The 288,358-nt window shown below is 45.2% G+C and overlaps 2 protein-coding genes across 2 annotated transcripts; both read left to right on the top strand.

Moving 5' to 3' along the window:
- The first annotated feature begins 74,288 nt into the window (after positions 1-74,288).
- Positions 74,289-198,679, top strand: XPR1 (xenotropic and polytropic retrovirus receptor 1). The gene is given in 16 exon segments (XM_044301048.1): positions 74,289-74,673; positions 98,260-98,311; positions 173,477-173,578; positions 174,928-175,151; positions 179,142-179,291; positions 183,612-183,695; positions 185,654-185,735; positions 185,814-186,001; positions 187,777-187,956; positions 188,224-188,386; positions 189,534-189,728; positions 193,619-193,785; positions 193,866-194,005; positions 194,693-194,712; positions 194,715-194,913; positions 195,898-198,679. Coding segments are annotated over 16 exon segments (2,076 nt in total). The 5' UTR covers positions 74,289-74,604; the 3' UTR covers positions 195,959-198,679.
- A 31,757-nt stretch (positions 198,680-230,436) lies between these two features.
- On the top strand, positions 230,437-279,491 carry KIAA1614 (KIAA1614 ortholog). The gene is made up of 12 exons (XM_044301832.1): positions 230,437-230,829; positions 235,535-236,217; positions 236,304-236,367; positions 241,934-242,065; positions 249,138-249,667; positions 250,224-250,754; positions 250,997-251,051; positions 265,631-265,862; positions 274,330-274,436; positions 275,120-275,283; positions 276,271-276,516; positions 279,141-279,491. The coding sequence occupies exons 2-11, from the start codon at positions 235,557-235,559 to the stop codon at positions 276,462-276,464; spliced, it is 2,670 nt and encodes an 889-aa protein (XP_044157767.1). The 5' UTR covers positions 230,437-230,829; positions 235,535-235,556; the 3' UTR covers positions 276,465-276,516; positions 279,141-279,491.
- Positions 279,492-288,358: the final 8,867 nt, after the last annotated feature.

Here is a 288,358-nt window from a genome sequence, read left to right as displayed (position 1 = left end):
CTGCCATTTGTCCTTTCTACTGCATGTCCTATCCACTGCCATTTGTCTTATCTACTGCATGTCCTATCTACTGCCATTTGTCTTATCTACTGCATGTCCTGTCTACTGCCATTTGTCTTATCTACTGCATGTCCTATCTACTGCCATTTGTCTTGTCTACTGCATGTCCTGTCTACTGCCATTTGTCTTATCTACTGCATGTCCTATCTACTGCCATTTGTCTTATCTACTGCATGTCCTATCTACTGCCATTTGTCTTATCTACTGCATGTCCTATCTACTGCCATTTGTCTTATCTACTGCATGTCCTATCTACTGCCATAGTGTCTTCTTATGTGGCAAAAGAGGCTTTGGGTTTGGCCACTGTGTCCCTACCCTATCACAGTTCAGGGAGCATGTCCTTTCTGCTCTAGATATTTCCCCGAAACTGCCATAACTTCTAACAAAAGATATGGCTGGTGGCAGTTGAAGATTTAAACTGAGCATATGCGTCCACCTCACTGAGAGGAGAGATAAGGAAAATAACAAAACAGCAGGTGGCGCTATACCGACACATTTTATTGAATAGCTCAGTGACTATACAACATTTTTACTTACATGCAATTACAAAAGTATTCAGAACCAAGTGCTGGTTTGAAAAATGTAGAATATTTTTTGTGGTGCAACCCTATTAAGTCTTGACTATAGATACGCCACACTCGTGTAGCTAGTGGGATCCCGAGGGGGAATATAATGACATGGAGTCTCTGGCTGCTCCCTGGCACACAGACATCCTTATTATCCTTATAATTATAATAATAGTAATCAGGAGAAGGAACAATTCTGATCTGAAAAAGACATTATTTAGTCTAAGCCTCGCTTAACCCTTGCCACACTGGATGCAGTACTCGCCTGCATTATGTGAAATCAACAGGATCATTATCCTCCACCCTGAGCCGAGGTGACAGCAGACGACGCATATTGCAGCTGAGATGCTACGGTAAGTGGAACGGAGTGACAGATGCACAAAGAAAACATCTGATTACATGTGTGCTTCAGAAAATGGAACATTAAGGTGGAAAATGGAAGTTGGAAAAATCTGACGTGTAATTGCTGCAGAATCCAAAGCAGAAATCTGAGGCTGTTTCCACTTTGAATTTTTCATCTGAAAGCAATGGATCTGAGTGCAGCTTAGCCCATTCCCTGGGGCTGATCCACGTGCGGACACCCACTATGGTGTCCACGTATAAAGTTAGATCGGACATGTCCCTTGACATGGTTTTGGGTTTTACATGGAAAAGAATTTACGGCTGAATGAATGATCACACGGATCCCCATTGTCGTTCCACGGATTTCAACGAGAAATATGTGACAAAGTTCACTTGAAAAATCCGCCGTGTGAACATGCCCTTATGATATCTGCCACTGTTGGTCATTGATAAACAATACAATTGGTAGATCAACACGTGACAAATAAATGGCGTGTATGCAAACGTAGTTTAATGTATTTTAGTCCTAAAGGGGTTTTCCGGTTTGCATCAACATTCTTTAAAATAATCATTTATGAAGGTAGCTGTGAGTTTGTAATGTATTTCTTTTACCTTTATTGCTCCTATCTTCCGGTCTGGGCTGTGGTCACATGACCATGTTCATGCAGTGATAGGGGAGTGTCTATGTAACTAGCTGGGTGGGAGGAGCTATAAACTAGCTGGGTGATGTTAGGGGCGGTGCTGGAGCTGTGGTATAGGAAGGAGAAGTGCATCATGGATTTGGTTGGATACATCAACAGGAAGTGCTACCTACAGGATGGAAGCAAACCATAGGGATTGCTTTATATGGTGAAAACGGATCAGGAAAGTCCAAAATGAGTCCAAAATGAAAAACAGAAAGCATGGGGAAGATGTACATAAGGTAAGCAACCACATGAGCATACAGTACAGACCAAAAGTTTGGACACACCTTCTCATTCAAAGAGTTTTCTTTTTTTTATGACTATGAAAATTGTAGATTCACACTGAAGGCATCAAAACTATGAATTAACACATGTGGAATTATATACATAACAAAAAAGTGTGAAACAACTGAAAATATGTCATATTCTAGGTTCTTCAAAGTAGCCACCTTTTTGCTTTGATTACTGCTTTGCATACTCTTGGCATTCTCTTGATGAGCTTCAAGAGGTAGTCACCTGAAATGGTCTTCCAACAGTCTTGAAGGAGTTCCCAGAGATGCTTAGCACTTGTTGGCCCTTTTGTCTTCACTCTGCCATCCAGCTCACCCCAAACCATCTCGATTGGGTTCAGGTCCGGTGACTCTGGAGGCCAGGTCATCTGGCGCAGCACCCCATCACTATCCTTAATGGTCAAATAGCCCTTGCACAGCCTGGAGGTGTGTTTGGGGACATTGCCCTGTTGAAAAATAAATGATGGTCCAACTAAACGCAAACCGGATCGAATAGCACGCCGCTGCAAGATGCTGTGGTAGCCATGCTGGTTCAGTATGCCTTCAATTTTGAATAAATCCCCAACAGTGTCACCAGCAAAGCACCCCCACACCATCACACCTCCTCCTCCATACTTCACGGTGGGAACCAGGCATGTAGAGTCCATCCGTTCACCTTTTCTGCGTCACACAAAGACACAGTGGTTGGAACCAAAGATCTCAAATTTGGACTCATCAGACCAAAGCACAGATTTCCACTGGTCTAATGTCCATTCCTTGTGTTCTTTAGCCCAAACAAGTCTCTTCTGCTTGTTGCCTGTCCTTAGCAGTGGTTTCCTAGCAGATATTCTACCATGAAGGCCTGATTCACAGTCTCCTCTTAACAGTTGTTCTAGAGATGTGTCTGCTGTTAGAACTCTGTGTGGCATTGACCTGGTCTCTGATCTGAGCTGCTGTTAACCTGCTGTAATGACCGGCAACACACACAGGGAGGAAAACAGGGAAAGCCCTGCACAAGGGAGAGGGAAAGGTGGTGACCCCTAACTCACCTTGCAGCTGGTACCTGCCTGCCCTGTCGTCCCTAGACGGGTTCCTCACCCGTGCGGCGATCACGTGCCTAAACCCTGGCTTTCCCTGAAATGAGCCCTAGATAATGAACGGGCCGGTGGGATCGCTAGTCCTCACCACTGCACTAAGAGGGAAACACCAGGGAGAGGACAGACAAACACAGACAAACACAAACACCCAGGTGGACGGCAACAATTGTCCACAAAGGTCCAACAGGGATCCGGAGGGTAGCGTTCTAAGGCAACACTCAGAGAACGCAGCAACACAGCTCCAGTGGGTCAGAATAGATGTCCAGGCAGGAAGCTCTATATCTGGCAACCAGAGAAGTGTGAGAGGGGAATATAAGGAGGATTGGGAGTGCTGGACAAGGAACAGCTGAGAGAAGGAGCTACGGATCCCTGAGTGAGCCAAAAGGGTTTGTAAAGCAAACCCAGAAAGCTACAATGAGGAAACTTCCCTATCTGACATAGAGCGTGCAGCCAACCGCTGCGACCTCCTGACCCCGGGTACAACGGAGTCAGGCGTGGCTCTTGACACCCTCGTGACAGTACCCCCCTCTCTACGAGGGGCCTCCGGACACTCAGGACCAGGTCTCTCAGGATGAGAGGCATGAAAAATCCGGACTAGCCTGTCGGCGTTTACCTCAGACGCAGGAACCCACATTCTTTCCTCGGGACCGTAACCTCTCCAGTGCACCAGATATTGGAGAGAGCGGCGGACCCGACGAGAATTAACAATTTTGGATATCTGAAATTCCAAACTACCATCCACGACAACAGGAGGGGGTGGCAGCGGTGACGGTTCTAGAGGTGGAACATATTTTTTGAGTAACGACTTATGAAAGACATTATGGATTTTAAAAGTCTGAGGTAACTCCAGGCGAAAAGCCACGGGGTTGATGATGGCTACAATCTTGTAAGGACCAATAAACCTAGGACCCAGTTTCCAAGAGGGAACCTTCAACTTGATATTCCTTGTAGACAACCACACATAGTCATTCACTCCTAGGTCCGGACCTGGCGACCGTCTCTTATCAGCCATGCATTTGTATTTACCTCCCATATTTTTCAAGTTAGCTTGCACCTTCTGCCATACTGATGAAAGAGATGACGAAAACCGTTCCTCTTCGGGAACCCCAGAAGACCCCCCCTCTTTGAAAGTACAGAATTGGGGATGAAAACCATATGCACCAAGAAAAGGTGACTTGCCAGTGGATTCCTGACGGCGATTATTTATGGCAAACTCAGCTAACGGTAAATATGACGACCACAACTCTTGGTTTTCAGACACAAAACATCTTAGATATGTCTCCAGGTTTTGGTTGGTACGCTCAGTCTGTCCATTCGACTGAGGATGGAAAGCTGAGGAAAAGGACAAGTGAACCCCTAAACGGGAACAAAAAGCTTTCCAAAATTTAGAAATAAACTGGGTTCCCCGGTCCGAAACAACATCGGAGGGGACCCCGTGAAGCTTCACGATCTCACTGACGAATACCTGAGCAAGAGTTTTAGCATTAGGTAGTGCGGGTAACGCAATAAAGTGTGCCATTTTGCTAAACCTGTCCACTACTACCAAAATCACTGTTTTACCCGCAGACAAAGGTAAGTCAGTGATAAAATCCATAGACAGATGTGTCCATGGTCTATTGGGAATGACGAGTGGTAATAGAGACCCTGCAGGACGCGTATGTGAAACTTTTGCGCGCGCACAGGTAGAACAAGAAGACACAAAATCCAATACATCCTGACGCAACCTTGGCCACCAAAAACGACGAGACAATAGCTCTAAGGTTGCTTTACTACCCGGGTGCCCAGCAAGTGCCGAATTATGATGTTCCTTTAATAATTCGAGACGTAGGTTCAACGGTACAAACAACTTCTCTGAAGGGCAAGAGACCGGGGCGTCCCCCTGGGCCTCTAACACCTTCCCCTCCAAGGCAGAGTGTACCGCAGAGACAACTACTCCTCTTTGTAGAATGGGTACCGGATCACTCACATTACCCCCTCCAGGGAAACAACGAGATAGTGCATCAGCCTTGGTATTCTTTACCCCAGGACGATAGGTAATCACAAAGTTAAACCTGGTAAAAAATAGCGACCACCTAGCCTGTCTAGGGGTGAGACGCTTAGCTGATTCGAGGTACAGCAGATTTTTGTGGTCCGTAAACACAGTGACAGGGTGGACTGCCCCCTCTAAAAAGTGACGCCACTCCTCAAACGCAAGTTTAATAGCTAACAGTTCCCTATTGCCAATATCGTAGTTCTGTTCCGCTGCAGATAGTTTTTTAGAAAAGAAAGCACAAGGACGCCATTTGCCAGGAGACGGACCCTGAGACAGCACAGCCCCCACTCCCACCTCTGATGCATCGACTTCAACAATAAAAGGCTGAGAGACATCAGGTTGGACTAGTACAGGTGCTGAGGTAAACCTCTCTTTTAGAGAGGAAAAAGCAACTTTAGCGGCGTCAGACCATTTAGAAAAATCAGTCCCCTTCCTAGTCATGTCAGTAAGGGGTTTTACGATCACCGAATAATTTTTAATGAATTTCCTATAGAAATTCGCAAAGCCCAAGAACCGTTGTAGTGCTTTGAGGTTCTCAGGAAGATCCCAATCCAAAATTGCCTGGACCTTCCTAGGATCCATACGGAAACCTGACGCAGATAAATAATAACCTAGGAATTGTATCTCCTGAACGGCAAAAACACATTTTTCAATTTTAGCATATAATTCATTCGTCCGTAGGACCTGTAGTACTTGTCTGACATGCTCCTCATGTGTTTTCAGATCAGACGAATAAATTAAGATATCATCTAGGTATATTACCACAAACCTGCCGATTAGATGACTAAAAATGTCATTAACGAAATGTTGAAAGACGGCAGGAGCATTGGTCAGGCCGAAAGGCATAACTAGATTTTCATAATGCCCCTCAGGGGTGTTAAAAGCTGTCTTCCACTCATCCCCCTCCTTGATACGAATCAGATTGTAGGCCCCCCTAAGATCGAGTTTGGAGAACCACCTAGCACCCGCAATCTGGTTAAACAGGTCAGGAATGAGAGGAAGAGGGTATGGGTCTCGGATGGTTATCCGATTTAATTCACGAAAATCTAGGCAAGGACGCAGGCCCCCATCTTTCTTTTTAACAAAGAAAAACCCTGCAGCCACGGGTGAAGAAGAGGGTCTGATGTGTCCCTTAGCCAAACTCTCGGAGATATAATCCTTCATGGCTTGTCTCTCTGGACCTGAAAGATTATATAACCTGGTCTTGGGTAATTTTGCGCCGGGAATGAGGTTAACCGGGCAATCATAAGGACGATGAGGTGGTAACTTCTGACAACCCTTTTCAGAAAAAACGTCCTCAAAGTCCGAAACAAATGTAGGTAGGGTAGTTATGGAGGCAACTAAGCAATTGCTATTTAAGCAATTTTCTCTGCACGGCTCACTCCACTCCAATATCTCCCTGGCCTGCCAATCCACCACTGGATTGTGCGCTACCAACCAGGGTAGGCCCAGCACCACCGGAGTGGGAAGCCCCTCCAGAACATAACATGAAAGCATCTCGTTATGGTGGTCCCCTACCCGAAGGTGTAAATTATGAACGATGTGGGTGAGGTTTCTCTGAGACAGAGGAGCAGAATCTATAGCAAATATGGGAATAGATCTCTGTAACGTACAGAGAGACAAACCCATAGTGCGGGCAAAATGGGCATCTATCAAATTTACCCCTGCTCCACTGTCTAGAAAGAAAGAAACAGTCTCTGTCTTATCACCAAAAACAATAACCGCTGGCAACACAAATTGCGATGTACGTATGGAGGAGACGTATACCCCCCGGCTGACATCCTCCACACAGCCTGGGGTTAGTAGTTTTCCGACGGTTTTTTTGTTTCTGAGGAAAGAAGGACAGACGTTAATGAAATGACCCCTCTCCCCACAAAAAAAACAACCCCCACGCCTACGGCGAACCTCAGGAGGACGGACCTGATGAGTAGTTCCTCCTAGCTGCATAGGCTCGTCTATGTCCGTACAGACTAACTGCTGCTTGGGAGGGGTTATCAATGGCTCCGGTTTTTTCAACCTGTCCCTAAGGCGTCTATCTATACGGATAGAAAGGGACATAACTGCATCAAGGGAAAAGGGGGTCTCATACAATGCAAGCGCATCCTTAACCCTTTCGGATAACCCGGAGCAGAACTGACTCCTGAGAGCCGGGTCGTTCCATTGGGTATCCGTAGCCCACCTACGGAAGTCAGAGCAATACTCCTCTACCGGCCGCTCTCCTTGTAGGAGTCTCCGTAATTTTGATTCAGCCAGTGCGACTCGGTCAGGGTCGTCATATATGAGACCCAAGGCCCCGAAAAACTCATCCACTGACCGAAGAGCCTGGGAATCAGTAGGTAAAGAGAACGCCCAGGACTGCGGGTCCCCCTGCAGCAGGGAAATAACAACACCCACCCGCTGTTCTTCATTACCAGAGGAGTAAGGACGCAGTTTAAAGTATAGTTTACAGGCCTCACGGAACGTCAAAAACTTGTCCCTTCCCCCAGAAAATCTGTCAGGGAGAGGGACCTTGGGTTCCGCAACAACCTGGTTACCAGTAGCAACCGCTGGGCTTGCGATCTGTTGTAATTGCTGCTGTTGCTGGAGGACCGACGCCTTCAATCCTGCCACCTCCAAAGACAGGCCATGAAATTGTTCGGACAGAGCAGCAATTGGATCCATACTGGATTCTAAGTAGGTAAAAAAAAAATTTTTTTTTTTTTTTTTTTTTTACCTACACAAAAATAAGGGCCAGATATAATGTAATGACCGGCAACACACACAGGGAGGAAAACAGGGAAAGCCCTGCACAAGGGAGAGGGAAAGGTGGTGACCCCTAACTCACCTTGCAGCTGGTACCTGCCTGCCCTGTCGTCCCTAGACGGGTTCCTCACCCGTGCGGCGATCACGTGCCTAAACCCTGGCTTTCCCTGAAATGAGCCCTAGATAATGAACGGGCCGGTGGGATCGCTAGTCCTCACCACTGCACTAAGAGGGAAACACCAGGGAGAGGACAGACAAACACAGACAAACACAAACACCCAGGTGGACGGCAACAATTGTCCACAAAGGTCCAACAGGGATCCGGAGGGTAGCGTTCTAAGGCAACACTCAGAGAACGCAGCAACACAGCTCCAGTGGGTCAGAATAGATGTCCAGGCAGGAAGCTCTATATCTGGCAACCAGAGAAGTGTGAGAGGGGAATATAAGGAGGATTGGGAGTGCTGGACAAGGAACAGCTGAGAGAAGGAGCTACGGATCCCTGAGTGAGCCAAAAGGGTTTGTAAAGCAAACCCAGAAAGCTACAATGAGGAAACTTCCCTATCTGACATAGAGCGTGCAGCCAACCGCTGCGACCTCCTGACCCCGGGTACAACGGAGTCAGGCGTGGCTCTTGACACCCTCGTGACACCTGCGATTTCTGAGGCTGGTGACTCGGATGAACTTATCCTCCGCAGCAGAGGTGACTCTTGGTCTTCCTTTCCTGGGGCGGTCCGCATGTGAGCCAGTTTCTTTGTAGCGCTTGATGGTTTTTGTGACTGCACTTAGGGACACTTTCAAAGTTTTCCCAATTTTTCGGACTGACTGACCTTAATTTCTTAAAGTAATGATGGCCACTCATTTTTCTTTACTTAGCTGCTTTTTTCTTGCCATAATACAAATTCTAACAGTCTATTCAGTAGGACTATCACCTGTGTATCCACCTGACTTCTCCACAACGCAACTGATGGTCCCAACCCCATTTATAAGGCAAGAAATCCCACTTATTAAACCTGATAGGGCACACCTGTGAAGTGAAAACCATTTCAGGTGACTACCTCTTGAAGCTCAGCAAGAGAATGCCAAGAGTGTGCAAAGCAGTAATCAAAGCAAAAGGTGGCTACTTTGAAGAACCTAGAATATGACATATTTTCTGTTGTTTCACACTTTTTTGTTATGTATATAATTTCACATGTGTTAATTCATAGATTTGATGCCTTTAGTGTGAATCTACAATTTTCATAGTCATGAAAATAAAGAAAACTCTTTGAATGAGAAGGTGTGTCCAAACTTTTGGTCTGTACTGTATATGTTAAAAAAAACATAGTAATACCAGAAAACCCCTTTAAGGAGTATTCCCATCTCAACCATATATTGCATATCAACAGGATATGCCATAAATGTCTGATAGATGTGGGTCTCACCTCTGCAACCTGAACCTATCTCTACAGCAGGGCCCTTTGACCAACTCCTGCCTGAATGGCCAGAGGTGGTCAGGATTATGGAAACAGCTAAGGGGGCTGTGCTATGTTGTTTAAGTAACTGCCATTATCACAGCCTGCTTGTCCTCTTTCATGGTCCATCCACCTCTCGCCGCAACATCCAGGCAGGCCGGGGTCAAAGAGCCTTGCTCTAGAGATAGCTGCTGGTACCACCTCTAGAACCTGCACCTATCAAACATTTGTCGGTATGCAGTATAAGTTTAAGATGGTAGTACCCCTTTAAGATTATCCTGATATGGCCATAGATGCTGTAACAAGTGTAGAGACCCGTGGACATGCCACTGATATCAACAGCGATGATCCAATATAGGAATAACAATAGATGGTATAATCATCACCACACTTTTATTTCAATAGACAAAAAGATAAAATATTAATGAGCTAATAAAAGCTACATTTTATTAAGAGACCCGTTTTTTGGGCGCACCCATTGACACAAAGCATAACCCAGCAGATCATGCTTCAAGAGGCCTGAATGTAACAGAATTGAAGAATTCAAACTGGTACACAGACCCAGAGTTTCTTTGGGAAAAGGAAATCACTCCCAGCAAAGGTTACACAGAATTGTCTATGGGCGATCCAGAAGTAAAAGTTGTACAAACATTAAGCACTGCTGCCAAGTGTCAAGATGTAGTAGCTCAAATTTAACGTTTGGCAAAGGGAATCAGAAAGAAGGAATTGTTGAATATAGAATAAAGAATTAAAGCTGAAGAAACAGTCATAAGACTCATTCAGAGATTATACAGTGAAGAGTTGAAGAGACTTAGTCAAGAACCTAAAAGGCTTCCCAACAACCACCCATTGTACAAGCTTAATCTTGTTCTGCAGGATGGTATACTGAAGGTGGGGGAGAGACTGGAAAATGCATCGTCACCAGTGGCGTACATATAGTTTACCGGCAGATCGTGTAAACCCATCACCACCATTTCTTTATAGCAGAATGGATTGTTTTGGCCTTTTCATCACCAAACAGAACCACAAGGAGTACAAGAGATATGGTATAATATTTACATGTCTGAGCTCCAGAGAAATTTACCTGGAAATGTTAGAGGATATGTCAACTGACGCATTCATCAACGCCTTGAGATGTTTCATAGCCATTAGAGGTACTGTCAGAGAGCTTAGATCTAACCAAGGATCTCATTTTGTTGGAGCAAAGAATGAATTGAAGAAAGCTTTAAAAGAGATCAATAAAGAAAAAGTAACTGAGTATTTGTTAGAGAAACAGTGTGATTTTCATATGAATGCTCCACATGCAATCCATACAGGAGGAGTTTGGAAAAGACAAATCAGAACTGTAAAAAATTTGTTAAGTTCAGTGTTGAAAAAGAACGCAGAAAGAATGGATGATGCTTCACTTAGGACCCTATTCTATGAAGTAATGTCTATTGTTAACAGTCGTCCACTTACAGTTGATAACATCAATGATCCAACAAGTTTGGACCCTTAAACTCCCAACCATCTACTTCACCTTAAGTCTGATTACATACAGCCACCGCCTCGCAAGTTCACCAAAGAGGATTTATATGCCAAAAGAAAATGGCGAAGAGTTCAATATCTATCAGATCAGTTTTGGAATAGATGGAGGAAAGAGTACTTAGCCAATCTTATGCTAAGAAGTAAATGGCAAACACACAGAAGAAATGTCCAAGTTGGTGACATAGTGCTAGTCAAATAAGAAGATTTACATAGAAGTCAATGGAAATTGGCCAAAATCCTAGAAGTTTAAAAGGATGAAGACAAACTAGTAAGAAGAGTGTTGTTACAAATAGGAGACTCAAAACTTGACAAAAAAGGAAAACATCTCACTACTCCACTCAAGTTGGAACGTCCTATACAGCAGTTAGTTGTTCTACTTGAGAGTGATAAAAGACACTTGAGAGTTGAGAACCTGATGAAAAATTCCTCAAATTCATGTTTAAGTCCTACCACTAAGAACATAGAATTATAGGCAATTTTGGTGGGAGTGTAGCTGGCCAGCTAAGACCTGTCCTAGGTTGCTAATATAGCAGAAAGAAAATATGCCTTTAAGATTCATTATATAAATGTAGGTAAGCTCAATGACACAGCAGACACAACAGAAAGCATAGTTAAACTGTTGTTGTTGGGCAGGAGTCTTGTCCAATCACAGCCAGCCTCACACACAGCCTATGTGGGAAATTCCCCTAGCAGGAGCTGCTAGAATCATTACAGGAGAGGAGCTGAAAAGATATTCACTCCACTAAGAGCTGTGTTTTATATAAGTAGAGAGGCCAAATAGGTATTTAGACCAGTTATATATATTCCTATTCTTAATGTAGTGATTAGAACTGTATACTGAACCAGTTGTATATGTTTACTTACAGTTCCACCAATCCAAATTACGACCAATTGCAAATTCCATGCAAATTTCATGTTGCAATCCAAATTGCATACAACCATACCAGATCATACTCAACCAATCTGCAAATAGTTACTGCTAACTGCATACTGCAAACCAAGTTGAGCAAGTAAAACTATTAGTTAAACCTCAGATATACCTCTCACAGAGATCATAAAGGGCTTAAATAACTTAAAGTGAGAGTACAGGTACTGAAGAGAGAAATATATCCACCATTTTATGTTGAATGACAAGATTGAACAGTTGAACCACCATCTTATCTCTAACACTTGTTTTGTACATGGACTATCTGCTGCGGAGGCGGCAGTCTTGTATGAAGAAAAGTTGAAGTTAATAAAGAAGTTATTTCAAGCATTTGGTGTGCTCTTTAAACCTACTGTTTCCATTGAACAGCGCTAGAGGAATTACAGAGTAATAGAGTAATAGTCTGGTTAGACTAAAAAGTTAGAGATATCAAAATTCTTCTAATGCCACAGCGCAAAAAGGCACTTCATACTGCTGGGCCTGCCACAGCTAGAGCCTAAGTGCTTGGAACTGAGAAACCAGAAATTCACTCGGAAAGCCAGTGTTTCACTTTCTCTGTCAGTAGTCCCGTCCTGCTCCATTACCCTCATCATCATATCACTGTGGCGAGGGTGACACGGAGACATAGCTTACTCAGCCAATTAGGTGCTAATAAGGCTGTAAAATGAAATATCCATTTATCAAATGCAGCAATGGCCTGGAGCTGTTTGAGCACACGTTTGCCAAAGACATTAACGTTCTGTAACGTTAATATTTATTGCTATTCCATTTGCCATCATTTGTACAGGGTAAAGTTCAGCTCAATGTTTGTATTCTATGGCCTTGTTCACACTTGGCAATAGTGCCAATGACCCATTGCTCTAATCCTGTATTCCTCAAGTACTGACAAAACCAAGTGATTGTGCTAATCTAGCAACGGGCCATTGGGTTCTTACAGGTGTTATGTCGTGACTGGTGTAAAAGATGAAAATCAGACATCACATAGGGATGAGAGAATCGATTCGCATAAAACTTCGTTCCAATACTGTACGGAGCAGGAGCTCTGTACAGTATTAGAATGTATTAGCTCCGATGAGCCGAAGTTATTGTTTTGTGAAGTCTCGCGAGACTTCGGGTAATAACTTCATAAATTAATTTGTACTGTAAAAAAAACATTTCCCAAACTTGGGTTCGGCTCCAAGTTACCACTTGGAACCGAACCCGAGTTCGGAAAATGTTTTCTTACAGTAGAAATTAATTTATGAAGTTATTGTGCGAAGTCTTGCGAGACTTCAATAAGCAATAACTTCGGCTCATCGGAGCCAATACATTCTAATACTGTACAGAGCTCCTGCTCCGAACAGTATTGGAACGAAGTTTTATGCGAATCGACTTCAGATGTTTCATCCGAAGATGATTCACTCATCCCTATACATGACAACCTCTTTCTAACAAAGCCAGAACCGGCCCTGTACCTCACATGGATCCGGAGAACTCTTCATTCATTGTTCCAGTTGCTCTGCTAGATTCTCCTTAGACTAACACTCAGGGATGTGTCCTTTCTGCTGCAACTCTCTCCTTATCACAGCTCAGGGGTGTGTCCTTGTTGATGCTGCTCTCTCCCTATCACAGCTCAGGGGTGTGTCCTTGTTGATGCCGCTCTCTCCCTAGCACAGCTCAGGAGGTGTGTCCTTTCTGCTGTAGCTCTCTCTGTATCACAGCTCAAGGGCTGTGTCCTTTATAATGTATCCATCTCCTTATTACAGCTTAGGAGTTGTTATCATTCTGATACAGCACTCTCCCTATCAGAGTTCAGGGAGTGTGTCCTTCCTGATGCAGCTCTCTCCCTGTAACTGTCACAGCTTCTAACAATAGATGTAGCTGGTGGCAGTTGACGGATTGAACTGAGCATGTGCGACCATCTCGGTAGGTGGACGTGCACAATGTTATACAGATTAAAAACTAGGATGCACCCTTATAATGAAGTAAAGAGAATAATCTCTTTCTAAGGCCTCATGCACACGCGGTGGCGGATCCAGGGCCTGGTCCCGGGAGTGCACTTCCAGATTGTTTTGTGGCGGCGGACAGAAAATAATCTGGTGCTTATGGATGACCTACTGTTATGGGGGCATCTGTGGATGACACACTGTTATGGGGGCATCTGTGAATAACACACTGTTATGGGGGCATCTGTGGATGACACACTGCTATGGGGACATCTGTGGATAACACACTGTTAGGGGGACATCTGTGGATAACACACTGTTAGGGGGACATCTGTGGATAACACACTGTTATGGGGGGAACGGGGGGAGGAAAGAGAAGAACTTGTGGAGGGGCCAGGGGGTGTACTGGAGGGAGCCAGCCAGTCCCCCCTTCACACAGTATTTATTAACCCCTTTCAGCAGTCCCCTGAGGGGTTAATAAATACTGTGAAGGGCCTTTCCCAATAGTTATTAACCCCTCTCAGCAGTCCCCCATTCACAGTATTTATTAACCCCTTTCAGCAATACCCGGCAGCACAGACCAGCTGCGCTCCTGAGAGTCCACTCCTACTCCTGAGACTGACTGAGTGTGTTCCTCCTGGCAGTCCTGCTCGGAGCTGCTCGCTTGCTCCTTCCTTCCACTTCCCGCTGCGTCTGCAAACCATAATTGACTGGTCTGGCGCGAATCTGCAGGTAGCCGCAGCGTGTGACGTCAGACAGTCAGTGTGCTCTGCACAATGCCAGTGACGGACTACTTGATTCGGATAGTAAATGAGTAATGTATATGGGCGATCGCGATCGGAAGCCCTCTCGACCCTCTCTCTCACTATATAATTTCTCGGGGAGGGGGGGACAATTGCCCCTTTGCCCCCTCCTGGATCCAACAGTGTGCACATGGCCGTAGATGTTTTGCAGTCTGCAAATCTCAGATCCGCAAACAAATGGATCCCGGCCGAGTGCATGCCGCCGTTTCTTTCTTTACTTCCGCAATCCGGGAAATATGGTGTGGTGCGGAGCGGAGGCACGGATCTGAAGCTAACAGAAGCACAACGGAGTGCTTCCATGGGTTTTCTGTCCATTCCCCGCACCGCAAAAAAGTTGTGCATGCATTACTTTCTTGATTGCGGATTGCAGACCCCATTCAAGTGAATGGGTCCGTGTCCGCAGACGGCGGGCACACGGTCAGTGCCCATGCATTGCGGATTGCAATTTGCAGTTGGCAGCATGGGCAAGGCCGTGATTGACAGCTATCTCTGTATACACTGTCATAGAAGGAAGGCTGTCAATCACGGATAGGACCTCCTTCTTGAATTCAAAACCCAGAACGAGAAGGAATTCAAGTCAATGAAATGCCACTTGTACGGAATCTTTCCCATAAATCTATACATCTTTCTGCTCAGCTCCTCCTGCTCTATATAGAACATGCTCCCTGCCTTCAGATTTTCAACGTGACAGGTTCCTTTTAAACCCATTTGCAGCATACGCTTGCACAGATTCAGAGATGCCAGGTTTTTGGAATTGTGCCGGAAATTATTCTTGTCGTTGCGAACATCGAGAAGGAGAATAAATTAGCATAAAATGCACCTGCTGTATCTGATGTCCGTATACATCATCCCTTCCTTGAGACAATCCTGAAGGAGCATTCTCCCATGGCATTATACTGGAGCTTTCAGAATGAATACCGTATGTGCATCTTGTCAGTGTCAATATGGATGGTGACATAGCCATGCCACCCCGCTAGAGATTTACGCTGCCTATGTTCTATGCATGACAGACAATAGATTCTCTTTCCACCTCCGCAAAGTCAGCAACGTGCACAACAAAGGAGATGTGTTCTGTTAGCCTTGGATCTGTCAGGCGAGGATAGAGGATCGACCTATTTAGTGCATTGCCACTGGCCGCCTAACGTGATTATACTCAATAGAACATTCAGAAATGGCGCATGCATTCGTATGGTTGCAAGCTCTCGTGGCATCGGGAAAAGACCAATGTTTACTGGCATCAGCTTGAACAGGTTATTAGCTCAATAAGGCCAGGACCCCTCCCCTGAGGATCGTGTCGCTGCATACGGTAGCATTACTTGTGTCGGGCTGCCACTTCACAGACCTCAATCTGCCATCCGGCTCCTCCAAGACATTTATCACCATCTTTTGTATAAAATAAGCAATTTAAAAAAAAAAACATTTCGGGGGTCATTTATGCATGTCGCTCAGTTGTATCACTTCAGCAAATAGCATTTATTATGTAGAGAAAATTAATGCAAGGCACTTACTAATGTATTGTGATTGTCCATATTGCCTCTTTTGCTGGCTGAATCAATTTTTCCTTTACATTATCCACTGCTAGTTTCCATGGTTTTTATGACCACCCTGCAATCCACCAGTGGTGGTTGTGCTTGTACACTATAGGAAAAAGCACCGGCCTATGTGTGCTCCCACAGTCCCAGCCGCCAGAGAGGCTGGTGTTTTTTTTTTCTCCACCACTGAAGAATTGCAGGGTGGTCGTAACAATGGAAAAAAGCAGTGTATAATGATGGAAGTGAGCGGAGTATAATGTGATGGAAAAATGAATCCAGACAGCAAAGGAAGCAATATGGACAATCACAATACATTAGTAAGTGGCTTGTATTAACTTTCTCTACATGATAAATGCTATATGCTGAAGACAGACAACTTCTTTAAGTCTTATGAAGACAATCCCTTGTACAACAGATTTTTTTGATGAGACAACCCCTTTAATTTCTGTAAATGCTGAATATTCAAGCTGTGACCCTCTTCATGACCATGGAGGAAATGGCTGGCAGACCGCAAGCTATTGTAGTTGTGATGGGAGAGGATAAGGGGACATATGGACTTTAAAGTCCCCTTCCCTGTCATGGTGGGATCTGCCAAAAAAAGAGTGTTAGTCGTAGAACTTTTTGGATGGAAATCCAAAAAAATATTAGATAACTACAGGGCGCCAAAGTGAGGAGAGACTGTCACCAAGTAAAGAAGAAGAGGGGGAGGAGGCTGCTGGTAGTGACTGTATATGTAGAATAAACTACTACATATGTGGATACAGAGGAGAAAACGAAAAAGAAAAACACAGCCACAGAGAGGGCGCCAAACCCCGTGATGGAAATGCAATGGCCGGCGTGTTATGTTAAGAAAGCCAGAAACCAAGCCAGATGAAACTTAAAGGGGTTGCCTCACGAAAAATATTCTACAGTTTTTATACCAGCACCTAGATCTGAATATTTTTTTTTTTCAATCAATAAGTTTTTATTGAGGTATTTCCTTAAGAACAAGCATAAGTGGTCCTCACACGCAGGTGAGATAGCTTGCACGTAAGCATAGGGTACAACAAGACTCCCAGACACGGGAATCGACACAAATGAACAGCACAGACGGTATAGCCGTCCATTAAATAATACAAGAAGTAACAATAACAGTTCCTCAGGTGTACCAGTGTGGGGGGGGGGGGGGGGGGAGCAGAACATACGATCCGGTATGAGCTCAGATGAGGTGATGGGGAGGGAACATGAATGGTGAAGTCCTCCATACCCGCCAGGTTTTCTCGTATTTCACCATGTTACAGTTGTTATTCAAAGATCTGAATATTTTTGTAATTTCATGTAATTAAAAATTTTGTTATTCAGTAAAATGTGTATATATATATATATATATATATATATATATATATAAATATATATATAGAGCGGCATCTGCTGTTTGTTTGTTTTTTTCTAATTTCTTTGTCCGGCTCACTGAGATGGCCGCACATGCTCAGTTTCATCTTTCACTTGCTTCCTGAGCTGTGATAGGGAGAGAGCTGTAGCAGAATGGCCACGCCCCCTGAGCCGTAGCAGAATGGCCAGGCCCCCTGAGCTGTGGCAAAATGGACACGCCCCCTGAGCTGTAGCAGAATGGACATGCCCCCTGAGCTGCAGCAGAATGGACACTCCCCTGAGCGGCAGCAGAATGGACACTCCCCTGAGCTGTCAGCTTGATATAAATCTATCACAGCAATGAATGTGGAGATCTCTGGATCCATGTGAGGTACAGGGCTGGTTCTAGCTTTGTTAGAAAGAGATTGTCATGTTCTATATGATGTCTTTAATTATTAATAACCCCTTTAATGGGCCACTTTGTGTCATACCATTCATACCTAGCACCATAAACCACCTAGACAATAAAATGACAGCTATTATAATGCAAATATGGCATAAATATATACATGTGAGTCACAACTTGCCAGGTGGCTCCCACCTCACCTTATATGCACAGTATCTGGACTCGATGGGGTTCAAAACTATGATGCAAACCTATAATGTCATGTACAGCGTGCAACTTATCCAACACAAATCCAACATTTTGTAGAGGTGGGGTGGGGGGCTATGTGTTAAGCACTTATAGTTCACCCCCCTACAACGCCCTCCTGCTCATTATCTTCGCCTCTGCTCTGGATGCCCAGGACAAGGTAAGAGCTCATGCAAACGATAGTACGTATTTAGCGGTCCACAAAACACGGATCCGCAAAAAAAAAACGGATGACATCCATGTGATGTCCATGTTGCATCCGTTTTTGTTTTTTTTGCTGATCCATTGTAACCATGTCTGTCCTTGTCCGCAAAACAGACAAGAATAGGACATGTTCTTTTTTCTTTTTCTTTCGGAACGGACTTGCGGACATACGGACACAGAATGCACACGAAGTCATTTCCATTTTTCTTTTGAAATGTATGGTTCTGCATACAGGCCGCAAAAAAAAACGGAACGGACACATACAAAAAATATGTTTGTGTGCATGAGCCCTAAAGCAGATTGTCACGCTGAAACATCACTATATGAATTGATTGTGAAATCGCATAAAAATGCCCTCTGTAGACTTCCATTTTATACGGATTTCTGTTAATTACATTCCTTTTCCTCCGAACAGGTTAATTTTCTGCGCCTCTGAACTCCCCCGCAATCGCTTTGTACACTATTATCTGACAGCTTGAGAAAAGCAACATTGTACTGTATGGAACATTCGCGGAACAAAGCTCCAGAAATCAGACTGCATTGCTATAGTGATAGGCTTCGAGAACGTCATCTAGACCAGGCATCTAGATCCAGCCATACAATGGACGGCCCTACAGGAGAGCAGCAGATCCTCAAGGTGAAGTGGCAAATATACCGCTGTAGGAGTACTACACTGCGGTGCACCCCCTCAGTCAAAGGAAAGTGATGGAAGTATAAGGGCTCAGGCACACGACCGTATTTTCTTTCCGTTCTGTTTTTTTACAGGTACGTATGCGGAACCTTACACTTCAATGCGAAATTGGAAATGACTCCGTGTGCGTTCCGTTTCCTTATGGCCGCATGTTCGTTCTGCAAAAAATTAGAACATGTCCTATTCTTGCACAGGCATTGTTACAACGGAACCACACAAAAAACGTAGGCGATGTCACACGGATGTCATCAGTTTTTTTTTGTAGATACGTTTTTTGCGGACTGCAACATACATTTTGGACGTGTGCATGTACATTCCCATTTCTACTCTCACCAGCTACAGCTTAACTTGTGAGAGACTAATAAATAAATGTAGCGGACTACACGATCTTTATCAGCGCGGGTTCAGAGCTACCTTTATTACCGGGACATAGGCAATAACCCGGGTAGAACCCAGCAGCGACATAATTATAATTAGAGCTATTTATAACGACATTGGCTCTTGGCGGCAGCGCAGGTATTCCATCCTTGATTGAATAAACATGTCATTTAAACAATACGTAATTTTCTGATGACACATTCCCTTTCAGGATAATATAAAGCCTGTAAGGCCACTTTGATATGCTGCATATTCTCCCCCACTGGTAAGGTGACAAATCCATTGTATTGAATAGGTCTTCTTGGTGTAAAATATTGATACTTAGAATAGGCCATCAATGGATTTTTGGTTCTTTGACCCCTGGGACCTGATCAGCTGAATGAACCTGCTGTTCAGGCACACCAATGCCTGAGCGTGGCAGTGCCTGGTACGGATCTGGCACAGCCGCACTTACAGAAGAGCGTTTATATGGGGGTTCAAGAAACCAAATTGACTACCCAAGAACAGAACAAGAAACAGACATTCCTCAGTGTTTAGTCAGCAGCTTACGTTATTGACTTATGTGTACGTCGATTTATCTGAATTATTCCTCAGCCTCCGCTCTCACAATAGGATCATTAAATAACTTGCTTTGAATTTACCTCCACTGGGAATAAGATTGGTGGGATAATTAAATAAATTATTAATCAGCCAGGAACAAGCCCTCCCCGTCATCCCTGGGGCATCTGTGTTTCTCTTTAACATTTACTATACAGGGGTAGTGTGAATACAGCTTACAGATAACTAGAGGTAGATAGATAGATATTAGATAGATAGATGATAAATATATATTACATAATAAGATATTAGATAGATGATAAATAGATAGATGATAAATAGATATTATATAATAAGATATTAGATAGATATTGGATAGATAGATAGATAGATAGATAGATAGATAGATAGATGATAAATAGTTATTACATAATAAGATATTAGATAGATAGATAGATAGATAGATAGATAGATAGATAGATATTAGAGATATAGATAATAGAGATATAGATAATAGATAGATAGATAGATGATAAATAGATATTATATAATAAGATATTAGATAGATATTGGATAGATAGATATAAGATAGATAGATGATAAATAGTTTTTACATAATAAGATAGATAGATAGATAGATAGATAGACAGATGGGTAGATAAATATGAAATATACAATTTAATGTTCAAATATGCATTTCTCTGTACAGAACAGATAGATAGGAGATAGATAGATAGATAGATAGATAGATAGATAGATAGGAGATAGATAGATAGGAGATAGATAGATAGATAGATAGATAGATAGGAGATATATAGATAGATAGGAGATAGATAGATAGATAGATAGGAGATAGATAGATAGATAGACAGATGATAAATAGATATTATATAATAAGATATTAGATAGATAGATGATGATAAATAGATATTACATAATAAGATATTAGATAGATATTGGATAGATAGATATATATTGGATAGATAGATAGATAGATAGATAGATATTGGATAGATAGATAGACAGACAGAATTCTGCTAAATACTATAAAGAATTAGAGATGAAGAATATTAATGATTCCGGTTACTATGGAGACGCACATTTCTCCCCCACCATGTCACTTCACTTTGCTGTCAAATTAGGTTAAGTATTCTATTCTTGTGTTCTGTAAAATGTGTCATTCATCATCACAGGAATTAATTTGTTTTTCTAGATAATACGCCCCCATTTGTAAGACCCCCTTAAAGTGACGCTTCACATTAGAGACACCTCTCAGGTGTCAGCAATTCCATAAAATAACTTTATCATCTGAAATGTTAAATGTTGAAGCGCTGAGGGTTGAGGCTGCTCGGTGTTGGACCTCCGCCTATCAGTTACAGAGGGCCTATCCTGAGGATAGTCCAGCACTTAATAAAAAGTGGACAACCCCTTTAAAGGGGTTTTCTAAGACCAGTATCAGATCACTGGGGTCTGAATCCAGGGACCTCTGTTGATCAGCTGTTTGGGGGGGCAGCAGCGTCCATTGAGCGTTGCGGCCTCCTTGCAGCTTATCAAGCACAGCTTCCACTGGATAGCGGCCATTCTTGGTATGGCAGTTTAAGCTGCAGCTAAGGCCTCATGCACAAGACCATGTGTATTTTGCAGTCTGCAAAACACGTATCCGCAAAAGATACAGATGACGTCCATGTGCATTCCGTATTTTGCGGAACTGAACAGGTGGCCCCAAATAGAACAGACCTGTCCTTGTCTGTAATGCGGACAGTAATAGGACATGTTCTGTTTTTTGCAGAACGGACATATGGAAACTGAATGAGTAACTTCTGGGGGTTTTTTTGCGGACCCCTTAAAATGAATGGTTCCGCAAACAAATGAAAGGGACATGGAAAAATAATACGTTCGTGTGCATGAGGCCTAACCTGAATAGGACTGATCAGCACCTAGGCGATATGACAGATGAATGTGACATCACTGGCCGAAGCCTCCTGTGAGCGCCGCTGTCTCTTCAAACAGCTGATCGACGGAGGTCCTGAGAGTCAGTCCCCGTAATCACAAGGATAGGCCATCAATATCAGAATCTCAGGCAATCTCATGCACGCAAACGTATTTATTTTTTTCTGGGTCCGTGACATTTTTTTGCGGACCATATGCGTAACCATTCACTTCAATGGGGCTGCAAAAAAAAAAAACGGAAGTGACTCCGTGTGCTTCCGTGTCCGCATGGCCGTTCCGTCATTACAGACAAGGATAGGACTGTTCTATTGTGGGCTGGATGTTCCATTCCACAAAATGCGTAATGCATACAGCCGTTGTCCGTGTTTTGCAGATTCGCAAAACATCCAACGGTCTTGTGCGGGAGCCCTAAGGGTGAGTACTGTTTTATTTCTTCATTTTATAAAACTTTTTAATACAAAGACAAAAAAAAACATCAAACGCTAAGAAAATATAAAAAAACCTATTGCAGGTCCCCTTTAAAAAATAAACTGTGCTTTTTTTTTCAGGAGAGTATTCCTTTCATTAGCGCATTCGTTAAATCATGACAAATGACAAATGTATTGAATATGGATAAAAAAAAACAGGAATCAGTGGTTTTGATATATGTCTTCTGCAAATTTCCCTTTCCAGCTTTAATGAGTAGGTTAATGGGGCCGGATGGTAATTCATGTATCGCATCCCCTGCATAAATCAGCTCAAAACTTCTTTGCATTTGTTTGACATATTCACAATCGGCATTTTAGAAATTAGAGAATGGAAGACACTGAGGGGGTCATTCATCAAACTGGCGTAAAGTAGACCTGGCTTAGTTGCCCATAGCAACCAATCAGATTCCTCCTTTCATTTTCCAAAGGAGCTGTCCAGAATGAAAGGTGAAATCTGATTGGTTGCTATGGGCAACTGTAGTGTACGGGAGAGTAATACCCCGTCACTACAGAAGGGTCACTTGGGTACTGTCGTTCCCCCTGTATTTATGGGGAGGTTGGTATAAAACATCTTGTTAATGTAATGCTATGTACTTCCTGTTACTGTGAAATGTGCATGTGCAGGCCGGCTAGGGTGTCATTCCAGCTCTGAGTCACTAGAGGGAGCTAGGGAACCCTAGTTTATATAAGGCCCAGTCAGGAAGTAGTAAGCAGGCAGACAGTGGGAAAAGGAGTCAGAAATGATCCTGTGTCTGAGTCAAGGCCAGGCTATGGGCCTGTGAGAGTAGTGCAGGCCTGAAGCCTGCCGACTAGGAGAGGGTAGTAAGCCCTGTAACCGGGTTCCGGATCCAAGGAAAAGGTTCCCCTCCTGAGTCATCATCCGTTTTAGCTGAAACATCATAAGCAAGCAACCAGCCGGGACACCGAATACCACAGAGGCCAATCTGATAAAGCAAGAGGTACTCAAGATAACAGAGGAGGTACTAGATAAAGACAGCTTCAAGGATACGCCAGATATAGGGCATTAGACCTTGGAGAATAAGTCACATGTTTCAGGACCAGTCAGGAATAGTGTGCAAGCCGCCTGTACTGCATCTCCTGTAATTAACACTCTGTAAAGAACATTGCTAAGACCGGCCAGTCTGTACTTCTAAGAACCAACTGTATTCAAATAGAAACCAACTGTCTTCCATGGAACTGCGCTTCCAACTGCGTCCATGTATGATTATCACTGACATTCAGTAAAGTTCCAGTTTTGGTTGGCTATCCCGTGGTTGCTTCATTCTTCTACATTACTATACACGGCGTGTCACCGTTTAATTGACACTGGCGTCACGAACATTAAATACCTGCCTGTTCCAGTATTTGCCCCGATTGAAGACGACAGTGGATCCCAGGTTAGTGGGTTAATCTGCACTACAAAGCCCAGCATACACTACTGACCCCCTGGGACACTGCATCGCTCTTTTTGGCGTCACGAACAGGATACGCATACTTCTGAAGTGCAGAGAAGTGTGAACTGTGTGCTTTAACTATTCCACCACCGTATTGCAAAGACTGTAACCTTTATTTCTAAATCTGTGGATTACAATTGTGCCTGGGAGGAATCAGAGACGCGGTACTGTGTTGCGCTACCCCCAGGGAGAAAATCGTATTTATGGACTGTGATTTATTGGACTTTTCATCAACCTGCTTGCTGTCATTGAATTGCAGCATCAGGACATCCAAAATGGCTGCCGACGCCATGAGGCTTTTTGCTGCGCCATCACGATGTACAGAGGCGCGAATATTTGGCGCCAAAACCCTCCAAGAAGGAGGAGGAGATTGTCCTGGAGCGCCACCCACCTTGAGAAGTGATGATGCGGCTGACTTCCCTGAAGAGTTACGCCTGGGAGGCGGGCCTCAGATGGAGGTAGACCGGCCCAGTGTGTGGGAGGAGCCAGTGTCGACTCTGCACCCAGTGAGAGAAGAGATGGCTATGGCGTGCGCTGAAGAGCTTGAAGGTGATGCCACGTGTGAGTGGGGCGCCACTCCACCAGACTTTCCCGATTTGGAGGCATGGGACCCTCTAGCCTGGACGGCCAGTTCCTGGGGACAAGCCATGGATCTGAGTATAACTCGTCCCCGGTCCCCACCGATCCGTCGCCGGCATGCGCAATGGCCGACAATCATGGCCGAATTGAAAGCTGCGGTTGCAAAGAAAAATACCAGCCGCAAGAAAAGGTTCGAAGAAATGGCCAAGTCCATTCAAGGGGACTCCTTCCCGGGTAAGCCCCAGCTGGAACGGCGCCGCGGGATCGTGGTAGCATTTGACAAGGAGAGGGGGTTCGGCTTCATCCAGGAACTGGGGACCGGCCGGGACTTCTTTGTAAACCGGCGCTCCGTAAAGCGGCACTATCTACCGGAGCATCTCCATAACCTGACCCTGGGGGAAATAGTTGAGTATACCCCAGCAGAAAGCTTAAGGGGCCCCTACGCTACCGCCGTCACTCGCCCGAAGGCGCCGGCTGAAATTTGGGACCCAGAGAAAGAGGAGATAGATCCGAGTGAGGCAGAGGAGGCGAGAATTGGGCCGGCCCGAACCACTCACCTGCATAGTCAGGTTTATCTAAGCCCCAATGTCTTTTGGGAGCCCATCGTCTTGCAGGGGCCAGAAGAACAATACCCCCCTCCCGATGCGGTGAGGCGAGAAGAGGAGAGAGAAAGGCTGGACAGCTGCCAGCGGGCGGAAGAATGCGCTGAGGCCCGACGTCTAGCAGCGGCTGCCACCGTTACCCTAGAGGCCACTGTCACCGGACCTCCGGTAGCCCCAATGACCTGCACAAAGGTTGACATAGAGGCTCTGCGCAAGAGAGTTTACTGGGTGGAGGATCTCGGGTACGCAGGATGCGTGCAGTGTATCCCGTTTCCCAGAACGGATGCAGAGATGGAGGCAATGAAAGACAAGCCTCCCCCTTTAAAGATTATCAGAGGGGACGGATTCCAGATGTGGCCGGCCTTACCAGAACAGTTGCTGCAGGAACCTTTTATCGAGTCGTCATCGGATGAGGAGTATGACACTCGTTTGTGAGTAGGCCTTACTATAAGTTCTCCTTTATAATGGCCAAGTTGTCCCTCCGTTTGGCAAAGCTGGTGAAGCTCGCTGCCAGTTCTACACGGCCGGTGGCATGATGACCAAGAAACGGTGCCACTGTATACCACAGCTCCCAGCCTGCCTATTTTGTGTTTGAGACACCCGGCCTGCTGCTAAAATCCCAGTTGTGCCTTAGTTTGCACTGTTTTCCCTTTTTACCCCCATTTCAGGTTGAAAAGACATTTTTATGTCAGCACTATTTTAAAGGGTAAGCAGGACTTGCCAGGATAACATGGCCCTGGTATTGTCAGAGTCCTGTATTGTCATTTTATATATGTGCTGCTGACCGTATTTAATAACCGTTTTTTATCCACGTCTATGTGCCCAGAGATGGACTTCCTATGTGCAAGCCTCTGAGAGGTTGATTGGTTGATTTTATTATGGACTTATTTATTGTCATGGACTATCCTGGTTCTTTAAACATCCGCTGTGCCAGGTCAGCGCCCCAGTTCCACTCACTATCCTGAGAAGAAGAGATCGACGCCCCTTGTCACCGCACTTCACCTTTGCCAATTGGGTCTGATATGAGTGTAATTGACATATATGTATGCATGCATGTGTCTTTCTCTATTTCAGGTAATGATTCCAGTTGGGCGGGCCCTGATGGAGTACGAGGTCGTACTCAGCTTAAAGCAGCGGGGTATGTAGTGTACGGGAGAGTAATACCCCGTCACTACAGAAGGGTCACTTGGGTACTGTCGTTCCCCCTGTATTTATGGGGAGGTTGGTATAAAACATCTTGTTAATGTAATGCTATGTACTTCCTGTTACTGTGAAATGTGCATGTGCAGGCCGGCTAGGGTGTCATTCCAGCTCTGAGTCACTAGAGGGAGCTAGGGAACCCTAGTTTATATAAGGCCCAGTCAGGAAGTAGTAAGCAGGCAGACAGTGGGAAAAGGAGTCAGAAATGATCCTGTGTCTGAGTCAAGGCCAGGCTATGGGCCTGTGAGAGTAGTGCAGGCCTGAAGCCTGCCGACTAGGAGAGGGTAGTAAGCCCTGTAACCGGGTTCCGGATCCAAGGAAAAGGTTCCCCTCCTGAGTCATCATCCGTTTTAGCTGAAACATCATAAGCAAGTAACCAGCCGGGACACCGAATACCACAGAGGCCAATCTGATAAAGCAAGAGGTACTCAAGATAACAGAGGAGGTACTAGATAAAGACAGCTTCAAGGATACGCCAGATATAGGGCATTAGACCTTGGAGAATAAGTCACATGTTTCAGGACCAGTAGGAATAGTGTGCAAGCCGCCTGTACTGCATCTCCTGTAATTAACACTCTGTAAAGAACATTGCTATAACCGGCCAGTCTGTACTTCTAAGAACCAACTGTATTCAAATAGAAACCAACTGTCTTCCATGGAACTGCGCTTCCAACTGCGTCCATGTATGATTATCACTGACATTCAGTAAAGTTCCAGTTTTGGTTGGCTATCCCGTGGTTGCTTCATTCTTCTACATTACTATACACGGCGTGTCACCGTTTAATTGACACTGGCGTCACGAACATTAAATACCTGCCTGTTCCAGTATTTGCCCCGATTGAAGACGACAGTGGATCCCAGGTTAGTGGGTTAATCTGCACTACAAAGCCCAGCATACACTACTGACCCCCTGGGACACTGCACAACTAAGCCAGTTCTACTTTACACCAGTTTGATAAATGAACATACAAAGCCTCTCTGTGGATTTATAAGGTCTTATTCACACAGTCAGTGTTTGATCCGTGGTTTCCTTCAGAGATTATGAGCCAAAACCAGGTGTGGGTCAAAAACACAGAACGGGTGCAGATCTTTCCATGCTACCTTATCTCAGTGTAGGCTCCGCTTCTGGTTTTGGCTCACAATTAGGCCTCATGCATACGACCGTTGTGTGTTTTGCTATCCGCAAATTGCGGATCCGCAAAACACGGATGGTGTCCGTGTGCATTCCGCAATTTGCGGAACGGCGCGAACAGCCATTAATATAACTGCCTATTCTTGTCTGCAAAACGGACAAGAATAGGACAGGTTATATTTTTGGGGCGGACTACGGAAAGGAGCAACGGATGAGGAAAGCACACAGAGTGCTGTCCGCATCTCTTGCGGCCCCATTGAAGTGAATGGGTCCGCATCCAAGCCACAAATACAGCGGCTCGGATGCGGACCAGAACAACGGTCGTGTGCATGAGGCCTTACTGATGGAAAATCACTGATAAAACACTGACTGTGTGAAAGCAGCCTAAAATACTTACTGAAATGGTACAAAATGTCAATGTAACCCTAGGGCGGGGGTGGGCAACCTGCGGCAATCCAGCTGTTATGAAACTATAACTCCCAGCATGCATACTTGCTCTGCTCTTCTCAGAAGGTTGCCCACCCCTGCCTTAGTATGTATGCATAAATCCCTAGAACGTACATCACATAAATCCAGAAGTCTCCCTATTTAGTGCTCCAATTGCTCTACTAGATTTATTTCAAGCTGGCTTCTCGGGGGTGTGTCCTTTTTGCAGAAGCTCTCTACCTATTACAGCTCAGAGGGAGTGTCCTTTCTGCTGCAGCTCCCTCCCCATTGTAGTTCAGGAGGTGTCTCCTTCCTCATGGAGTATATTCTTTCTGCTGCAGCTCACTCCCTATCACATCTCGGGGGTGTCCTTTCTGCCGCAGCTCTTTCCTGTAAATGTCACAGCTTCAAACAGTAGATACGGCTGTTGGGAGTTGTAGGCTGCAACTGAGCATTTGTGTCCTTCTCATTACAATGGACATAAAAATGAGGAAAAAATATAATCAGCAGGTGGCGCTATACAGATACTATTGAATAGCTCGGTGGCTATACCAAATTTTAATGACATGCAATTACAAAAATATTCAGATCCAGGTGCTGGTTTGAAAAAATGTACAATATTTTTTGCGGGACAACCCCTTTAAAGCTCAGCAACCAATTATTGCCTTTGAAGTTTGCACAGTCTGACTGTAGGAACTGTAAGAAGGTACAAGGAATCATCGTGGATGATAGGTATGTGTCACCGAGGTTCCTGGCCTCGGTGGAGTAAGAGCCAGTTTTCATGTGTCAGCAGCAGTTGCTGTGTGACACCCTGCTATCCAGTATGGCTGAAAATAGGTGATCTACCAGAGCGAATCTCCACAATTGGTGGAGGATGGGGGCAAGAGCAGTGAGGCTGGCGTGAACGCCGATATTTTTGGTTTCTGCATTTTTTCAGGCACGGTTGTGTTTCGTACATTAAACCTGCTGTATTACAACCCGTGCCCCACGACAACATGGAGGTTGTTGTGAAGGCCCTCATGGAGGCTAATCTGCAGCAGCGGGAGACAAACCTGCACCAACGCGAGGCTAATAAGCAGCAGCAAGAGACCAACCAGTTGCTGCTACATGTGATGGCTTGGCAGACAGCAGGAGCAACCCCGAGCGTCCACGATGCCTGGAAGGCAGCACGTGCAGCTATTCCTAAGATGACACCCGCAGACGACATCGAAACCTACCTGGCGATGTACGAGAAAGTGGCCACAAGGGAGAAGCTACCCCGAGACCAGTGGGCCGAGGTCGTCGCTCCGTTCCTGGCCTCCGATTCCCAGCGGGTGTATTTCGACTTGCCGGATGATCAAGCAGCGGACTACCAAAAAGTAAAGATTTTGGCCAGACTGTGGGTGAATGTGTTGGTCCGGCCCCAGCTGGTACATCAGTGGGGTTTTAAGCCGGCTGAGCCCGCGAGATCCCAGTATTATGACTTACTCTACCTCTTGCAAAAGTGGCTACAGCCTGATGTGCTGAGTCCCACGGCTATGCTGGATAGACTATTGGCAGATATCTTCTGGAGGGCTCTGCCACCCCCTTTCCAGCAATGGATCAGCCAGGTGTCTCCTGGCAATGCTCTGGAGGTGGTGGACCTGGTGGAGCGCTACGAGGCTACTAAGAATCTTAAGGGAGGTTCTTTCGGGAGGGGGGCAGTCAAACCCCATAAATCTCCACCCCATACCCAGGGACTTGTGCCAACCAAACCCGCCCGGGATGTACTCCCTATGGACCCGGCTCTGATAGTCTGCTGGCGGTGTCGGGAGCCTGGCCATGTACGAACTGACTGTCCACATAAGGTGGAACCCATGGACACGAACTATGGCTTCCGTCAGTCGTTATATGCCAGGAAGCTGTGTGCAGCGGGTACCCCAGAAACTCGAAACCACTTGTGCCAGGTGGAAGTAGGAGACTCTCCAGCAGGGGCCCTGCTTGACTTAGGGAGTCTTGTGTCCCTAGTAAGGGTTTCGCTGGTACGGTACGCTGAGTATAAAGGCCGGAATGTCGGGGTCATGTGGATTCAAAGGGACTTAAAAGACTATCCCACTGCCCTGGTGTCTCTAACCACGGGGGCCGGCAGGTGGACTCACGAAGTGGCAGTTGCCACAAACTTAGACTATGAAATTATAATAGGGAGAGACTTCCTGGGCTTCCAGGCACTGTGGCCTGCCTCGAGAGTGACATACACGTGAGACAGGGGCAACCCCAGCAGAGTAGCCTTGCTCCTGGGAACCCGAGGCCGAAGAGCCAGCGGAAGGGGTGACCGCCACTTCGGTGGAAGAGGGTGAGACAACCCTACTGATTGTAATGATGGGAGACGTGGAGGACTTGCCGCCGGGGCCTGAGCTGACAGACCTCAATGTCTCCGGGGATAATTTTGGTACTGCACAACACCGGGACCAAACTTTGTCCCGAGTCTGGGAAAATGTATTACTAGTAGATGGTGAACCACAACAAGCTGGGGCAGAGTCAGTGTTCCCCCGTTTTGTGATTCAGCAGGATATGTTGTATTGGGTGAAACCAGCTGCGGGGTGAACCCATTAAACTGTTGGTGGTGCCCCAGGCTTATCGCAAACTTGTGTTAGAGTTAGCCCACCAACATGTTCTCGGGGGTCATCTGGGAATGCAGAAAACACAGGACGGGATTTTGCAACAGTTTTACTGGCCCAGTGTGTTTAGAGAGGTGGACGAATTCTGTAAGTCTTGCCCAACCTACCAGGCAACTAGCCGCCAGCACCTTTTCCGTAGTTTTTTGGTACCTCTCCCGATCATCGAGGTACCGTTTGAACGAATCGCTATGGACCTCGTAGGCCCAGTACCGAAGTACGCTAGAGGACACCAACACATCTTGGTTGTCCTAGACTACGCCACTCAGTACCCGTAGGCGGTGCCACTGCGACATACATCAGCTAAACTTATAGCTAAGGAGCTAATGGAAATGTTCTCCCGAGTGGGGCTACTAAAGAGGTTCTGACTGACCAAGGGACCCCTTTTATGTTCAAGGTCATGAGGGAACTCTGTAAGTTGCTGCATATCAAACAGTTACGGACGTCTGTGTACCATCAACAAAGGACGGTCTCGTTGAGAGGTTTAACAAAACAATAAAAACCATGTTAAAAAGGGTGGTGTCTAAAGATGGGAAGGACCTTTTCCTGCCCTATCTCATGTTCGCTGTGTGAGAGGTACCCCAGGCCTCTACTGGGTTCTCACCCTTCGAATTGCTATATGGCAGACATCTTCACGGTTTGTTGGACGTAGCCAAAGAGGCATGGGAACAGCAACCCACTCCGCATAAAAGTGTCCTTGAGTATATTACCAAGATGCAACAGCGGATAAAGACCGTTTTGCCTCTTGTCAGGGAGCATATGGATGCCGCTCAGCGAGCTCAGAGTCAGATCTATAATTGGCAGGCTCGGGTCTGGATCTTTAACCCGGGTGATCAGGTTTTGGTTCTGGTGCTGACCGTGGACAGTAAGTTCCTGGCCAAGTGGCAGAGGCCCTATAAGGTACTTGAGAAAATTGGAGAGGTAAACTAAATGGTACACCAGCCAGAGAGGCGAAAGCCGGAGCAGGTGTACCATGTGAATTTACTCAAACTGTGGAAACATAGGGAAACCTGTACTGAAGACAGCCCGTGGCCAGGTTTTCTAGGGGAAGTGGTTTTTGCCCCTCTTTCAGAAGCAAGGGAAGCGGCTGCCACAGTAAGAATTGCTGACAGCCTCTCCTCTAAACAGGCTCAGGAGACCAGGGAGTTTATTAGCCGAAACACAAATGTGTTCTCAGACCTCCCTGGACGCACTTCGACAATCCAGCATGACATTGTCACTGAGCCTCAGGCGAAAGTCCGGGTAAAACCATACCTGGTACCCGAGGCTCGGCGACAAGCCATCTCGGAGGAAGTGCAACTAATGCTGCAACTAGACGTCATAGAGGAGTCTAAAAGTGAGTGGGCCAGCCCTATAGTATTGATACCCAACCGGACGAAACTTTACGGTTTTGTAACGACTTTTAAAAATTGAACTAGATTTCTAAGTTCAATGGATATCCCATGCCCCGAGTCGACAAGCTAATTAAAAGGTTAGGACAAGCCCGATATTTTTCAGTTTTGGACCTCACGAAAGGGTATTGGCAGGTGCCCTTAACAGAGGCTGCTAAAGAGAAAACTGCCCTCATCACACCGTAGGGGCTATATCAGTACAAGATGTTACCCTTTGGTTTGCATGGCGCCCCCGCCACCTTTTAAAGGCTAATGGATATTGTACTTCGTCCACATCGTCGGTACACTTCAGCGTACCTGGACGATATCGTCATTCACAGTACCGACTGGGAAAGTCACCTACCCAAAGTACAGGCTGTAGTGGACTTCCTTAGGCTGGGCTAACCGCTAACCCCAAAAAATGCGCGATAGGGTTAGGGTACTTTCACACTTGCGTTTTTCTTTTCCGGCATAGAGTTCCGTCACAGGGGCTCTATACCGGAAAAGTACTGATCTGTTTTATCCCCATGCATTCTGAATGGAGAGTAATCCGTTCAGTTTGCATCAGGATGTCTTCAGTTCAGTCGTTTTGACTGATCAGGCAAAAGAGAAAACCGCAGCATGCTACGGTTTTCTCTCTGGCGAAAAAACTGAAGACTTGCCTGAACGCCGGATCCGGCATTTTTTCCCATAGGAATGTATTAGCGCCGGATCCGGCATTCAGAATACCGGAATGCCGGATCCGTCGTTCCGGCATGCGCATATCGGTAAGAATGAGAAAAATGTACAAGACGGATCCGTCGGTCCGCATGACAAGCGGAGAGACGGATCCGTCCTTGCAATGCATATGTGAGACGGATCCGCATCCGGATCCGTCTCACAAATGCTTTCAGTCAGCGGCAGATCGGAACTGCCCGCCGGATCACACTGCCGCAAGTGTGAAAGTAGCCTTAGAGGAGACTAAGTACCTGGGCGCAGAGTTATCAAACCTTAATTGAATAAAATAGAGGCGATTTGGAATTGGCTCCGACCTGTCACCACTAGGCAAGTAAATTAGTTCCTGGGAATGGTGGGCTTTTATATGAGATTTGTTCCCCACTTTGCTACATTGGCCGCGCCATTGGCAGGGCTCTTGAAGGGACGCAGGTCGGTGATGGTTTGCTGGGATGATCGGGTGGAAGAGGTGATGCATGACTTCAAGTGGGAATTCATAGTACAGACGAACGCCCGAAGTAGGCCTCGGTGCTGTGCTGTCTCAGGAAGTTAATGGGGAGGAGCATCCCATTGTCTTTCTCATCTGTAAGCTTACCCCAGCTGAAACCAGGTACAGTATAGTGGAGAGAGAGTGCCTGGCTATCAAGTGGGCACTCGAGTCTACTATTTGTTGAGGAGAAAGTTCCGCCTGGTGACTGAACACTCCCCTCTCAAGTGGATGAGCCCGGCCAAGGACAGAAATGCCTGAGTCACCAGGTGGCTCCTGTCCTTACAGAACTTTAAGTTCTCAGTAGAACACAGGACAGGCCTCTTGCAGGGTAACGTGGATGCCCTGTCCCGAGTACACTGTCTGGCGTGTGTTCACCCCCTCAGGGTTGAACAAAGTGGGGAGGTATGTAAGAAGGTACAAGGAATAATCGTGGATGATAGGCATGTGTCACCGAGGGTCCTGGCCTCGTGGAGTAAGAGCCAGTTTTCATGTGTCAGCAGCAGTTGCCGTGTGACACCTTGCTATCTAGTATGGCTGTAAATAGCTGATCCGGGGCGGCTCTTAGGCTTCTTTCACACTCGTGTTTGGTGCAGATCCGTCATGGATCTGCACAGACGGATCCGTTCAGATAATACATCCGTCTGGATCCGTTTGTATTATCTTTAACATAGCCAAGACGGATCCGTCTTGAACACAATTGAAAGTCAATGGAGGACTGATCTCCGTTTTCTATTGTGCCAGATTGTGTCAGAGAAAACGGATACGTACCCATTGACTTACATCATGTGTCAGAATGGATCAGTTTGGCTCAGTTTCATCAGACAGACACTAAAACGCTGGAAGCAGCGTTTTGGTGTCCGCCTCCAAAGTGGAATGGAGATGGAACGGAGGCAAACTGATGCATTCTGAGCGGATCCTTTTCCATTCAGAATGCATTAGGGCAAAACTGATCCTTTTTGGACCGCTTGTGAGAGCCCTGAACGGATCTCACAAACGGAAAGCCAAAATGCCAGTGTAAAAGTAGCCTAAGGGAGTAGTCAAAGTGCTGGGTGGGTGACTACTCCCCACGGTCCAGGCCGGGTTTTGACAGGCCTATAAAAAAGCAGCCAGCAGTGTCAGGTGGATGGATTACTCCTCTCCGACATTGGAGCTGTGTGAAACTCTGCTGAGATCTGAGGCCTGTGTGTGGGCTGAAAGCTGAAGACAGTGTTTCGGGCGAGCAGGCCACCTAAAGCCTGCAGGTGTGGATTAAACACCCAGGATCAAAGGTGAATGTTTTTCTGTATGAACTGTTTTGGGTGTGAACTAACACCAATACTGAAAATGGACTGTCATACTGTGAACCTGCAACTAGTGTGAATAAACACTGCAGTTTTTGAGTTGACAAACATGTCTGTGCCTCTATATTGCACCCGCTTGTCCTGTCTACAGGAGCGAATCCCCACAGAACGTACAGGTCACTTTTTTTCAATGGAAATCTAACATTTCCTGCAGCATATTACATCTTATTATTAGGCATGCTTCTATTTTAGGGATGTATTCTGATGCTCGCTGAAGCCAAAGGGAAATAATCATTCATATAAATGGCCTGGAAGCGGATGCTCATCTGCCGTATGTATTGTCTCCTGGGATTCCCATAGATCTGTCTTTACATAGCTGTGAGTGTAATACAACTGCCTACTAATCATAATAAAAGAGAATAAAGTGATGTGCCCGTCACATGGGACTAAACAGAGCTTTAACGTACGACCTGCCAAATGCTCTTATTATAACTGTACCTTTTAAAGGGGTTTTCCGAAATTTTTATACTAATGACCCATCCTTCAGGAAAGGTCATCAGTATCTGATCGCTGGGGGTCCGACATCTGGAACCACCACTGATCAGCTGTTTGAGAAGGCACAGGTGCTCCAGTAAGCGATGATGCCTTCTCTCTGCTTTTCCTAGGCCATGTGACGTGATCACAATTTACCATGGCATATGAGGGGTTAAATGTTAGCAATCAGAGTTATTGCCGATCGCAGACATTAGCTCCCACGGTTCAGCAGTTGAAAGGGTTTCTAAACCGCTGTTAGGTGGACACTTTCTGGTGCAAACACGACCAAGACGTACTGTATGTTTCAGGATAATTTTTTAAATGGTAAAATGCCCTATGACAACACGTTTTGAAGTACTAGTTTTTCAAGTCTATGGGTACCAGCTTGAGGAAATGTCCTGATGCACCGAAGGTTCGGATTCACAGCTCTCAGAGATCAGTCCCGAGATTAGCCCTGACAGTCTGCCCTTTAAAGGAGGTCGGGAAGGTGTTAAAAGCTATGAACACCTTCGGGGCAATTTTTTTTTCAAGGGGTCTTTATAAAAAAAAATTCAACAGTTTTTGTTCTACAGCTTTTAGTGAATCTGCAGACTATTGCTTATTGTTTACACTGACTCCATCAGGGAGCTGTAGCTCTTATCTATACACCGTGGCTCAGTGGTTAAAATTGATGCCTTGCAGAGGTGTGGTCCTGAGTTCGCAATGCGACCAGGGACAACTGCATGGAGTTTGTATGTTCTCCCTGTGTTCGGATGGGTTTCCTCTGGGTACACTGGTTCTGATACTCCAAAAATATACAAATTGGGTTCCTACGAAATTGACCCTAGTGTTTGTTGGGTGTTGGGGTCGAACACCTATATGGCAGCCACCGACATTCCAGGGAGTCGCCCCAGCCACACAACTATCCCTGTGCTTTAAGTCCCTGTAAGAAAAACTAAATACAAATTTTTGTCATTGTGTTTTCCTGACAGCTCATAAACACTCCTTAGGCCTCTTTCACACGGGCGTCATGTTTTTGGCCCGAATAAAATGCAGGTGCGTCATGGAAAATGTGCGATTTTTTTTTTCCCGCGCGAGTGCAAAACATTTTAATGCGTTTTGCACGCACGTGAGAAAAATCGGCATGTTTGGTACCCAAACCCGAACTTCTTCACAGAAGTTCGGGTTTGGGATCGGTGTTGTGCAGATTGTATTATTTTCCCTTATAACATGGTTATAAGGGAAAATAATAGCATTCTTAAAACAGAATGCATAGTACAATAGGGCTGGAGGGGTTAAAAAAAATAATGTAACTCACCTTAAGCCACTTGTTTGCGCAGCCCAGCTTCTCTCCTGTCTTCATCTGTGACGAATAGGACCTTTGATGACGTCACTGCGCTCATCACATGATCTTTTACCATGGTGATGGACCATGTGATGAGTGCAGTGACGTCACCACTGGTCCTTTTCCTCACAGATGAAGACAGAAGAGAAGTCGGGCTGTGCTAACAAGGGGATTAAGGTGAGTTAAATTATTATTATTTTATTTTTTAACCCCTCCCGCCCTATTGTACTATGCATTCTGTTTTAAGAATGCAATTATTTTCCCTTATAACCATGTTATAAGGGAAAATAATAATGATCGGGTCCCCATCCCGATCGTCTCCTAGCAACTGTGCGTGAAAATTGCACCGAATCTGCACTTGCTTGCGGATGCTTGCGATTTTCACGCAGCCCCATTTACTTTTATGGGGCCTGCATTGCGTGAAAAACGCACAAAATAGAGCATGCTGCAATTTTTAATGCAACGCACAAGTGATGCGTGAAAATCACCGCTCATGTGCACAGCCCCATAGAAATGAATGGGTCCGGATTCAGTGCGGGTGCAATGCGTTCACCTCACGCATTGCACCCGTTCGGAAAACTCGCCCGTGTGAAAGAGGCCTTACAGCTAAATTCTTATCAAACTGACAAGAATCCATCGGCTTCCTATGAATGATCTACAGATACACCAAAAGGAAAGGCTGTAGAACACAAAGTGTTGAAAAATAAAGACCAATGGGAAAAATGATTTTTAGCCCAAAATGAATAAAATGCAATGATAAAAAATAAATAAAATTACCCCAAAGGTGTCCATAGCTTTTAAATCCAACATATCTAGACATCATACAGTAACCGCAGGTAACAATTTCCCCTGATGCGGATGGAAAATGACATGGCCTGTTCTTCCTGCCTATCACATGCTCGACCAGCTTACTAATACACATTGGGTGCTTCATATGTGAGTCACTCAGTTCCCTAACCTCATGGTCGAGCTTCCAGTAAATCTTAATCTTAATTAGACAGGGAAATGTGGCAGCTCAGGGATGAGTGCGTTGTACTCCTGTTGTGGTACCGGCAGAAGAGATGTGTGAAATGTGATACGTGTGACCCGATAACATAAGATAAAGCAAATCTAATAATATTTATAGCAAATCTATTATCACCAGTGAGTGCAAAACTGTTATGTACATGGCCAACGTCTCTTAAAAGTTTCAAGGGCAGCCATGAAGATTTAGCAGAGCTAAATGCTGTATTCAGGTGACTATACGCCTTAGATAGCTGTCAATGACTGCGTGTTTAGCCAACAACTGTTCCTCTCAATCGCCCTGTACACATGCATGCTTGGCTCGGATGAGAGTTCATATGTTCTCAATAGTAAAAATAAATAACCGCTAACACTTCTGGATGTGCAGTACCCCAGATCTTAAGGTATCTGCTATGTATATAGTTATGTATTGTGTATTGTTATGTATTTTATTGTCTGGGCCGTGTATTCCATCACAGGAGTAAGGGTTGGCAGGAACAGGGCTAACCACCCTGTTCCTTCCCTCTTAATAGGAGTGGGCTGGTCCTGCTTCTTGCCAAAAGGGCGAGTTCCAGTTTAGGTATAGAAGAGAGCAGAAGCACATGTGAGAGCTCCTGTAACGGTCACGTACACACACACACACACAGGGGGGAGGATAGTGACCACTGCACTCCACCCTCACCCTTGGCCCTGCCTACTTGCCTCACGAGTCCTGATGACAGGGGACAACTGGACGGTAGTCCCTAACTTAGGATATGTGCGGGAAAGACAGACAAGACAAATAACGGATAGTGAATGGACCGGGTCAAAACCAAGAGGACAACGCAGTACAGAGGGATAAGCAAAGAATGGTCAGGAGAAGCCGGGGTCATAAATACCTGGAGAGTCGAGAAGTACCAAAGGAGTCCGCAAAGAATAGTCAGGTGGAAGCCGAGGTCAATATACCAGGAAGGATGCGCAGTACAGGAGGAGCAGGCAAAGGATCGTCAGGGAACAGGATCAGATAAGTACACAGGTATCCAACAACTGCCAGGAACCTAAATTAACAGGCAACCTGTTGCCAGCAGGCTGCCTGTATTTATAGTGGGGAGTGAGGGTCATGTGATGTGGACAGTGTCACATGACCGACAGACCGACCAGTCGAGCACCGAGTGATCAGCTAGCAATGCCGCCCTGGGAACGAGGTCAAACACAGATCCTCATTCCCGAAGCTAAGCAGCAGGTCTGCAGCTGATCGGAGACCAAGTGCTCCTTCGGCACCCCATTACAGCTCCTATTCCTTGAAATTGGATATTATTCTCCTGTGAGACTCAGAGAGATCAGCAAATTCAAAACTACTGCTTCCAAAAAGCATCAGTGCTACAAGACAGCAGAGTGATCATCGAGGTACAGCTTTATGACACTGCTGCAAGGTGAGGGACTGTGGCTCAGACACCCTCACCCAAACCAGCTCCAGGCCAGACTAACATCAAGCCTGGATTACAGTGGACACCTATATCCACAAGTGCCTGCTAGTGCTATAGAATTGCCATGCAACCAGCCACCAATGCAGCATGTGCCACAAGTTATGTTTTGCATTAAATAAAGAGAGACTGTTAAATTTTACTTCTGGCCTGATTCTTCAAACTACATTTCCACTGCACTGATCCCCAGGGAGAAACTGCCTGAGGGAGTACACCATGACCCGACAGTTCATCAGGGCCACTACCCCTCCCATCCTCTGCACTGGCTCCTCAGGGGCTCGGTGAAGATTTGGCTTATCTCTGGTGAGAACAAAGCATCGGGCATGTTGATATCTGACAACGGGGAAGAGTCGATACGGCCCCATACACACTAGATGGCTGGCTGGTCCTGCTGAAATTATCAGGATTGTCCGACGCTCATATAATGTGTATGGGGTTGCCCAGCCATATGGTCATTTTCAACTATTCTCAGGTACCACTCCGTTCTGGCACCTGTGCTCTGTTCCGCGATCTTCTGGTCCACGGTATGGTCCACGGTAAACGTCTGGATGGGGTTGCGTACCCCTTTGCAGCCAATGGCGGGCCTCAGTGATGATGTGTCCTTAAGTGGCACATCACTGCTTGACCACTGAGGCCAGTCATTGGCTGTAGCAGTTTTCATGACCCCATTGGGATTTTTACAGACCAGGGACCAGAAGATCACGGAACAGAGCCAGGAAGCTGGAAAGCAGGGGCGGGGAGCAAGTGAGTATGATTTTTTTTCACTAGGTACAGCATGTTGCTGGGGCTAGTTAAAGGGATTGTATGGTTTCAGGAGGAAACTGGACAACACCAGCATCTGCCTGAAATAAAGAAGTACTTTCTTGACAAATCTTGCGATGCCGCTACGGTTCTCCCGGCTGGACTCTATTTCCCCGGCTGCAATGGTGACATCACATCAACAACACATGACCACTGCAGCCAATCACTGGCCTCAAAGGTGCACCTACCAAGGCCAGTGATTGGCTGCAGTGGTCACGTGTTGTCAACGTGACATCATGTAATGCCTCCGACGGGACGGCCTCTTGCTTGTCTGCCGCGGTCCTCTGCGTTCCACCGTGGAACGCGGAAGACGCACGTACTCCGGGTTGTGATGCGGCGGCTGCGTTCCACGGTGGAACGCGGAAGTCGTCCGGACCAATCAGCAACCCCTACTCACTTCCTGGTTCCATTTAAGGGCACTGATGAGGCAGCGTGGCGTGCTGTGATTGTTGTCGGAACGCCTGCTGCCTCACAACCCCTGTATGGGACCATCACAAACCGGACCCTGCTCATTCCCCTGCTGCCATCTGGAAGACGGATCCGCTCAGTAACCGGACCCTTCTCATTCCCCTGCTGCCATCTGGAAGACGGATCCGCTCAGTAACCGGACCCCTCTCATTTCCCTGGTACCATCTGGAAGACGGATCCGCTCAGTCCTGATACCGGAGTCACCGCATAGCTGCTACCAATCGCAAGTACCCTATCTGTGAGAGAGCACCTCTCCTTACCTGCATGCCGGCTGAAATAACTGTGTATGACTCTTACTGAGTACCCCCTGTTAACCCTGCGGCAGCTACCGCATTCTAGTATTCTAATACCTACCCGCAGTCTATGAAGCAATAGTACTGTGCCGACCTGAGTTGTTTCTCCTGTGATCACGTGATGGTAGAATCTCAAACTCACCGTTGAGGTTGTGAGTGACGCCTGAGATTCATATCTGATTGATCCTATTTACTCCGCAGTTGAGATCCACTATTGTAAAATTGCAGACGTGACAGTATCACAGCACCCCGTAAAAATGGATCCAGCAGAGCTCGCTAGACATATGGTTTCTTTATCCCAGAGAGTCGAGACCCTATCTGTCTCTGTGCAGGACCTGCAGGTAGAGAACCAAAGATTGCGTACTTTGGTTAACCAAACCACAGGAGCTGCACCTCCCAGAGAGGGACCTGAACCCAAGGTCTGTGCCCCCGAACCCTTTTCCGGGGATAGGAAAATATTTCGTCAATTCATAAGTTCGTGTAGACTCATGTTTGACCTACGCCCACGCACTTATTACAATGACCGTATAAAGGTACTCACACTCATTTCCTACCTTAAAGGGGAACCCCGAGCCTGGGCCGAGACCTACTTTGATGAAGAGGATGAGGTCCTAGATTCCTTCCCCAGATTCATGGAGGCTATGGCACTCCTCTATGATGACTCTAGTAAACAATTGACCGCTGAGACTGCCATCAGAGCACTTAAACAAGGCCGCCGACCAGTCGAAGATTATATTGCCGAATTCAAACGGTGGGCCAGGGAGACGGAGTGGAATAATCTCAGTCTTCGTAACCAATTCCGCCTCGGCCTTTCGGAGGCCTTGAAAGATGAAATTGCCCGTGATGAATTACCTTCCACCTTAGATGAGCTAATCCAACGCTCTGTTACGATTGACCGCCGCCTCCGTGAACGGAGAGCAGAAAGAGTCTTCATCCCCACACCAGCCCCAAGAGGAGCCAGACCTCCCCCTAAGGAGGAGCCCATGGAGCTAGGAACCATGAGGGGACCCCTCACGCCGACTGAAAAGGCCAGGAGACGCACGTTGAACCTATGTCTCTACTGTGCCTCCCCTGACCACGTAGTGGACGACTGCCCGGCGGTCAAAAAGAAGACAGGAGGTAGGGAAATGCATATCTGCAAATTGACACATAGTCTCTGCCACCGCAATTCTTACATATACATTTCTCTCAGCTTACAGTGGGATACCGAGAGGATCATCGCTAAGGCCATGATAGACACCGGAGCCTGTGGCAACTTTATAGATTCACAGCTGGTTAAGTCCAATAAAATACCCCACACCTTGAAGCAAAAACCGGTCTCAATTACTTTCTTAGATGGGTCCACATCCCCTTCAGGACCAATCTCTCACCACACCCAACCACTGCTCGTGGCCTGTGGAGAGGGTCACATCGAAAACCTTATGTTTGATGTCATTTCCTCTCCCATGTTCCCTGTAGTGCTGGGGCTTCCCTGGATCAGACTTCACCAACCTTCTCTCCTCTGGCCTAAAGGGGAGGTACAGTTGGATTCCCACTACTGTACCACCACTTGTTATCCGAACACTGCACTCATGCAGATCGCTCCCACGGGGCTACCTCCCCATCTCGTTGAATTCGAAGACGTTTTCAGCCAATGTGGAGCAGCCACACTCCCCCCACATAGACCCTATGACTGCCCTATTGACCTTATTCCAGGCAGTCCTGTTCCTACGGGGCGCATCTATCCGCTTTCCCAACCAGAATTAGTCCACCTGAAAGCTTACTTAGACGAGAACTTAAAAAAGGGATTCACAAGGCCCTCAACCTCGCCTGCTAGCGCAGGGATGTTCTTTGTGAAAAACAAGGATGGCGGATTAAGGCCAATAATTGACTATAGAGGACTCAACAAAATTACCGTAAAAAAACGCTACCCTCTTCCACTTATCCCCGAACTGATCGAGAGGTTACAATCATCCCGTATCTTCACCAAACTTGACCTCAGAAACGCATATAACTTAATCAGGATCCGGGAAGGGGATGAGTGGAAGACGGCATTCAGAACCAGATACGGACTGTTCGAGTACATGGTAATGCCTTTCGGGTTGTGCAATGCCCCGGCGACGTTCCAGCATTTCGTTAACGATATTTTTCGAGATCTGCTGGACGTCTGCGTGGTGATCTATTTGGATGACATTTTGGTGTACTCGGACAGTCCTACCGACCACAGGAGGCACCTAAGATGGGTGTTGTCCCGTCTTCGGGTCCACTCCCTTTACGCGAAATTAGAGAAATGCATCTTCGAACAGCCTTCCATTTCCTTCCTGGGATATAACATCTCCCCCCAGGGGATTCAAATGGATCAGTCCAAAGTAGAATGCATCCAGGGCTGGCCTGTGCCTCACACACGCAAAGCACTCCAACGATTTTTAGGCTTCTCCAACTATTACCGGAAATTCATAAAAAAATTCTCAGAGATAGTAAAACCCTTGACAAGACTAACCAGTACTACAATACCCTATACATGGTCCTCCGAGGCCCAAAAGGCTTTCGAAATACTCAAACAGAGATATACCTCAGCTCCCATACTCCAATTGCCCAACCCCGAATTCCATTTTGTTCTAGAGGTTGATGCTTCCCACCTCGCCATAGGGGCAGTTCTATCACAACAACCATCCTCTTCTGAACCCTTGCACCCAGTTGCATACTACTCCCGAACTCTTAATACTGCCGAAAAAAATTACCCCATTGGGGAAAAAGAGCTGTTAGCTATTAAGGATGCTCTGGGCAACTGGAGACATCTTTTGGAAGGAGCCAAACATCCCATCATGATCTTCACTGACCACCGTAATTTACAGTTCCTCAAAACTTGTAAAACCATGTCGGCAAGGCAAGTACGGTGGAGCCTTTTTTTTGATCGCTTTGACTTTCATATATCCTATAGACCAGGATCCAAAAATACAAAGGCTGACTCCCTCTCCAGGTTATACGAGGAGAGTACTGACGCAGAGCCTCCTGCCTTACTGCTCCCGGCAAACCGGTTCGTGGGACTCACCACGGGATTCAAGGAGCTCTTAAAACATGCTCCCTCTGAAGGGGATCCTCCTGTTCCTCCTGGGTTGACACCAACCGATGGATTCCTTTTCAAAAACGACAAACTTTACATCCCTCCTAGATTGCAACCTTCTGTCATTCGACTCATGCATGACACACCCCTAGCGGGCCACCCAGGCATCACCAAAACGTTGGAGCTTGTACGCAGAAAATTCTGGTGGCCAGACATGACCAAATCAATCCACGAATATGTCTCCACCTGTGATGTCTGTGCCTCTACCAAAACCGATAGAAAGCCTCCCTATGGGTTACTGATGTCACTAGAAACACCCACCAGACCTTGGGAGATTGTTTCTGTCGATTTTATAGTCGACCTCCCTCGCTCAGAGGGTTGCAACACCATCATGGTTACTGTCGACCTACTAACCAAAATGGCTCACTTCTCCCCACTTAAAAGATTACCATCATCAAAAGAAACCGCCCAAACTTTCCTCAGCCAAGTCCTGCGATTGCACGGTTTACCCTCTGGGATTATTTCCGACAGGGGCAGTCAATTTGTATCAAAATTTTGGAAGGCACTTTGCACAGCCCTCCAAATTGACCACAGGATGTCGACCGCATATCATCCGCAAACTAACGGCCAAACAGAGCGAGTAAATCAGTGTTTAGAACAATACATTCGATGCTATTGCAGCCATCTCCAAGATGACTGGTTTGATCTACTGCCTCTAGCCGAGTTTGCATACAATAATTCAATGAACTCCTCCACTCAACACTCTCCTTTCTATGCAAACTAAGGTTTCCACCCCACCAACCTCCCCCGTGATTACTTACCCGGTAACGTTCCTGCAGTTCAGGACTACCTCGAATGTCTAAGAGAGACTTCCCTTGCAATACAAGGCAACCTAAAGACCGCGAAAGAGCGACAAAAAAGACATTATGATACTCGACACTCTAGTCCCCCTACATACTGTGTGGGAGACATGGTGTGGTTGTCTACGAGAAATCTCCGCCTTAACGTGCCCGCTAGGAAACTCGGTCGCCAGTACATCGGCCCATTTCCCATCGAGAAAGTCCTGAATCAAAATGCGGTACGCCTAACTCTTCCTCCCGACTGGAGAATCCATCCCTCCTTCCATGTGTCCTTGCTTAAACCATACAAACCTAACCGACTCCCCCTTAGGGCCTCCCCCCCTGGCCCCCCAATTCAGGTTCAGGGTGAGGTTGAGTACGAAGTCGACAAAATACTCGACTCCCGAAAGAGGGGATCATCTATACAGTATCTCATACGTTGGAAGGGTTATGCTCCTGCGGATGACTCTTGGGAAGACTCACGGGATGTACATGCCCCTAGGTTGACCCGTTTGTTCCATCGTAGGTATCCTGATCGGCCTACTCCCAGGGGGAACTCCGGAGGTGTTCCTTTGAGGGGGGGATACTGTAATGCCTCCGACGGGACGGCCTCTTGCTTGGAACCGTGGAACGCGGAAGACGCACGTACTCCGGGTTGTGACGCGGCGGCTGCGTTCCACGGTGGAACGCGGAAGTCGTCCGGACCAATCAGCAACCCCTACTCACTTCCTGGTTCCATTTAAGGGCACTGATGAGGCAGCGTGGGTGCTGTGATTGTTGTCGGAACGCCTGCTGCCTCACAACCCTTGTATGGGACCATCACAAACCGGACCCTGCTCATTCCCCTGCTGCCATCTGGAAGACGGATCCGCTCAGTAACCGGACCCTTCTCATTCCCCTGCTGCCATCTGGAAGACGGATCCGCTCAGTAACCGGACCCCTCTCATTTCCCTGGTACCATCTGGAAGACGGATCCGCTCAGTCCTGATACCGGAGTCACCGCATAGTTGCTACCAATCGCAAGTACCCTATCTGTGAGAGAGCACCTCTCCTTACCTGCATGCCGGCTGAAATAACTGTGTATGACTCTTACTGAGTACCCCCTGTTAACCCTGCGGCAGCTACCGCATTCTAGTATTCTAATACCTACCCGCAGTCTATGAAGCAATAGTACTGTGCCGACCTGAGTTGTTTCTCCTGTGATCACGTGATGGTAGAATCTCAAACTCACCGTTGAGGTTGTGAGTGACGCCTGAGATTCATATCTGATTGATCCTATTTACTCCGCAGTTGAGATCCACTATTGTAAAATTGCAGACGTGACACATCACTGCTGCGGCCGGATAAATAGAGGCCAGGAGAACCAGATCGGCTGCATGGGACGTTAGACAAGTATTTACCTGTTTTTTATTTCCCAGGGGTTGTCCTGTTTTCTCCTGAAACTAGATTTTTATTTTTTTTATCCATTGCCTTTGTTAACATCTTTATGAAAAAGAAAGGTAGGACCATGGTCCCTCTACGGCAGGCCATAGGAGCTCCTTGTCCTGATGTTCCCGCTTTCATCCTTGAGTCACTATTTCCAGATTTCCTCTGCTCACAGGAACTTGTGTGCAGAAAGACGGGTCTACTGAGAAATGTCTTTTTACACAGCGGAAAACAACTACGCAAGAGACTGATTATTCTGATCTCATATCAACTAATGGAAAGGCTCAAAGGAGAACTTAGCAGATGACTTGGATGAATACATCAGTGGCTGATTTCCAGTTAGAATTTTTACAGCTTTTATTAAAGACGTATACACAAATATATTCTTTGTTAAAGGGAGTCTGTCAGCAGTTTTGCCCATGCTAAACTTCTGGCAGTGCTAGGTATTTGATGAGGAAAGCAATACAAGGTAACTTTAATATCCAACCTGGCAGAGCGAGTTTTTGTCTGGCTTAATCTCAGCACCAATGCCAGAAACAGGCCTGATCCCAGCTGGGTCCCATATAGTCCATGGGGTCTGGCGGTGCTCTGGCCGTATGGATACTATGAATTATGGCAGGTTGTTCCTCTGCCGGAATATGGCTATTCACTCCATGGACAGTGGGTCTGTGGTGACACCACGGACGCATGCCCTATTTTTGGCCATGATCACAGATTCCCCTCTTACATGTGACCACAGCATCTGAGCAGTGAAGACACGGAAGCTGTGTGCTCCCACGTCTGTAACATGCTGAAATCAGGGAAGCTGTTATATGCCAGGGATAGCTCCTGCAGGTAGCACTGTATTGGAATAGTGAATGGCGTGTTCTGTGTAATAATTGCTGGTTATAGTCACCTAGGGTAACTTAAAAAAAAAGTTTTTAAATTAAAAAAAGTTTTTTAATTAAAAAAAGTTTTTAAAAATTAAATAAAATCACCCCTCTTTCCCCAAAACTACAATAAATATAAATAAACAAGTTGTAAAAAAACTTCATAGGCATTGCAACATACTAATAAAATATAACAGTATCTATACGACGAATGGCAGAATGAAAAAAAAAAAAAAATTGCCAATTTGCTATTTTTTTGTCACTATACCTCCTCAAAAAAATTTAATTAAAAGTGATCAGAAAGTCACACATACTTTAAAATACAGATCGTCCTGCAAAAAATGAGCCCTCACACAGCTCCGTAGATATAAATATAAACAAGTTATAGGGGTTAGAATATGGCAATAAAACGAAAAAATTTAATTTTAATATTTTTTATTTCCATACTAAAACACAAGAAAAACTATACATTGTTGTACTCATACTGACCTGAAGAACAAAAATAACAGGTCAATACTGCATAGGGAGCATCGTTAAGACAAAACCAATGAAATGGTGGTGGAATTAAGTAAATATTTTTCCAATTCCACCATATTTGGAATTTTTTTCCTTCTCCCCACTACATCATATACAGTATTAAATGGGCCATTAGAAAGTACAACTTGTCCTGCAATAAAACAAGCCCTCATATGACTATGTAAATGTAAAAATAAAAAAGTTATGGCTCTAGCAAGGCAGGGACTGAAAAATGAAAATGCAAAAATGGAGTCCTCTAGGGTTTAAAGGGGTTGTCCAAGTTATTTGTATTTTTGACGTAATCTCAGGATAGGTCATCAATATCAGAACGGCGGAGGTCCGACATCCCGCCAATCTGCTGGCTAAAGAGAAGGGGTGCGATGTACCAGCGGAGCCTTCTCTTCATGGTTTACCTGCTCACTGTCGCAACAAGTGTATAGGAAAGAGCCGTCCCATTGAAATGAATGGGAGAGCTTGTAATTACATCTGAAGAGAAGGCAGCACTGGTACGGCGCACCTTCTCTTCAATCAACTGATCGGTGAGGGTACGGAGTGTCTGTCGGACTACTGCCAATCTGATATTGGGGACCTATCCTAAGGATAGGTTATCAATAAAAATAACTTGGACAACCCCTTTAAAGGGAACCTGTCACCAGGATTTTGGGTATAGAGCTGAGGATATGGGTTGCTATATGGCCGCTAGCACATCCGCAATACGCAGTCCCCATAGCTCTGTGTGCTTTTATTGTGTAAAAAAAAGATTTAATACATATGCAAATTAACCTGAGTTGAGTCCTGACTCATCTCACGTACAGGTGAGATGGTCAACCTCAGATGAGTCCTGTACGCGAGATGAGTCAGGACTCAACTCAGGTTAATTTGCATATGTATCAAATCAGTTTTTTTACACAATAAAAGCACACAGAGCTACGGGGACTGGATATTGCGGATCTGCTAGCGGCCATCTAGCAACCCATGTCATCAGCTCTATACCCAAAATCCCGGTGACAGGTTCCCTTTAAACCCTTTAGAACCCTGTCATTTTTCCATTTTTGTGTTTCCATTTTACAGTCCCTGACTTCTCAGAACCATAACTTTTTTATTTTTTCGTTCACATAGCCATTTGTTTTTGCAGGGCAAGTTGGACAACCCCTTTAAGTTACCAGTCCACCCTTGCTTGCCACAGATGTCACCATGGACACAGACTTGTGAATAAGGCCTTACTGTTCCTTTACCTTGTGCACTTGTGGGATGACATAGAACGTCCGTTATCCTTAGATTGTTGCATGCAGCAGCTTAGTGCATATCTGTGCTGCCTGCAGATACCATTATCATTAGTCCCCCGGATTGTTCATCTCTCTGCCTGGATTCTGTGTTATGTCTGTAAGGCTAGTTTCACACTGGCGTTTTGGCTTTCCGTTTGTGAGATCCGTTCAGGGCTCTCACAAGCGGTCCAAAACAGATCAGTTTTGCCCTAATGCATTCTGAACGGAAAAGGATCCGCTCAGAATGCATCAGTTTGCCTTCGATCTGTCTCCATTCCGCTCTGGAGGCGGACACCAAAACGCTGCTTGCAGATTTTCTCTGTCCGTGATGTGGTGCGGAGCAAGACTGGTCCGTCCTGACACACAATATAAGTCAATAGGGATGGATCCGTTTTCTCGGACACAATAGAAAATGGATCCGTCTCCCATTGTCATTTAATGGTAGTCATGACGGATCCGTCATGGCTATAGAAGACATAAAACGGATGCATGTGGTTGTATTATTGTAACGGAAGCGTTTTTGCAGATCCATGACGGATCCGCAAAAAATGCTAATGTGAAAGTAGCCTAAGCTTTAATGACAGATCAGAGGCTGCCGTTCTCCATGTCTGCACAGTCTACGTAATCCCATGAGCTTTGTACAGCAGATCCCTACGGATTCTCCTCTTTCTATTTCTTCTGCTGCAACACAAATCATGTTGGATTGACTGGGGTACTGTCGAAGCCTTTGCCAGCGGACAGCTTCTGACAGCGCCTATTAGAGCCACATTACTTTCAGAGCTGCATTGCTTTCTCTGTTTTTGGGAATAGCCACAGGCTGACATGGATTTCTCTGGTGTTTTTAGTGTACAGTATTTTTGGAAAGAGGATTTTTTTTTTCTCATGTAGCCCATGGCCTAGGGGGTTTGTGGAGTACATGTAGGAGAGTCATCAGGGGCATACATAGAAGAAGGGCACCCCATAGCTGTCTGGTATCTGGCAGAACCTCCAAGACGCTGATTAACAAATTAAATCAAAAGCAACCAAAATGGTTACACATATTTTTTTAGTATTGACACCCAAGGTTCTGTATGAAAGACATTCAGTGTTTTTTTGCTGGATATGACCCCGCATAGCATTACAGATTATCTATCTATCTATCTATCTATCTACTTTGTATCTATCTATCTATCTATCTATCTATCTACTATGTAAACCGAAAAATGGCAGGACAAGAAAAAAGGAGGTACAAGCCATAGGAGTAGACTATTTCCCAATAGATAAAAAAAAAATGCAAACACGCAATCTAAACACACAAAAATAGCAGCAGTGTTCATAGAGAAGTTAGGGCCCCATAGCAAGGAACAAGCCAGGCCCCCCACACAGGAGAGGAGGGTTTCTGTCTAAACCCTTTTCAATAAGCCTGGGGCCATTTTTCCACTGCCTCATTTGCTAAAAGTTGTTCCTTCAGGCCCCTTTCACACAAAGCGAGTTTTCCGCACGGGTGCGATGCGTGAGGTGAACGCATTGCACCCGCACTGAATCCGGACCCATTCATTTCAATGGGGCTGTGTACATGAGCGATGTTTTTCACGCATCACTTGTGCGTTGCATGAAAATTGCAGCATGTTCTATATTCTGCGTTTTTCACGCAGCGCAGGCTACATAGAAGTGAATGGGGCTGCGTGAAAATCGCATTGCATCCCCAAGCAAGTGCGGATGCAATGCGTTTTTCACGGATGGTTGCTAAGACGATGATGTTAATAAATAGGGATGAGCCTCGGGACCCCATTAAAGTCCATTTACTTTATTAGTTTCCACTATAACATGGTTATAATGGAACATAATAGCATTCTTTAATACAGAATGCTAAGTAAAATGTCCCTTGAGGGTTAAAAGATAATAAAAAAATTACTCACCTCATCCACTTGATCGCGCAGCCGTTATCGTCTTCTTTCTTCTTCTTGCAGGACCTGCAAAAGAACCTGCTCTGACGTTATCGCGCTCACCACGTGGTGACGTTAGCGCAGGTCCTGCTGAATGACGATAGAAGGTTTTCATGCGTTTTGACTGTGTTTATTACTCTTGCTAACAAACAAAAATGACAAGGCCTACTTGAGGTTTCTATTATCTTCTACAACCTTGGAATAGATGTTTTTCTTCTATTCAATGTAAATCTACAATAAATCATATTATTAAAGGTGACCCTAATGTCGATATAAGGAATGATACAGTGGAGGGTTGTTGTAGTTAAGTGGGGGCGGTGGCCTGCCGGGGAAGGGAGATCGGAGTGCTGATACACAGCCAGACGCCCAACAGGCCCTCGCCCCAGACTCTATAAGAATCCAAACAGTTGCATTTAGGCCTCTTGGCATAAAAGTATCAAAGTCGAATATTCTTTTAGACTCGACCCTAGACACATGGGCAATGTGATCCCCTCCAAGGTCTCTTGACTTTCTCAAGCCTTGTATAAATCAGAGTGGAGGGATCACAGTTGTGGGGCTCCTTAAAATGTCTAGATAGAGAGTGCAATTCATATCCTTTTTTGATATAAGCCATATGTTCAGCTACTGACTTTTTGAGGGTTCTTTTGGTTCTCCCTACATATTGTTTCTGACAGGGGCATTGTAGGAGATAGATAACATCCGTGGAGTCGCAGGTTAAACCTTCCTTAATATCTAAACTGAACGTATTTTGTGTAGAGTATACTTTCATTGTTCTTTTTGGGAAAGAAGTGATCCTACAATTTGAACATTGTCCACACGTGTGGAACCCTTTCAACGTCAGCCAATTCTGTCTATTAGTAATTCTCTCATTCCTAACCGACGGAACTACATTTAGACCCAGATTAGGGACCTTAGTGTATGTAATTTGTGGGGTATTTGTCAGTTTTGGTCCAATGATTTTTTCATTGAGTAGGTGATGCCAATACCTTTTAATGATCCTCTCTACTACTCTATATTGAGAGTGGAATGGCAGGATTATCCTAAAAGTTTCATCCGATTTGCCCTTCTGCTTAGGATTAAAAAAACAACTCCTCCCTATTCATAACCCTCACCTTATTCAGTGAGTCTTCTAATAAATGCTCAGGATAGTCCTTATCTAGAAATTGTTGTTTAAGGTCATTGGCCTCTATCTCAAACTGTTGGCCATCAGTAAAATTGCGCTTGAGTCTTCTAAATTGACTCGTAGGAATGTTTGTCTGGAAAAGCGAATGAAACTGTTATTAGTTACTGGCTTGAGGTGAGTACTGCACATAAGTCTATGATCATCTATCATGATATTTAAATCTAGAAACTGTATGTTTAGTTTACTTATATCAGAGGTAAATCCAAGATTTCTATCATTGGTATTAATATCTTTTAAAAATATTTTAAAGATTCCGCCGTATCCTGCCAGATAAATATAGTGTCGTCTATGTACCGACGCTATAGCACCAGATCCTAGATTGAATGATGTCCGCCCCCCATTGTGCCATAAAGAGGTTAGCATAGCTGGGAACGAATCTGGTGCCCATGGCCGTCCCTTTTTTGTTGCACATAATACTCCCTATCAAAAACAAAATAATTGTGGGTCAATATATATCTCACTCCTTCAATCAAGTAGGAGATCAGGTCCTCTTTTAATGCACTGTTTGTGATCAGTTGTTTATCTTTTTATCTCTCTATCATCTATTTTTCTATCTCTCTCATCTAACTTTTTCTATCATCTTTCTTTCCATCTATCATCTATCTTACTTTCTGTCAATCTAGGGAAAGAAGTGGCTCATAAGGGGAGAAGGAGACATTTCCTTATAGTAAAATATATTATAAAGTTTCCTGTCTGCACTTGCGCTATTGATTTATGATAAAAAAAAATCAAACAACTATTATTCTTTAAAGGAGGAGGAAGAAAGCCAGGGAAGAGAACGGCGGTCAGAGGCTGGGGATATGAGCAAAAGAGGCAGAGCAGCCTGGGCTCCAACTAAGTGAACGCCGCCCCTGGGCACTTGAAAGCCCTCATTTACATAAGAATAAAAGTCAGTTTTTGCTTCGGGTGAACTTCATAAGAACACAACAAAGGTACCATCTGAATCATCTACAGTTATGCTACAGCGCTATGTACGCGGTCTATAATGTCAAAATGAGGTGACAGACTCGCAGTTTTCAGATTTCCATATTCTGAAAACTATGGGAGAGAAAATAGTCAGATAGGAAAAAGCTGAAAAAAATATAATTCTACCACCGATTATTGTTATGCTCCATTGAGAAAGCAAATATAGTAAGGGATATGTCAGTATGCAACAAGTATTTATTATTATATATCAGAAAACGGATATTAAATCCAGTATTGCTTCACGATCAGCCATTTACATCTTCTATTCTATTGATGATTAATGCCTAGCTCCAGACACTGGTGCACACTCATCATGCCCAGGCAGAAGATTTTATGAGACTACCCAAGGACGTTTTATGTGTAAGCAGCCCTTTTAGCAAGAGAATCGCTGTGGGCACCTTGTTCACCTCACCCTTGGCTAGCTAAGCAGGGGTGTAGCTATAAGGGGTGCAGAGGTAACAGTCACTAGCAGGCCCAGGAGCCACATGAGAAGACGTCAGGATTATAGAAAGAATATGGTAGGTGGGGGCCAAGTTATAGATCTTCCAAGTTGAGCCTCTGTAGACAAGCGTAGAGCTTGGTTACCCAGATCATTATAGTCCCCCAGACCTAGTGGACCTCTGCATTTGGTGGCACTGGCTCTGCTTAAAATGATAACACCAATGGTGTACTTGAGGAATCTGTGTATGGGTCTGTTCACATGGTCGAAGGTCATGTATGGCAACTATTTTGGCAAAATTGTGCCAAAATCATGACACTTGCAGCCAATTTGCTGAAGTTGTGAAAAAAAAAGAAGCAATTTGGCAGTGACATGTGAACAGACCCGTGGAGATGTTTATAGACACCAGAATCATGCAGCACTGTGGAGAACGGAGAACGCAGGTGGTCCACGTACAGAAGCAAACAGTTTGTAGTTGAAGTTTCTAACCTTTACCCCAACACTGGACATTTGTGCCTGTTGCTTTAGATAGGGAAGACATACTTAGGCCACCAGGAGATCATTAATTATAAATTGTCACAGCAAATCCTACAGATGCACTTGATCAAGCAGGCGGCAGCTGATCCTGTCCACAAAGGATTCAGCACTTCAGTTTGATAGGTGTACCATGACCTGGTCTGGTATTTTTATATATGTCACAGTTTGTCACCGTAACTCATCTGGCATCAACATTTCCGAACCTGTTTGTGGGTCTGCTTGCAATAGAAAATCAAACACAATCTCCAAAGCACGAGTACAATGCATGATAAATAAAGTATCTGTAAAGAATAAATCAAGGCAACTGGACGTAATGTAGATTTCTTGAAAACGTTTCACTCGTTCTTCCTACGAGCTTTCTCAATTCACTCATTGGAAGAACGAGTGAAACGTTTTCAAGAAATCTACAGTACGTCCAGTTGCCTTGATTTATTCTTTACAGATATACCATGACCTGGATAAATGAGACCCTTCACAGACATGATAAATAAAGAATAAGGAAAAAGTTTGTAAAATAATCTTGATTAAAAATAATCCCATTATTTTGTCTCAATAGTTTCCATGGTTACAGACCACAAAGAAACCCTCTGTAGTCATGTGTCAAAGAACATCTGTGAGAAGGGGCGTAGCTATAGGGCAGTGATGGCTAACCTCCGGCACTCCAGCTGTGGTGAAACTACAACTCACAGCATGCTCCATTTATTTCTGTGGAGTTCTGAGAGCAGCCAAGCAAGTGTGCATCTTGGGAGTTGTAGTAGTTTTACCACAGCTGGAGTGCTAGAGGTTAGCCATCACAACTATAGGGGGTGTAGAGGTAGCAGCCGCTACCGGGCCCAGGAGCCTGAGGGGCCCCAAAGACCCTTGTGCCACATAACAAGACACCAGTATTATAGAAAGTGAATGCCGCTCAAGTTACACATCTGGCTGGAGGGAAGGGGTAAGGTCAAGAACTTGGCATGGAGCGGAGGGTGCCGTTTCAAGTTTTGCCTCAGGCAGCAGGCAGGCAACAGTATGTGCTTCCCTGCCCCTGGCCACAAAGCATTTAAGAAAGGGGGACCCAAGCTGAACTCATTCACCAGGACCCATGAGCCTTGAGCTACGCCCCTGTCTGTCAGCATGATCAACCCTATTAAACCAGGCATACCGCTTGTTAGGGTTGATCTTGCTGAGTTATAAATCATGCCTTAGTGCAGGGATCAGCTTCCTTCGACCCTCCAGCTATGGTGAAACTACGACTCCCAGCATGGCTGTTCACAGAACTCCTGTAGAACTGAATGGCGCATGCTGGTAGTTGTAGTTTCACAACAGCTGGAGTGCCAGAGGTTGCTGACCCTTGCCTTAGTGGTTCAAATCGTGAGAAATTTTCACTTTATTCGGTGTGCTAATTAGGAGTTCAGAGCACCGAGGGGCAGTCGTGGCTTCTCGGAGCACCCCTTCACCACTGCCTTTCCCCTTTACCCACTCCCCCTTCGCTGACCGGGCCAGGCATCCTCACTGTTTTCCTGCCTGGCACTGTAATCCTGGAGCATTCACTGGTACATGTGCAGATTGGATCTCTCCCCAACGATCAGATCCAAACTGTGCCTGTGCTGACTGATGTTGAATCGGTGCATGCACAGTTCAGATCTCAGCATTCCCTGATTGTAGCTGGTCAGCTAAGACCTGTCCTAGGTTGCTAATATAGCTTATATGTTTATACAGCTAAACCTGCCAATAACCTTAATACAGTTCCTATGTTTGTGTGTTAAAGACAAAAGCAGAGTTATTTACTGTGACTTCATGTTTGGATGTCATGAAACTATATATTGTGTTCACAGAAGCAGAAAAGATAATATGCCTTTAAGATTCATTATATAATGTAAGGTAAGCCCAATGACACAGCAGAAACAACAGAAAGCATAGAGTTAAACTGTTGTTGCTGGGCAGCAGTTTTGACCAATTACACCCAGCCTCACACACAGCCTGTGTGGGAAATTCCCCTTAGTAGGAGCTGCTAGAATCATTATTCACCAGAGTAGAGAAGCTGAACAGACATTCACTCCACTAAGAGCTGTGTTTTATGGAAGCAGAGAGGCCAAAATAGGTATTTATATATGTTCCTACTATTAATATAGTGATTAGAACTGTATACTGAACCAGTTATATGTGTGTTTACTTACAGTTTCACCAAATTCAATTGCAAATACCATACAAATGAACTACTGAGCCATACAATCATACAGTCCAAACGAATTGCATACAAATGCGAACTGCTCATTCCAGATCATAAGAAATTGTATACAGCAAACTGCAAACCAAGTAGAGCAAGGGAACTATTGGTTAACCTCAGCTATACCTCTCAGAGAGATCATAAAGTGCTTAAATAACTTAAAGTGAGAGTACAGATACTCAAGAGAGAAATATATTCACCATTTTATGTTGAATGACAAGATTGAACAGTTGAACCACCATCTTATGCATACCGCCAATTTATGATACTGTATTCAACACGTGTTTTGTACATGGACTATCTGCTGTGGAGGCGGCAGTGATATATGAAGAAAAGTTTAAGTTAATAAAGAAGTTATTTCAAGCATTTGGTGTGCTTTTTAAACCTACTTTTTCCTTAGAACGGCGCTAGAAGAATTTACAGAGTAATAGACAGTCTGGTTAGACGAAAAAGTCAGAGATAAAAATTCTTCTAATGCCACAGCGCAAAAGGCACTTCATAGTGCTGCGCCTGCCACACTGATGCCATCTTGATAAAACCTGCTGCATTTGGCTTAGTGATCTAATATGTAGAGTTGGCTTTAGATCATGACCTCATATAAGACTAAATGGGTATCCAAAAATCACCCTATGACAGATCTAGATTTTTAAAGGGTGTATTGGTAGGATATGTTTATCAATGTCAGATAAGTGCAGGACCCATCTATCTCCAAGATGGGGCCCTCTAAAGTGGAAGAGAGCGCACCACTCATAGCGTACTTGCCATTCTTCTTTATGTAGGTTCCGAAAATAGCTGCCTAAGCACACTAGGCTGTTTTCGGAGCTCCCATAGCAGTGAATAGAGAGCGCACTGTTCGAGCACAGTCACCTCTCCAGCTGGGGCTCTGCTATTTTTGGGACTTCTATAGCGGTGATTGAGGGTGGCCAATCTTGCATAGATCCTCTCTGTTCACTTCGGGGGCACCATTACCAAAATAGGTGCGGGTTCAAGACGTGGGACCCTGACCTATCTGACATTGATGGCATATCCTAGCCCAGGTGGTCCCAGCCTAGTCCCAGATGAGCCAACCCCCTTTAAAAAGTTACGAAATGTAAAATAGACCTGAATGGGAAGACTATGCAACAGCAAAAGAAGACTCTGGACTCAGAAATAGCATCCATATTTTATGATTAGAAGAGAAATGAAAAAGAAAGATTTCATTCTGTCAAGGAATGCCAATCACCTAGGTAACAAGCATAATTAGATTTTAATAATTAACATCATAATAAGCAGAAATATGGAAATCTTCACTAGATTTAATAGTTTAAATGGCAAAACCCAATCAGTTCTGTTATTTCATATCTAGTCTATATATCAAACGTGTGAAAGCTTTTATTTCAACAAATATTTTATATATTTGTGCAAACGAAGCTACGGGATCGTCAATGTGAGATAAGCTCAAGCAAAGTAAAGTTGAATTTAGCAGCTATTGAAATGAACCGTGTTGTCCGTGTTAGCGATCTCTGCTGCGATCTCTGTAAGCGATCAAATAACAATTCCAGACAAGAACATTCCTACAACTGCATCATCTCAGTAATTGTACAAAATTCATCATTTAACAATTTTACACAAACACGACAGCCTCAATGTGAAAAAAACTAAAGATTTCCAATGTTTGACTAAGGCTCCATTCACACGTCCACAATTCCGTTCTGCATTTTGCGGAACAGAATTGCTGAACCATTCATTTCCGATCCCAAAAAAAAATAGAACATGTCCTATTCTTGTCCGCAATTGCGGACAAGAATAGGCATTTTCTATTAAGTGCCGGCGATGTGCGGTCCCCAAAATGCAGAACGCACATTGCCGGTGTCCGTAAATGGACCCTAAATGATTATTTGCACAATTAGCGAGGGTTGCATCACTATTTGTTCAATTGCTACATCTATTAATATGAAACATTAAGGGGGTCATTTATTAAGACCAGGGGGTCATTTATTTTAGACGCCGGTCTTAATAACCTCTATAGCTAGTGGAGGATCCGCCCAAGTTATGGCAGAAGACACTGGTGTGAAGCACTGAGGGATCAGTCAATACTTGTAGTCAGCAAACATGAAGAAATCAGGGCAGGCAGAATACGTACGTATCCGTGAAACAAGTCCAAGGTCAGGGCAGGCAGCAAAAGGTCAATACGGAAAAGAGGCAATGGACAAGTCAGGCATTGGAAGGTCAGAGTCGATAAATGGGCAGAGGTCGGTACACGAGTAGACAAACAGAACAGCACATCTTTGCAGTGAACTAGCAAGCTAGACAACTTAAAGCTCAAGCACCATCCCCTAGGGGAGGGTGCCTTAAACACCCTGAGGTGACCGGACATTGGCTGGGGAAGACTAGGGTGCACGCACTGGCCCTTTAAGAGCTGGACCACAGGTGAGCACCCTAGGAACAGAGCATGGATGCCTGAGAGGGGAGCATAGGTCACGGCCTGCAGCAAGAAGAGCACCAGTCAAGCTCGCTATTGCAGGGAAGAGGAGTGCAAGTGGTTCCGGACCGCCCGTGTCCACCTGGAGGGGTTTTCCTGGATCAGAAAACAATCGCTGGTTTCTTCCAAAACAGCACCACATTTGTCCATGGGTTGTAACTAGTATGGTAACTCATCTCCATTGAAGGGAATACAGCTGAACTGCAATACCACGCACAACCTGTGGGCAGGTGTGGCGCTATATTGAAAAAAAAAATTGTATTACAACAATTTTAAAGGGGATTTCCGAGATTGATGACCTATCCTAAGGATAGGTCACCAGTAGGGATGAGCAAATCGACTTTGGATGCTTCATCTGAAGTCGATTCGCTTAAAACTTTGTCGTAATACTGTACGGAGCGGTATTAGAATGTATTGGTTCTGATGAGCCGAAGTTATTACTTTGCGAAGTCTCGCGAGACTCGGGTTCGGTTCCAAGTGGTATCTTATAATTTATTACATGAAGTCTTGCGAGACTTCGCGATGTAATAACTTCGGCTCATTGGAACCAAAACATTCTAATACAGCTAGGCCTGCATCCTCCAAATCTCCTCCTTGCTCCCCCGACATCACACAGTTGAAGAGCCGTAATCTTGCATACGCGCGAGTACGCTGCACGTCAATGCCGGGATGGTGTTCCTTCCCTGTGCTGGCATCAGCCTCAGAGAACGAACTGAACATGCGATAGCTGGCATGCGCGATTTTATGGCGCTTCAACTGGATGACTTCAGGGGAGCAAGCAGGAGATTTGGCGGAGCGGAGCTGGGCTCCATCACAGTGCGCGTGGCTGGGCTCCGGAAATGTTCGCAACAGCCCCTTATTAGCCTAATTTGCATATATATATATATATATATATATATATATATAAAATTTCATTTTTTTCTGAATAAAAGCACAGCTATGGAAAATGTATATTGTGGATGTGCTACTGGCGATCTAGCAGCGCATGTACACAGCTCTATAGGCTAAAACTAGACCACAGAATCCCTTTAAAGGGATAGATCTGGATAGATCATCAGTATCTGATAGATAGGGGTCCGACACCCGGGACCCCTGCCGATCAGCTGTTTGAGAAGTCAGCAACGCTGGCAGTAGCGCTGCGGCCTTCTCGCTGTTTACCGCAGGCCTAGTGAAGTCATGACTAGTATCACTGGCCTGGGCCGGGCTAAGCTCCATTCAAGTGAACAGAGCTTAGCCGCGCCCAGTCCAGTGATACTAATCGTGACATCACTGGGCCTGAGGGAAACCGGGTGTCGGACCCCCGCCGTTCAGATGCAGATGATCTATCCAGAGGATAGATCATCAGTTTAAAAGAACTGCAGAACTCCTTTTTTTAAAGGGGTTTTCTCATCTCAGACAATGGGGGCATATCGCTAGGATATGCCCCCATTGTCTTATAGGTGCGGGTTCCACCACTGGGATCCGCACCTATATCGAGAGCGGAGCCCCGAAAGTGAAGGAGAGCGCACTGCGCATGCGCAGCCGCTCTCCATTCATTTCTATCGGGCCGCCGAAAATAGCCAAGCTATTGCCGTCTACTCCATAGAAATGAATGGAAGCATGGACCGCTCATGTGCGGCACGCTCCCATTCACTTCTATGGGAGAGGCAGGGATTAGCGCTTGGTGGTGGATGTACCCCGGGAAATCTGGGCTCCTCCAGCCACAGCTCTCCCCGCTCCATTCTCGATATAGGTGCGGGTCCCAGCGGTGGGACCCGCACCTATAAGACAATGGGGGCATATCCTAGTGATATGCCCCCATTGTCTAAGAGGGGAATACCCCTTAAAGGGTTTCTACCACCAGAAATACTGTTATGTAGCTGACTGATATAGCGATTCGCTAATGTCAGCACTACATAACAGTATGTTTCTAACAGTAGTTCCTGCAGCCGTTTTTGTTAAAATCGTACTTTTATAGATATGCTAATGAGCCTCTAGGTGCTATGTGGGCGTCATTAGCACCTAGAGGGCTCCGTCCACTAACCATTTCAGCTGCCCATCGCGTCCCTCCAGCCCGCTGCGCTCCTGTTGATTGACGGGAAACTTCTCAGTATCGAGTACCAATTCCCGCGCCTGCGTCGTGCGCTTCTGTATTCGGAGCAGGCGCAGTGAGTGAATGCCGCGCTCCTGGTGCCGACTTCCTCATTGTAACGTAGATGGCGCAGGCGCAGTGAGGAAGCCGGCGCCGGGAGAATACAGAAGCGCACGGCGCAGGCGCAGGAATTGGTACTCTATACTGAGAAGTTTCACGTCAATCAACAGGAGCGGGGCGGGCTGGAGGGACGCGATGGGCGGCTGAAATGGTTAGTGGACGGAGCCCTCTAGGTGCTAATGATGCCCACATAGCACCTAGAGGCTCATTAGCATATCTATAAAAGTACGTTTTGAACAAAAACGGCTGCAGGAACTACTGTTAGAAACATACTGTTATGTAGTGCTGACATGGGCCAATCGCTAATGTCAGTCAGCTACATGACAGTATTTCTGGTGGTAGAAACCCTTTAAAGCTTTATTTATATAGGACTAGATAACCCATCGTATTTGGAGGATTTGTTCTTTAAGAACACTCTCCTGAGACATTCATTCTACAGATTTCAATGACTTACCTATGACTTCACAGGGAGTGGTAGCAGTTTTTTTTTTATTTCCTAATTCAATATCAGACCAGCAATGTTTTCATTGTGACTTGTTTTGTGCAAACAGAAGGTGGTTTATATAATTTCATGCATTCTAGCTAAATGGGTCAATTAACGTTTTTAAAATCTGAGTTTCCACTACAAACACTGAAACAGACCTGAAGCCGCCTGCATGTACAAGGCATGTTCAGTATCCCCGAGCAGGGGATACTCGCTTGTTTGCTGTTTAATGCTTGTCATGTTATTTAAAGGGAACCTGTCACCGTTTTTTAACCATAAGAATCATCGGCATCCTCCAAGTGCTTTTTTTACAATCCACTTTTCCTTTTTTTAAGTTGTGTAACTTAAATGCTTACCTCCTCACTTCCCATTCCTAACCCCACCTCCCGTTATAAGAGTGACAGAATCTAAAGATCCTACCTTCCTCCCAAACTCACGTCCCAAATCCAGCGCATGTGCAGAACCAGTCACCTCACTCCTCATCTCACACTGATCATATAATGTATACTGCGCAGCTGCTAGACTTGGAAGAGAAGGGGTGGAGATGAGCAATCGGAGAGGGTGTGTCTTATCTGTTTGTGGGCGTGGCTGCACTCCAAGATGTCAGAGAACGCTGGACTCAACTCTGAAGCATGGAGGAGACAGGACTCATCTCAGGTTAATTTGCATATGTATCAAATAGGTTTTTTTTTTACACAATAAAAGCACACAGAGCTATGGGGACTGGGTATTGCAGATGTGCTAGTGGCCATCTAGCAACCCATGTCATCAGCTCTATACACAAAATCCCTCTGATAGGTTCCCTTTAAACAATATTTATAGAAAAGTGAGTGGATAAATAGGCTGAGAAAGTGATGACAGGTTTCCTTTAATGTCATTTTAGGCTCTGTATACCTAGTAAGGTTATGGATGGAAGTGACAGAGTTGATCAACTCTGGACAGGCCCTATAGTAAGCCTGAGTGTGGATCCTACACAGTTCTGGCCTGGAATTAACTAGTAAAAGAAGAGTAAGGAAGCAACTCCATGTACTCCATTCCTCACAAGACTGGACTAAACCTACAGAGACTCACCGATCTCTGCATGATCTACAGAAACTGAAGGAGAGAAAAGAAAGTTAAAAAATCTGCATGTCTGAGAACTGGAGTCAGTAAGGTATCCCGCTACCTAAGCTATTTAGACTTTACTGTAGTGAGGGCAATACTGTTAAGACACCCTTGGACGCAACCTGGCCAGTTGTATCTTAAAGGGGTTGTTCAATAATGGGGGGGGGGGGATTGGAACCCTCACCCCCACCCATCTTGGCTGGACCTGTAAAGGGAAGCTTACTTACCTGTTTCCAAGAGCTGGCCTGTGATGCTCCGCTAGGCTTCCTTGCTTAAACCATCCATTTGACGCCACCTGCAGCAAATCACTGGCTGCAGTGGTGACCGACTCCCCTTACATCATGACAAATGGTCACATGACCCAAGGGGATCCAGTGATTGGATGATTTCAGCGAGGGAACCAGTGAAGCATTGCAGGCCTGGAGGAGAAGGAGCGAGGAGTCAGCGCCAGGATGCAGGTAAGGCTACTTTCACACTAGCGTTCGGGCGGATCCGTTCTGAACGGATCCGCTCATAATAATGCAGACGGAGGCTCCGTTCAGAACGGATCCGTCTGCATTAAAATGGCAAAAAAAAAGCTAAGTGTGAAAATAGCCTCGGACGGATCCGTCCAGACTTTCAATGTAAAGTCAATGGGGGACGGATCCGCTTGAAGATTGAGCCACATTGTGGCATCTTCAAACGGATCCGTCCCCATTGACTTACATTGTAAGTCTGGACGGATCCGCACGCCTCCGCACGGCCAGGCGGACACCCGAACGCTGCAAGCAGCGTTCAGCTGTCCGCCTGTCCGTGCGGAGGCGAGCGGAGCGGAGGCTGAACGCCGCCAGACTGATGCAGTCTGAGCGGATCCGCTCCATTCAGACTGCATCAGGGCTGGACGGCTGCGTTCGGGTCCGCTCGTGAGCTCCTTCAAACGGAGCTCACGAGCGGACCAGCGAACGCTAGTGTGAAAGGAGCCTTAGTAATCTTCCCTTGGTTGCCGAACCACCCCCCATTCTTGCACAACCCTTTAAAACCTGTTCCCCTCAGTTGCAAATTATACATGCAGAATTGCAAAAGTGAGATTGGCAGCCATAGATTCTGCAGGAAGAGACTTGCGAAAGACAAGAAGAAAGAGTATGATCATTTCCATCTTTGCTTAAATTCCACTCAAAACAACCTGGGGAGATTTGCACTGTATATTGTGGGAACTGTGTTTTTGCTATTGTCGTATGTACTACAACTCCCATTTTGCACTTAAGCAAAGAGAGACGTTTATTCTGCTGCATCTGGCCTGGTTACTGACTCCTGCACCATACTCCAGCCATTACACTCCACACGCCCTGCCTTGCAGCCATATAAACACTTGGAACATCACGGCCACCCTGACTCCCATCAGGCAGGAGCACCAGAGTGTGCCCTAGGGGAAGAAAAGGCGCCCCCTCCTTTCACTGCACGGCACTAGGGAGCAACGGTGTGGGGAAAGCCATTGTGATTGACTGTTACAGCTAGAGCCACTACCACTCCCATCCTTCGTTCTAGACTCTAAGCACATGTGCCCTTTCTGCTTATATAGGTAGTCTGATGTAGACTGACATTCACAGCTAAGAACTCCCTTAAAGGGCATTTACATTGGCCGAATGAGCAGGCAATTACTGGGAAGGAACCATTCCTTCCTGATAATTGCCTGCAACAATTCCCTCCACTGTATGGGTAGTGATCGATGGCTGGGCAGCTGATCACTGTCCACACTGCATGATCTGCTGCCCAGAAACAATGAACTTGATGTCTGCATGAACAATCAATTTCCCCCCTAAGTACTAGCGCTTTGCTCATTTATCGGGTGATCAGTGGCACCTTTACACGGGCCAATTATTGGGAAGCGATCCAGGTAATTGGCCCGACAATTGTCCGGCGTAAACTCGCCCTTAGAGGTGAATGGAGAGTTGCACACAGGCAGCCACCTGTCCAGTTGCAGTAGCAGTTTCACCAGGCGGGACAGGGTTTCTGGGGACCCACGTTCTGTGGATATGCCATAAATGACTAAAATTGGAAAAATATGTTCCCCTCAAAAAGAAGCAAAAAATGTATGCCCATCTTATTCTCTTGTCACCATCCAAGTTCTTGTGGAGGTCTTGTTATCAGTCCTTTTCTCCCGACTTCTGAACGACATCTCTATCTAGGTATGTAGTGATATCTGGAGTCTGGAATATATCCTGCAGATAGTTGCTAGATTTGCCAATGGGTGACAACTCCTGTGGGGGTTGTCCAGCTTTTACTAAGTGATGGCCTACCCCCACCGGAAGTCCGGCACCCTGCACCCCTAGCTGCTGATCAGCTGTAGCTCTATTGCTGAAAGTCTGTACTGGATCAACACCAGGGATGCCCAACCTGCGGCCCTCCAGCTGTTGCAAAACTACAACTTCCATCATGCTAGGACAGCCTACAGCTATCAGGGCATGCTGGGAGTTGTAGTTTTGCAATAGCTGGAGGGCCACAGGTTGGGCATCCCTGATCTACATAGTACTGTCAACTGTGTTATAGACAGAGCTCAGCAATACAGTGCTGCTTCCATTAGCGAACGTGTTCCCTCCACTACACAGATGACGGTGCTGCGTAGTTCCGGTGCCGACTTCCAATGATGGAGCTACACCTCAACAGCTGATCGGTGGGGGTGCGGGGTGTTGGACCTCAGCTGATCAGCTGCCGACAGGCCATCACTTCATACACACTGGACAACCCCTTTAAATGTGTTTTCTAACCCTTTAAATATAAGGTTCCCTCATCCTCTGCCAGCCTTTGTTCCCACTGCCACGGTGGTGTCGTCAGTAAGGTCAGCACACGTCACTGATCCTACAGGCACCTGTCGAGATGAAAAACAAGACCAGCGGGTGACCGGGGAACTGTGAGGGATCTGAGACATTTATGCAGCTGCAAAAATCCTTTTTGAAATGTTTTTGTTACTGCAGGGACAGCATAGAACTGAAAAAGGTTGTCCCACGAAAAATATTCTTCAGATTTCCAACCAGCACCTGGATCTGAATACTTCTCTAACTGAATATAATTAAAATTGTCTATAGCTACGGGGTTATTCAATAAAATGTATCTGTATAGGACCAGCTTCTGTTTTCATTTTTTCAAATTTCTCTGTCCAACTCACTGAGGTGGACGCACATGCTCAGTTCTATCCTCCAACTGCCACCAGCTGCTGCAGAAAAGGCATGCCCCCTGAGGTGCCAGCTTGAAATAAATCTAGCAGAGCAATAGGATCAATAAATGGGGAGATCTCTGGATCCATGTGAGGTACAGGGCTGGTTCTAACTTTGTTAGAAAGAGCTTATCGTGGACTATATGACGTAAGATTTTCAAATAAGTCTTGATTGCAAATTGTCTCCCATTTGCAGTAGATTTAAAAGTGCTGCTTCTCTCCAAATGCATCTAGTATGCCCGCATTTAAAACTGCCTTTGTTGGATAGCCAGGTTGGTTGCAACCCGGCATCCTCAACATACAGGCTAGGGCTGAGTAGATTTCCCAGTGTTGGCGCATGTCGCGCAACACACTTAATACCGCCCTTTGTGAACTTGGACCAGTCCTTGTCAAAACTTAGAACGGGAAGATGTTTTTTGATTATGTGGCAGATGTCCTTGTACTCCTCACTGTAAACAGTCGAGAGCATAATGGCACCATCATCAGACAGATCACCTCCATTCTGTTTTAATCGATGTTTACTTGTCACGGGTAGAGTCACGGGTATCAAGATAGAGCGGAGGTGCACCAGCTGAGCTGCCACCCGGTCCCCTGTCCCTGCCTACTTGCACCACCCGCCCTAGGTGACGGAGCGCAACTGGGCGACAGTCTCTAACCTAATAAGTGCAATCAGAGAGAAAGAGACAGCAGGGAAGAGGACAGCCACTGAGAAGTTACAATAAGCGGACAAGAGGTAGAACAAAAACGGAAGGCGAGGCGGGTCAACTAGCCGAGGTCAGTCCAGGAGGTCACGTCAGAACAAGGGAAGAGGCAAAGACAAATCCGTAAACAAGCCGAGGTCAAAATCCGAGAGGTAGCGTCAAGGTACAGGGAGCAGGCAGAAGAGGCGTCAAGAGGCGGCTCGAGGTTCAATTCCAGAGGTAGCTTAATAACAATAAAGTACACAGCCTATAGGACGAAAATCACAGGCAACCTGTAGCCAGCAGGCCGCCAGCATTTATAGTGGGGAGTGAGGGTCATGTGACGTGGCCAGCGTCACATGACCGACAGACAGACAAGTCGAGCACCGAGTGATCAGCTCGGCGCTCAAGGCATACCTAGGAGCAGGGAGCCTCCCAGCTAGCAAAGCCGCCCTGGGAACGAGGCCAAACACAGATCCTCGCCCCCGAAGCTAAACAGCAGGTCTGCGGCTGATGGGAGACCGAGTGCGCCTTCGGCGCCCCGTTACACTACTATTTGGAAAAATCAGAGCCTCTCTGTCCAGTGATGGCGCCAAATTCCTCTGACCAGTCAACAGTTCTGGGGGACACTGACTTTGTTGGACTCCCTTTTAAATGTACAAACATCAGTGCAGTTACGCCTGGTTCGGATCATCTCTCCCCTAGGGATGTTACGCACGACATGTGAGGGATGGCACGAAGTTGCCAGCAAAATTGTATTGCCCGCTGTATCCTTCCTATAAGAGGAAATATGAATGCCAGACAAGTCAGCGCCACCCCTAAGGGATAGATCCAGAAAATAAATGTAATCCATGTCATATTGACAATCAAAGGAGATGGCATCCAAACACTGGTTGAGGTAGGCAAAAAAGTTTGGTATGGCCGTCACATCGCCAGACCATATGAAGAGCAGGTCGTCGATGTAACGGCCATACCACCTGATTCAGAGAAAGGGGTTGACATCAGAAAAGAGAAACCGTTTCTCCCACCACGCCATAAATATGATAGCGATGGATGGGGAGAATTTGGCTCCCATGGAGACTCCGGACCCTGCAGGTAAGGCCTCATGCACACGACCATTATTTTATTCCGTTTCCGTTGCGCCGTTTTTTGTGATTTTCTGCGGACCCATTGATTTTCAATGGGTCCGTTGAAAACTCGGCTAATGCACCGCTTGCCATCCGCATCCATGATCCGTGGTTCCAGTCTGTCAAAAAAATATATCCTGTCCTATTATTTTTACGGAAAACGGTTTGCGGACCTATTCGAAGTCAATGGGACCGCTAAAAAACGCGGAGGCACACAACATTGTCGTCCGTGCGTCCTAATCCGTTTTTTTCCTATCATTTGCATGGCAAACCTGTCTTAGACTTTTTTTTACATTCCTTTATGTCTGGTGGTCCTCAAAAATAAAGGAAGACACACGGAAACGGATCACGGAACAACGGAACGCCATTTTGCGGAACGGAACACAACAACGGTCGTGTGCATGAGGCCTAAAAGACATTGTTAAACATAAAAAAGTTGTGCTTTAGGAGAAATACGGTCACCATTATAACATAATCCTGTAATACTGGAGTAAAGTCACTATATGTGTACAAAAACCATTGAAGGGCCAACAGTGCCATACTATGTGGAATATTAGTATATAGGGACACCATGTCCGATGTAATCCGGGCATAGGTGTCCTTCCATACAAACCTATAAAACGCCTGTAGTACAGATCTGGTGTCCCTAATCTACCCAGGAATATGTTGGATAAGGGGCTGGAGAAGGGAGTAGACCCACTCAGACAGTCTCTCTGAGAAAGATCCTATGCCAGCCTCAATAGGTCCCATAGGTGGAGGAATTTTTTTTTAATGTATTTTAGGCAATGCATGGAATATTAAAATAATAGGGAACTGAACAAAAATGTAGTCCGCTTCCCTCTGACTGATGGCGCCCGTCTCCAGACCCTTACCCAACAATTGTGACAACTTTTCTTGAAATGACTGCAGAGGATTACCCCTGAGTACAGTGTATACAGAAGCATCAGTGAGTAAAAGTTCCACTTGTCTTTTATATAGATGTGTAACATCCCAGAGTTATGTTACTAAACTCTTCTTCCCCGCTACTATTTGTTGGTAACATGTGCCTTGTCATCTAATGTGATTTTATTTAATATTCCTCACAAATGTGCATTGAAAGCCTTGTTTGAATGTACTTTGCTGTAATTTCCATGTACACCAGCAGGTGTCAGCAATGTGCAAGCAGGGCCTTAGTAACAGTTTAGTATTTCTAGACTGGAATAGTACATTCCAGTTTAGCTCCCCCCCCTCTTTGAGCAGAGTGGGCTCGTCCATGTTCTGCCTCATGGGGAGGGAAGGAAGTTAGAGTTAGTGTGCCAGCCACCCCTGCTAGGGGTAGGCTGTGCTGGTAGGAGCTCCCAGATCTAGGGATCCCAGACCAGGATTGAGTCTCGGCTGAGACCAAGGATCTTCATCCCCAGTCTGAGCCTTCAGCCTCAGCTGGTTGACAAGCAAGCAGCCATCTCCAGAACTCTAGGAAGAGCCATTCCCTGTGAGCTAACTGTGAGTAACTATCCAAAGACCATGAGAAGCCAAATTGCTCCTCAGCTAGTCAGTCCCATACCAAGCAGAAGATAGACAGAGCAGAAGATATAGATTCCTGCCATATTCTCCAGGCATATGATAGAAGCAGAAGAGATATTGATCCCTGCCATACTTTGCCAATACCTGCTGGGACCCAAGACTATTGCTGTATCTCATGTGGATTAATGCTGCCTCCAGTAAAGACAAGTTGAATTATATTTCAAGTCTGGATCTCATTTACTGCTACTAAAACCCTCAATTACTCCTACTAGCAACACTCATTTATTGCAAGTGAGCCAGGATCCAGGAGTCCAGCCGTACCAAGGTAGGAGACACCGTTGACACTATTGCCACTATCACACCGAGACATTATCCTCCTCTGGCATTCCTCACCTGGTACGTGAGTTGCAACATCTTAAAGGGCCCTGAGACTGTCCCCTGCGCACGCTGCAATTGGCGTCACGAATAAAAACCATAGACTTCTATACCCATATCCGGACCCACTGCATAATTTTGGCATCCGTGTAACCGTCCCACGGTCCTGCTCATTGCAGATGGCTATCAACACAACGGCAGCCTGTTTAATGATCAAATCTTGTCTCCATTTCAGTTGTTTTAAAGCATTGCATGCACCTGGGGACATATTATGCCTTTTAGTGGGAATTGAATGAGCCCCTCCAGGATTTTTTGCAAAGCTTTCCTGCAACAAGCTGAGAACTCTTTCCACCAGGCCCTGGTAGCGATCAAGAGCAGGGGAACGTGACTGCAGCGGATAAAAATCCCTGTTTTTAGTTTTAAATTGTTTAGAACAATGAATAGGTGCAGTGTTTCCCTGTTCTGCTCGCATTTCCTGTAGGGAACAAATATGTGTTAATTCCTCAAAGCTCCTACTTACACCTGAAAAATCATTAGATCACAGATAACCGAATCACCGCTGGCAACTCCCCCCCCTAGAAAATGATTTTTTGCCAATCTATTCACATCTAAGATTGAAGGTCCGAAACGCGTTGACTATACCCTTGCCTATGAGGATTGGAAAGTTTTTACCGCAAATAAAAGTGTCTCCTTTTTTTCTCCTTATTTTATTCTTTTTATTAAAGTATTGTATATAATAAAGTAATACACCAATGAAAGCAATCATTAGTCTATTATATGCAAAAGAGGCAAAAATAAATCAAATATCGATAAAGATAGAGATATCCGCAAGATACATACGGTATACTAAAATCAGTTTAGCAAGAAACAGTAAAGTGTACAGTAAACTGGGAAGTTTGTCACAAAAGAGCCATATGGGCAATAAACACGTACAGAGGAAAGACACCACAAGACAAGACAAAAAAGTTATGGTGTCACCAGACCCCAAGGATAGCAAGTGGGACGTTGAAAGCTTCCTATTTACAAGGGGGTTTGCAGCTTCCTGCCTTGTATGTTTACTATATAGCGACACGCTTGATGTACGCATCCTGGTGGATTAGAGCGGATGCCAACAATCCAGCGGTGGTGTTGGAGGCAGCGCTAGTTGGGTCGTATGAAGCTCTAACGAACTTGGTTTATAGGGGAGGCGGAGCTCTGGTCCGTGGGAGATATACGGAGGCTATGGTGACGGTGATAGAGGCCTGGGTGAGGTTTGTGAATACACATATGGATACTCAAACAGGAGACATCTGGTCTCCGTATATCCCACTATGGTGTAATAAGCACCTCCCTGAGCTTTTACATTTGTCAGATTTTGAATTTTGGCCTAGGAAAGGGCTTAAGTACTTGACACAGTTGTTCCAGGATGGGGTTTTTCGCTCCTTTGAGAGTTTACAATCAGACTTCCTGTTACCTCAGACGAGTTTTTACCGTTTCCTCCAGTTGAGACACGATTGTGATAAGCAGTTCCAATCTTTGACCCTGAGCTTAAAGTGTGGTCCTCTAGAATCAGTAGCTAGGAGGGAGCAATCATACAAACCAATTTCTTCCTTTTATGTCGAAATCATCAAGATGCAAGAATCTCCTATCCAGCGATCATTTGTTAGATGGTCGGCGGATATCCCAGAGTTGGAGGATTCTCATTTGGAGGAATGGCGTCTGGGGTGGAGGAAGTCTGTTATAAGCGCCCGAGATCAACTCATTCAGGCCAAATGGATACATAGGGTATATCTGACCCCGGTGCGTCTATATCAGATGCGACAGATACCGAGCCCTGGGTGCGACAGGTGTGGAGGGGATAGGGGATCCTTTTTCCACATGGTATGGCTATGTCCGACAATGCAGATATACTGGAAGGAGGTTTGCAATTTCATTAATGTTAAGTTGGGGCTACCAGGGATCTGTGATCCGATAGTATGCGCTATGGGGCTAGTTTCTGATGCGACTCCATCCAAGTATAGTAGAATATTGCTACGACTATAAATGTTTTATGGTAGAAAGAACATACTTTTGAACTGGAAACCTCCCAAGTGCCCCACGGTGGACCAGTGGGTGCACCTTATTAACAAAGATCTTTAGATGTATAAATTGACATATGAAGCAAGAGGAGTGCCTGATCGATTTGACAAAATCTGGGGAATATGGGTGCAGGCGGAGGGCACGGTCTGAGATCCATTGCTGATTGGGACTGCATTACCCAAGTGTGTGTTTGTGTGTGTGGATGTGGAGTAAGTGAGTACAGACTTTTCTTTGTGACGACAGTGATGCTCTGTAATAAAGATACTTTTATGTTTCTTACTGTTGTGCAATATGATAATGATAAATTTGTCTGGTCTTGCTTAGGGCTCTTTCACACTTGCGTTGTTCTGTTCCGGCATAGAGTTCCGTCGTCGGGGCTCTATGCCGGAAGAATCCTGATCAGGATTATCCCCATGCATTCTGAATGGAGAGAAATCTGTTCAGGGTGCATCAGGATGTCTTCAGTTCCGGAACGGAACGTTTTTTGGCCGGAGAAAACACTGCAGCATGCTGCGCTTTTTGCTCCGGCCCAAAAAACTGAAGACTTGTCGCAAGGCCGGATCCGGAATTAATGCACATTGAAAGGCATTGATCTGGATCCGGCCTTAAGCTAAACGTAATTTCGGCGCATTGCCGGATCCGACGTTTAGCTTTTTCTGAATGGTTACCATGGCTGCCGGGACGCTAAAGTCCTGGCAGCCATGGTAAAGTGTAGCGGGGAGCGGGGGAGCAGCATACTTACTGTCCGTGCGGCTCCCGGGGCGCTCCAGAGTGACATCAGGGCGCCCCAGGCGCATGGATGACGTGATCGCATAGCACGTCATCCATGCGCATGGGGCGCTCTGACGTCACTCTGGAGCGCCCCGGGAGCCGCACGGATGGTAAGTATACCGCTCCCCCGCTCCCCACTACTACTATGGCAACCAGGACTTTATCAGCGTCCTGGCTGCCATAGTAACACTGAACGCATTTTGAAGATGGATCCGTCTTCAAATGCTTTCAGTACACTTGCGTTTTTCCGGCTCCGGCGTGTAATTCTGGCAAGTGGAGTACACGCCGGATCCGGACAACGCAAGTGTGAAAGAGGCCTTACGTGTGTGACTGTCATGCAGAATTGTTTTTCCCTTTGGGATTGCTGTATTAACTTGAAAAGTGTTAAATAAACGCTATAAAAAAAAAAAAAGACAAGACAAAAAAGGGAAAGGAGCGGCAGGAAAACTAGTACCATTGATGACTATGAGTGCGAGTCAAAATACTCACCCCAGAATCGCCAAGTTTTCTCAAATCAGTCTGGTTAACCAGTATGGCCGCTAAATGTTCCATTCTTCTAACCTCAGCAACACTAGTAATAAGATCAAGCTGCGAAGGTGGGACAGATCTCTTCCAAAAACTCGCAATCAGGCGCCTAGCTGCCGTCAAAATGTGCAAAGTTAGGGTGGGTTCACACTAGCATTACGGAGTCCGTTATGGCTTTCCGTTAAAACAGGGTTATAACGGAACATAACGGAACCCATAGGATGGAATGCAAAACGGAAGCCTTTAAACGGCATTCCGTTTTGCTCCGTCCTAATAGAAGTCTATGGGAAAACATAATGGATCCGTCTGGTTCCCGTTATGCAAGACGGAAAACAAAGTCCTGTCGACAGGACTTTTTTTTCCGTCTTGCATAACGGGAACCAGACGGATCCATTATGTTTTCCCATAGACTTCTATTAGGACTTCTATAATGCAAATCTATGGGCAGCAAACTGGATCCACCCTTCCGTCTTATGGATTCCGTTATGTTCTGTATCATGCGCTTCAGTATCCAGCACAGGCGCAGTACAGGGAAGGGGCGCACAGTCCAGAAGAGAACGGCTGGTGATCCTCTATCCTGTACTGTGCTTGTACCTCCCAACTTCTGAAAAGCAGAAAGAGGGTCGATAGAATGCCATGGCAAATTTTGTCAAGCTAGGCCACGCCTCTAATGCCGCGCCAAAACATAACTATACACACCCTATCCCTACATTCTCATTACTCTCCCTATGTGCCCCTCACAGTAGCAATGCCCATTGTGCCACTTCACAGTAGTTATGTCCATCCCCTATCCTAGTAGTTATGCCCAGATATGTGCCCCGTTCATAGTAGTTATTATTATTTATTATTATTAAAGCGCCATTCATTCCATAGCGCTGTACATATGATAAGGGGTGCACATACATAATACAGACAACTGCACTTACAATCTACATGGTATAGGAGAAGGGACACAGTAGGTGCGGGTGAAGCGGGTCATGGCGGTATAGAGGCAGCAGGGTCACTGGTTGTAGGCTTGTCTGAAGAGGTGGGTTTTCAGGTTTCTTTTGAAGGATTCCACTGTTGGTGAGAGTCTGATATGTTGGGGAAGCGAATTCCAGAGTATGGGGGATGCGATGGGGGAATGTGGGAAGAGGCGATAAGAAGAGAGGAGAGAAGGAGATCTTGTGAGCATCGGAGAGTGCGTGTGGGGGTGTATCAGGAAAGTAGCTCAGAGATGTAGGGAGGGGACAGGTTATGGACGGTCTTGTATGTATTTGTTAGTACTTTGAAGTGAATTCGCTGGGCAATGGGGAGCCAGGGAAGGGATTGGCAGAGGGGAGAGGCAGAGGAGTAATAGGGCGAGAGGTGGATTAGTCGGGCAGTAGAGTTGAGGATAGATTGGAGGGGTGCGAGAGTGCTAGACGGGATGCCACAGAGGAGAATGTTGCAGTAGTCTAGGCGGGAGGTGATGAGGGCATGTACAAGCATTTCCGCAGATTCAAAATTAAGGAAAGCGCGGGTGCGGGAGATGTTTTTGAGTTGGAGGAGGCAGGTGGTGGAAAGGGCATGGATGTGTGGTCGGAAGGAAAGGGCAGAATCCAAGGTCACTCCAAGGCAGCGGACTTTGTTGACCGGGGAGAGTGTGCAGCCATTGATCGTGATGGATAGGTCTGTTGGGGGAAGGGGGGGGGGGTGAGCAAGATGGGGGAAAGATGAGGAGTTCTGTTTTATCCATGTTAAGTTTTAGGAAAGCGAGAGGCGAAGAAGGATGATATAGAAGATAGGCATTGTGGGATTCTGGATAGTAAGGTGGTGATGTCTGGACCAGAGAGGTAGATCTGTGTGTCGTCAGCATAAGAGTGATACTGAAAGCCATGGGACTCTGAGATGTCCAGATATGTATCCTCTTCACGGTAGTTATGCCCAGATATGTGCCCCCTTCAATGTAGTTATGCCCAGATATGTATCCTTTTCATGGTAGTTATGCCCAGATATTTGCCCCTTCACAGTAATTATGCCAAGTGCCCTTCACAGTAGCAATGCCCATTGTGCCCCCTCACAGTAGTTATGCCTATGCCCCGTCCTAGTAGTTATGCCCAGATATGTGCCCTTTTCACTGTAGTTATGACCAGATATGTGCCCCTTCATTGTAGATATGCCCACATTATGCCCTCTTCGTGGTAATTATGTCCAGATATGTGCCCCCTTCACAGTAGTTATGCCTATGCCCCCTTCACTGTAGTTATGCCAGATCTGTGCCCCTTCATTAGTAGATATGCCCACATTGTGCCCTCTTCACGGTAGTTATGTCCAGATGCCCTTTGGATCTCAGCCTGTGACTGCTCAGATCCTACATAAACAATCATCTTCAAGAACAAAGTCTCCTACAAACAACCAGGATCAGACTCATCTCACAGCCCAAAAACAGGTTTCAAAACAAGGGGGCGGGGACGCCTTGACCACGCCCATTTAGCGGCACAGCTTATGATTAGCCCGTGCAAAGAAAGAGGCGTGGCCGCGGTATAAACACCGCCCTATGTAAAAATCTCTTTCATTCTGTTTGAAGCATTGCTGCAGAATAAGCCACGCCCACCCCACCCGCCTGCTCGTCTATTGCTAGGAGAGGTTGTTTCCATGACACTGACGTTGTGTAGAGGCGGCAACTGCGCAGGCGCAAGTGGCAGTTTTGGCAAGATGGCGGCGGGGCCAGTGAGGAGGCAGAGCTGGGGGATGCTGTGAGACAGTCAGAGGAGCGGACAGCGGCGTCACGGGCAGCAGGACCCGCTACACGGAGCTGACGAGAGGGCAGCACCAAGGGACATTCACGGCCTCAGAGGAAGGTATACGCGACACCCCGGGAGGCTACCGGACAGTGCGGGACACATGAGCCGGAGCAGTTCCCGGGAAGCACCGGTAGCGGCGGAAGAAGAAGAAACAGCCGGAGGTCCTTGAGGGCCGGGAGCGGGCCCTTGAGGGCCCCAGGCTCAGGATGAAGTTCGCAGAGCATCTGTCGGCTCATATCACCCCGGAGTGGAGGAAGCAGTACATCCAGTATGAGGTGAGGAGACGCATGTCTGCGTGCACACACTGCGCTATCTGCGGAACTACAGCCCCCAGCATGGCTGACACTCGTAGCATCCAGTAGGAGTCCTTTTCTGCATTATTCCCTAATATATCCTAATGGCTATGGGATGGTGACCCCAGATTAATGACCCTTAACCCCTAATGACAACCGAATGTGCCCCCAAACGGCGCCTGACAACCGTCCACGCGTGTCCTAAAGGAGCCCAGTCCTGATTGTCGCAAATAAATGGTACACGTTTTATTCCCATGATTATATATAATGTAACCATCGTGCACCTGCCACGAGCCGTGACCATGGAGGTGTCCATATATATAAAATTCGGATCCCTGCCCAAATTCGTCCGTCTCAGTTATCTCAGCGCGAGACGACTGATCTATAACTATTCTGGCGCCGCTTATCCGTTTTTTTTCATTCTCAAAATGTCCCATCACGAAGCATGACCGTTAGACGCCCCTGACTTACCTGCTGTATTATCGGCTCCTGGTAGAGGTGTAATGTAATTGTGCGAGAAGGACGTAGCGAGATTACCAGCGATCCGATTATCAAAGCCCCTAATCGCCCAAGAGAAGGGGTGAGGGCTGGGAAGCCCCCCCCTGTCGGGGGGAGACATCTGCTTTGTGCAGGCTCTGCTGAATCAGCAGCTTGTGAGGCGGCTCAGCCCGTGGAGCGGCCGGTCAGCGGAGCCCACAGGTTCTTAAGTCGGGCCGCGTGTCACCCGTCATGAGGTGGTGGTGGGGGGGGGGGGTTGGGAAGAGTGAGCCGGAGAACTGAGGTGACCGATCTATGGGGAACGCTAGTGAAACTACAAATCCCAGCACGCTACATTCACCGAGCTGAGCCAGTGTGCACGCTGGGAGTTGTAGTTTCACCACAGGTGCTGATCCCTGGTCTATGGCAATTCCCTAGTATTTTCAGTGCTGCTCTCCGCTCACATCGGCCGTGCCTCCAGACTGTGGACAGCTCCCAGATTTCTGATATCCACATCCTCGCTCTCCCCGAGGAGCTCAACTACAACTGCTCGCAAGGTGCTCACGGACAGATGTTACATGTTTTTTTAAATACATGGCATATTTTTAGTAATTTTCTTGTCTGAACAACAAAAAAAACTAATTAAAGGGTGTTTTTTTTTTATTTATAATTTTTTTTTTCTTGGGAAAAGAAAAGAAAACAAAACACGTTCACTAGAGGGTAAGGGTCCATTCACACGTCCGTTGTTTCTTTCCTGATCTCTTCTGTTTTTTGCGGAACAGATCTGGACCCATTCATTTTCAATGGGTCCTGAAAAAAATCGGACAGCACAATGTCTGATTTTTTTTTTTTTTTTTCAGGACCCATTGAAAATGAATGGAACCAGATCTGTTCCGCAAAAAACTGAACAGATCAGGAAAGTAACAACGGACGTGTGAATGGACCCTAAGGGCTCATTGAGACGGCCGTATGCTGTCCGCAAAAATGCGGATCCGTTTTTCTGCGGATTGGATGCTGTCCCATTCTTTTCTATGGGGCCCTTTTCTTCCATTGCACGGCTCAGCAAAAAAATGAAACATGTCCTATACTTGTCTGTGAAAATCAGGACATGGCCCTATTAAAGTCTATGGATCAGCAAAAAAACAGAACGCAATCCGTTTTTTTGCAGACATGCTGAACTGTCCACAAAAAAACGGATCCGCATTGTTGCGGACAGCATACGGCCGTCTGAATGAGCCCTAATGTAAGGAAATGTAACGGCATAATATAAAAGAAAGGAGTTCATGGATTGACCGATTTGCCAAGGCTGAGGCTCACCCACATCTGGGGTCTCTTTCAGCTATTGCTGAACTACAACTCTCAGTCTGCCTTCTCATGCTGGGAGTTGTACTACATTTTCGGACTGAGAGTAGAGCATCGCTGCGTGAGACTGCGGATTGTTACTGTGGAGGCGAAGATTGGCGCTGCGGCTGATAAGTCGCCTCGGTTCAGCTCCTCTTCAGACTGTGAGACTCGTTGGGGTCTTTTCACATGCGGCAGATTTGTAACAGAAATGTTGGCAAGTGTTGCGTTCATCTGGACAGGATTTCTGGAAACCCGTGTGGTTACCGCAGGAAAAAAGACCCCCTACGGTTGGGTGGAGCCGGTTTTCCATCAAAGAAAAATTTCGGTAATAGAAAAACATGTCTGGTGTATCAGGTGGGGATCTTTTCAGTTGGTCGGCGTCATCGCAAGTCCTACAGGCTGTAGCATGACAGGCGACTGAGCTGCCTTTCAGGATTCCGGGGAAGCGGAGCAGCCATTACTATTATGTGTACCTGGAACGTTGCGAGGACCTTGTGTTACTGGCAGAGCTCCAGCTCCGTGTAGTGCTGGGAATGGGCATCAATAGGAGCCTTTTGTTTGCATGTTGCGCAGGAGGCACAGGGCCATAAGGAAGGGAACGTCCTCCAAATAGCGATTCACAAAGTGCCTGACACTGGATCCTTGTGTTTAATGTGCACATGTGTATCTGTACCGAAGGCTCCAGCAAGAGGAGGACAGGTTCCTTCCACAGATTCACTCGCCACCCTCTAGCACAGGGATGCTCAACCTGCGGCCTTCCAGCTGTTGCAAAACTACAACTCCCAGCATGCTCTAATAACTGTAGGCTGTGCAGGCATGCTGGGAATTGTAGTTTTGCAACAGCTGAAGGGGCTGCAGGTTGAGCATCCCTGCTTCAGCACAATGGTCTCCGCTCTGTGGCTCAGCAGCTTGTATGAAACTACAGCTCCCAGCATGCTCCTGAGTTGTGGTTGTATACACACACACACACACACACACACACACAAACGCGATTTAGACTTCAGTCTTCGTCCTCCTGCGCTGGCCTCTTCAGCGCCAGTCTAAATGTAAGACGGCTTCATTGCTGGGGTGGATTTAGACCATTTTCCACACCTAAAACAGGCATATAAGATGTTAAATGAGACGCTCCTGCCAGCTTCCCCCCCCCCGCACCATGCCACCAAAAAGGGGGAAAAGTCACAGATTGTGTGTTTCAGTTGCATATTATCCAGGTTTGGTTTTGTTTTGTACATGAACCCTATGAACTTGTAAAGCGCTGCGGAATATTGTGGCGCTATATAAATACATTTTTTATATATATAATTTCTCTATATATTTTTGGAGATATATTATATATATTAGCAGGTACCTGTAGATGCTCATTAATGCTGTAGCAGATGGAAGCGTGTGCCATAATTCCCAATAATTGGGTCTGTGCTGGTTTCTTTGTAAGCAGCTGTGCACAGACAATGTGTTTCTATAGTAAAAGTGTCTATAGACATAATAATAGTATTCCATGGCGCTGTACATATATAAGGGGTGCACATATGTATTCCAGACAGTTGCACTAAGCATGACCCAGAAGAGTTAGACCGGTACAGAAGGCGAGCGGACCTTGCCGCGGGGCTTACCGTCTACAACGACCCGGCTGAGCAGAGGCAGTTTATGTAGCAGAAATTTCTTTGACTGAAAATCCGTTCCATTCATTTGACTGAGGTTTGCCGACCTCCATCTGCTCGCCTCCAACCCCGTTCAGATGAATGGAACTGATTTTCAGTCTCGGAAATGTCTGCTAGGTAATCTGCCGCAGCTGATGAGGGTGGTCGGCTCTGCACTGCCAGGGAAGACTCACTTTGGAAACCTGTGGCTGTTGGGGACATTTTGCAGACGTTTTTCCTATTGTCGGTCTTTGTGAGGCACGTGGTGCGTAGGGTTTGACTGTGAGGCGTTATCATTGTGTATTAATCTGTTGAGCCCTGACATGGTCAGTACGCCCTCCTATCTGTTTAGTAGCAAACTTCATTCCACGCACGTCCAGTTTAGTTGCCGTGATAAATCGCCAATCAATTCTTTAATAACCGCGTTTACTGGGCTGTTCTGCGTCTTCGCTGCACACATTGTGGAAGGAATGGGAATAAAGATTTGAGATAAAACCTGGCGTAGGGGGTGAAGCGAAGCACGTTTTATAGATATAGCTCATATGTATTCAGGGCTGGACAGATGCCCGGCGTGCTGGTCTCCTAGTATGCATTGGGTTAGGGTCTTTATTTACTAGTGCAATGGAATAAAAAGTTTTTTGTCATTTTATGCATCACTTCTAAACCCTCCCTCCCCCCCCATCATCCCCAAAGCAAGGAGAAGCCATCAGGCTTCATGCACACACCCGGTCTGTATTTCAGACTACAAAGAAGAGCTCTGCAAAATCCGGATACCTTCTGTGTGCACTCCCCTTAATACAAAGGACTGTTCTCCTCCGCAATACGGACCAGAATTGGACACCTTCTACACGGATCTGCAAAAAATAGAGCACAAGTTATATTACTCTGCTGTACAAGGTTTCCACGGCTAAGGGTATCTACACGTGGGGGTAGGTTTACAAACGGAAATTCCACACCAATCTTCGTGCTGATTTTTAATGGATTTATTTCCGCACCAAAAACCGCAAATGTTACTTTTTTTATTTATTTTTTATGGATTTGATGCAAAAAATCTGCACAGAAACAAATGACAGGCTACAGATTTCAGAATCCACCCGCAAGGTCAATTTTCACAGAGATGGAAAAACACAAAAAAAGTATAGATGAGACTTGTCTAACTTTGCTGGTACTTTATGTATTTTGCAGTCCACAAAACGTTGACTTCCCCCAAAAATACGGATGAGGTCCGTGTGACATCCGTGTTTTTATTTTTTATTTTTTTTGGGCTGACCCATTGTAACAATCCACAAAACAGACAAGATGACATATTTTAACGTACTTTAGCACTGGCGTTTATTCTTTTACGGTATTGAGTTCTGTCCTAGGGGCTCAATACCGGAAAATAACTGATCAGTTTTATCCTAATGCATTCTGAATGGAGAGCATGCTACGGTTTTATCTCCAGCCCAAAATCCTGAACACTTGCCGGAATGCCGGATCCGGCATTAATTCCCATTGAAATGCATTAATGCTGGAACCAGCCCCAAGTATTCCAGCAAAACGGATCCGGTCTTGCAGTCTGTGCATGCGCAGACCTTTAAAAATGCGAAAATAAATAAATACCAGATCAGTTTTTTCCTGATGACAACCAGAAAGACGGAACTGGTTTTGCAATGCATTTGAGAGACGGATCCGCATCCGGATCCGTCTCGCTAATACATCAGCTTGTGTCCGGATTGCCGGAACTGCCTGCCAGAATCCTCTGCGCAAGTGTGAAAGTACCCTTATGTGGGACTGCAGAACGCACATACGGCCGCATTCAATCCGCAAAAAGTGCAGATCGGATGCGGACCAAAAATACGTCCGTGTGTGTGAATGGGGCCTTACGCTGGGCTTTTTCCGCAGCATGTGCAGGGAGCCTATATATCGGTTAGAGCAGACGACCAGGTAATTACAGGTGAGTCAGTCACTGGTTTCCATCCCCCTGTAGCTGACGCAGCAGAGAACAGCTAGCCCTCGTCCCTGCACATGTCCGCTTATGTGACCGGAGATAATGTCCTGATGCTGGGAAAGACATGGTGTGGCCTGATGACATCATGTGAACTGTTCTCCAGACGTTCCTCTGTTATTCCCTTGGGATCATAACCACAGTAAATAAGTTTTCTTTCTAAAGCCTCATTCACACGTCAGTGTTTCACGGACAGCACATGTCCCCATTCGTTTTAATGTGTGTATTCGGACATCAGTGTTGTAGCACGGTCCGTGGGTCATGTCCATTATAGTCTATGGGTTCGTGAAAACCACGGATGCCTTCCGTGTTGCATCCGTGTTTCATGGATCATTAAGAAGAGATGCTTTGAAAATTATTTTTCAGCTGTTCAGTGAAACACGGATCCTTCTCGGACAGCTTCACGGATGCATCACTGACCACCTGCTCACGGATTTGAGCATGGACACGGACATGTGAATGAGGCTTAAAAGGATCACCCAATGCCAAATAGAGAGCCTAACAGCGCTGCGTAAATGGCCGTGTCCCCTCCAGACTGCTCGCTGCTTCATCCTAGCTGTCATGTTCTCTTAATGAGATCCATGTCAGAGGAAGAGACCGAGTAGCTTTCAGCTCCGCATCCTGCTCCGCTCCCATGTAGCAGCCATTAATGCAATCAAACCGTCGGCGGGGTCAGAGATGCTAATTGCGCTCCCGGCATGGTAATGATCTCCTCCGCCTGTGCTCGTCCCGGGTCCTGCTGCATGTACGTAGCAGACAGCTTCTCTGCTGATCATTCATGCATTGTTCTAGCTACTTTGGCCCGTGTTCAGAAAGGTGCAGCTTTAATGGCCGTACCATATGATTGGGTACTCGCTGCATTTCAAATGCTGGGACGTCGCCAGGAGTTGGATGTTCTGCCGCTGCGCGTAGAGGGAGTGCTAGTGCTTTTGTTGCTCTGAAGGCCAACGCCATGTGTTCCTGAAGGGGAAACCCATTTAAAAAATACATTGATTCAATTACTGTGTGTTTTATACAAAAAAAGAAAAGCTCTTTTACTTCCATGTATTGGCGGCTTTATTTGCTGTTTGGTAGTGATGAGCAACAAGGTTGCCCCATTATTACATAGTTGTGTAGTTAGCAGGTTGAACGTGATGGACTTTTATCTTTTTACAACCCAAGGATAGGAGAGGAGTTAGGTTACGTGCATACAACCGTAGATATTTTGCGGTCCACAAACTGCCACTACGGGCCAGATGCATGCTGCATTTTCACGAACCCCATAGTAGAAATGCCTATTCTTGTCTGCAAAACAGACAAGAATAGGACATGTTCTATAATTTGCGGGGCGGGTAAAACATCCGTGTGCTGTATATAGAAATGAATAGGTATGCATCGGACGCGGAAGAAAAATAGTCATGTGAATGAGGCCATAAACGGGTTATCCCATGACTAATGTAAAAAATGGCATCATATAGTACATGACAACCACTTTTTAACAAAGCTAGAACCAGCCCTGTACCTCACATGGATCAAGAGATCTTCCCATTCATTGTTCTGCTAGATTTATATCAAGCTGAAAGCTCAAAGTAGGGAGCGTGTCCTTTCTGCTGCATCTCTCTCCCCTATCACAGCTCAGGAGGCAGTTGAAGGATGAAACTGAGCATGTGCGGCCATCTCGGCAAGAAGGACAAAGAAATAAGAAAGACAAAAAACAGCAGGTGGCGCTATACAGATACATTTTATTGAATAGTTCAGTGGCTATACATAATTTTGAATTACATGCAATTGCAAAAGTATTCAAATCCAGGGCCTGATTTGAAATTTTTTTCATATTTTTCTTGGGACAACCCCTTTAAGGGAATGGGAATGAGAAGCCAGAATTCTACACCTTTTCATGAGTAGCAATGTTATTTAATTCTAAGAATTCATCTAGGCTTTTTTTAAAACCATCCACTCTTCCTGCTGTGACCACGTCCTGAGGTAGATTAGTCCACAGATTTACAGTTCTTCTAACGTTTTCTTTTCCAGACGGAGGCAGCACACCCTTGTCTTTTGTGGGGATTTTTACATGAAACTGCTTTTTAATTTTTTTTATATATATATTTTTTGGGTTCGGGACGTTTTATATAAGTTAATCGCCTCTTCTCAACTCTAAATACATTTAAAAGCTTTCCGGGACTTATGTATTGATGAACTATCCTCGGGATAGGGCATAAATATCAGATTGGCAGCGGTCCGACACCTGGGACCCCCACTATTTGAGGAGGCAGCGCCGCCGATTTTTTTTTTTTTTTTTGCAGATAATTGGATGGCGAATAAATGGGTCTGAGCTCCGCCTCAACCCCGTGACCGATGGCTGTGATGTCTTCACACAGCTGATTTGATGGGAGTCCCAGAAAGTTGGATCCCCACCGATCTGATATTGATGACCTATCCTGAGGCTAGGTCATCAATATCAGAATCTCGGAAAAAAACCTTTAAATCATTTAATCTTTCCTCATGACTAAGACCCTCCATCCCCTTATCAGTTTAGTTGCTCTCCTTTGTACTCTCTCCAGCTCCAGGGCATCCTTTCTGCATGTTCCAGGGGAGGCAGCTCATCTGTAGTAGGATGGGGTCTGCAGAGTCATACAATCTGGTCATCGGTGACTGATGAGAATTGAGAACACTTCTGATCAACAAGGATGGCTTCCAAGTGAAGGTTGTCCTAACTGTCAGTAAAATAAGCGACGCCTATTTGAATGTAATTTTGAGCAGGTGATTGCTGAAAACGATGGCAGTTTTACGCTGGGTTCACACCTGAGCGTTTTACAGCGCGTTCCTACGCGCTGTAAAACGCTCAACACAGAGAAACCAATGATTCCCTATGGGAATGGTTCACACCTGGGCGTTTTACAGCGCGTACGATCGCGCTGTAAAACGCCCGATGCTCAAACAAGTACAGGAGCTTTTTTTGGCGCGTTTGACGCGCGTTTGGGCCATAGACTCTTTGGACCACACTGCTGTCAATCACCCAAACGCGCGTCAAACGCGCGTTCACTATTTAAAAAAACGCGCGACAAAAACGCGCATAGAAACGCGCGTTTGAGAAACGCCTAGGTGTGAACCCAGCGTCATGGAGAAGTCTGGTAAAGAACAACCACAGAATTTCAGGTTGCCAAGTATTGACTGTGGCCATACAGTGCTGTTTTCCCTTTATTAATTCTCCTAGGTTTGGTGGTAGATTATGTTGATTTCTTTTTTGGGGGGGGGGGAATAAATGCAATGTGAATAGGGTTTCGGTTTGTCGTACTTGCTTTGGCAGCATCTCCTGGTTTTGTCTGTAAATAAGCTCATATTCCAGTGCCTCTTACTGGTTTGCATGTACCATATTACAGCCAGTACTGTTCCTAGGGGTTATCTTACTCCAGCAAATGGCATCTATCATGTGGTAATGATACAAAAGAAACAAAGAAAAGAGGAGACTTTTTCACGGGTGCTGCTTGCTGAAGAAACTTTCAACTGTGTGTTCTTGGTGTATCTGTGTAGAAAAGCAACGCATGTCGGGGCTGGACCAGGTGTTGCACAATAACCGCGCCTGCCTCTCTAGTGGCCAGGACAGCGGGAGCGCGCATCGGTCGATGCTTTTTTGTAAAGTGTGCAAGAACAGCCACCGCTGCTGCATTGTGGTCGTAACCCCTGGAAACAAGCAGTGTATAATGTGATGAAAACTGAATGAAGCCAGCAAAGGGGGCAACATGGATAATAACAATACATTAGTAAGTGCCTTGTATTAAAGGGCATCTGTCAGCAGATCTGTCCCTATGACACTGGCTGACCTGTTACATGTGCGCCTTGGCAGCTGAAGGCATCCGTGTTGGTCCCATGTTCATATGTGCCCGCATTGCTGAGAAAAATGATGCTTTAATACATGCAAATCTAGGAGCAACGGGGGCGTTACCATTACACCTAGAGGCTCTGCTCTCTCTGCACCTGCCGCGCCCTCTGTACTTTGAATGACAGGGCCAGGCAGTTAAAAAGTAATCACTGCCTGGTCCTGTCAATCAGCGTGGAGAGGGCGCTGCAGTTGTAGAGAAAGCAAAGCCTCTAGGTGTAATGGCAACGCCCCCGTTGCTCCTAGAGGATAATTTGCATATATTAAAACATCATTTTTCTCAGCAATGCGGGGACATATGAACATGGGACCAACACAGATGCTTTCAGCTGCCAAGTGCACATGTAACAGGTCAGCCGGTGTCACAGGGACAGATCTGCTGACAGATGCATTTTAACTTTTCTCTAGAGGATAAATGCCATTTGCTGAAGTGAGACGGCCCCGTTAAGGGTGCCATATAACGTATCACCTCCCAGTGTGACAATGCTGCTTCTATAGGGCAATACAATATATAGGGTCTGGTGGACCCTGTTGTAAGAACCGTGTACAGGAAAACATCTGTGCAGAATATCGGAAGCAGGGGTCCTGTTCATATTGAGCCATGAGGGCTGTTACTGCAGAGTCAAGGTAAGAAGGTGCAGTCCAAATCGGTTTCGTCTGCTTGTATAAAGTCAGATTCTGCCGCTCACATCTGGCTTGAAGAATGTCAGATGTGCACATGGCAGTCCCGCTAAGGCCCTATTCACATATCGGCTTATGAGCGTATGCCGAGCATTCATGTGTGCGCGGTGTCTGACCCCCGACTGATCAGCTAGTGATGGCCTATCCTGACGATGGGCAATCAAGTAAAAAAGTCTGGAAAAGCCCTTTTAAGGCTCTGTTCACACCACACAGTTTTAACCCTTTCAGCCCCGGAGGGTTTTCCGGTGCGCTGTCCGCATCTTTTGCGGTCCCATTAAAGTGAATGGGTCCGCGTTCGACCTGCAATAAATGGGGACCGAATGCGGACAAAAGATATGTTCATGTGCATGAGCCCTAAAGTGGAGACCGAGCACACGCTGCCACTCCATTCACATGCCTTCCTTTAGTCCCTCAGACCTTGTGTGGAGCAGAAAGTGCATGCTCAGGCGTTTCTCCATTTAAACGCGTGGAGCACAGGGCCCCTGTTCTCATGATCGTGGGGGTCCCAGCAGTCGAGGCTCCAGCAGTTGGACACCTACAGATAGGGTGATAAGTTGTCATGATTGGAATACCCTCTAACGTCGCACATTTGGCCGCAGTGCTGAATACTAACAGGGCAAATGAAGGTGGGGCACCAAACAAAAGAAATCCCATTGAATTAGAGGAGTGATTGACGGACAAACGGCCCGCAGGAAGATACATGAAGCGATTGATCCGAGAAGTCAGTGATGATATTCTGTAAAAGGCAGAGGTCCCAGGGGATGGTGTATTGATCAGAGGTGGAGGGCTGTCCACATCCTGCTAGGTCTCATGTCTCCATCTATGGTCTTGTGTGCGAGTGACACGATCATAAAGTGAGCTGCTTGCTAGAGATGTTTATCTGTGTGTGCGGGGCGCTGTGCTCGATGCATCGGCGTCAAGTGCTGCAATATATCTGCAGATATGGAAAGAAACCACTGGGCCATTGAGGAAACGTGAAATCGTCTTGGTTGCGGCACACAGTTGTCGGACAGATTAACGGGGTTAACGTTCCTGATGATCCGCCCATGTAAAGGTGCCGCAAATCACCCGATGAACGAGTAAAACTCTTGTTCACAGTTGTAATGATCTTTCATGCGTAATCAGCAATCTGCTGTCGTGAACAATGGGGGTCATTTGCTAAAACTGGCTTTTTTCACCGGTCTTTGTTTCTCTTCCTGCGCTGTCATAGCTTGTGCCTAATTTATGCCAAGCAGCGCGTCTCGTCATAAATTAGGTACACCCAAATGTACAAAGCAGCGACAATATATTGTTGTATGGGCATTAAAAAAAAGTCAGAAAAAGGGGATTTGAGACTTAAAAAAAAAAAAAATGTATTCCTAAAGCATCCGTGAATCTGTATGAGGACAAGGGATGGCAGTAGTCGTGCAGTGGAGGCGATCACATGTAGATACAGCTCTTTCCTCTACAGACGAGCAGGCAATTATCGGGAAGGAATAAATGGTCCCTTCCCAATAATTGCTTTGCTCTGTCGCGCAGTCTAAATCTACCTTTAGTTGCAGTCTGTCTACAATGAAGGTGCTGTGTCTTTCCAGCATCTTGGATACTAAGGTCTCTTTCACACAAGAGTAATGGATTAGGTCCGGGTGCGTTCAGTGAAACTCGCACCTTTTTATTTTATTTTTTCCGCGCGGGTGCAATGCGTTTTGATGCATTTTTCACACGCGAGATAAACAGAAGGTTTTCAAACAACATCCCATAGCAACTATCGGTGAAAAACGCATTGCATTCGCACCTGCTTCCGGATGCAATGCGTTTTTCACTGAAGCCCCATTCACTTCTATAGGGCCAGGGCTGCCTGAAATACACAGAATATAGAACATGCTGCGTTTTCTGATACGCTCATGTACACAGACCCATTGAAATGAATGGGTCAGGATTCAATGCGGGCGCTATGTGTTCACGTCTCGCATTGCACCCACGTGGAAAACTCGCTTGTGTGAAAGGGGCAGAACTCCCATCATACCCTGAGGACTGTTGGGGCTTGTAGTTTCATCTGGAGAGCTGAAAATTGCAGACTGAAGTTTGTAATGACTAAAATGAGTAAGGCGTGTGATGGAGAACACTAGCTGAGGAGGTACCTGGCCGTTTGGGTGCTCACATGCGACATCCGTATTGGATGCTGTAGGTCATTTAAGGGCCCGGGGACATCACCCTGTGCGTCACTTCCATCCTCATCCATTTGTATTCATTAATACGCAGTTTCTCATTTCCCGGGGAGCATATCTAGTAGGCAGTGTTGGCTAATTGATTTTGGCTGTCCCTGTTACAAGCAGGGTGTGTGGGATTGTGTAGGAAAGCCTCCTGTTTTATGTTATCTTGAAGCGTAGGCGTGCGGAATAAGATGACTGCGGGGACTTGTGGGGTGACAGACGACCTGCAGGAAACCTGTGAGTGCGGAGAATTAAAGGGGATGGTCTTCACATTGACTGTATAATGTGAGGTCATGTATGGGATCTAATAGATAGTGGTGGCATCTGCAGGGTATGTCACGTGCCACTTGATTCACGTGGCATCGCCTCCCCCTGCCTAAACTGGTTGTAAAGAAGGCCTAACATAATGGGGTAAGTCAGGTGACCTTCATCCAGCATCATCAAGGTCACTGATTATGGGTAGAGGTTTTCTCTAGACAAGGGGATCGTTGTAAACCCCTTTAAGGACCGCCCCAGTTTGGGCCCTCACAACTAAATAATTTATTTATTAATTTTTTTATAAAGGGAACCCGTCATCAACATTACGCTGATCTCACAGAGGGCAGTATAAAGTAGTGACAGAAATGCTGATGTCAGCGATGTGTCACTGATGAGCTAAAAGTCAGAGGTTGCCGAGAACCATAATCATTGTAGCTCAGGCCTTGTAAAGAGTCAAATCTACCTGGGAAGAGTCAGAGTTAGGGCTCATGCACACGACCGTTGTTGTTTTGCGGTCCGTTTTTCACAGATCCATTGTTCCATATCTGAGGGGGTTTTTTTTTCTCTCCCATTCAAGTCCTCTTCCGTTCCTTTATTCCACAAAACATATCCGTATGGTTTCGGTATTTGATCCGTTTTTTTGCTGATCGGAAGCAGTAACTTATTGCTCATATGTTTGGTGATTAATATGGGCTGGGCATAGCATTTCTACAGTATGGATCCACAAAATACGGATGTGTTCTGTGTGCGTTCCGTATTTTTTGCGGACCCATTGACTTGAATGGGGCCTCGGACCGTGATTTGCGGACAATAATAGGACATGCACTACTTTTTTGCGGAATGGAAATACAGAAATACGGAAACGGAATGCACACTGAGTACCTTCCGTTGTTTTTGCGGACCCATTGAAGTTAATGGTTCTGCATACGGTCCGCAAATAAAAACTGAACGTAAGCGGAAAGAAAATACGTTCGTGTGCATGAGCCCTTATTCATAATCTCCTGCACTGTCGCCCATCGCTGATGATTGGGAGTTCTCTCCTAGAGAGAAAGGGAGACAACTAGGTAGAAGACTGCCAGTCATCAGCAGGTGGGCAGGAGAGCAGGAATTCATGAATAATCAGGACCATTCTCAGGTGGCCGGGACTCTTCCAGGACCAGAAAGATATATTTCAAGGACAGCACCAATGTCCCAAGTCTTTGGAAGCCTCACTGTCACCAGCAGTAAGACAATTTCCCACTGTCAATAATGGACATAAGAATACAGATGAGACGTGACCAGCGTCTTCCTTTTATGCAAGATTTATTTCCAACCAACACAGCAGACAGGCAACGTTTCAGCTTTGAGATCCGTTGAAGTAGATAGTTCCGCCTACGGTCCGCCAAAAAAACGTAACGGAAAGAAAATACATCCGTGGGCATGAGGCCTTAGTAAAGAATTACATTCCCTCTAAAATAATGTTCCACAATTGTTATTTCATAGGAAGCATCAGCCTGTAAAGAGAGGTGGCGGGTCATCTTCAGTTTGTACCAGCCGCTCACTTGCTGACTTCTCTTTCTGTCATTTTTGTGTATGAACCTGGCATTTTGTCATAATCAAATGTCCAACATTGACTTTTATAAGTCCAACATGTGGGTTTTTTCTAAAGGGAGCTCATCCCCTCCAGAATTGGTTTCAAGGTAAGCATACCGCCATGTATAGTAGATGCCTTGACATATAGCCTGTAATCCTGACAAATGTTGTTTTTTTTTATTTATTTTTTTATTGCCCCTCCATAATCACACCTAGCGCTTCCCCCTTGTTTGATTGACACAGTAAAAGCCGGAAGCATTACTCAGGATTAGAGGACCAGGTTTTCACAAGAAGGGTCTGGTTATGCTTTGCGGCACCGCCCTACATGGCAGTATGCTTACCTTGAAACCAGTTATGGAGGAGACCGACTTCTCTTTAATTTTCTTAAAGTTTACATTTAAAAGATGAGCAATTCGACCCAATGAAATGACCCCCCCCCCCCCATCAAATACAATGTTGTAAATTCAGGTGTGCTGTGTGTCTAAATCTGGGGAGAACTGCAGTGATTGGATCCTGCGAAAAGGAATTCCAAGCCCTTGGGTTGTGCATATATCCTGCTGACCGTATACACCTCATTGGGGGCGCGCGGTTGTTTTCTTATTTTTTTTTTCTCCCTTTGTGAAACTGCATGTTCAATTGTCCGTTCAGAGCTGCAGCCTTGAGCAGGTCACTTCTGTAGATTAAATTTAGATTGTTAGCCTTTGGGGTTAAAGGCGGCTGCTGCTTCAGCGCGTGTGTAAACAGTCCGCCGTGCCGTCTGCATCTAGCAGCATTAGAAGAAATCCTTTGTCTGCTGTGTGTAATAAGCTGGCGTGCGGATAAAGGAGCGCCGACAGATTCTGATGCCTTATTTATTTATTTATTTATTTTTTGTTTTGTTTTTTTTCTCCCAAAATTTAGAAACATATAACTCATTTTCTGTTTAATATGGAGGGGTTTTCTAGGACTGCAGTTCAATTCATTTTAGGAATAAACTTTTTTTTTTTTTTTTATATAATTTTCCTTAAGTAGTATTATTTGTCTATAGTTCAGAAATTCATTACTATAAAAATAGCTAGAGCCACACATAGGTGTTTGCTGCCCTAAATAAAATATTATAAGTGTATAATATTTCATTTAGATGACATTCTAATAATAAAAATAAATAATTTACTATACACAGTCGATTTATGTGCTTATTTCTAATATATATATATATATATATATATATATATATATTATGTAAAAGAAAATTATATAGAGATGTGATACGTGTGTGAAGTCAACCTTCAAATAATTATGTTCAGTTCTGCACTCAATACTTGGTCCGGAATCCTTTTGCAGAAATGACTGCTTCAATGCGGCGTGGCATGGAGGCAATCAGCCTGTGGCACTGCTGCGGTGTTATGGAGGCCCAGGATGCTTCGATAGCGGCCTTCAGCTCATCCAGAGTGTTGGGTTTTGCGTCTCTCAACTTTCTCTTCCCAATATCCCACAGATTCTCTATGGGGTTAGGTCAGGAGAGTTGGCAGGCCAATAGAGCACAGTGATACCATGGTCAGTAAACCATTTACCAGTGGTTTTGGCACTGTGAGCAGGTGCCAGGTCGTGCTGAAAAATGAAATCTTCATCTCCATAAAGCTTTTCAGCAGATGGAAGCATGAAGTGCTCCAAAATCTCCTTATAGCTAGCTGCATTGACCCTGCCCTTGATAAAACACAGTGGACCAACACCAGCAGCTGACATGGCACCCCAGACCATCACTGTCTGTGGGTACTTGACACTGGACTTCAGGCATTTTGGCATTTCCCTCTCCCCAGTCTTCCTCCAGACTCTGGCACCCTGATTTCCGAATGACATGCAAAATTTGCTTTCATCCGAAAAAAGTACTTTGGACCACTGAGCAACAGTCCAGTGCTGCTTCTCTGTAGCCCAGGTCAGGCGCTTCTGCCGCTGTTTCTGGTTCAAAAGTGGCTTGACCTGGGGAATGCGGCACCTGTAGCCCATTTCCTGCACACGCCTGTGGATGTTTCTACTCCAGACTCAGTCCACTGCTTCCGCAGGTCCCCCAAGGTCTGGAATCGGTCCTTCTCCACAATCTTTCCTCAGGGTCCGCTCACCTCTTCTCGTTGTGCAGCGTTTTCTGCCACACTTTTTCCTTCCCACAGACTTCCCACTGAGGTGCCTTGATACAGCACTCTGGGAACAGCCTATTCGTTCAGAAATTTCTTTCTGTGTCTTACCCTCTTGTTTGAGGGTGTCAATGATGGCCTTCTGGACAGCAGTCAGGTCCGCAGTCTTACCCATGATTGCGGTTTTGAGTAATGAACCAGGCTGGGAGTTTTTAAAAGCCTCAGGAATCTTTTGCAGGTGTTTAGAGTTAATTAGTTGATTCAGATGATTAGGTTAATAGCTCGTTTAGAGAACCTTTTCATGATATGCTAATTTTTTGAGATAGGAATTTTGGGTTTTCATGAGCTGTATGCCAAAATCATCAATATTAAAACAATAAAAGGCTTGAACTACTTCAGTTGGTGTGTAATGAATCTAAAATATATGAAAGTCTAATGTTTATCAGTACATTACAGAAAATAATGAACTTTATCACAATATGCTAATTTTTTTAGAAGGACCTGTGTATATATATGTAAAAGAAAATTATATAGAGATGTGTATACAGTGTGTATATATATATATATATATATATATATATATATATATATACAAATTCTAATTTACTATATACAGTGTATGTATCATATATATATATATCAGATACATACACTGTATATAGTACATTTTTATTAGAATTTGTGTGTATATATAATGAGAAAATAGAGCAGCACTGCTCTTTTTTTTTCATTATACGTGTGTGTGTGTGTGTGTGTGTGTATATACATAACTACATATTAAGAAAATAAAAAAATGGACTTTATATGTTTGTCCATTTAGTGAAGAGATCGTTTCCTCTCCTGTTCAGGATCTCTGCTTTGCCGCTGATCGGCTTCACTTTCTAGTCCTTTTAATGACTTCTTGTTCTTGCTCTGCTCCCGTCCTCTTGGCGCTGGCATGTAAGCGGACAGGAAATGACAGGTTAATTTGTACAGTTGCTGTAGCAGCACGAGTGTTTTGCTGGCCTTGTATGAGGATAAGGGCTCACGCACACAAGCGTATTTTTTTGTCTGCATCCGATCTGTATTTTTTACAGTTCAGAAGCAGACTCTCTTCAAGGTAGCTGCAAAAGATGCAGGCAGCGCACTGTGTGCTGTCCGCATCCGTATGTCCACCCGTGGCAGCCCCCCAAAAAATAGAGCATGTCCTATTCTTGTCCGCATTATGGACAAGGATACGGCTGTTCTATTATGGGCCAGACGTTCCATTCCGCAAAATAAGTAGTGCACATGGCTGGCATCCGTTTTTTTGTGGATCCGAAATTTACGGACCACAAAGCAGGCAATGGTTGTGTGCATGAGCCCTAAATCCAACGGACTGTGCTGGAATATTCATAGATGGTCATTCAAAAATTTCAGACTTTGGTACAGCCATCAGTAATGTATTCATGTTTATACGTTACGTGGAGTGTCCCATTTATGAGCATCACAGAGGAGGACGTTCTGGGATGTGGTCCTAGTGACCCCCGGGCGGCCATCCACACTGATTTATTCATCTGTAAGGGTACTTTCACACTAGCGTTTTTCTTTTCTGGTATTGAGTTCACAGGAGTTTAATACCGGAAAAAAACTGATCAGTTTTATCCTAATGCATTCTGAATGGAGGGAAATCCATTCACGATGCATCAGTTCAGTCCCTCTTAGGTTGCATGCTGCAGTTTTCTCTCTGGCCAAAAATCCTGAACACATGCCGGATCCGTCTGACAAATGCTATCCGTTTGCGTCAGGATTGCCGGAATCCTCTGCCGCAAGTGTGACAGTACCAGTGGTGAGGTCGTCACTATTGGAGTCCAATAATAATTAGTTGTGTTGGACCTGCGTACAGTTATTCTCGGGCTCAGTCAGCCGTGTGGATCAGTGCAAGGATTTTTCCCAGACTCCTTTACATCTGCGCTCACTGGAAGAGGATTTTCCTGGATTCTGAAATACCAAAGTGTCCAATACTTAAAGTCACCAGTAACGTCTTTGCGATCTCCTCCTATGTGAGATCTCTTGATGATGATGATGATGATGATGATAACACCTCCTTACCTGTGGACATTTTTACCACTGAAAAAAGCCATAGAAACTGCTTGTGTTTTTCCATACGGAATAGTTTTTATTTTATTTTTTTCTAAATAACTGTGAACCAGGTTTTTTGTCTGATTTTTTTATTCCCCCCCCCCACTATATAGATGTCAGAACCCCAAAAGCTTCAGCATGCTTTAAAATAATGCCAGAAACCCCCAAAACACCACCTAATTAAAAGAATTAGCCAGCAGCCAAAAAAATGTTTGTATGTCCCGAGTTCCTTACACGCTTTTACCACAAATAAAATGCGCCAAAACCAAATGTTTGAACTTAATAGAAATGTTTCCCCCAGCCTTCCCAGATTTCAGATTGCTTCACTTTTCGCATCTCCATAGCTGGATACTGCTGATTGCTGCCGGACCCCATTGACTATAATGGGATTTGGCCTGTTTCTGGCATGATTGCGGGGTGTTACTAGGAATAAAACTGTGAAACCAGTGCATGCACCAGTTTGTCTGGCTGTAAGCTGGCCCTTATGCAGACCGGATCCCTGTCAGATCCTATATGATGGAACAGCCTGATGGCTTTTAAAATGCAGATGTGAAGCTAGCCTTAAAGATTTGTCCTCCTTCTTGACTGTATTCAGTCTGTGAATAGCCTTCTTGTGACAGCAGTATTTCCCATACTGAACACTGCCCTTGTGACTTGAACTCACAGCATTATAATGCTTTGTGTTCCTGGCCGACCTCAGCAGTACTGAATTGTACTCCTATAATGCTGTCGGTACAATTCGATAGAGCAGAGGTCGGGCAGGGACACACAGCATTGTAAATCATTATAATGGTATGAGTTGGCGTGACAGTAGCGGCCTTCAGTGCGGAAAACATCGCTCACACACACAGCGTGTTTCATGGACTGAGATGATTGGTCTGATATGATCAACTTTGGGGGAAAATAACAGCTTTCGTTACTCTGTTGGAAATTGTAACACTGTCCATAGATATCTGAAATCCAGAAAAAAAAAGTTAGAAAGGACACCTCTATTTAGTGATAATTCCCATCTTCCTAAAACCGACAACCTGTCGCCTCCCTTGACTTATCTGTTTTAGTAACTACTTGCATCCCCCATGTAATACCAATCCTGGGGCATCTGTTCTCATGACTCTGTTATGCTATTCCTTTATTTCTACTAGAAGTTATGAATGAATTGTCAGCAGCTTGCAGTAAAGGTACAGATGGGTGTTACTAGTTGGGGGTGTGTCCCTGCCCAGTCTGACACTAGCAGCACTGATTGGACAGAGCCAGACACACCCACTACTGGTAACACCCAGCTATTCCTTTACTGCAGCCTACTGGCAATTTATTTGTAAACTTCTAGCAGGAATAATACAGGAATCGCACAACAGAGTCCTAAGAATAGAGGCTCCAGAATTGGTTTTACATGGGGAATGCAAGTAGTTACGAAGGCTGACCTGTTAGGAGAGGCGACAGCGCCTCTATAAGACGGCAGATTTGCCTTCCAGTAGTCTGAGAAAGCTGTGTCATTGGTTTACACTTGGAAAACAGAGAGGAGAAAAAATTATTACTCTAATAACTCCGAGTACTTTTACGTTGTTGGAACGGAAATCCGTATGCAAACAGATAGCGTTTGTAGACGGATCTGTCTCACAAATGCGTTGCAATACCTGATCCGTCTCTCTGGTGTCATCCGGAAAAACGGATATGGTATTTATTTATTTTCAAATTTTTAAAGGTCTGCGCATGCGCAGACTGGAAAACTGGACCAGTTTTTCTGGAACACTTGAAAATGGAAAAAATGTAGAATGCTGCGGTATTAGGCTACATGCACACGACCGTATGTGTTTTGCGGATCCATTGTAATAATGCCTATCCTTGTCCGCAAACTAGAAAAAAATAGGGCATGCACAGGTTTTTTTGCGCAGCAACGGAACGGTCATACTGATGCGGACAGCACACAGTGTGCTGTCCGCATCCTGTCCACAAAAAAAACGGATCAGACACGGAAACAAAATACGGTCGTGTGCATGAGGCCTTACCTCCGTCATGAAAAGGGCAAAAAGACTGAACTGAAGACATCCTGATGCATCCTGAACGGATTGCTCTCCATTCAGAATGCATGGGGATATACCGGAAAACTTTAACGCTAGTGTGAAAGTGCCCTAAAATCGAATTTTTAGAAACTTGGTAGAAGGTGACCAGTATTGGATGTAGATTTTTGGATTATAGGGGCCAATGTTCAGTTCTGGTTCTGGCCATATAGGAGTCCTCACATTTGTCACCTATTGTGACAGTCCTTTGTCTGAATGTCTACCTGCTGCGTTCTATAATTACGTAAGACACAAGGATCTCTGGTCCCCAGACATGCAGGAAAAATATGTGCTTCCATTTATTTACAGCACGATGACCTTTGATATCTTGGGATCCTTCTTTTCCCCTTTGGATTCATACTCAGCTGTTGTGAGCCACACGCCAGCAATCCTCGTCTCTGCTGATGTTTGTGATGATGAGCACCAGCTAAATAGGACTCCCACGAGGCTACGTTGTATGGCTTAAAGGGCATCTGTCAGCAGTTTTGTCCCTATGACACTGGCTGACCTGTTACATGTGCGCTTGGCAGCTGAAGGCATCTGTGTTGGTCCCGTGTTCATATGTGCCCGCATTGCTGAGAAAAACGGATCCAATTTTCCAGTCTGCGCACGCGCAGACCTTTAAAAATGTGAAAATAAATGAACACCATATCCGTTTTTCCGGATGACACCAGAGAGACGGATCAGGTATTGCAATGTATTTGTGAGACGGATCTGTCTACAAACGCTATCTGTTTGCATACGGATTTCTGGATCCGGCAGGCAGTTACTGTTACACCTAGAGGCTCTGCTCTCTCTGTAATTGCCCCACCCTCTGCACTTTGACAGTTATGACGTTTTCACTGCCCGGTCCTGTCACTGCGGCATTTACAGACGCATCTCGGTATAATGGCAGCGCCCCTGTTGGTCACCCAAGTTTTGGATTGACTTTTGGTGAGTTTGAGCACAATAAATAAATCAATTCTCTTATTGTGTTCTATGGACTGGTGAAACGGGAACAATTCTCTCGCCCCCGACCAGTCTGTATTATTCGCATTTTGTTGCTCCATTCGTTTCTTACCCCTTCACCCCCTTCCGTGACCAGGGAGTTATTTCGAGGGGAGATGGTCAGGTGTCTTTTGCTATGGGTGACTGTACCAGTCATGGTGGACCATCGGCATCATGCTGCACTTTCCTAGGTGTCGAACATTGATGAATCCCGGCTGACGGACACCAAATGAGGCCTATATACAGTCCTGATAAAAAGTTTAATACTAATTGAAAAATGGCAAAAAATCATATTTAGCATGGCTGGATCTTAACAAGGTTCCAAGTAGAGCCTCAACATGCAACAAGAAGAAATGGGAGCGAGACAAAACATTTTTTGAGAATTCAATTTAATGAAAACAACAAATAAACTGAAACAGGCTGTTTTTCAGCTGATGAAAAGTTTAGGACCACACCTCCAAAAAATAAATAAAAATAAAATAACCCCCCCCCCCCCCCCCCCCCCCAAAATAACAGAAATCCAACTTCCAAACATGAACTCAGTAATGAGTAGCTCCGCCATTATTGTTTATCACTTCAAAAATTTGTTTCGGCATGCTTGATGGAAGCGTTTCCATGAGGTGAGTGGGAACATTTCTCTAAGTGGTGAAGACGGCTGCACGAAGGCCATCTACTGTCTGGAACTCTTGTCCATTTTTGTAAACTTCCCTTGCCATCCATCCCCAAAGGTTCTCAATTGGATTTAGATCAGGGGAACACGCAGGATGGGCCAAAAGAGTGATGTTATTCTCCTGGAAGAAGTCCCTTGTCCTGCGGCATTGTGTACTGTAGCGTTGTCCTGTTGAAAAACCCAGTCGTTACCACACAGATGAGGGCCCTCATTCATGAGGATTGCTCTCTGCAACATCTGGACATAGCCAGCGGCCGTTTGACGCCCCTGCACTTCCTGAAGCTCCATTGTTCCACTGAATGACAAAGCACCCCAGACCATTATGGCGCCCCCTCCACTGTGGCGCGTAGGAAACATCTCAGGTGGGATCTGCTTCTCATGCCAGTAACGTTGGAAACCATCAGGACCATCAAGGTTACATTTTTTTTCTCATCAGAGAATAAAACTTTCTTCCACCTTTTTGAATGTCCCATGTTTGGTGCTCTCTTACAAAGTCCAAACGAGCAGTTCTGTGGCGCTCAAGGAGACGAGGTCGTTGAAGACGTTTTTTGTTTTTGAAGCCCTTCAGTCTCAGATGCTGTCTGATGGTTATGGGGCTGCAGTCAGCACCAGTAAGGGCCTTAATTTGGGTCGAGGATCGTCCAGTGTCTTGACGGACAGCCAATTGGATCCTCCGGCTCAGTGCTGATGACATTTTTTTGGGTCTTCCACTTGACTTTTTTGTTCCATAACCCTCAGGATCATTTAAGAAATTCCAAATGTCTTACTGTGTCCCACCTCAGCAGCGGTGGCGCGCTGTGAGAGACCCTGCTTATGCAGCTCAACAACCCGACCACGTTCAAAAAGGGAGAGTTTTTTTGCCTTTGCCATCACTACGTGTGGCTACCTGACAGAAAATGACAATAAATCCACATCTTTGCACAGATTTGGCCTTTTAAAGGCATGTGGTCCTAAACTTTTGATCAGCTGAAAAACAGCCTGTTTCAGTTTAATCGTTATTTTCAATTAATTGAATGCTCAAAAAATGTTTTGTCTCCCTCTCATTTTTTCTTGTTGCTTGTTGAAGCTCTACTTGGAACCTTGTTAAGATCCAACAATGTAAAATGTGATTTTTTTGCCATTTTTCAAGTAGTCTTAAACTTTTGATCAGGACTGTATTTTTCTAAACGGGGTAAAAACCAAACTCAAGAAGGAAGCAAGTATGTATCCTAAGAGACCTGTATAAGCCGTGGCCCAGTATAGGGAATGCTACATTTACCAGACACAGCGCCGTACGGCTTGTAGTGGTTGTGCCTGGTACTGCAGTTCAGGTTATATTTTATTGACTGGGACTGATCTGTAATACCAGACACAGCCACAGCCACAGCATAGGAATAGCGCTGGAGCCTCCTTCAGTCAACTCATTGGGGGGTGATCAGTGGGGATGCGGAGTCTCAGACTGTCACCGATCTGGTATTGATCGCCCGTCCTAAGGATAAGCCATCAATATGAAAGTCCCAGAAAACCTCTTTAATGGCCCTTGTGTTTCATGCTTGATGTACACACTCTAGTGTAGCTTGTGTAGCTTTATGAATCCCCCAACAATCTTGTACCATTTCAGTGACTCACTTTGTACATTTTTTTTGGTTTTTTTATATAGGCTTTCAAGGAGATGTTATATGCAGCCCAAGACCAGGCCCCATCTGTAGAAGGTAAGACACAATTCATCTTGGGTTTATGGATTGCAAAGCAATAAATCTTAGTTTATTAAAGAAGTATTCCGGTTATATAAAGTTATCCCCTATCACCAGGATAGGAAAGGACTTATTAGATTGGTGGGGGTCCTACCACTGGAACCCCCAGCGATCACAAGGATAGGAGGTAACGTTATATGGCCGGAACACTACAAACACAAACTTTGTCTTGTGTCTATAAAACCATAAATTATGGGGGACATTTATCAAGACTGGCGTTCCCATACATTGATCCCTTGTGCGCTGGAGTAAGATGCCCCTCATTTATTAACAAGCAGGTTCCTCTAAATAAATTGGGCTTTGGTGTTCTGTGCACCAGACTCTCAAATGTAGACTTGAGTTATAACTTTATAGTTTTGTCACTTCAGCAAATTGTATTTATCATGTTGAGAAAGTTTATGCAAGGCACTTATTAATGTATTGTGATTGACCATATTGCCTCCTTTGCTGTCTGGATTAATTTTTCCATCACATTATACACTGCCCGTTTCCATGGGTACAACCACCCTGCAATCCAGCAGCAGTGGCCATGCGTGCACCCTATAGAAAAAAGTGCACCCTATAGAAAAATAAATCCAGCCAGCAAAGGAGCTAATATGGACAATCACAATACATTAGTAAGTGCCTTGTATTATCTTTATCTGCATGATAAAGGCGACTTGTTGAAGTGAGACAATCCTTTAATACAGTTTCTGGCACAAGGTTCGGTAAATCTGGTCTGCCGTGACAGGCCCTGCCCTCCTGTGAAGCCCCGCCCCTTTTTTATGTGACGAGAAGCTGAAAGTCACAAATTATGATGTAAATATGGTGTGTTATAGTTTGTGACTTTTTAATGCCACGACAGTGGTGTAAACCCATTGATAATGTCCCCTCTTGTGTTATAAAGCCGGACCCTTCACCATAAATTAAAATACCGTGTCTAAAGGGATTTCTATCACCTCTGCCATATATTGACGGATCCGAACCTGGATACTGAGAGCGCACATCATTTACTGCGTGTCTGTGCTTTCCACTGCTGCTTCACTTTGTATGTGAGGGTGGAGAGCGAGGCACGGCACGACTGGTAAACGGCTGCTGGTGGGAGTGCCGCGGAAGGGTCATTTCCTGTTGTTATGTCACGATCTCTACTTAGGGTCCATTCACACGTCGGTATGTGTTTTGCGGATCCGCAAAACACTGGCATCGGCAATGTGTGTTCTGCATTTTGTAGTCTGCACATCACCGACACTCTCATAGAGCATGCCTTTTCTTGTCTGCAATTGCGGACAAGAATAGGACGTGTTCTATTTTTTTTATTTTTTTTTTTTGCAGATCCGCAAAAGCGGATAGCACATTCCAGCCCTATCGAAAATGAATGGATCCGCACCTGTTCCGCAAAATTGCGGAATGGATGCGGACCCCTTTTGCAGACGTCTGTATGGACCCTTAAAGTGGCGCTGTACTATGGGAAGACTTTTGGTATGTTATAGCAAACTCCTCACTGCAGGAGACAGAAGCGGGATGGACTCAATAGTTTATGGGCCCGTCTCTATTTGGTCTCACTATGTGAGCCCCTCTCTCTCTCCTTGTTCTCATGATCAGTGGGCGTTCCAACGCTAGAAGCCCTAATCATTGAAAACGTTATGTCGCTACCCTAAGGGCTCATGCACACAACCATGATTTTTGTCCGCATCCGATCAGAATTCTTTTGCGAATCTGATGCAGACCCGTTCACTTTTGTGGGGTTGCCGCAAAAGATGCGGACAGCACACCCATGTGCTTGCTCTCTGCATCGTATGTCCGTTCCGTGACCGCGCAAAACCCCCCCCCAAAACATATGGTATTCTAGTCCATTTTACGACAAGGATAGGACGGCTCTACAGAGGGCAGGAGCTTCCGTTCCTTAAAATGCAAATACGGTTGGTATCAATGTTTTGCTGATCCGCAATTTGTGGACTGCAAAATCACCAACGTTTGTGTGCCTGAGCCCGGAGTCCTTCCTTTATATTTCTCTTCCCCCATCTTATGGGTTTGGCTAAAAAACAAACAAACAAAAAAAAAACCTGCATCAAAAGGCTGTGTGTGATGTCACCCTGACTTCAATCAGACTTCAATTGTGTCACCACCAAATACAATGCAATCTTCACACAGCAGGTCATAGTTGTCACTTGGGTGGTGCCACCTAGTGATTGACAGCAACCTCTGCAAGACGAGGGAAGACTGTCAGTCACTGAGTGGCTCCATAGCTGCGATGCATAAAAAAGAGCAGAGGTTTAAATGTCTAAATTCAAAGTTTTATAGAATTTTCCAATAAAATCCTATATCGGTCTGCTCAGCTCCTTCTGCTCTATCACATGCTGCCTGCAGATTGCATTGCATTTGGTGGTGACGGGTTCCCTTTAAACCTCTCTCTTGAAGTAGAAACAGATAAATGGATATTTCCAAGGAAGCAAGAATGCCTCTGTTTGCCTTTCAGAGCAATTATACATAATTTAGGAATTTTCAAATGTACTGATATACACACCTCCATTCCAAGCACTTACAAGATGTATGATGTGTATATGTCCTGTGTGCTATGCTCAGTATATAGCAGGGCTGTTGCTCCAGGGACGGCAATGTAATCTGCTGCCTGCACATCCGTCCATAGCATTGTTCACATTGTGATATAGGAACATCTCCTTTTCTTTCTTTCTTTCTTTCTTTCTTTTTTTTTTTTTTTTCTCTTCTTATCTTAAAATGAGTTTCCTCATGATACAATATTGATCTAATGTGTGGATTGTAAATTATATATAACCTGTATTTCACAGTGCATACAAGCGGAGACTGTGTCTTCCCGGTATTGCTTCTGAGCTGTTCTCCTATCACTCGCACCTTCCCTTCTCCTGGCTGCCGCACACCCGTTTGGCTGTCTCCTCTCCTGGCGGGTGTCAGCGCTGGGCCGGCAGACGGCAGATCACAGCTGCGCTGTAATAGTGGCAGGTTCCTAGGCATGTGAGAAATATCTCGCCGTGAGCACAAGCTGTCCCCACTCTAACAACACCGACTTCAAATGCTGGAGGACGGGGCTCGTGTGTGTAGCGCTGGGTGGAGCTGGTACCATAGCTCCAGGATGCCAATTACACCGCTCTGCCGCTCTCTCGACTCCTGTCTTTGTGGCATTTTAGCCTCGTTTTCTCATTCCCAAATCCTTTGCTATTATGAACCTTTTTCTGCTACCAGCTTCGGCAACCTTTCGCTATAGGCGTCCTCCAAACTCCTCTCCTACTGAGCCGTCGCCCCTTTAGGGTTCATTCACACGTCCGTGTATGTTTTGCGGATCCACGGACATCGGCGATGTGCGTTCCGAATTTTGCGGACCGCACATCGTCTGCATTTTCATAGAAAATGCCTTTTCTTGTCCGCAATTGCGGACAAGAATAGGACATGTTCTATTTTTTTCGGGATCGGAATTGCGGACCCGGAAGTGCGGATCCGCAATTCCGGATCCAGGCAGCACATCGTGCTGCCCCACAGAAATGAATGGGTCCGCAATTCCGTTCCGCAAAATGCGGAACGAAATTGCGGACGTGTGAGTGGACTCTTAAACAGGCAGGGAACTCGTCTGCTGTGTTACCCAGTTTAAACCATTTGGGAACCATTCTCAAACATCCCCCGGTGCAAAGCGAATGCATTTCTGGAAGAAAATCAACAGTATCCAAGGAAAGATGCCGCCACGTTGTGTATAATGGGATTTTCTTTCTCATCTGTTGCACCAGGGGATTTTTTATGTTCACCAGCCCCGGTGAAGGACAATCTGGGTCTAGGTTACGGGTTCCTATTGCTAAAGCATTTCTTTATTTACTTTCTGCAAAAATTTAGCATATTATTTATTTATTTTTAGTTTTATTTGGTTAGACAAGAAATATCCTCATCCCCTCTTCTACCTGTGCTGCTCTGTAGGGGCCCCCAGCAGGACGGTGCTTCCCCCTCCTCCTCCTCAATTCTTCTGCTCATTTAGCAGATGTGCTGCTTTCTCCCCAGACTCCTTAGGATTCAGGGCGTCCAGGATGAAAGCGTGCCTGTAAATTATTCATCGTGATTATCTGCCTCACTGCCCGGGGTCCACTGGCGATTTTCTGCATTTATTTATTTATTTTTTGTCGCCCCCCCCCTCCACCTCAGCCCACTCCCAAGGTGTTCTGGACATCGCTGAAGGAACATCAATCTTTACAGATGAGAGATGTTGACAGCCTGAAGAAGTGGACCGCTAAAAACATATTAATGTCGCCTTTGTTTATCCTATAAACGCGGAAAATTTGCCCCTCCAAATATAACCGCTAAACATTGCAGCCAAAAATACCGGACAAAACCCTTTAACAGTCAAAATCAAGGCAGATGGGGGTCTGCTTGCTCCAGCAAATGTGTTGATATATTAAACTGTGAGCCATAATTCGGTTAGGATCGGCCTGCAGACCCTTTTTATTTATTTTTTTATTCCAAGGAAAGAGGTTAAATTGATTGTTTTAAACAATAAAGCCTCCGATCTGCAGAGAATTAAAAATCCGATATCGCCGAGGCTGTATAAACTTTATTGTGTTAAGAAAGCGGTGGTCTTCTTTATCATGGAAAGCGGGAACCCCGAGGACTCACTGCTGCTCTTAGACGTCATTAAAGAAACCGCACACATTGAATTTGATGTGAATCTGAAATACTCTCGTGTCCTATCATCCGTTATTAATGCATTGCCAAGTGCTGTGCAAGTGCCTTAAAGAAACCCACCAAGTGTGGTTCAAGAATGTATAAACCTGCCTCACAGCGCAGATGAACACAAGGCTGGCAGATATGTCATTTTTGTGTGCGTTTTTTTCCCCATATTACATTCCAATATTTATGCAGCAGCAGCAGCACCATGTATGATAAGTCTGGACAGAGAATGCCTTCATTGTCATAGGACCCTCTCGCCATTTGGACTTGGCGTTCCAATGGCTTCTCTATAAGCACTCTAGGGAAAATTCCATAGATAATCTGGAAAGAAGAGATGAAAATGAGCTCTTAATAAGCTCTGATTCCTCCAGATGTAAGGTAGATATCCTCTAAAGCAATGTTTGACCCTTTAAATAGGCCTTGAGACATGACTTGGATAATAGCTAAGCCAGCACCTCATCTGCAGACAGCAGTTTTGAGGGTGATGACTCTGAAACAGCTGTCTGCAGATCAGATGCTGGCTTATTTAAAGGGATTCTGTCACCTCCCCTAAGGCAAAAAACGATTTAAAACCAGCCATGCAGCACAGCTTACCTGGATTAGGCTGTGCTGTTCAATCTTGAAATCCGTCCAGCAGTTAGTTCAAAAAACGAGTTTGATCAATGAGGAAATGCGTCCTGAAGGTGCCCAGAGGGGCGTTTTTTTCTTCTGAGAGAGCCCAGTCCCGCCCCTTTTTCAGTGCCCAGCCCGCCTTCCTTTTACTTCCTAACCGCCGCCCCCAGCCTGCCACAGCCTGTCCTCCCCCTCCCTCTTGCCGAACGAAGTCTCGCACAGGCGCAGTACCCACTGAGGGCTGCGCCTGTGCGATCATCAGGAGACTGAGGGCGGCAGCTTCATCTTCGTCACTGGGCATGCGCCGAGCCCAGTGACGTCCGATGCTCGCTCTTCCCTCAGTCAGCAGGGAAGAGCGAGCATCGGACGTCACTGGGCTCGGCGCATGCCCAGTGACGAAGATGAAGCTGCCGCCCTCAGTCTCCTGATGATCGCACAGGCGCAGCCCTCAGTGGGTACTGCGCCTGTGCGAGACTTCGTTCGGCAAGAGGGAGGGGGAGGAGAGGCAGGAGAGGCTGTGGCAGGCTGGGGGCGGCGGTTAGGAAGTAAAAGGAAGGCGGGCTGGGCACTGAAAAAGGGGCGGGACTGGGCTCTCTCAGAAGAACAAAACGCCCCTCTGGGCACCTTCAGGACGCATTTCCTCATTGATCAAACTCGTTTTTTGAACTAACTGCTGGACGGATTTCAAGATTGAACAGCACAGCCTAATCCAGGTAAGCTGTGCTGCATGGCTGGTTTTAAATCGTTTTTTGCCTTAGGGGAGGTGACAGAATCCCTTTAATATCAGAGTCATGTCTCAAGGCTTTCCAGAATTCCGGAGGAGCATGTGTGGCCTATAAGCCTCCTCACTCGTAAGGAGGGACAGTACCCCCCAAATAGATAATCCATTTATTGTACCGTCTTATTCAGTGCCGATATATTTCAGAATGCTGTAAGAAGATTGGACATCGTCGTCTCTCTTGGGGCTCACAAAGGCAGGGCCTATTCACACGACCGTAGGCCGCCCATGCCCTTGCTGCGGACCGCGTTGACTTGAATGGGTCCGTGATCCGTTATATACAGCTAAAGATAGAACATGTCCTATCCTTTGCAGTGTGGAGACAGAGACAGCGCTCTGCTGTATGCAATAATGGCTTTAAAGGGAATCTGTCACCAGTGACCCCCCTATCCAGCTGTCCATATAGACACACAGCTGTGGTTCAACTAATTAAAACACAGTTTTTCATCCGAGGCTTTGTTGCTGAGTTATGCTTTTTTTAAATATGCAAATTAGGCCTTTGGTGCAATGATGGAGTGTTCATTGCTCTTATTGCACCTAAGCTTTGCTTCTTTCTGTTACAGCTGCTCCCTGGCTGTCTTGTCACTGCTTGACCTTGTCAATCAAAGCAGCCAGGGAGGGGCTGGCCACAGGTAGTAGTGGGGCTTGGGTGCAACAAGAGCAATGGTGACGCCCTCATAGCAGCAAGGACCTCATTTCCATATTAAGTAGAAGTATCATAGCTCAGGAATAAAGCCAATAGGGATAATTTACCATGGGGGTAATATCTGATCAGTTTTACATTGGTGTATTGTGTGCGCTAAATTTATAAAATATTTTGCTAACTTTGGCGCATCTGTAAACCTAATACTTGTGGAATGCTACACCAGTTTAATGCCTGTCTACTGGAGTGAGTTTTCAACTTCTTTAAAAAAGCTGGGCTGTTGAGCAGACAATGAGGGTGCGGACGCTCGACTCTCAAGGGAGCTGTGTAGTCACCGGAGGCGTGACTAGTTTCTGCTGTGCAGACGCTGAAAACTAGAGGCAGAGTCTGCGCAGTAGAAAACAAAAGGGAACGCGCACAACCGGCGGGACGAAGTTTGCGAATGGAGCCATTTTCTATGGTGTCATGTAGAAGGACCAGTGCTGCCGAAACGACGCTGTTGACATGAGCTAAAGCCCTGTCCAGGGGTGGCCCTGGGAAAAAAACCCCAAAAAACTGGCCCCATTATAAAGATGGGTTCAAATTGACAGAAGGCGGGACAACACAAGTTGGTAGGCACAATATGGCGCCCCTGCAGAACCATACTGCGGCACAATATGGCGCCCCTGCAGAACCATACTGCGGCACAATATGGCGCCCCTGCAGAACCATACGGCGGCACAATATGGCGCCCCTGCAGAACCATACTGCGGCACAATATGGCGCCCCTGCAGAACCATACGGCGGCACAATATGGCGCCCCTGCAGAACCATACGGCGGCACAATATGGCGCCCCTGCAGAACCATACGGCGGCACAATATGGCGCCCCTGCAGAACCATACGGCGGCACAATATGGCGCCCCTGCAGAACCATACGGCGGCACAATATGGCGCCCCTGCAGAACCATACGGCGGCACAATATGGCGCCCCTGCAGAACCATACGGCGGCACAATATGGCGCCCCTGCAGAACCATACGGCGGCACAATATGGCGCCCCTGCAGAACCATACGGCGGCACAATATGGCGCCCCTGCAGAACCATACGGCGGCACAATATGGCGCCCCTGCAGAACCATACGGCGGCACAATATGGCGCCCCTGCAGAACCATACGGCGGCACAATATGGCGCCCCTGCAGAACCATACGGCGGCACAATATGGCGCCCCTGCAGAACCATACGGCGGCACAATATGGCGCCCCTGCAGAACCATACGGCGGCACAATATGGCGCCCCTGCAGAACCATACGGCGGCACAATATGGCGCCCCTGCAGAACCATACGGCGGCACAATATGGCGCCCCTGCAGAACCATACGGCGGCACAATATGGCGCCCCTGCAGAACCATACGGCGGCACAATATGGCGCCCCTGCAGAACCATACGGCGGCACAATATGGCGCCCCTGCAGAACCATACGGCGGCACAATATGGCGCCCCTGCAGAACCATACGGCGGCACAATATGGCGCCCCTGCAGAACCATACTGCGGCACAATATGGCGCCCCTGCAGAACCATACTGCGGCACAATATGGCGCCCCTGCAGAACCAAATACTGTATCATCAGTAAAACCGGTACTTAATGCTGAGAGCATTAGATTGTTATGCACCCACCTGGGGGCCGTGAGGAGGGTTAGGGCTGCCCACTGGGCATTGGGGAAATTTCCCTGTAGGGTCTATGGCCAGTCTGCCCCTGGCCACATCCTAAACCAGCAGGGCTGAAATGCTGTGGAAGAAATACTGAAAATAACAGGAGTGGGGACAGAAAACCAGTAAGTAAACTATAAATACTGCAAAGTGGCCAACCCCTTTAATATCCCTAAGGACTGGCTCTGTAGGTGCCTCAAAATCAAGTGACGGTAGATGGTACAGTGTAGCGGTGATTGCTTTACAAACGTAGCAGTGCATTATAACTAAGTCGGTCATTACAATAAATCGATATATCTTAAAGCTCATAAAATAGAGCGCAGTCCTGGACGTTGTCCTGGAGCAGGATAGTGCTGGATTTTTTTTTAATGAGTTTTTAGATTCCTTGTGCAGATGATATAATATAGTTTGTACTATTTTGTGTGTGATATGCCTTGTGTATACATAGATGGCAAAGAAACCGTATATACAGGAGACTGTTTTTTGAAAACTTGGCAATTAAGATATTTTGTAACTTCTGTAGAAAAAATGCATTGCAAAGGATGACACCCGCAGCATAAATTGACGCTCTGGAGATTTAAAGGGGTTGTCCTGCCATTTTTATTGATGACTTATTGCGGGGTCTGACCCCCCCGCCGATCAGCTGTTTGAAGAAGAGACGGCGCTCCATGCGAGCCCGGCTTCCTGCTCACTACACTGCGCCTCGTCTCGGCAGTGCAGTGTAATACAAGTGCCCGCTCCATTCAAGTGAACGCCGCTGCTGAGGTGTAGTGCAATGACGAGGAGTAGCCTCCTTGTCAAACAGATGATCGGCAAGGGACCATTGCCGATCCGATATTGATGACCTATCCTGGTGGGAGGACGAGCCCTTTCAAATTGGTAACAACGGGTCATTTTCTTCACTAAAGTTTTCTGGCGCTGGTGGAGATTTCGTAAGACGAAATTCTGCTTTGCTGTTAGTGTAAACTTCCTGCGTGACACGTCCTTTAAAGTGCAGCTCTGGCAAAAAAGTGTTTTTCATTGTAAATATTTATTCTGTAAGGATTCCTTTGGGCTCACTAATTTTGAAGTTTTTCATTAAAGGGATTCTCCAGTTTTTTTAGATTTTGATGACCTAAACTCAGGATAGGTGATCAGTATCAGATTGGTGGGGGCCCGACAACAGGCACCCCCAATGATTAGCTGTTTTTGGCAGCCACCCACTTTGGAAACCAAACAGTGGATGGAGGCTCAGCCCACCGCGTCGTGGCCGTTTCCGGGGTACTACAGCTCACATGCATATAAATGTGTGTTTTTTGTGGACGTGTCAATCACTGGCCAAAGCAGAAGTAATGATAAGTCAGTCGTCCTATGTTCAATGTTCTAATTATAAGAACATTTCTATCATCTGATTGGTTTCTGTTTTATAGTATTTTGTATGAGGTTATACCTTATTGTACCCTTTTTTAAAGCTTAGGGACGTCCTGCCAGTTGAAAGGGCATCTGTCAGCAGATTTGTACCCATGACACTGGCTGACCGGTTACATGTGCGCTTGGCAGCTGAAGGCATCTGTGTTGGTCCCATGTTCATATGTGCCCGCATTGCTGAGAAAATTATGTTTTAATATATGCAAATGAGCCTCTAGGAGCAACAGGGGCGTTTCCGTTACACCTAGAGGCTCTGCTCTCTCTGCAACTGCCGCACCCTCTGCACTTTGTCAGGGCCAGGCATGGTGGTGATTTCTCTGTCTGGCCCTGTCAATCAAAGGGCAGTTGCGCAGAGAGCTGAGCCTCTAGGTGTAATGGCAATGCCCCGGGGCACTGTGGGTTTGGGAGCTCTATATGGTGCACCATCGCTCCACCTGTAACACTACCCAGCACATCTCACTCTTGATTGACAGTCCCACAGCCGGTAGCAATGACACGAGGACAAGCCAGGTACACCGAATACAGTCCAGGCTATGGCGCACCAAATTTGCATACAAATAAAAAAGAGCATTTCTCAGGATTAAGGCCTCATGCACACGGCCGTTGTTTGGGTCCGCATCCGAGCCGCCGTTTTGACGGCTCGGAGGCGGACCCTTTCATTTCAATGGAGCCACAAAAGATGCGGACAGCACTCCGCAAAACGGACTATTTGCAAAACGGACAAGAATAGGCAGTTATATCAATGGCCGTTCTGTTCCTCAAATTGCGGAAGGCACACGGACGGCTTCCGTTTTTTGTGGATCCGCGGTTTGCGGTCTGCAAAAAACAGCACGGTCGTGTGCATGTAGCCTAAAGGACGGGAGTTTTACAGGAAAAGTATTGTTATGTTTTGGAACGCCTTCCCCGGGCATGTTTAATTTCAGCATGCCCGACACACGTGGATACACATGTCAGCACCTGGAATCGGCCTCACAGAACGCACTGCACATGCGCCAGCCGGCAATGAGGAGTGAATAAATTAGCAGTGGGGCGCGTCTGGGCTCCAATGGCCGGAGGGACAGCCCTTTGGGCTCCTTACTCAGGTAATTACCATATTAATAAAAGCGATTTTTCTAGACAAATGACAACACTTAGGGTAGTAATACTAGTATATTTTAATACAAAACGAGCAGACTGATGTGATGATGTTAAAAGCTCGGTCACTAAAATCCAGGTGACCGAATCCCTTTAAATGTATAAATTAAAACTTTTACTGAATCTTTTCCCATAAATCTATATATTAATCTTCTCCGCTCCTCCCGCTCTATACCATGCTGCCTGCAGATTGCGCTGTATGTCGTGGTGGCAGGTCCCCTTTAAGTGAATGGGCTTTAGTGCTGGAAAGCACATTATTGTTCATGCAGTCTTTGTATGGCTGTGTCCAGAACGCTATGTAATGTGCAGCGCTTATAGAGCGGTATAGTGGGGCCAGCTATTAGCTGTATTCTTCATGCTCCCTCACTCTGCAGACAGAATTGTGGTCTAAATTAAAAACCGTATGGATTGCTGCCTAGCTGCCAAAATTGAAATGTTACCCGTCTGTTGTGAAGCCATACATCATCCTGGAGATAAGGAAATTCAGCGGATTTATTAAAAGATTGCTGATAAGCAGCGCTTCATAATGGTGGGTGGGAGAGCAGGACTGCTTCGCATCAAGCTCCTGCCATCTTGCACATAAAGGGGGTCATTAACTATCTGCTCTACGCCACTTTTTGGTGTAAAAAAAAAAAAAAGAAAGTAGGGCTGGGCGATATGGCCTAAAATATATATTGCGATATATTAATTTCTTCTGTATATATACAAATAACATGGCCATCATCATCCATGTCCCCTAGCCAGCGCCATCAGCCCCATGCCATTGCCATAACCCCCCCATAGATTCGGGGCCCTGCTAAGGGTGCGCGGCTGGCTGATGGAGTCCGCAGGAGATGGACCGCGTCTCTTTCCCAGCATGTACTGGGAGGGACCTGACATCACACATAGCGTCAATTAGCGCTGATGATGTGTGCAGCGCGGTGCAGAGTCGGGAGGCCCCGGAGCGGTGAGTGAAAAGCTTCTTCAATTCACTACCGCTCCATGCTCACCTACCACCATATGGCGATATAGCTAAAATCTATATCGTTGCCCGAATTTATGGCGATAATATCGTATATATTAGTTTATATCGCCCACCCCTAGTTAAAAGACCCTGTTTTGTGACCTTTTTAAACCCTGTGTTATAATCATTTTTCACACCGGTGTTTTTGCGCCCTGCTCGTCACTTGGGAGTGGCGAGGAAGTCACTGGTGGCGTTAGGAACCAGGCCATTGCCCACGACACATTTACTATCTTTTACACCTGGAAACTGGTGTAAAAGCGGACTGAAAACTCAGGTACTGGAGTTGTGTTTTTTTTTTCTCCAGGGGCACAGGCTGTCAGCAGTGCATCTATTTTATGACTAGCCTTGTCATACGTTAGGCTACTTTCACACTTGCGTTTGGCGCGTATCCGTCTTGTATCTACACAGACAGATCTGCACCGATAATGCAAACGCTTGTATCCATTCAGAATGGATCAGTTTGCATTATTCTTTCAAAATCAAAATGGATCCGTCCTGAGTCCTGACTTACATTGAAAGTCAATGGGGGACGGATCCGTTTTCAATTGCACCATATTGAGTCAGTGAAAGCATATCTGTCCCTATTGACTTACATTGTAAGTCAGGACGCATCCGTTGGCTCCGCATCATCAGACGGACACCAAAACGCTGCAAGCTGCGTGTGCATGGGGCCAAAACCACACGTAATTTGAAATATGTGCAGGTAGCATCTTGCGGAACCGAATTGCGGACCCATTAATTTCTACGGGGCCACACGATGTGCTGTCCGGATCCAGAAATGTGGATCCGCACTTCCAGGTCCGCAATTCCCCAGCAAACCCCCCCCCCCCCCCCCCAAAAAAAAATAGAACATGTCCTATTCTTGTCCGCAATTGCCGACTAGATTAGGCATGGGATGAGCCCCCGTTGCAGACAGTGATGAGGCTGGTCACTGTCGCGGCCTGCTATTGGCTGTACCCCATGTTTTGATCCGAGCAACGGGGAGGTGCAGCGGCTTCCATGCAGGGATCTGGTGTGACGCGTGTGCCGGGGAACAGGTGGGTATAATCCATACAAGGGGCCCCGACATTGGGGGGATATTTTAGATACGGGAGAACCCCTTTAAAGGTGACTGTACACATTAGATGAATCTCAGCTGTATGCACCAACCCACTAATGGTTATGGGGCAAAGACGGGTCAGACATGTTGAATGTCAGCATGCCCAGGGCTTTGCTCTCTGGGGAGATGAGCTGCTACCAGAGATGTGGCTTACTGTGCCCCCTGCTGGCTTTTGGGAACACATGCATGCTCGGCTGAATTGTCGGTGCACGTGTATGGAAGAGTTGGAGAGAACAGCTGTCGAACTAACAAGCCACAGCTCGGGGCACGGCCAGCTTTTGCTTGGTTGAGAATGGGTTAACTAAAATGTCGGCTCTGCAGAAGGATGGCATTAGTAAGCCCCTCTTTATGGGAAGGTGGGAATCCATGAATAGAAAGCACTTAGATGTTACCGTGCTGTATACATTAAAGGTAATCTTCATGCATGATTGGATTGACAACCCAAGTGATGCATGCATTTTATATCGCCTGCCAGAAATAGGCCTGCTCATACAGCCGGGCGGGAATCTGCATTTCACGGACACAGGGGTCGCCCGCCACTCATTTTTCAGCTGATGTAGCCATATTACGGCTTGTTTGTCAAGATGTTGGTTGCATTGGAATCATTTTGGGTAAACAAGACTTGTTGATTAACATTTATTAATTTATTTTTTGGCGGGGAGCGAGGGAAAAACCTAATTCCGTTATCTTTTCCTTGCAAAAAAAAAAAATGCAGTTCAGTTTTTTTTTTTTTTGGTCAGTTCAGCATGTCCGCAAAAAAAACAACAACAAAAAAAAAAACAATTCCACGTTTGCGGACCCATAGACTTCAGTGGTGCCACGTCCAGATTTTCACTGACAAGTATAGGACATGTTTTGTTTTGTTTTGTTTTTATTTTATTTTTGTGAGGCCGCGGAAGAAAAGATGAGGACATCGCTGTCCGTCCCTTTTGTGGCCACATGGTGAATGGGTCCGCGTCCGCATCTAATGCGCAAAATTGCAGGTCTGATGTGGAGAGCAAGATACGGCCGCCTGAATGAGCCCTTAGACATAGTTATGTTAGACCCCCGGGTGCCATGGCAACGCATCAACACCCTGCAATTGTGTTTGCTGGTGAGGGGAGGCGATGGTGACAGGGGAGCATCTTTGTAATAGATGCTACAGTTGCTACTGACCGCAGCATCTAGGACATGGATGCCCAACCTGCGGCCCTTAAGCTGTTGCGAAAACTACAGCTCCCAGTATGTTTTGACAGCCTACAGCTATTAGGGCATGCTGGGAGTTGCAGTTTTGCAACAGCTGGAGGGCTGCATGTTGAGCATCCCTGATCTAGGGAGTTAAACAGCTGGGATTAACATCTGTTACAGCCAGCCCCCTCACTGATCCACAGGGCTGTAACAGTGCCGTCTGTGCAGGGTCTCTTCAGTCAGTGCCGGCCGCGCCATTATTATTGTCGCAGACGGCATGGATTGAAAGAGCCTCCAACATGCACCGATACAGCGTTCCGGAACAGAAAAATTCAATATGCCGATTTTGTGAAAATCAAAGGACAAATTAATTGAATTAAATTGATAAATCTTCCAGCCCTACTGTTAACCGTATTACTGTGCTCTGCTTACTACCGCCCATTTGTTTTCAGATGGTACTCAGTGTATAGTGGCTGTTACAAAGCCAGAAGATCAGATGGGACCATAACATTCTGCCCCAGGACACCAAATGGCATCTTCGTGTACCTATATTTTGGGGTCATAGCTTTTGTTAAAAAATATGCAGAGGGTCCCATACACAGGAGCGTATTATAGATCCGAGTCGTTCAGTAGTCTGTACAGCCACACTGCGCCTCTGTATATCTTGCGCATCGATTCTCTGCAGGTACTGTTTAGGGGCACGATGGCGCCCCAAGTGCCTAGAGGTCCATATGTTTAAAATTTAAATTATGCATTTTCAAGACCTATGTTTGCTGGCAACGAATTGAAGCATTGTTTACATCCACCGGCTGAAAATGGTGCCAACCAAATACCTGTATTATCCATTATCTCACAGCTAGAGTGGTTGGATCCAAGCAGATCTAATGTAGGCAATCCTCTTAGAAACTGTCAAAAACTGGCAGATCTTAAATCTGTTGAGGAATGAAACACATGGGCCCATATTGATTAATACCGGTCGGTGATTTATAGGCTAGTCTAAGGGTACTTTCACACTAGCGTTATTCTTTTCCGGTATTGAAATCTGGTAAAGGGCCTTAATACCCGGAAAAAAACGCATCAGTTTTGTCCTAATGCATTCTGAATGGAAAGCAATCCGTTCAGTGTGCATCAGGACGTCTTCCGTTCTGTCCCTTGTACGGTATTTGACCAGACAAAATACCCCAACAATATTGCGCTTTCCGGATCCGGCATTAATTTTCATAGAGATGTATTAATACCGGATCCGGTATGAAGTGTTTTGGAAATTGCCGGATTCGGTTTTCCGGTCTGTGCATGCGCTGGGATAAAGAAGGAGCTGGTTTCTCTTTTCTTTTTTGAATACCGGATCTGTTACTCCGGATGATACCAGATGAGACGGATCCGGTATATCACCGGATCCGTCTAACAGATCCGGAAAAACAAGCTATCTGTTTGTATACGGCTTGCCAGAACTGCCTGCCGGATTCTAACAATGCTAGCGTGAAAGTACCCTAAGAAAACAGTGTTTTATGTCTTAAAGGGGTTTCCAGCAGAATTTATTTTTTTATAAACAGCTGAGGGTGCTGTTCAAACATTAAAATAGCGTTAATATCCTCATGGATCCCCCACTGTTCTCGTACCAACACTCTGCTTCGAGGTCCAGCCCTTACGTTCCGACACAGGGGCATGTGACCACTAGAGCCATTCCCTGGCCTGTGTCAGGTCACATGCCTCTGTGCCTGAATGTTATAGCCGGACTTGGAAGCAGAGAGGTGGGGTAATCTGTGAACTAAGTGCTGCTTTTTATTTTGAACACTCAGATATTTAGACTATCGTTTTTTTTTCTTCTGGGAAACCCCTTTAAAAGGAGTCTGTTAGCAGTTGTAAGCATGGTTTAATTCCTGACAGAACTAGGTAGACGCTGGGTGGAGCAGTGCACCTTTTGTATTATCAGATGTAGTGTGAATATGAACTTTTATTCTGCTAGGTTCTGCTCCTTCTCCCGAGGTGCAGCTTCACTGTGAAGTGTTCTCCCTCAAGGCCCCTCGCCTTTGCCTTGAGTGACAGCGGTAGCATCCAACCGGGAGCCATTACTGCTGTCATTCAGCGTACAGGGGAGGTTCTGTATAGCAGGTCAGTAAGGCGCTGTCAGCCCAGAAATACGAGAGCAGAGGGGTCGGAGGACAGGCGTATATTTTGCAGTCGTGGAGAGTACTAGCCAAATATATATCTCCTGCACTCAGTGTTCGAACTCATAAAATCTGTCATGTTTAGGTGTTTTTTTTCTTGTTTTTCTTGTGTCCTTAGTAGATCAGGACTGCAGACTTTTACTATATCATAGCAACCTTGTTTTTTTCTTTTTAGCTTTTAATAGCCCCTTTGCTATAATCGAAACAGGCGCTCCGACCTAATTCCATTACCTTCCATTTCCTGCTTAAGGCCAGTAATAAGTGCGGCGCTCGAAAGAGACGAGACGTCATAGCTGCCATCGACTCTGGCTACACAAGACTGATTTTTACAAGTGTGTCCATAAACATTTTTTCTTTTTTCCTCCTTCCCTTTTCCATTTCTATTAACAGCTTCCCATCTTTTCCAGTTGCTTCTGACTGATTCTCCAGTTAACTTCATTACGCTGGTGGAGTTATTGCAGCTTGCTGGCAGCGTACAAGTCATGTATTTATGAGGATATTGATGCGGCGCATTGTGCCTTGTGATAAATTGGATGTTCCTCCGCTCTGTAGGCCGTGGAGCCTTGTATTTCTGCCTGCATCTAGCGAGCTCTTCATACAGCCGCATTACATAGATTTATACAGTATCCATAGTCCACTAAATCCCGCACATCTGTAGAACATACCAGGATTTTATTAACGTGAGGCATATTTGGGGGGGGGGGGGGGGGATTCTGTTTTAATCTGCTGTGTGCTGATAATATGACCACCATGGTATGGTAGACTCTTATCAGTGAACTTTACAGACGTTTAAAGGGAAACTAAACCCAGAATCCAAACAAAAAAAAACAACCAACAAAACTTAATATAATCTCCTTATGTGTCTGTTATTTGCCCTCATTTCAGCGGATATCACAATTGCAGACCATGAAAAATAAACTAAAAATGTAGTACATTGTTCTCTCAGGCTGCAGCCATGTCTCAACTCCCTCCCCCCCTGTAAAGCTAGTGCACATGAGCCAGGAAGCTGAAGGGATCTGATCAGTGGTGCCCCCTCCACATAGATTGGTAACCAGCTTTCCCAGACTGCAGAAGGCGCGATCCGCCGTTGCTCGGCCGTTCCGTGCATTGGGGACCACACTGGCCCCATCCATGTGGCTGTAGCGACGGATCCAGACCCATTCAACTTGAATGGGTCCGTGATTGAATAGTACAGGAACATGATTGAATAGAACATGTTCTATTTTTTTTTGCGGTACGACGGTACGGAGAAAAACCCCGCAGAAGCACTTTGTGGGGTTTCCTGCCTTTGTTCCGCACTGCTCCTTCTGGATTGCAGACCCAAGTCAAGTGAATCCGTGTTGCAGGGTGCACGCGGCCAGTGTCCACATATTGAGGACCCACTCTTTGCGGGCCACAATACGAGCCACGGCCGGCAATGGCGGTGTGCACGAGCCTTTATTATGAATTGGTAAATGGCCAGCATTGTAGAGTACCTTGTCTGATTTGCTAGCCTGAGTAAGAATCCCCGTGAGAAATCCTCCATGCTGTAGCATAGCTAGACCCATTTGTCATTCAGGGTTCGGGAAAGCTGGGTAACAAATTAATGAGGATAATGCCTGTAAAGTGCTGCAGGAATATACTGTGAGCAAAATAAGTGATATGGACCAGTACTAGGGACGGCTAAATAATAAGTCTACCTAAATAATTTCTTCTCCTTGCTCCCAAATAGTGCCATAGCTAGGTGGATTTGCCTTTCAGGATCCTGGGAAAGCTGGGTTACCACCCTGTGGAGCTGCAAAGCTACCTGCGCTTGGTGCAGATTTCTATGCAGTAAGTCTGCGCGAACACCGCACAAAAAATGTGAATAAATCCGCACTATTGGACGCGGTTTATGTGCGTTTTTGTATGTTTATATAGATTTTGGTGCTGATTTTCTGTTTGTCATCAGCCCCGTTGAAGTCTATGGGGAAAAACCCAGAAGGTGCAGAATCACAAACAAAAGATGGGCTGCGGATTGGGAAATCTGCACCGCAGGGCGGTTTCTGTAAGGAAGGAAAATGCAAAGTGTCCATGACATTCGTCAGATCTCATGCTGAGGTGTACTTAGCCTTTAAATCTACCGCCATGAACTCTGTGACATGGAGACGGTGGATGTAGCCGCATACATTACTGAGCGAGCAAGAGCTACTCTTAAAGGGAGTCGGAATGGTAACAGGTGTTCTTTAAAGGGATTATCCAGGATTTTAAAAAATGACTTTGGAGTGCGGGAGAAAACCGGAATAACCTGAGGAAACCCACGCAAACACGGGGAGAACATACAAACTCCATGCAGATGTTGTCCTTGGTCCTTTATTTCCACATCAATGAGACGTGCAGTACTTCGATCCGTAATGCAGACCAAAAACACACCCATTGAAGTCTATGAATCTGTGAATGGCATCAGTGTTCTGTCAGTGATTTTTTTTCACTGACCATTGGTAGGAGATGCTCTGGAGATAGCCAGCAGTGTCTGTGGAATACAGATCACACATGGAGGGCAAAAAACACTGACACTCAGACCAAACACAGAAAGTTCAGACATCACGGGTGACCCACTGACCGCCTTGTCACAAATGTCGGCATGGACACGTGAAGGAGGTCTACGTTGACATGCTGCACACTGATTCTCGTGCAGGAAAAACTGCAGTGTAATACAGAACCAGCAAATTGTATGGGATTTCACACATTTTTTAGTTTTTGTTCTGTGCAGAGATTGACCTGCCATGCGGATCTTGAAATCCACAGCATGTGACTGCGGATTTCACCATTTTCAGTGCAAGGCTGAGATCTGCAGTAAAACTGCGTCAAATCCACAGCAAAAACCATAAATAACATGTGCGAATTTTTATATATATTGTATAATTTTTTTTTTTTACATACATGTGTGCAGATAGCCCTAGGGATATTCCTGCTTATTTGGCACGGATTTTGAGGTTGAAATCTGCAGCATAAATTTCTTCTTTTTACGCCCAGCGTCTTTTCTAACGACCTGAGAGCCGTTCGGTGTCCCCCCCCCCCCCAGTGTGCCCTCATTAAGGGTTTGTCTTATCATTTTTTTTTTTTTTCCCCTCTGCATTTCGGGAGGTTATCGAGCTCAGTAGCCGAAATTAGAGCCCAGCAATCTCAGGAGCTCTGCAATCACTTCTGCCTGTGAAATGTCACCGAAGCCTTTTCCTGTAAAATAGACTGATGCAATAGCAGCCTACGTATTTCTTTTATATTCATTTTATATTTATTTTTTGTGTGTCCAATTTTTATTAGCATTACGTTCTGTATAATTAAGACCCGCCAGGCTTCAGCAGTCAGTGTGTCCTTTGTGCGGTGGCCCCTTGAGAGATCTGCAAATGTCATGCTCAGAAAACCGAAGTCCTCAGAAATGATACCAAATCAATACCTCGCACGCCGAAATGGGGGGGAGGGGGAGGCACACGCTGCTAAAATGCCAGTAACTCCATCCAGCCCTGCAATGTGCTGGCACCATCACCTCGACGTAACCTGCATCTCCAGGGCTCCAGTAATGGCAGCGTCTTTCTTGCAGCCATTAAGCCGTTTCCATCTCAACCTTCTCAAGGTTTCTGCTATGCGACAATGGAGCTTTTCTACCTGATAATTAGTATTCTCACACTGACCTCTTAAAGGAATACTACACTGAAAGTGCTGCTGATAGTAATGGTTTCTAGAACAGAGTGTAGTGAGGTAGGTATCCACGAAGGACTTTAGCTCTCCTACTACTGGAAGTGGCTGCTTTCACACTTGGCTGTGTCTGTTTGCTGCATGCAACAGCTAAGCCCCCCTCTCGTACGTCAAACTTATCCATAGTCATCCATTCGCCCAACAGAGTCCAAAATAACGTATGTTTAGCCTCCGTTTCTGCTGTGTTATTCCATACAGAGCCATTCAGTAAAAAAAAAAATGGATTCTGCACTTCTTTTTGGGGGTAACGTGGGAGCCTATACAGTGACATCCTCAGAGGCATTCATCGGCAGATCTTCCCACCCTATGCCTCTGGCGGACACTGCAACACGCAATGTGAATTCAGTCTTAGGCTCCGTTCACACAGCGGATTTTGCAAAGGCAAAAACAGCCTCATATTTTCAGTTTCAGTGCCCCGGACCCGTCTCTGGTTTAGCCCCATTGCATGGAGCTCAACCACGAGTGGACATCCGCTGTGGCTTTCGTCAGAGCCTGTCTGGACACCGATATGTCTTTACACAATTTCGGCCTTAAAGTAATTCTTTTTTTTTTTTTTTGTAATGTATAAGGGCAGTGACAAAGACCATTTTTGTAATCTACTTTAATTACTGAAATTGTACTTTCCTGCTAGAAAAATAGCTCTAAAGTGGCCCATTTTGAGCCTTAGCAACGCTCCTCTGTCTTCTGACGGTCAGTGTTAGCAAGTCTCCACAGTTATGTAAAAAAGAAGACAGAGGAGCGTTGTTAAGGCTCAAAATGTTCCACTTTAGAGCTATTTTTCTAGCAGGAAAGTACAATTTCAGTAATTAAAGTATATTACAAAATTGGTAAGTATCACTACAAATGGGAGCACGGCCTCCTATTAAGAACAGTGAGAGCAGGATTCCAAGGGGCTGCCCCTGGCTTTTTGGGGCAGAAGCCACAGCAAAATTCCAGCATTGAATGGCGTCTTACTGTGAACATGGGTTTGTGGACGGTGCAGTGAATTTCACACGATCACGGAAAAATAACAAAATATAAGCCCAGCATGGGATTTTACCCTAGAATTGGGTACTTAGTGTGGGATGTCCAGGGCTAGACATAGGGGTGGGCATACACGCACTGTCACAGCAGGTGCATCTTGTGTCCTATGGAAATATGAGATATTGTTGAATATTTTTATCATGGCCCTTACAGTCGATCACTGTGGGCATGAATCCTTTTTTTCCTTTCCACCTGAGCAGAGGTGATATTACAGATGGCTCTCCTGCTGTGTATTTTGATAACATTAGGCACTGCATGGTGCCACTCCGCAGAACTTTTGGGTGCACATTAAGCCTCGGCTAACTTGTAAATGCGTGCACAATTTAGCATTTGTTCTGGTCTGTTGGCATTAGATCATTGTAAATAATGGATGAGATATGGTAATTTTTTGGGGATAAATTTCCCCTGTGAATAAGTGTCATGCCAGTATTAAAGCGGAATGGCTGGGGGTTGCTTTTACCTAATAATCTTGCAAATGTATTATGCTGTAAGGCATGAAAAAAATGTGTATAATGTACAGTAAATACAACCTTCTAACTTTCTATGATGGAAAGCCTGTGGTTCCAGTCGGTTTGGGATTTCAGGCGGGAAGGGGATCCTGGAAATGTTTTGGTCAGATGATGTTGCCGTGGGTCCAGTCATAAGAAGCATCTAGTAGTATCATCGAACTTGCAAATTTTTTTAAAAATTTTTTTCTTTATATTAACTTTATGTAATGACGTATGTATAGCCGATGATGACATTGCCTTCAGTCTAAATAAGTGGTCGGCCCGGTTACTACCTGCAATGTACATGGAGTGTGCAGTCAGGCAGCCTCAGGCGCCCCGTCATTCCTCTTTTGGTGCAGTGATGTGCCCGTTTACATGTGACCACTGCAGCCGATCACTCGGTCTCTGCGGTCTTGAAACCAGTGATTGGCTTCAGCAGTCACGTGTGTAGATGGGCAGTGTGATCACTGCAGCACTGCCACCTGAGCCGCGGGGATGTAACAGGGGAGAAGTTTAGCACCATTTTTTATTTTTATTTTTATTTTTTTGTTAGTGCTCTTAGACACCCGGGTGTTTGTGTTCTTTGTGCTCCAAAAGTTGGCTTTCTTCAGTTTCTGGGGCAGGAGAAAGCTGTCTGAAGGCTGCTTCCTGAAGGCTCTGTCACACGGTTATTAAGTCTATTATACCGCTCTCCATCCAGTTTCCCTGGCAGTCAGTCAAGGTGAGAGAGCATAGTCGTCGTTCTCCCCCGCCCCCCCTCCCCCTCCCCAGGTCTTCGCTCTGTGTAAAGTAATGGTTGAATGCTATACCTAGTAATGAATGATGCAAGTAAACAGGATAGCTTCATGTTCTGTATGTCCAACGAAACTGCTGTATAGAAATCCTGCAGAGAACAGGGGCTCATTTCCTGCTGCTCTGTTCCTTTTCTAGTGATCAGCAGAAAGGGTGCGGCTGAACTGGGTGGGGGGCGAGGGCCTAATGATCTTTGCCCTTCTGCCAGCAAAGAAGAGGGGGAGAGGCTCCTGCTGCAGTCGTTGTCTTGTAGCCAGACCCAGGACAGTGAGGAGGAGCAGGGCCATGGCTCATCACCTGGGAAGAGTTTATTAGGCTTTTCTTAATTTTTATTGCAATATGAAGCAAAATAGGATCTGATGGTAGAGTCGGAGCAGGGCACAGTCGTCTCCTACTGTTTAGGGATCGAAGTTAAAAGGGTTCTCCCAAGATTTTACAACTGATCGCTAAGAGTCCGACACCCGGGACCCCTGCCGATCAGCTGTTTGAGAAGGTATTGGTGCTTCTGTGAGTGCCGCTGCCTTCTCTGTGCTCACCAACCAAGCACAGCCCTCTGCATTTGATAGCGTTAGTGCTTGGTATCGCAGCTCAGCCCCATTCACTTCTATGGGGCCGAGCTGCTCTTAGGCCACGTGACGGATGAACACGCCGTCCCTGTCCTAGGAAAAGCTGGGAGAAGGCAAAACGCTCAAAAAGCAGATCGGCAAGGGTCTTGGATGGCGGACCACCACCGAACATATACTGATGACCTACTTAGAGGACAGAACAACTAATCAAAAGAAAAAAAAATGCTCAAAAAGCGGCACCGCATAAAAGCCATACTTATTTTATTGCACAAGAAAGATTAAAACATTGTATACAATAAAAACCTTGTGCAGGACAAAAATAGTGAATGCAGTGCACAACCATGTGCACACCCAGACCTAAATATGGACAAACATATACTGGCTAAATAGTTTTTCTTGTGCAAGATCCACTGTATTGCATTAGGTTAGTATGGTGCAGTGCCTGCCGCCCGGAGGTGCAGCAGGGTGTCTGCTGAGGCAGTAATACCACCCAGAAAGCCTCTCTGCCAGTAGTAATAGATCTTTGTAGGAGATGTTTCCTGGTACCATATTGTTGTCTCGCTTCGACATTACTACCCGATCTGCTGACTCTGCCTCCTGATGTCACTTTGGCATAAAACGCGTTGTTCACATAACCAGAATGACCAAATATATCCGTTAACATACCCATAACACTCCCCTGCACTCGTTCATCCATCATGGTGTGTCCTGTGTAATCTGTTTGTTCTTTGCAAACAAGACATGCTACCTTGTGGACCTTGGCAAACAATTCAGTTGTATTGAAATATATTGTAAACTACTACCGAGACAAATCGCTCATTGTGTAAAGTAGGCCATAGGCATTAGGGCCTATTTACATAGGACGGCACACAGGAAATTGATTGGGAACCTACTGTCCATTCCCAATCAATGCCTGCTCTTGTTAGACATTTTTACATGCAGCTATCTTCGTTTCTGTAGGAGGATGAATGATCACTACTATGATCATTGATCCCCCAAACAGATTCACTGGTTTTCAGCAGCACATCCCTGTTGGTACCGACAAGCGATGATTTTATGTGCCACATAAAAAGGCGCATCACCTGCCAGCGGCACATTTACGTGACCATATACACAGGTGATTGGCTGCAGCAGTCTCAAACTATACACAGAAGAGGCCAGTGATTGGCTGCGGTGGTCACGTGTGTTGATGCCTGGCTATTTTTGCACATCGTGCTTCTGTGGGGGCAGGTGAGTATTGTGGGTACTCTTACTCTTTATGCTAAGGTAAATGAAAATTTGAATTCATATATCGTCCCAACTGTGAGCTGCCAGTACACGGGATATGAAGTGTTGTCATAGGAACGCTAAAAGTAGCGTTAATAATTTCCCACATTTTTTCACGTACCGTAATCACCTTCCCCACGGTTCTCCTTAACCACGTCTGTGCCATAGAAACGCTGCAGGGTGTGCAAAAAAATAATGAACTTGTCCCCAAATCTTCCAGATAATGAGCGAGATTCCCAGGTGAGAAGCATGTAAGGATCAAGGAAGCTGCGTTTTCATTCTAGCCCATTATCCCTTGTTCTGATTAATTGTTCCATGCTATTAACAGGTCTAGGGGCCGCCATCCCCCATCACCGGAGCTCCCTAGTTACTCAACTGCGTACGGCAGCTGTATCTTCATCGTGATTGCCTCTTTAAGAAAGGTCAAGAAACATGTGTGATGTTTAGAGTTGAGTGGGTACAATTTCCTGATACATAGGCAGTGAGTGAAGAGGGTGGCCATCGCTGAGGAGGTGTTTGAGAGCCTTTACCTCTAGTACAAACTGTTCTTACTACGCCCCAACCCATCTCCTCCCTTTATTATACTTTATATATTGTGCCACGTGTTCAGAGTTGTCAGCGATTTTATGGTGCAGGTAGTAATTTAGTTTTGTCCTTTTCAGACTAAATTAATTTTGATTCCTGTTTATCACAAGGCACTAAATACCCCCTTTAAACCTTGCTGGCTGGACGGGATACTTTGCATCTATTGCCTTTCAGTCTAAACCGATCCTTAAAATGAGTTCTAATTATTGCAGATTTGTTTTTAGAGCTTTGCAAGTGACACAACGGGAATTGGAGATCAGCGGCAGATTTGTAGCCCTGTGCACGGAGGCGGCGTGGCTCCTGACCGCTTCCACGTGCTGTAGTAATCTTCCATCAGGCACCATTTGTACACGAGCTTGCCATGGAGCGTGCCACAGTTTTTTAGTTTTTTTTTTTTATAAGAGGCATACGGAGGTACGGTGGGCCCCAGGAGCTAGAATAGGAACCCTAATATGACTTCATATAAAATGAAGCCTTTTCCTATCATAGCATTTTGCTAGGATATGCCATAACTTTATAGTAGGTGGTGTCGTACCTCTGGGACCCCCACTATCCTGGGAATTAGGCTTTCACTTGAATGGGGTTTTGTTGGAGGTTCCAGCAATGCAACATTGCCATGAAGGGGCGAGCATTTGAACCCCCCACCTATCATAATGTGATGGAACTATTATATTTATATTAAAATGTATAATTATAATGTGATGGGAAATATTTATATTATGTAAAAACCCTTTACTATGGGCATTCACATGAGGCCTTAAAGGGGTTATCCTACCTTCTGTTTTGTGTGCCGTGGCTGCTCTCTCTTTTTGGCAGACTGCTCAGTCAGGGAGCGTTGACCTTCCTATTGTGAGACAGCCGAATCAGCGATCTGCTGACATAATCCCCCCTGCCGCATGTATGTGTGTGCGCACTCACGTCTGAGCCGGGAGTGGCAGAGACCGCACGACACAGAGAGACCGCACATGCGCTGACTTTACAGCTAAAGAAATGACAGGACAAACTGGTTTGACCACACATGCGCGGTCATGCGATTATTTTAGTAATCGAGTATTCTACTGATTATTTTTTACGATTAATCGAGTAATCTAATAAGAAAAAAATAATAGACTGTTTTCCTTTATAAAAACTCATCAGACCCCCTGCCATCAGTCCCCAACACCCTTTGTTCCCCACTGTGCGATCAGCCCAAGTGCCATCAGCTCCACTATCCCCCAGTGCCATCAGCTCCACTATCCCCCAGTGCCATCAGCTCCTCTATCCCCCAGTGCCATCAGCTCCACTATCCCCCAGTGCCATCAGCTCTACTATCCCCCAGTGCCATCAGCTCCACTATCCCCCAGTGCCATCAGCTCCACTATCCCCCAGTGCCATCAGCTCCACTATCCCCCAGTGCCATCAGCTCCACTATCCCCCAGTGCCATCAGCTCCGCCCCCACCTTCCTCCTGACACCCGGATTGCACAGCGTCACTGGTTTCTATGACGCTGTGCATTCCAGGCGCCTGGCCTTAGTTGCACCCCACCCCCTCGGTTTCACCAACTTACCTTTCTAGCAGGGGTGCTGCCGACACTCCATCGTTCTGCGCTGCTCTGCTCCTGACGTCACACAGTGCGTCAGGTCACGGCGTGCGTACGTCAGGAGGTCAGAGCAGCGCAGGACCATGGATGTACTGTGGAGTGTCCGGAGGCCGCCTGCTGGAAAGGTGAGTATTGCAGGCCAGCGGGAGACCACGGAGTGGGAGTAATAGCAAGCGCTTCACTCCCGCTCCGTGGTCACATGACACAAACGAATCTTCGATGCAAAAAATTCGCATCAAGGATTCTTTTGTGTCGAATTACTCGATTTAATCGAGTAATCGTTGCAGCCCTACAAGAGATTGACCACGTATACGTGGATATGCACAATCCCATTAAGCTGGCCAACCAGCCTTCAAGAAGACAGAGGAGGACACCGCGCAAGTGTGGCCACCGTGGCAGTAACCATTGGCAACCACATGTACACAACTCAAAGGAAGAAATGCTAATAGAGGGGAAAGGAGGAGAAATCAATTAAAACATGTATTTAGTAAGTTGCATGTGGTGGGATAAACAGCACAATAATTGAAACTTCATTACATGGGATAACCCCTTTAAGGTACTATTACACCAGCAGATGTCGTACAGATCACACGAAGATGTAGCGACTCGTTAGTGCCCAAATTTTGCTCATTATACGCTTCGATAATCGTTCGTACTTGCGGTCGTAACTCGTTTGCTTTTAAATTGTTCGTTATTATAACATGTAAGCTAACTGAAAGATTAAAACTAGCTATACCCCACAAGTGCTCTTCAAGACTGGTATAAAGCGTAGGCGCACAGGCGGGGGTGCACTGACCCGCGCTGCCTTTCCTAGATCCCTGCTATATTCGCTGAGGTATTGCCCTGTGCCTTATTACTAAGAACCCCCCGCGATTAAGGCTTGAACTTGTGGAGCAAACACTGTTCGCACTGAATGATTGACACTAAGAGCACAGAGTTCAGTCTAGCACTGGTGAAGTACAGCAAGTGAAACCTAATTACTGCCCCCCCCCCCCCAACATGTTTCGCCAGCTAATCTGGCTTCATCAGGGGTAGTGGGCATCATTTTTCTCAGCAATGCGGACACATATGAACATGGGACCAACACAGACGCCTTCAGCTGCCAAGTGCACATGTAACCGGTCAGCCGGTGTCATAGGTATAAATCTGCTGGAGATGCCCTTAAAGGCCACAGATGGCCACCGTGGCTATAGGAGACTGGTTAACAAATTTTGCAAACTTTCCCATAAGAAAGAGAGCTGCAGCTGTGCCGTGACCAGGATTTTTTTTTTTTTGCGGTTTTTGTAATGTTTTTGAGATACAGATGCAAAAAAAATAATATAATAAAAACAATGAATACACACATGCAAACTAATGCAAATATGGAATATGTATTTTTAAGTGTAACCAATTTGCTTTTATAGAATAGAGGCGGCCGTTCAGTAGCTGTAGGCTAACCAATCATCTCAATCGACTCCTTCCAGGCTCCGCCCATACACATACACGTTCGGCTCAGCCATTCAGTGGCGAGAAGGGAGGGGGCTTACCTCCAGGGAGAACCAAACGATTGGGCCAAAATAGGTATTTTGCCCGGACCTTCTCTCCCGTGACGTCATCTGTCTAATAACCAAAAAGAAACCAGACACAATGGTCGACCGTATGAAATCGAAATCATCCTTTATCACCACCTTCAATCCCAACCATGGAACACTAAGGAACATCATAACAAAATACTGGCACATCCTGAAGGCCGATCCCTATCTCAAAGAAACTATCTCTTGCAAGCCCCACTTCACATTTAGGAGGGCCCGCACACTAAAGAATGCACTAGCCCCGAGCAAACTAAAAAGAATAAAACGTGCCACAATGACCACATCCAAATGGTTCCCCGAATCTAAAGGGAGCTTCAAATGCAGCCATAAACTATGCAAGTGCTGCGATAATATCAATAACCGCATAACGACCTTTAAGAGCAACATCACAGGGGAAGAATTCGTTATCAAAAGCCTCATGAACTGTGCTTCAAGTTTTGTCATTTATCTTTTAGAATGCGCCTGTGGACAGCAATATGTAGGTCGAACCATTCAGACCCTCAGAGAACGCCTAAACAACCACAGATGGAATATCAAACGGGGCTACCTAAAACACAGTGTGTCCAGACACTTCCTGGCCATCCACAACAAGGATCCCACTAGGCTAACCATCACGCCCATCGAACATATCTCTGACAGCTGTTCCGACAGGTTCAGAACTTTACAACGGAGAGAAATGTTTTGGATATACAAGCTCCAAACACTGGACCCTTACGGTCTCAATGAAAGCTTAGAAAACAAATGTTTCTAAATCCAACAGGACCACCTTCCCATAACTCTCTCATTTCTCAATTTCCACCATTATACCATTTATTTCCCTAGTATTGCTGCGTCCCCTCTCCCCAACACACCAAGCATCACCTTGCACTCATTCCCCTGCATCCCCAACATACTCACTATCCCACCCCCCTCATATCCCGTCCCGCCCACCCCCATCATGTCATTCACCCTTAGCATAGTTGCTTTCCCTTCCCTCCCTTTCGCCCTGTCCCCATCACCACTCTCAGTCTCATCCTGCAGTCATCCCCTGCTTCATCATAGCCCCACCCCCTCACACACATCGTTCCCGCCCTTCTACATTGCTGCCCCCCCCGTCCACGTCCATGCGCCGGCACTGCATCGCATCGCGGCACTAGGCTCCGCCCACTACATAAGCCCCACCCACTCAGGGCGTTTGCGTCACCACCAGCAGCTAGCTCCGCCCATTCAGGATGTTCGCACCACCCAGCCGGCCCAGTCCCTGCCCACTTCTCCTCCTCTTTGCCGGCCCAGCGCGCGCTCCCAGCACACAGCATCTGGACGCCGCACGTGCCAGAAGCTGGGAGCAGCGCAACTTCCATCAGCAGCACTCACCGGTATGTACTCCAGCGCTTCTTGTCTCTCTTCCTTCCCCTCACCACTTCCTCTTGTATACACCTTATCATGCCTTCACCCTCAGTCCTTATATTACCACCCAATAGCACATCATGCCCTTGTTTTTTTTTTTTTTTTTTCTTTTATATATTATGTATCCACCGTATAGGTTCATTGACCCTCAGCTAAAACGTACAAAAGTGACGCTGTAGCAATAATGCAATGCCCATCCTGCGTCTCTTTTTTGACTAATCGTATTGGCATTTTTACCATGAAATTAAATATTTAACTGCTTAAACTTTATATTGCATATCTATATCAAGATTGTTTAACCTTACACGCGCCCTGCAAACAGCTACCGTATATACTCGAGTATAAGCCGACCCGAGTATAAGCCGAGGCCCCTAATTTTACCCCCAAAAATGGGAAAAATTAGTGACTCGAGTATAAGACTAGGGTGGGAAATGCAGCTATAATGCAGAGTGTATGTGTATATAATGCACACACTCTACATTATATACACACATCTGCAAGAGGGTGACTCAGATTGATGGGAGTCTGACTCTGACTCCCTGTATTTAATGCAGAGTGTGTGCATTATATACACACACACTCTGCATTAAATACAGGGAGCCATCCACAGATCTCCCCCCTAAACAGTGCCATCCACAGATTCCCCCCTAAACAGTGCCATCCACAGATCCCCCCTCCCCTAAACAGTGCCAGGATGGCACTGTTTAGGGGAGGGGGGATCTGTGGATGGCACTGTAGGGGGATCTGTGGATGGCACTGCCATCCACAGATCCCCCTACAGTGCCATCCACAGATCCCCCTCCCCGACGCTCACAGCAGTATATTTATAAAGTAGTATTCATCAGTATTCTTTAACTTTGGATATCTTACTTTGTCTTTACTCCGGTAATAGCAGCCGCAGGCAGTGCGGGGAGCGGCGCTCACTCACTGACGTCACGCGCCTGCTCCCACTAGGCGGCGCAGGCGCGTGACGTCAGTGAGTGAGCGCCGCCCCCCGCACTGCCTGCATTACCGGAGCAAAGACAAAGTAAGATAGTAGACTCGAGTATAAGACGAGGAGGCTTTTTGAGCACAAAAATTTGTGCCCAAAAACTCGTCTTATACTCGAGTATATACGGTATTTATTTTCAGCCACGTAATCAATTGGCGCCATATATATAATTATTTTTACATTTTTATTTCCATATTTTACAATTGATAGTTGTTTATATTTTTATTATTATATTATATAATTTTTTACTTTTTATTGACATCATGGTATTGACATATATATGTATTCATTCATTTATATCTACATCTAAATCTAAGCTTGACGGACATATTATTATTACTATTATCCCTTTTTATATAATTTGTATGTACATGTTTTTTAGACTTGAAAAGGGGGTCCACAGAACCCCGAAACGCGTTGTCACGATAACAAAAATAATAAAAAAAAAACCTATTGGTTTGAAACAAACTCTGGTTGTGTTTTGCGCCTATGGTCCACCCTCCACTCGACCCCAGAGTCCAGTGGATACATACTTCATACACTGACCCAGACGGCGGCCTGGCCCCCGCCAAAGGTGAACACGGATGTAACCGGCAGCACCAACCAGCAAAACTTAAACCACTCCTACTCGCCTCCAGTACAGTTGCACTGAACATTAGATGCAACGACAGCAGGTGAGCAACACCATTCTTCCTGAATTGGAAGCCTGTTCTGAACCTACTCACCCTATCAGCGCCTTTTTCCTCCTTTGGCCACTTCTTTCTGTCATCTGTCGGAGGAGAGTCGCGAGCTCCCACTCGCATTAGACAATGGGCGTCTGATCTGTGCGGGTCCAGCAGCTGGGATCCCCACTGATCGCGAGGGAGGAGTCATGGCCGATCCATTCAATGTCCACCTGTCTCCTTGGCGTCTACGGTGCTGTGGATAAGTGATGGGAAAACCAGACTGGTACAGTGAATGGTGATATTTTTATGACTTTGCCCTTATTCTGAAGGTCATGTTAGGTGTATAACAGTTTTGGTCAGACACATGGGCAGTATACAGTATTATCTATAAACCCATGCTATGAGAAATATTAACCCTTTAATTCAAACTTTTGGATTCCGCCTCTAGGCAGTGGGAACACATTAGTAACAACATTGGCACGAGCCCTACATGTAGTCAGCGCTGCCCTGCTGTGGTAAGCAGTCTACCACAGGAATCTTTGTAACGGGCAGACGTTCTGCTCCTTGTTATTAATAGGGACTGATTCACCGCTCAGAGATGTGTTGTGTCTCCTGTGTCGGCCAGTGACCTGTCTCTGGCATAGTAACACAGCGAGGACGGCATGCCTGCAATGTGGCCGATGCTCGGCTTGTTTTTCACCTTTTGCCTGAGGTCATTTCCAGCTAGGATGTCAACAAATGTGAGACGGCACAAGAGCTGAATGAGCGTCCACCTCGTGTGCTGCTGAGAGACGGCCGGCCAGGCTGAATATGGTCTTCAACGCTGGAGAGATGGACGCGGCCGTGTATTATAAGAAGCCACATTTTAGTAGGGGCCAGGATAGTGTCCTTTACCTGTATTACCGGTAGAGAACCACTGGCATCTGTTCTGTGCCCTGTTGATGCCAGCTTTAATGACATCATTAGTAAAACGATCAAAAAGCATCCAACCACTGCTTAAAGGGGTTGTACAAAAATAGGTGGTTTAGGGCAAACCCCCCAACCTCCCCACACTTTACTGGATCTGTACAGGGAAGACTACTTACTGGAGCTGCCTGCCTGCTCTTCTCCCCGAGACCTGCGGTGCTCCTCTGGACTCCCTCAATCTAAACATCCGGTTTGACCGGCTCCCCTTGCGTCATGACAAATGGTCACATGACTCGGGGATCCAATCTCTGCTGCGGAGATGTCAAACAGGATGTTGACAGCGGAGGAGCCCAGAGGAGCATCACAGGCAGGGAGTAGAAGGAGCGGGAGGCAGGTAAGTTAGCTTCCCTTTACAGGCCCATAAAGTTGGGGACGGGTGTTCTCCTCTTGGACGTTTGTCATTTACTGTGGATATGAGATGAGAATACCTTCTGAGACCTTCACGTATACCTAAAACAGGGCACTCCCGACCCTGCCTGGTTTGAATGCAAGCAGCCAGCATTGTTAAGGGCTATAGAAGAAGCTGAGCGAGGCATGCTACGTGATTTCTATAATATCCACAGAAAAGCAGAGAGCCACTGTGATGTGTAAGATGTGAAATGGCGGAGCTTATTGTGCTTCCATACACTGCCTCCACAACTCCTATGCACAAAAAAGCCTGATATGGGAATAACCCCTTTTACGGGCAATTTCCACACAATATCTTTTTAGTAGTCTGAGGTCCATCTCCTGAAACAGAATTGCAAATCCCTTCCATGGACAGTTACGGTAAGATTGTGGCTGCCTGCAGCCACCACTAGGGGGAGCCCACTGAATACTTTTTAATTATTGGGTTCATGGTATAAATGTGTGCAGTACGCTCCCTCTAGTGGTGGCTTCATGTCTTTTGCCACTAACATATAGGCAATCATTTGGGTGTTACTGATAATACATAATACACTACGTGCAGAATTATTAGGCAAATGAGTATTTTGACCACATCATCCTCTTTATGCATGTTGTCTTACTCCAAGCTGTATAGGCTTGAAAGCCTACTACCAATTAAGCATATTAGGTGATGTGCATCTCTGTAAAGAGAAGGGGTGTGGTCTAATGACATCAACACCCTATATCAGGTGTGCATAATTATTAGGCAACTTCCTTTCCTTTGGCAAAATGGGTCAAAAGAAGAACTTGACAGGCTCAGAAAAGTCAAAAATAGTGAGATATCTTGCAGAGGGATGCAGCACTCTTAAAATTGCAAAGCATCTGAAGCGTGATCATCGAACAATCAAGCGTTTCATTCAAAATAGTCAACAGGGTCGCAAGAAGCGTGTGGAAAAACCAAGGCGCAAAATAACTGCCCATGAACTGAGAAAAGTCAAGCGTGCAGCTGCCAAGATGCCACTTGCCACCAGTTTGGCCATATTTCAGAGCTGCAACATCACTGGAGTGCCCAAAAGCACAAGGTGTGCAATACTCAGAGACATGGCCAAGGTAAGAAAGGCTGAAAGACGACCACCACTGAACAAGACACACAAGCTTAAACGTCAAGACTGGGCCAAGAAATATCTCAAGACTGATTTTTCTAAGGTTTTATGGACTGATGAAATGAGAGTGAGTCTTGATGGGCCAGATGGCTGGATTGGTAAAGGGCAGAGAGCTCCAGTCCGACTCAGACGCCAGCAAGGTGGAGGTGGAGTACTGGTTTGGGCTGGTATCATCAAAGATGAGCTTGTGGGGCCTTTTTGGGTTGAGGATGGAGTCAAGCTCAACTCCCAGTCCTACTGCCAGTTTCTGGAAGACACCTTCTTCAAGCAGTGGTACAGGAAGAAGTCTGCAAGGTAAGAAAAACATGATTTTCATGCAGGACAATGCTCCATCACACGCGTCCAAGTACTCCACAGCGTGGCTGGCAAGAAAGGGTATAAAAGAAGAAAATCTAATGACATGGCCTCCTTGTTCACCTGATCTGAACCCCATTGAGAACCTGTGGTCCATCATCAAATGTGAGATTTACAAGGAGGGAAAACAGTACACCTCTCTGAACAGTGTCTGGGAGGCTGTGGTTGCTGCTGCACGCAATGTTGATGGTGAACAGATCAAAACACTGACAGAATCCATGGATGGCAGGCTTTTGAGTGTCCTTGCAAAGAAAGGTGGCTATATTGGTCACTGATTTGTTTTTATTTTGTTTTTGAATGTCAGAAATGTTTTTTTGTGAATGTTGAGATGTTATATTGGTTTCACTGGTAAAAATAAATAATTGAAATGGGTATATATTTGTTTTTTGTTAAGTTGCCTAATAATTATGCACAGTAATAGTCACCTGCACACACAGATATCCCCCTAAAATAGCTAAAACTAAAAACAAACTAAAAAGTACTTCCAAAAATATTCAGCTTTGATATTAATGAGTTTTTTGGGTTCATTGAGAACATGGTTGTTCAATAATAAAATGAATCCTCAAAAATACAACTTGCCTAATAATTCTGCACTCCCTGTACTACTTATATATAGCGCCACCATATTACAAATTCATAATAAAGTTCTGGTGAGATGATTTTCATATTTAATCACAAAATCCCTGATGGGAAATAATCTTCAGTTGCCCACAAAAGCAGGCGTTGTACTAGAGCGAGGGACGTTGCAAAGAAGATCGATTGTCCCGAGTGGAAGGTTGGTCTGTCTTCTGCTGAGGAATGGCGAGGAATTTGACTTTTCATCTGCTGCCCTATTTAATTATTTCTGGTAATGTAGTCGTATATCCCTTTGTTGAATGTCTCGATTGTAAGACAATTTTAAAGTTTGGATGGAACTTCTTTAAAGTCGGTAATTATTTTCATATAACCTGTTAGGGATGCGATTTTTGGACTCTAATCTTTTGGATAAAGTGGATCGAGGCCACAAAGAGCATGTGTCATTCTGGCAGACCTGCCCTATTCTTCATTAAACAGGCCTCCCATTGATTTGAATGGGCACTGTGTTAAGCTTAAAGGGATTTTCTAGTTTCAACCCTCCCTTTTTAGCTAGCGCTAGGACAACACTGTACCTAAAGTATATAAAAAAAAAATGCATCCACTTGTTCCATTACAGTTCCGAGGAGCTAGTCCATCTGACGTGTAAACTTCCGGACGGGGTCACATGACCCTGATGGCGTGGTGATGTGTCCCAAAACTGCGCGTGATCCAACAGTGACGTGTTGCTTTGGGTCACGTCACTGTTGAGGACAGTGGTGGTCCACAGCAATAACCCCTTCCGGAAGCTGGCACTTGGCAACCGGGAGCAAGTGAGTAACTTAAAGGGGTTATTCCATGACTAATGTACAAGATGCAAATCGGACATCATATAGTACATGATACTGTCTTTATATCAATCCTAGAACTAGCCCTTTACCTTACATGGATCCAGAGAGATCTCCCCATTCATTGCTCTAATAGATTTATATCCAGCTGGCAGCTCAGGGGGTGTGGCCATTGTGCTGAAGATCAGGGGGTGTGGCCATTGTGCTGCAGATCAGGGGGTGTGGCCATTGTGCTGCAGATCAGGGGGTGTGGCCATTGTGCTGCAGATCTCCCTCAATCACAGCTCAGGAAGCAGTTAAAGGATGAAACTGGGCATGTGCGGCCATCTCAGTAAGCTGGACAAAGAAATAAGAAAAATAACAAACAGCAGGTGGCGCTATACAGATACATTTTATTGAATAACTCAGTGGCTATGCCCAAAAAATGTATTACATTCAGTTACAAAACTTCAGATCCAGGCGCTGATCTGAAAACTGTAGAATATATTTTGTGGGACAGCCCCTTACATTTGCCTTGTGGTGGCATTGAAAGGAAACTTAACACTTACTGCAAGCTTTCCCCATAGGTTATATCCAGAGGTCACGTATTTTCCGTGTCTGTTTGTCCGTAAAAAAAAAAAAAAAAAAAAAAGACGTTACTTCATGTGCATTCCATTTCCGTATGTCTGTCCCGAGAAAAAATAATAATAGAACATGTCCTATTATTGTCCGCATTACGGACAAGGATAGGACTGTTCTTTAGAGGCCGGCTGTTCTGTTCTGCAAAATACAGAATGCACACTGACGTCATCCGTATTTTTTGCTGACCGCAAAATACATATGTTCGTGGGCATGAGCCCTTATAGTTAGGATTTGTCAAAAGTGGACAATGCTTTGGTAACGTCCGGTTGATATGGATCCCATCCTTTGCGACCATTTATTAGGCTAGTCCTTCAGCCTGACATCTCTGCTTGGCAATCTGAATGTGTTAATCCAAGCTCTGGGGCAGGATAGCCGCATTTCATATCAGCAGATCACACATTCATCCTGATACTCCATACACAGTTTGATCCCGAGGATGCTCCTGTGTACGGCCATTTAATCTCTGTGGGATTGTCATGCGTTATGGGAGAGTTGGGGACCAGCCAACGTAGTCCTCGTAGAAGCATCTTCTGTTTTTCTTCTGTGTTCTCTGCTTTGTCTGAAGCTGGCAGACTTTGATCTCACTTTGCAAAAGTTGTTCTGTTTGTGCACTTTGTCAGCATATGATTATTGTTCCTCTGCTCAAATTCCTCTACCCCCCCCCCTTCCTGGTGATTAGCCACTTCCCAAGAGCTCGTCTCTGTTATCTCTATTTGCAGCTCGCTCCTTCTAAAGCCTTTTTCCCAGTCTGATCTTCAAAAGTGCCAGTTCCTTTCTTGGGATGTTATCTCCGTGTGCCAGCTGTGGGGGGACCTGTACACTCAGATCAGTAGGTTGTGGGTGGCGAGATTGTCAGAGAGTGCTACTTAGTCGCCGAGTTTGTTTCCATGAGTCAAAGAGGCTCACACAAATGGAAAGCGACCCTGGTAGAGGAAAACCCGGTCCCTGGGAAGCATCGTCGTCCATGTTCCCTGGATACTAGTGGAAATATGCGTTCTTGTGATTATGGGGGATCAGACTGTAGTGGGATTTTTTATTTTTATTTGCCTGTACATAATCCCCCATATCTGCAATTTAGTTATTGGCTTGTACTTTTCTATCTCAAGGGATCCTGCTCTGTAGTAATCCGTACAAAATCCACTTAAATTTGGCGCATAGCTTTTATCGTAAAGGTCTCTTCTACAGATAGCAGTAACTTACACGAGTCATTGCGAAAACGAAAGGACATCACTTTATAACTTTTTTTTTAAAGTCTTTTTGCGCAATCCAGGACACATTGACTAGAGAATTGATAGTGAAGCTTTTTGTGCTCTTCAATGTTCCCATTACCGTTTGTATTGAATATAGTTTTAGTGGTTAAAACGGGGACACTAACCTTGAAAACTTAGCACATAATAACAGTGAAATGTGAATATTTAGACTTCCGTTCCCATTGACTTGCATTGTGGGTAGTGACCTATCCATCCTGCTCCGCATCCCATGACCAAAAGCACGCTGCAGTTTGCTCTCCGGTATGAGAACGGAATGCATTCTGGAGCACTCCGTTCTGTTCAGTAACGTTTTGTCCCCATTGACAATGAATGGGGACAAAACGGAGGCGTTTTTCCCCCCCGGTATTGAGCCCCTATGACGGATCTCAATACCAGAAAATATATTTTAAAAGGTTTTCCAACACCTGGGACCCCAGCTGATCAGCTGTTTGAGAAGGCACCAGGGCCACTGCGAGCGCCACGGTCTTTTCGCAGCTTACGAAGCACGGCGCCGTCCATTGTATAGCGACTGTGTTTGATATCTCAGCTCCGCCACATTCACTTCTATGGGGCTGAGCTGCTTCTAGGCCACGTGATCGATGAACGTGTCGTCACTGGCTCAGGGAAAGCTGCGAGAAGGCCTTGGTGCTGCAGCCTTCTCAAACAGCTGATCAGCGGGGGTCCTGGGTGTCGGATTCCCCCCCACAGATCAGATACTAATTACTTATCCGTAAAAGAAAAATCTTGGAAAGCCCCTTAACGTCGTCTTTTTTTGGGGGGGATTTTTAGCACCGTAAACAGCCTCGCTTGATTTTCCTCAGACCAAATGTGTGGTTCAATTGGACCATTCAGGGGGGGGGGGGGATACTATATCTCCTTATGGTGATGCCTAAACGGTATGAGGAGTCTTATAGTCAGGCAACGCTCGTCTGGGAAGAAGGTAAACAAATGAGCTCTTAGCATGCTCTGCCTTTAATGCCACTAGATGTAAGGTGGCTATCCTATCGCACATTGCAATGCTCTTCTATGGACAGCTTAACTAGGCCTAACAAGTGCACAACGGTGCTATCCTAGACCCTATTCACACAGTCAGCGATTTCCATCAGTGATTGTGAGCCAAACCAGATGTGGTTCTAAACACAGAACAGGAGCAGATCTTTCCCTTATCCCTGTGTAGCCTCCACTCCTGGTTTTGGCTCACAATCACTGACCAAACACTGACTGTATGAACAAGGCCTTGCTGCCATCCAAATTCTACACCTACTAATATACTAAGCGATAACATCTCCGCAGCAGCCTTATCTATATAGGAGATTTTCTCTCTGTGCTGACTGACTTCCATGTTTATAGCACTGCTGAAATGAAAAAGAAAAAAGCCAAAAATTCTGAAAAAGAAATTCTTTCTGTGAAATTGTGTTTACACGATTGGGATTGAGCGTTCTTACGAACGTTTGCTCAGCCTATTATAAGCCCATGCCTTACATACGTGATTACATAGGACCTGTGTACATTTATATTATAATAGGGGATAGTACATACAACCTAACTGACATGATCGCGGCTGCCTGGAGTGCGAGTACAGTACAATAGACCCGCTGTCAGATAGGAGCTCACGGCATCATAAATCACTACAATGCCACAAGTTTGGGTCAGATGAGCCACCGTTGGTCTGGGAGATGCAGCCGAGACACAGGCCTTATTTCCTGTGTGTGCATGAGCCCTAAAGCCTGTATTACACTGGCCGATTGAGCAAGCGATTGTCTGGAGGGAAGCGTTACATGCAACGATCTCCTCCGCAGCAGGGGGAGGAGCGATCGCTATGCCATTGCTCGTCCCCATACTGTCTAGTGGTTTGCTGGCGGCAGATCGCTATTAGACAGCACGATCTGCCGCTGTTAAGCTGTGATTTTTAAACATGCTTAAAAATCTGAATGGCCCGAAGAACGAGCGTTTTCTCGTTCACTGGGCAGTCAGCGTCAGTATCACACTGCAAGATGATCGCTAATGAGCGTTCAGGTGAATGCTCGTTAGCTATTGTCGGCCGAAAATCAGCCAGAGTAAGGCCTCATGCACACGACTGTTGTTGTGTTCCGTTCCGCAAAATGGGGTTCCGTTGTTCCGTGATCAGTTTCCGTTTTTGTTTCCTTGTAGTCTTCCTTTATTTTTGGAGGATCACCAGACATGAAGGAAAGGAAAAAAAAAAATCTGTCAAGTTTGCCATGCAAATGATAGGAAAAAATACGGACGCGGATGACAATCTTGTGTGCCTCCGTTTTTTCACGGTCCCATTGACTTGAATGGGTCCGCGAACCGCTTTCCGTGAAAAAAAATAGGACAGGTTATATTTTTTTGATGGACTGGAACCACGGATCACGGACGTGGATGACAAACTGTGCATTAGCCGAGTTTTCAACGGACCCATTAAAAGTCAATGGGTCCGCAGAAAATCACGAAAAATGGAACAACGGACACGGAATGAAAAAACGGTTGTGTGCATGACGCCTAATACAGCCTTTAGTCTTGGTCTCAGAAATATCTGCCAGTGTATGGCTAGCGGTATATACTCCTATTCTGCTTAGGTGAGGTACAGACCCGGTCGCTTTGCTCTTTGAATGCAATTCCTACCAGCGTGGAGCTGTTTGGTATGACTGGGTGTGCATTTTCTTTTTCGTGCCCTGCCATACAAGATGAGAAATACACAGTTGAGGCAGGGATGTAGACTTAGCTTATCTCTGTATATACTAGCGCTGCTTTTCTGACGCTTGGTCAGATACTGTTTGTTTGCAGCTGTGATAACCGCCTGAACAATGGGCGCTATCTTATCTAACTCTGGAGGTTGGGTTCAGAATTCACTGGTGACTAGTATAATCGTATTCCATAACCAGGCAGTAGACCTGACAATGCTCATATCTGATGGGTGGTTTGACATTCGCTATTATAATAGTCGGACTGGTAAGAGATTACATGGAACGTTATTTGCTCCAATTGGACAATTTTTGCTCCAATTGTCGGCGTGTATAAATCGGTGGCATTCAGATTGACGGGGACACGCTTGTAAGTTTTTTTTTTTTTTTCAGACTTAAAAATTAAAAAATCTCAAGTGTATAATTGAATCCTGTTTTTTTTTTTTTGCATTGTGATGTAAGGCATAGCTGTAATGTGAACGTAGCCTTGCTGGCTTTGATAGTTTTATTAGCCGTCAATTTCAGCTCCAACACTACAGTTATCATATGTGTGAAGACCACTTTACAATGAAAATCTGCGCTTACTTACAGTCCATAGGGTAAATTGGAGGTCCTGTGTATGAGCAGTGTAATGTCAGTATTGTCCATCGCTCCTTTCATTTTTATGCCAAGTTCTGGGAAAGGTTTCCCTAATTTGCAGGATGTGCCCTTATCCCGACCTCGGCTGTGAGTTTATGGCTTCTGTCCTGAAATACACCCATCTGCATGAAGCTTCAAAGCTGTATGTATTCCAGGATGTTGACATCGATGGGCTATCCTCACCCCCACCGATCGGCTGTTTCGCTCCGCCAGCAGAACTACACCGCTCTGTCCGTTGTGTAGCGGACGGAGCCGATAACTGCGGTGCTGCTGCCATTTACTACCAAGGTAGCAGTTCTGCGGTTACCAGTTCCCTCCTCTACACGATGGTCAGAGCCTTATAGTTCCGCTGGCGGAGCTACAACGAAACGGCTGATCAGTGGATTGTCGGAACCCCACCGATCTGATATAGATGGCCTATTAAAATCTTGGAAGACCCCTTTAAGAGTACATCCAATTGGGACAACTCTACTTCACAATTTCTATTAAGGAAATTCAGCATTGAGTTTGTCTGAAATCCATCGCTTCCGAATTGGGCTGGTTTTCACGGTATGTTGCAATGCAGTGGGTAACAGCTGGACGAAAGATTGGGGCAGTTTTCGAGAATGTATTTGTGCGATCACTCGTTACTGATAAATGTCCTGGGTGAAGGTGCTACCATCTACTCTATAAACGCAGCACATAAAATTGGCATTTGCTGGAAGCACATTGTTCTGTGTAAAAGCGAATCTGCTGCCCACAAACAATAATTCTGTATGGGGAAGAACGATCGCAGTAGTGATTATTCATCTCCATAAAGAAGAAATTATTGCTGCATGTAAGCCTAGGGCTACACGGCGACATGTCACGCGGCAGCAAAAGGAGGAGGAAGCACCGCTACTCCAGTTGTCACATCAATTAACACCACTGCAGCCAGAGGTGACTTCTTAGGTACATATTTGGACCCCCAGCACAATAGTGGTCTAAAGGGGTTGTCTGGTTTTAAAAGGAAACCAGACAACCCTTAGGGTACTTTCACACTAGCGTTTTTCTTTTCCGGCACAGAGTTCTGTCCTAGGGGCTCAATACGTAAAAGAACTGATCAGTTTTATCCCCATGCATTCTGAATGGAGAGAAATCCGTTCAGGATGCATCCGGATGTCTTCAGTTCAATCACTGAAACTGCGTTTTGGACGGAGGAAATACTGCAGCATGCTGCGATATTATCTCCTTCCAAAATTCCGGATCAGATGCCGGAATGCCGGATCCGGCATTAATTTACGTTGAAATGTATTAGTGCCGGATCAGGCATTAAAAATACTGCAATGCCGGAACCGGTAAATATGTGAAAAAATATATATAACGGATCCGTTTCTCTTTCTCCGGATGACATCCAGAGAGACTGATCCGTTCTTGCAATACATTTGTAAGACAGATCCGCATCTGGATCCGTCTACAAATGCCGTCCGTTTGCATGCAGATTGCCGGATCCAGCGGGCAGTTCCGGCCACGGTGAAAGTAGCCTTAGGATCTGCCTAAAATAAAGAACAGGTAAGTACTTACCTGCCAGATCCCGTGCCATCTCTCCCGTTCTCCTGACTATTTACCTGGCTGCAGCGGTGACATCACATCAACCACACATGACCTTGCGGCCAGTCACTGGCCTCCTTTCTTGCACTGCCGAAGCCAGTGATTGACCGCAGCAGCTGCGTTTTGTAGACGTGATATCGCCGCTGCAGGCAGGTAAATAGGACCCTGTGTTTTTTGTTTTTTTTAAAATCGACCCCTTTAAATATGATTTCAAAGCGGCTTTAGGCTACATTCACACGTCAGTATTTTTCTATAATCCGAATTTCGGTCCGTTTTTTGCGGATCCGTTGTTCCTGAAAATGTTTCCGTATGTCATCCGTTTTTTGCGGATCCGCAAAAAACAGAAACGTGTACATTTCAATAATCAAATAAAGTTGTTTGGATTTCTTTGAAAAAAAATAAATAAAAAATATTTGCTATGTGTTTCCAGGAACGGATTCCGCAAAAAACGGAAGACATACGGAATGACATCCGAATGTCTTCCGTTTTTTGCGGAACCATTGACTTTGCATTGTACCAGGATCCGATTTTTCAGGAACATAATAGGACATGTTTTATATTTAAACGGACATGCGGAACGGAACAACGGAAACGGACAGCACACATTGTGCTGTCCGATTTTTTCGAGGACCCATTGAAAATGAATGGGTCCTGATCTGGTCCTGATCTGTTCCGCAAAAAACGGAACAGATCAGGAAAGAAAAAACGGACGTGTGAATGGACCCTTAAAGTGTGTTAGGTGATTCAGAAAAATGGAGCAAATCATTTTCGACAGTCGGACCCGAGATACATTGCTAAGTGCTCCCCAGTGGTTTTTCATTCATTTATTTATTTTTTTTAATAAAAAAAAAAAAAAACACTAAGATCCGGCCTTCATGTGATCATGACCCCATTGACACAGATATTCATTGCTGCCGTGCAGAGTACAGTGAAGCTTCGCAGGACGTTTTCATATGAAAATCATCCAAAGCCTTGTGCTGACTCAGGCCCTGGCCTGCCGCTGTTATCACTGCGCTGTGGACTTTGTAGCCCGGGAAGGAATAAGGTTAGCTGGATTTACTGTCCTTCCCGACCTTCGCAGTCCGCCCCAGGATCCTGTTTACTGCCAATACGTAAGCAGCTTAGATTTCATTTGTGCGCTTTTGGGGGGAGCAGTCACTAAAAGGGTTAATTTGTAACTCTAATGAATTAGAGATGTCATAGATCATTAACACTGCAGTATGTGAGCAAAGGGACAAACTGAATTAACCTCTTAGTAAACTTGTACTCTAAGGCCTCGTGCACATGACCCTAAGTATTTTCCTTATGTCCGTTCTACCAAGGGGTAGAACATGTCCTATTCTTGGCTGCAAAATGCAGACCATGGACCCATTGAAGTCAATAGGGCTGCAGAAAAAAATAGGGATGCAACAAAACAGACATCATCTTTGTTTTACAGATCTGCGTTTTGCAGACCGCAACACACACATGTCGTGTGCAGGAGGCCTAAGCTTGACGAAGGCTGCGCTCCATTGTCTTTGCCGCAATTTCACCTTGGTGCATGGAGAGGACCCGCTCTCCTGACATGTCTGATTTTAGCAGCCAATCGCTGTCTTTAGCTGTCTAGCATGGAAGACAGTGATTGGCTGCAGCGGTCACATGACATATACTGGCATGTCCAGACTGCAGCAAGTGGCGGCAGGAGGCCTGAACCAGCATCGGGGAGAACGGCGCCAGACAAAGGCCTAGGTATGACATGATTTTTTTATTCTGAGGAGATTTTTGATGATATTGGGCTATCCCTTTAAGGCTGGTTTCACATATTTGCCATGAGCTCAGGCAGTCTGTTCCGGCGGAGTTTATCGCCCCATTCACTGTAACGGGATCCAGGGGTTTTTGAACGCTTTCCGGCACATATGCTGCGTGTAGTATTTTTTTTTTCAGACTGACTTTGTAATTCTGAAATCTTCCCCTTTAAGCCGTATCCACAAGAGAACCTCTTTACGTCCGTTTTCCCATGGGAAAGTCCTGGTGACCATTTATGCTCCTAATGAGAATTTTTTGGGCTTTTGTCAAACACTGCAGTTATGTCTAGTTGTCCACAAGTTTTTTGAAGTTATGAAATGCCTTTTCATTTTCTTTGTGTACATGGTGTTCCCTGCATAGATTTTTCACTTAATATTTTAATGGTTTCCACATGATCGAGCTGCAGTTAAATACCCTAAAACCCTGCGGTTTTTGTAGTGCCATTGATTTTCCTGCCAGAATGTAGAAGTCCCCTTATAACATTTACAGCGTGTCAGCTGTCTAACTATCTGTCTGAGTGTCAGGGCACTGTCACCATTGTATTCTGTAAGATGGCGGCAAATGTGCGGTCATTGTCATGGAAAGGGAGACGCTGAATAAGTAGCGCAGGTGTGAATACAAAAACTGATATAGAAACAGATAATACATCTATAGAAGAATTGCTGGATGAAGGATGGAGCCTCCCCATGAGCAGGATCCTGGAGGAACTGACACTTTGTGCATTACAAGGACTGTTTGCTGTTTGTGTGACCGGGGTAATACTTCATTTCTCCTGTGGTGGTGCTGCAGGTTCCCCCTCAGCTGATTGCAAAGGGCCCCACCAGCAAGTCACACTGTGATTTAAAGGGCCCCACCAGCAAGTCACACTGTGATTTAAAGGGCCCCACCAGCAAGTCACACTGTGATTTAAAGGGCCCCACCAGCAAGTCACACTGTGATTTTAAAGGGCCCCACCAGCAAGTCACACTGTGATTTAAAGGGCCCCACCAGCAAGTCACACTGTGATTAATATACTATGAAGGGACCATCCTAACAAAATGGCACTGCCATAGGCCCCTGGCAACCATGGAGGACAGGCACAAAAATAATGCTGCTGTTCCACAAAAAATATTCCAGTTTTCAAACCAGCCCCGTGATCTAAATACTCTTGTAATTGCATGTAAATAAAAATTCTGTATAGCTACTGAGTTATTCAATAAATTGTATCTGTAAAGCGCCACCTGCTGTTTTTCTTATTTCTTTGTCCGGCTTACTAAGATGGCCGCACATGCTCAGTTTGCTCCTCCTGAGCTGTGCTAGAGAGCTGCAGCAGAAGGGACACGCCCTCAGCTGGATATAAATCTAGCAGGGGAATTGTTGAAATGTGAGATCTCTGGATCCATGTGAGGTACAGGGCTGGTTCTAGCTTTGTTAGAAAGAGATTGTCATGTACTGTATGATGTCTGTATTGTTAGCTGTTTCTTCACCGCTCAGGATACTAGGTCGCAGTACTAATTGGTTGTTCCTCAGTGTAGTATTAGGACGTTGCATGTCACCCACTGATCTTGTACAGCTTGTCATCTCACGCCGGTGTCGTCTTCAGCGCTGATCCTTCACAGTTTATCCAGCGCGGCTACTGTATCTGCTGTGAAATAGCCATCACAAGCCAAAAGGGCACCTTTTACATATCGCCTTTTATTTCTGGTGTCATCCTGACACCTACCGTATATATCGGATCTGTTCCAAGAAAAAGTGTCAGCTTTGACCATGGTTGGCGTTGATCTGATTGTTTTCCGTAGGAGGCACTGGCAGGTATTATACAGGAGCCCATTTACAAGGCTGGGATTGGAGCTTATATTATGATCATACCAAAAAGTTGCCGTAGCAAGTCTCAATTACATCCATAGGCTGCTGTCTGCAACCTTAAAATCCTATTGTCTTACATAGATCTTAATGGAGTTTTCCGGGTCCAAATCCTTGCAATAGGCTATGGGTATCAGAGACTCTCTACTCACTTGGGGCTGCACAGAAAATGACAGCTTTGTCCCATTCCCATGAAAGTAGACGGCTTGGAGTGTAAGCAACGAAGAGGCTGCATTACTTACCCAAGCTGATCAGCAGTGGTGCTGACAGTCGGACCCCCACCGATCGGTTATTGATTGCTTATCCTTAGACATCAATATTGTAAATCCAGAAAAAGCCATACAGCTTCTAGGGGGAGAATACCTCTGTACATATGAAGTCTGATATGTTACGCCATGTATTTTATTTTATTTTATTTTTTCCCCCAATATGGTTCAATATGAATAAAACCTCTGTATTAGGCCAATTTTATGCCAGCGTATTCAAACATGCTCCATGTGCGAGCTGTATTGCCTGTGACACAAACCCAATGATTTATAATCCTGGGAATTATAGTCTGACTGCGGCCGTACTGAACTGTACTCACAGCACAGTACAGTTCAGTAGAGGTCAAGCAGGAACACACAGCATTATAAATCATTGTAATGCCGTGAGTTCATGTCAATGAACACAATGAAATTCATGCGTTTTTTTTTTTTTACTAGCAATATTTTGTTTGTGGGGAAGGTGTCGTTTTTATAAATCAAATATTTTGCTTCAATTTGTTTTAGTTTTGTTTTTACTTTACTTTTACCTCTTTATTTAGCTATTTGTATTGTAAATGTAAAAGCCGCCCGTCTTAGTGATCTTACCGCACCGTTTACAGTACGTACAATACTCCTGCTCCAGTTTCTTTCGGCATCCATATGTCCGTTCCTCAAAAAGATAGAACATGTCCCACACTTGTCTACAAAATGTGGACCACAATGCGGATGCACCACAGACGCTATCCGTATTTAGTGGATCCACAAGTTTGCGGACAGAAAAATACATACGGTCGTGTGCGTGAGGCCTAATCTGGTACTGGAGCGGGCAGTCATAGGGTGTCTGGTTGTGGTTCGGTCTTGGGTAAATTTCCATTCCCAGCTTGCATCGTTACAGGATCTATTTGCGTACATTGAGGGATACGGGAATACGCTCTTCGTCGTCCAGCATCGTCCACGTCTGATGTAGAAAGTAAAGCCAAAATCTTGAAGAAGCGAGCACGACACCCCCGCAGTGATATGTGCGAGTAGCTGAAGCGTCTGTTCTGGCAGCCTCCGTGCGTGGCATAGAGCCGGGCTCTGTCTGCGTTACCAATCGGGTCCTTGCCCGGCTCCTCGGCCTGCTATTTCTGGGGCCCAGACCTGTATCTGCTTAGCATTGATTTTGTGATATTTTTTTTTTTTTTTTTTTTTTTTTTTTTTTTTTTTTGCTCGGGCGCAGCTGTTCCCGGCCGAATACTTTTCTCAGGAAAAATCAATTTAAGCAGGATGGAAATTGAGCACCAAATTGTGAGGATTATTTTTCCTGCACTACGGGTCCTGGCGCTGATGACTGTTAACCCTTTCACCTTTACACATCGATTATTTCGAACCCCCTGGTGTCAAGCTATAAATGTAGACTGATGATTCGCATTTATTACAGACACCAGGCTCCGTTCACACCTGAAGTATAATTAAATGGGACATATTACCGTAATGCTTTTTTGGGAGGTTCAGTTTAAAGCATGGATGTCAAACTCATGGCCCTCCAGATGTTGCAAAACTACAACTCCCATCATTCCCTGATAGCTGTAGTATGCCCAGGCATGATGGGAGTTGTAGTTTTGCAACAGCTGGAGGGCCACGAGTTTGACATCCCTGGTTTAAAGGGTTTCTACCACCTCATTTTGACCGAATTAGCTTTCAGACACTAGCGATCTGCTAGTGTCTGATCTCCATAACCATGCAATTCTCAGACCTTTGTGTGGAGCCGTTTCATTAAAAAACTAACTTTTATTCCTATGCAAATGAGCCTCTAGGTGCTATGGGGGCGTCTTTTTAGCACCTAGAGGCTCGGTCTACTTACACTGTATGCCGGCCAGCTCGTCAGTCAAGCCCGCCCATCTCGTCTTGAATGCCTGCCTCCATCTCAGCCATCGGACGAATTCTCGCGCATCTCAGACCTTTGTGTGGAGCCGTTTCATTAAACGAATTCTCGCGCCTGCGCCGTTCACTTTTGTCTTCGGCACAGGCGCAGTGAGTGAATGATGCGCTCCTGGTGCCGGATTCCTCACTGCGCCTGCGCCGACTACGTCACAGTGAGGAAGCCGGCATCAGGAGAGCGGCCTTCACTCACTGCGCCTGTGCCGAAGACAAAAGTGAACGGCGCAGGCGCGAGAATTCGTTTAATGAAACGGCTCCACACAAAGGTCTGAGAATTGCATGGTTATGGAGATCAGACACTAGCAGATCGCTAGTGTCTGAAAGCCAATTCGGTCAAAATGAGGTGGTAGAAACCCTTTAAAGGGAGCCTGTATTTTTGGGGGAGAAAACCAACATATAGGGTTTTTCGCTTTTTGTAATATCTTTCTAAAAGCGTCCAAATGTTATAAAACCGTACATTCTGTACACTTTGTCATCGGGGTGGGCTGGTATGGTGAATACTCAGTGCCCTGGCTGTTGGCACGCCCGTGCTGACCTCATGCTCCCAGCAGAACGTCAGTCTGGCCCGAATGGGCTTGCTCATGGTATATTCACATGTAGCAGTTAACACCCGCAAAATAAATCCGCTGCCTGCTTAAACAGCTGATCTGCGGGTAGAACACCCCCCCCCCCCCCCCCCCCCCCCCGCTGATCAGATGCTGATGACCTATCCCCCCCCCCCCCTTCATCTCTGCTTCATTAAAAAAAAATCTGCTTTCTCCATCTGAGTCTTTTTTTTTTTTCTCTTAACCATTTAGGGAGCGGTTCCCATTATTATTTATGTGCTACTCTTCAGCCTATAGGGAAGGCGGCCTGTACAGGCGAGCGTGACCACAATGCTGCTGACCCGCTGGTGAGCGCACAGATCCAGTACAGATGGCAGATTTGGGAAGAGCAGTAAATTACCAGTTTGACCTTGTATCACCTCTTTAGTAAAAAGCGGTCATAATGGGAAGTAGCGCAAGTATATAACACGAGGCGAAACATAATGCAATTACACACATGACTGGCCACTGCTGTCTCTTGTCTGGGGGTCTGCTCAGAAAACGGAGAGCGGTCCTTATCTGTGAACCTCACCCTGATTCTTATCTTAGGCTAGTTTCACACTAGCGTTAAAGTTTTCCTGTATTGAGATCCATCATAGGGGCTCAATACCGGGAAAAAAAAACGCTTCCGTTTTGTCCCCATTCATTGTCAATGGGGACAAAACTGAACTGAAGGGAACAGGAGTCGACCAGAATACATTCCGTTCTCATACCGGAGAGCAAACTGCAGCATGTTGAGGTTTTCTCTCCGTCCTGGGATGCGGAGCAAAACGGATCCGTCATGACCCCAATGCAAGTCAGTGGGGACGGATCCGTTTTCTCTGGCACAATCTGCCACAATAGAAAACGGATCTGTCCTCCATTGACTTTCAATGGAGTTCAAAAGGATCAGTTTTGGCTATGTCAAATAAATGTTAACGATAATACAACCGGATCCGTTCAAACAGATGCAGGCGGTTGTATTGGGGTCCATTCACACGTCCGCAATTCACTTTCACCATTTACTTCTATGGGGCAGCACGATGTGCTGCCCAGACACGGAATTGCGGACCCGCACTTCCAGGTCCGCAATTCCGTTCCCCAAAAAAATAGAACATGTCCTATTCTTGTCCGCAATTGCGGACAAGAACAGAATATTCTATTAGTGCCGGCAATGTGCGGTCCGCAAAATGCGGAATGCACATTGCCGCTGTCCGTGTTTTGTGGATACGTGGATCCGCAAAACACGTTGCGGACGTGTGAATGGACCCTTATTTGTAATGAAAGCGTTTTTGCCTGACCCTGCCGGATCCAGCAAAAACGCTAGTGTGAAAGTAGCCTTAGAAGACACTGGTTTCTCACAAGCGGCCCAAAACAGATCAGTTAAGCCCCAATGCATTCTGAATGGATAAGGATCCATTCAGAATGCATCACTTTGGCTGCGTTTGGTCTCCGTTACGTTTTTTAGACGGTCACGTTCTGACTATGCGGAGCCTAATGGATCCGTCAAGACTTATAATGTAAGTCAATGGTGACGGATCCGTTTTTCACTGACACAATATGGTGCAATTGAAAACGGATTCATCCCCCATTGACTTTCAATGTAAGTCATGACGGATCCAGACTTTTTTTGAATGAATAATGCAAACGTATCCGTTAACGGATACAAGCGTTTGCATTATTCGTGCGGATCCGTCTACAAGACGGATCGGCACAAACCGCGAGTGTGAAAGTAGCCGTATCTGTCAGCAAATTTTTACCTATGAATCTGGCTGACCTGTTGCATGTGCACTTGCAGCTGAAGACATCTAGGAGCGATGGGGGCGTTGTCATTACACCTAGAGGCTCTGCTTTCTCTGGGACTGCTGCACTTTAATTGTCCGGACCAGGCAGTGAAAGCATCACACCTGGCCCTGTCAATCAAAGTGCAGAGGGCGCAGCAGTTGCAGAGAGAGCAGAGAATCTAGGTGTAATGGCAACGCCCCTGTTGCTCCTAGAGGAACATTTGCATATATTAAATTCTCAGCAATGCGGACACATATGAACATGGGACCAACACAGATGCCTTCAGCTGCCAAGAGCACATGTAACAGGTCGGCCAGTGTCATGGGTACAAATCTGCTGACAGATGCCCTTTAAATAATGGTAGAGGTTGTCCCAGATTTTTTATTTAATTGAGATAAGTGGTGACTATGGGGGCAGTATATTTTAGGGACTTCTGACATGGGCTGATGATTGGGAATGTAAATCTCAATCATTGCCGTGTGTAAACATGCTCCTGATCAGCGGACAAACCTGAAGTCCACCGCTAGCATCTTCCCGTATAAACAGAGGACGAGCAATTGTATTACCGCTGGTTCATACACATGTCAACTGCCACCAGTGAATGCCACGCCAATCGACCTGCTTGTTAATGGTCTGAAAATCTGCCTCCTCTAAAAGGATCTTTTACTTTCCTCTTGTCAGTAATTCCATTCAAGACATTTCAGATTACAGATAAAATAATTATAGATGGGTTATGCCTAAATCTGGCATTCCTTGTAAGTGCCCTCCTCAAACTCTGTGCCAATTATGCCTTAAAGGGAACCTGTCACCTGGATTTTGGGTATAGAGCTGAGGACATGGGTTGCTAGATGGCCGCTAGCACATCCGCAATACCCAGTCCCCATAGCTCTGTGTGCTTTTATTGTGTCAAAAACAAACAACGATTTGATACATATGCAAATTAACCTGAGATGAGTCCTGTCCCTGAGAGGAGTCCAGCATGAAGGAGCCCAGCACCACCCCGCATCCTTAGAATGTCTTCCTTGCTCCCCGACGTCACAAAGCTAGAGCGGCGTAATCTCGCGCAGTTCGTTCCCCGAGTCTGATGCCAGCACAGGGAAGGAGCACTATGCAGACACTGCGCATGCGCTTTAGAACAAGTTCTGTGCAACTAGCCCTGGTGTCTGCGGCGTTCGCCCCAGCCCTGGTGTCTGCGGCGTTCGCCTCATTCCCCCCCCCCCCCCAGCCCTGGTGTCTGCGGCGTTCGCCCCCTCCCCCAGCCCTGGTGTCTGCGGCGTTCGCCCCCTCCCCCAGCCCTGGTGTCTGCGGCGTTCGCCCCCTCCCCCAGCCCTGGTGTCTGCGGCGTTCGCCCCAAGCCCTCATATGAATTTATGCTTTACTGAATTCCATGAGGGTGGTTGGAAGGATGCACCCAGCGATGTTTACATAGGTCCTGACTACACAATGTTGTCTTGCTCAGAAATGTGAAGGGTTGTTCTTTCCGTCTTGCCTCAGGTGTCAGATTTTCAGTGGTATTTATCAGCGGCACTGAACAATCAGCCGGTCAATACAGGCCATGATTTGTAATGCAGGAGCACGCTCCCAGCAAACTGCAGCTGACACTTATGCATTGATCCTGGTGATTAGGCTGCCTCGTCTTCAGGCGTCGCCCTGCGCATCCTCTGTACCAGGGCTGGGGCTTGTCCGGTGAGCTGGACATGATGCTGTCCAGCCGAGACCAGCCGAATCCTCACACGTGTCAGGAAGCCTGCGGATCTGTTCGGCAGTAACATGTACAGCTAATGAGAGAGGGTTTCCTGTGAGGAAATGTGATCGTTAAACGGGATGAAAGTCACAGTAGAAATAATTGGCACCCGGCGGGTCCTGCCTATTCTTTTGCAATGGCATGGAAACTTTATATGCATTTTATGCCAGGATATGGACAGGAACATTCAATGGCATACTGGTAAATTATAATCCAATCAGAGAAAAATGTTTTATGAACATAGAAATGATTTGTAGGACTGCAAAATTAAAGGGCATCTGTCAGCAGATTTGTACCCATGACACTGGCTGACCGGTTACATGTGCGCTTGGCAGCTGAAGACATCTGTGTTGGTCCCATGTTCATATGTGCCCGCACTGCTAAGAAAAATTATGTTTTAATATATGTAAACGAGCCTCTAGGAGCAACGAGGGCGTTGCCGTTACACCTAGAGGCTCTGCTCTCCTAAACTGCTGCACCCTCTGCGTTTCAATTGACAGGGCCAGGCAGTGAAGAGTTAAAGTGGTATTCCGGTTGTTAAAAGTTATGTTCTATTAGATCAGTGGGGGCCCTACCGCTGGGGGCCCAATACCACCTGCAGCCTTGCTGGAGCGGCCGCCCTATTAGGTTCTATGAGAACTCTGGAGATCCAAGCGCTGTACTCGGCTATCTCCGGAACGCCCATAGAAATGAATGGAGTAGCCACACTCCAGCCAGTTATTTCAGGCCGGGGTTCAGGGCTCCCGATCTCGTGATGGTTGAGGGACCCAATGGTAGCACACCCACCAATCTAATTGTTATCCCCTAACAATTGGAATAGTGGGTGTGGCAGTTGGATAGAAAGCAGAACTCTAGGTGTAAGGGCAACGCCCCCATTGCTCCTAGAGGCTCATTTGCATATATTAAGGGGTTGTCTCATCATAGACAATGGGGGCATATCGCTAGGATATTTCTATAGGGCCGATGGAAATAGCTGAGCCAGCGCTCGGCTATTTTCGCTGGCCCCATAGAAAATGAATGGAGGGCGGCTGCACCCTCCTTTACTTGCGGGGCTCTGTTCTCGATATAGGTGCGGATCCCACACCTATAAGACAATGGGGGTAAATCCATGATGACACAACCCCTTTAAGGCTCCATTCACACGTCCGCAATGTGTTTTGCGGATACACGGAGCCACAGATCCGCAAAACACGGAAAGCGGCAATGTGCGTTCCGCATTTTGCGGACCGCATATTGCCGGCACTAATAGAATATGCCTGTTCTTGTCCGCAATTGCGGACAAGAATAGGACATGTTCTATTTTTTTGCGGAAACAGAAGCACGGATGCGGAAGTGCGGATCCGCAAATGTGGATGCGGACAGCACATTCCGGCCCCATTGAAAATGAATGGGTCTGCATGCGGATCCATTTTGCGTACGTGTGAATGGACCCTAATACAACATGTTTCTCAGCCATGCGGGCAGGGGATGCTGCACTTGCAGAGAGAGCAGAGCCTCTAGGTGTAATGACAATGCCCCTGTTGCTCCTAGAGGCTCATTTGCATATAGTAAAACTTCATTTTTCTCAGCAATGCGGACACATATGAACATGGGACCAACACAGATGCATTCAGCTGCCAAGCGCACATGTAACAGGTCAGCCGGTGTCATAGGTACAAATCTGCTGACAGATTCGATTTAAAGGGGTTATGTGAAAAGTTTTCCTGTATAATCAACAGGGGATTTCAAAGGAAGTACTGTATTATTACAACATACATAAAAAAAGATTGTTAGCTTTTTATGTGCATGATATTTTCCTCTCCTGTGGCGCCCCCTGCTGTTTATCCTTCTGGTCCACCTTCTCCTGCACTTAGTGGTGGACGGACATGCTCCGTAACTTCCCACCGTTGCGTAGTGATCTCGTAGACACCTTTCATTCCTTCATCCCTACTAATTGAGGGATTTGTAAAATAATGATGGCCTGTGTGTGCTGTGATGTAAGAAAGCCACCCCCGATCTCGTTGGTGACATCTCCATTTGGGTGCACGCCTCACCATGTTGGATATGCACTCTGGCTAACCATTTACCGCTATCTATCTGTAAGTGTGATATTTAGCCCGGGCACAGCTGGTGTAATCTTTTCTAATATATCCTTTAGGTACAATGAAAAAGAACTTAATTGAAATTCTTCTCACCTTCCCCGCGACCGAAACTCGAATGTCCATCAAAGCAAACAGCTTTCCCTTCTAATGGCAGCGAGCATCTTTCCAGCCTTTAATTATTTATGGCTTATTGTTTTAATCATGCCGCTTTGATATGTTTTCTCTTTTAGCTGCGCTCACTCTTTTGCTGAGCGGGGTTATTTCATCTTTCTGTGTAGATGAGAGGGAAACATCAGGACTCCTAACAATCAGACGTATTAGAGCATTGATATAACAGACGGTAGATTCCCCTGTGATATTGCCATGTTGTGCTGTAGTCATGCCTGTTATTCACTCTTTAGCTAAGGCTACAGTCGCGCAACCGTATCAGTTTTGCTATCCGCAAAATATAGGTGTGGTCCATATGCGCCCGAATTTTACTTGCAGACCAGTTGTTATTCATGGCCAGGTATATGCCACTATCTGTCACCCGCCATGGTCCGGCAGAATCTGCGACTACTTCCCCGCTCACACCAGGTCTATAAAAGTGTCCGTGGCTGGGAAGGAGATGGACCGGGAGGCCCGTCTCATTATAATTTTCTTAGCTTGGTTTAGGTGTAGAAAATGGTCTAAATGTAAGCCAGCAAGGAAGCGGTCTTACATTTAGAAGTGGCATTGGATGCGCCAAAGTTGTGGAGGGAGCCGGCGCCTCTAACATAACGTCGGTGGATCCACCACCAGGGCAGGGGCTTAATAAATGTGCCCCACAGTTTATCGTTTTTGAAGAACGGACATATAGTTGCAAAAAGCGCACAGATCATCCGTGTGCTTTCCGCATCCATATGTCCGTTGTGCAATAAGAGAGAACATGTCCTATACTTGTCTGCAAAATGTAGACCCATAAATGTCAATGGGTCTGCAAAGATTGAGGATGCAACACAAACCGCATCCGTATTTTGCAGGAAAGTCTGTAATACGGGTGTGGTCATGTGCATGGGCTCTAAGGCTTTGGATGCAAGGTGACTAAAGATCCCTTTACATAGGCCTATGATCTGGTTAATTGGCAAGAAGGCGCTTTCGTAGTAATGCCTATTCCAAATTATCGCCGTGTGTAAAGGTGTTGCTGATCACCCGATGAACAAGCACGCACTCGTCCATCAGGTCGGGGCACTGTTGATGTGGTCACCTGAATCATCCTATCTGGATCATCCTGTGAGAATAGCCGTCTGCTGCCCAAAAACAAGAATTCTCTATGGGGACGAGCAACCAACAGAGGAGATAATTGTTGCATGTAAATCCAGCTCTCGCCTCCTCTAGCGAGCAGGCAATTATTGGGAACAGTTAATTCCTGAATCCTAAAAAATTGCCTGCTGTGTCGACCCTTGTAAAGGGGCCTTTTGGTGAGTGCAAATAGATTTTTAATTACACTGGGCCTTTATTTATTCCCTATGGTAGAGGGGGGCGTCACAGGTGTAGAAATTTTTAAATATTTGATCGTCATGAGCGTAAAAGGGAACTCAATGTTTTTCCCTCATAAAATTACTATTTTTGTGAAATTAGATGTGTGTGTAGATAGAGATATATATATATATATATATATATATATATATATATATATATATATATATATATATATATATATATATATATATATATATAATATATATATATATATATAAAGAAAAAAGGCGGCACTGGCTCAACGAAGAAAAAGCGGGTGCACGCCTCAGAGGGAATGGAAAATTTCCCTATTGAAAATAACAAGAAAAATGAGAGGCACTCCAAGTAATAAAGTGGTGAATCCTTTATTCACACCAGTGGTGCAACGTTTCGGCTCTGATCGCGAGCCTTCCTCAAGCAAAGACATAACTCAAATGACTGTGATTATATAGGAAGTACAAATAATGTGGCAACACCCCAGTGGGTGTGGTTAACAGATCATAAAAATAGAACAATACTGTGCATTAAATCAGCATAATGTCTGCAGTGTACAGCACATATATATGCATATGGTGGTCATCATCAATAGTGAAATCACAAATATAAGGCATGTCTGCAAGTGAACTTCATAAACCTGATGGTATGATATACCAACGGTCAGTGTGCATACATGTGATAAAAGAGGAGAGGGGGAGGAGCATTGAAGTTTTACTCGCAACATACTTAACAGGTAAGGAGGCTCATTCCTGGCCGTGAACTCGGCGTTCCGGATGTCCGTCTGCGCAGGCGTGGCAGCGCACCAATAATAGATTCTCAGCATGCCGGACACGCTGCGCATCATCACACTGGCGCTGCGCGTCATCTCAATAGGCCGATCCACCTCCACCTATTTGTACTTCCTATATAATCACAGTCATTTGAGTTATGTCTTTGCTTGAGGAAGGCTCGCGATCAGAGCCGAAACGTTGCACCACTGGTGTGAATAAAGGATTCACCACTTTATTACTTGGAGTGCCTCTCATTTTTCTTGTTATATATATATATATATATATATATATATATATATATATATATAAAAATTTTTATTATTTTTTGTATATATAGTTTAGTGGGAAGAGTGTCAATGTAAGGCCTCATGCACACGGCCGTTTTTTTTGGGGTCTGCATCAGAGCCACAGTTTTTGCGGCTCGGTTGTGGACCCATTCACTTTACTCCGTGTGCTGTCCGCATTCGTTGCTCCGTTCTGAGGCCCCACAAAAAAAATATAGCATGTCCTTTTCTTGTCCGGTTTTCAGACAAGAATAGATATTTCTACAATGGGCTGCCCGTTCCGTTCCGCAAATTGCAGAAGTCACACGGGCAACTTCCGTTTTTTGCGGACCGCAAAAAATGGCACGGTCGTGTGCATGTAGCCTAAATTGTATTTTAAGGATTTCAAATTCCGTCTGATTCTGGGTTGAGGAGTCCAGTGGGCGGTCCTACTTAGTAATTCACAGATATCCTATATGCACTCTCTTACAGGGAAGCCTGCCTATCACAGAGTAGGGCCGCCTACTGGACTCCTAACATAGGAGTCAGGATTACAATGTGTAAACATACAAGTTATATACTGAATTTCTTCCCACAAACCGGTCGGCCTGCTCAGCTCCCCCCGCTCTGTATCGCGCTGCCCATAGATTAGACTGAATTTCACAAATCACAGGTTCCCTTTTAAAATACTTGATTTACACTAAAAGCAGCGACTGAGGGGAACTGGGGAAGCCTCCCCCGAAAGTGAAGCAGCTGATCATCAAATTAGTAAGAAGAAAAAAAAAAAAAGAGCCCAAAAAGACGCGAGGTACTACCTATAGACCACCTATAGTGTTTCCGTGTCTGTGTTACTGTCACAGGACTTGGGTCTCTTAGGCCACTTTCACACTTGCGTCCAGGATGCATGCGTTCCGCTAGGATGCGGTTTGGTGAAATCAAAATGGGGAAAAAGAATGGATCCGTCACTAAATAAATTGAAAGTCAATGGGTTACGCATCCGCTTTTTTTTAGACTGCTTGTCACCATTGACTTCTTTGTTTTCAGTGACGGATCTCTGAACAGATCTCTTTCCATTCAGAATGAGGAGTAAATGGAAACTTTTTTTTTTTTTTTTTTCCTCTCCTGGTATTAAGATCCTCTTGTCGGATCTCCATACCGGGAAAACAACAACGCAAGTGTGAAAGTAGCCTAAGACGGTTCTGTGATGGTTCAGAACCTGAGGCTCATGTGTATCCGTCTCTCGTTTATCTGTCATTGATTTAATTTCTTCTAATTGCAGATATGCACTATATATGTAGACCCTTGACATAGACTGCAGTTAATGCTGCTCGGGGGCCCCATGCTTTTAACCTTGCTCTCCGTACGGCGCTTCAAGGTCTTTCTACATAATTGCTGTTCGCTTTTAAAAAGAAAATAAAAAAATGTCCCCCTATGCAAATGTTATGCTTAGCGTCCACTTCACTGCCGTCACTTCATCTCGCATCTTGATTCCATTTAGTGAAGCCTAATTTATATAGTAAAATGCACACATGCTGGGTGGAATCTGCGATAATTCACTGATCTGCCGATGAAACAACTACAGCTAAGGGTACGACTACACGACGCGTCGCACAACATCTTATGTAATGTAACATGACAGTCGCCAAAAATCCATCTTTTTTTTTTATTAATTTTTTCTTGCTTCGGTCGCATCAGTCACCGCATGCTGCATGGCAACACCATTGAAATACAATATATGAAATTTCGCCATGTAGCTATACTCTTTTGTATTGCACAACATATGTCATATAGCCACACCTTAAAGGGCACCTGTCAGCAGTTCTGTACCTATGACACCTGTTACATGTGCACTTTGCAGCTGAAGGCATCTGAGTTGGCCCCATGTTCATATGTGTCCGTATTGCTGAGAAAAATGATGTTTTAATATATGCAAATGAGCCTCTGGGAGCAGCGGGGGCTCAGCTCTCTCTGCAACTCATGTGACCTCTCCTCCACTTTCACAGGACCAGGTGTAATGACATTTTCGCTGCATGGCACTATCAATCAAAGTGCAGGGGATGCTGCACTTGCAGAGAGAGCAGAGCCTCTTGGTGTAATGGCAATGCCCCCGTTGCTTCTAGAGGCTCTTTTGCATATATTAAAACCTCATTTTTCTCAGCAATGTGGACACATATGAGCAATGGGACCAACACAGATGCCTTCAGCTGCCAAGTGCACATGTAAAACAGGTCAGCCGGTGTCATAGGTACAGAATCTGCTGACAGATGCCCTTTAAATATGTGACTGTTCCCAATGGGTAATATCCATTGAAGCAGGCTATAATAAAAATTTTTTCCCAGTGTCCTATACAGTTGACACATTTTTTTTATGCAATTTTATTCTAAGTTGCATTATACATTGTGTATGACTACGCTGACTTGCTATGAAAATTGTTTTTTTTTAAATTGGAGCTTTTTACAAAGCAGGATTAAAATATAGCTTTTATCCATTTATTTATTTTCATTTTCTTAATTTTTTATTTTTCGGTACTGTTGCCATTACAAACCCACACGGCTGTACACTGTATATAGGACCCTTTATGACGACCTAATGCTATGTTTGTCCCATAATATCGAGCTCCTTTCCCGCCTTGACACGTTTCTGGTCCCTGCACTAAATTGAATTTAGCTGCTATTTCTGCCACACGCCTCCAGAATTCTGTTCTAAGCTGCATTTTAATAGAAAGACGGGGGCAGGTGCAGTAACGGCGCACTAGGATGTAAGGGGTAATTGGCTTCTGTACATGGCTAATTTGATGCACAGTACATGACGGGTTCCCTTCAATAGGAGACGTCTTGTACACCAGCAACAGATGGAATTATTTTCCTATACCGTCTAGTGCAGAACGCTATTTTCTTTACCTGCTTATTTAACAGGAGGCCAATAACGGATCCCCCCCCCCCCCTTTCTATGTTTAGCATGTTACTTGCCATCCTTATTTTCTTGGGAAGTGTGTAATAAAATGTATCGTCCATCCCGTTATATCAAAGAAGACAAGATTATTTCCATCAGGGCAGCTGCCCCAAATAGCAGCGAGATCAGCTTCTCCGAATACTGCCCGAGGGTTTATTGGGCCAAGAAATGATGGGAGGATCAATGCCAGGCTGCTCCGCAAAAGCCGCCTTGTTTAGGGCTTAAATCCTCCCGATGATCAAGGTGAATGATCAATGAATCTAGGAAGCTTTTAATGAAAATGACACACAATTGTCAGCATGTTCTGTGCTGTGTGATCGCGTTCACGTGTTTTATTCAGTCTGAATATCGTACTGATCAGAGGCCTGACGAGATTTCTTGGTTCGCTTAACATTATTTTGCACAGCAGATTTGTGGTCAAGCTACAAGAATGAATCACTCAGAATAGTATTACATTCACCATTCTTTAGCGTAACGATATGATCTGAACACGCTTGATTGATCTCTGACCTTCATAGTGAATTAAAGGGGTTGTCCCACAAAGAATATTTTGCGGTTTTCAAACCAGCCCCTGGATCTGAATTATTTTGTAATTGCATGTACTGAGTTAGGCCTCCTGCACAAGGCCTTTGCTTGGCCATTCCGTGCATTGGGGACCGCAATTTGCGGTCCCTAGTGTAGGATTCTGCAGACTGATCCAGACTAATTCAACTTCAATGGGTCTGTTATTCGCACAGCAAAAATATCGGACATATTCAATATTTTTTTGCTGTGCGGAGGCACGGAGAGAAACCTATGGAATGCTTCTGTGGGGTTCTGTGCCTCCGTTCCGCACCGCAACCTTCCGGATTGTAGAACCATTCAAGTGAATGGGTCCGTGATACAGTGCAAAAACTGCCAGAGCCCATATATTGCAGGCTCACTGTTTGCGGACCGCAATAGCGACTCAGCCAGCACGCGGTCGTGTGCATGAGCCCCTAGGGTACATATTTCTGGGTCCGCATCTGTTCCACAATTATTTCAATGGGGCTGCAAAAGTAGTTCCGTTCCGTGGTCCTGCAAAAAAGATGAAGCATGTTCTTTTCTTGCCCGCAATTGTGGACAGGGATAGGCATTGCTATCACAGGACTGGCCATGTACGGTCTGCAAAATGCTGAACGCACACGGCCGGTATCAGTTTGCAGACCACAAAATACTTGCAGATGTCTGAATGGACCCTTATTCAGTAAAATGTATGTTTAGCGCCACCTGCTGTGTCAGTGAAAAACGGATCCGTCCCCATTGACTTACATTGTAAGTCAGGACGGATCAGTTTGGCTCCGCATCGTCAGGCGGACACCAAAACTCTGCACCCTGCGTTTTAGTGACCATCTAAAAAACGCAACGGAGACCAAACGCAGCAAAATTGATGCATTCTGAACGGATCCTTATCCATTCAGAATGTATTGGGGCTAAACTGATCCGTTTTGGGCCGCTTGTGAGAGCCCTGAAACGGATCTCGCAAGCGGACCCAGAAACACCAGTGTGAAAGTAGCCTTAGATGTTTCCTCAAAATACTTTTTTATTCCTATTTCCCACTCGGTATCAGTGATGGTCATCAGTGGCTTCTGTCTGGGATCATGTTTAATCCAAGGGATCAAAAGTAATCTGGAGCTAAGTGCAGGCAGTTCCTTAGATCAGGGGTGTGAAATGGACGCGACATAAAGACCTCATACATGGACACGGATGCTGGTTTGATACGTTTGCACCCTTCATCCAGGTCCTCTTTTACTCTCTAGCACTTGATGCTGTATTTTCAATGAACATGTTTGTCCCCTTTTCACAGGGTGTTTCTGCCTCTGGTCACTGGTCCTCTGCGCTTTGGCCTCCTGAAATGTCTCCTCGAGGGAACAGTATAATGGTTTCTATAAAGACAAAAAGACCTGATGGGTTTGGCAGGTGCTGCTGTAGGATTAGCGATTGTGCATTATCGCTTCCACTCACTCCAACGCACAGCCGCCCCCCTCCATCGCTCCCAATCCCTCCTGTCTTTCTATGGAACAAAAAAAATATAATATACAATTTTCTCTAAAGCAGCTATTTGATGCCATTTTATACACGCTTGAAATGTGTCAGTGGGGTCACAGATTCCATCTCTCTCGGCATCCCCCCCCCCCCCCCCCCCCCTCCGCTCCCTGCGGCTGCATATAACGTGCATAAGAACTCTGATTGCTGCTTACACAAGGGAGGGGGAGGTCGCCTGCTCTTTATCATTTCTTCGCAACTTCATTAACCTCTTCTCGGCTTGAGTCCTGTTTGTATATTAACCCTTTAACTCTTACAGATGGACTCCCCCCCACCGTATAACCTCCATGTGTAAAACCTACAGAACATGAACCCCTTGGATCTGCTTAACCTGTGCCATTACCCAAGACATATATAGAACATATCCAGTAATTGGGGGGGATCAGAAAACGTCTTGGCCGGTGTATTTGTCCCGTGGTCATTTCCACAGGTGCAGTCTTATATATTATTTCCCTACAAGTCTATATCATTATAGATGCATAGGCTGCAGTCCGTGACCTTGAGGATTTTTCCATTTCATCTCTCCCTATTTCCAGACCTGCTGGGTTTCTCAATTTGACACGTGTCCATTTCCCTGAGACCTGCTAAGCGCCAGTCTATCAACACCCTCCCGCTCGGATAGCTGCGGAATATAGACGCCCTGCCCTCCACTGCTAGGCGACCGCAGGTAGCTGTCGGTGGTCATGCTGGGGCGTGTGAGGGGTGTCAGTAACGTTGCTGGTGCAGAATGTGATGTGGTTGGGGAGGTGGCGGTTTCCTTTGTGTGACAATCAAGAGGATTCTGGGGTGACATGGTAACCGCAAGCAGGGAGCGCTCTGATTGGATGTCACCCCCGCGCACGATACAATGCAGCAAAAGGGGAGTCCTGTTGACACTGTGACAACACTTCTGCGACTGCCTGGATATTGCTCTTTCTTTGCAGAAGAATAGATATGTAATGAACGCCCTTCATGAAGCACATTATATTCTTGATTGGATCAGTCCCGAATTTTCTGCACAGCGACCTTCAGCATTCCAGCTTTGGTGAAACTACGACTTCCTAGCATGCACACTTGCTTGGCTGTTCTCAGAACTCCTATAGAAGTGAATGGAGCATGTTGGGAGTTGTAGTTTTACAACAGCTGGAGTGCCAGAGGTTGCTGACTTCAGCTATATATTTTATATGTCTACAGTCTTCCTTCCCTGGATAGCCTCCTAGTCCTTATTATTTCTTTTATGATATGTGTGTGTGTATATATATATATATATATATATATATATATATATATATATATATATATATATATATATATATATATATATATATATATATATAGTTAGTGTGTGTATATGTATGTGTGTGTGTGTATATATACATACACATATATATATATATATATATATATATATATATATATATATATATATATATATATATATATATATACACACACACACACACACACACACACACACACACACACACACACACACACACACACACACACACACACACACACACACACACACACACACACAATTTTTTTTAGGTGCCGCCCATATTGTCTACTTATAAGACCTGTGTAACCCAAGCTAGTAAGAAGAGCGTCCTCAGAGCTACAGGTTGCCCATGTCGGACTCATTGGCTTTGGTCGTTCCGTTTCGGTTATCCCGCATCGACAGGTTCATTCTGTGCCATAGTCATCTCTGCGTTATCCCCAGGGACCCGTGTAGTGCTAATGATTCCCAGCTCACCCCTACCAAGTGTCGTGCTCGTCTTTGTGTCCTTGGCCCGATAAATCATCCCCCTCGGTCATCAGTCGGCACTCCCACCGCAGTCACTAATAACTTCATCTTCTGTAATAAAATAGAAAATAAAAAGCACATTTTCATTTTCACAATATTTCCGAGACCTCATCTGCTGTGATGATAATTACCTGCGTGGCCTGAGGCGTCGGACTGCGGAGCACCTTCCGTAGCGCGGGTACCCATCGGAGAGAGATGCCGGCGGCTTTGAAATCCAGCGCAGAGCGAGAAAGATCTCCCTTATCCATCAGATAGTCCTAATGAGTGTTTAATCTGTATGATACAGTTCTTAAACTAATAGCAGTTACACCATTAAATTGGTGATTTATATTCCCTCTCATGTGCCAGCAGCGGGCAGAACTAATTATGTTTTATCCTGAAAAATAATGCCCACAAGCCTAGATCTACTGAGAGGCAACCTTTACTCTTCTAGTAACTGGACTTCATTATTTCGGTTGTGCCTTTCGCATGTGGAGAGGACACGCCAAATATTAATGTGGTCGGTGCCGTGACGAGGAAAATATGCAATTTTTGTAATGTTAAATCAACGAGGACCTGTCCCTTCCCGTTGGCTTGTTGTATTCTCTGTAACATAACACTTCTACAGCAGGGATCAGCAACCTTCAGCCTCCAGCTCCTGCGAAACTACAACTCCCAGCATGCCCACTTGCTCAGCTGTTTTTGTAACTCCCATAGAAGTGGAGGATTCTGGGAGTTGTAGTTTCAGAACAGCTGGAGTGATGGAGGTTGCTGATCCCTGTTCTAGAGCATTATTTCTCACAAGGCCTCTTTCACACGTCCATGATGATATCAGTGACGCGATGGTCAGGGGTTCGTCTGTGAAGATGTGATAGATCTGTGTTTGGTCCGTTTTTTTTGCCCTTCATGTGTTCTGTTGCTAAATCTCTAGCGGTTATAGACCTCTAAGCATAAGTTCACATGGAAAAACCTGCAGCAGAAACAGAGGCTGACCACCTGGTATCTGCTGTGGTCCTGCATTTTGGATATGATGGATCCCCTCATGGCATTAGCTCCAGAAATAAGCAGTATGGGCAGCCTGACATTGATGATGGGAATTCGCACACACAATCCGTCATCTGAATGAGGCCTTTCCCATTGAGTCTGGGGAAGCGGATTCACGACCCTCTGCTGAAGGCTGTAAGTGGAAGGGACTAAAATGCTAATGACTCTGAAGGGAACCTGACATCCCAATATTCAACTTTTCACCTTGCCCATTACCTTTTTCCCTCTCCCGTGCTTTTTCCGATGGCGTCCTTATACCGCTTGTCTGGTGAAAAGCCACTTTATTCAGCGATTGTGCGGTATGTACTGTGGCGGTTAGGGAGGCTGGATCTTTTGAAGTCCAGGATCATACCTGCTGCGCCCTTTCCCTGCCTCCTGCCCCTTGATGGACGTTTATGACATGTGGCACTTCGTCTCAAAGTCTCGCACAGTAGCACCCTGTCTCCTGCGCGGTGAGGCCTGGTTTTCAGCATCTTGCTTTGCTGCTTCTCTGTGCATGCGCCAGACAAGAGCGCCGTCGGAAACCACACTGCGAGAAAGAATAAGGTAAAGTCGAACATCCGGATGTCAGGTTCAATAAATACAAATTCTCGTTTTAACACACATCGTCACTCGTTGGTTGACATTTCTTTTGGACTGCCTGACCGAAGTAATCCACTTTCACATTAACAATTGGAATGGAAATAATTATGAGAAAGAGACTGAGGACCGACACAGATAAGAGGGGCCGGGTTGCTGGTGGAGGGGTATTGACTACTAGTTTCTAGCTCTTGGCTCCATGTCCTACTGTGTGAGGATCCGTTCCATCGAGGACTGTCTTCAGAAAGTATAGCAAAACACAGAATGGGCTACTTTCACACCAGCGTTTTTGCTGGTCACGATAATAGATCGTCACGATAATACATTGACACACATTGTGAGTCATGATGGATCCGTCTTGCGCCGCACCACATCACGGACAGCGAAACGCTGCTTGCAGCACTTTTGTGTGCGTCATTGGAACGGGATGCCTTCTGGAGCACTCCGCTCCCTTCAGTTCAGTTTTGTCCCCATTGACAATGAATGGGGACAGATCTGAAGCGTTTTCCTCCGGTATTAAGATCCTATGACAGGATCTCAATAGTGGAAAGGGAAAATGCAGATGTTTTCATCCGTGTACAGGGAGAAGCAGCTGTGGCGGTGCGGGGACCAGGAGCGGCGCAGGGAGCCAGGTAAGTAGATTGTGTGAGGGGGCCTGGCATATGGGGGGCATTTGTTAGTCTCGGATAACCCTCTTTAACATCAATACCTTTACATATTTCTACTGTTGGTATTATGTTGCTGTTTGGTCCTCGTTGTTCTTGTTTTTATACTTGTTCTCCGGGTGTTGAGTGTCTGTAATCCTCCAGATGCACCCGTAGCCTTTCTGATTGTATTGACTTGGGCTTCACGTTTCTTAAGTTACTAATTGTATCATATGGTATAAGATCCTTTTAACAACGTTGTACCCAAATCTCATTGTAGATACTCACCCCCCCTCATGGATTCAGGATGTGGTTATTACGCCTTTGATCCTTTCCATTACCTGTCTGTCCGTTAATGGAGTCCTGCCCGAAATGTCCATAAATATAATCCGATCAGCAATATGTTGCTGGCAGATTTCTTTCCTTTTAGACTAAACCCAGGAACCTTGGGCGATGGACGTGGGAGGCCTGGAATCTGTCTCTGTGCTGCTTCCAGGACGCTGCTACTGTTTTTGCCAAACCGCCTATTTTTCTTTGGCCATTACTTAAGTGAACTTCAAAGTTCTCGCCAGGATTCTTTTGAGGATTGAAAGTCATTTGTAAATGCCAGTCACCGGCATGAGAACTAAGCAGGGTCTCACGTGGAGTTTTCTTTCTGTATGTGGAGGGTTTCGATGCTTGGGTGTGAAGTTTGACGTAGGAGTCTGTGTATTCTTGGAATCGTAGAAGCCACGATGAGAAATGGAAAGGTTACGACTATTATGATAAAACCCAGAATAAAACATTTTCATTTTCATGATGTTTTCTTTCTGGTGTGCCAGCTCTTACTAAGGGGAGCTGAAGAAAGGAGTTTCTGTATTAGACGGTATTAAAGAAGCGTGGACGTCTTGACATTTATTGCAGTAGAATAAGCCGTTGCCAGAAAATTCAAGTGGAGACCTTATTGTCCGGCTGTAAATCTATAAAAAGCTTCAATAATGAATGTACTGTTATCCTCACCAGCTATAGGAATCGTCTGCATACACATTCATTTGTTCAGGCTGCCCCCTTGCAATGTGTTTGCCCATGTCATACCATGGAGCACTGCCAGTGAGTCTCCATACACAGCACCCATCCAAAACCCTACTCCTACTGATTAGGGACAAGCACCCTGAAACCGCTTTTCACGGATGGATATTTGGCTTGGCTCTTTTCCCGTGTCATGTTCTAAGACTTGTTGAAAAGTCAGATTTTGGCTGATGGGGAAAGAGATGGTTCTCTTTCATTGGGAGATACTTCTTTGCATTGCCAATATGTCTTCGTACCATGGAACTCTTTTAGTAAGTCTCCATACACGGCTGGTCTCTTTAAGGACAGCCTAAGCTTGCCCATGTAGTGTTCCTTAATAGGATGACTGACAGGAGGTCCAGGATGATCCCACTGAGGTGCTGAGGTTGGAGTCACCCGCACCGTCTTTGGTGCAGGTTATTGAGCCAAAGCCAGGAGTGAATTCAGAGGGGAAGGAAAATGCAAAGAAAGCACTTGTTCTTGTATGAACACCCACATACCGTATACCATGTATATATGTATACTGGTCTAGTGGTCCTGAACATGAGGACCTCTCTGGCGTTTCCCGACCCAAGCTCTTGTTTTTGCCGCCAGCAGGTTACATAATGATCTAATACTCTCAGCATTAAAGGGGTGGTGGAGCAACTTATATTGATGACCTATTCTCAGGATAGGTCATCAATATCTGATCGGTGGGGGGTCCAACACCCGGGACACCCGCTATTCAGCTGTTGGACGTGGAGGCAGTGCTCTATGCAAGCGCCGGTTCCTGGCAATTTCACTGCGCGTCATTTCCTGTTGAGCAGTGCTGTAGTATAATTACAAGTACTCGCTCCATCCAAGTGAACAAAGCGAGTACTTGTCATTACATTGCGCCGCCATAACTTCCAAGGCGAAGTGCAGTGTTATGAACGGGAAGCATGGAACGCCTCCATTCAAACAGCTAATCAGCGAGGGTCCAGGGTGTCGGACCACACCGATCAGACGCATCCTGAGGATAGATCATCAATATAAATTGCTGCACAACCCCTTTAATATAGGAGCATCAGGCACTTGTGCACCTGATCAACAGCCATGGGTGCCCTCCTGAATTCAACTGTATTGCCTTGCTCAGACAATGATAGAGTTTCATACTGAGACACTGTGGTATTTGGTTCTGTTAAGGCGGTATTTTGTGCTGCACTGTGGTATATGGTTCTGCTGGGGCGGTAGTTTGTGCTGCACGGTGGTATATGGTTCTGCTGGGGCGGTAGTTTGTGCTGCACTGTGGTATTTGGTTCTGCTGGGGCGGTAGTTTGTGCTGCACTGTGGTATTTGGTTCTGCTGGGGCGGTAGTTTGTGCTGCACTGTGGTATTTGGTTCTGCTGGGGCGGTAGTTTGTGCTGCACTGTGGTATATGGTTCTGCTGGGGCGGTAGTTTGTGCTGCACTGTGGTATATGGTTTTGCTGGGGTGGTATTTTGTGCTGCACTGTGGTATATGGTTCTGCTAGGGCGGTATTTTGTGCTGCACTATGGTATTTGGTTCTGCTGGGGCGGTATTTTGTGCTGCACTGTGGTATATGGTTCTGCTGGGGTGGTATTTGGTTCTGCTGGGGCTGTATTTTGTGCTGCACTGTGGTATTTGGTTCTGCTGGGGCGGTATTTTGTGCTGCACTGTGGTATTTGGTTCTGCTGGGGCGGTATTTTGTGCTGCACTGTGGTATTTGGTTCTGCTGGGGCGGTATTTTGTGCTGCACTACAGTATTGCTGGCCCTGCCCACCTTCTCAGTTTGTACCCTCCTACTACATGGGGCCATTTTAACTTTTTTTCTAGGACTGCCGGTACTTTAAGTTCCCGGTCTGCCCCTGGCTTTGTGTACCTCAAAAGTCAATGAAGCGGATGACTGCTTATTGAATGGATTATTAAACGCCCTGCGTTGCGTGAAGGTAACGGGTCCTTGTGGATAAAAACATTTACGGATTCTCTCCATTCAGCAGTTCATTTTTCATTATTTTGCAGGTTTGGAATCGGACATTCTTTGTGCTTTGTAACCTTCATCTCAGTGTCGTTATACAGTGGCGGTCAGAACATTATTCCGTCTTTTTCGTTCCCTTTGTACGTTTGGAGAGGGGACTTCAGTAATTACAACCCCCAGTGTGAGATCTAATAGAGGCCACGCACAGAAGGCCCCGGTCTTCTCGCTTCGCAGGACTCTGCCGACCAATTATCGAGTGCTGTTCCTGCGAGTACGCTTGTTATTTCTCTATTTTATAATCTTGGGCAGTCATGGACTCGTCCGGATATTAAAAAAGCAATAAAAGGGTCTGATGTGTTACAGGACTAGCAGCTAGTGGTGGGATTATCGCTGCGCTGCCGGGAGAGCTCGTATGCGGGGTGGTTACATATTGTCTCTGCAGCGTCTGCCATTATACATGTGCGATCATTAATGCGGAACAGAAGGCATCGCGGCTGTTATTGGCGAATTTGCACACAGTTAATGATATCTGCACCCCTCGGACCCTGCTCCGCTTTCGGCACTACTCCTCCAGGGGCGCCTCTATAATATTTTTTAGGACCCATACCAAAAAAATTACCATCCCAGTGATAGGAGTCAAATTAGGTGAAGTGGTAGGTTTCATTGGAATCTGCTGTGAATTGTGATCCTTTATGATCGTTCTGGTATGTAATCCCATTTAACCCATTGTTTGGGGCTTCAGATCCCACTTTGATGCTTTATAAATCTTAGAGTTAACGTTTCCGTAATCCCACAATAATGAATTTGAAATGTCATGTGTCTCGGATAAAGTTTCACTTGGTAATGATAATGGAATCATATTATAGCGGTGGTGACTTATTATAATTTTTTTGTATCCGAATCCTAGCTCTGTAGTGCCACCTATAGGCGGCTGCCTTGTAAGTCATTGTCAGCCTTCTGCTTGCCTAGTTACTCTGGTTATCAGCCACACTAGAGGCATCCATCCGTTGTCAGTAGCGTTACGGAGTTGTCGATATAGGACTTGCCATACCCATAAAATAATTACACGCAGACCATCTGCAGATTCAGCTGAATTTAGAGAGACGTGATGGCGTCTGATATCTGTGTTGGTTGTACTGAAAAGAAGAACGGTGAATACTACTAAAATAAGCTAGAACTGCCCGTGATCCGGAGATAAATATGTCTGACAAATCTTAAAGGGGTTTTCCACCTTTTAGATATTGATGACTTTTCCATCAGATAGATAGGTCAAGGACAAGAAAAAAAAGAAAGAGAAAATGGTCCTCTTTGGCGATAGACACTAAAATTGGAGGCGTTACACCTACTTCATTGGGCCTGGGCACTCTGTTCATTGTGTTGTCTGGCTAGGTTATCAGTATCTGTTCGGTGAGGACCTGACACCCGGGACCTCCGCCGATGAGCTGTTTGAGAAGGCACCGGAGCTCGGAGTAGTGCCGCATCCTCCTCGCAGCTCACCAGGCACCGTGCCATATGTTGCATAGCAGCAGTGCTTGGTATCACAGCTCAGCCACATTCACGTCAACTGGGCTGAGCTGCTCCTAGGCCACGTGATCGATGAATGTGACGTCACTGGCCTAGGCAAAGCTGCGAGAAGGCCGTGGAGCTAACGTTAGTGCCTTCTCAAACAGCTGATCGGCGAGGATCCCGGGTGTCGGACCCCTAATGATCAGATACTGATGACCTTTCCAGGGGATAAGTCATCAGTTTAAAAAAATCTCGGAAAACCCCTTGAAGAGTAGCTCTAGCCTAGAACTAGACAGCTCTGTCCGTTGTGTGAGGGCTGGAGCTGGTTCCGTTAAAGTGAATCCACTACACAATGGACAGAGCTGTCTAGTTCCCACGCTAAAGCTAGTCTGAAATAGCTGATTGGCAGTGGTCCAATACCCCACCCATCAGACATTGATGATCTATCCTGAGGACAGACCATGCTTCCCGAACCACAGGCAGCATATAATACCCACAGGCTCCCTGGTTACACACTGCTGTTTTACTATGTAACGCTGCAGCATATCAGGGAAGAAGTCTGAACACAAACCAGGAATGGGGTGAAGAGTCTCCTGGGGTGACCGTTTGCTGGCGTCTTCCTCCCATCTGTGCTTCATTGACATGTTTCTTCGTGTACATAAGGAGAGATTTGTCAGTAAAGCTGGGCAGGGAGAAGGTGTCCATTAACCACTTATGTGATGCTTCAACAGTTCTTTGTGACCAGGGAGCCTGTGGGTTCAGGCAGCATGAAGCTCCTGACAGCTTCCCTTTAAAGGGCTTCTCTCACTTTAGTAAGTTGCATTTATCATGTAGAGAAAGTTAAATACAAGGCACTTGCTAATGTATTGTTATTATCCATATTGCTTCCTTTGCTGGCTGGATTCATTTTTTCATCACATTACAAACTGCTCGTTTCTATGGTTACAGACCACCCTGCAATCCATCAATGGTGGTTGTGCTTGCACATTATAGAAAAAAGCACCAGCCTTTCTGGTGGCAGGGACCATGGGAGCGCACAAAGGCTAGTGCTTTTTCCTCTATTGTACAAGCAGGGCCACCGCTGATGGTTGCAGGGTGGTCTGTCACCTTGGAAATGAGCAGTGGATAATGTTTAAAAAAAATTTAATCCAGCCGGCGAAGGAAGTAATATGGATAATAATAATACATTAGTAAGTGCCTTGTATGAACTTTCTCTACATGATAAATGCCACTTACTGAAGTGAGTCTGTCCTTCTGGGGTTGACCTATTTTACATATTCTTCGCAGGTAATTGTATAGGTATATACACTGGTCAGTGGGAGAATGGCCTCTTTGGCCCAATTTTTTTTTTAAATATATGTATAAACCTTGATAAGCTGATCACTGGGTGTCCTACTGTGCTAATGGGACATTCAGCGAGTTTCTCAGATTGGTTGCACGGATCCAATAAAAAAATATCCAATAACATTTTTTTTTTAACTATGTGTGAATGTCATACTTTCCCAAAGTACTGGACAATAAGACGCATCTAGGATTTTGAGGAGGAAAATGAGAAGAAAACAAGTTTCATCACACCTCAGATCAAACCCCCAAATCAGACCTCAATTCTTCATCAGACCACAGATCAGACCCCAAGCTCCATCAGGCCTCAGATTAGACTTCCCCACCCTCCATAAGCCTCAGATTAGACCCCATCAGACCTCCGATCAGACCCTTCCAACCTCAGATCAGATCCCCAATGAACCTCGGATCAGACATTAAAAAATAAACATAACTCGCTCGGTCTGGCCAGCACTGCCACTCTGCAGATCCAGGACTCACCACTTCTTGGTCGTCTTTCGGCCCGCGCTGAACGTGTGACCTGATGTCTCACAGCGTCAGGTCTTAGTGCATGGCTATGTGCACCACATCTTGACACTGCACGCAAGAAGACCAGGGAGGGTGAATACAGCCAGGGCAGCGCTTCCTGTGCCTCCTGCATGCTGACGACTGCTTCCATAATGGGAGCGGTTATTAGCCTTTGAACTGTAAGCCGTATTACCATTTTCCCTCACTTTTTTTGGGGGAAAGTGCGTCTTATAGTCCCAAAATATGGTAGTTCGATTGACTTTAGGGGTCCCTATGGGGAAATAAGCTCTTGGGCCAAGTTTACACAGGAAGGATTTGACGTAGGTTTTGGTGCAAATTTCATTCTGAAATCTGTGTCAAATTCGCCCATAATCTGCTTTCCATTCTCGTGAATTCGGCTTCTGCAACCTGATTTACAGGATAGAGAAAAATTCTGGTGGGAAAAAGATCTGCAAGAGTAAGAGGCCCGCTCCAAACTGCCCAAAGAAAGTGGATGAGCCCAAAGCGGCTAAGCGTCAACGAACTGGACTAATCTGAGTGTGGATCTGCGGCATTTCACGCAGTACTTGTGCAGCCTTGGTTTTCTGTTTTGGGTCATATTAGACAAGTGTGAACATACTCCTATGCATACATAATAACAGAACCAGTTTTCCTCGGCAATACAGTAGGATTATCTGCTCCAGCGATGTAGATTATCATCTCACTGTTTCAGTTTGACCTCTGACTTTACTCCTTTATTGCAGCCACGTTTTGTTCACGCGCCCCCCCCCCCCCCCTCCACTATTGTTATGCTGCACGCGTCTGTACTCAAGGCCAGCAGTCCTTAATGTACCTCCGGGCCTTTATTATACGGCCTTGAAGTGCTGCTAGGAAACATGACATTTTTTGTGGTAGCCGTAGTCATGGCAAGTCATATAAAAGAATTTGCAGGGACATGCATTCAGCATCGGTCCTGCTCGAGCTGTGATTAACCTCAGGTCAGGACCTGAAGGACATGGCGGCTGTGATCATAAGCACATTGCATGTGTGAATCTCACTTGCCTAATGTGGCAGAGAGCAATGATGCGTGGTGGGCTATGTGCGATCCCCCCAGGATTATGTGCCGTATAGTCTCATTCTCGATATATCATAAATTGAATCTTCCAACATGCGAAGGGGCCAAAGCTCAGTGCCCTGTTATTTCTGTCCACTTCTGGTCGGCTGTATGAATCCATTCACCCATCGCGGCGGTGTCAGAGAGCCGAAATTGAATAAAGGGGCGCAGCGATCACCTGAGGACTTCTGCTTCTTGGTGGGGGTCTCGGCAGCAATTACTAGGACATGTCAGAAGTTTGGTAAGATGATAGAGCTGCACAAACTTGGTGAAAATGCCTAGAGGAGCTGGAGTAGAAGATATGTAAAAAGGCATTTCTCATCACAGGCCTCCCCTTTAATATGAGAGACCCCCATAATAATCACCTGATTGACACGGGTCCTGTTCATGAGTCCCCCAGAGCTACATGGACATCTACTGGGACTATCAGAGGGAGATACCCTGCATGTTTGGGGGTGGGGTGTCCCAAGGGGATGACTCCCCTTTTTGATATGCTTGTGCGCTATTAAAGGGGTTGTTCAAGTTGCCTTTTTTTATGACCTAACTACAGGAAGGCAGTTAAAATGGTAATAAAAAAAACTACTTTAAAGGGAACCTGTCATCGGGATTTTGGGTATAGAGCGGAGGACATGGGTTGCTAGATGGTCGCTAGCACATCCGCAATACCCAGCCCCCATAGCTCTGTGTGCTTTTGATACATATGCAAATTCTCACGTACTCATCTCACGTACAGGACTCATCTCAGGTTAATTTGCATATGTATCAAATCCGTTTTTTTACACAATAAAAGCACACAGAGCTATGGGGAATGGGTATTGCGCATGTGCTAGCGGCCATCTAGCAACCCATGTCCTCAGCTCTATACCCAAAATCCGGGTGACAGGTTCCCTTTAAGTACTCATATTCTGGAGGTCCCGCTGATCCAGCGCTGCCTCATCTTCTTGGGCTACTTTCACACTAGCGTTGTTGGATTCCGGTATTGAGTTCCGTCCTAGGGGCTCAATACCGGAAAAAAGCGCTTCAGTTTTATCCTATTGCATTCTGAATGGAGAGCAATCCGTTCAGTATGCATCAGGAGGTCTTTAGTTCAGTCCCTCTTACGGTATTTGGCCAAAATTCCGGAACACTTGCCGGAATGCCGTATCCGGCATTAATTTACATTGAAATGTAATAATCCTGGATCCGGTACCAAGTATTCTGGATGCACAGATCTTTAAAAATGTGGGGGGAAAAATACAGGATTTTCTGGATAACAGCGGAGAGATGGATCCGGAGTTTCAATGCATTTGTCAGCTGGATCCGGAAACAAATGCTGTCCGTTTGCATATAGATTTCCGGATCCGGCCTGCCGGAATCCAACAACGCAAGTGTGAAAGTACCCTTACCTCTGGGCTGCAATTGTAACTTTTTTTTTTTTGCTGCAGAGGTGACATCCTGTATACAGCTGCAACCCATCACTGGCCTAAGTGGTCTCGTGCCATACACTGCTGAGGTCAGTGATTGCATGCAGCTATATACGAGACATAATAGAGCCGAATCAGCACATCATGGAGGACGGAACGCTGGATCGGTGGAGCGCCTGGAAGGAGAAGTTTAAAAAAAAAAAAAAAAAATGTATCTGCCCACCAGCAATTAGTCTGTAATATTGCTAACTTTATTAATAATCAATAAAAAATTATTCTGATAAAAAAAAAAAAAAAGCAATTAGTCTGTAAGAAAGTGCAACTCTTACAACCTCTGTAGGGCATGTGGAAAGGGTCTTCATGAAGAGGCAAACCAAGAACCCAGATTAAATGGTGATTTTTAATATTCAGTCTGGATGACGGATACCTGTTCACTAGAGATGAGCGAACTTCTGTTTTAAGTTCGGCGTCTAAAGTTCGGCTTCCGGTTAGCGGAGAATCCCGATCTGGATCCGGATATGGATTCCGACTTCCGTTGTGGTCCGTGGTAGCGGAATCAATAATCGGCCATTATTGATTCCGCTACCACGGACCACAACGGAAGTCGGAATCCATATCCGGATCCAGATCGGGATTCTCCGCTAACCGGAAGCCGAACTTTAGACGCCGAACTTAAAACAGAAGTTCGCTCATCTCTACTGTTCACCTTGTTCTGACTGTCCTGTCTTCCTCCTTTTTGTCTTGCAGTAACGGACGAGGACAACGTAAAACGATATTTTGCCAAGTTTGAAGAGAAATTCTTCCAGACATGTGAGAAAGAGCTTGCCAAAATCAACACCTTTTATTCAGGTAACTGGGATGGGACAGAACATGGGATGATATGGGCAACCTGTACCTCTCTCTTCAAAGGCTTCGGGGGCATTTTTTTAATAATTGCATTTTATTCATTTTGGGCTAAAGATAATTTTTTTTCGATTGATCTGTATTAAAAATATTCAGCTGTTTCTGAGATACAAGTGTTAAAAATCAGTCTGTCTGCAAGCTGTCGCAGTTTGTTTTCTTTGAATCCAATTGGCTCAGGTGTGGCTCTCATCTCTGATCTCCTGACCTCCTAAACACTTAAGCCATTTTTTTTGCAGATTGATAAGAACTGAGCTATGATGAGTGTGTACGAGGTCAGGAGATCAGAGATAAGAGCTACACATGAGCCATGGATGAGGGGGATTCAGAGAAAACTGACTGACAGCTTGCAAACAGACTGATTTTTAACCCTTGTATCTCAGGAATGGCTTAAAGGGACTCTGTCATTAGATTTGTGCCCTATAAGCTAAACATATGGCCATGTCGGTGCTAATAACATGAATCCTAAACTGCCCTTATTAAACCTGCTTGTGGCTCTATTAGCCCAAAAAAATGGTTTTTATAAGCTGTCACTCACCTACCTAAGGTGCCCAAGGGGTTTTACGTTAATCCAGGGTGCCCGCCCGGACCCCTCGCCGTCTGGTTCCCAGCGCCGCCTCCCTCACCTCAGCGCCGCCTCCTCAATCCACCCGTCTCTCTGCCAGATCCGGTGCCTGCGCACTAGGCTCAGCCTGATGGCCGCGGACTCCTGGCAGCCGCTTCGTTGAGCGAAGTGCGCATGCGCATCAGGCCGGCGCATGCGCACTTCGCTCAACGAAGCTGCTGCCAGGAGTCCGCGGCGCATCAGGCTGAGCCTAGTGCGCAGGCGCCGGATCTAGCAGAGGGACGGGTGGATTGAGAAGGCGGCGCTGAGGTGAGGAAGGCGGCGCTGGGCACCAGACGGCGAGGGGTCCGAGCGGGCACCCTGGATTAACGTATAACCCCTTGGGCACCTTAGGTAGGTAAGTGACAGCTTATAAAAACCTGTTTTTTGGGCTAATAGAGCCACAAGCAGGTTTAATAAGGGCAGTTTAGGATTCATGTTATTAGCACCGACATGGCCATATGTTTAGCTTATAGGGCACAAATCTGATGACAGAATCCCTTTTAACATTTTTAATAAAGATCAAATTAGAAAAATATTTAGCCCAAAATAAGTAAAATTCGAACATAATTTTCTTTTTGTTATAGCCTTAGGATTGGCATCACTGCATTGTGATTCCCGTGACAGAGCTGTTGCTTGCACTTCTCTGATATTAACCCCCTATTTTCAATGATGATCTTGTGCTTCATTACAGAAAAGTTAGCAGAGGCTCAGCGACGCTCGGCTACCTTACAAAATGAACTGCAGTCTTCACTGGATGCACAAAGGGAAAGCAGCCGGTTGCCAGCCCTCAGGCAGCGGAGAAAGGCCCTCCTTACCCTCTCGCATGAGGAAAGAGTCCAGCACCGAAATATTAGGGACCTGAAACTGGCTTTCAGCGAGTTCTATCTCAGCTTAATTTTACTGCAGAATTACCAGGTACAAAATGGCCGCCAAGTCTAAAGAACTGCTTATTTCATCTGCAAGGAGAAAATGCTTACTAAGCTCTATAGTTGTGTGGGTCTTGTGTCTGTAAGAAATGTATGTCCTGTCCACGGTTATCAGAATGTCTGCGATGGGAATAACCTATCAAATGGGTCATAACTTATCGCATGCAGCAGTGTGCTCAAAAAAAAAATCGGCCACCTCTCAAAACACTTTAGACCAGCATATCCGCTGCACTGCTGAAGGACGCTCTTAATTTATGAGACGGTTCGGCTGTCCATGAACCTAGGCTGAAATCTTCGGCTGCTCTGAACTGGTGCAAAATGAAAACTGCCGTATAACCGTGCCACACACCTTTTTGAAAAAGTAGCGGTAGTAGTGTAGAGACTCCACTTGTGCCTTCATTTAGGCACAGTGGCGTTTAAAAAGTTACAGAGACTAGGTTTGCTTTCATGGGAGGGGAATGATGAATCCCCTTCCCTGTCTGTTCCAGGGCTGTGGATCCTGGCGGTGACCCCCTTCTTTGTCATTAGACCACTGCAACCTCTCACTACTACTGAAGTTCTTGTGCACATGACCACTGAGGTCATTGATCGGCTGCAGTGGTCTTGTGACCATGAACAGGTTGCGGCCCTGCAGTGACTACTGTGTTTTGTTGTTTTTTTTGTTTTGTTTTGTTTTGTTTTTTGTTTTTTTTAATTAAGCCAGACATCCCCATTAAGCCTTCTTCCTTTTGGGTAACTGCAGGCTTTGTTCTGTGTTAAGTGCAATAATAAAATAACATGACATTTACCCCAGTGTGTGTATGTATGTATGTATGTGTATATGTGTATGTATGTATGTGTATATGTGTATATACAGACGTGGACAAAATTGTTGGTACCCTTTGGTCAATGAAAGAAAAAGTCACAATGGTCACAGAAATAACTTTAATCTGACAAAAGTAATAATAAATTAAAATTCTATAAATGTTAACCAATGAAAGTCAGACATTGTTTTTCAACCATGCTTCAACAGAATTATGTAAAAAAATAAACTCATGAAACAGGCATGGACAAAAATGATGGTACCCCTAACTTAATATTTTGTTGCGCAACCTTTTGAGGCAATCACTGCAATCAAACGCTTCCTGTAACTGTCAATGAGACATCTGCACCTCTCAGCAGGTATTTTGGCCCACTCCTCATGAGCAAACTGCTCCAGTTGTGTCCGGTTTGAAGGGTGCCTTTTCCAGACTGCATGTTTCAGCTCCTTCCAAAGATGCTCAATAGGATTGAGGTCAGGGCTCATAGAAGGCCACTTTAGAATAGTCCAATTTTTTCCTCTTAGCCATTCTTGGGTGTTTTTAGCGGTGTGTTTTGGGTCATTGTCCTGTTGCAAGACCCATGACCTGCGACTGAGACCAAGCTTTCTGACACTGGCTAGTACATTTCTCTCTAGAATTCCTTGATAGTCTTGAGATTTCATTGTACCCTGCACAGATTCAAGACACCCTGTGCCAGACGCAGCAAAGCAGCCCCAGAACATAACAGAGCCTCCTCCATGTTTCACAGTAGGGACAGTGTTCTTTTCTTGATATGCTTCATTTTTTCGTCTGTGAACATACAGCTGATGTGCCTTGGCAAAAACTTCGATTTTTGTCTCATCTGTCCACAGGACATTCTCCCAGAAGCTTTGTGGCTTGTCAACATGTAGTTTGGCATATTCCAGTCTTGCTTTTTTATGATTCGTTTTCAACAATGGTGTCCTCCTTGGTCGTCTCCCATGTAGTCCACTTTGGCTCAAACAACGACGGATGGTGCGATCTGACACTGATGTTCCTTGAGCATGAAGTTCACCTTGAATCTCTTTAGAAGTCTTTCTAGGCTCTTTTGTTACCATTCGGATTATCCGTCTCTTAGATTTGTCATCAATTTTCCTCCTGCGGCCACGTCCAGGGAGGTTGGCTACAGTCCCATGGATCTTAAACTTATGAATAATATGTGCAACTGTACTCACAGGAACATCTAGTTGCTTGGAGATGGTCTTATAGCCTTTACCTTTAACATGCTTGTCTATAATTTTCTTTCTGATCTCTTGAGACAGCTCTTTCCTTTGCTTCCTCTGGTCCATGTCGAGTGTGGTACACACCATATCACCAAACAACACAGTGATTACCTGGAGCCATATATATAGGCCCAATGGCTGATTACAAGGTTGTAGACACCTGTGATGCTAATTAGTGGACACACCTTGAATTAACATGTCCCTTTGGTCACATTATGTTCTGTGTTTTCTAGGGGTACCATCATTTTTGTCCATGCCTGTTTCATGAGTTTATTTTTTTACATAATTCTGTTGAAGCATGGTTGAAAAACAATGTCTGACTTTCATTGGTTAACATTTATAGAATTTTAATTTATTATTACTTTTGTCAGATTAAAGTTATTTCTGTGACCATTGTGACTTTTTCTTTCATTGACCAAAGGGTACCAACAATTTTGTCCACGTCTGTATATATATCACACTCACCTAAAGAATTATTAGGAACACCTGTTCTTTTTCTCATTAATGCGATTATCTATCAACCAATCACACAATACAATCTCCTGAACTCCAAACTGAATGTCAGAATAGGAAAGACAGGTGGGCTACAACAGCAGAAGACCCCACCGGGTACCACTCATCTCCACTACAAATAGGAAAAAGAGGCTACAATTTGCACGAGCTCACCAAAATTGGACTGTTGAAGACTGGAAAAATGTTGCTTGGTCTGATGAGTCTCGATTTCTGTTGAGACATTCAAATGGTCCGAATTTGGCTTAAACAGAATGAGAACATGTATCCATCATGCCTTGTTACCACTGTGCAGGCTGGTGGTGGTGGTGTAATGGTGTGGGGGATGTTTTCTGGGCACACTTTAGGCCCTTAGTGCAAATTGGCCATCGTTTAAATGCCACGGGCTACCTGAGCAGTTCTGACCATGTCCATCCATTCATGACCACCATGTACCAATCCTCTGATGGTGCATTATCCTGCTGGAAGTAGCCATGTCACAAAGCTGGAATCATTTCAAACTGGTTTCTTGAACATGACAATAAGTTCACTGAACTAAAATGGCCCCACAGTCACCAGATCTCAACCCAATAGAGCATCTTTGGGATGTGGTGGAACGGGAGCTTCGTGCCCTGGATGTGCATCCCTCAAATCTCCATCAACTGCAAGATGCTATCCTATCAATATGGGCCAACATTTCTAAAGAATGCTATCAGCACCTTGTTGAATCAATGTCACGTAGAATTAAGGCAGTTCTGAAGGCAAAAGGGGGTCCAACACTGTATTAGTATGGTGTTCCTAATAATTCTTTAGGTGAGTGTGTGTATATGTGTGTGTGTGTATATGTATATACACACACACTTACAGCGCCCCTGTACATTCCCCAGGCAGTTTGCCATGTCAAGTAGCTTCTAGTTTTTACTTGTGTAACTTCTTGGTTGCTGTATCTGGCACCCATTTCCCACTGTTGGTTCACTCCTGGCATTGGCATTGACAGCTGCAGGTTTTTGCACGTTACTGTAGCACACACATCACTGCAGGCTACAATAGACACCGGAATAGATTATTAGTCACACTTATAAATGTGCACATTTTCCTTACTGTTTGCTGGAGGAAACATACTGTACATTTCTAGAATGACCTATTGCTTTGAGGTTGTTGTGCCCACGGCCCTGTCACTGCTCTGTCCGGACTCTTCTGCACTGGAGCTTTATAACTTTGGTTTTGGACGGCAGTGATCTGTTTGATTACAGTGTTTGTAGTGTTTCTAGTGTTTTTGATGTAAAAAAATAGTGCTGCAGAGTGCAGGCAGCACTGTTGTTAAAAGATAAAGGGAAGCTTGATGAAAATCCACTTGTACAAGTGTGAACATGAGGCTGAAGAAAAGCGATAAAATCTCTCATCCGAATACATTTCATTCATTTCATTTTCATTTTTCTTTACTTCTAGAATCTTAACTTCACAGGGTTCCGCAAAATCCTAAAGAAGCATGACAAGATCCTGGACACCGGTCGCGGTGCAGACTGGAGAGTGGCTCACGTGGAGGTGGCGCCATTCTACACCTGCAAAAAGATCAATCAGTTGATTTCTGAAACAGAGGTAATTCTACGGAGTCTTTCTAAACAGACTGACAGCTGGCCATACACAGATTTAAATCGGGCTCGGACTGGCCCACAGGGGTACAGGTGAATCTCCCGGTGGGCCCCCCAGTCTCCCACCCCCTGCACAAATGGCACATGACACAGTATAGTTACTGCACTAGATATAGATGAGCATTGTACAGCACCACAACCAGCCTATGTTCATATAAGATATGGGTAGATAAACTTCCCGGCTTATTATTGAAGCGATGAGGTGGAGATAATTTCTAGGTGCAAAGACCAACAGCTAGTATCCTCTTTTTCCAGGAACCCACCTCCTCAAATTTGCTATGGAGACCCCCATAATCAATCATCTTGTAGCGTCTTGCGGCTGTGTGAGCAGGGAATATTTGGATGTATCTGTATGGTGGGCCCTACAGATACATTTTAACTGTGGGTCCTAGACAGCCCAGTCCGACCCTGGTTCAAATACTACAGCAACCTCCTCTCAACCTTGGGGTGCGATCACTCAAACATGTGATGGCTGTTCCCTTGTTGTGAACCGCAAACCGCATGCAACGCCCGCGTGGACCTATAAATTTCAATAAGTCCATGATCCGCAAGAGCCAGCGGAAGATAGGACAAGTTATATCTTTTGCGACGCAGAGGCACAGACACACAAGCCTCTGGAAGGGCTTCCGTGTGTTTCCAGGTCTGTGCCTTCGCATTGCAAAAGATAGCACATGTCTTATCTTTCGCCATATTTGGTGGATGTCGGAGCCATTGAAGTCCAATGGCTTTCCACAGCGACACAGGGTGCACACGGCCGGTGCCCGTGTTTTGTTGATCCAGTGTTTGTGGTCCGCAACATGGGCATGACCGTTCGTGTCAATGCACCCTTGTCATGAGGACTTCTCATTGAGTTTTTTTTTTATTATTATTATTGCCATTTTGGTGTAGTGAAGTATTTTTTATTTTTTTTAGACCAGCGTAATAGATTACTTTTCTTCTCCCGATATTAGCCCTAAGTATAGTTGTAAATTTGCACTACCAAAGACCATATTATAATGCCGTATAAACAGCGGAGCCTTTTATATAAAAATGTCCAGACATTCAGTCATTGTCATTCTCGATTTGCTCCAGTACATATCAAATTAAAGTGGACCTTTCACAGTTTTAACTGAGTACCGTAGGGCACTTTCCCACTAGCGTTTTTCTTTTCCGGCATTGAGTTCCGTCACATGAGCTCTATACTGGAAAATAACTGATCAGTTTTATCCTAATGCATTTTGAATGGAGAGCAATCCGTTCAGGATGCATCAGTTCAGTCCCTCTTACGTTTTTTGGACGGAGAAAATACTGCAGCATGCTGCATTTTTCTTTCCGGCCAAAAATCCTGAACACTTGCCTGAATGCCGGATTCAGCATTAATTTCCATTGAAATGTATTAGTGCCGCATTGATGGATCCGTTCCTCCGGTCTGTGCATGCGCACATTTAAAAAATGTGGAAAAAAAAAAATACCGGATCCGTTTTTCCGGATGACAACCGGAAAGATTATTCCGGCATTGCAATGCATTTGTCAGACAGGTCCCCGTCCGGATTGCCGATGGAACTGCCTGCCGGAATCCTCTGCCGCAAGTGTGAAAGTACCCTTACATGCGGAGTACCCTTTTTGAAAGACCCTTCGTCTGCCCTGCTGTGAACCCCCAGAAGTTTTGGCCCCGAGCATTGATACAGGGAGGAGGACACGCCAGCGCTTCTCAGAGAAAAGCTTGGCGTCTCCTCCTCCCTGTAACGATGCTCAGTATTAACATATTGGGCGCCAAAACTTCGGGGGATCACTGTGGGGCAGATGAGGGATCTTTCAGCAAAAGAAAAATTCTGGCAGCATTAGCAGAGGGTACTCCGCATGTAAAGGTCCTCTTTAAATATATCTTACCGTTTTGTGTATACAGTTCCAATGCAGACCTATCTGCCTCCACTTCTTATAGATAATCGGAGAGTGTGTAGCACACGACTACAGGACCAGTCTGCTCAGGGTATGTTTGTAGTCTGTTACCATGGAGACAAAAAGGTCTGCATAGGAACTGGATATGCAAAACAGTTAAATATTTATTAGTCAAGATGGTCCTGTCAGAAGTAGGTTTGCCCCTAGGAAAAAAGTAGACGGGTTCCTTCCCCCCAAATTAATTTTTGTACGTGATTGCATATGATAAAACTTTCATGTTTTGTGAAAGAGGAACTTTGCCTTTCATGTTATGTTCAGATGTCACAGATTTTTCTGAAACCGTTTTTAGTGTAATGCATGTGGAGGGGGTGTCCTCATACACACATAGGGGGGGAAATATGTGTGCTATTTAAAGGGATTGTCCTGGCTACAGATAATGGGGCAATTCCATGGAAATGTCAACCCCATCACACAAAAATGAAATTGTATTTAAAAACACAATATGTGTGTAATATTTATGTACACAATCTAAAGTTCAAGGAAATATTGTTTTGTAACTTTTAAAAAACGGCGCCTTGATGTAGCAACATTGTAAACCAAGATGGCCGATTTGCTTGCACAGATGGTGCGTTCTTTGTCAAGTTTGTGATACCATCAAGTAAGCCAGGACGTTTTGACATTTGTTTGGTTAGTGCAGTCACTTGTAGCATGCATTAGAGATTTGATATTAATAGATAGAGACTTTCCACCACGTTTACAAGTCAACCACTAGCTGTTTAAAGATGGTGTGCATGAGCATGTGATTCCGTCACGATAACCAAGATTTTTCTTGCTATACGAGTCAGTATTTTATACAGGTCAGTAAAAAGTTTTGTGCAAAGCACTACCTTTACCAGGATTATTACTGTAAAAAGTCAAAAATTTTCACATGTTATTAGGACAGTTATGGCACTGTGACGGAATCACCTGAATGTCTATAAGGCTATTTCATGCTAACTAGAGTTGGTAGTATAGGTCTATGTAGCATCCAATTTATTTTATGTCTATGAGGTTGTAGCAACTTGTGAGAAAGATGTGCAAAACTGATGCTGAGAGACGACGTGAAAGTCGACAAGGACCAAAAGATGCAGGCCTGCACGAAGCAATGAAAGAGAAAGTATCGGAAGCAAGATAAGCGAACAGCAATGACACCGAGACAACTTAAGAAATTCAACAAACAGCATAATATTGCTCAAAGAAGATACAGAGACAAGCAGAAGACATTTCACAAGATAAAGCTTCTATATCTACAGCAGTTGCCGATACTCCATGCAGTCATGAATCTGCTTTACCTTCATCATTTCCGTACAATAGTAGGCAAAGTCTTGGGAAAGCACTTAAAGGGGTTGTCCGGGTTCAGAGCTGAACCCGGACATACCCTTATTTTTACCCAGACAGCCCCCCTGAGGCTAGCATCGGAGCATGCTAAATCGCGCAGGGAAACTTCCGCCCCCGGTAATGTGTTCGGTGATGTCACCGCCTCTGAGGGGCGGGCTATAGCTTTCATTACACTGTGAAGGACAACTAGTGATTCCGTCACGGTGATTCCGTCACAGTGCTGAAATCGATGGTAAGCTATGTTGTATAACAAAGTGAGAAAAATGATATCTGCTACTAGGCTATATACTAAGTAATGTATAACATATATAACAGAAACATTATCTTTTTATTTTACATTCACAGAGATTTATTCTTTTTGAAACAAACTCATCGCTTTGTGTCCATGAAAAGTGATTGTCACAACATGTTATGGACAATTTACACAATGTAACAGAAGCAAAAAATATAAGTATTTTTGCTTAAATGTACAGTCTCATATATGCTTTGTCACACAATGCCAAAATGCATATAGCATATACTTTAGTAGCATAATTATTTACCGACAAATGTGGAAGCACATACTTAAATAGTGATTCCGTCACAAATGGAATTGCCCAATGATGTTTTATCCTCAGGATCATTCATTAATATAAGGGTTGGGGGTCTTCTCTCTGGCACCCCTACTAATATATTTCCTAATGCTGCGGCTTACGGAAACGACAGATCTTTGGTGCTGGGGGTCGGACTCCCACCGATCTACCTAATATCCATCACAGAGGATAGGTTATCAATATCTGTAGCCCGGACAACCCCTTTAAGGCATGCTGTGGATTATCACAGCAGATTTCACCCTTTGCAACACAAATCCTGAAATGGTAGTAAAAATCTGCTGCATGTCACTGATTTGAGGAAATACTGTGTGTAGACATACCCTAAAGCACAAAGTAACACTTTTTGTCAGGATAATATATTTCTGCCTTGGCTGCAGCTGTTTGGTTTCCTTTTAATTTTTTTGCGCTTTTCTTTTCAGGCTGTAGTGACAAACGAGCTGGAAGATGGCGACAGACAGAAAGCTATGAAACGTCTGCGTGTGCCACCACTCGGAGCTGCCCAAGTGAGTTATCTTTCTTGGACTAAGGGTCCATTCACACGTCCGTGGTGTATTGCGTATCCGCAATATACCCGGCCAGCACCCCCCATAGAACTGCCTATTCTTGTCCGGAAGTTCGGGGCTGCTCTCCGGAAATGCGGATGCGGAGAGCACATAATCTGCTCTCTCCGCATCCATTCCTGCCCCATTGAGAATGAATTGATCCGCACCCATTCCCGATATTGCAGAACGGATGCGGACCCATTTGCGGACGTGTGAATGGACCCTAAGGGTTTGTGCCTCTCCATATCAACTCCCCAAGTATACAGAAGCTTCTTGGTCATTGTTTTGGAAGCACAAGTCAACTTGTTTTAGAAGGGTCTGAGTTAAAATAGCTGATCCGATTTCTGTGTGTTGGGGGGAAATGCCTTTTTTTTTTTTCTTTTTTTTCTAATGCTGAAAGGGAATGTGTCACAGACTTACCGATTTGACATGCTGATTGTGTGTTTTATGTATGAATATGGTATCATTTAGACACGCTTACATTTTATTAGCTGCAGCTGCTGCACTTGCTGCGAGCCAGAAGTCCGGCATGTTTATGAGCTGCGTCCCACCTGCCGCTGATTGTTCACACGTAGCAGATACGCAGCAGATTTGCCTCCATGGGTTTGCACGCAGCAGATCTACAGCGTTGTACAGTACCAGCAAAGTGGATGAGATTTTAAGAGAATACTGCAAAAAATTGAGGGAAATTGACCTGTGGTGTGGAGTTTGAATCCGCAGCATGACAATTTATTCTACAGACTTCTGAGGCAAATTTCACCCTTCGCAATGAATAGGGTGAAATCTACACCGAAATATCCTAATCCTGACATATGGGGATTTTGCAGCAGAAGTACAGCAAATCCACTGCAAAAATCTATCCCATGTTAAAGGGCTTTTCATTTATTTATTTTTTTAATTCATGACCTATCCTCTGGATCATCAGTATCTGATTGGTGGGGGTCAGACACCTGGGACCCTCGCCGATCAGCTGTTTGAGAAGGCAGTGGCGTTCGCAGTAGCGCCACGACATTCTCCAGCTTTGCCTAAGTCATGTGCTGTCACATTTATCTGTCACATGACCTTGGCGCACCAAGCACAGTGATGTACATTGTGTAGCGGCTGTGCTTTGTATCGCAGCACAGCCCCATTCATCTCAGTGGGGCTGAGCTGCGCCTAGGCGGCATGACCAATGAAGGTGATGTCACATGGCCAAGGCAAAGCTGAAGAAGGTCGCAGCACTACTGTGAGCGCCGCTGCCTTCTCAAACAGCTGATTGGGAGGTCTCAGGTGTTGGACCCCCACCGATCACATACTGATGACCTATCCAAAGGATAAGTCATCAGTAAAACACTCTTGGAAAACCCTTTTAAAAGTGCAGCTTCAGTTTTGCTTTTTAGGCGTAATGTGACTAAAGAATAAGTTTGGGGAATTGTATTTCACTGCGGCCTCTTTACCCAGTTTCTTCGTAGAGTACAGGTGAACCTTCACTTTAAATGGGGTTTCCTACTAATAAGAACGTTTTCCCTAAGCTAGCCATCCCCTGCCACATCCAGTGCTGCTGCTACTGCCGTGACATCCTCTTCCTGGCCATATCAAAGGTGTGTCCATATACAGTACACTAGACACCTCTGCAACCAGTCAAAGGCCTCAGCAGTGTACCGCACGAGACCTCTGAGACCAGTGACTAGCTACAGTTTTCACGTGGATTATATAAGTCATGACTGCAGCCAAGAAACAAAGCCTGGCGAGGAGGATGGGGGCAGCAGCAGCAGTGGCTGATATGGTTCAGTACACATCCTTTATTTTATGACCACTGGTGGCGTGCGGTACATTTTTAAATAAGGCAGACAACCTCTTTTACCTCTAACTTTCTTCCCATCTGAAGTAATGTCTTATGTCTTAATTTCCTCTGATTTATAGTCTCTTTGTTTCCACAGCCTGCTCCGGCCTGGACCACGTTCAGAGTGGGCCTGTACTGTGGTATATTTATTGTCTTGAACTGTGCAGTTGTGTATACAGGTGAGTGTCTTCCCTTACTACATATGAATGTTATATGCAGTGACTATCAGATTGTAAGCCCCATCTCTCTTATCCCAGGTTATATGAATTTTGAAATTGGCGAGGTGTGGCCCCTGGTGAGGATTTACAGGGGTGGCTTTCTGCTAGTGGAGTTCCTATTTCTCCTTGGCATCAATACATATGGCTGGAGGCAAGCCGGTGTCAACCACGTCCTCATATTTGAACTAAACCCACGTAACAACCTCTCACATCAGCATCTTTTTGAGGTAAGTACTGATTTATCTTTCCTGGGCAAAATTTTTCCCATTTCTAACTTTTCTATTTAACACTGTAAAGGACATAAAGTTAAATATTGATGTTAAAAGGACAACCCAAGCATCTTTTATGTTACATAAAGGTCTCAGTGAAGACGTTTCAGAGAGACAATAGAGAGATGATTATGCCTCCTAATTAAAGTACAGCGGGTGTCTTCCTGTGTTTTAGATTTCTCTCATTTTGTATCTTTTCTGTATAACACACATTATACATGTATTGGGTCATATATTTGTGCATTTCACAGTACTTTCCTCATGTCCTTCTCTCTCCCTAATGTAGAGCAATAGAATAAGTGTGAAGGAACTGTGTCTAACAATGTGAACTGTGGGGTTCATTTATTATACTGAAATACACCTATATTAGGCATATTTCAGGCACAGACGGCCACTATCTGTGACTTTTCCCCGCTCATGGCAGGTCTAAAATTGTGGGTGGTGAAGGGGATGGACCAGCAGGCCCCTGTCATTTATTATTTTCTGCGCCTGTTTTAGGCTAAATCTAAGACTGCTAGGAAGCTGTTAGGGAGAGGCCATTCACCTCTTCATAACTCCGGCAGATCCCCCAACAGCTATGGGGCTTTATTAAGACCGGCGTCTAAACCGCTGGCCTCTGTACTGCAGCTGCTATAGCCTATGTTAGATCATGCATTGTAACAGAATACAAGAAGACCAAACGGTCACTGTCGTTTCAGCAAGCTTTGCATAAATGGCACATTTGAAAATGAGAAACCTCATAATATACCATATCGTTTTAGAGAAAAATTCCTTATTTCCCAGCTTATGAGCCACTTCTCCTTCCCCTGCCTCCAGGTAGAGAATGGAGCAGTTGCAGATTGAGAGAGAGAAGCAGACAGACAGACCCCAATACTGGATTCACATGCTACACTGCACAGTACTGCTCTGTAATGTCCTCTGTGCTGCTGTGGGTGTGATACAGAGATAGGGGGGCAGGATCTTCTCCTCTTTGTGTGTGCTGTATATGGGAGACATCATAGCAGCCAGTCTACAGCTTAGGGAAAATGAACAGAGGCCAAAACAATTGGAAACATGTGGCTTGGCTCAATGTTTTCACACAGTTTCCTCTAAATTCTTGATACCAAGAAAGTACCGTACTTCTGGAAGAAGAGATTCACCGTACCGCCTCCGGCAGCAGTGTAACTGGAGAACAGAGAAGAAAAAGGGATTCTCCAGAATTTCTTCATTAAAAACAATCCATTTATTGTACATTGGAATGTTGGATAAATAGTTTTTCACAATGAAGCTCTAGAGTATCACTTGTTGTTCCTTGATCTTCAGTGAAAATGCTATGTACAAGTCACATCATCTAGAAATGGCTCTCCTCCTCATGTCCATGCCTAGTCTGAAAAGTTATCTGAAGCAAAAGGCACACTTTAAATTAGCAGGACTTATTTTTTTGTATTACTCTTTAGGTCGCCTCTAAGTCTGTTGTGCTCATTGTAGTTCTTTCGGATTCCATTTTGAAATGTGTTAATTTATTATATTTTTTTGTGGATTTGCTGCAAACTTTATTGAAAAAGTTAGAAAATCTGCAAGCCCTAATGGTCTTCTTGTGGATTCGTTGCTCACCTGCAATGAAACCTGTGCCAAAATCCCCACCTCGACTTATAACTGCACGTGAAATCTGCAACAGTTGTGCATAGCCCTACCAAATTTTTAGTCTTTTGAATATTCTATATTCTAATCCCTTGTCCTCATGTGTCCTTCAGCTTGCAGGGTTCCTTGGGATGCTGTGGTGCCTCAGCCTTTTCGCCTGTGTCTTCGGACATCATATCTTTTTGCCAATGCAGGTGAATCCACTGGCCCTGTACGGCTTCATGCTGCTCTTCCTCATTAATCCCACTAAAACCTTCTACTACAAGTCTCGCTTCTGGCTTCTTAAATTATTGGTAAGTTAACGTCCCAGACCACAGGTTTTGGTTCTCCAGGTTTGACCATAGTCTATTTCCATTATGGCCGTTTAGTTTGACGCCTCCTGGCATACTGTTCACCCTGCGTGGACTTCTTTACCGTAGTGTCCATGCCTGCATGCTACTCTGATTTAGCATTGCTATAATTAATCTGTGTTCGGTCTATCTCTGCTCAGTGAGGCCAACTCTGTTGACTTTCCCATAAACTGGAGATTTTTAAACCATATGCTTTTCTATGCCACCCAGTTCCGAGTGTTCACCGCCCCTTTCCACAAGGTGGGCTTTGCGGATTTCTGGCTTGCTGATCAGCTTAATAGTCTGGCTGTGATCCTCATGGACCTGGAGTTTATGATCTGCTTCTACAGCTTTGAACTAGAATGGGAAAATCCGAAGGGACTCCTCACAGGAGGTAAAGTCACACAGTTTTTTTTCTTCGTTTTTTTAATCTAAGACTGTAAAAAACATTGTCAGATTTCATTAGAGGGGTTTCCGTTGGGGATAGGCTCCCTTCAAGCGTCATCTAAGTGGTGCCATAAATACTTTTGCAGATACTTGTCACAATGACAGTAATGGTGGTTGTTATTCCCCAGGCTTCTACGCCTCTTATGTACAGTACTGTCTTAGAGAGGTATGTAACACAAAATTCATGATGTGGTTACTGAGCTTCATCCAATATATTCACCTGTGCATTTAAGGGGTCTGGACAAGTGACCATCTATTCACAAGATAGCTGAGGTCCTCAACATTGGAACACTTATTGATCACTAGAATTGGGTCCCAGACCCCCATATTCCGCCTCACTGCAAGACTGAGAGTGAGGGAGTTAGAATGGAACAGCTGCCGAACATGTGAGTTGTTGGCTTTTAAAGACTTAGTGACTGACAGGCCGAGTAACAGCGCTCTGCTGTTTCCCTCAACCCCAAATACATTAAATAGAATGGCAGGGCGTATGCGGTGAAGGAGGACATGGGGGCTTGGGACCCCATTTTAGTGATCATCGGGAATCCTAAGGTTGATGCTTCCGGCAGTCGGACATTTATCACCTTCTTGTGGATAGGGGAAACATTGTGGGTATACCTCTTTAAATGGGTTAACCAGGAATTTTATATTGATGGCCTACCCTCAGAATAGATCGTTGGGGGTCTCGCTCCCAGCAACCCCATCAATCAGCTGTTTGAAGAGGCCTCTGCAGCGCTCACTGGAGCTCTGGTGAGTGCAACCTCCTCACGGCATACCAAGAACAGCGCCGTACATTGTGTCGTGGCTGTGCTTGGTACTGCAGCTTAGCCCCATTCACTTGAATGGAATGAAGCCGCACCTAGATCATGTGATCGACATACGGTGATGTCACTGGCCTAGGAAAAGGCCCGATCACTCATGGAGTGTCTCAGCCTCTTGAACAGCGTCGAGTGTCGGACCTCCGCTTATCTGATATTAATGACCTTTCCTGGGGATAAACCTTCAATATCAAATTCCCTTTAAAATACCTTCATCTGTAACTTGTATTTAGTATTATCCGGAGGTTTTGTTGAACTTACTCTGCTCATTATTACCAGCCACTGGAAAGTGTAACACGTATTCATATGGAGTTCGTGCTGTGGTTCAGTGTATCCCAGCCTGGCTGCGCTTTATCCAGTGCCTGCGACGATACAGAGACACCAAGAGAGCTTTCCCCCATCTGGTGAACGCCGGAAAGTATTCCACTACCTTCTTCATGGTGACGTTTGCTGCCCTCTACCAAACTCACAAAGGTAACTGTGACCATTTTCTCCTCTGTAGAAGGCATAAAGACAGCTGAAGTGCGAGCTCTCTACCGGGCAGCAGGTTAGGGCTTGGCTTCCTAACAGTGCATGTTGTGGGGGGAGAGAAAGAGTGAGATGGGTTCACTAATAATGCTGGCTCAGCCTGAACCACAGATCTGGTGCATTGGCATCGGGCCACATTTATTGTTAGGGTTGTTTCACACGAGTCCATTGCGGGAATCGCGCTCCGTGTGCGAGTGTGATCCTCTGCTCTGGACTTGCAGGAGCGCACGGCCTTATCATGATTTATAATGCTGTGTCTCTGCATGGCCTTTTTTCCACAGAATCATAGTGACATAAAGCGGTCAGTATGGTTCTGTAGAAATAAGGTCAAGCAGAGACACATAGCATTATAAATCATGATAACGCTGTGCGCTCCTGCAAGTCCAGAGCAGAGGATCACCCACACGCACGGAGCGTGATTCCCGCAATGGACTTGCTCGTGTGAAACAGCCCTTACAGTAACAGTTTTTTTTTTTTTCCATGGTTGGCAAGGGGGAAGGAAAGTCAGTTGGGGGTGCGACACATGGGACCCCTGCCAATCTGCTTATTGAGAAGGCACCAGTGGTCCTGTGAGCACTGCTACCTTCTTGTAGCATACCAAGCACAGCGCCATGTATTATATAGCAGCTGTGCTTAGTATCGCAGCTCCGTCCCATTCACTTCTGTGGGTCTGAGCTGTCCGTAGGCTGTATGACCAATGAATGTGTCATCACTGGACTAGGAAAAGCTGGAGAAGGCTGCAGCGCTACCGCCTTCTCAAACAGGTGATCCATGGGGGTCCTGGGTGTCTGACCCCAACCAATCAGATATTGATGACCTATCCAAAGGATAGATCATCATTTTTACAGTCTTAGAAAATCCCCTTTAAGATCTGGCAGTGTGTGCCAAAACTCTGACACATTATTCTAGAGTGATGTAAGCCAACTAATAGGTGTCGTAAACTGAAACTAGACCGTGTAAAATGACTCCAGCTTTATCATCCCACATCAGCCACTGTGATAAATTGGGTACATTTTGACAGCCCTACTGTAAAGGCCCCTTAGCATAGGCCAACACAGCAGGCAATTATGGGGAATGAACCATTCATTTCTGATAATTGCCTGCTCACCAGAGGAGGTGAGAGCTGCATTTACATGCAGCGTCATCTTATTTGTACAGAGACGAGAAATTACAAGAGAATCATCTGGGCAGCAGATCCCTGTTTATGTGACTGCCCCAGCAATGCTTTCATCTGATGCTCAGCAGCATCTTTACTCAGATTCCTAGAACACTCTTTCCCAATAATTGCCTATTTGGTCGGTGCAAAGGGATCTTTAGTTTACATTGTGTTACAAGTATTAGACAATATTAGTAAGTCTGCCCCATTGCGCTTTATCCTCGGTTAAACCTCGGCTTCCCGCTGCTGGATGGAGGTATACAGTGGGGGGGCTGGGATGGTTGGTTATTACCATAAGCTATATGTACAGTGAAAACTCTACAAAAGACAACCTCTTAAGAAGACCAAGTCCTTATCCAGACCTGACTTATCTATATTATAGATACTGGCCATTTTCTTTGAGAAGACCTATTTTGAGTGGTCAGTCTAGGTGTAAGTGAGAGCTATAATATGAAAAACAAGCCCCCATATATTCCAATGTCTCCGAGCTTATGTATGGTGCAGGGACAATGCAGGACCGGCCTCCTGGTGTAGTAATACCTCCAGCAGCATTGGAAGTCCAGCTTTGATATTAAAAGCTGTTCCCTTATTAATTCCTGGAAAAAGAGTTTAAAAACTTCAAAAAACAGCTTACTTGTTTCGAGTGCATATAGTGTGACTAAGGCTACTTTCACACCTGCGTTTCTGGGTCCGCCTGTGAGATCCGTTTCAGGGCTCTCACAAGCGGCCCCAAACGGATCAGTTGAGCCCCAATGCATTCTGAATGGATAAGGATCCGTTCAGAATGCATCAGTTTGGCTCCGTTCCGCCTCCATTTCGCTCTGGAGACGGACTCCAAAACGCTGCTTGCGGCGTTTTGGTGTCCGCCTGGTGATGCGGAGCCAAACGGATCCGTCCTGACTTACAATGTAAGTCAATGGGGACGGATCCGTTTACATTGACACAATATGGTGCAATTGTAAACGGATCCGTCCCCCATTGACTTTCAATGTAAGTCAGGACGGATCCGTTTGACTTAGATTTAGACTTTTTTGGGATAGAATAATGCAGACTGATCCGTTCTGAACGGATACCAGCGTTCCGCATTATAGGTGCGGATCCGTCTGTGCAGATACCAGACAGATCCGCACCTAATGCAGGTGTGAAAGTAGCCTAAGAAGTGCTGTGGGCACTCGAAACAACATGGTTTTTTGATGTTTTTAAACTCCCTTTTCCCCATGGATTAATAAAGGAAGGGCTTTTACTATTGAGTGCTGCACTTTAACTTTGCTGGAGCAAGTGCTGCTAGCATGAAATGCTTTCTCTCAAATTAACAGAATCAGTTTTAGGGTCCATTCAGACGTCCGTAAGTGTTTTGCGGTCCGCAAATTGCATATCCGCAAAACACAGATACTGGCCAGTGTGTGTTCCACAAGTTGCTGACCGCACATGGCCAGCCCTATGATAGAAATGCCTATTTTTGTCCACGATTGCAGGCAAGAACAGGACATGCTATCTTTTTTGCGGGGCCGCGGAACGGAACTATGGATGTGGGCAGCACACGGTGTGCTGTCTGCATCTTTTGCGGCCCCATTGAAATGAATGGGTCCGCACCCGTTACGCAAAATTGCATGACGGATGCAGACCCAGAACTACAGAACGTGTGAATGTGCTTATCTGTACTATTTGCCGCTGAAAGCAAGGGTAAAATATCCTACTTTGGTGTCTGTCATTTATTGAACGAGTAGACCAGTTTCCTAAAAATGTCTGCATACCCAGTGCTGTGTAAGTATACTGACAGATAAATGTATATCCATTTTATTTTTTTAAGTCAGATTAGAAATACAGTAGGTTTGTTCAGCTGCAATTGTGAAGCTCTGTGGGCGCCAATAATGTGCATGTCAATTGGTATTGTACTGCCCTCTAGTGACCAGAATGTAATAATGCGTACCATGGAAGAAAGCATGGCTAGAAGATAGAGGTTTTTTATGGACATTTGGTGCATGAACCCCAGCTGTGGAAATGTTCTTAATAATTGTGAATCTAATTCATTACTTAATTGTAAAGATTGCGTCAAGGATTCTCTGAAAGGGGTTCAGGAGCGGACAAAGTTGTGAACTCATGGACTGCCAGCTGAAACGGTCTTCTGCCATGTAAAACCAAGCGGCTGCGCAGTAAGGGTCCATTCACACGTCTAAGTGTTTTGTGAATCCGCAAAACACTGCCATGGGCAATGTGCGTTCCTCATTTCACTGGACCGCACATCGCCGGCACTATAATAGAAAATGCCTTTTCTTGTCTTCAATTGCCGACTAGAATAGGAGACATGTTCAATTTTTTTCTGGAATGGAATTGCAGATCCGGAAGTGCGGATGCAGACAGCACATAGTTAGCTGTCCGGATCTGTTCTGGACCCATTGAAAATGAACGTATTTAGCAAGGCCTTGGTCGCCGGTCTTTTGAAGGAATTTGCACCTCTATTGCTGTTTGTATGCTGCTCTTTACACACACACACAGTGCTAGGACAGACCTAAGCATTAGATTACACACCCATTGCATACCATTGGTGACCACCTAAATTGTTCTAGTATTGCATCTGATGACACGTCCCTTTTTTCCCTACTCCATGAAGTAATTGCACTACTATCGGTACAGTCATCGAATTGAAGCTTAATATAAAATGCAATGTGTTTTTATTTAGTTCTGGATCACTCGGATGCTCAGGTCTTTTTCTACCTGTGGATCATCAGTTACTTCATCAGTTCCTGTTATACTCTAATATGGGATCTGAAAATGGATTGGGGCCTATTTGACCGGAACGCGGGGGAGAACACCTTCCTGCGAGAAGAGATTGTGTACCCGCAGAAGGTATGAGCCCTGTGAACATTACAAGTCCTTGTCTGCGGCTTTCTGCCTGATCTCTAAATTGCGACTGTTCACTTTTCCAGGCTTACTACTACTGTGCCATCATTCAGGATGTTATCCTCCGTTTTGCGTGGACCATACAGATCTCGCTCACACAGTTAAACCTTCATAACAATGCTTCAGATATTATATCCACCGTCCTAGCTCCTCTGGAAGTCTTCCGGTGAGAACTCACATGAGCACCTAAATTGGAAAATGAATTAAAAGGAAATTTTCAAATTTGTAATTGTGACCTGGCATACGTTGTAATTTATATAGACTTTAGACCATGGATAGGCAACCTTCAGCACTGCAGCTGCTGTGCAACTGCAACTCCCAGCATGCACACTAAGGGTCCATTCACACGTGCGTGTGTGTTTTGCGAATCCGTGGATCCGCGAAACACGGACATCGGTGATGTGCTTTCCGCATTTTGCGGACCGCACATCGCCGGCATTCTCATAGAAAATGCCTTTTCTTGTCCGCAATTGCGGACAAGAATAGGACATGTCCTATTTTTTTCGGGATCGGAATTGCGGGCCCGGAAGTGCGGATCCGCAATTCCGGATCCAGGCAGCACATCGTGCTGCCCCAGAGAAATGAATGGGTCCGCAATTACGTTCCGCAACATGCTGGAACGAAATTGTGGACGTGTGAATGGACCCTTACTCAGATGTTCTTGTACCTCCCATAGGAGGATTCTGGGAGTTGTAGTTTCAGAACAGTTGGAGTGCCGGAGGTTGATGATCTCTGCTTAAGACATTACAAGGAAGCATTTGGTCCTGTGCGCCGATCACCTTGTATGTACAGTTTTTTTGCATCTTCCACGGCCTTATCTGGATTTATTTCCCATCCTTTCTCTTAACCCTAGGCGCTTTGTGTGGAACTTTTTCGACTGGAGAATGAGCACCTGAATAACTGTGGTGAATTCCGTGCCGTACGAGATATCTCAGTGGCCCCTATGAATGCCGACGACCAAACACTGCTGGAGCAGATGATGGATCAAGAGGATGGTGTGAAGAACCGAGCCAAGAGCAAAACATGGAAACGGAGCCAGAGCATAACCTTGCGCAGACCACGCCTGTCCTCCCTGTGAGTGAAACTGCTTTCTCATACATGTTACTGCTACCGTAGATTAATCAGTCTGTGACATCGCATGACTCGAGACTCAAGTGTCACACTACACTTTGGTTATTGGTCACAATGGCATGGGATTTTAACATGTGTTAACCTTTGAAACCAAATGTATCTAAATGGCGTATATTATCTTCTTTTTTTTTACTTATTAAATTAAATGAGATACTGAAAGGGTCGTTGAGTTTAAAAAAAAAAAAAAAACACGTTTGATATGTCATCTTTCCTGAGCTGCTGGTAGTAGTATTTAGATATACGTTCTACAGAAGTCATGTACACCATAGGGCACACAGATAGGAGATGTTCATTGACTTATATGGTAGAGTTTTTTTAAGGCATGGTCTGTGAAAAAGTCATTGTGCGGTGATGATTAGTGCAATCAACTGCGACCGATATAATCCTGTGCTATCTATATATAGGTGGAAGCCGTCACTGTAATCCTGCCTGTGATGATAATGAGATCATTGCTGAAAAGTGACAGGAAGTTTATATATTGAGTCATGGTGCCGCTATAGAATTTCTTCTAGACTATAGAAAATTATTTACCCTCATTGTTCAGCTTTTGCAATGAAACATTAAGCCCCGTTCACGTCACGTTAGAGTCTTCCATCAGACATATTCATCGGGAATGTTGTCTGACATCTTCCTCTGATGGAAGGCTCCAACGAATCCCACTGTGTATGCATACAGTCACATATGTTGCCCAATGGGGGCCATAAGGACACAGGTGAATGGAGCCCTTTAGTTATGGTTGAGGTATATTGCGTATATATGCAAAAACAAAAGGCTCTAATGTGATGTGAACATAGCCTCATAAATAAGGCTCTGGGATCTAAGATTATAGTAAGAGATTAATTGGAGGAAAGAGAGTACAAACAGGGGCAAATATGAGGGCACTTGGATGAATGCTATGGTAACATCTTTTTCTGTTTTGTCTCATAGGAGTAAGGCCCGAGATGCCAAGGTCCTGATTGATGACACCGATGATGAAGCAAACACATGAAGCAGTTACTGGCTGCTTTCAAAGTCCACTCTCCAACCATCTCTTTCAGGCTTTTCATCCCCCTCCTGGCTTCTTTTTATCCTCTTACTTCACCCAACCATTACGGGGCTGGCCTCCTGCACGCCTGTTGAACCCACTAAAAGATTTTGGTCCCTCCGCAATTCAGAGATAACAAAAGAAGCCAAGGACAGACCTTTCTATACCCAAGTATTACCAAGCTGGAAAGGACTGTCGAATTGGTGGGTGGTCAAGACGCCACTGCACCAAATCTCCAAAATCTTATTGCTTGCCTGACTTCAGAAGACTTGAAATAATAGTTTCTTTCGCTGTGGCCACCCGTGCTGGGATTGTTGTCATAGTCACAGACGATCACCTTTGTCTTACATCCTCCTCTCTTGTCCGTTCCTTCACTTCACTATTCATGTTTGTTTGCTATCATTGATATTTTGTGTTCCCACCCCCCCAGCAGTGCTGGAAGGGGTCCCAAAGATAAAGGGGCTGGGGGAGTGACAGGACTTAGAGTTAATAACTCTCTTCATTTAAGTTATCTTCAGTCCATTGTTTTAAACCAAAGTTTTGTTTTCATTGCTGTTCTTCGCGATTTCCATTTTACTGATCTTTTTTTTATTTTATTTTTTTTGCTGGACATGTTCAGATCCTCCATTCAATCCTAGTGGCGCGCTGCCACCTCCGCGTCCGACAGAAGCCAGTTTGGGCAAGGGGGCCTGTATTCCGCTCTTTGTAAGAGCCGAGCACTCCCCTTTTCATAACCTCAACAGCCTGCACTTAGGGAAGTGTGCCTAACCATTTTGCTGCTGAGTAAACTAGAGCATTACAGGCCTCCAAGAGCAGAGGGGTATAAAGCTAAAACATTCTTCTATAATACTGCCAGACAAGTGACATGCAGGGGATGCATGCCGAAATGCAAAGTATTCTATGTGACGTCTGTAAGTGCAGGCTCATACTGCTGTCAACTGTTTCATTGCTGCCTTCTGGGTTCTACCCACATTTGCCAGCAGACCTCCCTACAAGGGCTGACAATAGGGAACCAGTCTTCAACCCCATCCCCTCCTTATCCAGCACTGCAGTGGATGCACAATGCAGTCATTTGGAAGGGGGCAGCAGAGTGTTAAAATAATAATGCATCAATTTTAGAAACAAGTGCTTGGCTTTGAAGAGTTCATTCACACCTTCTCCATGAGACAGGTCCTGAAGTACAACAATGCTGCCCCCCTCTCATACCCATTTGCTTTCTCCAGTTAGTGCAAGGACAATCTTTTGAACTAGACCTCTGCTTGGTGACAATTTTACCTCTACAAGAGTCTGCCTCTCTCAGCACTTCTGCCTCCTCTTCTTTAGCCTAAGGGAACACGTGGGGGGGGGAAGTAGTGCTAAGAGATAGTGAGGGTTGTGACCGCTGCTTTGTCTTGCTGTAGCTGTATATGTGCATTGCTGTTCAGCTTGGCTTCTCTCGTCCGTGCGCATGCTTCGTTTGTTCCTTCCAGGTTATGGAGGGAATAATTTGTGGTTTTTAAAATAAAAAATAAAAAGAGAGGAGCTTAGCCGCTGAGTATAGGGATAGGGCGCCGTTACTCTTAGCAGCCCTGCCTGTTTACGACTGCTCATGGTGGAAAGGACTAGGGGTATTATCCCACTGAAATCACTATTACCTACAGAAGTAATAGATTAGAATGTGTCAAGTATATAACATTACTTCCTACCCGGGACAATCTAACATTCACCTGTATTGAATGGCAACCACATGGTTTGTTGTTCTTATGCAAGGATCTGGAGTCCTTCCATTACTGCCAGATATATACCTTGTATAATAACATTGCCGTCGCGGGCTTTGTTGGTTACATTCCCTAAAATATAACTACTGTTTACTTAGAAAATACCGCTAGAAAAGGAGGAGTATCTGGATTGGGATGGCCAAGTGCAAGATCGCCACCTTGCCGATGTACCATCAGGCTTGCACCGTCTGGTCCACGGTGGTGCTGTTGTGGATAAGCTTCATGATTTGCGACAGGACTGATCCATTCTGTTCACATCCGGAGAGGAGAGAATGGGCTGCCGCTCCTATCGTCATCGTAACAGGAGCCCCCTCCCTGACTCAGGCACAGGCCTAGCTCAAGCTTGGTAGCTGTGACGTAACCAATGTGTTCTTCTCGTGTAAGATGTGATGTACGTCCGTGCCGCAAGGGAAACCTGTCTGGAAGAGGAATGTGGAATGCCAGGGAATAAAGGGGAATTTAAAGCACACTCCGTCCCTCCCTGCTCCCCTCTCCAGCTCTCTGTCCCCACTGTGAAGCTCTCTCTTCCTGCTAGATGTCTCCAGTATCAGCACTGTGACTTGTTCTTTCTGGTGCATTCCTATGTTGTGTCCCTGCAACCCACATCTCCTTTTGATCTTTTTTTTTTTTTTCTTTTCCACTTGTGTTTTTCTCCACCTTTCCATGCCATGTCTGCCCCTTTCCCCTCCTGTTCTCTCTGAAAATGAAGAACATGAGACAATCCTTGCTTGCTCTTCTCTGTGGCTGTGCTGATAGATTTTTGTTCCCTTTGATGGATATTAAGAGTACTTTTTTTTTTTTTTTTTTAATACTGTGGAGTACTTTCTGGTCAGTAGGAACATTTGGCACAAAGTGCTTCTGGTTTGTAGATTGTATAAAACAAATTTATGTGGCTTTATGTGTTTATTTTTTTTATTTTTTGGTAAAAGAAAAAAAAAAAAAAGAGAAATGACTGTTGTCTGCTTGAATTTTGTGCTTCATGGACTTTGTTGAAAGTTGAAACTCCAGCGTCTCTTCACAAGGTGTTGTGGACTTTAAAGGCTAAATACACCTTTGGTGGCATTTTTTTTTATTATTATTGTATTTTACTCATTTTGAGCTTAAATCATTTTTTTATTGGTATTTATTACAAAATGTTGAGCCCCTTTCTCTGTACAGCCTTGAGATTCTAGTAGCAGTATTTTTACCTGATCTCTGTCCTTAAACACCCATTATAGCTCTTATGTTATTGATAAGAATGTGGCTTAGATAAGTGTTTTTGAGCTCTAAGTAATTTAGAGAAAAGGGTTATTAGATCACCAGCACAAAGTGAAGGTACGATTCTCACAGCTAGGCAGAAGTTAACCCCTTATGACAGCTGCTGAATATTTTTAATAAAGACCTAATTGAAAAAAAAGGTTTTTAAGCCCAAAATGAGTAAAATGCAATCATAAAAAATTGTCCCCCGAAGTTGTACATTGCCTTTAAATATACCCCTTACAAAACTTATCATAAAGTTGCACATACTATGAAAATCCTGTAATGTTTAGGTCCAGCAAGACCCATGACCTGACATTTTCTGTTTCCTGCTAGAAGTTGTACTAAGAGTTTACAATGAAGGTCCAGATGGGTGTTACCAGTTAGAGGGCGGTGTCCCTACACGCTGTGACACCGGCCGCACTGGTTGGGTAGTGTCAAACTTTGCAGCGACACCTCCAACTGGTAACACTCATCAGGACCTTTGTTACCAACTGCTAGTAATTTGTTTATAACTTCTAGCAGGAATAATAATGTAATGGCACACTAGTGTCATAAGAATGGATGCTCCAGAATAGGTATTACATGGGGAAGGAATGCAGGTGACAGGTCCTCTTAAAAGTGTAACTGCAACTATAAATGACTTTTCCTGAATCAGTAACGGAGCTCAATCATGATAAAGGGACACATCCATTCTAAAGGTTATTTTTTTAAACTCTGTGTTCATAGAAAACAATTTAAGCATTTTTGGCTGTTTTTCTTTATTTCAGCAGAGAGATAAAACTCCTATATAGATGGGTAATCATTGTTAATTGCTGCTGTGAGGGAAGGTGTGATCTGCTAGTATATGCGTAGATATAGAAGTTAGGATGAGAGCATGACAGCTCTATTCTTCTCTTGATAGGCCTAGATAAAGATGTCCACTGAAGAGCTCTGCACTTATCAGTGTGACGCTCTAATTGAGTCACTCATCCCCTTTCCTCTCTGGTCACAGTCAATGGTCCGATGGAGAAAGTCAAGCAAGGCCATTTACGTGCTAGAAGTCCAAAGAGAGGAGGAAGTTAAAGGGAACCTGTCGCATTAAACATGGTGTCTAAGCTGAAGGCAGTATGTTATAGAGCAGGAGGAGCTGAGCAGATCGATTATATCGTTTTATCGGGAAAAATTCAGTATAACTTGTAATTTATCCACACATCCGTGCTCATTCTGAGATTTGAAGTCCAGGAGGCGGTCCGATCAGTGATTGACAGCCTTCCTTCTATGACTGTGTATACAGAAAGAGCTATCAATCACTGATAGGACCGTCTCATGGACTTCAAAGCCCAGAATGAGCACGGATGTGTGGATATATTACAAGTTAGGCCCCATGCACACGGCCGTTGTTCACAGCCGTGTGCGGGCCGTGGAACCGCGGCCTGGATCCCTCCTGAGAGCAGGAGCGCACGGCGTCACTGGTTGCTATGACGCCGTGCGCCCCCTGCTGCCGGCACAGTACAGTAATACACTGGTATAGATCGTACCAGTGTATTACTGTACTGTGCCGGCAGCAGGGAGCGCACGGCGTCATAGCAACCAGTGACGCCGTGCGCTCCTGCTCTCAGGAGGGATCCAGGCCGCGGTTCCACGGCCCGCACACGGCTGTGAACAACGGCCGTGTGCATGGGGCCTTATACTGAATCTTTCCCATAAAACTATATATTATTCTGCTCAGCGCCTCCTGCTCTATAACATGCTCCAGTACAGAAAATAGAATACATGGAGTGACTGAAAAATGATATTCAGAAAACAATCAACCTTTTGTTTAAAAAACAAAAAAACAAACATGGAATATTCACATGTAGGTTGTTACATGTGATGTCATATGGATTTTGATAAAAAAAAAATGTTGATGGTAGTGTCTCTTTAAAGGGAACCTGTCACCGGGATTTTGTGTATAGAGCTGAGGACATGGGTTGCTAGATGGCCGCTAGCACATCCGCAATACGCAGTCCCCATAGCTCTGTGTGCTTTTATTGTGTAAAAAATACTATTTGATACATATGCAAATTAAGCTGAGATGAGTCCTGTCCCTAACTCATCTCATATACAGGACTCATCTCAGCTTAATTTGCATATGTATCAAATCGGGTTTTTTTATACAATAAAAGCACACAGAGCTATGGGGACTGGATATTGCAGATGTGCTAGCGGCCATCTAGCAACCCATGTCCTCGGCTCTATACACAAAATCCCGGTGACAGGTTCCCTTTAAGTTTGGCTTATATGAGTGTTACATTTTGTCATTTGTCCCTGTTTCTCTCTGCTTTTCCCAGCTGGATATGGTTTCTATGATTCAGAACAGGAGAGGCCTCCTCCCTGTGAGCCGCCGTCTGCTCTGCTTGACTAGTCTGTAATACCGGATGGCACAGTGCTCCTTTTATTAGAATACCATGTCTCTGATTCCTCTTCTCTTGTAGGAACTAGACACTGAGGATGCACTCACAAGTTACATCGCTTGCATTTTTGCTACCATTTTTAAGCAAAACTGTGGCCAAATCTCACCACTTTGTAAAATTATGGCGGTGGGTTTACACTGGCGGAGGAGCAGCTAATTGTCGTGAAGGAAGCATTCCCTTCCCGACAGTCGGGTGCTCGTTCAGTGGGGGTAAAGTGTTGCATTTACACGCAGCGATCTCCTCCACAGTAATGAGAATCGCGGATCGCTCATACAGCTTCACTGTTTCTGGGCAGCAGATCGCTGTTTATACAGCATGATCTGCTGCCCAAAAATGATAATACATGAATGACACGATCACCCGATGAATGAGCGTGTTGCTTGTTCATTGGGTGATTAGCGGCCCATTTAGATGGGCAGATTTTTAAGAACGAGCGCTCTCAGGAACGTTTGTTCCCGATAATCTGCCCGTATATCAGTTTGTGTAAATCCACCTTAACTTGTGCGTGCATTCTCATGTCTAGTTCTGGTCAGAGAGTTGGACCCTGGTGAATATGTTGCTTGTTAAGGCCTCATGCACACAACTGTATTTTCATTCGAATGGGGCCGCAAAAGATGTGGAGAGCACACCCTGTGCTGTCCGCATCTGTAGGTCCGTTCTGTGACCCCGCAAAAAAAGATAGAACATGTCCTATCCTGTCTGTTTTGAAGGCAAGGATAGAAAATGTCTCTAGGAGTATTAAAGAAATGTTGGCATTCAGTCACCTGGTATGTATGGTGTGCGGACCACAAAACCAAAGCAGTTGTGTGCATGAGGCCATATACAGCCTGTAAGTCCTCTCCTGCGTGGTGCATGGAGGTTGTAGGGCTCAGACGCAGCAAGGTAGAGGGGTTGACACTTCTAAATGATCAGCAGTATGGTAAGTAATGGCACTGTGCGCTAGACATCGTTTCCAGGCAAATGTCTCCAACTTTCCTCTGAGCTTTTAAAAAAAAAAAAATGTAACATCTAAGTACTGGAAAAAAGAGCCCTAGAACTTACTGGGAAATGACACAACCAGGTTAGATCATAAGGGCTTAAAAAAATATATAAAATGCATGAAGCAGGAGGCACATTGTACTTTCATCTACCTATTGTAAGGCCCCTTTCACACAGTGTTTAGTCAGCTGATTGTGAGCCAAAACCAGGTGCGGGTCATAATCGCAGAACAGGTCAGATCCTTCCATTATACCTTCTCTGTGTAGCCTCCACTCCTAGCTGAGGCTCACAATCACTGACGTGGGAAAGCAACCTAAAGGGCCCTTTACACGGGCTGAAACCGCTAACAAGCGTTTATAGGAACGCACTTTAGCGATTATCTGGAGGTGTAAATGTACCGCTGATTACCCAATGAACAAGCAAAACTTTCGTTCATCAGGTAATTGGATAGCTTGTGCATACACAAAAATCATCATTTGCTGGCAGCAGATGCTGTGTAAACTGCTGGCTTTAGTGATCATTCCTCCCCATACTCTTCCTTCCTGATAATCTGCTGTGCTGTTGTCTTGTGTAAAGGGACCTTAAAGGGAACATGTCACCGGGATTTTGGGTATAGACCTGAGGACATGGGTTGCTAGATGGCCGCTAGCACATCCGCAATACCCAGTCCCCATAGCTCTGTGTGCTTTTATTGTGTAAAAAAAAAACGATTTGATACATATGCAAATTAACCTCAGATGAGTCCTGTCCCTGACTCATCTCATGTACAGGACTCATCTGAGGTTAATTTGCATATGTATCAAATCTGTTTTTTTTTTACACAATAATGCGGATGTGCTAGCGGCCATCTAGCAACCCATGTCCTCAGCTCTATACACAAAATCCCGGTGACAGGTTCCCTTTAAAGTGTTACTGTCATGTTTAAAAAAAAAAAAAAAAAACTTTTAGCATATGTTACTGCTACTGTAGCATTAAGCATACAGCTATCTTTAGTTTCTTCCTCGAGCTTTAACCTTAGTTACGGCTGTTTTGAACCCTACAATATGAGGATCTTTACACTATGGCTCCTCTGCCAGTTCTCTGAGGCCAAAACTGCCTTCCCTTACTTCACATACACACTTGCTGTAGCCAGCAGCTTCCTGCCATCAGATTGGATTACTGAGACACACCTCCTTACTCTGAAGCCAAATGCAGGCATATAGTGTAGAGGACCCACCGCCCTGTCTTCTGTTTACACTAATGGGAAGACAGACAAGCCTTAGCAATGGTATTTTAAGGGACGGGATTAATGAAAGCTGTTATTATTAGGTAATTACGGATCTTTTGGCAATCATTGACAGACTAAGGGCTTGTTCACACGACCGTATGGCTTTTTCAATGTTTTGCGGGCTGGTTTCAACGGATCCGTTTTTGTTTCAGTAGTGTTTCCCACTCCATTCAGTTTTTCCGTATGGCATATACAGTAATTACAATTTTCAATAGATGGTCCTGCAAAAAAAACTGAACAGATACGGATACGTTCCGGATGTGTTTAATTTTTTTGTGGACCCATTGACTTGAATGGAATGTGATTTGCAGGCAATAATAGGACATGTTCTATCTTTGAATGGAAATACGAAAACGGAATGCATACAGAGTACATTCATATTATTTTGTTGTGGAACCATTGAAATGAATGGTTCCGTATACGGACCGCAGAAAACGGCCTGTATATGGAAAACAAAATACTTTTGTGTGAATGAGCCCTAACTCAGGTATACATGCCTAGCTCTAATAAACTAGCAAATAAAATAATATGACAGTTACACTTTAAGGCTACATTCACACGGGCCGTATAGGTTTTGCGGTCTGCAAGATGCAGTGCGTGTGCATCCTTCACTTTTTGCGGGCACCATTGTAACAACCTAAAATGAACAAGAATAGGACATGTTCTATATTTTGCGGCACAGATGCAGACAGCAGCCCCCATAGAAATAAAGTGACTGAAAATACGGTTGTGTGAATATTTTTATTAATTACCTGAGCTGCAGATATTTTTCCCTACACGCAGCCCAACTGTTACATGGTCTAAGTCTCCCATCTTGTAGATGCCAGAAGATAAATGACTGAAGACATAGTGAAACATCTCCGGCTCTCTCACACGGATCTCAGAGTGTATTCTGCTTTGAAAACCATGGCAAATTATGCCACGTTCCACCTACTGAGGGTATCCGCACTGCTATTCATGTGGCCACACAGACCTTGTGAAGTAGGGCCATGTCCTTTCCTGGTGTGGAAGAACAGAGGACGCTTGGAACCACAGCTGGTGTCCACACACAGATTAGCCCATTGAATGGGAATAAATAAATCCGCAGGTGCATCTACAGCATAAAAAAAATAAAAACCATGGGCATCGCCACATGTGAAAATCCCATACTATTAAAATATAACAATATTAATGGCAAATGGCGTAGCGGGAAAAAAAATTAAAACAAGCCAATTTGCCATTTTTGTCACTTCAACTACCCCATAATTTATTTGTTTTTTTATAAGTGATCAAAAAGTCACACACACTTTAAAATTGGTTTCACTGAAAAGAACAGATCGTCCCGCAAATAATGAGCCCTCAAACAGCCGCGTACACATAACTACAAAAAAGTTATAGGGGGTCGGTCAGAATATGGTTCTGAAAAAAAAATATTCCCTCAAAGGTTTAAATATTTTTTTTTAGTGTTAAAATGCAAGAAAAATGATACAAGTGTGGTATCGTTGGAACCGTACTGACCTGGAGAAGGAAGATAACTGGTCAATTTTACCACATAGTGTACAGTGTAAAAAAAAAAAAACACCTTTATCAGAATTGCGTTTTTTCCGAATTCTACCCTATTTGGAATTTTTTCCCCGCTCCCTACTATATGGTATGCAACCGTAATGGTGCCATTAGAAAGGACAACTTGTCCTGCAAAAAATAAGCCCTCATAAGGCTATGTGAATGGGGAAAACTAAAAAAAAGTTAGGACTATGGGAAGGCGGGGAGTGAAAAACGAAAACGCAAAAATAGAAAATCCCAGGGTCCTTAAAGGGGTTCTGCACCTTCATTTAACTGATGATCTATCCTCTGGATAGATCATCAGCTTCTGATCGGCGGGGGTCCGACACCCGGGACCCCCGCCGATCAGCTGTTTGAGAAGGCAGCGGCGCTCCAGCAGCGCCGCTGCCTTCTCACTTTTTACCGCCGGGCCGCCCGCCCACTGACGTCACGACTTTTATCAACTAGAGTGGGCGCGGCTAAGCTCTGTTCACTTGAATGGAGCTTAGCCGCGCCCACTCTAGTTGATACAAGTCGTGACGTCAGTGGGCGGGCGGCTCGGCGGTAAACAGTGAGAAGGCCGCGACGCTGCCTTCTCAAACAGCTGATCGGCGGGGGTCCCGGGTGTCGGACCCCCGCCGATCAGAAGCTGATGATCTATCCAGAGGATAGATCATCAGTTAAATAAAAGTGCAGAACCCCTTTAAGGGGTTAATGGGTCTATGCACATTGTTTTTCACGCATCATTTCTGCATTCATGAAAATAAATAAAAATATCGCAGCAGGGCCTATATTGTGCGTTTTTCACACAGCTCTGGTCCCATAGAAGTGAATGGGGCATGTGTCAAAAACAGATTGCATCCGCATGCAGTGCGTTTTTCACTGATGGTTGCTAGCAGACGTAGTTTGTAATTCTTCAGGGTTTTTTTTCACGTGCGCGAAAAACGCATCAAAAACTGGTTGCACCCACGTAGAAAAAAACACTGAACACAATCGCAGACAAAACTGACTGAACTTGCGTGCAAAACAGTCCGTTTTTTCCTGAACGGATCCCGACACAATCCGTATCGTTTGTGTGAAAGACGCCTTAGCGGGGTCACTGTACACTTGTTGAGGGTAATGCTAGCAGTTTCTATCTGTATGCAGTAAGCTCCTCCTAGAGGTAATGCCAGAAATCTATCGCCTAGCTTTATGTGAAGGGAAACCGAAGAATAGGAGAGAAAGACCCCTAGGACATTTTTCAGCACAGAAAATTGGATCTAAAAACAAGTAAGCAAACTGCACCCTAATAAAATTATAATGAAGTACCCTCAAGGTGATGCTCCTACCCTGCTGCCACTATGAAAAGCTTAGGCCCTTTGGACATGAACGTTGTGTGCCCGTGGACGTATTGCGGCGGGTCCGCAATACACGGGCACCGTCCCGTGTGCACACTGAATTATCAATGGGAACCCATTCACTTGAATGGGTCCGTATTTACGGAGATGCGGAACGGAAGCACGGATCGGAACCCCACTGAAGCACTACGGAGTGCTTCCGTGGTGTTTCTGTCAGTGTCTCTGCACCACAAAAAATTTAACTTGTTCAAGTTGAATAGGTCTCGATCCGTCCTGGCCACCGCACGGACGTTGCCAGTGCATTGGGGACTGCAGATTGCGGTCCCCAATGCACGGAGAGGATGCACAACCTTTGTGTGCAAGAGGCCTTAGCAATGAAGACCATGTACTGTCCAGAGACATGGGGGAATTAATGAAGAGCTTTGTGGCAGGGTTGCCTTTATTAATGCTTAAAACCAGAAAATGTAAATTTTTGTGGCATAAACCTACGTCTACTATAAGCTCATTTTCTGACTTTAGGACAATCCGAAACTTATTAAGAGGTATGCGACCTAATAAATTTGGTGCATTTTACTCCAACATACTTTGCTTTAAGACTGACATGAAAAGTCAGTCTTAGGCTACTTTCACACTAGCGTTTTTCTTTTCCGGCGCTGAGTTCCGTCCTAGGGGCTTAAATCCAGAAAAGAACGGATCAGTTTTATCCTAATGCATTCTGAATGGAGAGTAATCCGTTCAGGATGCATCAGGATGTCTTCATTTCAGTCTTTTTTTTTTACTGTTCAGGCTTTTCAGAAAACCGCAGCATGTTGTATTTTTACCTCCGGACAAAAATCCGGAACACTTTGACTGAACGCCGGATCCAGCATTTTTCCCATTGACTTGCATTAATGCTTGATCTGGCGCCGTGTGTTCCGTCAAACCGGATCCGGCTTTTGCATGTTAAACCCGAAAAATTTGCAAAAAGAGTTAAAGTCCATAAATGGCGGATCCGTTTTTTCCAATGCATTTTTTCATTGTTATCAGAATCCTGATCAGGATTCAAATGTAATCCATTTTCACAAGTTTTTCCGGATCCGGCGGGCAGGTCCGGCGATGGAATTGCCTGTCTGATTCAAACAACGCTAGTGTGAAAGTAGCCTTAGTTAATTTCCATCATGGTGTGTACTGTGAGGGGCTATCCCTGTTGGTGAAGAAGCGCTAACTTGTCTCTTAGGTGACAGGGTTGGACATCCTAGCGTACTCACATGATGATATGAGTACACTGCAATAGGCCCGCAATCAGATAGGAACGGACTGGCTCATAAATTGCTATTGTAGTCTGGGTCAGCCCAGGAGATGCGGCCTACACGTGAAACATTTTTCCTGGGCTGACTATGGTCCTGTGCATGAGCCCTTAAGGCTACCTGCACACATTGTGATTTACCGCATTTTTTTCCACGCAAATTTTCGTGAGCAAAAACCACCGCATAATACAGTACCAGCAATGAGATTAGACAAATCTGAGCACCTGCTGTGGGATTTGGAAATCTGCAGTATGTTAATTCTTTGGGCCATTTTTGGTGCAGATTTCACCCTTTTCAGAGCAATGGTGATATCTGCTGAAAATCCGTATCAAAAACCGCAAGTAACATGCAGTTTTTGGCGGGGGAAATGCACAGAAATCTGCATGGATTTTCTGTTTTGAATCTCACACCCGTGTACAGGTAGCCTAAAAGCAGCTGGACCTTTGGCAATCTCGGAGACATGCACTACTTTGGTCCGTGATGTGGACCAAACACGCCTATTATAGTCTATGGGTCAGTGAAAAAATAGGGACACGGCATGGATGGCATCCGTGTTTGGTCCATTTTTCACTGACCACCGATAGAAGATGCTTTGGAAATAAATTTTCAGCTGAGCAGTGGCCGTGAAATACAGATGATGCACGGACCAAACATGGATCCTTCACAGAAGAAACCTGGACACGTTTTTTCATGGACGTCAAAATGGACACAGAAGGCCTAAAGTGTAAGATCTGTATAGAATCTAATAATACGTTTAGCATACAAATAAACGAGGTGCCTAGCACATACATTCTGATTAATCCGCCAGGACAAGGTGACCTCAGTCTGGATGGGAACCTAATCTATTTCATCCCTATCTCTATGCCATATGGGCATCTTGAGGAGAGCAGGACCCACTATGTCTACTATAATTGTTACCTCTCTGTGCCAGGAGGCCACAACTTGTTACCTCGCTCTATGCCAGCGGGCCTTCAATGAGTAGGGAGAGCAGACTCCGCTATATACAGTATATCACAGCATGTGGGGAGCATGGGTTAGTTGGGAGTACAACCAACATGGCGGCAGTATACTGCACAGATATTTTTGATCTGCACCTTGTGGTGTTTTGGATGGTAAATCTGGTATTCGTTCATACGCTTTACGTTTATAGAGTACTGTTTTATTCTGTTCCTCTTTTTTCAGTTGTGGCCATGGGAACCTGCGGATTTATCTTGCGGAACGTGCAGATTTACTGGTTTTTGTTCCTTCTTTTTGCATAAAATTGGTTAAAGGAAAGATTGGAATATAGAGCATGGCGGTGAGGATTGTTAAATTCCCTGTAGTTCTCTGTGCTGCTATCAGCAAGCTGCAGACCATCATTTATCACGGGCTATTGTGTGGCACTGGTCTATCCCTCGCAGACCGGCGGCTGAAGTTTTTAATTCTCTGTGGCTCCTGTACGTTTTGTTTTTTTTTCCAGTGCTCCTGTTAGTATGGAAACTGCTGGTAATTCTTTACAAGGAGTCTGTCAGCAGGTTTCACCCCACCTAATTGGTGACAGAGGTTGATAGATGAGGCGTAAAGCTGTTTAAACTTACCTCGGTTGGTGCCCATGCTTTCTGCATGACCAAGGAGGACATCCATGCATTACATGGACAGCCCATTCATTTCTAGGAGCACTGGTGGTGGAACTGCCAGTTCAGGAAAACCTTCTAAAAAAAATTATATGGAAGTGAACAGCCCTATAAGAGCACTGATATACAGTATAGCTGTTTTATTATAAAACAAACAAAACATGGTCACTTAGGCTGTAGAGCAATTTAGTGAACACTGGAATCTGCCTTTCCTGCTTCATCTCCTTTCCTCCCAGGGATGATCTAGACATTGTTATAATCCTGCCCATTTCTTTTTATTGGGATTATGAAGTCAATCAATAATATTAAAAGCTGCATTAAGCTAGGAGCTGCAGAGCAGATGCCAAGATTGAGCCGTGCACTAGGGTGATGGCCACATCTGGGTCTACTGCCACATCCTGACAACATGATCCTGTTCACGACCTGTGGAGCTGCCGTGAAGTGAACCGGAGTGGTAGGCAGAAGGTAAGCTAGAAATTCAGTTACGATTTGGGTTATGAACCTGGGAAATGAGTAACCACCAGGTTTTCTACATGTCTGTACACCCACACAGTGCCTTACGTTCTGGAAGTCTGGTGCTTTCTCAGACAACTGTATTTCATGCTCCATGACAAATACCCCTCCTTGTTTCTGAACCCGGTTCAGGAAACCTGGACTGTGGTGGTGGTTGTCCTAATAATCACCCACTGATCATATCTGGGTCATCTCTGTAGTTAAACTTTCTGGAGATGCATGGAAATGTAATGTAGCCTGTGTTCTTCTAACAAGTCTGTAGGGAAACTGTGGAATTTTTCCATTAGTCTTCAATGTGATCGTCAAAATCCTCCAGTGGCTGGGAGTGGTTCTCTTAAAGGGAGTCTGTCAGCAGTTTTGACCCTGTATAATTTCTGAGGGAAAGCTGTAGAAACATACCTCGCCATGAAATAGAAATTTGAATCCAGTGTGCACCACAATTGCCTCAAAGGTTGTCCCTAATGCTGTAGTGTTCTTGGCCCTCTGTAGTACGCGCGTCTCGACAACCCCCTCCCCTCTGATAACTGTAGCGGTCTCATGGTTGGACTCTATAGCTGAAGGGAGTGTTTGTGGAGTGCTTACTGCACAAAGACGAGAGCACTAAAGACGTAAGCTTTAGTGAACGTCCATAAGGCCTCTAAAGTTGTAGGGACTGCCTTTGGGACCTGTGCAGGAGCAGTGAATTCTAGGGTGATGCTGCAGGATCAAAACTGCTGACAGACTCTGTTTAAAGATGAGTCTGTCCGCTCATTCTGACCTATTAAAGTACTTCAAACTGACTGTAGGTGACATTATTATGTTCTATCAGCATGTAGAATATACTCCCTCCACCCTCCTTTGCCAGTTGTTCTGCGACGCAGAAAAAAAAGTTTTAGACAATGCGCAAATGAAGCACAAGTGCTCAATTGGAAGCTCCATAGCGCGGCAAGTACCCAGGCCCTCCTCTCCTAACTGAGCCCTGCTCCTGATTCAAATCTCCCAACATCACGTATTCAAGTTATGAAATCACCCACTTTGTACAGACGGCATACGTTACTGGGGGGCAGTGGCCCAACACAATGTATTACACATGCTCCACAGACCCAGTGGATATAAAAAGTCTACACACCCCTGGTAAAATGCCAGATTTTTGTCATGTAAAAAAAAAAAAAAATCAGACCAAGAAGAATAATCACCTATAATCTGCACAATTTAATTGAAAGACAAAATTAAATCTTTTAGGGTGGAAAAAAATGTGGTTGCATAAATATGCACACCCTTAAACTGACACTTTATTGAAGTACTCTTTGAATTTATGACAGCTTTCAGTCTTTTTGGGTAAGAGTCTATAAGCATGGCACGTATTGGGCCTTTCCAAAACTTTGATCATCTTCTGGCGAAGTAATTCTTTTGTTGATGTGGAGGTATGCTATAGGATGGGGTCATGCTGAAAGGTGAAATTCATCTTCAGCTTTTTAAGAGGCCTGATGGTTTTGTGCCAAAATTTACTGATATTTAGAACTGTTCATAATTCCTTCCATCTTAACCGCCTCTGGACCGCCTAACGCAGATTCGCGGTCCGGAGGCGGCAGCTGCAGGCAGACTGACGCATATACGCGTCATCTCGCGAGACGACGCGCTTAGCCGGCCCGCGCATGCGCAATGCGGGCCGGCATTTCTTCAAGGGGGGTCGCGTCATCAGCTTGCCAGCCAATGATCGCGGCTGGCAAGCTGATGATTTTTTAAAAATCCAATCAAAGGCCAGATAACAGATCATATTCGTAAATATGATGTGTTATATGGCTGCCCTGCTCCTCTGCTGGTCCTTTTGGTCGGTTGGATCCAGCAGAGGAGCAGGCTTCACAGTGAGTACACCAAACACCACACACTAGCCCCAGATCACCCCCTGCACCCCAATTAACCCTTTGATCACCCCTTTGATAGCCCCTGTCAATCACTAGTGAAAGGAAAAAAGTGATCAGTGTAAACTGTCACTTTTTTTTTTCACTGGTATTGACCGTTAGGTTTTAGGTATAGTTTAGGTCCCTTGGTTAGGTAGTTAGCGATCAGTTAGCGCCCAGCCCACCGCACCGCAGTCCGTTATTCGCTGATTAGCGTATCGCTAATCAGCATTTGTACTTTTATAGTATCTGGAAGTGATTAAAACTGATCACGGTCAGATCTATAATTGTATTAGTGTCACTTAAGTTCGCCCTCCACCCAAAACGCAGTGTTTGCCCGATCAGCCCTGATCGGTTGCCCACACGTGCGTTCGCCCACACCCGCCCCACCGCAGTGACAAAAAATATATATTTTTTGATTACTGCACATTCACTTTACACGCACTGCAGCGATTTTTTATCAACCGCAGCGGCCTCCGGTACTTCGCTAGCCTCCCCTTTGTAAGACAGGCTTGCTTTTTTTCTTGGGTAGTCTCAGGGAATACCCCTAAATTTAGTTGCCCAAATGTCAAACAGGGGGTATTCCTCTGAAGAGGCCTACAGGCTTCTGACCCAGTCGGATGAGGAATGGGAACCCTCATCTGATGAATCCAGCGGGTCAGAATACGAACCTGTAGAAAGCAGTGGCACTCTGACCCAAAGTTCGGACGAGGAGGCTGAGGTCCCTGATAGTACCAGGCGTACCCGGCGCCGTGTCGCTAGACCACAGGTTGCGCAGGATCCGCTTCAAGGGCAGCAGAGTGGGGCTGGCGCTGTCGGATTACGTGGTGAGGCATACACCAGCAGCGCAGCCCATTCTGGACCTAGTACCAGCACTGCCGTACAACCTGGTGAAGTGGCGAGCACCAGAAGGGCAGTTGAAGCTGGTACGGTGGGACATGCATTAGTTACCCCGTCGCAGCCACCGCAAAGACGGGCCCGTAGACCCCCCTAGAATCCCCGAGGTGCTGGCAAACCCTGATTGGCAGTCCCCAACTTCAGCCGCACCTGTAGTTCCCCCTTTCACCGCCCAGTCTGGAGTTCGGGTTGAGACAGCTCAGATCGGTTCGGCCCTGGGATTTTTTGAGCTGTTCTTGACTGCGGAGCTCTTAGACATAGTCGTGGCCGAAACAAACCGGTATGCCACACAATTTATAACCGCCAACCCGGGAAGCTATTATGCCCAGCCTTTCCGGTGGAAACCAGTCCAAGTTTCCGAAATTAAAATTTTTCTTGGCCTCCTCCTCAACATGGGTCTAACTAAAAAGCATGAATTGCGGTCATATTGGTCCACGAACCCAATTCATCACATGCCCATGTTCTCTGCTGTCCAGGGCACGTTTTGAGGCCATCCTGCGTTTTCTGCACTTTAGCGACAACAGCACCTCCCGTCCCAGAGGCCACCCAGCTTTTGACCGGCTCCACAAAATTCGGCCCCTCATAGACCATTTCAACCAGAAATTTGCAGATTTGTATACCCCAGAGCAAAACATCTGCGTAGACGAGTCCCTAATACATTTTACCGGGCGCCTTGGCTTTAAACAATACATCCCAAGCAAGCGCGCCCGGTATGGGGTCAAATTGTATAAGCTCTGTGAAAGGGCCACAGGCTATACCCACAAATTTTGTGTCTATGAGGGAAAAGATCAGACCCTGGAACCGGTCGGTTGCCCTGACTACCTGGGGAGCAGTGGGAAGATAGTCTGGGACTTGGTGTCACCCTTATTCGGCAAGGGGTACCATCTTTATGTGGACAATTTCTACACAAGTGTGGCCCTCTTTAGTCATTTGTTTCTAGAACAGATTGGCTGCTGTGGCACCGCGCGAACTAGTCGCGCGGGCTTCCCCCAACGGCTCGTTACCACCCGTCTTGCAAGGGGGGAGAGGGCTGCCTTGTGTAACGAAGAACTGCTTGCGGTGAAATGGAGAGACAAGCGTGACGTTTACATGCTCTCCTCCATTCATGCAGACACGACAATACAAATTGAGCGAGCAACCCGTGTCATTGAAAAGCCCCTCTCAGTCCACGACTATAACCTTCACATGGGAGGGGTGGACTTCAATGACCAGATGTTGTCTCCGTATTTAGTTTCCCGACGCACCAGACGCTGGTGTAAGAAGGTGTCTGTATATTTGATTCAATTGGTTCTGTAGAATAGTTTTGTTCTCTACAGTAAGGCTGGGAGAACACGATCCTTCCTCAAATTTCAGGAAGAGATCATAGAGAACCTCCTGTACCCAGGAGGTTCCGTGGCCCCATCCACCAGTGTAGTTAGCCGTCTACACGAGCGACATTTCCCCAATGTCGTTGCCGGTACCTCAACCCAACCGTCACCCCGAAAAAGATGTCGTGTCTGTAGCAGGAGTGGAATAAGGCGTGACACCCGCTATTTCTGTCCTGACTGCCCTGACCACCCTGCCCTATGCTTAGGGGAGTGTTTCCGGAAGTACCACACACAGGTACACCTAGCATAGGGATCACATCTCACCAGGACAGTCACACAGGGCTATTAGGGCCCATTCACACAGAGCTGCTGCAAACGTCACCTTTCACCTGGGACAAAGTGCATAACGCACTTCGCCACATCTTTGGGCGATTTGCGCTTTGCACATTGTCCCATGGGGAAGGAGAGGTTTGTTCTATAAAGGTAAAAAAATAAAAATCACCAGTAAGCAAAAAGGTTAATGTTCAGTTCAAAAAGTTAAAATTGATATGTTCTGTTCCAAAGTTAATAAAATTATTGCGTTGCGGCCTGGTTTTTTCTTTTTTTTACCTTCCAGGTGGACCAACCGATCGACTAGCTGCAGCACTGATGTGCATTCTGACAGAAGCATTGCGCTGCTGTCAGATTACACACAAGTCGGTGTATGCGGCGCTGCAAGACGAGATTTCTCCTCTGCAGTAAAATATATTTCTCTCACCCAGCATGGGTATATGTAAAATGACACCCCAAAACACATTCCCCAACTTCTCCTGAGTACGGCGATACCAGATGTGTGACACTTTTTCACAGCCTAGGTGGGCAAAGGGACCCACATTCCAAAGTGCACCTTTCGGATTTCACCGGTCGTTTTTTACAGATTTTGATTGCAAGGTACTTCTCACGCATATGGGCCCCTAAATTGCCAACGCAGTATAACTACCCCACAAGTGACCCCATTTTGGAAAGAAGACACCCCAAGGTATTTTGTGATGGGCATAGTGAGTTCATGGAAGTTTTTATTTTTTGTCACAAGTTAGTGGAATATGAGACTTTGTAAGAAAAAAAAGAAAAAATCATAATTTTCCGCTAACTTGTGACAAAAAATAAAAAGTTCTATGAACTCACTATGCCCATCAGCGAATACCTTAGGGTGTCTACTTTCTGAAATGGGGTCATTTGTGGGGGTTTTCTACTGTCTGGGCATTGTAGAACCTCAGGAGACATGACAGGTGCTCAGAAAGTCAGAGCTGCTTCAAAAAGCGGAAATTCACATTTTTGTACCATAGTTTGTAAACGCTATAACTTTTACCCAAACCATTTTTTTTTTAATCAAAGACATGTAGAACAATAAATTTAGCGAAAAATTTATATATGGATGTCGTTTTTTTGCAAAATTTTACAGCTGAAAGTGAAAAATTTCATTTTTTTGCAAAAAAATCGTTAAATTTCGATTAATAACAAAAAAAGTTAAAATGTCAGCAGCAATAAAATACCACCAAATGAAAGCTCTATTAGTGAGAAGAAAAGGAGGTAAAATTCATTTGGGTGGTAAGTTGCATGACCGAGCAATAAACGGTGAAAGTAGTGTAGTGCAGAAGTGTAAAAAGTGGCCTGGTCATTAAGGGGGTTTCAGCTAGCGGGGTTGAAGTGGTTAACTAAAGCCCCAGTTCCAGCTACAGAAAAACATCAAAAAGCATCATGCTGCCTCCACCATGCTTCACTGTGGGTATGGTGATTTTTTCGGTGATGCGCATCGTTGGCGTTACACCAAACATACCTTTTGGAATTATGGTTCAACCTTGGTCTCATCAGATCATAACACGTTTTCCCACATCTTTTGGCAGACTTGATGTAGGTTTTGGAAAATCATAGCCAGGCTTGGATGTTTTTGTTTTGCAAGAGAAAGCTTCCATCTTGCCACCCTAACCCACAGCCCAGACATATGAAGAATACAGGAGATTGTTGTCACATGGAGAAAGCAACCAGTACTTGCCAGAAATTCCTTCAGCTCCTTTAAAGTTGCTGTAGGCCTCTTGGCAGCCTCCCGGACCAAGTTTCTTTAATTTTTGAGGGATGTTCAGTTCTTGGTGATGTCACTGTTGTGCTAAATTTTATCCACTTCTTGATGACCATCTTTACTGTGTTCCATGTTATAGCTAGTGCCTTGGGATTTCTTTGTACCCTCCTGATACCTTTCAGCAATGAGGTCCCTTTGCTGTTTATGGACCATGGCTTCTGCTGTAAACTGCAAGTAAGAAAATGTCAGGAAAATACTACTAGAAGAGCTGAACTTTATATAGGGTTAATCAGAATCACTTTAAATGATGGCAGCTGTGCACTGACTACTATTTAACATGAGTTTAAGGGCTCATTCAGATGGCCATAAGTGTTCTGCAGTCCGCAAATTGCGGATCCGCGAAACACGGATACCGGCTGTGTGCATTCTGAATTTTGCAGAACGCACAGGGCCAGCGCTGTATAGAAATGCCTATTCTTGTCCACAATAGAATAGGACATGCTCTATATTATTTGCGGAGCCACTGAACGGAACTACGGATGCGGACAGTACACTATATGCTGTCCGCATCTTCTGCAGCCCTATTTAAATGAATGGGTCCGCAACTGTTCCGCATCACCAATTATAAGAGGGTCTTCACACTTATACAACCACATTATTTTAGTTTTGTTATTTTTATTTTCTCCCTCTAAAATGAGTTCTGTTTGTTTTTCAATGGAATCGTAGAGATTATAGGTGGAAATAAATATGAAATCGTTTGTCTAGGGTCAGATTTTTTTTTAAATGACAGAAAACCTGGTATTTAAACAGGGGTGTGCAGACTTTTTATATCCACTGTACATGTGCAAAACAGGACACTTGATAAAGGTCAGGGACGGCTTGGGTGTAATTACACCTGCTCACCACTGCAGATGCAACGGCTAGAAGGTAAACAGTGAAGAGGAGGCGGCACTGGCACAGCGTGCGCCTTCTCTTCAAAGAGCTGATCGGAGTGGGTGCCGGGTGTTGGACCCCAGCCGATCTGATATTGATGACCTATCCTGAGCATAGGTCATCAATAAATATAACTTGGACAACCCCTTTAAGGAGGAGGAACTTGGCTCGAAGAGGAGGGCCTAGGCACGTGCCGCGCTATAGCCTCCCAACTGGGCACTTCAGCTTAATTTGCATATTGGATCCAACTTGTTTTTCTGGAGTACGAAACCACCAGCAAGGAATAAAAAAAAAAAAAAAAAAAAAAAAAAAAGTCTTTATTGCGGAGAATGAGCTGATTTTTAACATTAAGTACTTGTCTTCATATATGCCTTAAAATGAATGCACAGCAATAAAGAGACACCTACCGTACATCAAATATTGTCACATGTTTACGGCTTATATGTGAATATTCTATGTAATTTAAAATTAAAATAAAACACGGGGGGATGGTTTTCTGGATACAGCATAGTTTTCGGACTGTAAGGGTATGTTCATACAGTTTTTTTGTGTGCTGGAATAAAAACAAAAAGTGGAATCTGCTTCAGGATTCCTTGTGGGGGGTTTTTGGAAGCGGTTTTCATTCCGAAACCGTTTTTAATGTGTGTTTTTTTTCATCCTGCCCATTTCAATAGGAAGTTTGGATGTGGATTCTTTTTTTCTACACTGCCGTTTTTATAACCATAAGCAGAAAAAAAACTGCCTTGTAGATCAATGGAGATGATTAGCTAGTGTTTTCGGCTTGTTGTCGGGTTTGGAATCCGCACCAAAATCCACATTGAAGAAACTCAGGGTGAACATGCCCTATTAATGCACACCAGGTTTAAAGAACAGAAAATTCTACTTATTAAAGGTTTTTAATAACTGAAGACCTATCCTCTGGATAGGTCATCAGTATCTGGTCAGTGGAGGTCCTTCTCAAACAGCTGATTAGCAGTGGTCCTGGGTGTTGGACCCCCACCGATCAGATATTGATGACCAGAGGATAGGTCATCAATTTACAAAATCCTGGAAAACCTCTAAAACTTCTCTGGCAGTTTACTGAAGTGGAGGGGTCAGTGCCACTAACTTTAATACTCTAGGGTAGAGGGGGTTAATAGTTTACAGTCTGCTCCTATTAACCCTAGTGTGTCATCTGTCAACAGCAATGGCACATGTGGTCACATGATAGAAGTAATCTGCCTCCTATTATGCGTGTCTCCTGTATTGCTCTGCTGTTTGTTTTGTTTTGGTTTTTTATATTTTTTACTCTCTCCATAGCCATGACATTATACAAATACACATGCACAGCTCTGCTGCATGCATAGTACAGATATAACCAGTAACAAACTGGGGCCCACCAGTAAAATTTATTTTGGGGGCCCACCATATGGATAGATTCAAATATTACCTGCTCACACAGCAAGCAGCAAGATGCTACCAGATGACTGAATATAGAGGTCCCTGCAGCAACTTTGAGAAAGTACCGTATTTTTCGCCCCATAAGACGCACTTTTCCCCCCCAAAAGTGTGGGGGAAATGGCAGTGCGTTTTATGGGGCAATGCTGCCATTTTTACTATGCTAACAAAACTGATACATCGCCAGCTGCGATGCTGCACAGCGCTGCGATGTATCAGCAGGGAGGGAGGAGGGGCTGGAGGCCGGCAACTGCTGTTGGAATTGAGGCACTGTACTCTTACACCGGGCCCCGCCGCTCACACGTATGTGAGTGAGTGACGTTACGCTGCCGGCCGCCCTGCATGCTATGGGAGTTTGATAGTAAGTACTAGTACAGGGGATAGCGCTACTTTAACTAACGTTACCAAAAGGTTAAGGATGATTACAGTTTAAATATGAAGACTGCTGTGAGCGGGCCCTGTGTATTGGGGGGCACTGTTATGGGGGGGGGGGGGGAGGGATCTGTGGATTACATATATGCCATCCACAGATGCCCCTCCCCATAACAGTGCCATCCACAGATGCCCCTCCCCATAACAGTGCCATCCACAGATGCCCCTCCCCATAACAGTGCCATCCACAGATGCCCCTCCCCATAACAGTGCCATCCACAGATGCCCCTCCCCATAACAGTGCCATCCACAGATGCCCCTCCCCATAACAGTGCCATCCACAGATGCCCCTCCCCATAACAGTGCCATCCACAGATGCCCCTCCCCATAACAGTGCCATCCACAGATGCCCCTCCCCATAACAGTGCCATCCACAGATGCCCCTCCCCATAACAGTGCCATCCACAGATGCCCCTCCCCATAACAGTGCCATCCACAGATGCCCCTCCCCATAACAGTGCCATCCACAGATCCCCCATAACTGTGTCATCCACAGATCCCCCATAACTGTGTCATCCACAGATCCCCCATAACTGTGTCATCCACAGATCCCCCATAACAGTGTGTCATCCACAGATCCCCCCCATAACAGTGTCATCCACAGATCCCCCCCCATAACAGTGTCATCCACAGATCCCCCCCATAACAGTGTCATCCACAGATCCCCCCCATAACAGTGTCATCCACAGATCCCCCCCATAACAGTGTCATCCACAGATCCCCCCCATAACAGTGTCATCCACAGATCCCCCCCATAACAGTGTCATCCACAGATCCCCCCCATAACAGTGTCATCCACAGATCCACCCCATAACAGTGTCATCCACAGATCCCCCCCATAACAGTGTCATCCACAGATCCCCCCCATAACAGTGTATCATCCACCGATCCCCCCCATAACAGTGTGTCATCCACCGATCCCCCATAACAGTGTGTCATCCACAGATCCCCCATAACAGTGTGTCATCCACAGATCCCCCATAACAGTGTGTCATCCACAGATCCCCCATAACAGTGTCATCCACAGATCCCCTCCATAACAGTGTCATCCACAGATCCCCCATAACATTGTGTCATCCACAGACCACCATTATTTGAAAACCCACCAAAAGCACACCTTTTGGTTCAAAATATATTTTTTACTTATTTTCCTCCTCAAAAACCTAGGTGCATCTTATAGGGCGAAAAATACGGTAGGTCCTAGGGAAAAGAGGATAATGGCTAGCTTTCCTCTCTACCTAGAAGTCATCTCAGCTCTGATCGTGTCTATAATAATAAACTGGGAGTTTCTTTAATAACCTATCAAGTGTTTTATATGAACATCGGCTGGTGGAGATGCTGTACACTGAATATATGTATGTAGTGCAGTAAGTCTACTGTGTTATGTGCCATATGTGCAGGGGTGGAAGACTAGGGGCCCCCCGGGGGATTCACCTGTACCCCGTGGGCCAGTCCGAGCCTGGATATAACCCCAGCTCATTATACACACAGCACTGCTACATGTACTGGAGAAGATAAAAGACACACATAGTGCCACCAAAGCGCGACCAATATGTAAGGCTACTTTCACACTTGTGTTGTTGTTTTCTGGTATTGAGATCTGGCAGAGGATCTCAATACTGGAAAAAAAAAAAATGTCCGCTTAGTCCTCATGCATTCTTCTGTTTCGTCAGCATTCTGTTTTGTGACCGGACACAAAACCGCTGCAAGTGGTCATAAAAACGGGGGGGGGGGGGGGGGGATTGATCCGGCACTGAGAACAATGGTGACGGATCAGTCACCCATTGACTTTCATCGTATTTGTTTTTTGCCGTTTTAATTTCACACAACCGCATCCTAACGGAAAGGATGCAAAATCAAAACGGATCTGTTTAATTTCAGTATTGAGATCTTCTGCCAGATCTCAATACCGGAATTAACAACGCAAGTGTGAAAGCAGCCTAAAAAGTAATCCTAGTGAACCCAAGTAGGGCGCTGACCTCGGCTCGTGCAATCACAGGCACATGACTGGCAGGGACCATGTAGTGAATTAGCTGCACCTTACAGGAAAGCTGGTCGGTCCAGAGGAAAAGGTAATGGGAGCGCTGCTGAAGAACATGCTATGTTTATTGAAGAGAAATAGCTACGCGTTTCGATCTGGACATGACATTTTTATCAGGCTGACACTAATGATATGACTACAGATGTATCAAGAAACAACAGGAAGGTAGGTGGGGGAAAGAGTACAGCTTAAAACCATTAAAAAAAGAAAACTGTGGACATAAAATAGACCTAAAATACATTCATATAGCATACACATAAATATGTATTTTATGTCCACAGTTTTTGTTTTTTATGTTTTTTAGCTGTCCCCTTTCCCCCCTTAGGGTCAGAGGTGACTTCCTGTTATTTGCTGATATATCTGTTATGTAATTTGTGAAGTATTGAACTGACAATGATGTGACGTCCACATCGAAACGCAACAAGTAAATGAAAGCGTGTAATAACTAGCTCCTAAAGCAGAAGTTAAGCTAACCAGCTGACTGGTGACATCATCACTTTTTAAGTAGTATGGTAGGTCAAAAACTCCACACCTGTGCTTTTTGGAAGAGAAGGGCAGCCTTCCTTCATCAGGCATCGAATAAAAGGCAAACTATTTTTCCTAGCGGTTTTAGTCTTGCCGGGTTGTGGCCAGATCTCCGCTTGTCCCCATTATAGTTGATGGGGTCCGTCGGCCGGCCTTATACAGCTTCCGAAAGTGCTGGAACCAGACATCTCCAGCATGCTGTGTCGGCATATTGAGTGCTAGTGTGAAACTAGCCTAACGCTTTTAATTATAGAAGTTGGATTTACAGAGATTGTGAAATGTGCCGTGTAAATTTATCTTAAAGGGGTTCTCCAGGAATTAAGAAAATGAAAATATGTAAATATTACTTTATTATAAATATATTCCCAAATACCTTTCATTTGTTATAATGGCTTGTTTTGTCTAGGGAGCAATCATTAGGAGAAATAAAATGGCCACCGTCCTATTAGTCCACACAAACCCTGTCCTAATCACACAGCAGGACAAGTTACTTCAGAGCACTGAGCTAACAAGCTACCTCATCCTCCTCTCCGTCTGCTTGACAGGGGTTATGGTCCTGAATACAGTTTAACAAGATCTTCCTCTGAATCTCTGTAGGAACAGAGTTCATGAGGAGTCATGAGGTACAGAGAGGAGGTGGGGATGTGGCTGTGTCCCTCTGTGTGATTAGGACAGGTTTTGTGTGTACTAGTAGGACGGCGGCCATTTTATTTCTCCTAATAATTGCTCCCTAGACAAAACAAGAAAAAAAAAACTAAGATAAAAACATCCTGCACGGTATGATATACAAATCTGCGGATGTCCCTGGCCATATTATTGAAGAAAATCACGGAAATAAGATAATAATGCACTTAGTAAAGTAGATGCAAGCATTATATATGGACAAAGTCCTCACTCTGGTATGATAATATCTGAGACACTTAGCTAATATATTTTAATCAAAACACATCTGAGCCCGTCTACCAAGCGCCAAGGTGGTCTCAGGTCAGGCGGGTCCTACGCTAAACCTACCTAAGCCATTGGGCTTCTATGTTCAGAAGCGCAGACGCCGCACATATGGTGTGCTGCTCCTAGTCACCTCCATGTGCATCAAGCAACCAATGGGAAGAGTGCATTATTATCATCTTATTTCTGTGATTTTCTAGACAAAACAAGGCATTATGACTAATAAATAGATATTTGGGAATATAATAAAAAAAATATAATTAAATATTACTTTATTATATAATTTTCAATAATTCCCGGAGAACATCTTTAGAGAAATGCCTCAAGTCCGATGTTGTGAAGTTGCACGTTAGAACAATTTCTTAATGTTGCCATCACTTTCCTTTCTTAAAATGATTTTGTGATTACTAAGAAAAAAATGAGGGCAAAAGTGTCTAATGTGTGCAATGCACTTGACCCTCCCCCAGTACGGAGATTGATTTTCAGCAATGCCAGGCTAATTAGGAATTTTACAGTTCACTAACCGTGTGCGACAAGATGAGGGAAGGAACAGGCAGAGCTTTGTTATAAACACACCATAACAAGTGTCTGAGCTCGGTGCTGCGCCGTCCGCAGGCCCCAGTGAAAGTTTAGTTATCCAGGATGTTATGGTATGAATTGTTCTCTGCAGCTTTACCGAGACGTCCGGTTTAACTTGATCTAGAATCACATCTGCATCTTCTATTATAAAAAATATTGTAGAAATATCTTGAGTTTCTTTGGCACTTCTTTAGTTTGCAAGATCTCTGCTTGCTGTCATTCAGAAGGGATCTTCATTGTTTACTATCACAGGATAAAAATCTTTGACACAATGATAAATCCAGGTGTCACGGATGTAGTAGGGGAGAACACCAAAAGACAACAAGAAGGAAGGGGAAAGACACTAGGCCTCACCGCTAGGGAAGGAAAAGGGTCACCACCTATAAAACCCTGCTCCTGGCCCTAACTCCTAACCGTATGGGCACCTCTCGATGGTAAAGATACCCATACACAGGAACCTAGAAAACCCTGGTGACCCTCAGATGTCCTAAAGATAATGACAGGGCAGGGACCACCCGTTCCTTCCCTGGTGAAAGAACTAGCGTCTCACTGAGGCCTAGTAAACAACCAAGGGGGTAGGGGGGGGGGTTGATACAAAACACAACAAACGGAACACTTAACTTCTGAGGATGATGGATGAACAGGACTTCAACACGAACCACACTCCAGCTCTTCCAAGACCAAATGAAGCTATCCAGAGCAAGGAGTGATGGGAAAAGTCAGACTAAGGGTCCATTCACACGTCCATGGTGTGTTGCGGACCCGCAAATTGCGGATCTGCAACACACCCGGCCGGCACCCGCTATAGAAATGCCTATTCTTGTCTGCAGCTGCGGACAAGAATAGGACATGTTCTATCTTTTGCGGAGCTGCGGACCGGAAGTTCGGGGCCGAAACCCAGAAGTTCGGGGCCGCGCTCCGCAAATGCGGAAGCGGAGAGCACATAGGCTAGGCCCATAGAGAATGAATAGGTCCGCACCCGTTCCGCAAAATTGCAGAACGGGCGCGGACCCTTTTGCGGACGTGTGAATGGACCCCAAATAGGGCAAGGTAAAGGTCACATGATGCACACCTGAACAGGAGGTGTGGACATACCAGCAACACACAGACAAAGTGAAACTGAAAGAGGCTGTCAGATCACTAATGCGTACATAATCTTTCAGACCTTCTGAGACCTGTCACAGATGTGACACTAGGACTGATGACAGAGATATATTAGACAAGTAGATTTCTTACTGATGACAACTGACGATTGAATAGTTAGCGACTTGTTTGGCTATTTCAACATCTGCGTTGTGCTGTCTGGTTTGGAGATCTGGCACAGGTTCTCAAAACCGCAGCAACACATTCATTGTCAACGGAGACAAAACTGAACAAACCGGAACGGAGTGCGCCAGAATGCATTCCATTCCAGTTTGTTGCGTTCCCGCACTGGGCACAAAGCCGCTACAAGCAGCATTTTTTTTTGTGCCGCATGGGAAACTGAACAAGCCAGATGGCACCAAAAACCTTGTAGGTCAATGGTACCGGATCCACTTTTTTCATACACGAAAAAAAACGTCGGCGGCTATTAACTTACAATGGATCCGGTTTCTTCATTTTTGATATCATACAACCAGATCTGTTCTGAACGGATGCAGCCGTTAGGACGTTTTGCTGTGGTTATGAGATCCCCTGCCGGATCTCAAAACCGTATAGCAAAAACGCTGATGTGAAAGTAGACTTAGTGTTCAAAAGTGCTCCCATTAAACAGAGCAATGATCGCCATAGTAACCAGTAATTCGATCCTTATAAATTTGCTGCACTACACCTACACTGATCTAAAAAGGGGGTGATGACTTATTTCATGTTCAGATATGCGCTCAAGAATTTTTAAAGGATAACTGTCATATATTTTTTTATTTGCTAGTTTATTAGAGCTAGGCATGTATACCTGAGTTAGTCTGTCAATGATTGTCAAAAGATCTGTAGTTACCTTATTATAATAGCTTTCAATAATGTCTCCTGTCCCTTTTCACTGTTCCCTTAAAAGACCGTTGCTAGGGCACATCTGTCTCCCAACCTAATGTAAACAGAAGACAGAGGGGCGGTCCTTCACACTGCATGCCTGCATTAGGCTTCAGAGTGAGGAGGCGTGTTTTTCAGTAATCTAATCTGATTGGCTGGCAGGAAGCTGCTGGCTACAGCAAGTGTGAATGTGAAGTGAGGGAATGCAGTTTTGGCCTCAGAGAACTGGCAGAGGAGCCATCTTGAGAAGATCCTCATATTGTAGGATTCAAGACAGCCGTAACTAAGGGAAAAACTCAAGGAAAACAGTGGTATGTGAAGAAACTAAATATTGCTTTATGCATAATGCTGCTGCAGCAGTAACATATCCTAAAATAGATTTTTTTATGAAAACATGACAGTTATCCTTTAAGCATGCTGAAAGATCCCGATCAGTAAAAACTGAACAATTTTGTGATTGCTGGAAATTATCACACAGTGCGAAGATTGCTCTTTTGCAAACGATATTATGATTTTTTGTTCGTTCAGGCTTTGCAGTATATGTATAAGGGAAGGTTCACACCTCCATTTAAGGGCTCATGCACACGACTGTATGTATTTTGCGGTTCGCAAAACATGGATCCGCAGAAAATGTGGATTGCATCCGTGTGCATTCCGTATTTTGCAGAACGGAACAGCTGGCCCCTAATAGAACAGTCCTATCCTTGTCCGTAATACAGGACAATAATAGGATATGTTCTATTGTTTTGCGGAACAGACATACAGGAAATGGAATGCACATGGAGTAATTTCCTTCTTTTTTTTTTTTTTTGCAGCCCGATTGAAGTAAATGGTTCCGCATACGGGCCGCAAAAAAACCCTGAAGCGGACATCGAAACAAAATACGTTTGTGTGCATGAGCCCTAACTGTTCTGGCAGAGGACAGCCTGCCAGAGCTCACTGTACCCAGCTTAGGCTACTTTCACATATGTGGTACAGCCTTCCAGCAGGCTGATTCCCGACACATTTGCGCAGTAGTGGCTGGATCTCCACTGGACGCCATTATAGTTAAAGGGGCAGGCAGCCATTCCGGTACGGTGCAGAAATGCCAGAGAGCTCCGGCAGGCTGTTTTCTCCTGGATATGTGAAACTAGCCTTAGCCAGATAGGACCGTTCACCTCCAGAACCCATTGACTATAATAAAATCCTCCTGCTTTCCAGCATGAGAGTAAGGTGTCAGCTGGACATCAAACCGTTTTTTGTCCAGCCGAAACGTAGCACTCATGCCAGAAAATGGCCAGATCCCAGCTGGATCCCATTATAGTCAATGGGGTCCAGTGGTGAGCTCCAGCAGGCTGTTCTCTCAGTTAGGGCTCATGCACACGAATGTTGTTTTTGTCCACATCCGATCCTAATTTTTTTCAGGTTGGATGCGGACCCATTCACTTGAATGGGGCCGCAAAAGACAGTGTGCAATCCGCATCCGTTTGTCCGTTCTGTTGCATCTGCACAAATATAGAACATGTCATATTCTTGTCCGCATTACAGACATGGATAGGGCTGTTCAGTTCCACAAATGCACACGACCGGTATCCGTGTTTTGCAGATCACAAAACAAGCAATGGTCGTGTGCATGAGCCCTTAAACTTAGGTGTGAACCTACCCTAAGATTTATGTCTTGTACTGAGCCGTGTACCAATGAGCCCATGACTAGGACACATTTTTTAGACACCACAAATAAGCAGCAAATATTCCTGCTGAATGACTGAAAGCAGAGATCTTGAAAAATGATTACAAAATAATTCTCTATGTAAGGCAGTGTAGACTCATCCTTGACCTACCTGGAATGGCTCATATGCTGCAAAGAAGACACTGCTGCTAACTTCACCCCAGTGACCCCATATTAATTATAGCAGCCACAGTTTCACTTATGTAAATGGACCAATTAGTAAGAACATTAAAAGCACCAACAGGTAAATCCCACAACCTCTCCATCCCGAATAGTCTCACCTTGGCTAATGTTCTTTCACACACTCGGGGCCGGATCCGGCATTAATGCATTTCAATGGGAAAAAATGCTGGTTCCGGCATTCGGGCAAGTGTTCCGTAGCATGCTGCGGTATTATCTCTGTCCTGAAAAGGCAAAAAGACTGAACTGATGCATCCTGAACGGATTTCTCTCCATTCAGAATGCATTAGGATAAAACTGATCAGTTATTTTCCAGTATTGAGCCCCTAGGACGGAACTCAATGCCGGAAAAGAATAAGGCTAGTCTGAAAGTACCCTAAGCAGGGCTAAGTGTGGCTTGAACCTGGATAGGAGACTATACCTGGAAGTTCTTCAAGTTAATGCGGTGGAAGCAGGAAAAATTGGTAAGCATGAGGATCTGAGCAACTTTTACAAGAGCCAAATTGTAATGGTGAGATGACTGGGTCAAAACATCTCCAAAATGTCAGGTCTGGTTGTGTGTTCCCTGTACACAGTGGTTAGTAACTACCTACCAAAAGTGGTGCAAAGAAGGACAAACCAGTGACAGAGAGTGAAGGCTAGACTGTGTTTGCCGATCCTACAGAAAAGCTACTATAGCACAAGCTGCTAAAAAAAGTTAATGCTGGTTAAGTAGTGAATCAACAGCAAACCAGTCAGAGCAACCAAACTGACCCGTGTCCACCACCATCTACAATAGGCAAGTGAACATCAGGGCTAGACCATGGAGCAATGGAAGAAAGAGGCCTGGTCTGATGAATCACATTTTCCTTTACATCCCGTGGACAGCAGGATGGGTATCACAGTGCACTATGGGAAGAAGAAAAGCTAGCAGAAGCAGTGTGATGCTCTGGGTAATGTTTAACGGGTAAACCTGGGGTCCTGGCATTGGTGTGGATGTTACTTTGATATGTGTCATCTACTTACAGTTGCAAGAAAAAGTATGTGAACCCTTTGGAATGATATGGATTTCTGCACAAATTGGTCATAAAATGTGATCTGATCTTCATCTAAGTCACAACAATAGACAATCACAGTCTGCTTAAACTAATAACACACAAAGAATTAAATGTTACCATGTTTTTATTGAACACACCATGTAAACATTCACAGTGCAGGTGGAAAAAGTATGTGAACCCCTAGACTAATGACATTTTCAAGAGCTAATTGGAGTGAGGTGTCAGCCAACTGAAGTCCAATCAATGAGATGAGATTGGAGGTGTTAATTACAGCTGCCCTATAAAAAACACACACCAGTTCTGGGTTTGCTTTTCACAAGAAGCATTGCCTGATGTGAATGATGCCTCGCACAAAAGAGCTCTCAGAAGACCTACGATTATAAATTGTTGACTTGCATAAAGCTGGAAAGGGTTATAAAAGTATCTCCAAAAGCCTTGCTGTTCATCAGTCCACAGTAAGACAAATTGTCTATAAATGGATAAAGTTCAGCACTGCTGCTACTCTCCTTAGGAGTGGCCGTCCTGTAAAGATGACTGCAAGAGCACAGCGCAGACTGCTCAATGAGGTGAAGAAGAATCCTAGAGTGTCAGCTAAAGACTTACAAAAGTCTCTGGCATATGCTGACATCCCTGTTAGCGAATCTACGATACGTAAAACACTAAACCAGAATGGATTTCATGGGAGGAGACCACAGATTTTTGTGTGTTATTAGTTTAAGCAGACTGTGACTGTCTATTGTTGTGACTTAGATGAAGATCAGATCACATTTTATAAACAATTTGTGCAGAAATCCATATTATTCCAAAGGGTTCACATACTTTTTCTTGCAACTGCAAATATAGTTGCAAACCAATTATGTCCCTTCATGGCAGCAGTGTTTACTAATGTCCCTGCCACACTGCAAAAATTGTTCAGGAATGGTTTAAGGAACAGACCTCATGGTGCTGACTTGGCCTCCAAATTCTCCAGATCACAATCGTTTGTAGGATGTGCTGGAAAGACAAGTCTGATCCATGCAGGCTCCACCTAACTAATTAAAGGATTTCATGGATTTGCTGCTGGATACCAAAAGATACCTTTAGCAGTCTTGTGGAGTCTATGTCTTGACCAGCCAGAGGTCTGGATTGGTGGTACAAGGAGGGCCGACACAATTATAAGAAGGTAGTTTTATTGTCATAGCTCAGTGTTCCTCAACTCCAGTCCTCAGGGCCCACCTGCCGGTCATGTTTTCAGGATTTCTTTAATATTGAGCAGGTGATATAATTAGTGCATCAAGACTTACCACATGGTATTCATTCTGTGGGATATTCTTAAATCATAACGGGTAGTTGGGCCCTGAGGACTAGAGTTGAGGAACACTGTCATAGCTGATCAGTGCATGTGACCGGGTTGATCCTCTGTCCTGCTCTGTGCGAGGGTATATATAAGCCAGTAAAGACTGAAACCTTGAACCTACCATTTGTTGAGACTCGCACATCCCCATATTATTTGTCAATTAGCATGTCACTTGAGAAGGCTGAATGACATGCAAGGTGGCAGTAAGAGATGTTTTAGGATTGTTTTTCTTGTATGTACTAAACATTTTTAATAAAAACAAAATAAAAAATGATTGATGTCACTAATTGTAAAAGGAAACAAATGACAGTGTTCGGCTGCGAGAACTATAAGGTTAACCAGGGATGAGAAATCTGCCTCTGTGTAATTAGTCTCAGACCTCATGCACACAATGGATCATCCAGATCCTGAATACGATGTCACTACAGCACCATGGTGGTAAACTCATAACCGTTCTAAGGTCACAAGACCTGGATTTACCCAGTTCTGCTGGACAGAACTTACATCACCACAGACCCCTACTGTAAAGTTTGGTTCACTTGCCTGGGGACAGTGTCTTTTGACTGTCTAACATCTGTCTGAAACAAACTTAACTTAATTGTTTGTCTTAGTGTTTTAAAAGAGGAAAAAAATGACTTTACAGAAGGTCAAAACGTGAAGAGCATCGGACTTGACCAACTGCTATGCTTTGGAAGCTCATATTTAGCAGAATGAGGCTTGTAGAAGACCCTGGTGTTGGGTAGACAATCAGACGTGTATGAACTTGTTACATTGTGGATTGCATTTCATTAGAGGGACACATTCTGAATCCTGGTGAAAAACATTGGATTCTCTTATTTTTTTACAAAAATACTTAGACTTGTGTCAAGCGTGAGATTCAGTTACCTGTATGAACAAAGATTAAAAAAGTGAAACAGCTTTCCAAGTATTTCTGAGTTTAGTTTTCTCTTCTCGCTCTTCCCTCCCTTTTCACTAGATAAAACCCCCTTTCTCAATGTGTCTTAGAAGAAGACTATAATTACAGGCATCTTCCCCCCTGAAGAGCTAGCCTGCAGCTACAAGACTTCTAGCCCCGGCTCCAAAAGCCAGCTGTGAGCATGTGTACAAGGGCTGGTTAGATATTGACTGAGAAGTATACATTTACTGGGGCAGAGAGGGGGTGAGAGTTTCATTCAGAGGAGGAGGGAAGGAGAGAGGAGGTCACACAGGCAGAGTGAAGGAAGGAGGGGAGGGAGCTATGGCCAGTGAAGGAGACACAGGATGATATGGAAGCAATGTGAGCTCCAAAATATCACTGAAAAGCCAGGATCAGAGCTACTGATAGAAGTCGTGTTTTTACCCTGGCACATCTGGCACTGGCAGCTGTGTATGTTCGAAGCTGGGATGGAAAGCAGCAGCTGAAGCCGCCAGGATCATCGTCTTCTGCTCCCCTCAGAGATGTGCCAGGGAGTCAGCCATAGCAGAGAGCTGTGTGCTTTACCATCTCAAGACTCCTGGAGCAAAAGCCAGGTGTGCCAGCGGGCTGCAGAGGACCACAAGGGCCGCAACAACACATGGAGACAGAGGAGGACTCCGGGGACACTGGACAACTGGTAAGGAAGGCAGTTGTGGCCTACGTTACCCAGAGAAAGCCTCTCTGTCATCCATGCCGTATGTAACACCCCAGCTAAATTTTGAGGCTGAGTAGAAAAGTGGTTTTCTAAAGGGTTAAAGTCCCATCTTATTACTCAGAAGGTCTGGAAAGTGTCAGACCAGTGGCACAGAACTCTTTTTTGTGTGTGAATGTCTGCACTGCACAGTTATTTTAACTCTTTCTACCCTGCTGAGGCCCAGTCCTGGTAAACCCACAGCGTGTGCGCTGATGTTCCCTTGGCGCTCAGCTATCGTAACACCAGTGCGCGTGGTGAATAGTTTTCTTCATGAATTCCTTTCTCCTTCCATAAACCTGTAGGAGAAAAAAAAAAATATGGATTCCTTCTAAGGAAGAATAAGAAAAGTCCTGTTGCTTTTGCAGTGCAGAACTTCTAATATCCACCGCCTAAAAACATATCGTCATATTACTGGTTTGTAAGACGTTTTTCCCATAGGGCCAGTCTGGGATTATACATATTTTGTGGCCGTATTTTGTATGCTCTATTTTGTGTTACACACTTATAAGCCACCTTTATCCTAGAAGACAAGATGGTGCTAACCATGAAAGAGCTTAAAAAAATGCCACATACAGTAGGCACATTAAGGTAAGTGAGCAGTGATGGCACAGGAGAGCGCTCAATCCATGGGCTTCATCAAGTGCCCATGTTTGATATTGAATACTGATAAACCAGGCGCAAGGGCTAGTTCAGCTGAATATAACAACTTTCACTTAGCGTTCTGTTGCTTTATTCTGGAGAAAAAGTACTTTTAATCCATACGCCAATGAGCAGTGAAGTGCACTGAGGGCGGGCCCAAGCTACTCTGTGCACCTTTGCTCCGCCAGCCCCTCCCTCTCCTTCTTGATTGACAGGGACAGGTAAGGTGACGATGCAGCAACCTGCTCCTGTCAATCAAGAAGTGGAAGGACGGACTGGCAGAGGAAGCAAAAGGAGTAAGGGTGCACAGAGTGGTTTGAGTGTGTCCTCAGTGCACTTACCTGCTCATTTGCATATGGATTAACAGTACCTTTTTCTCCAGAATAAAGTGATGGATCACTAAGTAAAAGGTATCATTTCATTCAGCAGGGCTAAACCAGCAAGGAATTGTGCCTGGTTTAAAGGAGTTGTGTCATATCAGACAATGGGGGCATATTACTGGGATATGCCCCCATTGTCTGATAGGTGCAGGGTCCACCTCTTCAAAATGGAGCCTTGAAAGTCGGCTCCGTCGGCCGGTAGAAATGAATGAGAGTGGTGGCCGCGCAAGGGCAGGGCGCCCTCCATTATTCCTATGGAGCCACGAAAATAGCCGAGCACTGGCTCAGCGATTTCCGTCAGCCCCAAATAAATGAATGGAAGCGCTTGTGCGGCCACCGCTTCAATTATATTCTCAGAGGTGACGGAAATATATTTTCGGCAGGCCTATAGAAATGAATAGACGGCGGCCTTACTTGAGCGGTGCTCCCTCCGCGACATTCAAGGCTCTGTTTACGCGATAAGTGAGGATTCCAGAGGTCGGACCCACACCTATCAGACAAAGGGGGCATATCCTAGCAATAGGTAGGGCTAGCTCTGCATAATTTAATCAACCTTTTATTGATGCTTCATCCTGGTGAAAAACTATTTGAATACATATGCAAATTAGCTGTTAAGTGCATTGAGGGCAGGCCCAAGCTCCGTAACTGCATCCTAGCTCCACCGCCTTCCTCTGCCAGCGCCTCCCATTCCTTGATTGACAGCCCTAGGTTCCTACATTGTCATCTTGTTTGGTCCTGAAATCTCACATCTACCTTGTCCATTAGAACATTAGTGCATGTGGAATACAGATCTTTGCTGCTGGACCAGCATAACCATTCCCCTTTCTAAAGGTCTTTCCCCCTTTTTAAGGCCCACACCACTTTTTTATTTTTTTTTTTTACAGCACTTTGCCATTTACAAGGCTCTTCCTTACCCTAATAATCTTAAGGAAGCAGAGATACTGGAGGGGGGACCTGTAGCAAAGGCACTAAGAGGGAGATGGGAAGTGTAGCACAGTCACTAGAGGGGAGACCTGGAACAGAGGCACTATAAAGAGACACTAGGTGAGGGTACATGGATCACTAGAGGGATGAAGAACCTGGAGCAGAGGCATTAGAAGGGCGGGGAACCTGGAGCACAGGCAGTAGAGGGGAGGACCAGGATGGGAGGCACTATAAGGAGGCTCTAGAGTGGGGAACCCGGAGCAAAGACACTATAACGAGGAACCTGTAGTAAAGGCACAAGATGTTGGGAACCTAGAGTAAAGGCATTATATGAGGCAACCTTGAGCAGAGGCATTATATGAGGCAACCTAGAGCAGAGGCACTATAAGGAGGAACCTGGAGTACAGGCACCAGAGGGGGGAACCTGGAGCAAAGGCATCATAGGGAGCAACCTAGAGCAGAGGCAGCTAGCATTACCTGACAGATCCAACCTTAGCTGTACTTGACAGACCTAACAACAGGCAGTAAGACAGTTTACATTGCTGTAATTACAGAATGTGAGTCTTGGCGCCGGGGATTAGTCTGATGATGTAGCATCCAAGTGCCACGCACAGGAGCACTGAATTCTCAGAAGGTTCTGGGAGACTTGTGTTGCACCCTGGAGACTTCTTCCCGGAGCCCCCTGAACCTTCAGGGAGGGTTGGCAAGTATGTTGTAAGTTATGTCAAAGATAGATATGAATACAACTATTTGACATATCCTAGTTACAGGTGCAGTATCACATGTGAAGTAAGCTCCTATAAATACACCAGACGCATGATTACATTGTCTAGACCAGGCTGAAAAATTGTACTTTGTAGAATACACTTCGTAGATACAGGCTCCCAGTGTGTCGGGCTCAAATTATTTTGTACAAAATGATTTGCCAAGCATCTCTAATTTATAAGTATTTATAAGTATAGCACTAGCAATTATTATGCATTTTTGTACTTTATTTGGTTTGCAGAGAGCTGTTGCATTGCATGTTTTGTTTTACAATGTAAATAGCCATTACAAGTGGAAGTAAGAAAAATCAGGATTGACCAATGTAGGTGGATTGTTAAAGTGCTAGCATACAAACTCAAAGTGATCTCATGGTCAATATTGATCCTCTCTGTTATTGGTCATTGTGGCAAATGAGGTTGAAAGGTGACAGTGGTTACGTCACAATATACACAGAACCTGAGGATATCTCTGCCTTCTGTATAATTTAAAATCTATTTGATCAAGATTAAAGAGTTATATGGGAATTTGATATTGATGGTTAATATCAGATCGGCGGGGGGCCAACTCCCCAGACCCCCACGATCAGCTGTTCAAAGAGACCACAGTGCTCCGTGAATGCTTAGGCCTTTTCCTAGGCCTGTGATGTTACCGTCCATCAGTCCCATGGCCTAGGCACAGCTTAGTCCCATTCAAGTGAACGGAGCTGAGCCGCAATACCAAGTACAGCTGCTATACAATGCAAGGCACTGTGCTTGGCAAGCTATGAAGATTGCCACAGCTCTCATCGGAGCTCCTGAAGATAGGCCATCAATGTCAAATTCCTGGATAACCCCTTTAAACAATTTCTTCCTTGAATGACAAATGCTTCTACTGAGCAAACAACTTTTTGGTTTACCAAGTACTTGCAAGTTCCTCAGGAGGAATGCTTTGATGCTCTATTCACAGCTGAACTATTCAGAAGTTGTAAAGCGGCTGTAGGGTAGACTTTAAAATAGAATAACAAGTGTTCTTTTGGATTTTATAAGCATAAGTGTGTCTTCAAGACTGTTGTTTAACCTCAAATGCTACATCTGAGGTTCACGGTACTAGATTTATTTAAATAGCCCAGATGCACATCAATCTAACCACTCATAGACTATGTCCACCTTTGAAGCCAATAGTTTTACTTTCTCCATCCCAACTGAAATGAAAAATGAACCAACTTTGAAAAGCTTTTCTTTTAAAATCTACTGTGTTGTGTCTACAGCTGCTGTACAGATCTATGTCACCATGGTAACAGACAACATAAACACATCTGTAGGTCTGATCCTGCAGTCAAACTCTCTTCCTCACGTCCCCTATTTTTGGTAACATACCTAGAATACCATGAAGTATGGAAAGATAAAAGGGACTATGACTGGAGGTTCTTGAGCCTACTGAAAAATCTGTAACCTTCCCCCACCTACCACGGCCATTAATAATACTGGTGTCTTATGTGGCAGAGGGGCTGTGGGCTTCTTTAAGCACCAGAACCCTGCTACCTGTCACCCCCTAAAGCTACACCCCTCATCAGACTACATAGTGTTTCTTTGTAGCCTGTAACAATGAAGACACTTTGGTTGCGAAGGTAGACATATCCTTTAAGATAAAGTACTGCTATGTGCTATGGGACTTGTGGATTAACTATATCAGCATGTATTTTTAATTTATAAAAAAAAACTGATAAATCCTCATACATTTGCTTAAAAATGTCAACTAATTGTTTTCATCATAGCCATAATCAGTATGATAATGCGTTTCTGAGGTTCATCACTGATAGTAATATACACGTATCGCCAAATGTAATCTAGTCGCTTTAGATGAAGGAGGACCGTGTCCTCCTAGCATATTGGTACAATTAAAAACATATTTTTTTCACCTTGTTGTTGTGCATTACTCAGATATCCCTTTTAAATTTGCAGATAAAATCTGATTGTAGAAAAGATGGAGATGGAGGTTAATGCAGGAGAGTGTGTGTCCCCGAGGAGATCCACAGGACGGGCAAATAAATCCCCCAGAAAAGTAAGACCTGCAAGTGGAAACTCTCGAGACACTGAACAAACTGACAAGTCAGGGAGGCATGAAGAAAAAGGGATGAAGACATCTGTGCTACAGGGAAAGGTGAAAGCCCTGAAGGAAAAACAGATCAAGGAGAAGGAACCAAGACACTCCGAGAGTCGTGGAACAAGTGAAGGTGACATTTCTGAAGATGCCCTGGTTTCTCCACAGCTTCGTACGTACCTAACTGAAGACCTGTTGGACTGTCAAAAGCAAGATGTGTGGGGAACTGATGAGCTTTGGGAGACTTGTGGATCTTCCTTGAATTACTACAGTAGCTGCCAAACAGAAAACGTGTCCAACTCTGTTCCTGTTGATGAGAACTCTTCACAATTCTGTCCTCATGACTGCTTGCACTCTTCATGTGACAATCCCTGCAGTACCCCATGCACTACAGGGGACCCCCACTGCTCGCTGAGTCTGGCCGAGCGAGTGGAGAGAAACCGGCTGGAGCTGAGATGCAAATTAAACAGAACCGCATGTCACAGCCTGGACAATACAAATGGTGATCTGCCCAGCCAAGGACACGTCTCCAAAGATGTCAGCTGTGAGTACAGATGTAGGAGACACTGGCTAGAGTGCAATGTTGCATACATATACATTGTACAGAATGGCTGTTGTTTTGTATTGCAGGGTTGTTCCCCGGCGAGACAGATGCTGATTCTGGGGTATCTATACCCATAATAGATGATGGCAGGTGAGTAGCAAAACTGGCGAATATCATTTAATGCCAGAGCCACCATTTAGGGGTTGCAAAAACGGCTACACTGTGTGAAAACCTTGAAAGACAGCATCCTAGACCTCCTCTTCCCATTTTTCTAGGTGGGATTTTCTATTGAAAGTGGTTGTGTGAGAATACATATAAAAACAGCGGCATAACTAGTCCCCCAGTTCTGCGGCTAGTCAAGATCACTTTCTTAGACCAGGATAGCCAACGTCATTGTATAATACTCTTGAAGGGGCCCTGCACAATAAAATCTTTTAGTCCTCCTCCCAGGCAGGCCCGTTCTAGATTTGGCCCCATAGCAGCCGCTTCCCCTGCTTCCACTATAGCTATGCCCCTGATAAAAAAAACATGGTTGCTTTCGTCTATTTGAGAGAAGGGGACTGTGTTTCAACTGCCCATTGGGCAAGAGTGGCGCTGTTTATGGAAAAAAGTCATGTTTCTCTAATCCCATACACCCATTTAAAGTGGAAATCTACCATTACACATCATCTGGTTGCCAGGAAGATGCCAACAATTGTATAGCAGACATAACACTATGTGACTCTCCCCAACTACTTTAGGGCTAGTAGTAGTTACCAAACCATTGATGTCAGCAATTTTCAGCTACCAGAGTTTACTCGGTTCGATAGTTGTACAGGTCCAGACTCACAGCCCCCTCCTATGCCATCCCTGTGCGGTTTAGGGTAGTATTCCCTTATGATTCCATTTAAATAATATTTTTGGAGCAATCAAGGTATGGACTGTTCAAGTACATTGCATAGACTAGTGGCGTATCATGTGTGAAAGTAGTTTATGCAGAAATTACCTGCACAGCAGTCTTAGATGCCGTATACCCACTGACGAGCAAAAGGGTAACAATGTTTTGAACCTTCGACTTTCAGGCTCCATATCTCACCATCCACTACAGCTTCGAACGTGAGACTACCATCATTTATAGACAATCATTTTGGCTATCTCATACAACAATTGGGCTTACAACTATTTAGCATATGATTAGTTAGGTAGATTCTTGTCCTGTAACTGCATTGTTATTGTTTTGCTCCTAAAATTAAAAATAATTTTTGGGGGTATTTTGTAAATCCACCTTTGGCTTTCAATACTGCCTGAATCCTTCTGGGCATGCTCTCGATCAGATTCAAGCGTGTCTCAACTGAAATTTGTTCCCAGGTCTCTTCTACACGTTCCTAATGTTGGTGCATTGGTCGACTCAGGGTACAAATACAGTTTTTTCGTCAACTCTACCCACAAGTGTTCAATTGCGTTGAGGTCTGGGGACTGTGGGGGCCAATCCAGCACCTCAACTATATTGTTATTAAACCATTTCTTTGTCCAATCTCGACCTATGCTTTGGGTCATTGAGTCAAAGAAAAAGATTGTTCCACCACCAGGAGCAAAACAGTAACAATGCAGTTACATGACAAGAATCTGCATAACTAATCATATGCTAAATAGTTGTAAGTCCAATTTATGTATGAGATAGCCAAGATGAGGGTCTATAAAATAATGAGGGTCTCACATTCGAAGCTGTAGTGGATGGTGAGATATGAAGCCTGAGAATAAAAAGTTCAAAACATTGTTACCCTTTTTGCTCATCAGTGTATATGTCGTATATGGTTTTATTTAGTTATTTTGGATGTGCTGCTTTAAGGACCATTATGTACTTGTGATTACAGGTTTAGCTGGCGCGTGCACATTGTATTTCCTTTGCTATGGACAAACCCAAAAGCGGTTTTCCAGGTTTTTGATATTAATGATCTATTCTCATGGTAGGTCATCAATATCTGATCAGTGGGGGTCTGACACTCTGCTCCCCCACCGATCATCTGTTCCCTGTAGCCTCCGGCACTGGAATTAGCACTGTGAATAGAACAGGCAGCACAGCCCTGTACAAAGTGTAGTGGCCGTGCTTTGGTTGCTGCAGTAACCCGGCATGACCACTAGACTTTGATTGGACCTGTGCTTCCTGTTCCATTAACAGTGCTAGTTCCAGCACCGGAGGCTGCAGGGAACAGCTGACCGGTGAGGGTGCGGGGTGTCTGGCCCCCAGTGATCGGATATTGATGACCTATCCTGGGGATAGGTCCTCAATATCAGGAACCTGAAAAAACCCTTTAAACTTTGTTTCTGTCTTTGGGGCAGACCTTAGCACTAGTGTTGATCGAGCATGCTCGGCCGAACACCAGTTCGGCTTGAGCATCGCAATGCTCGGCACATCGCGGTATTCGGCCGAATACCGCGTGTGCACAAGCGCAATGCTCGAGTCTCCTCCCCGCACACTTGTTGGCTGCTACTGCCACTTACTGTAATGCCGTAGCCATGTTGGTTACTGCACCTGGACTTTCTCAAGCACCATCAGCTAGCACATCCACTTCTGTGTCCCAGCGCAGCGTACAGATGTCCATACCCCAGGCCTTTGAACGAAAGCGCAAATACCCAGCCACCCACCCACAGGCCATAGCATTAAATGTGCACCTTTCCAAATTGCTGGCCCTGGAAATGTTGGCATTTAGGCTTGTGGACACTGAGACTTTCCGCAGCCTGATGGCGGCGGCCGTCCCTCGTTGTTCAGTCCCCATCAGCCACTATTTTGCCCGGTGTGCCGTCTCCGCCTTACACCAGCATGTGTCCCGTAACATCACCCGTGCCCTGACCAACGCAGTTATTGGGACGGTCCACTTAACGACTGACACATGGACAAGTGCTTGTGGCCAGGGACGCTACATTTCCCTGACCGCACACTGGGTGAATGTTGTGGAGGCCGGGAGACAGTCGTACCCTGGGCATGGCACAGGTGCTACCGATGCCAAGGATTGCAGGCCCTACTTCCAAAGTATTTCCGCCACCACCTATATTAGTGGCTGCTACCCGCCCTTCTCCTCCTACACTTCCACCTCTGAATTATTATCTTGCAGCACCAGTCAGCCATCAGTCAGTAGCTGTAAGCAGTATAGCACTGCAGTGGGGAAGCGGCAACAGGCCGCGCTGAAACTTATTTTCTTAGGTGACAAACAACACACCGCCGCAGAGCTGTGGCAGGGGATAAGAGACCGGACTGAGCTGTGGCTCTCGCCACTCAACCTACAACCAGGCATGGTTGTGTCTGATAATGACTGTAACTTGGTGGCGGCTTTGGCGCTAGGCAAGCTCACACACATACCATGCCTAACCACGTTTTCAACTTAGTGGTTCAGCGGTTTCTCAAAACCTACCCCAATTTGCCTGAGCTACTGGTGAAGGTGCGCCGCGTGTGTGCCCATTTCCGAAAGTCATCTACAGCTGCTGGTGGTCTGGCAGCGATGCAGCAGCGCTTGCAATTACCAGCTCACCGACTGTTGTGCGACGTGAGCACGTGCTGGAACTCCATGTTCCACATGTTGGCCAGGCTTTGTGAGCAGCAGAGGGCAGTAGTGGAATACCAGCTGCAACATGGTCGTCGCCTTTCCAGTCAGTTTCCGCTCTTCACAAGCGACGAGTGGGCATGGCTGTCTGACCTCTGTGAGGTTTTACGCAACTTTGAGGAACACACAGCAGTTCCAACAGAGGCAGGGCAATACTCTCCAAGGCCCGGGACAGTTTCATGACACCCCACCAGCACCCTCACCCTGATGTGCGACCTACTGTCACAAGGAGGAAAAAGATTTGGAAGATGGTGAAGGAGTACATAGCAGACCATATCTGCGTCCTCAATGATCCCTCTGTGCCTTACAACTACTGGGTATCCAAGTTGGAGACATGGCATGAACTTGAGCTCTACGCCTTGGAGGTGCTGGCCTGCCCTGCCACCAGTGTTTTGTCAGAGCGGGTATTTAGTGCTGCTGGGGGCATAATAACTGATAAGTGCTTCCGCCTGTCAACTGAAAATGCTGATCGGTTGACTCTTATCAAAATGAACAAGGCCTGGATTGCCCCGGACTTCTCTACTCCACCAGAGGAAAGCGGCTAAACATAAAGGCACTTTAAATGTGGCTTTTGTGGTGTATTGAATACACTGTATTCCCATGCACCCCTTCCACCACAAAAAAGGGTATATGGTTCAATCTTCCTTTTCTCGTCCTCCTCCTCCATCATATCAACATGCTTATTAGGCTGCCCTCGATCCTAATGTTTTAGAGGGTCAGCTCAGCAGCGGGCTCTCACCCATAATTTTTTCCATGGTCAGATCAGCAGCAGGCCCTCACCCCTAATGTTTTCGATGGTCAGATCAGCAGCAGACCCTGACCCCTAATTTTTTACATGGTCAGCTCAGCAGCAGACCCCTTACCCATAATTTTTTATATGGTCAGCTCAGCAGCAGACCCTCACCCCTAATTTTTTACATGGTCAGCTCAGCAGCAGACCCTCACCCCTAATGTTTTAGATGGTCAGATCAGCAGCAGACCCTCACCCCTAATGTTTTAGCTGGTCAGATCAGCAGCAGACCCTCGCCCATAATGTTTTAGAGGTTCACCAGAAGGCCCTTGCTCCTAATGTTTTTGAGGGTCACCAGCAGGCCATCAATCATAATTTTTCAAGGGTGTGTATGATGCCCTCCTTTATGTGTAATAAAGGGTGTATTGGAGTGCCGGTTCCTTGTAATTTTTGCAGACCTTTCACTTAGTGCATAGGCTTTATGAGTGTAGGAGTCCCACTACCTAAACAATTGTACCACAATGTGAATGAGGCCCTCCTTATGTGATATATACAGGTTGTATCGGAGTGCCTCTTCCTTGTAATTTCTGGCAGCACTTTATATACAAGTAAATATACAGAAAATAATGTTTCCTAACCATTTTTTTCTCTAAAATCGGTTTTATCTTCGGTTTTGTGCGTATTATTGTCAGTCTGTAAAAGGTGCGTACTACTTGGACAACATCGTTCCCAGAAGCGACCTGGGAGTCCAAGATACATCCAGACATCCTCCCCATGCTGTTCCCGAACCATTTCAGTGATGTTTCCATCAATTTCTGACCTTTTACTATGAACCAGACACGTCTTCAGAGCAGGGGGTGCCTGGTTTAATGCTCGGGCTCTCCCATTGACTTCCATTGTGCTTGGGTGCATCCTGAGCACTTTGGTGCTCGATCAACACTACTTAGCACCTATGAAATGCTAGAATATTGTGGGGCATGTGGTTTAGCCCTGCAGAGTGATATTTGTATACAGGAGAATGCAGTCAGTATAAAGTGGTTATCACTTAGCACTTCTTCAGCCCATGGCATCTGGTAGGCATCTACTTATTGACTATGCTGTGGTTTCTCAGATCCCCTCACCCCCTCTGCATATTAATATGCTGCCAGAAGTGACCAACGTCTGTAATCTTTAATCCTAAACCATATGTCGCATATGAAGATCTTTATCTCTGAGTCATTTCCTAAAACGGGTATGTCCTACTTTCGCCTCTTGGTGCATTTTATTTTTGTAGTTCTAACTAAAATCCAATAGGGGGCACAGTCGGCGTCAGTCTGTGTTCTCACCCTGCATTTTTATACATTCTGACGTCGGCTGATGCACTTAGGGAAGTGGCGTCATTATAAAATCCTTTCTAATCCTTTCCCAGGGAGCTCAGCGTCCGTCACGAACAGGCCAAGCAGCTGCTACACAGAGCACGGATGAAAGCAAAGGGGGCCAGTCCCTTGCGAGCCTCCCACTGTGTACTACCGCATCCGCACTCGCAGCCATCACTTCGCCGGTAAGTAAGGGGGAAGGGGGGATTTAAAAACAGAGAAACAAAGACAACGAAATGTACTAAGGGATCGGACAAGATAGAGAACGGGATTTAAGAGATTAAGAGCTTGTAGAGAAAATCAAAAACCAAAGCACGTGCTAACAAAAGGGGAGAAGAGTCCGCGATAGTGTCCCCATCGTTCTTCATTATCTTCTCATGGTGTATTCTTGGTGTATGGCAGACATTGTCTATACTGTTCCTATAGGTTTTGATCACAGCGGTGAGCAGGCGGTCATAGTAGTGGCCATGGGGAAGGAGCTCACTATGACAGTGACATTTCTGTCTCTGCGTAATATCCATTGTTTTAATGTTCCATTACTCAGCCCATAAAACGGTTCATTAGAAGAGCAATGCTAATGAAATGTTTGTCGGTTGTACTCTGCACAGTAATTATTTCACATGGAGGTGTCACGGAGAGAAGTTCCACGCTTTATATAGTGAATGCCTCCCTGCCTTGCAATAATACACTCTCCATGAGCAGGAGCGGACTGGGAACTTAAAGTGGCCCTGGAAAAAAAACTAAGTGGCCACATGGTGGGCGAGGGGGAGCAACACAAGTAGACAAGGTCAGCAATAGCAAACCACAAAATATAATCACATCAGAGCCATATACTATAGTGTAGAACGATATATTACTGCAAAAGCTGCCCCTTTTGTGGTGGCCAAGTAGATGCCATTTTCTGTCTTTCTCTTCCTCCAGTTGTCTCTGATTAAGAAATGTAGAAGGGACCTTAGGTGGTGAGATGCAGGCCACAGCAGATGAATTTAGGAGGGCATGTGTGGTTGCTGGCAGAGAAGAGGGCTTGGGTGGCCCCCTGGGTTTCGGGCCACTGGGAATTTTCTCTGTAAGGTCGATGGCCAATGCATCCCTGTCCATGAGAATGTGCAGTTCAAGATCAGAGAATCGAGTCTCTTGTGTTAATCATTTCCTAACTTGAGCAGGAACAGCCACATACTTTAAATATCTAGGAGGTATCATCCAAAAGAAGCCTTCTTGTGCCAACTCCCATGTCCATTATTACTGCCCTTATTTTTATTAGCTTCTTGTTGGTTTAAGACAGAAGAAGTTCAGTTTGCCAGCCTAGTCCTGTGTCTAAATCCCCTGGCCAAAGTAGATTTTCTTGCTAGGGGCCCGTGCACCCAGGGCACACGTATCATCATTACCCCGGGTTATACTCTACTGGAAACTCAAAGTTTCATGTTCATGGGTTGTAGATTTTCCACCATGGGTCGTATCAAGGGTCCAAGAGGCCTTCTCAGCCCAGCCAGAATTTGGCGATACCGTAATGATCATTATTCCCATTGCTTCGGTCTTCTTATTCCATCACTAGACTGAATTGTAAATCCAAATTTAGTACATTTCCTGGTGACATAATCATTAGGGATACATTCCAGGCCGTTGTTATGGAGCAGGCATCAGGACTATCCTGCACTGCCATACGCCTACTGTACACTGAAAGTCTCTCTAGATATCCAGACAATAATTCCCCATGTTAATTTGCTTGCAGTTTTCCCAACTAATTTAAGCTGATTTCACATTGTGATTGAAGTCTGCAAAATATCTTTTTGAAGTCTCCAATGGATAGGAGTTGCCGTGGATTCAAACATCTGCCTCATATCATAAATTAAGTGTATCATATGAATTTAAAGGCCATTTGCATGCATTGTGATGTCTTCAAAATAAATTAATAGGCTTATCCTACAATGAAAAAATCATATCTGGAGTAATGCACACCATTATTTTAACTATATCAGTGCATTATCTGGAGGCCTTCTCTCTTCCCTTTCTATGGGTGGGCAGCAGCTCGTCCCTCACACACAGCCCCAGCGATTTCACTAATAAATAACACCACTGTCTAGAGAGAGATATAGCTATAGATTTCTATAACTTTACAAGTGGGGACGAACAAATGAAAGGTGTTGGAGCCACTTCACCTCCATTTCTATGAGATCACTGTAACAGCACAGAGAGGAAGAAGATATTGGGGAAGCTCCTGAGCATGTTGGTCAACCACTGAACGCAAGAGAAGGTTGCGGCGTGCCAGTCCGCAGGGTTAGAACACGTGAGGTTCACGGTGGGCCGAAGCATACAAACAGTTCATGTACTCACGGTTTAGCAGATGCCTCCCTGGGCCAGCAGTGCAGTGAAGAGGAGAACAGCACTGGATTCTCCGGGGCACGCTCTATTACAGGGGACACCGGCCAGGTGGTGATTGAGGTGCCCTTGATGGTGATTGGGTTTCTGAGTGCTTGTGCGGCTGGGCCCCTGATTTAAGTATTGTCGTAACGCCAGCACCTTGATGGTGCAAAATGTTGAGAGTGGTAGTGGTGTGAAGTTAGAAGAATGAAGCAGGTTTAAATCCAATGGTAAACTTTACTATAACCAGGTTCTTGATAACAGTTTACATCCAGTCATAAAGCAGTCTCTGATACACATGCAAGTTGGATGTGATGAATCCCAGTAACAGGCTGTGCTGGTAGTAATGTCTCAGGCTAGGGTAGTTAGTTATGTACTCACTGATATTCAGCTCTTTGCCTTGCTTCAGTCTCAGTTGAGGTAGTTCAAGTCCTTATCTTCTACACACAAGTGACACAACAGAACCCTTATCTGTCCTTAGAATAACGGTGAGGCTGCCAGAAGCTAATAAGTCCTTCACTTAGATACAAAGGCGTCTAGTGCCTAGAATAATGGCATTGTCCTTCCTTTGTCTTTATCCAACAATAAACTTGACCAGAACTCACTTGCTACTCCTGAAGAGTGAATAGTAGAATATAGACTTTCCTCCGCCTGTCTTTCCTGGCTTGTCACTGAGGTCCACGATGGCTCCTCTGGGCCATGGAGCCCAAAAGAGTGAGCTGAGAGGAGAGGGGACCTCTCCTTCCCCCTAGCTCCTCACTCCATCTCCTTCTTCTTCTCTCACTAACTCCCAACCCCCTAACTAGGCCTGAATCACACTATATATATCCTAGTGCTATCCCCATCTAGTGGTGGAATGTATGTAATGCACCTGACAGCCTGGTAACAGAGACTTGCATAGCAATACAATACAGCATGATATAACATGACACAATAAGCTTTTTGCAGTGCCCACGTAAGCAAGTGTGACGCTGCAAGGTGACCAGGAGAAAAAGGAGGGGGTGCTACCAGAGGGAAAAATGTAATGTACATAAACAGCTAACAATATTTTTATTCCATGTATATTGCAATAATGCTTCATTGCATAGTAACACTTTTTTGTGATAAACCCTTTAAATATGGGCTAAATATACAGCTTTTTATACAGGCAAAAAATACAACAGTGTGAAAAAAAATCTTAAAGGGTTTTTCAGGGTTTTTAATATTGATGACCTATCCTAAGGATAGGTAATCAATATCAGATCTGGCAGGGGTCCGACACACGGCAACCCCACCGATCAGCTAGTTGAAGAGAAGGCTGTGCTTGTGTGAGCGCAGCCTTCCCTTTTTTGTTTACCTGCTTGCTGTCGACATCACAGCAGTAAGCAGGTGTAAGTACAAGCCGCCCCATTCACTTCTATGGGACAGCTAGGTCCTATGCACCTATCCTGAGGATAGGTCATCAATATCTTGTAAAATCCTGTAAAACCCCTTTAAATAAAATCCCACATGCCTAATTCTTGTTCTCCCCAGATTTGCTGTCACTGGACATTTGAAAGGCTCCCATACACAGTAGATTATCAGAAGAATCTGCTCACATTAATCTAATGTGTATGGGCAACTTTAAAGGGGGTCTATCAGCAGTTTTAACCATGGTAAACTTGACAACATTATCAGGAGTAGTGTGAATATGAACTTTCATTCTGCCAGGTTCTGCTCCTGCAAGTGCCCTGGAGGTGAAACTTTACTGTGAAGCCCTCCCCTTTGTTCTGAGAGACAGCTGTAGAATCCAACCAGGAGACCACTAGAGTTGACACTCAGAGTAGAGGGGAGGGGTGTTAAGCTGCCCAATTCAGAGAGAACTTCATAGTGAAGTCATTTTCAGTGTGTTTGCAGGAGCAGAATAAACCAACGTAGTGCTGTTAGCAGTTCTGCATGGTCAAAACTACTGACAGACTCCCTTTAATCCTATAATATCTACATTTACTGTATGTAGCCTGAGCATATAAATGGATGGAAAAATTAGGACAGTTTTTTGCTTTTCAGATCACATATGTCTCATTATGAGAATGTCAGTGATGACTATAGTGCTTCTTCTGAAAACAGGATCTGACTTTTACTACAATATCCGTCTAGACAATTGTCCTAGCTTGCTGATTGCCATAGAGACCACTAACCATGATGATTGACTGCCTCGTGTTGATATGTCCAATCACATCTAGTCACTGTGAATTTACAGTCCAAAATACTGTAATAGCCTATTTTTAGGATAACTTCACAGTGGCTACATGTGATAGGACATATCCACATGGCAGTCAAGACTCACTTTTAAGTAGCAAAAAACCTTGCTTAAGGCCTCATGCACACGACCGTTGTTTCATTCCGTGTCCGTTGTTCCGTTTTTTCGTAATTTTCTGCGGACCCATTGATTTTCAATAGGTCCGTTGAAAACTCGGCTAATGCACCGTTTGTCATCCGCGGTTTCAGTCCGTCAAAAAAATATAACCTGTCCTATTTTTATCACGGAAAACGGTTTGCAGGACCCATTAAAGTCACTGGGTTCGTGAAAAAACGCGGAGGCACACAAGATTGTCATCCGCGTCCGCGTCAGTTTTTTTCCTATCATTTGCATGGCAAACTTGACTTAGACTTTTTTTTTACTTTCCTTCATGTCTGGTGATCCTCCTAAAATAAAGGAAGACACACGGAAACAAAAATGGAAACGGATCACGGAACAACGGAACCCCATTTTGCGGAACTGAACACAACAACGGTCGTGTGCATGAGGCCTAAAAGTGCTGGCGCCGTATTGTCCGCAGTCAGGGTGCTGCCAGTAGTGCCATACCTTTCTGACTGCTTTATTAACCCTTTCCCGTCCAGCGTTGTACTAGTACGGCGCTGGCCGGGTCTTTAAAGATGACGCCCGCTTCTGAGTGGAGTGGGTGCCATCGCCAAGGGTGGCCTGCTGTTTCTTATAGCAGACACCCGTGGCTAATGTCCGCAACCGGCAGTAATGCTGATCACAAACATTTAATCCCTCACGCTTCCGTTGATGCTTCGGCTCCCCCATGCGGCGATCTGAGGAGCCGGAGCTTGTTTGCAGCAGCCCCTGTCTTTGTGAATGACAGGAGGCTGCTGCATAGTATTTCCTATGGGGCCCTTGCCTGTAACAAGGCTTCTTAGGAATTTAGCAATTTTCTCATAGACTCCAATGCTAATGCATTGGAGTCTACGAGAATAGCAATCTAATGATTGCATGTTATAGTTCCCTAAAAATTCAAATCACCCCCCTTTTCCCAAAATAAAAATAAAAGAACAAATTTTTTTTTTTTTAAATACACATTATGGGTGTCGCGATGTGCCAAAGCGCCCATAGTATACAAATATATTCCCCATACGGCAAACAGCAAAACAGAAAAAAGCGTCAAAATTCGCCGTTTTTGGTCGCTTCATTTTCTACCAAAAAAATAAAAAGTGATTAAAATGTCACACACACCCCAAAATGGCATAAATGAAAAGTTCAGATTGCCCCGCAAAAAATTAGCCCCCACACAGCTCCGTACACATAATTACAAAAAAGTATGGCTGAAGAAAAAATAAATAGATTTTTTCCCCCACTTTTTTATTATTTTATCACTATCAAAACGCAAGAAAAACTACACATATAAGGTATCGCCAGATTCATACTGACCTGTAGAATAAAAGTAACTGGTCAGTTTTATCGCACATCGAGTGTAAATAAAAGAAAACGTAAAAACTGTGGTGGAATAGCTTTTTTTTTTTTTTTGCAATTTCACCCCATTTGTAATTTTTTTACCACTTGCCACTACATCATATGCAATATTAAATGGTGGCGTTGGAAAGTACAACTTGTCCTGCAAAAAACAAGCCCTCATATGGCTATGTAAACAGAGAAATAAAATAAAAAAGGTATGGCTCCGGGAAGGCAGGGAGCGCAAAACAAAGGGTTAATGATCCGGCAGCGGGCTCATACGGCGCTCTGCTGGATCAATGAGAGAGCTGTGCTCCTGCACACTTCTTTCTCTCTTACCAACACCGATCCATGTGAGTTAGGCCTCTTGCACACGGCCGTTGCCCCGCTGTGGCCGTATTGCGGCGATATACACGACGCACCGGCAGTGTACATTTCGCATCACGGATCCGGACCCATTCACTTGAACGGAAGCATGGAACTCGGGTTCCGTTCCATGCTTCCGTTCCGCCAAAAAAATAGAACTTGTTCTATGTTTTTGCGGAACGGATAGATCACGGACCCAATTCAAGTCAATGGGTCCGCAATCCGCATGCTGGCTGCCCCACAGTCGGTTCCCGTGCACGGGCCCGGCCAGCACACGGTCGTGTGCAAGAGGCTTTATGCAGACAGGAGAGGAGGCTGAAAGATCATTCAGCTCATGAACAGGTATGACAAACACTTTCCTCTCCAAGCTGAAGGTCCTCCGGCAGCAAGGAAAGTTCAGACTTATGTAGCTGAAGGACCTTTGATGATGTCATTATTGGGAGATGTTAGACCAGTAAGAAGAAGAGGGCTACACAGTCAGTATTGAATTGTACTATACACTGTAACTTGTGATTGTCATGTTATTACTCCTATCATGTGGCCACATACACCATTGCTGTTTGTTTCAATTGTCAAAAGATGATACACTAAGATTAACTAAAGCTGACTGTAAACTATTAACCCCCCCTACCCTAAAGTTAGTGACATTGACCCGTCCACTTCATTAAACTATAGGGAAATTTTAATCAGTAGAAAATATTAATTTTCTGATTTGTTGTTTAAACCTTGGGGGCGTCTTATGGTCAGGTTCATCTTATAGTCTGAAAAAAATGGTACTTAAATTTGTACATTACGAGCTTCATTTATGACATTATCTTCTTCTGTATATTTTCTTTATGTAGCGGTCTAAGTGCACCTGGTGTTGTGACAGACGGAGGATCTCAAAGTGACAGTTCAAGTAGTGACTACTACTCTTGGCACAAAGGTTCTCGAGGGAGTTCTCCATCCCATGTACGTTTTCAGGATGAATCTGAAAGAGACGTACAAGAGAGATATCGAGAACGTCAACATGTTCCACAGACTTCTCTAACAAACACTCCTCCACCAAAGAGACAGGCAAATGGATCTCCTTCCTGGACAGACCAATTGTCACCATCTGGTCATGGACAGTGTGGGACTTGTGGCTCCAATATCAAAGCATCAGGAGCCAGTCCAGCTGCTATTCATGGTACTAACCTACGAAATGTTCACTTAGGCTCAAAAATAACTCAGGATGGCTCCCTAAGCTCAACTTTGGGGGTCAAGCCCTCTCCTCACTGGATTCTACCTTCCCAACCATGGCGAGTACATACAGAGCTGATCCGAGAAACGCACATTGGCGGTGACTCGACCGCAGATTCCTCTGGAGAAGAAGAGGGAAGTAGGACTCTTGGTAACAAAAATCAAAGATGGGGAATTCCCAAGTTTTCACCTGAGCATGGGGCCACATTACGCCCAACACACTCATTCTCAGATGGTCAGACAAGAGCTGGGGGGTCATACTCTGAGCAAGCCATTAAGGTCAAAAATGGTACCTCTGTTTTTGCTCTGGAAAGCAGATTTAAAGATAAGGCAGCCATTTTAGAACCCAATTCTATACTCAAAATGTCAGAATTGAATCCACAGTTGAGTGCCCTGACTGGTGGGTCTCATGTTGATTCAGTAAGAACTGGTTTAACGCAAACGCCACAAGACATTGAAACTAAACTCACAAGAAAATCCAAGTGTGTAACGCTTGACACTGAGAAGGGAAACAACACATTACATGCAGAGATAGAAACTGGGAACATTGTATTAAATTTAGATTCTAGACAAGGAACAACTGAACAGACAAAGAGTAGAGACCATGTTGCTCCTATCGTTCCTTGCATGCCATACATGGTCTCTCAATCAGATTCCTGGAAAAATTCAAAGAAGTCTTTCTAACCGTGTGCCTATTCCTCCACCAGGAAAAGCACCCACTGTAGTGCTATCTAGAAATGGTAGACTTGCAGTCCGTACAGAGAGTGTCCACCAACAGCTATTACAAGGAGGAAATAAGGTACCAGTATTCCAGGACAAAAAGGGAATTCAATCAGACCTAGTGCCAAACTCTAAAGTGACCAATCCTGATGTTCCTGGAGATATGGACAATCGTCATTTGTCTACAGCTAGCATGAAAGTAATGGAACCTAAGTTCGGAGAGGCATTGCCAAGTTGCAAGAAACTATCAGAGGAGAAGAAGAGCAAGGAGGCCAAGGAGAATAAATCTTCTGGAAAGAAACATGTGAAACGGGAACCAAGAGAACATGATAGCTCTCATGCTGGTAATAGACATGTCCACTGTGAGAGATATAACTCAACAAAAGAAGAATCTGGGCTTAGTCCTAAAGTCAGTAGTCACTCAAGGGAAGAGAATGAAGGGATTTTTTGGAGGAAAGAAAAGTGCACTGAGAAATCTAAAACAAATGGACAACAAGCTGCAAACAATGAGCGAACCGGTAAGAGTCTGATATTCTTTATGGACTTGTTGAAAAGCACAGTGCCAATGTATGCATAATATAATCTGTAGAAATACAGAACCTAGGTATACAGAGGAAACCAAGGCCCAAAGGATATTATCTGATATAATATTATGTAAGGATTTACTATACATTCTAGAGAAGTATCACTATGGTTCTGGTTGATGGTAAACACCATTATGAATAATAACTTTGACGTATTGTTTTTGCTTCTTTCCAAGGTTCTGGTCCAGTAATTGCAACCAAAGACAGGTGCATGGAGTTGGCACATGAGAGGTGAGTTGAGGGGTCAAATTCACATGTCCTCCTGTGTGTAGTTTTTGGGGTATATCTGTTTCCAGAAAATGATAATTACACTTACCGGTAATTGGATTTTCCAGAACCCTTGACAGCACCATAGAGAAAGATGAATCCGCCTCCACAACTGGACAGGAAGCCCTAGAGCAATCAAAAAGGGAACACCCACTTCCTCCCTCAGTGTTGATTCCAGAGTAGATCAGTAGGAGCCGTACAAAATAGAATTCCTATTACCGCATTCTTTCTTTTTCTTTTTACTTGAAAGACAGAAACAATTTTCATCAACCATAAGCACCAGGGAGGGATTTAGAGGGGTGCTGCCATGGGTTCTGGAAAATCCAATTACCGATAAGTGTAATTATCATTTTTCCCTTCACACATGACAGCACCATAGAGAGATCGACTACCAGAGATAAACACCCCTCGGGAGGGAAGTGCTTGAAAAGTAATCTTAAGCTATGAAGACCCCAATGCTAACAAGAGGTCCAACAAAAAAACTGGGACCAATAAACAACCTAACCTAGGAATGTCAACATTATATCTTAAAATAAATAGAGATAATCCACGGCACTCCAATATTTCTTTTTCTTTTTCAAGTTTATTTTAGGTACAAAAACTTTTTTCCAAAATGTCAATATATGACTATTGGCGCCAAAATCATAATATACATTATTTATAATTCATAAGCCATAGTATGTCCCGACGTTTCGGTCCTCAAGACCTTTTTCAGGGGATCTGTGGAGAAGTTTAGATATATAATTTTTATATCATTGATCTATGTTTCCGGCGGTCATAGTGTATTATTGACACATATTATAAGAGAAAATACAAAGGAAGGGATCATATATAGAAATCTCAGATAATAAATTATAGTATAGGAAGAGTAAAAGGGTAGGTAAAGTAAGAGGGATGTGAGACTGGTTAAACAGATACCGTTTATAATATGAAGGAGGCATAGTAATCTAGATAAGCTATTTCTATAATTTCATCAATAAATCATAAGTTTCAACCAAGAATTAACCTAATCAGGCTAGACTGGAGTAATAAGAGAAATATAGAGATAAAGAGTAGTCAATATAAATCAATATAAATCTATATGGGGATGAAGAGTAGTCAGGATAAAACAATATAAAATCAATCAGCAGAGTAAGATAACTGTGTATAATGAGTATTTGATGCATGAGCTTACCATGGCTGGGTTATAATCGGCATAATGCAGGCGCTATGTTGGCGTCTGCATGTCCGCAATTTAAGCCGTAAGACCGGAAGTATTAGGAGCGCTTGACCTATGAGCGCTATGTCTCTGCCTGCGTTCGGTGGGTCACATGATCGCCGGAGACGTCATGTGAGCCGTGCGATCGCAGCACCCAGTATGCGCATGCGCATTTAGAATCAAAGACACTGCAGTGTCTATCCTTTGAATAAGGAAAACTTTATTAGGATCGGTCTGAGTTTGATTATATAAGATGAAAAGGGGGTTGTATCTATAATATTTGGGGTTGTATGAAACCCTACATATGAATTATACTACTGATAGATAGAAGACTTAGATAATAAGAAAATACTGTATAAAGTACAATATAATAAGTAGTAGCCACATGTTTATACATATGTTTATACATATACAAGTGTATTTATATAAGCATATATGCATACACACATATGCACCTGTATATGCACATGTATGCACACATATGGAAAAATTGACAATCCTATGTATTTACATAATGTTGAGATATGAAACAATTTACGAAAACGCGGAACATTGAATGGTTATAGACATACAGATAATTATATATACGCATATGTGTATGTATATATATGTGTACATATATCCATACACATAAGTACATGAATATCCTCTGTTCTTATACTGTGTTCTAATCAATGATGAGAGGGAAAGGAAGGGAAGGAAGGGAAGGGAAGAGAAGGGAGGGGAGGGGAAAGGGAAGAAGGGAAAAGGGGGGAAGGAAGGGGAAGGGGAGGCAGCGGGGGGTTGGGTGGGGTAAAGTTATCTCACCAACTCGTGTATTGACTATAATAATCCGACTAGGGAGCCTGAAATAGAGGAAAAAGTATATGCAAATCAATATCATTGAATTAACATTTTGACACCATATCAATCCAAGATACTGAAAAATAAAGATAAATATTTAGAGATCACAATAAAAGTCACATTCGCGGTTAAGGCCTCTAGGGGTTAAGGTGTCCAGTCGATGTATCCAAAAACTTTCTCTTTGTTTCAATATTTTAATTTTGTTACCGCCTCTCCGTGGGGTATTCACTTGTTCCAGGACTTGGTAACGAAGGGACGAGATCTGGTGGTTATGTTCCTTAAAATGTGCTGGGATTGGTAGCAACAATTGTTCAGTCCTAATGGTGGATTTATGTTTAGAAATGCGATTCCTTACTTGTTGTGTGGTTTCGCCTACATAGCAGTCCACACGGGCATTTAATAAGGTATACGACAAATGTCGAGTCACAAGTGTAATATCCTTTGATTGGGAACCTCTTGCCAGTATGTGGATGTGTGATGAAGGAACCCTTGATCACACTCGAACATTGAGCACAATGTAGGCACGGGAAGGTGCCATATTTGGGATTCTGTAGAAATCGTTGTTTGGGTATTTTGTTAATAGGTCCAATGTCTGCACGGATGAGGTGGTCCCTAATGTTTTTTGATCTTTTATAACATGTAAGAGGGGGAGACTGAAATTCTGGAATCTCTGGGTATGCTTGTGACAGTATAGACCATTGTTTCCTGATGGTTTGTTGAATTTTTGGAGCGAGAGGATGATATGTGAGGATACATGGCATACGGGGTGTGGGAATGATAGTATGTGAAGTAGTTTTCTTGGGTATTGTTGGTTGATTGGTAATCAGTCGGTCAGGGTAGCCTCTTTGTATGAATTTTGATTTCATATCTAATTGTCTCTGCTGTAGTGTTGATGGATCTGACACTATCCTTTCAAGTCTTGTTAGTTGGGATTTAGGAAGTGACGCTTTAGTTGCTCTTGAGTGGTTGCTGGTATAATGTAATAAGCTGTTCCTATCTGTAGGTTTATTGTAAAGATCAAATTGAATATGTCCTGATGGGTTTTTGAGTACTACGGTATCTAAAAAGCTGATTCTTTCTGTATTAGTGATAATTGTAAAGCCAAGTTCTGGATAAACATTATTAAGATAGTGATGGAATTGTAGAGCGCTGGGTGTAGGGCCTCTCCACAAACAGAAAATGTCGTCGATAAAACGGAGCCATATTTTAGCATGTTGTTGGAAGAGGTGATGGGTGTAAACAAACTGTTCCTCGAAGTGGATCATAAAAGCGTTTGCATAGGGCGGAGCTACATTAGCCCCCATTGCGGTACCCCGTTTTTGAACATAGTACTGATCACCAAAGAGGAAGAAGTTTTCTTTTAGTACTAACGTAAGGAGAGATAAGCAGAATTCCTGTTGTAAAGAGGTTAGAGTAGAAGAAGTGGAAAGTAAATGAGCTGTGGCTTGAATACCTTTATCATGTTCAATTGACGTATATAAACTATTAACATCCATGGTTAACAGGATAGTATCTGATTCTGGTTGTATTTGTTTGATTTTGGAAATGAAATCGTTGGTATCTAATAAAAATGATCGTGACGTCTTAATCAGGGGGGTGAGTATCCGGTCTAAATAGATGGAAAGAGGAGATAGGATAGATTCTGTGGAGGCCACAATTGGTCTTCCAGGGGGGTTCTCGAGATTTTTGTGTATCTTGGGCAGAATATAGAAGACTGGGGTTATTGGATGTTGTTTAGTTAGGTAAGTTACAGTTTTGGTATCAATTATACCTAGTTCATGATAGTGCAATAAGGTGGATTGAATTTTTTTAGCTAACATTAATGTTGGGTTGGATGGTAAAGGCACATAGGTGGTAAGATCACTCAATTGTTTTTCTACTTCGTTAATATACATAGATTTGTTCATGACCACAATTGCACCCCCTTTGTCAGCGGGTTTGATGATAATGTCCTGATTAGTTTGTAATTCTGTAATAGCCCTTTGCTCCTCTATGGGAAGATTATTAGTGTGTCTAAATTTGCCGGTCTGTTGAGCTTTAATGATCTGTTGTATAGATTGGTATGTAAAGGAGATGTAAGTTTCTGCTGGATGATAGGTTCTAGGAGGCATGAATGTACTTTTTGATCTCAGATCTAAATTCTTAAGTAATAGAGGGTCTGATGTATTGATTTGCGGTGTAATGGAAGAGGAATCTGTCTGATTAAAATGGGTCTTCAATCTTATATTGCGAAAGAATCGCTGTAATTCTAATTCTAAATGGAATGTGTTCAGAGGAGTGGTAGGACAGAAAGTTAATCCTTTCTGTAGGACAGCGATATGTGCTGGAGATAAGTTCAAGGAGGAGATATTGATTACTAAGTTCTCAACTTTACCTGGGACCGGGTCTGGATTCTGCTGTCGGTGTCTGTGCCTTTTGCCCCTCCTCGTTCGTTTCTGTTGTAGCGTTGTCGTATCCGTCCTCGTCCTAAAAAAGGTTGGGGATTATATTGATTGTAGGGTCGGTCACTTTCGGATCCAGAGGAACTTGCGGAGAAGTGTTGTTGACGGTTATCTCGTGGTGGGCGAAAATTGGGATCCCTCCACCTGTAAACTCGGTTGGAACGGTAGTCTTCCGCGTCTCTGATAAATTTTGTTCTTTTCCTGTTCTCTGTCTGTTTCTGGAATTCGGTGATCTGTTTGGTTGTTTTCTCCTTTAGACTTGTCCACTCCTCTGATGGCAATACTGATGAAAGTTGATTCTCTGTGGATTCAATCTGTTTCGTTAGTTCGCCAATTGTTTGATGAGCCTTGTCTATAGTCAAAAGCATTAGATCAAACGAGCACTTGTTTAATATGCTTTCAAAACGATTACAAAAATCGGGGTCGTCACGAAAAAGTGTAGGACGCAAGTGGGACCGTAGTCCCCTTGGTATGCGGCCACTTTTGTGATATTCGGTAAGTGTACTGCAGTGTAACTGCAGTGAAATCAGTCTCCGTTGGTCACGTGTATAATCTCGGGTTTTCCATTCCTGTGACGGAATTTGTAAAAAATCATTTCCCAGTTGTACCTGGGCGATGATATTGTTGGTGGCTTCCAGGTCATATGAAAAAGTATTCTGAGACATATAGTCTGGGTGCTGGATCCGTAGGGAGAACTTCAAATTAAGAGAGATTGCGGAGTCCGCACACCTTTAAGGGTGAAGGGTGCTCGTGGAGGACGTCAGTCGTCAAATAAATAGAGATAATCCACGGCACTCCAATATTTATTTTTCTTTTTCAAGTTTATTTTAGGTACAAAAACTTTTTTCCAAAATGTCAATATATGACTATTGGCGCCAAAATCATAATATACATTATTTATAATTCATAAGCCATAGTATGTCCCGACGTTTCGGTCCTCAAGACCTTTTTCAGGGGATCTGTGGAGAAGTTTAGATATATAATTTTTATATCATTGATCTATGTTTCCGGCGGTCATAGTGTATTATTGACACATATTATAAGAGAAAATACAAAGGAAGGGATCATATATAGAAATCTCAGATAATAAATTATAGTATAGGAAGAGTAAAAGGGTAGGTAAAGTAAGAGGGATGTGAGACTGGTTAAACAGATACCGTTTATAATATGAAGGAGGCATAGTAATCTAGATAAGCTATTTCTATAATTTCATCAATAAATCATAAGTTTCAACCAAGAATTAACCTAATCAGGCTAGACTGGAGTAATAAGAGAAATATAGAGATAAAGAGTAGTCAATATAAATCAATATAAATCTATATGGGGATGAAGAGTAGTCAGGATAAAACAATATAAAATCAATCAGCAGAGTAAGATAACTGTGTATAATGAGTATTTGATGCATGAGCTTACCATGGCTGGGTTATAATCGGCATAATGCAGGCGCTATGTTGGCGTCTGCATGTCCGCAATTTAAGCCGTAAGACTGGAAGTATTAGGAGCGCTTGACCTATGAGCGCTATGTCTCTGCCTGCGTTCGGTGGGTCACATGATCGCCGGAGACGTCATGTGAGCCGTGCGATCGCAGCACCCAGTATGCGCATGCGCATTTAGAATCAAAGACACTGCAGTGTCTATCCTTTGAATAAGGAAAACTTTATTAGGATCGGTCTGCTGTTTGATTATATAAGATGAAAAGGGGGTTGTATCTATAATATTTGGGGTTGTATGAAACCCTACATATGAATTATACTACTGATAGATACTACATTATATCTTAAACCCAGGATAATCTATTAAAATAAATCTTATATGGGTTTCTCATCAAGTGTTAACATAAATCATAACAGATTTAAGAACACATCTTAGAGAAGTACTTATCTTGACACAGAACGATCAAGCTGAAGCTGATTGCTTAACATCGATTCCTTTGGTGCAGATTAGATTCCGCGACAGATGTTTCTTCCTCAGGAAAGGCCCTTCCAAGGCACGCCATCTGCACTGTTGAATCTTCAGGGAGCGCGTAGCGGGGAACTCACCCGGCACGCTTCCCACCCAGCAGTGGCGTAGCGTGGGTTGCCAGCGCCTGGGGCAAGCCAAGTATTGCGCCCCCCCCCCCCCCCAACCTGTGAACACGCCCCTTTTTACAAATAATACAGTACCTGTCACCTACAGTCCTATGAAACGCCACAGATAACAAAGTGATAACTGAGTACAGATAATGTAGCAGATGTCACCTGTAGTCCTATGTAATACCACAGATAACACAGTGGTAACTCTGTGAGTACAGATAATGTAGTAGATGGGTGTAAGGCCCCAGAATTCAGAACACGTACAGTGTGACCTGAAGTCGGGGGGCCAGGCTTCGGCAGTGTGGGCCAAATCCTATAGCCACCCCCCCCCTAAACAGATATGTGGATGGGCATTACATATAATGGTACACACTATACAGTAGAATACCGCACCATACCTGTTACCTCCAGTGACATCTCCTGTCATGTAGACCTTCCTCAACGTCTTGATTCGGACATAAGACCGCCATGATACCTTCTTTCAGCCGCGACTCTGCAGAGTTTCACAGAAAAATGGTTAATTTCTCACTTTACTATCATCCTCAGATAACAGACCACCCCTCCACCCGTAGTTCCCAGAAGTATAATGCCCTCTGTGTAATTATAATATATACTGGCCCCTCTGTGTTATTATTATTCTTAAAGGGAACCTGTCCCCAGGATTTTGTGCATAGAGCTGGGGACATGGGCTGCTAGATGGCCACTAGCACATCCGCAATACCCAGTCCCCATAGCTCTGTGTGCTTTTATTGTGTTAAAAAACAGTTTTGATCCTTATGCAAATGACCTGATATGAGTCCTGTATCCGGAGATGAGTCAAGCGGAAAGGAGCCCAGCACCGCCCCGCGTCCTCCGAATCTCCTCCTTGCTGGCTGACGTCACAGAGCTGGAGCGCCGAAATCGTGTGATGCGCGAGCTAGCGCATGCGCAGTGTCGGCATCATGTTCATTCCCTGTACTGGCATCAGCACAGGGAACGAACTACGCATGCGCTAGCTCGCGCATCGCGAGATTTCGGCGCTCCAGCTCTGTGACGTCAGCCAGCAAGGAGGAGATTCGGAGGACGCGGGGCGGTGCTGGGCTCCTTTCCGCTTGACTCATCTCCGGATACAGGACTCATATCCGGTCATTTGCATAAGGATCAAAACTGTTTTTTAACACAATAAAAGCGCAGAGAGCTATGGGGACTGGGTATTGCGGATGTGCTAGTGGCCATCTAGCAGCCCATGTCCGCAGCTCTATGCGCAAAATCCTGGTGACAGGTTCCCTTTAATATTATAATGGCCCCCTCTGTATTAGGCTCCATTCACACGTCCGCAATATGTGTCTGCATCCATTCCGCAATTGTGTGGAATGGGTGCGGGCCCATGCATTCTCTATGGGGACGGAATGGATGCGGAAAGCACACAGTGTGCTCTTCGCATCCGCATTTCCGGAGCGGCCTGCCGAACTTCCGGTCCGTGGCTCTGGAAAAAATAGAACATGTGCTAGTCTTGTCCGCAGCTGTGGACAAAAATAGGCTGTTCTATGGGGGTGCCGGCCGGGTGTATTGCGGATCCGCAAAACACTACGGACGTGTGAATGGACCCGAATAGTAATAATTATGGCGCTCTTCAGCCCCTCCAGCATACAGTCCCATGTAAAATACATCACTCCTTGCCTTCAGCCCCTCCAACATACAGTCCCATGTAAATAATATCACCCTTCCTCTCTTCGCTGCCTGCCTAGAGCTCCTTCAGCATACAGTCCCATGTAAAATACATCACGCCCCGCCTTCAGCCCCTCCAAAATACAGTCCCATGTAAAATACAAACCTTCCCCGGCCTTCAGCCCTTCCAGCATACAGTCCCTATGTAAAATAATATCACCTCTCCTGCCTTCAGCCCCTCCAGCATACAGTCCCATGTAAAATACATCACTCTCTCTGCCTTTAGCCTCTCCAGCATACAGTCCCATGTAAATAATATCACTTCACCCCCCTCTCTTTAGACCCCTCTAACAGTCTCCAGTGTACAATGATTATTCCTCCTCCCTTCAGCCCCTGCAAAAAGCCCCCCAACTGCCCCAAGTCCATATAACAGACTCCGACTGACTCAGTCTCTTCTGCCGCGGCGCCGCCTCCTGCTCCTGCCTCCTGGCAATCTTCTGCTGGCTCTGGCTCCCGCGCTCCGCACTGTGTTTCCCGCCTGGAAAGTGGGCGGAGCCGGAGGGAGCCAGGCCAGCGGCCAGCCTAATGATTGCCACTAGCACTAGGAGAAGGAGGCGGCGAGGAGAAGGAGGCGGCGCCAGCCGCCAATCATGATGTATGTTAATTAGTCTAGCTAGTGAACTGTTCAGTTAACCAGTAGTGCGCCCGCCCGCCGCGACCGCACAAATGAATCATCTGCATCAGGGCCGGGCGGGCGCACGCACTAAACAGCTGAGCTCTCTGCCTCAGACTCTGGCCGGCCGTTGCGCCGCATGCCACAACCTGAAAAAAAACTTACAATATAAAATCTTTCAGCCGGCGCCGGAGCGCCCCCCTGCACTTTGGCGCCCGGGGCAACGGCCCCCCGTGGCCCCCCCCACGCTACGCCCCTGCCACCCAGTGAACCAGAAGAACTTTACCAAAATCTCCAAATTTTCTTGCAATCTGGCATCCATGATGGAACCCTACTGTGGCATCAATCCCTTATCTGGAGGAGCTCATGGATCTGCTGCAAGAGGTCCAAAGAGCCCCCTGGACCCTCAGACCTCCTAGGGTCCCCACCGCCGGAAACTACCGCACAAAGGACCCCAGCAGACAACCACCGACCCTCCAGGGACTACCTGGGAAGATCTAGATCGGCGACAAGTATTTATAGGGTTTTGCTGTTGAGCCATACCCGCTGTATAACCTAAGTTTTAAAAGGTGTTCCTTGATTCACAGCCCTAGAGGCTGCATGCTCCAGGCTCCTCTGTCCGGAGGACAGGAAGCCACACTGAGGGAGAAAGTGGGTGTTCCCTTTTTGATTGCTCTGGGGCATCCTGTCTAGTTGTGAAGGCGGATCCATCTCTCTCTATGGTGCTGTCATGGGTGAAGGGAAAAACTTGGCTAATCCAAATAGCCACCATTAGTGGTCACCACAAGTATCACTGTATGGGAATGGCCACACCTGCCACTGATTCAGCAGCGAAAATTTGCATTTTCCGCTAGCTGAATCCACATAGAGTTTTTTTTCAGTAGCTGACTTAAAACATGCTTAAAGGGCTTCTGTCACTCCACTAAACTCATTATTTTTTTTTTGGTCTCCCTAAAATCCTTATGCTGCGATTTCTCAATATATATAGCTATTACTCTGTTTGGTTCAGTAGTTCTATCAAAAAACTGACTTTTATATTATGCAAATACCTCTCTAGCAGCAGGTAGGGCGGCTACCTGCTGCTAGCAGCCGCATCCTCCATTCATAATGACGCCCCCTCCTCATGTTGATTGACAGGGCCAGCGGACGCGCTCGTCCTCTGACTGGCCCTGTCTGCGTTTTTAATCTCGCGCCGGTCTTCAGTTGGCGCAGGCGCACTGAGTGGAGGACGCTCGCTCGGCCGCTCCATCCTCAGTGTGCCTGCGCCGATGACGTCACATGTACACCCGGGCGCACTGAGGATGGCGGCCGATCGAGGTCCTCCACTCAGTGCGCCTGCGCCAACTGAAGACCGGCGCGAGATTTAAAACGCAGACAGGGCCAGTCAGAGGACGAGCGCGTCCGCGCTGGCCCTGTCAATCAACATGAGGAGGGGCCGTCATTATAAATGGAGGATGAGGCTGCTAGCAGCAGGTAGCCGCCCTACCTGCTGCTAGAGAGGTAATTTTGCATAATATAAAAGTCAGTTTTTTGATAGAACTACTGAACCAAACAGAGTAATAGCTATATATATTGAGAAATCGCAGCATAAGGATTTTAGGGAGACCAAAAAAAAATATATGAGTTTAGTGGAGTGACAGAAGCCCTTTAATAAGTGACATTACTTTTCAGATACAGATTTCATCGTACATTCTATAGAAGTCAATGTGGAAGCAGAAAAGCTAAACTAAAACTAAACTAACAACTATTTTTAAACGCTTGTAAAAAGTCTTCTAAAACCAACACCAAATTACAAAACCACCTCCAAAAATAACCTGTTCTCATTGTTCTGCTGTGGGTTTTGCTGTGTGAACATAGCCTAAGCAGAAGTTCTGCCGCTGATTTGCTGCAGATTTTACCCTAGGCATTGTAAATCTGCAATAGAAAGCTTCAGCATAAATTGGCATGCTGCAGATTTAAAGGGGTTTTTAGGAGGAAAATATTGATGACCCATCCTCAGGATAGGTCATGAATATCTGATCGGGGGAGCCCAACAAATCAGCTGTATGAAGAGGCTGCGGCACTCTGCTGAATGAGGTGGACTTTTCACAGCTTATCCAGAAGAGCATCATAGATTAAATAGCAGCTGCTGCTTGGTATTGCAGCCCAGGCCCATTCACTTGAATAGGACTAAGGCCATCTGACCGATGTACGTGAGTTCACTAGCCTAGGGAGCGGCAGCAGTGTTCACTGAAATGTGGCGGCCTGTACAAACCGCTGATTAGCGGGGGTGGGTTGTCAGACCCTACTGATCGGATATTGATGACCTATTCTGAGGACAGGCCATTAATATTTTAAAACCTTTTAAAATCCAGAGTAGAGGTCAATTTACACTAAGAATTTTTCTGCAGTGTGGATGAGATTTCTTAAATTCTGATTCACTGTAAAACACTGTGTATCTGCCTCACGCATATCCCTGGTGGCAAATCCGCAGCGTTTACGTGTTGATGTCCCCGAAGAGTTCAAATGATCTAGTGATTCCATGTCCTACTCCTGGATTACTGCACTAGCTAGACAGATTAATCTGGGAAAACGAAGTTGACAATCCATGTTGAAGCTGTAATGGCAGCCATATTGCTTTTAGCAAGCTTCGAAGAAACAAATGCAAGTAACTAAAAATAATGTGCAGTAAAAATGTCCTGTCCTGGTGGCTGCTGTGCAGGTTATTTAGTGCTGCGCTCATACTCCTTAAAGGGGCTTCATAGGATGATCCTCCCTTTAACTGACCACCAATACGACCTTTGTACTGACGTAAACAAAGGGGTTTTACGCTAGACCGCTGGCTTTAATCAATGATTATATGTACCCAAAATGGTGCATTAAAAACTATAACTTGTCTTGTAAAAAAAAAGCAGTCATACCGGTATATTGATGGAAAAAACAAAAAGTTATAGCTCTTGGAAAGTGATGATAAAAAAATGTGCACGTCACTAAGGGGTTAAAGGGTATCTGTCCGCAGCTTTGTACTTATGAAACTGGCTGATCTGTTGCAGAGAGGGCACAGCCTCTAACAGGGGGTTCAGACCTGAGCGTTCTGAAACGAGCGCTCTGTATGCGCGATTGTACGGGCGTTTACAATCGCGCATACAGAGACAGGCGTGCACACATTGTCGCGCGTTCCCGAATATCTATGTGCGGGAACGCGCGACAAACGCCCAAAAAAAAGCTCAAGCACTTGTTTGAGCGTCGGGCGTTTTACAGCGCGATCGTACGCGCTGTAAACCGCCCAGGTGAGAACCATTCCCATAGGGAATCATTGGTTCTTGCCTGTTGTGCGTTTTACAGCGCGTAGGAACGCGCTGTAAAACGCTCAGGTCTGAACCCAGGGTTAGAGTAACGGCAACTCCCTAGTTTCTCCTACAGGCTCACTTGCATATATTAACCCCTTAGTGACCAGCCTGTTTTGGGCCTTACTGACCAAGCATTTTTCTTCCTTTTGTCACCGTCGCCTTCCAAGAGCTATAACTTTTTTTATTTTTCCGTATGAGGGCTTGTTTTTTGTGGGACAAGTTGCAGTTTTTAATGGTGCCATTTTAGGGTACACATAATTTTCTGATGAACTTTTATTAACTCTTTCTGGGAGGGAGATGGGAAAAAAATACAATAATGCCAATGAGTTGCGGCGTTCCTTTTTTGGCTTAAATAACATAATATCTTTATTCTCTGGGTTAGTATCATTACAGTGATACCAAATATATATAGTTTTTTACGTTATGTTTTTACTACTTTTGTCCTTTTTGCATTGCCGCATCCCAAGACCCATAACTTTTTTCTTTTTCTTTCTATGGAGTTGTGTGACGACTTGACTTTTGCGGGGTGACTTGTAGTTTTCATTGGTATAATTTTGGGGGAAATAACACCTTTGATTGCTTGTTATTAAGTTTTTTTTGGTGGTGCTAATAATAAATTAGCAATTCTGGAATTTTTTGTTGTTTTTTTTACAGCGTTCATCGTAGGGGATAATTTACATGATATTTGTGTAGTGGTAGTATATTATTGATATTTGCTGTAATAACAAATGTGGGGTAGATTTTAATTTTTCTATTTTTTTCATTTAAGAGCGTATTTTCAATGGAAACAAGAGTATTTTTTAATATGATTTTATTTATTTTTTACTTTTTTAACCATGTAAGAGTCCCACAAGGTGACTATAACAGGCAATCTTTTAATTGCTTCTAAAATACGATGCACTATTCCTATAGGGCAGGTATGGCCAACCTGCGGCTCTCCAGCTGTTGTAAAACTACAACTCCCACCATGCCCTGCTGTAGGCTGATAGCTGTAGACTGTCTGGGCATGATGGGAGTTGTAGTTTTGCAACAGCTGGAGAGCCTCAGGTTGGCCATCCCTGCTATAGGGCATTGCATTTAAATGTCAGTGCTATACTGCATGCTGGAGAACACACAAGGCAGGTTTGGGCCTACACCAGGTCCCAGCCTGCCTATACACACATCAGCACCTTGCAATTGCATTTGCGGGGTGCCTATGGGAGACAGAGGAAGTCCGCTCCCTCTGTCACCACTTAAATGTGCGGCGGGTGCCATTGACTGCAGCATGTAAGTTGTTAATTGGGCTGGTGAAATTAGTTATATTGCGATATATCACAATATAATTGTGTCACTTACTTTGATCCAGCAGTTTCTTCAAAAAACGAAGTTTTATCATATGTAAATTCGGTCTCTAACAGCAAGTAGGGCGGCTACTTGCTGCTAGCTGCTGCAGAAATCCGCCCTCTCGTCGTGTTGATTGACAGGGCCAGCCGGGATCTCCTCCTCCGGCCAGCCCTGTCGGCATTTCAAAAATCGCGCGCCTCTGTTCATTCGGCGCAGGCGCTCTGAGATGAGGAGGCTCGTCTCCTCAGCACTCCCTCAGTGCGCCTGCGCCGATGACGTCTTCTATTTCGGTGATGTCATCGGCGCAGGCGCACTGAGGGAGTTCTGAGGAGACGAGCCTCCTCATCTCAGAGCGCCTGCGCCGAATCCACAGAGGCGCGCGATTTTTGAAATGCCGACAGGGCTGGCCGGAGGAGGAGATCCCGGCTGGCCCTGTCAATCAACACGACGAGAGGGCGGATTTCTGCAGCAGCTAGCAGCAAGTAGCCGCCCTACTTGCTGTTAGAGACCGAATTTACATATGATAAAACTTCGTTTTTTGAAGAAACTGCTGGATCAAAGTAAGTGACACAATTATATTGTGATATATCGCAATATAACTAATTTCACCAGCCCAAAAAAAAAAAATCACTTTAGTGGGGTGACAGAAGCCCTTTAAACAGCCTGGATTGGCACTCCTGCTGGTCCGGGCCATTAGAGCAGGAGCATGGCTCTCATATGAGAGCTGAGCCCTCACTGCCCGCTGCATGGGGGAACTATGCAGTGCTTAGACCTAGCCTAGCCTAAGGCCCCTTAGTGATCGCCATATAAAGGCGTATTGGTGGTCACTAAGGGGTTAAAACATCATTTTGCTCAGCGATGCAGACACATATGAACATGGGACCAACACGGATGCCTTCAGCTGCCAAGTGTAACAGGTCAGCCAGTGTCATAGGTACAAATCTGCTGACAGATGCTCTTTAAGGAGTCATCCATAGATGATCATGGTGAATGACCCTCTTGTCATCGTCTTCACAGCAAAGTTCAGTCTGAGGTTAAGAAAGGAGACATCCGCAGTGGAATGAGAAAAATTTTCTCCAGCATTGGCCTAACTTCAAGACCCAAGTTGGAGCGGTTTCAGTCTTCTAGCTTGGAACAGATAACTCCTCCAGAGCTTCTAAAGGGACACACATCAGCAAATGGAGAGAATGAGTCATCTGAAAAGCTGGGTATGATAAAGAAGAGTCCATCATTGCAATCTCTGAAGCTGGTGAGTAGAGCAGCATCCTGGCTGAATAAACATGAATCACAGCTTGTTCTGCATGCACTGCGGCTGAGAAGTGCCTCTTGTGACACCTCCTCGGTGCCTTATCTGCCTTCAACACCGGCCTTATCTCTGCATATATCCTATATACAAAAAGCGGAGACACTTGTTCTGCACTGGTAATGATGGGCTAATCATCCGATCTGACCCAGTGCGTTAACCCATTCCTGGCCGGGTAGTTTACAATGACTATAAGGAGGTGCATGAGATCTGTCCAGTTGTGGTTATGCAATTGCCAGGCATACATGCAACCTAAGGGAAACATCTGGGGTTTACACGCCCTGTATAATCTCCATATATACTGTTAATATCATAAGATTATTCTGCCCTAGAATTGCCGTAAAATTTATTCTGTAAACCTAAATCCTAATAAAGCCGGTTGACCAATATGGCCACCATTACAGATCCTAGAAGGTTGTCAACCAGCCATGCTAGATTTCTAAAGGGCTTATCTGCCCATACTTCTAGTCATCCTGTATTACTACATGACTATATAGATTTACCATTCTGAAGTCTGGCTGACAATACATTGCTGCTGTAATGGCAATCACATGGACTTCTTCAGAACCAAATCCTACAAGAGATCACCCTGACGACCCTGTCTACTAAAGCCCCTAATGATCAGCTGCAGGCGACTACTCAACCAAATGAGAGCCGCCGTGATACACAGTCATGGCAAGTCCTAAAGAGCGTCAGCCACTCTTCGCAGAGACTAGGAGATTTGGGACCAGGGCCATGCATAGAAAATTGGGTTTCTCATGTATTACCTGACCATCTAAAATGTTGGGAGTAATATGTTTCATTCAAGGGCGAACTGGGAAATGACCCTAGAAAAATAAAAATGGCCTCATGTTGTAAGAGGGTCTAAAGTGACAGAAAGCAGAGCCAGCCAGGAAGGGACCTGCTGCCACCAGTCAGGTGTATAAGTACCTGATGCTTCCAGCATTATTAAGACTGAGAGCATCAGATCATTATGTACCTGCCCAGGGGCCATAAGGAGAGCTTAGGCCCCCCCCCCTCGGCAATGGCACACTGGGAAATTTCCCTGTAGGGTCTATGGCCAGTCCGCACCTGGTTTCATTTGATTCCAGTTTTCTTGATTTGCAAATTGACTTGTGATTCTTCCAGGTTCTAAATGCTTTGGGCAAATTGATACCTTCACACACTTTTGCCCCAAAAAGCCTCAAAAGGTACCTGACTCAATCAGCGTTATTGTGCATTTTTGCCCATATACTATGCATTTGGAAAGTCTTCAGATTATTTTACTGTTTTCATTTTGTTATGTTGCTCCTTGTGCTAAAAAAAATTTAAAATCTAGTTTTCTCCAATAAATCTGCACTCAATACCCTTGAGAAAGTGAAAACAGAATTTTAGAAATTTCTGCTAATTTATTAGAAAGGAAAAATTTTGCATAGACCTACATATTCAGACCCTCTGCTATATCACATTTAGCTCTGGGGGATCTCCCGTTTCTCTAGATCATCTTTGAGATGTTTCTGCACCTTGACTGGAGTCCACGTGTGGTAAAATTATTTGATTGGACATGATTTAGAAAGACACACCCCTATCTAAATAAGGTTTCACAACTGAAAATGCACTTTAGAGTAAAAACCAAGCCATGAGGACAATAGAACTTCCTGTAGAAATCAGAGACAGGATTATGTGGAGGCACAGATCTGGAGAAGGTACAAAAACATTTCTGCTGCACAGAAGGTTCCCAAGAGTACAGTAGTCTCTATAATTCTTAAATGGAAGAAGTGTGGAACAATCAGGTCTCCCTTCAAACTAAGTAATTGTGGGGAAATGGCCTTAGTAAGAGAGGTGACCAAGAACCCAGTGGTCACTCTGGCTGAGCTCCTCAGATCCTGTGTGCAGATGGGAGAAACTTCCAGAACCATCACTGCAGCACTCTACCAATCTGGGCTATATGTCAAGTGGCCATAAAGAAGCCTCTTCTCAGTAAGGGAGAGTTCACATCGCCGTTATTTTTTCCATTCTTCTGATCCGTCAGAAGAACAGAAAAACACAGATCCAGTGCATCCGTTATGCACATTTGGCATCCATTTGAGCCATTCTCATCCGCTATCCGAATTTTTTAGATAAAAAAAAAAAGTATTGCATGCAGGACTTTTTTTTTCGTCCCATGCAGGACTTTTTTTTTCGTCCCAAAAAATAAATCTAAGACAGAAATGGCTGAAACGAATGTCAAATGTGCATAACGGATGCACTGGATTTTTTTCATTTTTTTTTACAGGATCAGTTTTTTTTCCTTTATTTTTCTGTTCTGATGGATCAGAAGAACGGAAAAATAACAGTGGTGTGGCTGGGACAGGGAGACCGATCAAGGTTGAGGAAAAGCTGAACGGAGCAAAGTACAGAGATATTCTTAATGAAAACTGATGGAGTGCTCCGGACCTCAGACTGGGCTGAAGATTCAAATTCCTACAAGACGATGACCCTAAGCACACAGCCAAGACAACTCAAGTGGCTTAGGGACAACTCTGTGAATGTCCTTGAGTTGTCGAGCCAGAGCCCTGACTTGAACTCGGTTGAAAATCTCTGGAGAGACCTTGATATGGCTGTCCACCTTCGGTCTCCATCAAACCTGACAATGGCAGATACAGTGAGGAACAGAAGTATTTGAACACCTTGCGATTTTGCAAGTTCTCCCACTTAGAAATCATGGAGGGGTCTGAAAATTCACATTGTAGGTGCATTCCCACTCTGAGTGACAGAATAAAAAATAAAAAAATTCAGGAAATCACATTGTATGATTTTTTTAAGAAATTATTTGTCTTGCACTGCTGAACATAAGTATTTGAACACCTGAGAAACAGCAAGAATTCTGGCTCTCAAAGACCTGTTACTGTGCCTTTTAAAAAGTCCACCTCCACTTCACTTAATCTAACTTAGTAGAACCTGTCTGAGCTCTTTAAAGACACCGGTCCGCCACAGTCAGTCAGACGCCAACTACTACCACGGGCAAGACCAAAGAGCTGTCAAAAGACACCAGAGACAGAATTGTGGACCTCCACAAGGCTGGAAAGGGCTACGGGGAAATTGCCAAGCAGCTTGGTGAAAATAGATCAACTGTTGGAGCAATTGTTAGAAAAGTAAAGAGGCTAAAGACGACTGTCAGTCTCCATCGGACTGGGGCTCCATGCAAGATCTCACCTCGTGGGGTATCACTGATGATAAGAAAGGTGAAGAATCAGCCCAGAACTACAAGGGAGGAGCTGGTCAATGACATGAAGAGAGCTGGGACCATAGTTTCAAAGGTCACTGTCAGTAGAACACTACGCCGTCATGGTTTCAAATCATGCATTGCACGGAAGGTTCCACTGCTCAAGTCATCACATGTCCAGGCCCATCTGAAGTTTGCCAATGACCATGTGGATGATCCAGAGGAGGCATGGGAGAAAGTAATGTGGTCATATGAGACCAAAGAAGAACTTTTTGGTCTAAACTTCACTCGTGTTTGGAGGAAAAAGAAGGATGAGTTGCATCCCAGAAACACCATCCCTACTGTGAAGCATGGGGTGGTAACATCATGCTTTGGGGGTGCTTCTCGGCGAAGGGGACAGGATGACTGCACTGTATTAAGGAGAGGATGAATGGGGCCATTTATTGTGAGATTTTGAGCAACAACCTCCTTCCCTCAGGCAGAGCATTAAAGATGGGTCGTGGCTGGGTCTTCCAACATGACAACGACCCGAAGCACACAGTCAGGATAACCAAGGATTGGCTCCGTAAGAAGAATATCAAGGTTCTGGAGTGGCCTAGCCAGTCTCCAGACCTAAATCCAATAGAGCATCTTTGGAGGGAGCTGAAACTCCGTGTTGCTCAGCGACAGCCCCGAAACCTGACAGATCTAGAGGAGATCTGTGTGGAGGAGTGGGCCAAAATCCCTGTTGCAGTGTGTGCAAACCTGGTCAAGAACTACAGGAAACGTCTGTAATTGCAAACAAAGGCTTCTGTACCAAATATTAACACTGATTTTCTCAGGTGTTCAAATACTTATGTTCAGCAGTGCAAGACAAATACATTCTTTAAAAATCATACAATGTGAATTCCTGATTTATTTATTTTTTATTCTGTCTCTCAGAGTGGGAATGCACCTACAATGGGAATTTCAGACCCCTCCATGATTTCTATGTGCGAGAACTTGCAAAATTGCAGGGTGTTCAAATACTTCTGTTCCTCACTGTATTCCCCAAATCCAGGTGTGCAAACCTTGTGGCATCACACCTAAGACTGGAGGCTGTAATCACCGTCAAAGGTGCTTCAACTAAATCCTGGATAAAGGGTCTGAATACTTATGTCAATGCAAGATTTTACTCATTCCTTTTCAATAAATTAGCAAAGATTTTGAACATTCTGTTTTCACTTTTTCATTATGGGGTTATTATTTTCTACTTTAGTATGAGGCTACAACATAACATACAGTAATATAAAAGAAGTGAAAGGTTCTGAAGACTTTCTGAATGCATCGTAGCTTTAGCTTTAGGGCACTTTCACACTAGCGTTTTTGTTTTCCGGTATGGAGTTCCGTCACAGGAAGCTCAATACCGGAAAAAATCAGGCATATCCCCATGCATTCTGAATGGAGAGCAATCCGTTCAGGATGCATCAGTTTAGTCCCTCTTACGTTTTTTTGGATGGAGAAAATACCGCAGCATGCTGCAGTTTTCTCTCCGGCCAAAAATACTGAACACTTGCCGGAATACCAGATCTGGCATTAATTTACATTAAAGTGTATTAGTGCCAGGATCCGGCACTAATACACTTCAATGTAAATTAATGCCAGATCTGGTGTTCCGGCAAAACGCATGCGCAGACCTTTAAAAATGCAAAAATTTATACCGGATCTGTTTTTCCGGATGACACCGGAAAATGCATATGTCAATGCATTTTTCAGACGGATCCGGATGCGGATCTGTCTGACAAATGCCATCCGTTTGCGTTCAGATTGCCGGATCCGGCAGGCAGTTCCGGCGATGGAATTGCCTGCCCCAAGTGTGAAAGTACCCTTAGTGTGGCTTTTCGTATGCATGGCTTACCATGCTTACAAGAGAAAAGTATGTGCTTATCTGTAATGTCACTTCCTCTGTAGAGCTGTATGGGAAAAAAAGCACTGGTAAAATAAAAAATTGTAAACAGCAAAAAATAAAAATAGTGGTAGGTTGTGGTGGCTCACTAGCAAGTAGTTAAGGTATGGTGCTGCAAGCTCATATAGAGGGAATCACCCCACCCTCTCTTAAAAGGCAAATGTAGTAATAGAGTAATGAGCGAGCACTCATACACTTGGCAACCAGATTGACATGTGCAGAAAATATTTATTAAATCCCCATAAAATACAAGTAATAAAATTTATAAGAACAATGTAGCAATAATATACAACATTACAGTCACATATATTATGGTAGACATGATCGACACTATATTCATATGACTCAATAGTGTCGATTAATTCAATAATATATATCACACCAAAAAACTTCAAGTATATGCTGTTATTTGGGAAGAGGGGGTATTATCTTCTGGCACTCTATCCCAATTTGGAAAACTGAATGTCACTGAAAATGTTGTAGGTGTATTCACTGGGAGCGCAACATGTTCATAAAGTGTCCACAGGAATCCTGATAAGGCCTCATGCACAAGACAGTTTTTTTTCACGGTCCGCAGAAACGGGGGCCGTAGGTCCGTGATCCGTGACCGTTTTTTTCGTCCGTGGGTCTTCCTTGATTTTTGGAGGATCCACGGACATGAAAAAAAAGTCGTTTTGGTGTCCGCCTGGCCGCACACTGCCACCAATGTTGATACTGCTATAGAGGGAGGGGGGCATATGGGGGGCGCACACTGTGCCACCAACGATTTATAACAATAGAGGGAGGAAGGTAGTGTATTCTAACAAGAAGCGTCCCCATCACCATGGAAACACCTCTGTGTTAGAATATACTGTCGGATATGAGTTTTCACGAAGTGAAAACTTAGATCTGAAAAAGCTTTTATGCAGACGGATCTTCGGATCCGTCTGTATGAAAGTAACCTACGGCCACGGATCACGGACACGGATGCCAATCTTGTGTGCATCCGTGTTCTTTCACGGACCCATTGACTTGAATGGGTCTGTGAACCGTTGTCCGTCAAAAAAATAGGACAGGTCATATTTTTTTGACGGACAGGATACACGGATCACGGCCTCGGCTGCAAAACGGTGCATTTTCTGATTTTTCCACGGACCCATTGAAAGTCAATGGGTCCGTGAAAAAAAACGGAAAACGGCACAACGGCCACGGATGCACACAACGGTCGTGTGCATGAGGCCTAATGTGAAAAGTCTCTTATAGCATATCCTTTTAAAGTCGATATGAGCTTTGAATTGAAGAAAACTTTAAATCGATATTTGGCTTACCGTCTAGCGTCTGCTGTCTCCCTATTGCTTCAATGGAGCTTTAAATATTTGCCGGCTTATTCAGTCGCTCCATACAGCAAGCTGGTTTAAATTTCGCGGGAGTTCCAAAGATCGCAGGAGTTGCCACTCTGTTCCGCAATTTCCTTTGGTGCAGCTTTCGACGATAAGAATAGTTAATCCTTTACTGTAGAAATTTTCTTCTGTATGGCCATACAGTATTATCGGAGGCTTTTCAATGCAGGTACATCACTTGTTTCACCATACGCGTTACGGGTAGATTCACTCTCCCTTCCTCAGTGGACCACTGAGCCCTTACCCTGTGCGATTCAGCGCAGGGCAAGAGAGAGCATCGGAGCATGAAATGCTCATCTCAGAGGGGCTGCCTGGATCCATAAGGGGATATGTCCAGGTTCAGCTCTGACCACAGACAACCCCTTTAGGTTTTGAAGATTTTTTTTTTATTACCCAAAACTTTACTTCATTGTTTGCAATTGACTTGTTCAGCTTTTTTCCCTCGCTATGTGCTTAGCCAGGAATATAACTCATTAATGCCTCCCGATCTTCCAGAATTTCTCTTTCTTAAATTATGTTCCTGCAAGCTCCATCCTCGTCACCCCTGACATTGACTAGAGTTTCACCATTAAAATAAAGCCCCGTGGGCATCCTGCAAGTGTGTGCAGGCGCCAGGTGAAACCGTGCAGATCAGCAGAGCCTGCAGGGACAGGACTGACAGCGCACATACTCGCCGCTCTAATTGCTTCAGCATGGCATTACATTATACCGTACACCCTTCCTTCCTAATTACATTAACTAGTGGAAACACAGCCTGCCGTCCGACCGCTGTCTCTGCTGACTACCGGGCTTCACTTTGTTAATTGCCCTGAAGAAACGAAGACGCAACTCTCCAGATTAATTTATTTGCCAATTTCAAGATCTGCTTGCTGTCAGTGAATAGAAATATTTTGGGTTACACCCAAGGCTGTATAGACAGAACTATTTCTGCTGAGAGTTTGCTATATCACTCGGACCCTTTTATCTACACTGATACAGTGTAGCAAATAGAGGGCGAGGACAGGGGACAACACTTTCTTCTGATGTATTTAACAAAGAGGATTGTCCAGACTGATGTGAACTTAAAGGGGTTGTCCCATAAAAAATATTCTACAGGTTTCAAGCCAGCACCTGGATCTGAATAGCTTTGTAATGGCAAGTAATTAAAAAAATGTTATAGCTACCTTGTCATACAATGAAATCTATCTGTATAGCGCCATGCTGTTTGCTTTTTTTCTAATTTCTCTGTCCTGCTCACATGCTCATTCCATCCTTCAGTTGCCACCAGATGCAGCAGAAAGGACACACCCCCTAATTGAAATAAATCTAGCAGGAGCAATGAATAACGAGATCGATGTGAGATAAAGGGCTGATTCTATCTTTGTTAGGGCTCATGCACATGACCGCGCCAAGCTGTGTGCCATCCACAATTTGCAAAACGGAACGGACGGCCCATCATAGAAATCCCTATTCTTGTCCTTTTTGCGGGGCCATGGAATGGAGTAACGGATGCGGACAGCTCACGGAGTGCTGTCCGCATCTTTTGCGGCCCTATTGAAATGAATGGGTCCGCATCCCAGCCCCCAAAAATGCATCTCGGATGCGGACCCACCAAACAACAGTCGTGTGCATGAGCCCTCAGAAAGAGGTTGTCATCTAATAGATTATGTATGACTTTTATTTTTTTACATTATTTATGGAATAACCCCTTTAACTGGTTAATAAAATTGGTGATTATTTATACCAGTGTAAATAATGAGTTGGTATAATGTATAGAGATAATATATCATGTAAACTCATGGCTTTCTGGAACATTAAAGTCTTATTACATCATATAAATCTATAAGTTACGTTTTATAGGTTAAATAATGTCAATCATTAGAGACTGGGTGTAGAATAGTTTTGCTGCTGTTATTCTAATGTGTAGTACTCTCAATTCACCACCAGATGTCACCATTTAACCTACCAAGAAGAGCATCCTCTGTCCAGAACTTGTTGGGGAAGTCAGACCGCTCTGCTGCCTACATTACAGGAGAAGCCAACACCGCTCCAAGGTATGTTACCGATATACTGCAGCAAGGCAACAACGGACCCTCATACCTGACAGCTGTGCTCAGATGGGATCCGCAAACTGTGAGCCTGCTAGATTATTTTGTGGCACTTTCCAATCATAGAAAGCAGTAAGCAATGTACCAGTATGATCTAAAGTTGTAAATTATAGTGGAATATTGCTAAACTGATCTTGTAGTGTAGCGTGCGCTAACCTTCTCATAAGTCATTACAAATCCAATTGTGCAGGCCATGCTATAATGTGTCCCTACCCGAATGGAAAGCTTACCCCCTCATCTGAAGTGCCCCCATGTAATACTGGATTTTCCTGCCACCTGTTGAGCAACCTTCGGCACTCCAGCCGTTGTGAAACTACAACTCCCTGCATGCACACTTGCTCGCCTGTTCTTGTAACTCGCAAAGAAGTAAAAGGAGGATTCTGGGAGTTGTAGTTTCAGAATAGCTGGAGTGCCGGAGGAGGCTGATCCCTGCTGTAGGGGATATGTGTGGCAGGCTGCACCTTCCATTGGCAAAATCAGCTGTTTGGGTGCCCGGAGCTCACCGTAGATTGCCTAGAGGTTAGCATTCTGATGGTTATCTCTGATGAGACCACCCCTATCAGTGCTGATCTGAAGTGAAGTGGTTGTATCTAGGACTGTTACATCTTACATTTTTCTCGTATCTACAGGCGTGCACTCAGCGTAGAAGACATTGGATCTCCTGGCATGGCTCGTGCTTTAGGGAAGGTGGCGGAGGTTTACCCAGATGGTACTCGCCTTTTGGAATTGCATTGTCTTGAAAAGGGAGGTTTCGGGTTCAGTATTTCTTCTGGTAACGGGAGGCCAGACTCAGGTAGGTAAAAGACAAACCTCATGCGGGTACGGCGACACCGCCTGTGCCGCGACTGGAAGGTCTCCCCGTGGCAACGCAAACCACAGAGCAATCGTAGTAAGGATACGGCCACATGTTCAGGTTACATAATTAATACGGTTGAAAAAAAGACATAAGTCCATCAAGTTCAACCAAGGGATAGGTGGGGACGCGAATCCCAAAACCAAGAGTGGATTCAAGAAGGAGAAGTCATATCTGTCTTTTATACTTTCTCTCCTTTTATGATCCACTTCTGATTTTGGCTTAAAAACGGCATCAAAAACCCTGAACATGTGACCGTACCCTAAATGTCTAGACATCAAGCATGGTTAAAGGGCATCTGTCAGCAGTTCTGTACCTATGACAGTGGCTGACCTGTTACATGTGCACTTGGCAGCTGAAGACATCTGTGTTGGTCCCATGTTCATATGTGTCCGTGTTACTGAGAAAAATGATGTTTTATTATATGCAAATGAGCCTCTAGGAGCAACGGGGGCGTTACCATTACACCTAGAGGCTCTGCTCTCTCTGCAACTGCCGCCCTCTGCACTTTGATTGACAGGGCCAGGCAGTGATAACATCCTAACACCTGGCCCTGTCAATCAAAGTGCAGAGAGCTGAGCTTCTAGGTGTAACGGTAACGCCCCCGTTGCTCCTAGAGGCTCATTTACATGTATTAAAACATCATTTTTCTCAGTAATGCGGACACATATGAACATGGGACCAACACAGATGTCTTCAGCTGCCAAGAGCACATGTAACAGGTCAGCCGGTGCCATGGGTACAAATCTGCTGACAGATGCCCTTTAAAGGTTCCACAGTTTTGTGGTTTATTGCACGGCCATTAGCAATGAATACAGAATAAACAATTCAGTTCTGATCAGTAAATCTGATCTGGCTTCAGCTTGCATGGCCGCCCCCTTCTATGTAATGGCGCAGGTCCTTATGCTTCTCCGCTTCGCCCTGCAGGTATATATGTGCAGGACATGAGCGACGTCAACACTGCCAAGCTTTATTCCGGCCTCCTGAGAGTCGGAGATGAGATCTTAGAGGTGAACGGAGCTAAAGTGTCTACACTGGGACTGGGACAACTGAAGGACATCCTGCTCCGCGAATCTGTGTTGTCGTTACGTGTTTTACATCAGAGAAGGACCAAGTGCTGACAGGACAGATGGCGGTGTCACATGGTACTTACAGGTGATGGACGATACTAAGGCGTCCAGGGCCGGCCTTTGGGGTGTGCGGGCTGTGCGGCCGCACAGGGCGCCATAGCAACAGGGGCGCCGGGCGGCCGACAGCCCGCAGTGACGCGAATATTTATTCTGCAGGGGGCAGGGCCTGCGGGCGGGCGGCGGACTTACTACACAACACAGTCAGACTCACACAGGGCGCTGGGCGGCAGCCTGCAGTGAAGCGAATCTTTATTCTTCTGCGCTCCCTCCGGTCCGGACTGAAGGAGTGAGGAGGGGGCGGGGCTCGCGGCCGCTCTGAGCTACGCTCTGCTGCCTGGCTGGCCTGCCTGTCTCTTTAAGAGAGCAGACCAGTGGCTGCTGGAGCTTAGCCACTGAGCTCCGCCCCCAGAGAGGAGACAGCGCGCCCAGCCAGCAGAGTCAGCAAGGCCCACGCGGCAGCTAGAGGGCTTCAGGCACAGCTAGAGAACAAGTAGGTTTTTTTTATTTGAAGAAATGATTATGAATGATTTATGTGAATGTGCCAACAGTGCCATGGGGGATGGGGGGACGGGACAGAGATGTGCTGATGCTGCCCAAGTGGAGGGGACAGGGTGGGAGAAGTGTGCCAATGCCATGGTGACTGGGGGGGGGGGGGCAGAGTCTCTGTTGTCCCCCCACCCCCCAGTCACCATGGCATTGGCATATTTCTCCTCCAGATGGGCAGCATCAGCACATCTCTGCCCCCCCCCCCGCTCCCCCAGTCACCATGGCATTGGCACATTTCTCCCTCCCTGTCCCCTCCAGATGGGCAGCATCAGCACATCTCTGTCCCCCCCCCACCCCCTCCCCCGCGTCACCATGGCATTGGCACATTTCTCCTCCAGATGGGCAGCATCAGCACATCTGTCCCCACCCCCGCGTCACCATGGCATTGGCACATTTCTCCTCCAGATGGGCAGCATCAGCACATCTGTCCCCCCCCCACCCCCGCGTCACCATGGCATTGGCACATTTCTCCCTGTCCCCTCCAGATGGGCAGCATCAGCACATGATGTGCTGATGATGCTGCCCATCTGGAGGGGACAGGGAGAAATGTGCCAATGCCATGGTGACGCATCTGGAGGGGACAGGGAGAAATGTGCCAATGCCATGGTGCTTCGGGGGTGGGGGGGGACAGAGATGTGCTGATGCTGCCCATCTGGAGGGGACAGGGAGAAATGTGCCAATGCCATGGTGACGCATCTGGAGGGGACAGGGAGAAATGTGCCAATGCCATGGTGCTTCGGGGGTGGGGGGGGGACAGAGATGTGCTGATGCTGCCCATCTGGAGGGGACAGGGAGAAATGTGCCAATGCCATGGTGACTGGGCGGGGGGATGTGCTGCCGCCAGCCCACTGGCCCATCTGGAGTGGGAAAAGTGTGCAATGGGTGAGGGGGGGGGGGCTCATAGAGGACAGGGGGACAGTGTGCTTTCCTGCTACTACATCAACCCCCCCCCCCCCCAGGGATTTTGGGGGCCATTAAGGGTTGGACTTTAACTCCTTTCTGCTGATGTTGAGTGTGCACATAGCCACCAATCATATTCCTCTCCCCCAGCACATCAGTTACCTTTAGGGGAGGGGCGGGGGATATGATTGGTGGCTATGTGCACAATCTGCATTATCCAACCACTAATGCCCCCCAAAATACCCGGTGTGGGGGGGGGGGTATGACAGGCAGGAGGAGCAATGTGTATGCGGGCCCTTGCCCTGCACTCGCTCAGCTGTGCTTGCATACATATCGTGCCCTGTGTCCACTGTCCTGTGCCCACTCTGCTAAAGCCTGGCATAGCCCAGCTTTACCAAAGCAGACAGGCAGGAACTGTGATGTGATCATATTTATCATATGTATGTGTGTGTGTCCGTCCCTGTGTGTGTGTGTGTCTCTTCCTGTGTGTCACCATCACCATGCCCACTGTTCCTATGTCTTGACGCAGCTGCATCAGGACGTTCTGTGCGGAGGAAGAAGGAAGAGGAGGCAGCGCCGCCAGCAGGGAGTCCGTGCGAATGCGATAGACACAGGAAGGCACACTAAGGACTAAGGTAACACTACCACATAATCTACACTAGTGTTATCTGTGGTTTTACATAGGACTGCAGGTAACACTACCACATTATCAGCACTAGTGTTATCTGTGGTTTTACATAGGACTGCAGGTAACACTACCACATTATCAGCACTAGTGTTATCTGTGGTTTTACATAGGACTGCAGGTAACACTACCACATTATCAGCACTAGTGTTATCTGTGGTTTTACATAGGACTGCAGGTAACACTACCACATTATCAGCACTAGTATTATTTGTGGTGTTACATAGGACTACAGGTGACATGTACTACATTATCTGTAGACTGTACTCAGAGAGTTATCATTGTGTTATCTGTAGTGTTACATAGGACTGCAGGTGACATCTACTACATTATCTGTACTCATAGAGTTATCACTGTGTTATATGTGGTGGTAAATAGGAGTGCAGATAAAACTTTTGTGGTATATTCACAGGAGTCCCATAGATTTTTTTCCTCTTTGTGTGTGTTTATGCGACCAGGTGTAAGGGGGGGGGGGGGGGGGGCGCCACAAGGTTAGCTCGCACAGGGCGCCTGAACACCTAAGGCCGGCCCTGAAGGCGTCCTCCTCTGAGGTCACCGCTTCCGCCTCGAGCTCGTGTTAGATTTTTGGGAACGTCTTTGTTTACCAAACTACATTTTGCACAGTGTGACGTCACGTCCTGTTTAAGCAGCAACACTGGTGTGACAGCCCGAAGGAGGCAATACGTGTACCGCCGCACATCCAACTTCTATACCGCACAGTATTACGCTGATGGACCACAAGAGGCTGACAATCGACGTTTTCCTGACATGAATTCCCCTCCCCCACCTTTTGCACAGGTTACGTTCCGTGTTTATTTTTTGTGTATTTATGAACCTTTTGCTCCTCACTGCCGATTCTGATTTTAATATATTAAACCTTTCCGTTTACAACATGTTCATAGCCTGAGATTTTTTTTTGGGGGGGGGGGGGGGGGCCGTTTGTTCCCATGTGAGGTTCCACCATTGATGAACATTGGCTATATGGTTAGCAGACGGAAAAGCCGGCACCGTTTTTACATATTTTTCAGTTTGTCTCTACTTAGGCCTCATGCACATGGCCGTTGCCCGGCCGGCAAAGAGCCGAGTCCGCAATATATGGGCCCCGGTCGTGTGCACACCACATCCCGGATGCGGACCCATACACTACACGAACCCATTCAAGTTGAATGGGTCTGGATCCGTCTGCGGCAGCCACATGGATGTTGCCTGCCCGTGCATTGGGGACCACAAATTGACGTGCAACGGCCAAGTGCATGAGGCCTTACTCTGTAATGCAGAAAGAATCTATTGAAACTTGGAAACCATCAACAAGCAGGTTAGATACAGCTTGCACACGAGTGTGATTAGCCCAAGAAACACAGTCTGTGTGTCGGCCGCATCTCCTCTGACCCAAAGTGACTGTATCATAGTAAATTATGACACAGTCGGTTGGTATCTGATCATGGGCTATCCAGAATAGCCCAACTCTTTAACACATGAAAACCCTTATAATTTATTTAAAGGGTTTTCCTACAGTATTTTTTTTTTTACTGATCCGTGAGGGTCTGACACCCGGGACCCTCCGCCGATCAACTGTTTGAGAAGGCACAGGCGCTCCTCTGAGCTTACCCAGCACAGCGCCATACACTTGTATAGTGGCTGTGCTTGGTATTGCAGCTCAGCCACATTCACTTCTAGTGGGACTGAGCTGCACCTAGGCCATGTGAGTGATGAACGTGACGTCACTGGCCTAGGAAAAGCTGCGAGAAGGCCACTGCCTTCTCAAACAGCTGATAGACCGGGTCCCAGGTGATGGATCTACATGGATCAGATACTCAAAAAGCCCCTTTAAAGAGGATGTGTCAGGATACTATTGCCGCCTGATTCAAGGACCACATATCAGGGGCCAGGCCCACTGTACTATCAGCCCATATAGTAGCAGATATGAAAGAATGGAGTGTACTCAGGACTGCGAGTATGCTGTATACATGAGCGGAGCCCCCCAAAGACTGATGGCTGCCATCTATGCACTGCAGGCAGCCATTGGTAAGGAAGCAGGGGGACCCATATCTCCTTGATGTGTGGCCCTCAAACAAGGCATGCTAGGACGGCAGATCAGTTTTAGGCTACATGCACACGACCGTGCTGTTTTTTTGCGGTCGGCAAACCGCGGATCCGCAAAAAACGGCAGCCGTCCGTGTGCCTTCCGCAATTGAACGGAACGGGCGGCCATTGATATAACTGCCTATTCTTGTCCGTTTTGCGGACAAGAATAGGACGTGTTATATTTTTTGGCGGTGCCACGGATGCGGACAGCACACGGAGTGCTGTCCGTATTTTTTGCGGCTCCATTGAAATGAATGGGTCCGCATCCGAGCCGCCAAAACGGTGGCTCGGATGCGGACCCAAACAACGGCCGTGTGCATGAGGCCTTAATATAAGTGTCTATGTTTTTTCTTAATGGCAGATTATTAGTGGCTGGTCTTTATCCTGATTATTGGGACTTCCACTGTCCATGTAATCCATATATGTTATATATAACCAGTAATATATTAACTTAGTGTCCTTTATTTGATGGAAAAAAAAATAAAACATATCAAAAACAAGGTTATAAAAACCTTAGTCCATTATGCTTGCACAGCCTCGCGGCGGGTTTGTTTCAGTGTGCCGGCTTCCTCGTGCATTCACCACTGCACTTAATCGCTATTTCTTTCTCCGGGCAAGTTCATTCAAGACAGGGAGCAGTAGCGCTCCGCTGACCCAAACTCACATCATCATCATGATTGATGATGCTGTGAGTTCCTGCCCGACTGTAGGTGACCTGTGTACTGTGCTCACATAATGCTATGAGTACAGTACAGTGGATCCACAGTCAGGCAGGAACTCACAGCATCATAAGTCATGATGATGCTGCGAGTTCAGGGATCAGTGTTCGGGCCGGAAAATGCGGCCCTCACATGGAGTGTGTTTCCTGACCCAAACATGCTCATGTGAAACTGGCTTTAGGGGTGGAAAGGAACTTGGTGACCACCAAAAAAACACCTTTGCTCACCTGTGTGCACCCGATCCTGCACCTTCAGAATAACATTCTAAGGCCTCATGCACACCACAGTTGTTTTTCTTGGCCTCCGTCCCGTTTTTTTTTTTGCGGATAGGATGAGGACACATTCATTTCAATGGGTCAGCAAAAAAATGCTGATCGTTAATCCGTTTGTGTTCCGCGTCCGTTGTCCGTGTTTCTCTTCAGCAAAAAAAATAGTGCATGTCCTACTTTTTTCACATTTGCGGACAAGGATAGGCATTTATTACAAGGGATCTGTGGAAAAAAACGGATCCTCCCAAAAAAAAGAATGCCGCATCCGTTTTTTTTTTCCTAATGCACAATTTGCGGACCCAAAAAACAAGTGTCGTGTGCATGAGGCCTAAGACGAATGTAGCTGCAAGTCTAAAGTGTCCAAATTCAGTCCGAAGTTGTGCTTCTGAATTTCTCATATGGACGCACCAATCAGGGCTGCTCTCTTTCTTCAAGAGCCCCATAGCAGTTGCCTGTTCTGCCTCTATGCTATGTACAACACATAGCCAGCCAAAACCTCTAAGCGTGAAGGACACATCTTATACGTAGTTATTATTTCTTGAAAAAGCAGGCAATTACTTTTTGGCAGATGTGTTACATTCTCATAGTGTGGGTTGTCACTTAGGGGTGACTGTATCGGTGACTACACACAGGGGTGTATATGGAGAACATCTGTCTGGTTGCACATCATTGTGGGATTGATCATAGCTTTGGCTCAGTCTGTTTAATGCAGTTCTGGGAAATCGGACACGTCTTCTAGTAATAAAAGTCACATTCCTAAGAAGCAGAAGTGCCTGCCATATCCGACGGCTTTCATATTATGTGATGCACGGAAATAAGAAGTGAAAACGAAAGAGACAAACATGGGCTGTGTCTGGTATTGTAGTTCAGCCTCGCTCACTGCATCACTTATCCGTTACACTCCCCTCACAGGGGGTTGTTTCACTTTAGCAAATTGCATTTAGGCAAAGTTAAAGGGGTTGTCCGGGCTTTTACTATTAAATATGACCTATCCTCAGGATAGGTCATCAATATCAGATAGGCGGGGGTCCGACACCCTGCACCCTCGCCGATCAGCTGTATGAGGAGATGGCGCGCGCAATGTGCACGTGCCGTCTCCCGTCTGTCTCTCTTCCTGCTCACCGCTGATGTCTATGGCAAAGCGACAGCAAACAGGAAGAAAGACGGGAGACAGCACATGTGCACTGCGTCTCCTCATACAGCTGATCGGCGGGGGTGCCAGGTGTCGAACCCTCGCCGATCTGATATTGATGACCTATTCTGAGGATAGGTCATCAATAGTAAAAGACCAGACAACCTTTTTAATACAAGGCACTTACTAATGTATTGCGATTGTCCATATTGCCTCCTTTGCTGGCTTGATTTATTTTTCCATTGCATTATACACTGCTCGTTTCCATAAGGTCAAGACCACCCTGCAATCCAGCAGCAGTAGTCGTGCTTGCATACTACAGGAAAGAGCGCACCTTTTCCTATATTGTGCAAGCACGACCACCACTGATGGATTGCAGGGTGGTCTGTAACCATGGAAACGAGCAGTGTATAATGAGATGGAAAAATGAATCCAGCCAGCAATATGGACAATCACAATACATTAGTAAGTGCCTTGTATTACTTTCTCCATATGATAAATGCCATTTACTGAAGTGAGACAACCCCTTTAAAGCTACAACATTTGTTGTATAGAGCTTATAATAGCATCCATTTGTCTATATTAGAGTAGGAGGAGGAGGGACTGTGGGCACTGCGCCACCAATGGTAACAGAGAGGAGGAGGAGGGGAGGGACTGTGGCCACTGCGCCTAGCCTGCATGTGACGGCCATATCCCATACCCGGCCTCTATGACTGCACGCTGTGATCCACCGCAATTAACTCCTCAGGTCCTGAGGGGTCAATTGCGACAGATCACGGCGCGCAGTAATAGAGGCCAGGTATGGGATATGGCTGGCACATGCAGGCTACGTTTGTATTCAGGCATATTAACTATATTCATTGGTGGTGCAGTGGCCACAGCCCCTCCCTTCTACTCCCCCTCTTCTAAGTATTATATTAATTGCGGACCCCCCTCCACACATGGCAGCCAGGACGCTACTGAGGCCCTGGCTGCCATGGTTAGCTCCCTGCTGCTGTGTGCACAGATCCCAGGACAGCAGGGAGAGTGTGAAGTCCTATTTACCCTAATAGAGCTCTATCAGGGTAAATAGGATAAGGGTTCTAGCCCCTAAGGAGGCTAATGGCTATTAAATTAAAAAAGTTGAAGAAAAAAAAAAAAAGTTTTTACCCTCCTGAAATATAGAATGTATAGCGATATATATCGCACATGCTTAAAATTATATTGCAATATAGATTTTAGGCCATATCGCCCACCCCAAGGTAGATTTGCTTTCCTTTGTGTATTCCTTGAATCCAGTCATTGACTAATGTCGATCTGTGAATCCAAATCCATCTATGTGAATCGTGCTGAGCCGTAGCACCAGACACAGTCCACGGACAGAAGCAGAGTTGTTTCATGGGCATGCCTGCATCTCTACACCACGGTATAATTTTAGAAACCCTGGCACAGGCTGTCGATGACCCCTCATTCTCCGTATTCATTGCCAGCCAGCAACCTATAGTCCACGCGCAGCATTTTTCCGATTGTCCCTGCAGGGATGTATGTGTAGTAATGAGCTCCAGCGGCCGTGCACTACCCGGGGACATTATGTGCAGGGTGAGGAGCTGTCATTTATGATGGCAGCAGGAGATCTGTCCTATCACTTACCTCCTGAGGCTGGCGTAGCAGCACCGAATCGCATCCTTGGCTATGAAAGCAATCAGTGTGTGTCACTCAGAGGATGCACATTGTGTTATCTGCTGGCTGCATCCAAACCATAAGGACTGGACTCGGCAGAGGGAGACTGAATATGGATTCTGTGCTGCTGCTAACCTAGGAGAATGTGACGATAAGGTCATATGGTAAAAGATAAAGCAGACAAGAAGTGCATCAAGGCATTATACTAATATATACCGATCAGGCATGTACAAGGCACACAGGAAATACTGTTATCTAATCAAAGCGGGCCAATGACATCACCGATCAGCTGTTGTAGTCAGCTGCTGCCTTGAAGATGACCTTGGGTATGACGCTGTTACCGAAGCTGAGGCCATGAAAAGCTCTTTGTAAATTCCAAGCTCTCTCTAGATTTATACATTAACCCAATTAAAAACTAAATTCTATGGGAATCAATAGGCCTATCAGAATGAATTGGGGTAGAAAACCCATGTGAACATATAGAGACAAATATGCATTTTAAATCCCCCCCCCCCCCCCCTTTTATTCACCATTTCATTTTTTAGGTCTAAAATTTTGTGAGGATTAATTTCTCGAATCTGCAGTCACCACTAGAGGGAGCTTTAAAGCTCCTTGTAATCAATGTGTAAACAAGATGCAAGTAAGCGCTCTCTAGTGGCAGAGAAGCAGCATGTTATTCTGTGTAGGCGATTTGGAGCTCTGTCCCAGAAATACAAACCTCCGTTCACTGCAAAGATGCTGTCTACTAAGAGTGGGCACAGAATTTGGAAATCACTTCAGTTAAAGCACAGAAATTAGCATTGAAGTGGGGGGGGGGGGGGGCATTTGCTTTAAGGACTCATTCAGATGAGCAATTTAAAACTTGCAATGACAATTTTCTATCCGTGTTGAATCAGTTTTCTCTACGCAGCATTCAATTTGTTGTTTTTTTTCCTGTCTGTATGGCAACAGTATGTAGAAAAAACTCCCTGAAGAACCCACTCAGCATTTCCTAGCAACCATCCGTGAGCCACAGACCACACATAGATGGAGTAAATGTGCCGTCTGCTTTGTTTTCACTGATCCATTGACTTCATTGGGCAAGTCTAACATGAAAGACAGCCTAAAGCCTCATGCACACGACCGTGCCGTTTTTTGCGGTCCGCAAAAAGCGGAAGCCGCCCGTGTACCTTCTGCAATTTGCGGAACAGAACGGGCGGCCCATTGTAGAAATGCCTATTCTTGTCCGCAAAACGGACAAGAATAGGACATGCTATATTTTTTTTGCAGGGCCACTGAACGGTGCAACGGATGCGGACAGCACACGGAGGGCTGTCCGCATATTTTGCAGCCCCATTGATGTGAATGGGTCTGCACCCGAGCCGCCAAAAAATTGATGCGGACCACAAAAACAGTCGTGTGCATGAGGCCTAAAAAGAAAGAAAGAAAATAAGATATGTGAATTGGCCCACTGCCTAAAGGGGTTTTCTGGGAGTAGAATATTGATGACCTATCCTCAGAATAGGTCATCAATATCTGATCATTGGGGGTCTGATTTCTGGCACCGCCGCCGATCAGCTGTTTGAAGAGGCTGCCATGCTTAGGTGAAGGCCACGGCCTCTTCCTAGGCCATCGGTCACATTGAAGCGAATGGAGCTGAGCGCAATACCAAGCACAGCCACTATCCAGTGTACGGCGCTGTGCTCGGCGTGACGAAAGAAGACCTCAGTGCTTACCAGAATGTCACGGTCTTTAAACAGCTGATCAGCGGGAGTGTCAGGAGTCAGACCCCCACCGATCAGATATTGAGGACCTCTCCTGAGGATAGGCCATCAATTCTGTCCTGCTGGAAAACCCCTTTAATAAGTCAGTGTGCTATCAGACAGCACCTGCACGTGGAAATCGCTGGTGTGAATGAGCACTTAGATTCTGTTCACACATGGAGTCACTTTTTCTTAAAGGAACATCCACACCAAAACCTGCAACAAAAAAACATGTCTTTGCTTATTTCATTGCGGGTTTTGGAGCAGTTTGAAAATCCGCAGCGGATTTTTTAATGCGGTGATTGGATTTGGCTCATTCTTTACCTCTTACCGTCGATTGTCGCAAAATTTCAGGGCAACAACCTCATCCATGGGCTATGCCTTATATTGAAGGTCAGACCCACTGAAGTATTGGGCTATGTTTTACACATAAATTATGAAAAAATATAAAACATAAACGGGGAGGGGCAGGTTAAGGGCTCATGCACACTGCCGTTGTCCGTATTGTGGCCCGCAAACAGCTGGTCCCTAATATGCAGGCACCGGCCGTGTGCTCACCTCCTAGAACCATTCACTTGAACGGGTCCGCAGTCCGGATTCAAGTTGAATAGGTCTGATCCATCTGCGGAATCCGCGCAGATGTTGCCCGTGCATTGGGGACCGCAAATTGTGTATACAGCCTTGTGTATGAGGCCTAAGAATACATTTTGATGTGCCATATTGAAATAGACATCAAACTAAAATAGGTATAAAAATCTCGGTGTAAATGAAGCCTCTCATACCACAGGGATGCTGAAGCTCCTGGTCCACGCGGCCCCCGGTCCCACAAATATGCATCCAGGGCACACACAAACCTACTGTACGTAATGCTTCATTACAAATTGTGATTAAATCTTCCCGTCTATCAGTTAGATATAGCGACACCGCCATCGCCCAGAGGCCGCCTGTTCCCCGGTGGTGGGGAGCGCAGGCTATTGAACATGCAGTGACCTCTCCCATTAGCGGGTGTCAGGGTTCTATAATATCGGATGTGAAGCTGGGAAGGGATGAGGCCGGCATGCTGATTACGGCTGTGAATTAAGTTGCTGGACTCCTGTCAGGGAAGGTGTTTGTGCGTCAAGGTTGCGCGGAGTCACCCCGATAATGGATTCAGGTCCACGGGAGCTGATGTCTGAAGGGCTGGAGCGATGATTAATACACCAATGCTCCAGTGATCTACAGCGGGGAGAAGATGAGCGTGTGCAGCACCTGACTGCAGACCTGCCGGATATGCCATCAATCCTAGATTAAAAAAAAAAAAATCCCTCACACCTCCATGATCTTTTGAAGGGAATGATGAAAGAGAATATAAAACACAAGGTCCCGGCTGCAATCCTCACGGCATGCAAGATAGGGAAGACGGCAGGGGTGTCCATGTTATTATCTGAGGGAATATTTCACAGAATGATGCGACCTGCAGGTAGGCATTTGTTTCTGGTGAGGTGCACCTAGAAAATAAGTGACAACCTATTATAGACGGACCGGCTTTGTGCCTAATTTGATTTTTTGCAGCTTTTTTCCATTGAAGTCGGGGAAGCTGCAGTGCATTCAGATGAAGGGGTAAGCTTTATTGGTTCCCATACACCTTCATTTGCCTGACAGCCATCACGTTGCTCCCGGCTCCCTCATTCATATACATGCTCGACTCTGCCGCACCTTTGGTGGTGACTTATCTCCCAGTAGAACCAATGTATCGGGTGTCTGATCCTTCAAACCCCAGACATCATCTGTCAGCGGAGAGTCGGGAGCTCCCCATACACGTTAGACTGTCGGATGGTCCTACCAAAGGTTTGGCTGACAATACTCTAATGTGTATGGGGGCCTTTGTTCAGCACAGAAACAAAAATCTTAAAAGTGGACCTAAAATTTGGGTGCCATTTTGAAACACAATCGTGCGGCAGCTCTTCTCGGAGCGTTCTGCGCCGTTATCTTTATTATGGTCTGTTCCATCTTTGCAGAATGCAGAGTATATGCATCCCATATAGTTTCTGTGGATCCATACCCCACACGCTGGAATAACCCTCTGAGGAGCACTGCTGCACGACTCTAAAGTTTTAGGTCCCCTTTAAGAGTTGTCCCCATTTACACAAAACCCCTGTTGAGTTGGTC

The sequence above is a fragment of the Bufo gargarizans genome, chromosome 7 (genome assembly GCF_014858855.1).
Source record: "Bufo gargarizans isolate SCDJY-AF-19 chromosome 7, ASM1485885v1, whole genome shotgun sequence".
NCBI classification, from domain to species: domain Eukaryota; kingdom Metazoa; phylum Chordata; class Amphibia; order Anura; family Bufonidae; genus Bufo; species Bufo gargarizans.
Note: the sequence above shows the minus strand (reverse complement) of the source record. Positions and strands in the feature narration are given on the sequence as shown.

What these genes read in the sequence shown, in the direction of transcription:
- KIAA1614 (XM_044301832.1), top strand. Translation starts at nt 235,557, where the DNA reads ATGGAGATGGAGGTTAATGCAGGAGAGTGTGTGTCCCCGAGGAGATCC. An exon ending in CGTCTCCAAAGATGTCAGCT is followed by an intron (nt 236,218 to 236,303) that starts GTGAGTACAGAT and finishes TTTGTATTGCAG; the next exon opens with GGTTGTTCCCCGGCGAGACA. An exon ending in CCCATAATAGATGATGGCAG is followed by an intron (nt 236,368 to 241,933) that starts GTGAGTAGCAAA and finishes ATCCTTTCCCAG; the next exon opens with GGAGCTCAGCGTCCGTCACG.